Genomic DNA, 259332 nt, shown 5'->3' with positions numbered 1-259332 from the left:
AGGCGCGTGGCCGTGCCCAGAGGACCCTCTGCGAGGCCCCGCCTGAGAGCGGGGGTCCCCGCAGGCCTCTCTGACACGGCCCAGACCCCGCGGCTGCTGGGGCGGGGGGCGGTGCGTGCCCAGAACAGCGAGTCTTGACGGGCCCCTGTGGGTGAGGCACCTGCCTGTCCTCCCCAGGCCCGGCAGAACCTGCAACCGAGTGTGAGCTTAAGGTCCGAGGATGGTGGGGAGCGCGGTGGCCTGGGCGCACCCCGCAAGGAAAAGCAGTGGGTGCAGGGGGAGTCCTGGGTGGAGAGAAGCGGGTACCCGGCCACGCTGGGAGCCAGGACCAACCTGGCTGCTAGGAGGCCAGCGGAGGGAGGTGTCGGGGCCCCAGGGTGACTGCTTGTCCACTCAGGGACATCCCTTCGAGACACGGAGGGGAGTGGCGAAGGGGTGGAGCTCAGGAGAGGCCCCTGCCGAGCACCTCCGCCGTGATTGACGGCGGCTGCAAGGGAGGAGCTTAGGGCTGAGGCTATTTAGGCAGGTTCCCCAAGGGGGTGCGCTGGGGGTGGAATGGTCTCCCTCCCCCCAGGCCCCCGTCCTAGCTTCGTGGCCTGCATCTCCTCATCTGGACAGCGAAGCTGCAGCATGAAGTCCCCTTCCACCTACACCTAACAAGTCGACCATAAAGTTAGTTAAGAACCACCGATAAGTGCCCAGGCAGGGCTTTCAGCTTTCCGCAGGGCCGCCCGCCTGCCAGCTGCAGCTGCGGGGAGAAGCAACAAAGGGCGGGGGCTGTTCTCCTCCCTGGACGGGCCGTGGGGGTGAGCGGCAGTCCGGGCTGACCTCCACCGGAAGCAAGGCCACGGGCCGCGTCTCAGGGAAGCCGCTGGGATAACAGGTCTTCCCCTCCCAAAGCAGAGTGACGTCTAATAAACCCTCGGGAGACAGCACAGAGCCCCCGCTCCTCCGTTGGCTTCCACACTGCTTTCCCCTCTCCAGACTAACAAAAAAGGGGGATTGCATGCAATGCCCAGCCCTTACACCAGCTCAGCGGCAGGCCAACAGACCCGAGACACCTTGCAAAAAAGACTTAGGAATTCATCCATTTAGTAGCAGAGGAAGTAGACATTCCGGAGAGAGCCGGGAGGGTGTGTGAAGGTGCGGCCACATCCACGGCCGCAAGGACAGCAGGGGGCGGGGGTGAGGCGCAGCGGAAGAGACCTGAAGAAGCAGAAGACAACTCCACAGGAGCCCTGGAATCTTAGGAGCTTGACAGAATGTGAGATCGGTAATCAGAAGTCAGAGAGTAGATGGCGGGACAGCAGAATGAGAGCAAGGTTTAAGAGCTGAGGAAACACAGTTCCTCAAAATCATGCCGTCGCTGGAACAAGAAACAGCGAGGGGCAGGATGTCGGGTGACTAACAGGGAAGGCTGTGCGGTCCAGTGGGGAGCGGGGGAGAGGTGATAAACATGACATTGCGGGCCTTGAAGACAAAGTGATGAGGGTCAGGGGACAGGGTGATCATAGTGGGGGCACTGTTTGTCTGGAGAGGCTGGGACATCGGTGAAGGAGGGACCCATGGGAGTCCAATGGTGGGTGAAGTGGCCCGGAGGCCACTCGACGGGGCCACGTCCTTGTGCAGGGCCTGGAGAGCTCCGAGTGACCTGAGCTGACCTCTGGTGAGGGATGGGGGAAGCAGCAGCAGATGTGGAGGCAAGCGGCCTCAGAGGAAGGCACGTGGTGCCGGAGGCCGTGCGCGGCTAGAAGAGACTCTCAGAGACTCACTACGAGAACGTTCCCCCGGAGTCACCTGGGAGCCTCCAGGACCACGGTGGGGTGCAAGTCACACGGAGACCCACCTTGCCTGCTTACTGAGCTTCAGGGATTCTTAGCAGTGTTTTTCAGAGAAAGCATGTCACATACAAAGACAAAACCCCAAGTTGGCCCTGTTCTCTCCCACAACATTCAAAGCCTGAAGAGCAAATCGCGAGGGTAAGAAAGCTAAACTGAAGAATCCTGCCCCAGCCAAGTTCTCATGCGAGTTTAAAGGCCTCAGGAAAACATTTTTAAACCTAGAAGAACCTGAGAAATAAAGTTCTTTAAAAATGTGAAAGCTGACCTTTAAGACAGCCAATAAAGATGTAATTGAAACAAAGACTGAGTGGGCAGGTGCTGGCGGTGAGCTCGGCCCCCCGGTGGGATGCAGCTATGACACGTGGCGCGCAGGAGACGGGAGTGACTTTGCAAGGTGGGCCGGGGCCAGCGGGGAGGTGCCCGCACACGTCACCGTTCAAAGCCCGGCATCGGATGGACGCACACCACCCAAACCCCAGAGACACCCATCTCTCAATGTTTGTTGTAATTTCTAAAAATAATCTTAGCAAAATCTTGTAAACTTGGGGTGAAGGAGCGTTCATCTAATTTCAGCGATCATGTTTTCCCTTAAAATTAAATTTTTAAAAATTTGAAAGGAGAATTCTACACTTATTCTGTTTTTTTTTTTTAAGATTTTTTTTTGACGTGGACCATTTTTAAAGTCTTTATTGAATTTGTTAACAATATTGCTTCTGTTTTATGTTTTGGTTCTCTGGCCACAAGGTATGTGGGATCTTAGCTCCCCGACCAGGGATCGAACCCACACCCTCTGCATTGAAAGGCTAAGTCTTAACCACTGGACAGCCAGGGAAGTCCCTATTCTGTATTTCCATATATCCTCTCGCCTCTGCCTAGGCCTTTAGAAATATCTGAACAACCTCCACCTAATGTCGACAGCGGTCCTCTCGATGATGAAATTGTGGGCGAGATTTTTAAACTCTATTGCTGGATCGCTGAATAGTGAGCAAGTGTGCTTGTAAAGCCAGTGAAGTCATTTTTTTCAACCGGCAACACTGGGCAGTGACTGACTGCGGCCCTCGGTAGGGCACGAACTACACACACCTCCCAGGCTCCCTGCCAGCCCTCGGGGGGGGGGGGGCGTGCCCTGTGGGCTGGGCTGGGGGGCTCCCCGTTCTGCTTGGGGTGTCCAGAGTGGCCTCTGCTCCTGCTCTGAGCCCACCTGATCCATGAGCACAGGCGGGTGCTGGGGTACAAGGGAGACCACACGGGAAGGTGGCCGTCCTCTCTGCCACAGGAGAACCTAAGCAGACCCCCTGCCCGGGGGTGTCCCTGTGAGTCTGGGGAGGTGCATTGCTCCTCCTAGACTTCAGGAAGGGACCTCCCGGTTGGGAAGCAGAGCAAAGGGACACTGCAATGCCCACCGTCAGCAGTGACCGGGGGCAGTGTCCTAACCAGAGTGGTGCTGTCTGACCTGTCTGCTGGGTGACCCCCTCCTCTCATCCGGGTTCCCAGGCCCCCTTAGACCCTCCTCTCTTCCAGGGGCTCCCAGCTGGGTCACTGGTGACGTTGGGACCCGGTCATTCTCAGCTGGGGGCGGGGGGGCGCGTCCTCTGCTCTTGGGATGTTGCGCGGGCCCCAGCCTCCAGCCGCTCGATGCCAGGGTGCCCCTCCCTCCGAGATGTCACACCTTCACCCCAAACCTGTGGCCGTGCTGGGTTACGCGGCAAGGGGAAAGTTGAGGTTGCTAACCATGTGGCCTTAAAATACCATCCTGGGGTGTCCAGGCGGCCCCTCATCATCATCACAGGGTCCTTAAAAGCGGAGGAGGAGGCGCTGCGCTGCTGGCTTTGAAGATGGAGGACGGGGCCCCGAGCCAAGGCGTGCCGGCGCCCCGAGGAGCTGGAGAAGGCTGGTGCCCCCAGCGGGAAGGCAGCCCTGCCCATGCCCTGATCTCAGCCCAGCGAGACCCGTTTCAGACTTCTACAGAACTTAGCGTCCATGGATTTGTGTGAAGACACTAAGTCTGCGGTAACTTGTTAGGGCAGCGATAGGAAACCAACACACCCAGGGTGACAACAAAACCATCTCCAGCACTGTCACCTGTCCTGGGGCTCCACGCCTTACTGGAGCGGGCCACGGGCTCCACCAGGGGAGCCCCGCGACTTCTGCTGATGTGGTGAGGAGTGCTGGGTGGTCCCAGTGGGGGAGACCTGGTGCAGAGGAGAGGCCCTCTCGCAGGACAGAGGGCCGGCCAGCCCAGCATCCTGGACCCACCCCATCCAACTGCGGCCTCATGAGACACTCTAAGTGAGACCAAGAGACCTGGCAGGGTGAGCCCAGTGAGGCCCTGGACATGGAGTCCTTTAAGGTCGCTTGGGGCAGAGAACTCCACAGCACTTGTCACCTCTATCATAACTGTTGGCACTTTAGCGTGGGAGGGGCTCCTCCTGGCCAGCATGGAGCCTGGCCCAGAGCAGGTTCTGGCCTTTGACATCTACTCCCCACTTCACCAGGGTCCCTGAGAAGGAGGGGGAGGGAGTCGTGGTGTCCCCCAGGGCCCAGCCTAACCCTCACCTCCACCCTTCTCCCCCACGTCTTAGGACACCTCCCCCAGCCCCAGCCTCCACCCCACATCCCTGCGGCCCGCCACTAACCCTAGGGGTCTAGGGATCCTGAGAAAGGCACAGGCCTGGAACAAGATTATACTCAGGGGACCCCAGAGAGAACAGGGTGGGGGCCTAGCTGCATGATCTTGGAAGGCTTCCTGGAGGAGGGGCCTGCGCTGAGGCCAGGATGGGCAGGTGGGGTCGCAGCACCGCAGCAGCTGGCTCTGGGAGGGAGGCAGAAACCCAGGCGTTGCCCTCACCCTGGGCCTGGGGGTGGGGGTTGATCACCTCATCTTGCCCAAAGCCCCCCTCCCTCACGGCCACCCACACACACTGCCCCCAGTCAGCCCCTGTCAGTCACCAAGTCCAGGCGATGGCACCGCACCTGCTGCCCTCCTTCCACCCGCCCCACGGGCTGGGAGCCTATCATCACCTCCCTTCTTCCCCTCCTCCCACTTCCTCTTCCCCTCCAGCTTGGTCTCCCCAAAATGCAGCCCCATGTCACCCCCAGCCCAGAACCCACCCGCCCACCCCTCAACCTCGGGGCATAGGCAGACACCGTGGCAGGCCAGGGCCAGCTCCTCACAGCTACCCCACCCTGCCTTCTCAGGCCCTGTCCCGCTACAAGCTCCCTGTGCAGAGACGGGTGGCATCACCTCCTCCAGGAAGCCTCCCTCTGTGCTGGGAACCTCCTTGGCTCCCGCAGGCTCTGGGCTTCTCCCCATCACGGCATCACCCCCGAGCTACATGTGCCCCTGGGGGCCTCCTGGAGAGCCAGTGCTCCTGGGCTGGGCGGGCACCAGTACCAAGCAGTTCATGACCAGAACCTCCCCGCTCCTGGAAGATCGCTGGTCCCACCTCACTGCCCCCTGCAGGCAGGCACCCAATTCCCCAAGGGGCTAGGCTCCCCAGCCCAGACGCCTTCCACGCAGGCCAGCTAAGGGGCTGTCCATGAACCAGGCCCCAAAGGGGGGACTGCCAAGGCCTCACACCCCTCCCAGGCCGCCCACAGTGGCTTGTCCCCAGGATGACGGCCCCTGGGGGTTGTGGGCAGCCTCTCCTGGCAGCCCAGAGGGCCATCTTGGAGGGCCACTCTGCCCTGTCCCTCAGGCCCCGCCAGGTGGCCTCTTGGAGATTGGGCTGGGGCAAGTCACCCCAACCGGAGGTGGCCTCCAAGGCCTCAGGGGTGAGTGTTCTGAGGAGAGGGCAGCCAGACGCCCTCCCAGGCCTGTTTTCTCATCCCTGGGCTGGTCATGACTGTCTGGTGGGCACTGGGGAGGGCGCAGGGGCCGTGCGCCCAGACCTGGCAGGCCGCCTCCCCAGGACCCACAGGAAAGGCACCGAAGGCAGACAGGCGGGGCTGAGTCGTCTCTTGGGAGGGCGGCGACCTCGAGGCCTGGGCCTCCAGAGTCACGTTGCGCCAGAAAGGCGCGCTCCGGACCAGGAAGCCTTGGAAGGCGCTGCCGGACTCGGCGGACCTCGGTGGACCCGGGAAGAGCACGTCCTTGTCCACGTCCTCGGACACCAGCTGGGCCACGATCTGCGCGAGGTCCTGCGGGGACGGCGGGGCCAGGGGGCGGGGCGAGCGGGGCGGGGCTAGCGGGGCGGGGCGGGGCTAGCGGGGCGGGGCGGGGCAGGACCGGGCCCTCGGCGCACCCCGCCCCGCGCACCCTGTAGGAGAGGGTCGCCCCGGCGAGGCCCGGCCTCTCGCCGCCGCCCAGCGCGGCCGGCCGCCAGCGCTCGTCTATGCAGACGTTCCGGCGGCGGCTCGGGGGCCTGCTCCCCTGCGGCTCGCACACCTGCGGGGACAGGGCAGGGGTCCGCGCCGGTCGCGCCTGGGGTTCCCGCACCCGCCGACCCTCTGCACCCCCCACGCGGAGGGGGCCGCTTCCAAAGTGCGGTGCGCTCGGCCTCCCCAGTGCCGGCGGGCGGGCAGGTCCTCAGCCTCTGGTCCTGGGGCCTTCCGTGGCCGTGCCCGGCGGCTCGGCCCCTGGGCACCCCGGCCAGCACCTGCCCTGCCTTCCCGTGCACGGGTCGCCCCCCTGCATGCTGGGGGCCATTACCGCGGAGGCCGTGGCCCTCCGGCTGCTGCCCGGTCCTGGCTGGGCAGAGCTGGCCCACACTCGGGGGAGGCCCCAGAACAGGCAGCAAGACTGCGGCCGCCTCAAGAAAGGCGGACCCAAAGGTCAGCCTCCTCCCCAGGCCCCTCTAAAATGACCATAAAGAGGCGTAGGGCGAAAAATATCGCTCAGGCGTCCATAGGGACACAGGAACAGGCAGTGAGGCACGGGCGTTGGAGGGCTGTCGGGGCAGAGGCTGGAAAGCGGTTACTAACAGGGAAAGACCAGAAGCGGGCAGCACCCCTGCAGGCACCCTCCCCGCAGGGAGAACTTCCCAGGCGGGCTGTCCGTGAAAGACCCTCAGAGCCTCTCCTGCTCTGCCCAGTCAGGGAGCCATCCCGCTGCCTCCCTGGGGGAAGCCAGGAGGTCACCCTCCGGAGAGCCTTGGGGGGCAGGGAAGGGCGCCATGCTAAAAATAGAGAGAGGATTGAGACAAACTCAGTCCCCATTCCTCAAAACATTAAAAATAGAACTACCATATGATCCAACAATCCCACTTCTGGGTATAGATCCAAAGGAATTGAAAGCAAGTCTCAAAGAGATATTTCTGTACTCATGTTCATAGCAGCATTATTCACCGTAGCCAAGAAGTGGCTGCAACCCAAATGTCCATCAACGGATGAATGAATAAGCCTAATGTGGTCCATCCACACAATGGAATATTATCCAGCCTTAAAAAGGAAGGACATTCTGGCACAGGCTGCAATATGTGTAGTGAAATAAGCCAGTCACAGAAAACACAAATATTGTTTAGTCCAGGGATCCCCGGCTCCCCCCCCACCCCCGCCAACCAGGCTGCGCAGCAGGAGGTGAGCGGCGGGTGAGCGAGCGAAGCTTCATTTGCCGCTCCCCATCGCTCTCATTACCGCCTGAGCCATCCCCCGCCCCGGCCCCACCGTCGGTGGAGAAATTGTCTTCCATGAAACCAGTACCTGTGCCAAAAAGGCTGGGGACCGCTGTCTTAGCCCACTCATACGAGTTACCTAGGGTCATCGGATCTGTAGAGTCAGAACATGGAATGATGGCTGCCAGGGCTGGGCGAGGGCGAGGTGCTGCTTAATGCGGACAGAGTTTCAGGTTTGCAAGATGGAAAAGTTCTGGAGATGGGTTTCACAACAATGCAAATATACTTAACACTACTGAACCGTACACTTCAAAATGGTTAGGATGGCCCCCCCAAAAAAAGTGGATACTTGGACCCAGAAACACGCACAGAAGGAAGATGATGTGAGAAGACACAGGGAGAAGATGGCCGTCTACAAGCCAAGGAGAGAGGCCTGGAAGAGACCCTTCCCTCGCAGCCCTCAGAGGGAACCAGCCCTGCTGACACTTTCATTTTGAACTTCTTGCCTCCAGATTGCGAGACGATACATTTCTGTTGTTTAAGCCAAAGAAAGTGAAGTCCCCAGCCCCTCTTCCCACTCTGCACCAAGAACAGTGGCAACCTGGCTAAGCTCCCCTTCTGCGCAGGAGAGGGGAGGGGTCCTTTCTGGGGAGAAAGGCCAGCCCCAGAGAAGAGGCCTACAGACACTAAGAGTGGGGGGTGCCCAATGCAGAGCAACCCAAACCTGCCCGATCACCCCACAAAGAGCGTGACCACTGGTGAGGCTGCCCTTGGCACATGGGGCCTTCAGCCAGCCCTGCGTGCCCCACTCTTCAGTGTAGACCAAGAGCGGCCCCCGCCCCCAATCTGAGAACGTCTCCAGTGTGAAACACAGAGGCCAAACCACCAACCCGGGCAGAAGAAACTCAGAGGACAGGGAGCTATTACAGGGAGCAGAAGAAAACAGGCCACCTCCCCCTGTAACTGTTGTTCTCCTAGATTCAATGTACCTATGAAACAAGAAGAGGATGATGTGAAAAAGGGCTGTTCAGAGAACAGGGATGAGCTCTTTCAAGTTAAAAATATGATGTCAGAATTAAAACTTCTATAGAAGGTGCTGGGGTAGACTGTTGACCCTAGTTCGTCACTCCCTTCCTGTCATCAAATCCTACACCTCCCCTTTAACATGTGACGTCACGCCGGTTCCCACTAGAGTATATTTTCCTGCCTCACTGATGTTGGGCAGGTCCACAGGATGCTGACAGAGCACATGCATTGCCAGTGTGGTCTGAGTGGGCCTCCTGAGATTCTGTGTCCACACGAGCACAGGGTTTCCTGGGAAGACCTCTGAGGGTAAGAGGCATGGAAGACACAACCTGCGAGCAGAAAAACAAAAGTTTACTGTTGTGAATCATGGAAATTTTGGAGTTGTTTGTCACAGAGCATCATTACAGCAAATGCTGATAATAGAAGGGCTGGCAGCAAAGCCCAAAAAGCCAAGGTAACAAAATATGAGAAAATGGGAGAGTCAATCATGTAGGCCCAACATCCAACTAATAGAGTTTTCAGAAAGAGACAGAACAGAGAAGATGAACACACACACACACACACACACACACACACACACACACACACACCACGAAGGGAACAAGGCTCCAGATCGAAGGGGCTCACACAGGACCAAGAAAGGGAACAGACTGGCACCAGAGGACAGTGTGGTGATATTTCAGAACCAGGGCAAGAGGAGAAAGAGGCTGACTTCCAGAGACTAAAAAGCAGGGCACATACAAAGGATGAGAAGTCCGCAGGGTCCAGGGCATCAAGCAACCCCACTGGAAGCTGGAAGGCAATGGAACAATGGCCTAAAAAGCCTGAAAGAAAATTATTTGCCACCGAGAATTTTCACCCAACCAAAGTATCACTCAAGTGTGCAGGCAGAATAAAGATATTTTCAGAACTTTAAAGTCTCAGGACATTGAGTATCTTCAGGGCCTTCTGAGGAGCTGCGAGATGAGGGACTCCAGCAGACAAGGGGGGAGCCGGCAGGAGGGACACCCAGGGCCCAGGAACTGGGGTCCCGGCCAGGAGTGGCAGGGAGGGTCCCTGGGTGAGGCAGGTACAGGGTGGCACAGAGGCAGGGGTGGTGGAACCCCCAGACCTGAGGGGTCAGGTCGTTTGCGAGCCGAATGTCACAGTTTCTCTGGAAAGTTTGGGAGAGAATCAATAATCAGTGCACAGAAAATGAAGAAGAAGGGGCAGGAGGGCGCGATTATTACCTCCAGGGAAAAAGAGAAGCGGTCCGAGAAGAGAAACCTCGACATTTTGAGGGAAACGTCCCCACATTCAGCTGTGGGCAGGCTTCCAGGGGTCACTGGGGAGCAGACATTCGCAGCAGATTGAGGTAAAAGGATGGGCCGACTCCAGGTCCGGGGAGGGGGAGGTGTCTTCGGGGCAGGTGCGGCCCGCAGTCCCTGTGGGGGAGCCGGCAGATGCGGGCAGCTGGGCCATGACCCGCAGGGCCAGGCAGGGCTGCTGTTCTCAATTATGCGCCCGCGAGTGGTAATAAAACTGGCATAAGATTTTGCAAAGAGATCGAAGCAATTAAGTAGAGTGACCTAACAGAGAGCACACACAGGGGACCCCCATTCTCACCAGCAAGAGGAACCATCGTGCACACTGGCCGGGCTCCAGGCCACGGGCAGAAAAGACCCCCCGTGGGCCCGACTGGAAACCAGAACAAGGTGCTTCTGTGGGCGCGGACGCAGGAGTGGAAGGGAAACCCAGTCCCCGGGAGGAGCCAGGGGGGACTCCCACCGGCCAAGAGGGTGGCCAAAGCCGCCCTCTGAAGACACACAATAGCTTTAAAGGCCGGAAAATTAGAAAACAGCCCTGGAACGAGGGACAAAGCAAACAATTCAAGAAGCTAGGAAAACAGCAACAAAAGCAGTTCACTCAAAGTTTAAAGACAGAATTAGGAAAGACTGGTGAATAAATTAAAACGAAAAAAATAGTGTCCAGGGGCTTCCCTGGTGGCGCAGTGGTTGAGAATCTGCCTGCTAATGCAGGGGACACGGGTTCGAGCCCTGGTCTGGGAAGATCCCACATGCCACGGAGCAGCTGGGCCCGTGAGCCACAATTGCTGAGCCTGCGCATCTGGAGCCTGTGCCCCGCGACGGGAGGGGCCGCGATAGAGAAAGGCCCGCGCACCGCGATGAAGAGCGGTCCCCGCACCGCGATGAAGAGTGGCCCCCGCTTGCCGCAACTGGAGAAAGCCCTCGCACGAACCGAAGACCCAACACAGCCAAAAATAAAAATAAATAAATAAATAAATAAATAAATAAGAAAATCCTTTAAAAAAAAAAAAAAAAAAATAGTGTCCAATGATCACAAACTGGTTCTTTGAAAAACCAGTAAAACAGAACTACTGTTTCCCTTGCGTCCTCACCGACTCCACACAGATCTGTCTTTATCATCTTGTTTTCCTTTTCTTAATTCTAGTTTTATTAGAGTATCGTTGATTTACAATGTCGTGTTAGTTTCAGGTGCACAGCAAAGTGATTCAGTTATACATATGTTCATTCTTTTTCATGTAGGTTATCACAGAATATTGAGTAGAGTTCCCTGTGCTATACAGTAGGTCCTTGTTTGTTATCTACCTTGTATATAGTAGTGTGTGTATGTTCACCCCAAGCTCCTGATTTACCCCTCCCCCCAACACGTTTCCCCTTTGGTAACCATATAAATGAACTTATTTACAAAACAGAAACAGACTTACAGACATTGAAAACAGAAACAATCTTCCTGGAGCACCAATCACTTCCTTGTTCAAAACCATTCCCTGGCTTTGTTCACACTCTCCCTGGAGTTCTTTGCCCACTTGCCATGTCATCCCCCTCTTGGGCCCTCATCAGGCTAACTTCTACTCATCCTTTGAGACTCTGGAAGCACTTCTTTGCTCTCCACTCTGCTGCCAGGCTCTACCAGATAGCCCCACTATCCCACTCCCCTTTCCATGTGTGTACTGTAGCACTCACTGCCTTAATTGTAACTGTGCCTGCCTCCCTAACGGGGCTGAGGACTTCCTGGGAACAGAGGTATATTTTATCCCAGTCACCTAGCAGAACTCCTAGCCCATACTAGCTACTTAGAAACTTTAATTAATTCATGTTTTCTCTGGGTCCAGAAATGTCATTGATCTAAAGCAGAACAGTCATGACCCAGCCACCTAAATCTGTTCAGTGAAGCAAAGCAGAGGTGGGCTGAGATGCAAGCCCAGTGCCCCAGACAGATGCCAGAGTCTTCGTTGGACACTGGTTTCTGCATGTGGCAAATACTAAGTTGGGTCAAGTTGACGCTAACAAACTGAGGCAGAGCCATTCTGACGGCCGTTTCTGTTTCCCAGTGAACGCTGCGTACAGGAGATGCTACATTAGGCAATTATTTTACACAAAATGTAATCAATTTCCCTGTGTTGCTTTCTCTCCAGCAAATGATTCTGCATAAAGCAAAGTTTAATGTTTTGGCCTGGCTAAGAGGCTTTATCTTGGATGGAAAAAGAAGTGCTCCAGAAACCTTGCCAGAAATTTCCAAATATCACTGAGTCTTCAAATATTGCACTACGCTGATCAGTTTTCGTTGACTTCCACATACAGCGTTGACTCAATTCCTTTGCAAATCACTCCGTTCTTTAGACCTCATTTTCTCCATCTGCTGGTGTTGGAGGGTCTCCTGCGGAGGCGGGGTGCGCTGTGTCTCACCGTGAGGACGAGGACACTGGCAGCGGAAGCCCCGGGGAGCAATCCCTGGCGTGAGCCCTCCAAGAGTCCGCCATTAGCCCCACCAAACAGCCCGGGTCTGTCTTTGTCATTTTTGCCAATCTTTTCACATTTAGCACCCATTTCGTTTCTCCGTTATGAACTGTAAGTCCATAGACTTAACACACTTTTCTGCTCAGTTTTAAAAACTGTTTTCTCTTTGCTCTGAAGCATCTCTCCACAGATTCCGGTTGGTAAACATTTGTATGTTCTAAATATTACGAGTATTTTCTTCCAGAGTGTCCTGTAACACTTTTGTGTCTTTGATTGTACTAGCCTTTAAAAACGGCAGTCAGATTTGTCAGGATTTTCCTTTATGGATTTGGCCTAAAATGGGCATTTCCCACTTGGATTCTAAACACTGCTACATTCTCCCTGTGCTTCTGTGGTTTGGTTTTAATGTTTAGCACGTGCGTGCGCGTGTGTGTGTGTGCGATGAGTGGTGGGGATCTACTTTACGATCTTCTAAATGGATAGCCAATCACCCCAATACCATTCATTGAAAAGTCTGTTTCCCACTGCTCTGCAGAATCACGGAAATTAAATTCCCAGATTTAAACCAGGGTGCATTTCTGGACTGTTTGTGCAGGTCGTAAGTCTTCTTGCCAACTTCTGCCCCAGCACCACACGACATGCCCTGCTCTTCTTTTTTAAAACTCTTGCATGGGGACTTCCCTGGTGGTCCACTGGCTAAGACTCCATGCTCCCAATGCAGGGGGCCTGGGTTCAATCCCTGGTCAGGGAACTAGATCCCACATGCTGCAACTAATGATCCCGCGTGCCACAACTAATGATCCCGCGTGCCACAACTAATGATCCTGCGTGCCGCAACGAAGATCCCGAGTGCCACAACTAAGACCCGGCACAGCCAAAATACATAAATAAATAAATATTTTTTTTTAAAAAAACTCTTGCATGGCTTCTTTTGCAAGTAAAAAATTTTAAAATCTCTAATTTTTCAAATTATGTTGTGCCTCTGCAGTAATACACTGTTTTCTTTTGCCCACACCGCATGGGTACCCCGCCTCCTGCTCCTTTCCCTGGAGGGCGCCCACCAGGCCGCCTTGCTGTGTGTGGAAGGGCGTCCACCCGCCCTGACCCCAGAGCCCACGGGACGCTGGCGGCGTCTGGCAGCTGAGCACCGCTGAACTAATGCCAGACTGTTGACAGTAGGCCTCCTCCCACTTGTGGGAATGTTCCATCCTTCTCTCCGCAGCCTTCCATGTGCGTGTCGAGGGCTTGGGTGGTTTGCAGCCCGCTCTGACAACAGCTGCCTTTAACCTGAGTTGACCGACACTGCTAATTCCCCTTCTGCCGCGTCTCCTGCTTTGTTGGTCTTGCCTATTTTAGGGTCTTTCTCTGTCTTCTTCTGGCTCGATCAGGTGTTGTTTCTAGCCACTTCCCCTCCACTTGTCCAGAGGCAGCTCTCTTCCTAGTCTTGTGATGTAATCAAAACCCACCAAGCCCACCTGAGCCTGAGGTTGACAACCGTCTCCACCGGCGTCTCCACCGGCGTCTCCACCGGCGTCTCCACCGGCGCCGGGGATCTAGAGCACTGACTCGCTCGACGCTCGAGGCAGCCACGGTCTCCAGCCTTCCTCAAGCTTCCGGATGACTGCAGCTCTGCCTGGCGTCTTGGAATAGCCTCACGAGAGACCCCGAGCCAGAGCCACACAGCTAAGCAGCTCCCAAACTCCTGACCTATAGAAACTGGGACAAAAATATGTATTATTGTTCTAAGCTGCTGAATTCTGGAGACTTTTATTATGCATTAACAGCTAACTAATACACTGCCAGAAACGCTGTGTACCTTTAAGGTAAAATTTTCAAGATTCATGAAAAACGTTTTTTCTTTTTTCTAATTAGGATTGCCCTGAATTATTTATTTTGGGAAAATCTGGCAGGTTTAAAACATTAAATCTTCCCACCCAATAATATGATACAACTTTCCCTTAGGAATTCTCTGCCATTTGTCACGTTTTATAGTGTTCTTCACATAGGCATCAAACGAGAACAGATTTATTTCTAGGACATCGTAGTTTCTGTTGCTAAAGTGAATGGATCCTTTCTGCTACTACATTTCCTGGTTGGTTATTTTTAGTGCATTGGAAACTATTAAGTTTTGAATGGTGATCATATATCCGACCTTCCTCTTTCATTAGTGGTCTTTTATTTTGATTGTCCCGCGTGGATTTTCTAGGTAGACAGTGTGCTAGCTGCAGATGGTGACTGCTTCAGGCGTTCATGGTTCATTTCATTCTCCTGACTCCTGCGCAAGCTCCATGTGCTGCCTCATCGTCATGGTGACGCCCTGCCTGCCGCTTGACGCTTCAGGAAACACGTCCACTGTGGGCTCTGCATGCTCCCCTTCGCCAGGTTACAGAAGTGTCCATTTCTTCCTACCTTATTAAGAATCGACAGGTTTTGTTTTTTATTTTTTTAATTTTATTTTTTATTGATTCATTTTTGGCTGCCTCGGGTCTTCGTTGTGGTGCGCGGGCTTCTCATTGCGGTGGCTTCTCTTGTCGCGGAGCACGGGCTCTAGGCGCGCGGGCTTCAGTAGTTGTGGCACGAGGACTCACTAGTTGCGGCCCGTGGGCTTAGTTGCCCCACAGCATGTGCGATCTTCCCGGACCAGGGCTCAAGCCCGTGTCCGCTGCGTCGGCAGGCGGGTTCTTAACCACTGCGCCCCCAGGGAAGCCCCTCAATGTATGTTCATCGAGCACCTGCGACGTACCGTGCACCCTCCTGGCGCCGGGGACAGAGCCGCGAGGAACGGAGGCCCTGCTGTCCTGGACGGGGTCACCCTTCGCGGTCGTGCAGTTTGCTGCTTGGTTCGATTAACTCCCCGCGCGTTCAGGGCCTTTCAACCTGTGCTCCAGTGAGGTGGCGCACGCTCTCCTTTCCTTTTCTCTCTCCCCTCCTCCTCACCCAGCACTGGTGTCAGGGTGATACTCTGGGCAGCGGGAACCTCGTTGATGGGGAGGACTTGTTTCTTAGCTGCTTGGGGACGCCTACCCACAAATCCTTCATTAGGGAAGACCCAGGCCCACTTCAGAATTTCCTTCGTTGTCAGTCTCTTCAGGTTTTTGACAATCAATTTGTAACACGGATTCCGATCATCACGGTTCGGGGTCCTTGCTTTGCTCCTCACGTGGCGAGACTGCACAGTGAAGGCCTCCGGCCGTCTGTGGGCGCTGGCCCTGGGGGCTCGGGTCCCACTGGCCTCAGCTGTGTTTGGGGCACTCCTGGGTCACCCCAGGCGAGGGGAGGGCTGTGCCCACCACGGCGGAGTCCCTGCAGCCAGCCCCCGGGCCTGCACACAAGGCCCCGTCCGTGGAAGGGCTGTCCCACCCTAGCCTGGCCTTAGGCACAGTTTAGTTTAAAACTAATGGTAACCACGTGAGAAAAACGCAAAGGAAAATACATGAAAAAACCCAGGAATCCACTACCCACAATGAACAATGCCGTATTTGCTTCCGACCTTTTCCCCCAAGAAATAAAACCTATTGCTATGGTCTCGTGCAAGGTTCCTCTCTCCACCCCCAGTGAGGGAGGTGAGCCGGGAGCCCGGGTTTGCTTCCCGCTTTCCGCTCCTGCCACCAGCAGATGTGGCCACAAACCACGCGAGGCGCCAGGCTGGTCTCCGACGCAGGTAACCAGAGCCACGGGGCGCGGAGTCTCTTCCGCGTGCTTCTCCCTTAACCTGCTTCTGAGACATTTCCCCGTGGACTTGCAGGGGCTAGTCCATCACCTGTCACTGCTGTGCTGCCCTCACCTGAACCAACAGCCCCGATTACCTCACCACCCCCACTGTGGGGACAGCAGGCTGGACACGTGGGCTCCTGCGGGGCAGCTGGCGTCTCGCCTTCTCCAGGCGCTGCCTGGGGCCGCCCCAGAGCTCCCACCAGCAGGGGTGCTGGCTCCACGCCCCGCATCTTGGCCAGAACTCTGGCCTCTCATGCTTTTGTCAATTGAACTTCATTTATTTCCCTGACATCAAATACCTTTTAGTTTTCTTTCTAGCCAGTGGGGACTCCCTTTCTGCGAAGGGCCTGTGCATCCTGGGGACCATCTGCCTCTCCTGCAGGCGTGCGTGCGGTGTGTGTGTGGTGCGTGTGTGGTGTCTGTGTGTGGTGTGTGTGCATGTGTGTGTAAGGTGCCCCTCTGGGCCTCACACTGGCGCTCTGTCCGGTGTGGGTGTTGGGACAGGGATGGGCCTGGGGCTTCCTCAGGAAGGTGACAGGCGTTCACGCTGTTTCCAGTGTGACCTGCTGGTCCCGGCTGCCTAGGGTGTCCAGCCCAGACTGGTCTGAGCCCTGCGGGGCCAGCGGTGGGAGAACCAGGCCCAGCGTGGCCTTGCTCAGCCTCTCCCCGGTCCTTCTGGAACTTGTTCTGAAGTTCCCCTCCGGGCCTCTAGCCCTACTTCCCCGCTCACCTGCGATTCATCTAAGCCTCTCGGGGCTGTGTCCTCGGTTAACTCAGGACCAGCCGTGCTCACCAGCCCTTCCTGCCGGGCCAGGCCAGACCCTCCCTACTCATTACAGGAAGCTCCACTTCCGGGACCTGGAATTTGTTTTGCTTCGCCCTGTTCCATCAAGTGATCTCTTGTTCCTTCTTTTTTTTTCTTCCCTTTTTACATAGTTTTTTTTACTGGGATAAAATGCACATAACATAAAATTTACCATTTTGACCATTTTTAAGTGTACAGCTCACTAGCATAAACACATTCACATTGTTGTGCGACCATCTCCAACATCATCTCCAGAACTTTCCATCTCCCCAAACTGAGACTCTGTCGACATTAAGCTCACTCCCCACCCCTCCTCCAGCCCCTGGCACCCACCCTTCTACTTTCTGTCTCTAAATCCGACCCCTCTCGGGACCTAACGAGTGGACCATACAGTGTTTGTCCTTCTGTGTCTGGCTTATTTCACTCAGCGTCACGTCCTCAAGGTCCATCCGTTTTGTGCCATGTGTCAAAATGTCTTTCCTTTTTAGGGCTGAGTTATACTCCCATTGCATGTTTTTACCACATTCATCCGTCAATGAACACTTGGTTTGCTTCTACCTTTTGGCTATTGTGAATAGTGCTACTGTGAACATGGATCTACAAGTACCTGTTTGTGTCTCTGCCTTGGATCCTTTGAGATATTTACTCAGAATTGGAATTGCTGGATCATATGATAATTCTATGCTTAATTTTTTGAGGAACCTCCGTACTGTTTCCCGTGGTGACTGCGCCATTTTACATTCCACCCAGCAGCGCACAAGAGCTCCAATTTCTCCACATCCTCACCAGCACTTGTTCTGTTTAAAAAAATTATTATTATAGCCATCCTAACAGGTGTGAAGCGGTATCTCACTGTGGTTTTGACTTGCATTGCCCTAGGACTAATGTAGTTGAGCATCTTTTCATGTACTTGCTGACCATTTGTGTATCTTTGGAGAAGTGTCTATTCAAGTCCTTTGGCCATTTTTGAATCGAGTTATTGGTTTTGTTGTTGGTGTTGTTGAGTTTTAGGAGTTCTCTATATATTAAGGATATTAATCCCTTAGCAGATATGGATTTGCAAATACAGTTGACTCTTGAACAACATGGCTTTGAACTGCATGGGTCTGCTTATACGTGGGTTTTTTCCCATAAATGTGTACTAGAGCAGCGGCCCCCAACCTTTTTGGCACCAGGGACCGGTTTCATGGAAGACAATTTTGCCCTGGGGGTGGGGAGGGGGGATGGCTCAGGTAGTAATGCCAGTGATGGGGCGTGGCAGATGAAGCTTCGCTCACTCACCCACCGCTCACTTCCTGCTGTGCGGCCCAGTTCCTAACAGGCCGCAGACTGGTAGTGGTTAGGGTTAGGATGTGGGACTTCAAATACAGAGGGCCAACTATAAAGTTTTACTCAGATTTTTGACTGCTGGGCAGGGGGTCGGTGCCCCTAACCCTCAAGTTGTTCAGGGGCCGATTATGCTTTCTCCTATTCCGTGTGTTGACTTTTCACTCTGTTGGCAGTGTCCTTTGATGATCAAAAGTTTTTAATTTTGATGAAGCCCAATTCATCTATTTTTACTTTTGTCGCCTGTGCCATTGGTGTCCTATTCAAGACATCATTGCCAAATCCAGCGTCAGGATGTTTCCCCGTTTTCTTCTAGGAGTTTTATAGGTTTAGTTCTTACGTCTATGTCTTTGGTCCATTCTGAGTTAATTTTTTCACGTGGCATTAGGTAAGAGTCAAACTTCATTCTTTTGTTTGTAGATATCCAGTATTCCCAGCACCGTTTGTTGAAAAGACAGGGAATTCCCTGGCGGTCTAGTGGGTAGGACCCTGTGCTCTCGCTGCCAAGGGCCTGGGTTCGATCCCTGGTCAGGGAACTAAGGTCCCACAAGCCATGTGGCGTGGGCAAAAAAAAAAACCCAAAAAACAAAAAAACCGCCTTCTGCCATTGAACAGTCTTGGCAACCTTGTCAACTATGATTATTTTTTATTTCTGAAATGAAAATATAGTTTATTACAAAAAGTTTATTATATTCATAAATTATAAGGGAAAAAACAATGAAGTCATTTCCGAAGATGCCAAAAAGGGACTTAATATAATTTAACAGGCATTTCTAATTCAATAAAAGTTATTAGCGTATTACAACAAAAAGAATATAAGAGAAATTAAAGCAACATTAGATTAGATTAACAGTGAAACACTAGCAGCCATTCCATTAAAGTCAGGAAGAAGACAATGATACTCACCATCACTGCTATTTAAATCATGCAGGAAATCAATTTAATAGGCCAACTAAAAAAAATTCTAAAAATATTAGAAGAGACAAACTTTTCACTATTTTCAGATGTTATCATTGTCTTCCTAAAAATTTCAAGAAAATGAACTGGGAGAGGACTTCCCTGATGGTCCAGTGGTAAAGAATCTGCCTTACAATGCAAGGGACACGGGTTCAATCCCTGGTCAGGGAACTAAGATCCCACATGTCGTGGGGCAACTAAGCCCGTGCGCCACAACTAGAGAGCCTGCGTGCCTCAAACTACAGCGCCCACGTGCTCTGGAACCCGCACACCACAACCACAGAGCCCACGCGCCCTGGAGCCTGCATGCCACAACTAGAGAGAAGCCTGCGTGCCTCAACAAAGAGCCTGTGCGCCACAATGAAAGATCCCGCATGCCACAGCTAAGAGACCCGACACAGCCAAAAATAAATAAAATAAATAAATATTTTAAAAAGGAGGTTAACTTGTTTTTTTTTTTAAAAAAGAAAATGAGCTGGTAAATTATTAAAAAAATAAGAGTGGGGGCTTCCCTGGTGGCGCAGTGGTTGAGAGTCTGCCTGCCAATGCAGGGGACACGGGTTCGAGCCCTGGTCTGGGAGGATCCCACGTGCCGCGGAGCGACTGGGCCCGTGAGCCACGGTTGCTGAGCCTGCGCGTCTGGAGCCTGTGCTCCACAACGAGAGAGGCCGCGACAGTGAGAGGCCCGCGCACCGCGATGAAGAGTGGCCCCCGCTTGCCGCAGCTGGGGAAAGTCCTCGCACAGAAACGAAGACCTAACACAGCCAAAAATAAATAAATAAATAAATAAATAAATAAAAAATAAGAGTGTAGTATAGTAACAAATTAGAAAATAAATATTCTGAAATAAGTAGCTTTCTATATACTGGCAACAGACAGAAATATAACTGAGAAAAATCCATTCACAGTTGTGACAATAAAGCGGTCAAATATCTAGGAGTAAGTGTAAATTGAAAATAAATGAATAAAATCTATATGAAGAAAACTGTTCAACACTGCTGAAGAACAGAGAAGAAAACCTGAACATGTGGAGTGACATACCATGTTCATAGATGAGGAAATTCGATATTGTCAAGAAATCAATTTTCCCCCAAGTAGATTTTTAAATTCAAAGCAATTCCATTAAACATATTCTACATTTGAAATAGTGAAAATGTATAATCTACATAAAAGATGAAAATAGTGCAATAAACATTTGTACACCCCTCACCTCAATTTACCAGTCGTTAGCATCTTGCCACCTTTACTTCATCTCAACTACTTTTATTTTCTGAACGTTTCACATGTAAGTTGCAGAAAGCAATGTCACTTTGCCACTGAATACTTCAACATGCATCGCCTAAGAATTAAGGCATTCTGACACAGCCATACTCATCAGTTTCACACTTGAGAGAGTTAACAATAATCCTATAGTTCCACCAAAAACAGTGCTTGTCAAATTTTACTATACATGTGAGCCACCTGGGGATCTTGTCAAAATGCAGATTCTGATTCAGTGGGTCTGGAGTGATGGCTGAGGTTCTACATTTCTAACAAGTTACCAAATGATGATGATGATGCTGGTCTGGCAGAACACACTTGGAGTTTCAAGGATCAAATGTTGTTCCTTCTATACCCCCTTTCCAGGTTATCACTCCTCTCTCCTCCTCTAAAGAAGGAACCATTATCTTAAACCTGGTGTAGTTTATTCCTATGCATGTTTTCATACACTTATTAGATATACGTATCCCTTAACTATATACAGTATGTTTTCCATATTTTTGAACTTTATATACGGTATCACATTGAACATATTCTGGGGCAACTTGCTATCTTCATTCAGCATTATGTGAGGTTTATCCATGTTGATAAATGTAGTTCTGAGCCATTCATTTTAACTTCAACAAATCTTCCCCAAGGAGCTATGGCTGGTGGGTAGGCTGGCTGCAGAGAACTCGCAGAAGTGTGGTGATGGAGGAGTTGGTATTTGGAGTTGGACATTAACCAGGCTGCTTCATTTTCCATTGTGAGGTTGTAATTCACAAACAACCTAGCTTATACAGTTCTGGAGGTGGGAATTCCAACATCAAGGCTCCAGAATATTCAATATCTGGTAAGGGCCTGCTTCCTTGTTCATAGATAGGCGTCTTCTTGCTGTGTCTTCATGTGGCAGAAGGGCCCTTGTCAGTTATTTTGACTTTGCTCATGGTGTATATTTTGCCTTGATGGAGGGTTTTTTTGTTTGTTTCTCACATGTGGTTAAATGTATCTCTCTTTGCTTTTATGGCTTCTGGACTTTGAGGCTTGGTTAGAAAGTCCGCCCCTACTCCACAGTTATAAAGGGATCTACCCAGGGTTTCTTCTAGTACTTTTATGGTTTTATTCTTCTACATTTAAAACGTCGACACGTTTGGAGCTCATCCTGGTACTCTGTGAGAGGTATGGCTACAACTTACTTTCTTCTAGGCAGCTGCACAGTGTCCCAGCATCAATCAAAAACACCACCGCCTCTCCCCCACAGCCACGGATTTGAGGTGCTATCTTCAGCCCACACTAAGTGTCTGCAGGCATGTGGGTCAGTTTCTACATTTCCTATTCCGCACTGTGGCTCATGCATCACCTGACAGGACCCTATCGCCTTGATAATCAAAGCTTTGTGATATGAATTCATGTGAGAGCTGAACCTATTCTTGCTTATTTTTCCATTTGACCAGTTTGCCAAATTGAAAAGGGAAGATGAGCTTTTAGCAATTTTTATCGTTGATGACACTGAGCTGTGAAGTGCCTGGGGAGAACCCTCTGTGCTGGTGAGTCTTCCTCTCCAAGAACATAGTGTCTTCCCACCGCCAAGTCTCTTGATAATGCCCTGGAGTGTTTTAAAGTTTCTCTCAAATAGGTTTGCGCTATTTCCTGTTAAGCTTATTCCTGTTGTCAAATGTGCTTTTTTCACTCATTTATCTTCTAGAGTCTATTTACATCTGTAAAGACCACTGACTTCCGAGCCGCTGTCTGCACCCTCTTCCCGCCGCACCCTCTGCCGTGGACGGATTCCAGTCCACTCTCCTGTGCTGGCGGGGCACAGTCACGTGTCTCCCGTGATGCTGGCGTCACCTCCACCCCAGTTGCTCATGTTCTCCACCCCTCTTGCTCGGCTGCGTGGGCCAATGTTTCCAAGATGGCGCAGGTCACCTTGGGGATGGTGACACACCTCCAGCTCTGCTCTGCCTGGCACTGTGGTTCTTCTGACTCCTTTTTTTCCAGGTGTTTTGCTCTTCTTCATGGCAGAGATCTTCCCCGAATGTCTGGTGCCCTTGGCTGTTAATTCATGTTTAAAGCGGGGACTGGGGCTTCCCTGGTGGCACAGTGGTTAAGAATCCGCCTGCCAATGGAGGGGACACGGGTTCGAGCCCTGGTCCAGGAAGATCCCACATGCCGCAGAGCAACTAAGCCCGTGCGCCACAACTACTGAGCCTGTGCTCTAGAGCCCGCAAGCCACAACTACTGAGCCCGCGTGCCTAGAGTCTGTGCTCCGCAACAAGAGAAGCCACCGCAACGAGAAGCCCGTGCACTGCAACGAAGAGTAGCCCCCACTCGCCACAACTAGAGAAAGCCTGTGCACAGCAACGAAAACCCAACACAGCCAAAAATAAATACATTAAAATAAAATAAAATAAAAATAAAATAAAGCGGGGACTGATAGCTGATAGCAACGTGGGCAGACTGGGGCTTGGTAGCTGGGGCAGCTTCCTGTTTCTGCGGCCTCAGCCATGCAGCTGGGAGCTGACTCTCCAGCTCTGCCCACCCCGTGGCCACCCACTGGAATGTGGCTGCCACCTCCTGTTGGCCGGTCCTCCAGCCCAATTCTGTCCTGTGGGTTCTTGCCTTCCTCAGAGCCCTCTGCAGTCATTTCGGTGGGACTCCTCGGAAGCAGAAAGGCACAGGTTTGCCCAGCTCTCTGTGGGAGGCTGGACGTCTGCAGACCCTTGTCAGGGGAGGTCTTCTCAGACCTAGGCCTCAGCCTGAGGTCGCTGCCCTTCTGTGAGCACGGGTCCCCACCATGCGGGGCGCTGGGGGCCTGCAGTGACACTGCAGATGAGGGCGGCTCTCGTGGGGCTCGGGCTGGAAAGGGCAGGGACCAAGGGACTGGTAGGGCCAACCTGTGCCAGCCGGGCTTGTCCCTGAAAGACGATGCCTGACAAGGCGCAGGTGTGGGGAGATCCCGAGGAAGAGCCTTCCGTGCCGAGGGTGCACCAGGAGGGGACAAAGAGGATGGACACCCTGCAGGACAGAGAGACGGCAGCCTGGAGCGCCCGTCAAGGCCACAGCAAGTGGCTGACATCGCCCAAGGGCTGGCAGCAGTGGAGGGAAGAGGCAGCATGACACCGGCGGAGCGGCCAGGGTGTGGGGGACACTGCAGGGACCCCGTGCCCCCAAGTCAGAAACCTGGGAGTCTGCGGAGAGGGGTCTGCACCCCTTCCCCGCCACCCCAGAAGCCCCTCTCCTCTGTGCCGCCTCCTGCCTCCCAGCCTCGTCCCCACACACCCCTTACCCACAGGGGCCCCCACCTCCCGGAAATGCAAACTTGGCAGGTCGCCCCTGCCCAGGAGCCGCCTGGGCCGTCCATCGGCAGGTGCGCAGTGGGATGGAAGCCCCATGCCCCGGCCCCTCCCGAGGAGTCCTTGCCCCCGACAGGTACACGCTTGTGTGTTCTATGTCCTAGCTGGCCCATCCGGAGATGTCGGCCTCATGGAAGCTGAGGGGCGGCTGGTTTCCGGCAAGGGCACAGCTGGTAGGGCACACGGAGCCCGCTTTCCTTCTCCACCACCTTTTCACGTAAACCTTCGACCTCGAGAACACCCACGCAGACGGGTCCAAGCACACAGCTTCACGGGCTCCACTGAGCCTGGCCTGCCACAGCCCGGATCCATCTAGCCTGGCTTTGACCCTGACGCCCAGGGAACAATACAGAACTCCTGGGGGCGTGGCTTCTGTTGCTTGTGAAGCGCCCCGGGGGCCAGAGGAGCTGTGACCTGTCCCCTCGCGGCTGCACGGCGACGAGCAGCTGCCCGCCCACCGGGTTGGGAGGCAGGCAGCGGTACCTCCAGACTGGGGCTGGCTCAAAGCAGCGCCTCCAGAACCATTTTGGCCAGACTCTGGTTGACAAGTCCTCCGGCTGACTGCCCGCCTGCCTGGTCAGTAGGACGCCGTCCCTGCTCTGGGGGCAGAGCTCCCCCTGACTGGGATCCCTCCGCTCGGTGGCGCCCGGGGTTGGGGTGGCCGGCAGAGGGGCAGAGCCCACGGCTGTGGGGGACAGGAGGGGCCACGCCCACCCTGGTGTCCACCCAGGGCTCTGGGAAGAGAATGCTGACGCTCTGCATGGCCCCCAACCCAGCACCTGCTTCTCATCAGACGCTGTTTGGCCCTCCCCCAGCTCGAGAGGCCCCCTCTCCACCCACACCTCCCCGGCCAGTCCCCCGGGGTTTCCAGAGAGGAGCCCGGGGGCCCAGAGGCCACAGCCCGCTTCGGCTTACCCAGTCCTATCAGCACCTGCTGACTGCTGCTCGGGGCACTGCGCTGGCCCCAGGCCACCGCTGGGCTTGGTGGAGCCGAGGGCCGCCCATTCTCTTGGGACGGCTGCGGCTCTGGCATCTTCCCCAGGAAGGCCTTAAACAAACGCTTCGCGCTGTCCACCTCCAGCCCCTTGGGGGGCTCGCCTGCACCTCTGGGGCTCTGGGGGTAGGTGCCCGCGGCTACGTGGGCCCCTCGGGCAGAGGGAGGCCGCGTCAGGGTCAGCGGGGCTCATCTCCCAGCCACTGCCCAGACAGTGCCGGGTGGGCCTCAGCCAGGGACACCCAGCAGGGTCGACCCCCTTGGGTGGCCTGGGTCCCCAGCTCCTACAGCCATTCTTCTCCACATGGTCAACCCAGGCCGGAGCAGCTGCGGCCGCCGCCCTGCCCGGCCTCCTGCAGGCTCCCCCAGGGACGCGCCTTCTCCCACCGCGGCTCCAGCTCCTCGGATCTGCCCCCGGCCGGCCCGGGTGCGTCTCCTCAGGACCCTGCCTGCGGGGCGCACTGAAGGCGCGGAACGACCAGGCGAGAAAGAAGGGCCGCCCTCGCTCTCCCCGCCTCCCTCCTCCCGACCCCTGTGACCGCACCTCGACGCCCCCTGGCCACCCCCCAAGGTCCAGGCTCTGCGCCCCCAACCCGCACGACCACGCGTGAAGACGCCGCAGCAGGCGGCAGCCGGCCCTCTCCACTCCCTGGGGTCTGGGGATGAGGAGTTCGCTGAGGGGTGGAAGAGCAAGGGTCATGGGGACACACGGCGAGCGTCAAAGGGAGGGAACCAAGGGAGGCGGCGGTCAGCGGGGGAGGGGCGGGATACACTACGGGTACGGAGGTGGGGGAGAGGTGGGGTACACAAGGGGGGCAGGGGTGCGGGAGGGGCGGGGTACACAAGCTATGGGATGGGGGCGGAGAGGGGCACACTACGGGGACGGGGGCGGGGCACACTGGGTGGAGGGCGGGGAGGGGAGGGGCACACTGGGTTACGGGAGCGGGGGGAGGGGCGGGGCACACTACGGGGACGGGGGCGGGGCACACTGGGTGGAGGGCGGGGCACACTACGGGGACGGAGGTGGGGGAGAGGTGGGGTACACAAGGGGGGCAGGGGTGCGGGAGGGGTGGGGGAGGGGCGGGGTACACAAGCTACGGGACCGGGGGCGGGGAGGGGCACACTACGGGGACGGGGGCGGGGCACACTGGGTGGAGGGCGGGGAGGGGCGGGGCACAGTAGGGGTACGGGGTGGGGGAGGGGAGGGGCACACTGGGTTACGGGACCAGGGGGAGGGGCGGGGCACACTACGGGTGCGGGGGCGGACCCATCGTGGTGGGAGGGTCAGAGGGTGGGGCCCACAGCGGTTCTGGGAGGCCCGAGGGGGCGGAGTCGAGCCCCACGAACTTCCGCTTCGACAGGCTCCGCCCTGCCGTTTCCGCTTCCGGCCCGTTTTCGCGCCTGCGTCTTGGGCTCGGTTGTCAGGGGCCGACCGGGGTTCCGCTTGCCACGCGGACCTGGTCCCACCCCGGTGTCCATGGCCCGGGGCTTCATCTCGGGCTCTCGAGGAGTCCCGGCCCCGCGCCGCTCGGAGGGGCTCGCCTCGCAGACGCCCCTAGCCGTCCGCGCCCTGACCCCAGGCCCCCTTGGGTCCCCGCCTCGCGTGGGGGCCTCGGAGCGCCAGCCCGCGACGTGCGGGCGGAGCTCGCGCCTGGACGGATGGAGGGGCCGAGACCGCTCGAGAGGAATCACACAGCAGGCGAGGGAAGGCCTGGGAGTGCTCCCCGCGTTTATTAGTGTCGCATCAGCACCTTAAAATACTCCACGTGGTCACATAACGTGACAGATTAGAATCTGTTTTCCAAAAACGCTATTTACATTAATCCTGTTTTCCATTAAAAAAAAAAACCAAAAACCTAGCAACACGTACATCCTAGAAACCAAACAATGCACAAAGAACTGGACGGGGGGTCTGCAGGAACGCACGGTGGTACCCCTTAGCCTCCCCTGGGGGAGGGACCCCCAAGCCCAGTCCTCAGGCCCCTGCCAAGGACTTATCTTCCTCTCCACCGGAGGACAGGACGGGTCTCGGGAGGCGGTCAAGGAACAGGTGCAGGGGTCAGGCAACTGGCCTTTGGGAGCAAGTGGCCCGGTCTTGTCATGAGGAACCTGTTCTGGGACAAAGGCCAGTCAGGTCTTCATATCTGGGAGTGAGGACAGGGCAGCAATGCTGGCCCTGGCCGCTCTGATCTGCCCGCCGCCGCACAGAGACCTTTGGTTCTGGGCTCAGAGTCCCTCTCCTTCCGGACCTGCAGCTGTGACACTGACTCGGGACACCGGCCTGCATGCCCTGAGGAGACGGGGACCCAGGGGACCAACACGAGGAGGGAGAAGCAGTGGCCCGGATACAGGGCTGGAGCTCACCTCCACGGGGCCTCAGCGAGGGCAGAGCCTGCCCACACCGTGCCACCAGGCCCACGAGGAGCCTGGCCTTACCCGAAGGTGACTGGTCACCCAATGGGCTGAGAACCCCTGCTCCTGTCCTGTGGGTCATGGTCTGGGGCCCGTGTTCCTCACGTGGCCACACCACCCTCCACGTGCTCACGGCTGCACTGGCTCAGTCACAGACGGCTTTGGCTTCTGCATCACTTTCCTCCCAGGGACAAAGTGCTTTTATATGTATCCTCAGAACAGCTCCATGAGGTAGGCAGGGGAAACGTGACCATCCCCGTTTAGCCAATGGGGAAACCGAGGCACCGGCGTGAGCAAAGCCCAGGTCTCCAAGACAGTTATGGTAATCGGGGCCATCTGCACGACTCCTGGGCCCATGAACAGTGTGGCCGGTGGGCCCCGTGGCACTGGACAGACCACAACTGGGCTCTGCAGGCCCAGCGGCACAGGGTGGAGGTGCTGGGTGTCTTCTCCTTGTGGGTACAAGGACACAGGGAGGCGTGAGGAGGACAGCTCACAGTTGGGATGGATGGGACAGCCCCCTTTGGCCCTTCTTCTAAAACCAGCTCTGCAGCTGTAAAGCTAAGTCAAGGGTGTGTCACCTGCACCTCCTTCCTGTTGAGTGTGACCTTTGGAAACTCGAGCAGCAACCAAGGCCCTGAGGCCAGTGGTGGGAACAGGGGTGGGAAGGCTCAAGGTCCCCAGGCTGCTTCTGAGTGTAGCCGCAGGTGGGTGCTGCACAGGCCGCCCAAGGGGTCCTCAGCTCAGTGGCCTGCACCCTCGCCCAGGTCCTTCCCAGGGAGGGGCAGGGCCCCTGGTCCAAGGTCATGTCCAAATCCTGTCTGCCAGCTAGGTCCAAGGCCCTCAGCCATGGACACTCGGACCCTGTACAGCTGCCTGGGGGAGGTAAGCAGGTAGTCACAGGTAAGAAAAACAGGCCATTTTCCATCCACCAAGTGGGACCCCTCTGTGCCACGGGCTGTTGGCGAGGCCTGTCCTGCAGAAGAGCAGGAAAGGCCTGCAACCTGTCTGCGTTTGGCACTGTTTTTCTGAGCACAGCATGTGTGGCTCTCGGCCCTAGGAAACTGGGCTCACGGCTCCCTGGGTGGGTCACCACGCTCCTACAGCCACAGCTGCCAAGGGGCAGGAGCTGGGGGGCTCTTCCTGTGGAGTGCTGGGGTGCAGGCCTGTGGGGGAGGACTGGCGAGGAGCCTGGCCTCAGGTGGAGGGTAGGCTCGCCCCCCTCCGCAGGGACCCAGACCCCAAACCCCTCCGTCCTGAGGAGCCCGGCCTAGAGGTGGGGCCCCAGCTTCACCCACAGCCCCGACGGGGCTCGGCCCCTATGGTCTGGCCACATTAGTGTTGCAGGTGACAAACACCTGGCTGCCTGGCCAGACACCTCCCAGCCAGCAGGGGGGCTGGGGTGGGGGCAGGAGGTGGCAGCTGCGGAAGCCACTGTGCCCACTAAGTTTGGGGCGGGCAAAACCCGCAGAAGCAGAGCGGCGCCGCAGGGACGGCCGGGGGAGCAGGGGGGCTGGGACCCCGGGCAGCACAGCTGGCTCTGCCTAAGCCCTAAGGGGCTGTTGGGGCTTCAGAAGAGCAATGTCTGTTTGGCAGCTACATTGCAACATGTATTTGAAAGCATTAAAAATATCCGCTACTATAAAACCTCCACTGCCCCCTGTGGCTGGAGTTTACTGGGATCCACGAGTGGGCGGTGCTGGGGCATCTCTTGGCTGGTTGGTGGCTGGGGCCCAGGGCTGGGCTGACAGGCCTGACTGGCCTCTGTTCCGCCCAGGACGCCCCCGACAGAAGGCTGGCCTTTGGCCTCTGGCCACCCAGCTCGGTGCCTGGGCACACAGGCAGCCTGGGGTCCGGGGGGGCCGCCCGCCGGACCCTGGCTCCGAGGAAGCAGAGTCCTGGCTTTCAGAAAGGACAGGATGCAAAGGCAAGAACCCTTCTTGTGGGGGGCTGGGTGGGGGAGTCCCGAGGCCACAACACACCTTCCACGATTCTCAAGTTCAACACTGTCCGCCTGACCTCCCACCCCTGCCGGAACGTTCTGGTTAATAAGCAGAGCAGTTATGGGGTCCCGTGGGGGGCCGCCCCGTTAGTTTCCAGGTAGTGAGCATGTTCATACTTAAGACTGTTTTTCTCTGGGTTTTTAAGGGTCTGTCTCTGCAGTAAACTGAAATGTTAACAGAAAAGCAGCTGGGCCCTCCCGGCGCTCGGCCATCGCAGGGCTGCAGGGCAGGGAGCCGGCGCGGCCCCTCGGCAGGCGGGGCTAAAAGGTGGACTTGGAGTGTCCGAAGATGCAGATGGGGAAGTGCTTGACGTGGGAGGACCACTGGGCCGCCAGCTGGAAGAACTTGACGTCGTTCCACTCCACACCGTCGATGAGGACTGTGGGGGACAAGACCGCCTGACCCACCTGCCCCTCCTCCAGGCCGTGGCACAGAACGAGGCTGGAGGGCCTGACACCCCTGGGGACTCCCAGGCTCCCGGGTGACACTCGCCGGTTGTCAGTGGCCCCTAGGAGGAGGAGGTGCGGGACGGCCCAGCCCACCTTGCTGACCTTCCTACCACCTGCCCACCACTGCCCCCATGGCCAGCCCCTCCCCGACTTCGGGGGAGCTGCTTGTCCGAAGTCCCTCTGCCTCAGCAGGGGTCTGCAAACCCAATTTAAAACACTCTCCACTTAAAGCAGAAAATCAACAGAGGCAGGCCAGGGTGGTTCTTGGCCACTGTGGTCAGACTCGAGCTTGTGAAAAAAGAAAAATCTCGAGAGCTCCATATTCTGTTAGTCGCAGAGTATCTTCTATAGAGAGTCTGAGATAAAGCACAAAGGACTGAGAAATTACTTCTCAGAATTGGAAAAGCCACTCCACGCACACAAATAGCCTCATCCACGTGTGTTCAAAGCTCAAACTACGTAATATGACTTCATAGCAAACAAAAGCATTTCCTGATGTGAGCTTAGAAAAGCTACCCAGTTCGGCTCTGGTTTACTTCCATATCCTACCGCCTCCCCCCCAACTCCCGCTGGGGGACAGAGAGAGAGAGAGAGAGAGAGGGAGGGAGGGAGGGAGAGAGGGAGGGAGGGAGAGGGAGGGAGGAAGAGGGAGGGAGAGAGGGAGGGAGGAAGAGGGAGGGAGAGAGGGAGGGAGGGAGAGGAGGGAGAGGAAGGGAGGGAGAGGGAGGGAGGGAGAGGAGGGAGAGGGAGGGAGGGAGAGGAGGGAGAGGGAGAGAGAGGGAGGGAGAGGAGGGAGAGGGAGAGAGGGAGAGAGGGAGGGAGGGAGAGGAGGGAGGGAGAGGAGGGAGGGGAGGAAGAGGGAGGGAGGGAGAGGAGGGAGAGGGAGAGAGGGAGGGAGGGAGAGGGAGGGAGGGAGGGAGGGAGGGAGAGGGAGAGAGGGAGGGAGGGAGGGAGAGGGAGGGAGAGGAGGGGGAGGGAGGGAGAGAGGGAGAGAGGGAGGGAGGGAGGGAGGCAGGGAGGGAGAGGGAGGGAGAGGGAGGGAGGAAGAGGAGGGAGGGAGAGGAGGGAGGGAGAGGAGGGAGGGAGAGGAGGGAGGGAAGGAGGAAGAGGGAGGGAGGGAGAGGAGGGAGAGGGAGGGAGGGAGAGGAGGGAGAGGGAGAGAGGGAGGCAGGGAGGGAGGCAGCGCTCACCCCGCAGCATGTTCTGCTGGTGCTTGGCGGTGCAGATGAGCCGGCTGATACCCTCAATGCACTGGCTTTTGGACTCTACATCCTTGTCCTTGGTTTTCTTGGGCAAGAACATCACTAGGAGGAAAAGGGGCTGTGCTGTCCTCCCGCTGTCCCTCAGGGGTGGGGGGCTAGCAGGGGCTGTGGGCGCACCTCGGCCCTTGGACCCTGCTCATCTGGACCCCCTTCCGCACGGACCCTGCCTGCCACCACCCGCCCACCGGGAGGCCTTTGCCCGGGGCTCTGGTCAGAAGCGGCCCCCAGGCCTGTGGTGCCCTCGGGGCCTGCCCGGGCGGCCCCTTCGATTGTCCCGACAGCCAGCCCGCCTCCCCACCTCACCCTTCTTGTTCTTCTCCTTGGTGACCACGGTCATGGACATGGTGGGCGTGGCCGCAGCCTCGCCGCTGCTGGGCAGCCTGCTGACCTGGAGAGACCGGAAGGTGCACTTGAGTGTGTTTTTGGTGGTGGGCGGGTCCTTCCTCTCCGCATCTCTCTTCCTGTCTGCGGGCTGGGCTGCCGTCCAGTAATCCACCTGCAGCCCCATCAGCTCGGCGCCGACGCCCTGGCTGTGAAAGACGAGGGAGGCTCACCCCTCCGTCCTCAGCGGGTGACGGCAGCACCCCCGCGGCTGGCACAGGCGAGGAGGCGCCTGCTGGTGCCTGTGCTGCCCGACGTCGGGGGGCCGCTGGCAGTGGCTGAGGACGGAGGGGAGCTCGGGGCCCAGAGCCCGCTGGCGGGCCGTCCCGGTCTCCTGGGGCAGCCCCGTCTGCGCCCGTGGCTCCAGTGTAGTCACGATGCTGGGGTCACCCAGGAGTGCCCAGACCTGCCGCCCGCCCACGCTGCCGCTTTGTCTGGAGGGCCCAGGCCAACCGCCCCCTTGGAGGTGCGGCCTCAGGGCCCAAGTCCTCCCCGACCCTGGGGCAGTCCTGCCTGGGTGAGTTCTGCTCACGAGAGCCCCGAGGGCAGCCGAGAAGGGCTGCGGACCCCCCACCCACTGTCGCCACGCCTTCTACTCACATCTGAGTTTCCAAAATCCCCTCTGTGCGCAGAGCACCCCGTATTTATACTCTGTAGCTCCCATCCCTAGGAATGCAGGGGGTGGGGCGAGGTGGGGAGACACCAGGCCAGGACTGAGCGGTCCAGCGCCCCAACTCACTTGTCTGATGAGCCTGGGTGGACACCACCACGGCCTCTGCGGGGCCGCTGAGCCCACCTTCCGCCCTGACCCTCTGCTTCCTGGCACCCCCGGGTCCGGCCAGGGACCACGAGGAACCGCCAGTGTTCTCAGCACAGCCCCTGCTGCGCTGGGGGGACGGACGGCGTGAGCTGGTGGGCAGCGTCCGCCCACATGGCTGCATTTACCTGGGGGAGGACAGGCCCCCGCTCACCGACGGGGAGGAGGGCGGGGTGGGTGAGGCCTCCTTGGCCGCGGGAGATGTGGACGGCGGGGTGGACGAGAGTGCGCTGGAGCCCGAGGGGGCCGCGTCATCTGAGTCACCTTGGGAAGGAGTCGGGGGGCAGCGCTGAGCTCCCCCGCTGCTCTGCCCCAAGCAGCCCCAGGCCCTCTGGACCCAGACGTGGCAGGGAGGCCAGGCAGCTGTGGGCTGGGTGGGGGTGTGTGCGGGAAGCGGGAGACCCCCCAACCCCCCCGCTCAGGGTCAGGGGTGGCCCATCCAGGGGGAACAGAAGCCCGGCAGCAAGGTGCGTGTTGGTGCTGAGACTGCCCCGGCCCTCCTGCGTCCCAGCCCCCCGTGCAGGGATGATGGAGTTACCTGACGTGGCCGAAGACGGCTCCACTATTCCAACCTTCACCACCTAGAAGGCAACAGGACGCTGCTGGCAGTGGCGCGGGGGTGGTGCTGGGACTCCACACCCGGGCAGGGACCTGTTTTCCTACCACCCGTCCTCCATGTCCCCCATCCCCCAGGAGCTCCTGGGGCCGAGCCAGGTCCAGCCCCTCGGTCTGTGCGGCAGAGCTAAGCTCCAGGGAGCCACCGCCTGGGTGGGACCTGCTGAGGGACCGCCCTGTGCCAGGGGCGTGTTTGGGAGACGCCCTTGAATTAAAGCAAGCTCTGTGGCCATCCTGCACTCCTGGGACGAGGGCTGCCAGCCGGCCCCTGGCCTGGCCCTGACCTGTGGCCAGCATTCGGGACACATGTGGTCTCCGGCAGGACTGGCGCCCTCCCTCCACGGGCGAACCTCTCAGGTCCCACTCCCTGGACTCAGCAAACTGCGTGCCCGTGAGACTGGCGGGCGCAGACGTCAGCGGGTCAGGTGCTGGAGCGAGGCAGCCCTGCCCAGCGGGGCACAAAGGCAGCCCTGGGGCCTGCACCAAACCCGCGTGGGCTGCCGGGGGGGCCCGGCCCCACCCCGACCAGGGCGGGAGCTGTGTCACGTGAAAGAAATCACGACAACGGCTCCTGCCTCGGTCACACGGTGGCATCTCAAGTGCAGCCAGCGGGACAGGCCCTCCTGTCACTGCAGCAGCTTCCTCAGGACAGGCTGCTCCGGACCAGCACCCTCCAAGTACAGCCAGCAGCCACCTGACGCCTGAGCAGACTGAACCACGGCCTAGAGGCCCTGCTGCCTGCCAGGCGGCCGTACGGCTCTCACAGCAGACGCTGGGCTGGAGACCACGGCGGGACCACAGGCTGTGGACGCGCGGCCTGGCTGGCGAGGAGTAGCCCTTACTCCTTGGCAGTGGGAAAAAGCAAAACCTCCCGGCTTACAGGGATGATCCCAGCCGAGCAAGCCTGCCCTGCGGCTCCCAAAGGACAGAGGCAGCCCTCTGCCCCCACCCCAGGCGGGGCCTGTCCCGAGGCCCGCCGACCCTCGGTACCCCCTGAAGAGCCGAGCCTCACACTGGCCCCGGACACCCAGGACGGTGCTGAGAACTGGACCCTCACTCCCAGGTGGGCTGCCTGCTTCCACACGTCAGGCCGCAGCAGAGCCGGGGCAGCGATACGCCTGGGCTCACCCCCCCACTCAACAAGAAGAAACAGAGAGCTTTAGGGTGGGAGAAATGTATAAGGCAAGTCCTCAGCTCAAACTGGTGAGGAAGGTTCTGGAACATATCAAGTTAATGCAAGAACAGACTGATTATAAAAGACCTCTTGGCAGATAAACGGCCTCCCAGCAGCAGGTGGAGCCAGCCAAGCGGCAGGAAAGCTTTGGGCAAGGCGCTGCCTGCCCGAGCAGTACTCACCCCTACGAAGGGAATGAACTTCTGAGAGGACTCTTCGTCGGGGCTAAGACGAGGGAAACAGACAGTTAGCGCTCTCCCCGAGGGACAGGCCCTTGCGGAGTGGCCCTGCCCCACCCACTGCCTCGCTCCCACCCTCCCGCAGGACGCCTGGCCTGGACCTCGGACCCGCAAACCCTTCTGACATAGAGGAAGGGCAAACGCATCTCTGCACAGAGGTCCCGAGGCCCACGGGACAGCCCAGAGGGGAAGGGTGGAGAGTGCAGCCTCGCCCAGGAATCTGCCACTCTCCTGGGGGCCTGGGGCTCAGGGCAGCCAGCCCAGCCCAGCCCAAAGGTCTTCCTGCTGGCCCCATTCACTGAGTCCCAAGACAGGCCGGCTTTCTGTGCCCCCAGGATGCCCCAGGAGCAGTCTGGGCCTCCGCCAGTGATCGGGGGTGACTGTCCCAAGCCAGGCTAGGAAGGTTTTCTCCCAGATGGTCTGGGTAAAGCTGGTGCCCACTGTGGGGCGGGCCTATTTCCAGGACTTTGGCCTCGGTGATGGGGCGCACATGTCACGTTCTAACAGAACGATGCCCCAAGGGTAGCCCGAGGGCGAGACCAAGGCTCTGTGGGCTGTGCTGCTGTACTGTGCCCACGGGCTCTGCAGGACTTCTGGCAGAACCTCAGCCTCGCCGGAACCGCTGGTCACGGCCCATCGGTGGCAAAGGCATCCAGTGTCCAAGGGCCCTGGGTGTGGGCGTTGGCAGGAGCCAAGGGGGTGCAAACCCCTGTCTCTTCCTCCCCCTCTTCCCCAGCCAGGGCCGCTCCTGTGGCTCAGCTGGCAGCAAGCTGCCCCCGCCTGGTGTCTGCCTTAGCCTGGCCTGTGGTCCGCGGGGCTCTCCCGCAGGACCGAGGCTCCACCAGCGGCTGGGAGAGCGCCTCTCTCTCGGCCCCCTCCGTGTAGGTCCCCAGGGCGGGGCCGGTCCTGGGCCTTCTGTCCCTCCCCCAGCTTCAGGGAAGATAGGCGCCCCCTCCCCGCTTCCTCGGCTGGCGGCGTCCACCCAGCCGCGGGCCTGCTCTCCGAGCTGACCTCCCAGTTCCACTTGTCTCATCTCCCTAAACCAGAGCCTGTCGTCAAAGATCGACTCCTCTGCGGGTAAGTCCACACGTGCGTGCCACGCAAGGCAGGGGCCCAGGGGTGTCACTCGGGGAGAAGCCTCTGCTCCAAGCAGGCTGTTGGGGGGCCTCCCTGGGCACCAGTTCCCGGGACCAGGAGCCCCACGTCGCCAGAGCCTTCAGGAGGCCCTCCCCTCCCTGCCCCTGTGGGGGGCAGAGGCCTGCACCTGGCTGGCGCTCCCCGTGAGGTGTGGCCACCAGCTGGCCAAGTGACCGTGGCCCAGGGGCCAGCACACAGCGCTGTCAGGCTGGTCCTGGCAGGAGGTGCCGCCCCACACCCAGAGCCACGGCACCCACCGGCAGGAGCCGCCCCCCCCCCCCCCCGGGCGTCCCCGGGAAGTGGGCATCCACGACCTCTGCCCCAGCACCACCCACCCCACCTTCGCAAAAGAGACAGCAAACATCTTTGGGTGAAAGACCCTACAAGTTCAGTCCATCCAATTGAAAATAACCAGATTACCAGTCTCTCTCCCCGTTGCAAGGAGAGTACAGTTGGAAGAGAAAACTTCTCTTTTTTCATTTCAAGCAATGAAACAACCCAAATCCTGCGCCCAGACCTCCTCTGCATGCAGGGTGGCAAGAAGCAGGAAGCCGGGTGGGGTTCCTGGCCCAGCGCACGGGAGTCTCGGGCCCTCAGGGCTCCCACCCTCAGCGAGCCACTGCCCACCCCCGCCCCTCCGCCCCAGGATCGGCACGCAGGAAGGCAGGCAAGTGGGGGCCTCAAGAGATGGGACTCGGGAGACTGCACGCCACAAACACCGAAGCCAAGCCGTGCCCCTGGGCCATGCAGACCACATCCAGCACGCGGCACGCGCCTGGCGAGACGGGGGTGACACCAGCTTCCACCGAGACCCCTCAACCTGGACCCTGGATGCGGAGGGGCACACGTGTTCTTGGCAGGGGCAGCGGACAGGACTCCTAGGGCTTGAGCCGTGGCTCTGCGGCAGGGCCCCTGGGCGTGGCTCCTGAGACCCGCACGTGGGGGGAGGTGTAGCGCGCCTCTACTTGACACGGGGTGGGGGGGGGCTTGGAAGCTGAGGGGGCGCAGCCCACACGAGGCCGGAGTGGAGGCGCTGGGCAGCCCTCCAGCGGTTGCCCGGGGGGACCGATGGCGGGTCTGACCCCAGGCCGGGCGCTGGCGCTGAGCAGATAGGCTCCGCCCTGCAGGTGCCCTCTCGGGGCCTGGGCTGGAGAGGGACCGGAAGGGCCATGCCCGCTGCCCACCCTCTCCTGGGTCTCCTGGCCCCTCCAGGTGGACAGCAGCCTGTCCTCTGTCACAGCAGGCAAAGGCCGACCTGCTACCCCTCCAGCCCCGGGCTCCAAGCGTGGATGGCGCGCTGCCTTCACAGGGCTCAACCCAGGGCATCGGGAGCCCCCACCCGACCCCCCGTACTGGTGTCACCACTGTAACGCGGAGGCGGGGGCGGGAGGCACGGAGGAGGCTCGGGGTCGCCTAAGCCCCGGCCCGAGGCTCGCGAGCGCCAACCGCAGCACAGTCGAGAAGCTGTGGCCCAGGCAGCGAAGCTCGCCGTGGACTCCTGGCGCCTCGGCTAAGGGGGGGTGGGGTGGGGAGGGGAGGGAAGCCGGTGCAGGCCCACAGGACAGCCTGGGGGGTCAGCAAGGCACACCGCGGCTGGTCTTTCTCTAGCCCCTGAGGCTTGTTTAGCAGGACAGTCGAACGAGCTTAGACCCCCTCCTCCTGGTCTGCCCCAGGGCCCAGCAGAGAGGCCACTGGGGACCCAAGGACCCTCCCTGGGGGGCTTTCCCAGGAGAGCAAATAACCTGAGACCCAGGGCAGAGAAGCACCCTGAGGGACCCAGTGCAGGATGCCAGGCAGGCAGGAGCCTTGTGTGAAAGGGCAGCTCTGGGAGCATCCGGAGCTCAGCTCCCAACGGACAGCCAAACCGAGGGTGGAGCCTCCTCGGGGGAGAAAAGCACTTCGCCGTGTGCAGCGGTCCCTTCCAGGTAAACTCGGCCGGAGCTGCTCTCTGCCGCCTGGGTGCGGGGTGGCGGGGGCTTGGAGCTGGCCACTGAGCACTGCCGTCACCCGGAGCGAGCTCCCCATGCCCTCTCCTCAGCGCCCCCACGTGGAGGGTCAGCAGGAGCACCAGCCTCCCGCAGCTGCTCGCACCACGTGCTGGGAGCAAAGCCCGCAGCCGGAGAGGTGCCGGCCCCCGGCAGCTCTCGGGGTGAAACCAGCCCCTGCTGCTACTCTAAGAGGGAGCGCCGCCAGGCTTCAGAGATGAGCAACTCAGGGAGAAGCTCAATCGGCCACTTGTTAAACCCAAACTCAGGACTGAAACAAAGAGCCCGCCCAGCGACTTGCAGGCAGCAGGCTTTTGTCGCTGCAGCTGGGTGGGGGCCCGAGAGTGCAGGCCTGGCTAGGGCAGCTGGCAGCGCACCGGGGCCCACCTGACGGAGGCCTCCCCTCCTGACTCCTGGCGGGGAAGCGGACAATGGGGGATGGAAACCTGAGGACGCACCCCACCTGCTGACACTGCTAAACAGCCCTAAAGACCAGCCAGCGGGCGGAAGGGGGCGCGGCCCCAGGGACAGCGGTACCTGAGGGTAAAGTCAAAATGAAAGTTCTTTCTCCTTTTCAGAAAGCCACCAAAGAGAAAAACATGGCGTTATCAGGTGCTCAGGTGCGGCGAGGCACCCCAGGCACGGCACCAGCACAGCGGTCCCCGTGCCCCTCGCAGAGGAAGAGCCGGGAACCTGGCGCTAGGCTGTGCGCTGGGCGCCTGCAGAGGCTTTGGCTCGATTCTACCTCCGCCTTGGAAGCCGTGCACCGTCCCCCAAAGGGAGCGGGGGAGCTGTACTTCATCAGCCCGGCCGTGGTCTGCCTATTCCTGCCCTTCCCCACCCGGGGCGCCTCTGTCCGGGGGCTGGCTAAGGGGCCGCTCGATCCCCCAACCTGTGCGCCCAGCCCCACCTCGTCCTGGGCACGGCCCCTGACCACCGTCCTGCACTGGGCGGGGTGAGAAACGGGTCTTCCTGCCAGGAAGCCCCGCTGTTGGAGGAGCGCGTGCCCAGGCTGGAGAAAGCAGGTCGCTGCTGGGGGGCCAAGCACCAGGACCACTATTCTTGTAACTTTTATTACCGGAAGTTCAAACACATACAAAGAGAAAGAAAAAGCGACCAGCCCATTCTAACTCCGATTCACGTTGGGAAAGGGTGCGGTGGTCGAGGAGAACTGGGGGCTGCTCGGATGGCTCACAGGCTCCCCCCGATCCCAGCTCGGCTTCCCTCCCGCAGAGCCCAATGAGCAACCCAAGGAGCTGGGACGGCGAGAACTGCGGGCTGCCCGCCGAGACCGCAGAGGGACCGCGGGTCGCTGCCGCCGCCCCACGCCCGCCCAGGCCCCACGAGGTACCTCTTCTGCTTGTAGGTCAGCATGGCCTCCGCGATGGGCAGCTGGTGGGCGCAGTTGGCCCCCGAGATGTACTGCGTGATCCTCGACACAATGTCCGGCGTGTCCTGCACTGCACGAGGAGACCAGAAGGGGTTCGTGGGGTGCTGCACGCCAGCACCCCGAATCCAGGCGGCCATGCTGGGGGCGGCTGAGCGGCTCCTCTGGCCGCCACCCCCACGGGGTCCTGGGGAGGGCAGCGAGGCCTGTCCGAGTCCTGAAGAGCCCTCCCCGGGGGCCCGGTCGCCAAGGACCTCTGCGGCTCACGGTGGGCAAAGGGAAGCATCCTGGCCGAGGCTCCACTGGCCCTGCCCGCTGACCCCACCTCCCTCCCAGGCGCTCAGGCCCCCCCAGGGGCCTAAGAAAAAGGCAGGCACACAGGTCGCGTCTCAGGGGACAGCGAGTGACTCAGGTTCTCACGGAGGCTTGGTGGGGTGTGCGTCAGGGCTGGGGGGGCGTGGCGACGTGGGCACGCGCATGAGGGGCGTGGCAGCGTGGGCGCAAGGGGCGCGGCCGGCGCCCGGGCCTCACCGGCGCTCTGGGCCTCCAGCTTGCTGAACAGGTCTCTCCAGGTCAGATCCTGGAAGAAGTTGTTGTACCTGTAGTCCACAGAGCCCAGGTATCTGGCCACCGGGTGGGAGCCTGCGAGCGAGGGGAGAGCGTCAGGGCGTGCGGACCCCGCGCGCAGTTCCGCGCCGCCCCGATGACCTCGGTCCCCAGCCCCCGGTCCCCAAGGAAGCGGCTTCTCGGCCTCCTTGGCACACAGATCACTCGGCCGGACCAAGGTGTGTCCTGCAGACCAGACGGCCTCTCGCGCTGCGGGGAGGGGTCTCCTCTAGACCTCAGCCCTTTCCAGGAGACAGATTTGTTTGCAACATATTGTGTAAGCCAAAAAATGGGATTTTGGTTTTGATTTGCAGAGGATTTTGATAACTTTAAGAGGTTAATAACCAACCCCTGCTTGGCATTTTGACAACAAATCCCAGCCGGCATCGAGTCGCCCAAGCTGCGGGGCCTGCGGGCGCTCGGAGGGCGGACACCGCTGCCGGGCACCTGCGTGGCTCCTGCGGAACCAAGAGCGCCCCTCACCCAGCGGGATGACGAGGAAGCGCATGTAGCCCAGCCAGTCGGGGGTCTTGTGGGACAGCTGCTCCACGAAGAGCCGCAGAATGGCGCTGAGGTAATGCTGCGCCCCCGCCACGGCGATCTTCACGGGGGTCGGGGGCTGGGAATTGCAGTTGCAGCTGCGGCCCCGCAGGCAGGACGAGAGGGAACAGGCGCCTCAGGGAGCCGGCCGCGCCGCGAGGGAGGCCCCGGGGCGCCCCTGCTCCCCTCCACCCGGCCTCTCCCGCGGCCCACGCCGACGGAGCCACCGGAACCCAGGCCCCCCAGACCCGCCCGGGGTCCCCCCAGCGCTGAGGAAGCTCCCGCCTGGGCCGCTGCTCTCCACCCCGCTCTGGCAAGACTGCGGGTCGGCAGGACAGAGCCACACGCAACGCTGGGGTGCAGAGATCCCCACGGACTCCCGGGCGGCGGTGCCCCGCGGCAGCCACGGAGGGTGTGGGACTCACTATCTCTGTATCCGAGAGACGATGGTGCTGAAGGCCGCCTGGACGTCGGCAGCAGAGCACGTGCACACCACGGGGAGCGTGTGCCGCTGCAGGACGTCTGAGAGGAACTGGGGGGCGGGGGAGGGTGAGCCTCCGAGCCACCCACCACCAGCCTGGCCTGTGAGCGCGCCTCGGTCAGGGTCCTCGAACAGGCAAGGCTGGCCAGACACCCCCGCCACTCCATCCTGCGGGGAGGACGCCCAGCCCCAGGACGCTCCACCCTGCAGAGGGGCTGCGCTGCCCCTGCCCCGTCCCCCCTGCGGGGAGGATGCGCCGCCCCCTCCCCCCTACCCCCTGCGGGGAGGATGCGCCGCCCCCTCCCCCCTCCCCCCTGCGGAAGGATGCACCGCCCCCTCCCCCCTCCTCTCTGCGGGAGGATGCGCCGCCCCTCCCCACCTGCCCCTGCCAGTCCGAGGTGTTGACAAGAATGATGTTTTCGGGGAGTTGGTCATCGGAGATGAGGATGTGGTTTAACTGGTCATACACAGTCTTCCTGGGGATCTGACACAGAGCCCGCCGAACCCAGCGTGAGGGGAGCTGCGCCCGCCCCCTCACCTGCTCAGCCCACTCCCTCTCCAGCAGCCACCTGGGAGCACTCAGTCCCCTCTGCGCTCAGACGCGGCCACGGGGCTGAAGGTGCTGCAGGGCCACTGCAGCCCACGGGCAGCGGGGCGGCAGGAGCAGCGGCAGGGGGTTGTCCCGACAAGCCCTCCAGGTGCAGGACAGGCGCCCTCGCCTCGGAGCTGGCCCGCCCTGGGCCAGCCGGGGGTGGGGGGGCCGGGGTCCCCGCGCTGGGCAGCGCACCCACCTGCAGCGGGCTCCGAGTGTCCGGGCAGCGCTCGTTGTCCAGGCTGTTGGCCCGCTCATTCTGCGGACGCGCCGGCTGCCGCTCCTTCAGCGACGTGCTCCGGCCCCGGCGGCCGGCCTGCTTCCCCTCGGACCTGCGGGGGAAGGAAGAGGCTGGGGCAGCCCGCAGGCACGCGCTGCCCCAGGCAAGGGCCACCCAGCAGCAGAGGCAGCTGAGGATGGTGGTGTGCGCTGCCAGGCAGCAGGGCCGGAGGCCACACAGAGCCCCCCAACCCCCGAGGGCCCGAGGGGCACCTGCGGGGACCGAGACCTCCCACGCCCTGGACACAGCCTGGTGCAGCCCGGTGCCCGGCATCCTGGAGCGCCTCCCCGTCCTGACACCGGCCTCTGCGCGCCCCCGCCAGGTCAGTGCCAGCACCCAGACCCACCGCTTCTGGAAAATTCCTGTCACAGAAACAAGACAGGGCACCCTGGTGCTCGAGGTGCCTGTCCCGCTGGGTCTCACGCCGGGGCAGGGGCTGCCGTCGGGTGAAAATCTAGGCTGGGGGTTTCAACACCAAATGCCGTATTAATGCTGGGTTTTGTTTCTCGTTTCTGTGAGTAGACTTGCGTGGGGTGGCGGGCAGGCGGTGGGCAGTGAGGGCTGATCCGTGGGGTCCCACACTTGAAAATCGGGGCGTAAGGCCTGATGCAGCGTGTTGAGTGTCGGCTGCACGGGACCGCAGCCCCGGGAGAGGGCAGGGGGGGAGGCCCACGCCAGCTCTGTGGCCCTCCAGGGGCGCGGCGAGCTGTGGGGTGGGATCCGAGGCCCTGAGGCAGTAGTGGGCATGTGGCCAACTGCGGCCGGGGGTTGGGGGGGAGGTGGAAGGTGACCACGCACGACAGCTCAGAGGGCGAGGGTGGGTGCCCAAGTGCCCAAGAGCAGCAGAGCCGGGGCAAGGACCTGACCGAGGTGGGGGAGGGGAAGAGGGCACGTGAGGGACCCAGAAGGCTCGTCCACCACCAGGAAGCCACCCGAGGTCACTGCAACTCAGACCCCAGCTTTCGATGCTGTGCTCACCCAATCACATGACCCACTCTGGGAGGCAGGGGCCTCGGGACCCCGGCCCAGTTGCCCCCCGCCCCGCAGACGTCCTGTGCTGGACCCCTCACACTCCGTGAGGGCTGCTGTGCCCGTCCACACAGGCGCTGGGTCCAGCTCTCCCGACGCAGCGCACGTGGGCTCAGCAGGGCACACCCTACGTGCTCCGGCGCCCAGCGGCACCTAGCACAAGCCCTGCTGCACTCGTAAGGTCCCTGGTCCAGGACAACGTGAGTCAAGGACAGCGGGACCTCCCCTGCCCTTGGAGCAGGCAGCCACACCTCGGCCCGGTCAGGCCTGCAGGCGGCTAGTTAGGTGCAGATGGGGAGTGGGGGTCCAACGTGGACCTCCCGGGACGGGCCTGGAGACCTGAGCGCTTCCCGGGTGACGCTCATCCGGTCAGACGGTCCCTCCCACACTGGCCCACACAGGCACCGCTGGGCTGATGGCTTCCCCGGGCGGCCAGTCACCTGGTGGAGGGAATGACCAGAGACTCTGTCTTGGTGATCCGCCCGCTGGGTGGCAGCTTCTCGGTGAACATGTCCAGGGCAGAGGTCTCCACCTCCGGGCTGTCCTCGGGCTGGGCTGGCTGCTCCCCCGGGGCGGGTGGGCTCTGATGGGCAGAGAATGGCGCTGGTCAGGAACACACGCCCCTCCAGGGCCTCCTCTCGGCCGTGCACTCCTGTGCCAGAGGGGCCTTGGTTTGGGTGAGACTGCTTAGGCCTCTCTTGGTCTGGGGGCTCCCTGCGTGTGGACACGGCCACGTGCTGCCCTGGGACGCGAGCTGACTTCACCCTCCAACCACAGGGCTCCCAGTCCTGGCTGCCACCGGGAGACCAGCACCAACCCTCCCCAAACCTCCTCGGGACCTTCCCTGAGAACCCTCACAAGGGCAGCAGGAACCAGCCGTGGTGTTCACGGGCCGTGCCTGACAGGGAAGTGTGGGGACGCCTGCTGCCCCCCAGAGCTGGGGTGAATCCAGGGCGGGCCTTGACCATGCCCCTGGGGTGCGGTGATCCGGGGGGCCCTGACCACCCCCTTGGGGTGGGGGTGAATCCAGGGAGCCCTAACCATATCCTGGGGCGGCGGTGAATCCAGGGGGGCCCTGACTGTCCCCCTGGGGTGGGGTGAATCCAGGGGCCCTGACCGTCCCCCTGGGGCGGGGGTGAATCTGGAGGGCCCTGACCGTCCCCCTGGGGTGGGATGAATCCGGGGGGCCCTGACCGTCCCCCTGGGGTGGGGTGAATCCAGGGGCCCTGACCGTTTCCCTGGCATGGGGTGAAACCGGGCCCCCTCCCTGGGGTGGGGGTGAGTTCAGGGGCGCCCTCGTGGTTCTGTGCACAGGTTCTGGGTGGCGGAAGCAGGTGGACCTGCCGGTCAGGGATCAGACCCCTAAAGGCAGCACGTAAGTGGGCTCTATCCTGGCACCCGTGAACGTGGCCCCGCCTGCTTACATGGGCCACGGAATCGGAGATGCTGTCACTTGGCTGCTTCCCTCCGAGGGCCCGCGTCTTCTCGGGCACGTCGGCCTGTGTGGACGAGACGGGAGGGAATCAGGCTGTGTCCGACCATGGCGCCGAGGCTGGCTCGCCTCTGGGCAGGGGGTTCTGGGCTTGGAGGCAGCCTGGGGAGACTGGCCAGGATTTCCTGGACTGTGGGTTCAGGGTCACCCCACGACAGTCACCTGGAACCTGGCAGGGGGACTCGGGCCACACCAAAAGCCAGGAGCGCGCTTGGCCTTGGGTTGGTCCAGCACCGATGTGCAAGACGCCTCGAGCGACTCAGACAGACAGGAAGGAAGAGGTCGCGCCCCACCCCCACCCGAGGACCGCAGTGGGAGCACGGGGCTGCCTGGTTCCGGGCCGCTCACCGGACTCGGGGGCTCCTTCTGGCTCCGGGCACTGTGGATGCTCCCGATCTCTGTCTGCGAGCTGGAGTGGGACAGGCCTTCGAAGTACGGCCTGGGCGGCGCGGACGGAGAGCGCGTTATTCTCCAATGCCTCCCCAAGCTGAAGGCGCAGCCACGGCGCCTGGCGGGGGCGGACACGGAGCAGGGAACCCACCCTCGAGGACCACGGCACAGGCGAGGACACCGAGGGCCTGAGAGCAGCTGAGCAGACCTGTGCCCCGAAACCCCATCCGCTCTCGGCCTTAGCCCTGGCGGGGTGGCCGGCGGCACACGTTGACAGCTGCACCCGAAACCCGGGCTGGAGGCCTGTCTGGTGGGGAACCCACAGCCAGCGTGCAGGAGCTGAGGTCAAGCTAAAACGAGGGGCGGGACTCATGCAGTGTCTGGTGACAAAGCCACGTGGGGCGGGACCACGGTGCGTGGCAGGAGGGTCAGGCCTGAGACGCCACGCCTCAGCCCCAGGACTGGGACGCTGGCTGGCCAGGGCTCGCCCTACAGGCACAGCTAACATTATGGAGGGAGCTACAGGCGGGGACGGCCCGGGTCAGCCGGGCGGCCGAGGTAACCACGGCGGCTGATAAAAGCAGAGATCTTCTCCAGCTGAAGGCAGAGAGGGGTCGGGGGGCTAATACTGAGGGACATGACCACCGTGCTGGCCTTAAAGGTGGCGGGGGCAGCAGGTAGAAGGGAGGCAGGAGCCCCGTCCTGCAGCTGCCTGGCTGAGCCCCCAGGAGGCCCGTGGCCGACACCCTGACCTGGGCCCACAGTCTCCAGCCTCCCAGAGGAGGAAACCTGGGCGCTTGGGTCCAAGGGCGCCGGTCAGCAGCTGCGGACCCTGCACCGGGAGGCGGGTCTGCGAGGCTGCGGCGGGAGCCGGAGGGCGGGTGACAACGTGGCCACCCCTTTCTCGTGTGTGCTTCCCTGTGTCTGACTTATGCTTGTTTTAAGTTTAAACACCAACCGGTCCACAGACCTTCCCGCCTCTGACTTGGACCCCCTCCACCCCACCGGCTCCTGATGCGGACTCAGACCCGTGCGCTCTCCCCACCGGGCCGGCCGTCAGCGCCCGCATCACCTGTCCCCCAGGCTCCCTTCCAGCACCAGCCACGCCGCACCCGTGCCCCTGGGGGGCGGCCCCAGCACGCCCCTCACCTCCCCATCGGAAGGAGAGCCCTGTGGCCCGGCGCTCGCCGGTCCCCTCCTGTGATGCCCAGCCAGCACCCCCTCCCCAGCCCACATCCCACCCGCCCCACGCCCAGGGCCCCTGCCTTCCACGCAACTTCCCAGCCCGCTCCCCTCCTGCCCCAACACCACGGCCTCCTGCAGGGAGGACCCGAGCTGCTCCCAGCAGATCCCAGAGAGACCTTTCCCAGCTGCAAACTGGACCCTGTCACTTCGCCACTTCTCACCTCTGGAAGCACCGCAGATCTGGGGCACCGTTGGGGTCCGCGGCTCCTGCCCTCCCCTCCCCAGAGCCTGCACCCCCGAGGGCCTGCTTTCCCACAAACCACCTTTCCCTCTGGCCCCGACAACCCCCAAGATGGACTTCCTCCCAGCCTCCGGCTTTGAAAGCAGACGGCCGTGTCCACTGTGCCCCGGCGTGGTGGCCTACGCCGGCCAGCGGCTGTGCCAACCTGAGCTTTGGCTTGGGGGTGCTGAGGACGCTGTCGTCGTCCTCCATGTCGGGGCCGCTGTCGCTGGGGTTCTCCATGTCCAGCGTGTCGTACAGAAGGTCCAGGTCCTCCTCCACCTCGGGGACGTGCTCTGCAGGGTCTTGCTCCGAGTCCAGGACCTACGTGCGATCAGAGGTGTGAGGCCGGCCCGGTGGGAAGGGGCGTCTGCAGGACAGATGGGAGGAGGGCGCGGGCCGCCCAGCACCCTTCCTCCAGCCTGCGCCACCAGCCAGTCCCTGGGGGACCTCCAGTCACCCGGGCGCTGGGCAGGGGGCTCTTCTCCGCAGCCTCGGAAGCTTTAACACTCCAACGCACCCTTTAGAGCACCAAGCGGCGCTACGACGGCGTGTGCTGTGGTGGGGCACCACCGCGATCAGGATGTAAAAGGCTTCCCTCCCCAGGCGCCCCCTGCCCCCGGCGGTCCCCCCACCCAGCCCCCGTGCACCGGGCCTTTCCCAGGACGGCACGTGGATGGAACTGCTCCGCGTGCAGCCTCCCCTCACTCAGCGTGACGTGTGTGTGTGTGTGTGTAAGTGTGTGTGCCCACAGCCTGCTCCTTCTTGGTAGTGGGCCACCCACGGGGGGTCACAGCATGTCTGACCAACGGCCGGTGGAGGACAGGGCGATGGTCCCGGCGTCTGCACCACAGGTGAAGCTCCTGTGATGCTTATCAGTCTGTGTGTGGACGTGTTTCCATCTCTCATAGGGAAAGACGCAGCAGTGGGACGGCTGGGTGCCTGGCGAGCCTTCCGAGGCACCGCTGGCGGGTTCTCCAAAGTGGCTGCACCGCTTCCGTTCCCTCCAGCACGTGTCACGTTCCCACTGCTACACACCCTTGTCGACACTTATCTTCCGTGTTCCTGGTGACGGCCGCCCTGGTGGGTATGAAGAGGAGTCTGTGGTTCTGATCTGCGTTCCCCAAAGACGAGAGACGCCAAGCACCTCTTCACGGGCTGACTGGCTGTCTGTATTTCTTCTTTGGAGGACTATCCAGTCAGATCCTTTGCCCAATTTTTAAAGTGGACAATTAACTTTTTAATTGCATTGTTCTGTTTTTGAGTTGTAAGTGTTCTTTATGTATTCTGGATACAAGTCTCTTATCAGATATATGATTTTTTAAAAATTTATTTTATTTATCTATTTTTGGCTGCATTGGGTCTTCATTGCTGTGTGCGGGCTTTCTCTAGTTGTGGCGAGCGGGGGCTACTCTTCGTTGTGGCGTGCGGGCTTCTCACTGCGGTGGCTTCTCTTGTTGCGGAGCACGGGCTCTAGGCGCGCAGGCTTCAGTAGTCGTGGCGCACGGGCTTCAGTAGTTGTGGCTCGCGGGCTCTAGAGCGCAGGCTCAGTAGTTGTGGTGCATGGGCTTAGTTGCTCCACGGCATGTGGGATCTTCCCAGACCAGGGCTCGAATCCATGTCCCCTGCACTGGCAGGGGGATTCTGAACCACTTCACCACCAGGGAAGCCCCAGATATATGATTTGCAAAAAATTTTTTCCTATTCTGTGGGCTGTTGTTTCATTTTCTTGATGGCATTGTAAGCACAGCAGGTTTAAATTTTGATGTAGTCCAACTTACCTATTTTTTCTTCATTTGCCATGCTTTTGGTGTCATTATCTAAAAAACCATTGCCTGACCCAAGATCGCAATACACCTATGTTTTCTTCTAAGAGGTCTATAGTTTTAGCTCATACAGTTAGATCTTTGACCCATTTTGAGTTAATTTTTGTATGCTGTGGCATGAGGTAGGGGTCCAACTTCATTCTTTTGTATGCAGATATCCAATTGTTCCAACACTATTTGCTGAAAAGGCTATATTTCTCCCCACTGAATGGTCTTCGCATTCTTGTCGAAAATCAACTGATCATAAATAGAAGGATTTATTTCTGGACTCTTAACCCTACTTCATTGACCCATCACAGTCTGATGACAGTAGCTTTTGGTAAGTTTTGAAAATGGACAGGTGAGTCCTCCAACTTTGTGCTTTTTCACGATTGTTTTGTTGATTCTGGGTCCCTTGCATTTCCACGTAAGTTTCAGGACTAGCTGTTGGTTTCTGCAAAAAGGCAGCTGGCGATTTGACAGGAATCATGTTGACGCTGTGGGTCAGTGTGGGAAGGACCGTGGCTGAGCCGGGCCCATTTCGAGCAGCTGCACCTGCTAAGAGCTGCTGCAAGAGGATGCCCCACCACCGCGCGTGGACGCATAGCCGCGGCTTCTGGGAAGCACACAGCTCGCTTTACGGGCCATCATGACACGTGTGATGACGATGTCTTGGGGCTTCGATACTTAAATGCCACCTCTCCTGGGTGGGTACAGAACCTGGGGACTAATTTTCCTCTGATCACATTAAAAAAAAAAGATTTTTTTTTTTTTCTGGTTACCACAGTTACACAAAGTCATCGTTTGGAGACTAGAAAAAAGCTAAAAGAAGAAATTTTAAAACACATAGTATGTTGATCATGGGGAGGCAGTGTGTGGGGTGACAGGGCACGTGGAAACTTCTGTACTCAGTTGTGCTGTGAACCTAAAACTGCCCTAAAAAATAAAGTTGATTTATAAAAAAACACAAAACACAAAAACCCGTGGTCACACCCCGCAAAGACAATGTCCCGCTCTCCTCCAGATCCGTGCAGCAAGCTGTCAAGAAACGCAGCAGGCATCACCTGGGGCCTCTGCCTGCCCCTCAAGTGTCCCCGGGGGCAGGCGCCACCATCACCCTCGCTCCCGGAGAAGACAGTGGCGTGCAGAGGGCCACGGGGGGAGGGAGCAGCCGGGCGGGGCCTGGCCGGAACTGGCCTCCAGAGCCCTCCCCGCACCGGGACGCGGGGCTGCCACGGGGGGAGGGGCTGCTCACGCACCTCATCGGAAACTTTAAATCTCCGCAGCAGGGCCACGACTTTCTGCTTGAAGTTCTGTTGCTGCAAGACAAGCAGGACGGCATCAGAGCCCTTGGAGCCGCTTCCCGGAGGACACGGTGGGGCCGGCATGGGGCTGCACCGCGAGGGCGGCCTCAGCAGGCGGGGGGCGCAGCTCAGACACGCGGCAACACCTGTGAACTTGGACACGGCTGCTGGCACTTTAACAACAGTAAGCGTTTTCACAAGCATCTGAAACCACAGCTGTGGGCAGACTTAGAAATGGACCCAGAGAGGAGCTGCCAGAGCTGCAGAGCCGGCGACGGGGAGCCGCAGGGAGGGTGTGTCCATGGTTGTTCCAGAAGCCTTTGTGCCAGTGAGGCTCCCGCCCTCCCTCCTCGGGACCTAGGGCGCGGTCAGGGCGCGTCGGACCCTGAGCCCATCTGCTCCTGGTGCTGCCCTGGCCACTGGCCTCCAACCGAGGCCACCCAAAAGGAGGCCCACGCCCCCTCCACAGAAGTTGGGCCTCGGGTCCTGGACCTGAGGCTCAAACAGGTACTGTCACAGCAGCGTGCGGGCCTCCACACCCGGTATACGGGGATCAGCCCACAGTCTCCCAGCATGGCCGGGGGGGCAGTGGTCTCTGGGGCTGGGCTGGGCCATCAGCACCGGGGCCTCCCGGGTCTCCCTTCGAGCCGGCCTGGCCTGGGGCCGCAGGGCAGAGTAGCTTGGCACTGTGCACTCGCCCAGGAGCTCTGGCACCAGGGGTGGACGTTCCATGATGGGCAGAGATGGTGGGAGGGGGGCTGGTCTCACACTGGGCGTGTCTGGGCCAAGCGGCAGGGGGCCGGCCCTCGGCTCTGCTCGGAGAGTGGCCTTGCCCGCTGTCCTCTGGGCTGTAGGCCACAGCCCCCCTCCCAGGGCAAGGCCGTGGCATGGGGTCTCCCCACCTTCACGCTGTATTTGGGGAAGAGACTGGGCCTCTGAAGAAGCCACAGGGCTGGGCTCAGGGGACAGCACGTGTGCCCATGCGATCCCAGGGCAGGCCGCCTCACGTCCTGACCCGCCCCTCCCGAGGACTCCACCCGGCCCCCACCCCCTGCCCTTCCCCAGTGTTAGTAAAACCAGTTTCCACCGACCCTGGTCATGGACGTCGTTCTTACTATCGATCGCCGTTGCTTCTTGGGCTTCCCCACGTCGAAGTCATCCTCGTCCAAATCCTGCAGAGACACGTGGCACCTGGGGCCAGGCCGCCCTCAGTACACGTGGGACCCCGCCCCTGCCTGCTCTGCGTCTGGCCCGGGGCCTACCCACGTGGACGAGGGGCCTCCCCGGGCGGCCTGGGGAGGGGACTGGTCCCCTGGGCGTCCCAGAGCATCTGCTGACACCCTCCAGCCCGGGGACGGGGACCAGGCTCCCAGCCCCCTGTGCCCCCTGCCACCCTGGCAACAGCGGCTCTGGAGGGGCCTGGGCCCGTCCACGGGGGGCTGCGCAGCTGCTGGGGGTCTTGGCAGGAGCCGGGCGCCCCGCGTTACCTGCCCCTGCGCGGCGTCGTCGCTGGCCTCCTGCTCGGAGGAGAAGCTCTCGTCCTCCTCCTCGGAGTAGTTATCTGCGGGGGGAGCAGACGGAGGGGGGGCACCGCGACGTTCCGGCCGGCGCCCCAGTGACAGCCCCCCGCCCCCGGCGCGCAGCGGAGCCACGGGACACAGCCCCGCACGCGGCAGGCGGACAGTCGAGGGGGGAGGGGCCGCGCTTTGTAGCCCCCACGTGCCTCCACCCCCCACCGTGGCCCCCAGCCCTTCTGCCCGTCACGGGGTTCAAACTGGATCTCCTGATCGACTAGGTCCCCACGGTGGCCCACCCTCGCCTCAGGGGAGACGTGACCCCAACTGCGACGGAGGTGACAGCCCACACCACGACCGTGCCAGACCCTGGAAGGCACCACGGTCGACCCCGTGACCTGCTTCCTGACCGTGTCCCAGTGTGAAGGCAGGGCTGACACGCCCACAGCCCAGAGAGTAGCCGCAGACCCTCACATCCCCTCCCCAGCCTCTCAAACCCACGGGCCAGTGGCCAGGAGGCGGCATCCGTGACGGAAACGCTGCCAGCAGCTGCACTCACCGGTGGACTTGGCCTTGGGGCCGGCCTGCATGCTGCTGTCCTCGTGGTCGATGGGCTGGCTGGACAGGGAGAAGATCCAGATCTCGGCCACCTTGACCGCGGCCTCCTTGATGTTGCTGCAAAGGCTCAGCGCCTGGCCGCCCTCGGAGGGGTGCTGCATCACCTGTGGGCGGGGCACACGTCACCAGCCTCACCCCACGGGGGGCATGCGCTGGGGGTCGGGTGGGCTTTCCTCTGGTGGTGACAACAGGGGATGCACTCAGCAGGGCAAGCACGGTGGCCGGGGGCGGTGCAGGAGGACACGAGGACAGGGGGCCGGCGGACGGGCCATGAGAGGAGACACGGGAGCAGGGTGGACGGGCTGGGAGGGAGCACACGGGGCCAGGCTGGGAGGTCAGCCAGGCCCAGCCCCTGAGGGCTGGAGGCCATCAGGGAGGAGGGTCGGCGGCAGCGAGCAGCGTGTGAAGCCACGCAGGGGCCAGTCCAGACACAGCCACCGACCCTCCGGACTCAACCCCAGGAACCCGTGTCCCTGGGGGACCAAGGAGGACCGGGCCCCCAGTGCAAGCCAGGGCTCTGGTGCCGCGGAGCTGACATGCACCAGGTTTGGCCCACTAGGATGATGAGGCCTTGCGGCCGTTCTGATCATGAGAGAATCAAATAAACTGGGGAGAGCGACAGAGCCCCCCCCGCGTCCCCCGCCCGGCGCCGGCCTGAGCCCCGCGCTGGTCCCAGACACCCAAGCCATTCACCTTGATGAGGTCTCGTCATGACAACCCAGCGAATGCGTGCCTCTGCGTTTTAGAAGCTGCCTTTTGGGTCATTTGATCACATCTAGATGCTGGGGTTTTATGGACCAGATTCTTTTTTAATTTGGGGGGCTTAGTTGGGGGGGCCAACTCCTTAGTCAAGTAAGAAGATAAGAATTTTGGGAAAAGTAACATTGCCTATCACCATCAGTGAAAAAGCCAAGTTAAAAAGGTGAGCCGGCAGCCCCTCTGACGCACCCGAGCATGTGTCCACCCACCCCAGGGAGCCCCCGTCGCGCCGAGCAGGACGTCCGGGGGACAGCGTGGGGCAAGGGCGCCTGGAGGGATGCCGCCCGGGGGGCACAGGAGGGAGGTCTGGCCGCCACCCAGCCTCCCTCACCTCGGCCATGCTGATGGAGCCAGCCGCCAGCGTCTTGTAGCCCAGGATCGTCCGGTTCTTGTACCGCTTCCTTCGCTGCAACATGATCTGAAGCTTGTTGCCTTCTCTTTTCAAGAAGTGGGGGTACTGTGGGAGGAGGACGGGGTGTCACAGTGATGACGGCAGCCACGCCCACCGACACCCACGAGGTCTCACGCACCCAAGCCCCAGGGCTCCCTCCCTGCTGGTCATCAAGGGCCTCGGTCACCAGGAACAGCCCCTGGCGGCAGATGTGTGCCACACGGCCAGGCCCTCGGGAGGGGCCCACGCATCTGTGGACACGCGGTAACTGCTCAGCGGGGCTTCCGCCTGGCGGTCCAGGGGGCCGTGCCCACCCAGCACTCCTGCTCCAGGCCGCCTCGCCTGCTCGTGGGACCGCAGGGCTTTCACACACTGCAGAGCTCGTGTGCACACAGCAGACGTGCACGTTTCCTCAAGGTTCACAAATTAAAACCTCCTTTAAAAGCTGGGGCGCGATGGGGCTGCCCTCCACCTTGACTGCGGTGGGGGTTACATACCTGTGCACCACGAAGCCGTAAACTTAAAAACAGTGAACTGTACATTTTGGAATTATACTCAGTAAACCTGACTCCCGGGGAATTCTCTAGTGGTCCAGTGGTTAAGACCCCCGCCTTCCACTGCAGGGGGTGTGGGTTTGGCCAGGGAACTAAGATCCCACATGCCTCGGGGCATGGCCAAAAAATAAAAATAATAAAAAAACCCAAAAGCTGCTGTGGGTCTGGGCTCCGGCAGAGCCAGGCACGGCCGGGTGAGGTGGTCTTGGGGGAGGGCAGAGGCGGACTGCCAGGGTTCTCACAGACTCGCTAAAGCACGGCCCCGTCTTCTACACTTACAGGGAGAATGGAGAAGCTTAATGTATCGGAAAAGCACTGATACTAAATACAGCAAGTGTATTCAGCCAGAACTACATCCACTGAATTTAAATAATGCAGATCTTAATTATGCAAAGAGAAGCGGAGGAATGAGGAGCCTGGGGGGCGGGGGAGGGCTGACCTACTCACACCCCCCACCCCCCATTCCCCACCCGGGGGGCCCTCTGTTTCACACGGTGGGGGGGGTCCCAGTCTAAACAGCCCACATTCACCGCCAGCACACCCCAAAATAATACTCCCGAGGGGTTTGAACTTGCAACACCGAGTTTCCATAGGTTCCTCCCCATCCTTCCTTTTCTTTTTTTAAACAATGTTGTTTTTTTGAGTGGCTTCCCTCAGCCCCCGCTCCCCCATCTTTTCTAAACACAGGAATGAGGCGACCTAAACCGATCATCTGAGTTTTGGCCTCACTACGTTCTCTTCCTCATGGGAATGCGATGAGAGACTCGACCTAATAAGCAAGCACATTTCTAACCTTGGAGAGTGAGCCCTGTGGGAGAGGGGACCTCTGTGGCCACAGGGGCTGCGGGAAGGGTGAGGGTGGGGGGGTCCCCCTGGAGGCCCACCTGCAGGGAGAACGTCAGCGCCAGGTCAGTCTCCACTTGTCCACTGGGGGGCAGCACGATCTCGTGGGACCGCAGGATCCGCTTGGAGCCCTGGGACAGAACAAGACACCTCCTAGTTCAGAAGAAGGCATCTTAAAATGAAACAGCGAAGGTGTCGGCTTGTCAGGTCTCTTCAGACTGTCGGGCAAAGACCCGCAGATGGCGGGGGTGAGGCCTGAGCGCGTGTGACTCCCAAAGGCCCCGCGGGGAGATTTATCCGGAGCCTTAAAAGAGCCCATATCCTCTGACCCCCAAGTCCTCCTCTAGAAGTCTGTGCTAAGCCGTGAGAGAGGAGATTGAGAACAGTCGCTGCCAAATTTCATGCAGCTGCAGGACGGAGATGCAGGTGCACAGGCAGGTGTGCGAGAAGCCACACGCTCCCGGGAAAGCAGGACGGGGAGGGGTGATGCCCCCTCCCCACTGAGAGCAGAATAACTAAAGCCCAGCGGCACCGTCACGAGGACAGAGAGAGCAGTACAAGCCTAGAACCACATTCAGAAAACACACAGACTCGTGTAAAAACAAACCTAGTGTGTAATAAGGAGCCTTCAGGTCGGCAAGAAAAGCTAATCACTAAATGGCTGAGATACACGGGTGGTGAATCATCTGTATAAAACACACAGGTCCCGGGGGCTTCCTGGTGGCGCAGTGGTTAAGAATCCGCCTGCCGATGCAGGGGACACGGGTTTGAGCCCTGGTCCGGGGAGATCCCGCATGCCTCGGAGCAACTAAGCCCGTGCGCCACAACTACTGAGCCTGTGCTCTAGAGCCCACAAGCCACAACTACTGAGCCCACGCGCCACAACTGCTGAAGCCTGCGTGCCTAGAGCCCATGCTCTGCAACAAGAGAAGCCACCGCAATGAGAAGCCCGCGCACCGTAACGAAGAGTAGCCCCCGCTCACCGCAACTAGAGAAAGCCCGCGTGCAGCAACAAAGACCCAACACGGCCAAAAATAAATAAATAAATTAATTAATTAATTAAAAAATTAATTAAAAAACAAACCAAAAAACCCCCACAGGTTCCAACCTCAAACCTTGTACCAAAATAAGTTCCAAATGGATTAAAGATGTTCATGATAGTATTGTTTTAAAAATAGCTCTCCCAACATGGACGAGCCTTGGAGATGTTACACTAAGAGCAGGAAGCCAGACACAGCAGGACAAACCCCGTGAGCCCACGTCCAGGGGGCACCACGAGGAGCCAGATTCACAGAGTCAGGCAGGAGAGCAGAGGTTACCACGCGGCTGACGAGGCCAGGGGTGGCCTCGGGAGCTCCCAAGGCGTCTCACCAAGACGAGGGGTGCAGAGAAAGGGGTGAGAGTGGGGTGTGGGTCCAGGACAAAGACGTGAGCAGCACAGACGTGTGAGCTGGCGGGAGTGACGGGGAGGGGGCTTGGGCACCAGTGTGGGGTGGCCGAGCGGCTGAGAAGAAGTCTTGCTGGAGACACTGCCCTCTGGATGCACGAGGCGGTGGTGCCGAGGCCGCGCTGCCTGCAGCTACTCCCAGCCTGCAGTGTGCCGAGGGGCTCTCCTGCCGCTCCGCCCCCACCCCTAGCTCTCCCGGGGGCAGGCACCCCGTGTGGGGTCTGGTGCTCTCCCCACCCCCTGGCCCATTCCCCTTTGTCCCTCACAGCCGTTTCCCCCGGTTTCCTGCACAGCTGATCCCACTCAGGTCAGGACCTGAACCGATGGGCCCGTGCCCGGGGAAGGAGGATCCACGCGCAGACGGGGCGAGGGGGCAGCAGTGGACTCAGGTATGGAGACTCGGGTCAGCGAGGGAGGCCGGCTCGCCTGCTTCCTCTGGGAGTCAGGACACAGGGGCCTGGGGGCGGGGGGCAGCTGAGGAGCCAGGAGCAGGTGTGAAAGGCAGGAGACCCAGGCAAGAGAGGATGCCCCAAGAGAAGCAGGCAAGGAGCTGAGTGCCTGCCAGCTGGGGGTGGGGGTGGCCCGGCGGGTGAGCTGGAGGAACGGGGTGGCTCCAAGGGGCCTGGGACCCTGATCAGAGGCTGAGTGCTCGATAATGACGGGGTCCAGGGCAGGACCACAGAGACGGGCAGCTGGAGGAACGGGGCCAGAGTGCAGGGGGTCCCGTCGTGTCAGAGGTCAACAGTGCCAGTTTCAGAGGCCAGGGATGGGTAAACCACCTTGTTCTGAGGACCCGGAGCGCAATCGACCCCTCCCGAGCCAGGAGGCCCAGAGCACAGCCGCTGCTGCCCGCAGGCCGGCGGGGCTGGTTCTCGTGTGGGCACCTTCCCACGTCCCAGGCGTGCGGCCAGGCACGGCCTGCTTCACGCTGAGAGCAGCAGCACCTTCGGTGGGGAAAAGCGTTTCTTCGGGTCTTTGTTCAACAATGTACTGCTCTTCTGGTGACGGCAAATGACCGGGAAGGGCGGGCCTCACGCCTGCCGGGCTCCAACCTGAGCTCCCAGTTTGGAGGAGAGCCTGGCGCCGAGGCCCATGAGCTGCCCCTGGAGGTCCAGCCAGGAAGCCCTGCTGAGCCTCATCAGGAGCCGCAGGCCAGGTCCCGAGCACGCACGCCGGCCGCGAGCCTGGGCTCCAGCAGCCTGGGGCTGGGGGAGAAGCAGGACCTCCGCCCTGCGTGCTGCCGACGGTCTGGGGGTCCTAACAGGACGGGCCTCCGTACCCACTGGGCCCCAGCCAAGGGGCCGAACCCAGGACATCCCCACTTCCAGGAGCTGCCACACAACGCCACGCGTGAGCAGTGCTGGGGGAGGGAGGGCCCTGCCGAGGTGGGCCCGACACACGGTCACAGCTGCGTGGGACGGCTGCAAAGGGCTGTGCGAGGTAGAGCCCAGGCCCAAGACCCACGTCCCACTTCCGGGGCTACCAAAAGGCCAAGGCAGCTCACACGGCTAACGGGGCCCTCCTCCAGGGCTGCTGGGGAAGGGGGCGCTGAGCGCTGGGGCAGCTGGGTCCCCCTGAAACACCGACACTTGTTCAAAGGCAGAAAGAAGGACCTGTGAGGCCCAAGGGACACGGAGTATTATGGCCTGGGAGCGAGAGCTGAGCACAGCCAGGCTGGGCCCGGGTGGAGGGCTGGCGGGCGAGGGGCACGCAGTGCCGGGGGGCGAGCGGGGAGCAGGGAGGGTCTGTCCCAGCTTCTGCATGGGGCCCATATGCAGGTGAGCTCAGCACACTTGCTTTTCCCCCCCACCAGGGGACCCTGGTGGCCTGCGCTTTGCTGTGCCCGGGAGGGCGGGGCCTCCTGCACAGGCAAGGGTCCAGCTGATGGTGCGGCTGTGCCCCTCTCGTCTCCTGGGCAACACAGGCACCCTCATGGCCCCAGGTCAGTGACACAGGCAGACTCTCACCTGCATCTTGACAGCAATCACCACCGAGATGAGCTCCTTCTCCAGCTCCTTGAAGACCACCAGCTTCTTCAAGGTCAGGCTGCACAACCTGCAAAGGGCACAGATGGGCTCAGCAGTGACCGTGCACTCCGACGCCTTCTCATGTTCCAGGAAGGCCCCAAACCGCAGCAGCCCCAGCCTCAGCTGGACCGCAGGCTCTCTGACCCCAGCACCTCAGTCACTCATGGAGACTGGCCCTCACGTCTCCCAGGAGCCCTTGCCCAGGCCCGGCCAGACTGGGAGCCACCCTCGGGGTCCCTGCACGTAGGGGGCACCCATCAGCACCCCCAGGCTGTTGGACCAAGCGCCCCTCCGCAGAGGGTCTCCCTCTGGTGAAGGTGGCCTGGGTGGGTCCACGGGCTGGCAGAGGAAACCTGAGACCACAAATCCCAGAAGCCCCCAGGGACCAGGGTACCAGCGCTTGGGAATCCCACTCCCAGCTGCCAGAGCACAGGCCTCCCAGGGACCCTGCCCTCAGGGTCCACTCGAGGCCCTGCCCCCCCTCCCCTCCAGGGTCCTGCCCACCCACATGGCCCCACCCATCCTACAGGCCCCACCCACCCCAGCTGGGCTTCACCTCAGCCTGTCACCCTGGAGACTGTCATCTGCCCTCCACTGAGCCCAGAGGGGCCAGGAGACAGACATCAGGGCCTCCCCAGGCAGGGGATGCCCCTTATTTGACCACTGCAGGTTGGAGACAGACACAGTACGTCCCTGATCGTCCCTGACACACAGCAGTGAAGCAGCGGAGCCCAGCAGGACCCCTCTCATGGTGGGGCCGCTCTCACAGCTCAGCCCCTCTACCATGGGGGCTGCTCTGATTCTGCAGGGCCAGGAAAAAAGCTAGAGAAGGAGACGGATGAAAGCAGTTAACGTTCACCAGGACAGACCACATCCTGGGCCATAAAACAATGCTTCACACGCACACACTAAAAGAACCGAATCACATAAAGTATGTTCTCTGATGAAAATGGAGTTAGCTAGAAATCAGCAATAGAAGGACAGCTGGAAAACACCAGCTACTTGGGAAATTCAACCGCACACTGCTAAATCACCAACAGGACAAAGAGGAAACCCGGAAGGACATTAGACGTATTTTGTGTGGAATGAAAGTGAAAAACAACATGTCAAGAATTGTGGAATGCAGCTAAAGCAGTACTGAGAGGAGAATTCACAGCATTAAATGCTTATATTAGAAAAGAAAGACATTCTCAACTATACAATCTAGGCTTTACCTTAAGACACCAGGAAAAGAGCAAATTAAACCCAAAGTGAGAAGGCAGGAAATGAGGATACAAGCAGAACAATGAAATTGAAGACAAAGAAACAATTAGAAAAAATAAAACCAAAATCTGGTTCTTTGGGAAGAGTAATACAATTGACAAAAACTCCAGCCACACAAAGAAAAAAAAAGAGAGAGGAGGCAAAAATGACCCGTATCAGGAATCAAAGAAGGAACATCACTACAGAGCTCACCGACATGGAACAGCATGATGAGGGATACTACAGATAACTCAATGCACACAAATCTGAGAACTGAGATTACATGTACCAAATCCCTGAAAGCTACAAACTGCCCAAACTCACCAGGACGAACAACAGCCTGATCTATTAAAGAAGTTGAATTAATAGTTAAACACTCCTGAAAAGGAAAACTCCAGGTGAGTTTAACCAGATATTAAAAGAAGAAATAACACTAATTCTACAAAATATCTTCCAGAAAACAGAAGAGGAAAGAATACTTCTCAAATCATCTTATGAGGTTAGCAAATACCCTGATACCAGCACCAACATCAGACAAAAACAGTACAAAAAAGGAAACTACAGACCAGTATTCCTTTCTGAACACACATATAAAAATCTTCAACAAAATATTAGCAAACTGAATCCAGACATATATAAAAGGAACAATGGATAATACACCATAACCAAAGGGGGTTTGTTCCAGGAATGCAAGGTTGGTTCAACATTTGAAATCAATGTGATACACATCAACAGAGTAAATACGAAAAACCATAAAATCTCAATCAATTCAGAAAAACTTCTGACAAATTCGATATCCATTCATAATTAAAAACTCTCAGAGAATGAAGAATAGATGGGAATCCCCTCAACCTGATAAAGAGCACGTCCAAAAGTCCAAAGGTGAGAGAGAGAGAATACTGTCCCCTAAGATAAGGAACAAGGCAAAGCCGCACCCTTTCACCCCTGCAATTCAGTGGGCACTGAAGGCCCGCCCAGGGAAAGAGGGCAAGAGAAGGAAACAAAAGGCAGAAGGATAGGAAAGGACAGAATAAAGCTCTTCTTATGTGCAGACAACACAATCATTATGTAGAACGTCCCAAGGAATGTAGGAGAATGTGAAAACGAGGTCCAAGAACTAATGAGCTTAGCAAGATTGAACGACATCAGTTCAACATATGAAAGGCAACCATGTTTCTATATAGCAGCAATGAACAACTGAAGTCAGTGTTTAAAAAACCTTCCATTTACAAAAAAGAAATACCTAAATCTCGTAAAATAAATGTGCAATCTGCATGCTAGAAACTCCCCACGGCTGTCACAAGGAATCAAGATGTACCAGGCTCATGGGCATTAATTCTCCCCAAACTAGAGCCACAGATTTAATGCAATTCCAATGAAATCCCAGCAAGGCTTCTTTGTAGTTACTAGTAAGCTGACTTCTAAATTTATATGGAAAGGCGAAGGAACTAGAATAATCATAATAATTTAGGAAAAAAGCAAAAATAAACAAATGGGACCTAATTAAACTTAAAAGCTTTTGCACAGCAAAGGAAACCACTGACAAAACAAAAAGACAATCTACGGAATGGGAGAAACGATTTGCAAATGATACGACCAATAAGGGGTTAATATCCAAAATATATAAACAGCTCATACCACTTAATATTGAAAAAACAACCAACCTGATTAAAAAATGAGCAGAAGACCTGAATAGATATTCTTCCAAAGAATACATACAGATGGCCAAAAGACACATGAAAAGATGTTCAACATCACTAATCATCAGGGAAATGCAAATCTAAACCACAATGAGGTATCATCTCACACCCGTCATAATGGCCATCATCAAAAAGTCTACAGATAACAAATGCTGGAAAGGATGTGGAGAAAAGGGAACCCTTGTACACTGTTGGTGGGAATGTACATTGGTGAAGCCACTAAGGAAAACAGTATGGAGGTTCCTCAAAAAACTAAAAATAGAGTTACCAAATAACCCAGCAATTCCACTCCTGGGCATATATCGGTTAGAGACAAAAATACTAATTTGAAAAGATACGTGCACCCCAATGTTCACAGCAGCACTGTTTATAATTGCCAAGGCATGGAAGCAATCTAGGTGTCTGTCCAGAGATGAAAGGATAAAGAAGACGTGGTATGTATGTATGTATATGTGTGTGTACATATATATGTGCATATATATATGTACATATATATACACACATATATATATATATATAATAGAATATTACTCAGCCATAAAAAAGAATGAAATTCTGCCATTTACAACATGGGTGGACCTAGAAATAAGTCAGGCAGAGAAAGACAAAATACTCTATCACTTATATGTGGAATCTAAAAAATAAAATAAATGAATGCATATAACAGAAACAGACTCAAATATAGAGAACTAGTGGTTACCAGTGGGGAGAGGGAAGGCGGGAGGGGAGAGATAGGTATAGGGGAATGAGGTACAAACTCCCATGTATAAAATAAATAAGCTACAAGGATGTATTGTACAGCACAGAGAATATAGCCACTACTTACAGTCACTTTAAAGGGAGTATAATCTGTGAAACTATTGCGTCACTATGCCGAAACTAATATAATATTGTAAATCAACTACACTTCGATAGAAAAAAATAATGACTTTGAAAAAGGAGAACAAAGTAAGCTGGGCACCTCTCACTGACATCAAGACTTGCTATAAACCAACAGTCATCAAGACAGAGTGCTGTTGACAAAGGAAAGGCGTATAGATCAATAGAATAGACAAAGAAAGTCCGATAAATTGGATGTCATCAAAATTTAAAACTCTGCTCTGCAAAAAACACTATTAAGAAAATGAGAAGACAAGATAAGAGTGGGAGAAAATATTTGCAAATCACATATTCAACAAAGGATTTTATCCAGAGCATATAAAGAACTCTCAAATCTCAATAATATGAAAATAAACAACCCAATAAAAACGGGCAAAAGATTTCAACAGACTCTTCACCAAAAAAGACATATGGACAATAAATAAGCACATGGAAAGATGCTCTACGTTATTAGCTATTAGGGAAATGCAAATTAAAGCCAGAGCTAGATACCACACACCTATTACAAAGGCGGAAACAAGATCCAAAGGCCCAGTGCTGGCGAGCCGGCGGAGGGGGGGCCGTGACCCCGCAGGTTCAGCATCAGCTCCCAGGACCCCCAACCCCACTCCTGGGAATCCACCCAAAGACTCGGACACGAACATGCACAGCAGCTGAGTTCACATTCGCCCCAAACTGGAAACCCAGACATCCCTCAAAGCCACCAGGCCATCCACACCAGGGGGTGCTGCTGAGGGACCGGAGGACCGAGCCCCGCCACGTGCACACGCATGCAGGGGCGCACACGCACGCTGCAGGAGAGAAGCCAGAGTCCAGAGGTCGCGCCCTGCATCTTCGCCCACCTATGTACCTTCTGGGAGAGGCAGTGGAGGGCACAGGGCGGAGGGTGGACCAGGGGCCCCGAGGTTTGGTCTTGGGTGTCCTGCCCTGCCTGAGGGGTGACAGGGCTCAGAGCTGCAGACAGAAAAGCAGGCAGGGTTGAATTTTACTGCATATATGGGTTTTGTTTTTTTAATTAATTTATTTTATTTGTTATTTATTTTTGGTTGCATCGGGTCTTTGTTGCTGCACGTGGGCTTTCTCTAGTTGTGGAGAGCGGGGGCTACTCTTTGTTGCGGAGCACAGGCTCAAGGCGTGCAGGCTTCAGTAGTGTGGCACACGGGCTCAATAGTTGTGGCTCGCAAGCTCTAGAGCGCAGGCTCAGTAGTTGTGGCACACGGGCTTAGCTGCCCCGTGGCATGTGGGATCTTCCCGGACCAGGGCTCAAACCCGTGTCCCCTGCATTGGCAGGCAGACTCTCAACCACTGCGCCACCGGGGAAGTACCTGCATGTACGTTTTTAAAGTACCTTTTCAAAAGTTAGAAGAACCTAGAAGACCTAAAGGATATATCAACCAACTGCAAAACGGGGGCCTTATTTGGATCCTGCTCTGAATCAATTAATCATTAAAAAATACTTCCCAGTCCTTATTTGGGGGTGGGGGGTCTCAGGATCTCGATCTCTTATTTTCAGGGCTTTCACAACCCCTGTTTCTAGAAGCTGACGTCCCTCACGACGTGTCTGGCTGGGGAGGGGGTGAGTCCAGCGTTCAGAGTCCACAGCGCAGAGGGGACCATCCAGGAAGAGCCGGGTGCCCACGAGGACGTGGCAGTTAAGAAACCGCTCCATGAAGGGCGTGGCTTCCAGCCCGTAAGGAGGGGCCCGTGGATCTGCAGGGAGCCCGTCTCCACCCCGGACGGACTCACTTCAGAGGCTCATCTCCCAGGTGACTGTGACACCTACAGCCATTTGGGATTTCTTGTGGGGGGTGTGTGTTCTAAGGTATGTTCAAGCTGATGCAATTTGTGCAAACAACACTAAAAGAATCGAAAGGATCACCTGCACCCAGAGACTGAGCCGGATCAACAGAATAAATGCTATTTGTTTTTTATCCAAGGTTGGTTCTGAGAAATAGGCCTGAGGGCAGCCAAGGATGAGATTTACTGCAGAATGCTTGGCCCTCAAGGAAACCATAAACAAGTACACTGAGAAGCCCCCACAAACAGTGATTCATCACTAAGCTGGGACCATTATTCCGTCAAACATCCTGCATGGCACTAGGTTCCGCAGTGACACACAAAGAAGCCAAGGGGATCTTACACAGTCCCTATAAAACTCCACCCCATCAGCAGGTGAAAACCCAGTCTTTCCACGGGAGGGGGCCTCACTCACAGCCAGTGTTCTCTTTCCTCGGACCGTGTCTGCTCGGAGCAGGAGAGAGGAAAGAGCCAAGCTCCACACCTAACCCAGAGAGGCAACATTCTGGTCTGTCTTCTAAAATAGAGAAAAGTTACAAAGAGTGATGCCACAAAACCCACATACCCACCACCAAGCGCAAACAAATGTTCTCCATGCTAGCTGCAGATCTCTTTAGAGAAATAAGGCACCCATGACCACAGAAACGCACTGTGTGCTCTCCTCACCACCCCCTCCCTCCAAAGGAACCACCATCTGGAGGAGGGGTCTCCTCCCAGGATACTGCCAGCCGTCCCCCAACTCCGGTGTCCCCGTCCTCCCTGATAACAGGCCTCCCCCATGTTAGCTGGGCACCTGCCTCCTGGCCAGAGACCTCAGTCCTGTCTGGCGCAGCTCGGCACGGCCACTGAGCAGCCGGGGCGGCAGAACCCGAGCAGAGGCCATGTGATCATATTCTGGGTGGCAAGCCCTTGCTCACTGCCTTCCCCCTAGATGCAATGGCAGGACCTAGGCAGCCACCTTGGATCCAGAAGTGGAAGCCACACACTCAGGACGGCAGAGGGCCCAGCCAGCCCTGGACCCCTAACCCTGGGCTGTACAAGAGGCAGGAATCAGCACCTTCAGGTGGCTCTGCCTTTCTGACTCCCTGTCACAGAGACATCGGCTGTGCTCTGGACTGCCAGGCATGTCCCATTTTCACTAAATTTGCATGTACGCGTCAGCGTGCATTGCTGTTTCTCAACTCACATGCTAACACCACCCTGAGTGTGCTATTGCAACTTGCCCTTCCTTCTCTCCCCACCTCTCGTTTCTTTTAGAGAGCCATGGGCACGTAACTAGTGTGCACTCCCCACGCCCGCCATGTACTTCCTCTCTGTACGAGCACATGGCTTCTCCGTTTCCCCGTGATGGCCGTTCAGGCTGCTCCAGTGACCCGACACTACACGCTCTGGGCCCGTCTTCGAAGGGCTGTGCGGGCACCTTCTGCCCAAGTGGGGTTACTGGGTCAGCTCCACACACTCAGAACCTGTCCGGGGGTTTTGTCAAACCGTTCTCCCAAGCTGTGGGGTTAATGTGTACTCCTGCTGGCCCAGGGGGGTGTTGGTGTCCTGGGCCAGCCATAACGAATACCAGACAGGGCGGCTTAGACAACAGACATTTGTTTCTCACGGTCTGGAGGCTGGCGGTCCGGGATCGGGGTGCCTGCAGGGCTGGTTTCCTCTGGTCATAAGAGAAGTATCTGTTTGGGCCTCTCTCCCTGGCTGGCAGACGGCCGCTCCTCACGGCCTCCACGTGGCCTCCACTCTGTGCACGCCCCCCACCCCCACCCCAGCATCTCTCTGGGCGTCTAGATCTCCTCTTTTTAAGGACACCAGTCATAGTGGAGAAGGACCTGCCCTAGGGCCTCATTTTAAGCTAATCGCCTCTTTGAATACCTGTCTCCAAATACAGTTACATCCCGACGCACTGGGAGAGTCAGGGAGTCACAGTGTGAACCTGGTGGGGGCGGGACACAATTCAGCCCCTAGCACTCAAGCCCCCAAACGAACAGAATCACTAGATTTGGGGGATCTCGCGGTGGTTTTATCTGGTATCGCCCTGACCTCCAGGGAGGCTGTGCAACTTCTCAGGTGCTTGCTGGCCGTGAGCGATTCCACAGCCTGCCGGTACAAAACCTTTGCCCATTATTCTATTGCACTGGCATTTCCTCACTGTCTAGGGATTCTTCATTTATTCTAGGTGTAATCATTGGCCTATGTACATCACATCTATCATCTACGTCCTAGCTGCAGGCTGTCACATGAGTGGGTTTCTAGACAATGTTTATTTAAATGTCTTTTATGATTTATGCTTCTTGGATAATATATTCGTTAATTTCACACCCCTCCTCCCAATTTTTTTTTTTTCTCTTTTCACTGAGGTCATTAATCTATGTGGAGCTGTTCTGTGTATGGTGTGAGGTAGGGACCTGATTTTATTACTTTCTATATGGATGCCCACCTGTCCCCCAACCACTTCTGAAATAGTACATCCCTTCCTTACGGATGAAGAAGGCTGTTTCTGAAGCGTGCTGCGTTGGTGTGTTTCTGTGTCCTGCTCTATGCCCCACAGGTCAATCTGTCCATACTTCTGACAATTGCATATTGTTTTCATCAGTATAGCTTATTTAAATAAACATGCATCTGCTAAGGTAAACACAAGCATACTTCATTTTTCTTTCAAGTTGCTTGTCTGTTTCATATAAACTTCACAATTTGCTTGCCAAGTTCAATTCCTTCACGGAATGTTATAAAACTGAATTGCGTTTGGGGAGAAGTGACATCTTTAGGTCATCACAGAGCCTCAGCACCTCCTTACTCAGGTGTTTTATGTCCTTGAGTCAGTGGTTAGCTGTTTCTCTGGCGAAAGTCATTAATGCCCTTTGGCCAACTGATTCCTAGATAAGCTACTAGCTGCTTTTCTGAATAACACTGTTTTTCTTATTTTCAAATTGAAACGCTGCAGGTGTTTCAACACTATTGATTCTGTGTGTTGATCTTGTATCAGTCAACCTTCCAGGACTGTTACTGGTTCTAACAGCTTGTATGCTCTCTTGTATTGTCCATTTGAACAACAATGCCATCTGCAAATGGCAGTTGTGTTTCTTTCAACCCATTCCTATCTGCTTTTCACGTCTTGTTGCACTGTCCAGTACCTCAAGGATAACAGCAGTTACCTTTCTTCTTGGTTTTAGAGGTAATATTTCTAGTGTTTAAGAATGATGTGTGTACAGCAGCGAAGTCCAGTAACCTTTCTGCAGTGATGGAAATGTTCTATAGCTGCACTCTCTAATGTGGTAACCAGTAGCCAGCAGTCGAAATATGGCTGGTGCTACTGCAGAAGTGAATTATACATTTTAATGGATAAATGGATTAATCAGTAGCCAAATGTAGGCTAATACATTGGATAGTGCAGGTCTGTAGATTTTTAGTAGGTGCCCTATAACAGGTTAAAGTTCCTGTTTATTTCTATATCCCTAAGAATGTCTCTTAAATTTCATCAAATGCTTTTTCTGGATAGATCATATGATTTTTCTCTTTCACTCTGAATGTGATAAAGATAATAAATAGTCTAATGTTAAGTAAATCACCCACACACTCTTGAGATAATTCCTATTTCATGAAATACTTTTGCAATTTTATACCTTGTAGGGATTTTTTTGGGGCTCAACATTTTCTTTAGGATTTTCACATCTATGTCCATGAGGTCAGCCCTACCCTTGTGCTGCCTCTGGGAGTTTTGATGACTCTACTGCCCTCATAAAATTGACAGCTTTGCCTCTTTTTAAACATCTTTTCAATCTCTGGAACACGTCATACGAGACAGGGTTTATTTCTTGAACATTTGGTAAAATTCACAAATAAAGCCATCTGGTGCTCTTTGGGGAAGAGAGGAGGCTTTGATGTAACTGGTCTCCACACATTTTCTATTTTACTAAGTCAATTACTAAGTAATTCATATTTTCTCTAGAAAAGCATCATACTTATTTTTCATATTTACTGACAACGTTTAGTGTTCTTCGACTTTGTCACTTCGTTCCAAAATTGTTTACGTGTGTGCTTTCTCTTTCGATCACTTTTGCCAAAGTTTGCTACATTATTAGTCTTTCCAAGCAGTTGACTTCTGGCTTTTGTTAATATTTCATATTGTTTTCTTGTTTCATTAAGCTTGCTCTGTTACCTCCATTCCTCTATTTTTTCCTAAGATTTGCCCTGTTCCTTACATAACTTGAGCTGGAGGATCCTGTGACTGAAGGCTCAGTCTCTCGTTCTCTAGCACTTGCACTTGAAGAGGCATCTCAGTGCTCAGAATCGACACCCACGCACGACACCAACGTGGGCTTCTGACGGCACGTGGCGGTCCACCATCCTCCTCACAGGGGCAGCCTCCCTGCCACTCCGGGGTTCCCTAACCCCAGGCAGGGTGGTCCCAAGCCCCCCACCGAGTGCCCCGGTTTCACAAGCCCCTCACAGACGTGCTTCTGAGGCCCCCCAGCCACCCCCAGGCACCTCCCTGGCTCCGCCCTGGCCCAGGTCCCTCTTCATCCAGATGAATCCCCCCTGGGGATTTCCCCTTCCTTCGTTTGAGCATGAACACACAGCAAAGAACTGTTTCCACTCTGTCTTCCCGTGTGTGGTGGCCTCTTCCCAACGCAGCTGCTCTCGCTTTGTGTGAGTGTCGACGGACAGTACGCCCGCCCCTTCCTGCAGCATCTCATTGGATGTCCAGCCACAGGTCATCCTCGGCGCGGGGAGGAGCCGCTATGACTGGGGCATCACCTTAAAGACGGGTGTGGAAGACGCCTCTGCCCCTGGGAAGGGAATGCCCCCGCGTGGGTGTGAGAAGGGCCCTGACACACACTTCAGTCCTCAGGGTCTCTGGTTCTTGCTGTGCGGGAAGAGCTGGGCCTACAGGATTGAGGGACCCAGGAGACAACCGCGCACTCGCAAAGCAGAGACTGAGGAGTGCCCGCGAAGTCAGCTGTGAGGGCCAGCAGAGCTGCAGAGCTGCCCACAGCCCAGGGCAACTAGACACCCAGGCTGGGCTGTAATCCGGCTGAAGGCAGCTGCGGCCCCCTCAGAGCCGCCTCCCGCCACCAGGTGGGTCCCAGGAGGTGGGGCCGAGCCCATGCTGCCGGGTCTCTGTCCCTCCGGGTGACACCCGGGGCTGGGGCTTCCATGTGCTCTCAGGTCAGTGGGCCCCACGGGCCCTGACGGGATGGGGCGCCTGGGCCGCCGCACAGTGCCCGCGCCTGCCCGCAAGGCGGGCAGGCCTCCCGGGGCTGGTCCTCGGCCGGCCAAGGTGCTGGACAGAGTCTGGAGGAAAAGGGAGGTGCCAGCAGGGTGGTGGAGCAAGGAGGGGCCGAGGAGGAAGGGGCGGGGGGATGGAACCCTGGGGGAGCGCTGGTCACGTCCTCTCTGGGGTTGACCTGAAGAGGCAGGCTCTTAGGGGGACCTGGCAGCACGGGGTGCTGGGCCTGGGCCCTGGAGGGCAGGGGTCACATCGAGCATGGGGTGAATGGACAGAGGCGCTGGGACAGAAGGCTGGCAAGGGGGACGGGGACAGGAAGATGAGCAGAGCAGAGCACCCTGGGAACGGGAGAGCGGGGGCGGCAGGGACCTCCCCCGGGGGCGTCATTCAACAAGGCCCACGTGAGCACGCACTACCCGGGGGCGCAGGGGCACGGGCTCTGCCGTGGGGTCAGGCTATGCTGGGACCCCGAGGTCAGGGAAGGCGTGCTGGGGGGTGAGGAGGAGCCACCGTATCCCGACACCCCTGGATTTTGTGAGTTACGAAACAAGGGACATTTCAGAAAGTTCACGGAAAGCTGGTTCTGCAGATGTTTTTATACACAGGCCCACAGGGCGTTCCCACTGACAGGAAGGCCTCACGATTAATGCCCCCCAGGGGCTGGGGGGGGACCAGTCTGCCCAGCCCCCCCCCAGTCGCCCCGCAGTGGAGGGAGCTGAGGGTCCCCCAAGGCCCCGCTCCCCGCTGCTGCCCCAGGAAACCTGGCCAGCACCTGCACCCAGCCCTAGAAAAAAGACCTCAGCCCACCCAGCTTCGGAGCCTGGGTTCCAAGTGGTGGGGGCAGGGCCTCCGGGGCGGGGAGACGAGGCTGCAAAGAGCACAAAGCCCCCGATTCCTCTTTGGGGGACTGACCACCCCCACGTCCCGCGTGGGGGGACACGGGAGCCTGCGGCCCTGCTGCCCCGGGGCACTGGGGTCCCAGAGGAGCAGGGCGGCGCCTCCTTTAAACCAAATTCCCTGAGCTTCATTCAGCTGCGGGAGGGGAGGGCAGCGCCAGGTGGCGGGTGGGGACGGGCTCCCTGATGGCGGAACGCCACAGGGTCCCCAGGGCCCCACGTGGGCCAGGAGCGGGGGAAGGGCAGTCCCCACCGGGGGACTCAGCAGGCCTCGGGGTCTGGAGACGGCTCTCCGCCTAAGCAGGACCCCAGGCGGGTGGGCCCCGAGCCCCTCCCTGGGTCCCCGCCCGGAGTCCAGCCAGGCAGCGTGAGGGTCAGCGCTGGTGAGCCCCGAGGCGTCCGGCTCTAACTTTCCCCCCCCACCGGGAGAGTGTAACTGCTACAGCCACGTGTGGGGGAACAGTCTGGCAATGCTACCTCGCTCCTTTTCTACTGCAGTCAAATGTATACAACGTGCAATTTACCACCTGCAAGGAACCAGTCCAGGGGCGTCAGGCACATTCACGCGGTTGTGCCACCATCACCACGTGCCGTGACTCTCGTCACTTTGTACAACTGAAACTCCGTCCCCACTCAACACTCACTCCCCGCCTGTCCCCCAGCCCGCGGCCCCACCATCCTACTTCCTGTCTATGAATCCGACTGCTCTGGGGACCTCACACGAGTGGATCACACACGATTTGTCCTTCTGTGACTGGCCCGTGTCACTCAGCATGTCCCTCCATGACGCAGCCTGTGTCAGGACCCCTTCGTTTTCAAGGCTGGGTCATCGTTACCGTACGGACTAAGCACATTTGCTTGTCCATACACCCGCCAACGCCCTTGGGCTGCTGCTTCCACGTCTCAGCTCATGTGAATTGTGCTGCTAGAAACACGGCGGGGGTGGGGGGGAAATATCTCTTGGAGACCCTGCTTTCAATTCCCCCAGGATACTCACCCAGACGTGGGATTGCTGGGTCTGGGGGCAGCTCTATCCACTGTTTTACACAGAAGATGCACCATTTTACATTCCCACCAACAGTGCACAAGGCTTGGTTTTAACTTCTGATTAAAAACCTTTGCTAAAGGACTTCCCTGGCGGTCCAGTGGTTAAGACTCCACTCTTCCAATGCAGGGGACATGGGTTCCGTTCCTGGTCGGGGAACTAAGATCCCACATGCCACGAGGTGCGGCCAAGAAGAGAAAAACAAAAACAAACAAACGAAAACCTTTGCTAAGAGGGGCTCTTCCTCAACAGGGCTCCCCAACCCTAAGAGGAAAGCAAGGCTGTCTCATCCGACTGCTCCAGGCCCACCAAGAGAGCGGGGGCCGCACAGCGGGACCTCAGCCCCTCCCTTGCTCGCTCTCCTCAGGACGGAAGAGGCAGGACCAGTCAGGAGGAAAGACATCTGAGGAGGGGACTGTCCCCGCCTGGGCCCGCCTGCCGCGGAGGGAGGCTCTGCGTGCTCCGGCAGGGCAGCGGCCTTCCCGCACGGCCTGCGGAGGGCACCTCTTGGCCGCCCTGTGGACAGAGTGGACAGAGCACAGGGCCAAGGGCAGCGGGAGGACCGGCGGTGGGTGGGGGCTCCTTCCTGCAGGAGCGCCAAGACAGCCCTCTCTCCGCACGCGGCGCCTGTCACTGCGATCCTGGGGCTCCCACGGTCTCTCTCCTGCCATCTCTGTGCACCTCTGTTTCTGCTCTGCCCCCCAGGACGGCTGCTCAGCTTGCACTTGGCTCCTGTGCCGAGCCCGTCCGCGTCTGCCGTCTAGCTGGGTGTTCCGGAAAGTTCTTTCACCAGAGCCTCCTGTCCCCGCTCCACAGGTGCAGGGCTGCGCTGTCGTTGATGCTTCCTGCTCACCGTCACTCTGTCGGACCTGGATGCCGGCGTCTGCTCGCATCCAGAGCAGGGACGAGGTGGGCTCCGGGCTCCTCTCTCCGCCCCGGTGTCTGTGCCTCCGTCCTTTGGAGAATCTGAGGTCTGGGCCTGTCCTTGGCTTTCCCTGCAGTGGGCCCTACCCGGTGGTCCTGGGCTCCCCCCGTCCTCCTCCTCCTCCTGGGCCTCCTCCCAGGTCTCTGGCCATTCCTGGTCTTGCTGGCTTCAGAAGGAGGCAGGAGTGCCCGTCTGCATGCCAACCACCATCTTTGCCACCTTTGCTCTTCTTGACATTTTCACTCTAAAATGAAAAGTTCCAGCCCAACGTGCAGTCCTTTCCAAAACACGGCCAGTTCCCTCCTGACTGCCCAGGGGCTGATCCCAGGCCCCCCGCCCCCGGCTCTACCCACCTCCTGGAAGCCCCTCAGCCTCCTCTCCACCTGACCAGCCCCCCAGGAGGACCCTGCACTGTCCTGTGGCCGCCAGCCGGTGTGGAGGTGCCTTGCGGAAAGCACCCAGTGACTGGCCCTGTCCAGCCTCCGGGAAGGCCCTAGAGACCTCCTGCACTCCCAGCCCAGGGCCCAGAACTTGGGGCCTGGCCCCGCCCTGCTGACCGGCGCCCCAACATCAGGGAGGTCCGTATCCCACCTCGCCCCACCTCACCCCCCCTCACTGATGGTGCTCAGGTGGGAAGTGTCTGTCCCGGTTCACCGCGCATCCCCTTAAGCAGGGCTGAGTTCCGCGGGGATGGGACCAGGGCCGGGGCCCAGGACGGCACCTGGTGCACCCAGGTCCTCGGAGGAAGGGGGCCAGATGTGCCCAGCTCCGCGCGACACTAACTCTTCCTGAGACCGGAAACGTGGATGTTACCGCAAGCAAACTCAGAGATGGGACAATGCATGTGGGAAAAGAGCCGCGATGCCGACGGCAGACAAAGGACTAATGTCCCAAGTACAAAGGCGCCTACAGAAGGGCAGCAAAAAGACAATCAACCCACAGAAATGTGGGCGACGGCGCAAAGAGGCGACTCACAGGAGTGCAGACCCATAACCCACAACGCCCTCGGGCTCCAGAGCCTTCCAGGGCCTGCGGGTCACTGCCCACCGCCCGCCGCCCGCTGCCCTGGCTTTTATGAGGAAAAGTTCGAGCTCCACAGAAAGTTACAGCAAGAGCTCAGCAAACACCCCGCCACCAACAACCAGGGACCCCCTCCCCATGGGCACCTAGGATTGGGGGGCGACCCGGCTGAGAGCAAGCTGGGGCATCAGGACGCCAAGCGCGGGGCCGTCGCCCACGGCACCCTGTCCTCCCTGCTGTCGGCGGCACGGGCCGAGCGCTATCGCCTGCCTGGCTGGTCTCCTCGGATCTAGAACCGTCCCGGCCCCCCTCCTTAAAACTCTTCCCTACTGTAGTAGAACGCGGAAACGTAAAATCGACCACTTGAACCACGTTCAAGCGTACACACCAGTGGCACGCAGCACCTTCACGACGCTGAGCAGCCGTCACCTCTAACCCCAGGACAGCTTCCTCAGCCCACAGAGGCCCGGCCCGGCGGCTCTCTCCTGGCGGCCCTGCCCGGCCTGACGTTCGGTACAAGGGGGTCACACGTGTGGCTCCTCCGAGGGGCGCCACGTCCTGGGTTCACCCACCTGGCAGGTGTCGGGACAGCACTCGGCCCCCAGGGCAGCCGCCGTGAACACGCGTGTGCAGGCGTGGCTCCCGCCCCCGTTCCTCTTCTTCTGAAAGAGTGACGTGCTGGCCACGTGGCGGCGTGGCCGGGCCTGTTGAGGGGCCGTGGCCGCCCCACTGCAGTCCCGCCAGCAGCACTCAGCTTGGGCGCAGGGCGACCACACGGGCCACGAGGGGCTGGCTGGGCCCAGACCCCAGCACAGCGCGCAGCCCGCGAAGCGCAAGGAGAGCGCCCCCCGGGTTTCCCCGGGCCGGGCTGGCCCCCCGAGGAGGACGCTGGCTCCCCCGTTTTCCTCCCGGCACCCAGGACGTCAGCGGTTAAACCGGGGCCACGTGCGGGGCTGCCTCTGTGGCCCCACATGCGCTGGCTGCGGGAGGGAGAACTAAGGGGCCTTTTGTCTCCAGGAGCTGACCCTGTCTGCACAGTCCTGCGTCTGCCCCGGTGGGAGCGGGGACCCTGCGGCGGCAGGTGGCCACGTGGCCCCCACGCCCGGCCTGCCCCCCGGGACGGGCCGGCCCACACGTGGCACCCTGGGGGCTCAGGCTCCAGGCCCACGCAGCTTGGCCATGGCAGGGCCGCAGGGCGAGGCTGGGGCACCTGGAGGCCTGGAGGGTTCTCAGGGGCAGAGCCTGCTGGGGGCCAAGGGGTCCAGTTCCACCCGCATCCCGAGCGCTGGTCACCTTCCTCCGGCAGCCTGAGGCGGCTGCCAGCTCTCACTGGCCCAGCTCAGCTTTCTCTGGTGATCGAGCCTTATCTGGACATGGCTGCTTCCTGCTAATCAGGAGAGAAGGTCAGAGGTGCCTTCTCAGCTTCCCTGCCAGCGGTGTGGGGCTGGGATGGCCCTGCAGGAAGCAAGGGACAGTCAGGCACCCCAACACCGAGGCCGGGATCCCTGGAAGGGGTCACTGTGAGCCCACCTTCCTGCCCCAGCAGAGGCTAACCTGCGACGGGGGCCAGGGCACGGGGAGGAGGGGGCAGAAGAGCCAGTCCCCCTGAGGTAGTGGTGGGTGTTGAGTCAGAGGCCAGCATGGCCACACAGTGGACGAGCCGGCTGGTGGGTGGGCCGGGCCGAGCACGGGTGCCCGGTAGAGGCCACGTGGGCCCAGGCGCCTGCAGAGAGCACCCTGTGCCCACAACAGGGAGGGCCACGAGGGGGCTGGGCAGACAACACTGGGACACACGCATAACCTCAACACAGGGCCTGGGACCCGGAGAGCTCCGGCCAGCCAGCCACGAGGCTGTTATACGTGGGAGCCATCAGCCATCCCAGGACCCGGGCCTGGCCATCAGGACCTCCTTCCTTGGGCCTGCTGGGCTTCTGTCCCCCGCCTCAGTGACCAGAGGCCCCGGGCATGCGGGCACACCTCACTAGCCACTGGAGGGGAGCCCCGCACTGTCCTGGCCACGAGGGAGACGGGGTCCCCTGGCGGGAAAGAGCCCCTGCCCAGCACTTTCCTGCGGGTGGGGCCCTTCCTCGGCAAGGGGCTTTATTCGGGTGGGACGGCAAGGCCAGCACAGGGAAGCTGGGCGCAGAGGACGGCCGCAGGCCACAAGCACCTCGGTTGGGCCACATGCCCTCCTGCACAGCCTGCCGGCTGGACCGCACCACAGGGGACTTCAGGGACCAAGCAGTGGCCCCGCTCAGCCTTGCTCCAGGCGGGAAGCTGTGGTCCAGGTGACTCACAGCTGGGACAGCAAGGGCCCAGCTGGCCGCAAACCCTGCGGTCTGCCTGGACAGAGTGAAGGCGACGGCCTTCCTCCTGCTTCTTTGCCAAAATCTACCCATCTCCTGCCCCGCTCCCAACTTCCTATGGAAGGGCCACTCGGGGGTGGCCCTGGAAGGAGGTGCCCCGTTCCCCGGCTCCTTTAACATTCAGCTTTCCCAAGGGCTGAGAGAGACCACGCTGGCCTCGCCCCAGCCCGGCCCGTCCAGGCGCGTCCCCAGGCCACACCAGCAAGGAGCCAGAGTCCCCAGGCTCCCAGCCCAGTGACAGGCGCCCACGAGGGCTGGTGGAGCGGGGCCCACGGCGACGGGGGAGCACCTGGGCCGCGTGCACCGACAAGCAGGGCCGCCGCGGGACACCGTGACGGGGCAGCCTCTGGTGGCCCCGCAGTGGGCAGGCTCACGGAAGGGAGAGAGCACGCCCTGCTGGGTGTGGAGCGTGGCCGTCTGGGGGAGTTCGGTGGCTCCAGGTTGTCAGACAACAGGGGGTCGAGAGAGCCAGAGCAGTCAGGGCGGGCGAGGTGGGACACGCGCCTCTGGTGTCTTACAGCAGGTGGTCTACAAGGACCCGACAAGCTCCGGGTCCCAGGCCGTGGGCACGCTCCACTGCAGGCCCACTGCCCACAGGCACCGGGTCTGGGGAGGGCATGGAGGGCAGCAGCTACATGCACCCTGGAAGCGTCTGTGAGGGGAGCAGAGTGTGTCCTGCCCCAGGTGCCCCTGAAAACACTGGGGGCACAGTGGGGGCTACAGGCTATTGTTTCCCCCAAATCCGTATGTTGAAGCCCTAAGCCCCAATGTGATGCTATCAGGAGGAGGGACTTCTGGGAGGTGATGAGGTCAGGAGGGTGGAGCCCTCGTGAATGGGGTTAGTGCCCTTGTAAAAGGGACCCCAGGGAGCTCCCTCACCCCTTCCCCCAGTGAGGACACAGGGAGACACCATCTATGAACCAGGACGCAGCCCCCACCAGACACCGGACCTGCTGGCACCGAGACCTTGGACTTCCAGCCCTCGGAACTGTGAGAACTAAGTGCTGTTTAAGCTGCACGCCTGTGGCACTTTGCTACCTGCCTGAGCTGACAGTAGGGATGGTGCTCGAGCCTTCTCAGAGGATTTCTGCTCTGCCCCAGACAGGGCGCGTCTAGGACTGAACTTCTCACTTAGGAATCAAGACCCGCTCCTTGGCAGGGGGTCACTGGGGCTGCTGTTCAGCAGGAGACTGAGCCCTCAGCACCCGCGCCCAGGGGCTGGAGCCCCCAAGAGGAGCCCTGGACACTGGACCAAGACCTCCACCTGCACCTCCTCCAGTTTGTGCCGCGTGGCTCCCTGCAGAGATGCCTCCCCCGGGAAGCCCGGGAGGCCCTGGGGGCCGAGCAATCCCACCATCTGAGGGCCAGGTGCAGTGCCCACCGGGCTTCACCGCGGCCGCCACGGCCAGGAAAGGGTCGGCACGGCCAGGGCTTCTGTTCAGGGGCTCCTGTGTGCCCTGGGGGGCTGCCCGCGTGGCCCAACCACGGAGCTGAGGGTGGCCCCTCATGGTCAGAGCTGGCACTGGACGCTGCCGGGCGCGGCTCTCGCCAGGAAGGGCGACTGGAGACAGAGGAGGGGAAGCAGGACATCCGACCAGACCCCAGATGAGAATTCCTCCAAAACGAGCTGGGCAGACACTGAGTCCCAAGGAGGATGAAGTAATAATGTGATAATAAACACACCCAGACATGCCAAATCCAAAGAAAAACACTTCCTAGCAACGAGAGAACACACGCCGCCCACAGGGGAACCACCGGCAGGCTTACCGCAAACTCGTCAAAACCACTAGAGAGGCCAGGGGACAGAGCTCCAGCGGCCCCTCCGTGCCCAGGGTGCGAGGACCGAGCGGGCGCCTGGGCGGAGCGGAAGGCGTGAGGAGGCTGACCCCCTCGTGAGGAGGAGTCTGGAACCGGGGGGGCCGGGAGAGGGGTGCAGAGCCCCACTCGGTAAGGCCCTCACTTGCTTGCGAGGGAGGGAGGGATGCTGGTTTCCCGTCAATGCTGGGAATTCTCACTTTTCAAGCACACGATAAAGGAACTTGAAAACAGATTTCCTGGAGAAGGTAATAAACAAAACTCAATCAATCTTCACCAATTTCCAAGGAATAAGTGACCAAAAATAGCAGAGGAAGAGCGAAACAAAGAAGGAATGATGGCAGAAACGAGCGCCAGGCTGACGTCACGGACCGGGCGGGCACGCGGCACCAGACGGGGCATCAAGCGGGATCCGGGTGAAGGCGCCAGAGGTGATAAAAGGGCTAGTCACCAGGAAGCTGAACCACGCGGCCCTGCCCCCCATCACCAGGAAAGGGAGGAACGCTGCGGGTCCCAGCTGGGGGGCTGGCCGGGCAAGTCACAGAGGCCCGCGCAGGACGCGCCTCAGCTGGAACGGATGCCCCAGCCAGCGGAATCCCCGGAACCCCACGTCCCTCCTCCTCCCACGGACACAGCCTGCAGGCACCCACCCCACCGGGGCCTCGTCCTGTCTCCAGGAGGCCCCACGCTCGGACCTCCTCTCGGACCGCCGCCCATCTTCCGGCCCACGTCCTCTAGCGCTGGACCCACTGTGGGTCACCCCAGGCCAGCCCCCAGCCTAGCACCCCATCTCCCTCCCTCTGGTCCCTCCTGGGGCACCCAGTTCACCAATATTCTACACCCGAGACGCTGGACACAGCCCCGGAGAACCCCTGGTACCACCTGGCCACCCAGGTCCGCGACACGGACGTCCGGCCCCCAACCTTCCTGGGCCCCCCGTCCCTGGACCAACACCTCCCACCCCCCTCCCCCCCACCTCGCTCCACTGCTCGCTCTGCTGAGAAACGGGGGTGACCTGAGGAGAGCTGCTGCTCACAGCAGCCAACACACGGCCACTCCGCCCGGTGCCCCCCATCCCGGCACACCCCCCCGAGCCCCCCCAGCTGCTGCTGCTACGCCCTCTCCAGAGCAGGCTCCAGACCGGGTCCACGCTCACCGCACAGCTCAATCCCAGCAGCCGGCCCTCCCGGAAACGCTGGGTCTTTCTTGGGCCCTGGCTGTCTGGGACGCTCTATCCTCCGACCTCCATGTGCCCCGGAGCCCCAGGTCCCTCTCCTCAGCCACACCACTGCCCTCCGTCTGGGCAGGCGCTGGCCACACCAGGGCTGTCACCAGGCGAGGGGCAGGGTCACACTGAGGTCGGGCCAGTGATCAGACACACCAGCCCCCCAGGCTCGGCCACTTCCCACCACGGGCACAGCGGCCACCCCTGGGGGCCCCCGCTTCCCCGGTGGGAAGCCACCACTGCGTCTGCTCAGGTGGGTCCTGCCTCATGGCCTGTCCTCCACAGAGGGGCCCCGAGACCCCAAGACACAAGGGGGCGGGGTTGGTGCCGGCTGGAGCCTCCCCCCGCCGGGTGCGGGTGCGGACGCAGGGGTTCACCCCGAGTTCCCTCTTCCAACAGCAGCGGTCCCGGCCCCACTCGGTGGAGCCCAAGGTCTCCTCCCTGAGACAGGCGCCAGGTGCACCTGCTCTGCGGTAACGCAGCCGCCGTGGACCCACAGGCTTGCTCTCAGTGAGGGCGTACTGGGCCCCGCCAGTCCCCAGGGGACGCTGCAGGGGTCCCTGCTGTGCCCACACAGAGGGCCGCCTGGACCGCGCCCAGCCATCGCGAGAAGCCCGCTGAGTGGTTACAGGTTCTGAGGAGACCAGAAGGCTCCCGCCACTCGCCCCGCCCCACACGGGTGCCCCCAGGGGACGCTCAGGCCCCCAGGCCCCTGACGCACTGCACCACAGAGGCCGAGCCTGGGGGTCCGAGCACCCTAGACTCCCCCAGAGCTCCTGGAGGCCCGGGGTCCCCTCCTCAACCAGGTCCGGTCCCCAGGACGTCCAGGTGCCAGGAAGCAAATCTCGAACGTCGATGGAGACGCCAAGTCAGGCACACGGGCGCGAGAGGCGAGGAGAGGGTCTGGTCGGGGCCATGCGCGGACGGGCTGCAGCCCGCCAGCCGTGCCCAGGGCCCCTACAAACCACAGGCGCGACTCCCCGGAGGCCTCTGCCCATCACCTGGCTCCACGGCCTTCTCCTTCCCAAACCCAGCGCACAGCAGCGCCACGGCCGCCCGCCTGGGGAAGGGGGCGCGGGTCGGCCTTGAGAGGCCTCCTGTGGGCGGCCCACAGCCGGCTGAGCTAGCTCGGGAGGAAACAGCTGTGGAACATCCTGGCTTCACCTGAGTTAACTCAACTCACAGCAGGGGGAGGAAATTAAACTAGAGCCCCGGACATCTGTAATGCTCTATTGCTATGAGTTTCCGAATTTCCCTCCCGCAAGGCTCTGGGTCCGGGTGAACCTGACACCCTTTCTCTCTAGATCAATAACATGCAAAAATGGGGCTGCCAGGCTGCATGTCTCCCTGAGAAAGACTCTCACCTTCACTCTCCTCTTACAGGGAATTGGAAAGACCCCGAGTAGGAGGGGATTCCCGAGGAACTCTCTTCTAAACGGTCTGACCAGACGCGGCTTCTTTTTATTCCTAACACAAACAGCCTAACTAGAAATCCCGCTTATCCTGTTGTCCACTGTGCCCTCCTTTAAAGGAGGTGGTTTTCAGCAGGAAGGCGCTGGGCTGGGGCCTACGCAGCCGCCCTCTCTTGCCCCACGGCCCGTGCACACTGCCCCAGAAACCTTCTCTGCACAAGGACGGCAGCGCTGGGCGCCTATATTGGGTACAGAGCACGTGCGGGATGGGATGCCCCAGCTTTCCAGCGAGCGTCCCCGAGCAGCTGGTGTAGCAGCTGCCCCCTCCCCGAGGCCTCTGCGGTGGCGGCGGGATGGAATGTCGGCCTGTCCGCTGAGCCAGGCCCGAGGCTCTGGGGGAGGGCGGCGTTTCTACCAGGCGCTGTCCCCTTTTCTCCGGGAGGCAGATGTGAAAGGGGACAGAGGTGTGGAGTTCTCTCCGCGGGTCAGGAGAGGCCTGGCTCAGCGTCCTGGCCGCACAGGACCTCCCTACAGACTCGCTCCTCCCGCTGGGGAGGTGGGGGGTCCCCGTCTGTGCCGCGCTTCTCTCCTAGAACGACCTTCACCATCGCCCCAAAGCTGGCATGACACCGAGACTGTGGGTGACCCCAGCACGGCCCCAGGGGCTCAGGTGCAGTGGTCCTACCCCCGACCCCGTTTCTAATAAACAAACGTCTGAAGCCTTCGATGACCTGCCAGAGACAAGCCCACAGGCGGGTGTTGGCGAGCTGCGGCTGGGGGGTGGGGTGGGGGGAGGCATCAGACCCCCCCGCCGCCCAAACCCTGACGGTCAAGGTCCTGTGTCCTCTGCGGGGACCTGCAGCGGGGCACCCCCATCAGCTCTGCCTCGGCCGCTTTGGCACAAACCCAGGACAACGGCCTGCGGGGCAAGCACAGGGCCGTGCTCACAGCACGACCAGCCGAGGGCCCGAGGGGCGAGTGGCTGGTGGGGGAGCCGGGTCCCTGTGCCACTCGGCATCTGTGTGTACAGCCCACCACCCGCCTGACCCCAGGGGCGGTCCTCCGGTGGCCCTGATGGGCCCAGACGTGTGCCTCTCCTGCGGCCTCAGGCCGTTGCCGCCGGACCCTCGGCCTGTCCCATGCCCCCTCCGGAGTCTGGGAAGCCCTCATTCTGAGTGGGGCCCACGCCCACCCCCCAGCTGGCAGCTCAGTTTCGCCCCATTCTCACTCCTCTCCGGGGGGCGGGCGCCTGGCGCTGCATCGACAAGCACAGTGTTTGGAAACATGCTCGACACGGAGCTCACCTCCTGCCAGAGCCGGGCCGGCCAGGGGCACACAGTTCGGGGTGTGGTGACTGTCACTCCCCATTAACTTGCCAAAGTGTGACAACCCTTAAGTCACACTGCAACCAGTTAAAGCAGAAAGTCCGGAGCCCGAGCGGGAATCAGCAAGAGACAGCGCGTTCCTGGGGGGGGGGGGCAAGCACAGCGGGGGCACAGCCGGGGGGGACCCCGTAGGGACCCTGACCGAGAGCCGGCAGCAGTGTCCTGGCTGTGGGCTCGGTCACAGGAGCCCAGAACCAAGGACAGGTCTTTGCAGCCAAAGTTCACCCTGCCCTCACTGCCCGGTGCATCCAGCCTGGGCGGGCAGGGCGGGAGGGCCCTGGGCCACCGCAGAGCGTGGAATGGCCACTCCCTCCCGTGACCCGCCACGGGGCGCCTCCGGTGGCTGTACCCAGCCGGCCCCTTGGCGGAGCTCAGGGAAGGAACCGAGGGGGCGCCCAGGGCAGCACCCACTAGGACACTCGCCCCAGCACGACACCTGTCTCAGGCACTTTCGGGCTCCTTGGAGATGCACTGTGTCTGCTCCCAGACAACAGGGACCAGCCCAGTCACGACACCCCCGAGCAGGGGGGAGCCCCCCACCCGGGTTCAGAAGCAGGGATGCGGGTGCTGGTTGCCAGGGGCCCCAGTGTGGTGACACTGTCCTCCGAGGCCTGAGGACACCTGCCCAGAGCCAGCCCTCACACGGCGGCACCTGAGGCCCCACATGCAAACTGTGCCGGAAAGGCTCATCCCATCCTCTCTGCATCTAAAAGTCGGAAGATCCTGACTGGCCGTGGTCCGATAAAAGATGACACACCATCACTGCCGCGAGGCCGGCTGCAGGGCTTGAAAACGAGGCTCCAGTTGAGGGAAAGGCGCCCGTGTCCCAGCTGTCAAGGGTCCAAGGCGCCCACGAAGGGTCTCCCCGTAGCAGCGTCACCACTGCCCCAGTGGGGACGCAGGCCCTACAGAGTAAAGTGGGCAAGGACGAGGGAGCCCAGCGCCAACTGAAGGAGCACGCGGCCCGTGCAGGTGACGCGGGGCAGAGGCGGTCGGAACCCAGGCCGCCGAAGGCCACAGCCACGTCTGAGCAGAGGGCAGTGCCTCTGAGGGCCAACTGCCCGCCAACAGGGTTCCACCTTCAAGGGGGCAGAGACGCCCAAGCCCACGCTGCTCTCCTCGGGCCTCACGGTGTGTGTAGGGCTGCACGTCCTGGCGGCGGGGGCGGAGGGGGGAATCGCCCCACGGACAGTGGAAACGGAGCCAGCTGATGGCCAGGACGGGAGACAGGAGAGGTGCTTCCCTTCCTGCCAAGGGCAAGACCCGGTGAGTCTGCCCAAGGAGAAGAGGCCAGGCCAGGCTCCTTGTGACGCCTCCCAGCCGCCCCCCTCCGTCCTGATCACTGGGGGGCGGTGGTCCTCACTGCTGGTGGACCTGAGCCCCCTGTGCAGACCCTGCTTGCCCCGGTCCCTCCCCATCCCTCCCCATCCTCTCCTGCCATGGGGACAAAGGTGCCCTGGGGCCAGGCGACCAGGAGCGTCCCTTCTCAGAACGGCAGCTGGATGCCTCCCGGGACCAGGGGGGCGGCATGGTCTGGCCGGGGAGATGAGGAAAGGCCGGTGGGGGCAGCAGGGCCCGGTGGGCTGCCGCACGTCTGGCAGGAAGAAGGGCAGCTGCGCCCAGTCCGCGGCATGTCCCACCAGCCTGCGGTTCCAGATGCCCCCCAGGGCCCACTCTGGCCCATCCATGCAGAAGACCGCAGACCTCGGCCTTGACCTCCAATGGGGAGAACTACCAGGCCGGCAGAGCTGGGCGCTGCGTGCCCACTGCTGCCGAGAAGGGGCTCCTGGAGAGCACGCGCGTCTCACCCTGTAAAGCACAGAGCACAGGGCGCTGCCTTCCTCCCGAGGCGGGCGGGGGCCGTGCAGGCTGGAGACACTCAGGAGTAGAAAGTGCTTTACTAGAAATTCTGTTCTTCAGGACAAGGGTGTCCCCACCATGCATCACAGCCCCCTGCGGAGTCCTGCTTGGCTGAGGACACATCCGTGACAACGCACCTCCAGGGCGGGAGGAAACTCAGCTTCCACATACACTCACAGGCTATTTTTAGGGCTACTTTCAGGGCCACCGTCTAACAACCCACAAGAGCAGCCAGGCGCAGGCGGCTGGGGGGAGGCAGCAGCTCCCACACTCACCGCCCAGCGCATCCTGGAGCCCAAAATACCCAGCACCAGCGGGAATGACAACTGCAAGCCAGTTCCCACCGAGACCGGAAGCTGAGGGGCCCGGTCTGGCGTGTCCGATGAGACCCGGTCGTACTGGCGGGAGGACACGCCAGACTGGTGGGGCCCGGGTGTAACAGCAGCACCAGGCCACTCAGCGTCAGGAGCGCCCCCCATCCTGCCATTCCCTGCCCGCCGGCCCCTGAGCACCCGTCTCTGTGATGGGTCACTCTGGCCACACCAAGTGACGCTCGGGCTCCTGAAGGACCCTGAAGATCCAACCGTGATGCCTCCACGTGCCCGTCACAGGGGCAAAGACTCCCGTCATTCCTCCTGACTGCACAGCTACTCTCTGGAAGAGTCCCCAAGCCCCACCCACCCGCTCCCAGACGCCCTTCCTCATCCGACCCTCCTGGGGTGGGATGCTGGGCATGCTGGGGAGAGGGGGAGAGGAGCTTGTTTTGGAGCCCAGATCCCGGGAAGAGAGGAACAGGCAGCGGGGCGACTGAGAGGCCCCACCTGGTTGATGGGTCACTAAGCATCACATGAGAGGACACCTGCCCCACGTGGCCACTTCCTTCTGCATAAAAGCCAACTCGGGAAGACGGTACGTTTACAGCACTGCGCCCACGGAGGGCTACTGCCCACCTCGATACCTGCCGGAGGAGCAGGCCACCGCCCAGGTGTGTGCGGGGGCCGAGCACTGCCCGGCACAGGGCGATCGGGGGCGCTGAATGGAGCTGCGCTGACTGCAGCAAGGAGCCAGGCCTCCCCCAGAGATGCCCAGCCCGCAGGCCTGGATAGCTGAGGTCAGATGCCTCAGTCTCTCCCTCAACGCGGCTCTCAGCCCTCGGAAGCTGCCGAGCCCCAAGCCCACTCTCAATCCCCCGTGCTGCCCTCCCCGCCCCGCCTCCCCCCACCCACATGCCCAACCAGAGCTCAGCCTCCAACTAAACTCACACCCCCCAACAGATTGGTGACTTCCCCAGACCTCCAAACGAAGCCCAGGGTCCTGAACACAGCATCCGGTTCCACCACAGGCACGTGCCAGGTGCCACTCCATGCCCGCTCTGCGCACGGTGGGGGACGGCCGATCCCGCCTGCCCCGCATACCCTCCTGCAGGCTGGGGTGCAGTGGGACGCGGACGTGCCTCTGCAGAAAAAAGGGCTGAGAACTGGCCACTGAAACAGGGACGAGCAGAGACTGCCCAGTGGCCGGTCTCAGTGACATCAGAGGGAAGGGCTGCCAAAGGGCCGGCGTGTTCCGGAGGCGAGCAGACAGACAGGAAGAGACGACCACTGCAGAGAAAGTGCCTGAGAACTTCCTGGAAGTCACCAACCCACAAAGTCAAAAAGCCCAATGACCCTAACTCAGGCACACAAGAGAAACCCTCACCTGGGCACAGCAGAGAGGTGACTGCAGAACCACTAGGGAGAAAGGACAGACCTTCCAACCAATCACAGCTGACTGACACTGACCTCTCAACAGCAGAACCGAGAGCCAAGTCGGGGGAGATGCTGGCCAGGACCCCACAACCGGGAGGACACCCTCCGGGACGAGGGTGAACGTTTTCAGATACACTGAAAGAACAGTTAGTTATCTGCAGAGCTTCACTGAAGAAAACCCTAAAGACGCATTTTCCGACACAAGGAGCAAAATGATTCCAAGTCATGAGATACAAAAAGAATAAAGAAAAGAAAGTAGTGAGAGTTTTGAGATTAATCAAGTATTAACAATATAAAGTAATAATAACCTCATATGGGCTAAAAAAGAAGACAGTTAAAATACTCTAAACAAAAGCATGTAAACGTGAAAGTGTTGGGTCAGAATAATGTGCTCTAAGGTCCCGGTATTGTTCAGGAAGAGAATTTACAATTAACTTTAAAATATAACAGCAAGTATGCAATTTACAATTTATATGGTAACCAGTGAAGAAGTAGTGACGAGTTCAAACTAATAGAAAGGGAAATAGAATAAGAAAAAAACGCAAAATAAGGTATGACAGAAAAGAGAAACAAATGTAAAAAATGTAGGACAATAATAAGCACAAAAATAAAATGGTAGACATGAACCCAAATATCAGTAATTTAGATAAAGGACAACAGACTGAATGTCCTAGTTAAAAAATAAAGATTGTCAGATTGAATGAAAACGAAATCTAGATTGTGCCAAACAACCAAAGATACATGTAACCTGTAAAGATACAGGAAAGTTTAAAGAAACAAGGTGAGGAAAGATATGACAGGCAAATATACCCAAAAGAAAGCTCAGAGAGCTACACTGTTACCAAACCTTTGCTCTGATGAAAAGCACCGTCAGGTCAGGAGTGAGACAGGCTGAACAGTACAAACACCGGGAGGGATTGTGATTTCTAAACAGGACGTACCTAATGACAGGACTCCAGGAAAAACAGACAAAGCAAAGCGTGACCTAAAGGGACAGGTATCAAACATGACACTGCCAAGTGCCAAACACATGACCCTTTTCTTTTCAGGACAGACAGAACGTGTATGAACACTGACTTCAAACAGGGCCACAGAGTAAGTTCCAAAGCATCGTAAGGACCTGGTGTCATACTGACCACCCTCTGTGACAACAACATAACTAAGTTAGAAATGAATAATGGAAAAAAAGAGAAGAAATGAATTCGGCAGTGGAAAAGTAACTAAGGAAAAAAACCATACGTTTGGATATTAAGAGACTTTGAAATATCCCATCATGCCAAAGAGAGAATAATGGAAATTTTTAAAAAGGTTTTTAAACTGAAAGATTTTATATATAAAAGCTTGTGAAACGCAGCCAAAGCATTACTTATTTTGTATTTCTAAAATCTTATGTGAAAGGAAAGGAGGAAAAATAATGAGCTATTTATTTTAAGAAATTAGAGCATCCAAATAATTAATTAATTAATTTATTTATTTATTTAAAAAAGGGCTTCCCTGGTGGTGCAGTGGTTGGGAATCTGCCTGCCAATGCAGGGGACACGGGTTCGAGCCCTGGTCTGGGAGGATCCCACATGCCGCGGAGCGACTGGGCCCGTGAGCCACAACTGCTTAGCCTGCGCGTCTGGAGCCTGTGCTCTGCAACAAGAGAGGCCGCGACGGTGAGAGGCCCGCACACTGCGATGAAGAGTGGCCCCCGCTTGCCGCAACTAGAGAAAGCCCTCGCACAGAAACGAGGACCCAACACAGTCAAGAACAAATTAATTAATTAATTTATTTATTAAAAAAAAAAAAAAAAAAGAATCTGCCTGCCAATGCAGGGGACACGGGTTCAAGCCCTGGTCCGGGAAGATCCTACATGCCGCGGAGCAACTAAGCCCATGCGCCACAGCTACTGAGTCTGTGCTCTAGAGCCCGAGAGCCACAACTACTGAGCTCACGTGCCACAACTACTGAAGCCCACGTGCCTAGAGCCCATGCTCCACAACAAGAGAAGCCACCGCAATGAGAAGCCCACGCACCACAACGAAGAGTGGCCCCAGCTCGCCGCAACTAGAGAAAGCCCACGCGCAGCAACAAACACCTAACGCAGCCAATAAATAAGTAAATAAATCGGAACAGGAGCATAAAAATAAAAATAAAGAGCATAAGTGGAAAGAAATAAAGATACGAATATTCATTTTTTTAAAAAAATGATGAACCCTTGGTGAGACAGATCAGAGTGTGGATGTCCACGTGCAGAAATAGTCATCACCAGGAATGAAAAGGGGACAGCTCTGAAGGTCCTGCAGACATTAAAAAAAAAAAAAAGAATATTAGGAACAACTTTTTGCCAAAAACTTGAAAATCTGGACGAAATGGACAAATTCCCAGAAAACTATATTTCCGAAACTAACTTAAAGTGGGGGTGTGTGTGTCCTACAATCATTAAAGAAATTGAGCCAGGAGTCACACTTGCCCCAAAGCAACTTCAAGCTCAGGTATTGTACTGGTGATTTCTCCCACACATTCAAGGAACAAACAATTCCTGTTTCACACAAACAATACCATGCAACAGCTCATTCTGCAGGATATCTTGGCACCAAAATCTGATAAGGGCAGTAGATGAGCAGGAGATTACAGACCCTAGACAGAGGTGCAAAAGTCCTAAGCAAAATCTTAATTTCAGTCTACCCATGTACAGGAAGGGGAACATGGCATGACCACGCTGGTATTTTTCCAAGAGTGAACGGTTAGCTTAATGCTAGAAAATCCATTGACGTAATTTACCACATCAGTCGTTAAAGGAGAAGGACCACGTCAGGCTCTTGCTTATACCCAACACCCACGCACAACAAGTGCAGAGTGAGACCCCAAGGAGAAACTATCGTGCAGCCACCAGAATGGCTGCAATTGAAAGGATGGTAACACAGAACGTACACAGAACGTGCACAGAACGTGCACAGAACGTACACAGAACGTGCACAGAACGGCTGGCAGCCTTGGAAGGTGGTACCACCACTCCGGAAAGCCGGCTGTGTCTTCATAGTTGACACACCCCCGCCTCCCCTGCGACCAGCCATCCTGAAGAGAAGAGCGAACGCAGCCCAAGCCCTGACCCTGGATGGTCACAGTGGCTCTGAACACATCAGCCCCAAAGGAAATGACCCCAACACCCACCGGCAGGAGAAGGTTCAAACCACGTGCGGATGCCACCAACGTGGAGAGAGAGCCGCGGGGCTGCCGTGGGCGATGCCCGGGGCACCTGGCCGGTGGGGGAGCCTGGCCCCGAGCGCTCGACACTCATCTGCGGGGTGACAGAGACGTCCCCATCCTGCGGGCTGTGGTGGACCCGGGCACGCGGCTGCCAAAGCTCACACTTCCAGCTGAAGGCCCTTCTGCGAGTGTGAGCTCACCCTCCGTGGCCGCCAGAGGACGCCAACAGGAGGATGTGGAGAAATGTGAATGCGCAGTAAGCCTGTGGAACGATGTCCGACCCCGTGAAATTAATTCATAAACCTCAACAGGAAGGAAAATTAAGGGGCAAGTGCAAGGGTCCAAAATGCCCCAGACCCCGCTGAAGCTGGCACGGAAGGAGGCTGCTTTGGGAATCCCAGCAGAGGGGCAGGGATAGGAAGACGCCAGGGCCGGGGGTCACTGGGGAGGGGTGCTGTCTGCTCCCTCGAGGAAATCCACGAAACCGAGCCTGCCTCTGTCACAGCCCCGTGGGCCTGGCACCAGCTCCTGGGAAGAGCAGAGAGCTCTCCCGCCACCACCAGGAAGGAAAGACCACAAGACAAGACCAAGGCCAAAGCCGGGTGCACCTCAGGAGTCATCACAGGCCTCGAAAAGACAGCCAAGAAGCGCGCATCATCAGAGGAGGGTGGTTTCAACACATTGCCGAAAAAGGATTACCAGTCCCTAAAAAGCTGCTGAGGGGCTTCCCTGGTGGCGCAGTGGTTGAGAGTCTGCCTGCCAATGCAGGGGACACGGGTTCGAGCCCTGGTCTGGGAAGATCCCACGTGCCGCGGAGCGGCTAGGCCCGTGAGCCACAATTACTGAGCCTGCGCGTTTGGGGCCTGTGCTCCGCAACAAGAGAGGCCGCGATGGTGAGAGGCCCGCGCACCGCGATGAAGAGTGGCCCCCGCTTGCCGCAACTGGAGAAAGCCCTCGCACAGAGACGAAGACTCAACACAGCCATAAATAAATAAATAATTAATTAATTTAAAAAATTAAAAAGTTAAAACTACAAAAAAAAAAAAAAAGCTGCTGAGACTCAAGTAGGGGGGAAAAAAAAAGGAGAAAAAAATTGGCAAAAGAAATGAACAGGAATTTCGCTGATGAGGAAGTACAAATGGCCTACATCAGTAATCAGAGAAATTCAAATTAAAACCACAATACCATTTCACACCCACCAGATTGGCAACAATTGAAAGTCAGGCAGTGCTGGCAAGAAGGCAGAGCAGTGGGGACACCGGGGTGGGGGGTGGGGGGTGGGGGCCAGAGCTGGCATCACCGCTCCGGGAAGGCTCCTGGTGGTGACGCCGAGCACACGCCCCCCAAACCTACTGCCGGCGGCAGAGGGCCAGTGTGAGAATGCCCGCCCACAGGGGTGCATTCGTAACTGGCCCAAACCTGTGGACAGCCACAGGTCCCCCCACAAAGCAGAGACACGTGCTGCTGTCTTACAGGGAACACCACGCCGCAGGCACAGCCATCAGCTCGACGCCACTCAGAAACTTAGAGACCGGGCAAGAGGAGTCGCGCACACGGACAGAGAGTGGGATCCCTTCTACATAAAGTCTCCGAGCGAGCGGAACGAAGAACAGCCTATCCAAGGAGGCCTGCTCCGGGATACAAGCGGGGGACCCGCAGCACCTTGCGGGGACGGCCGCGCCGGGGCGGGGCTGTTCTGTGCGTCCGACCCCTGAGCTCTGCGCCTGCCCACCCCGAAGGCTGCTCAGCCCCACGCCTACAGAGCAACCCGCCAGGCCCCGCCCCGCGCCGTGGACCGCCCCCACCCCGCACCTAGCGCTGCACAGCCCCGCCCCCGCATCCTGCCCCGCCCCCGCCCTCCCCACACGCCCACCCGAGTGGGCTTCCTACACCAGCTCCGCGGGGGGCCGACTGGGCCCCTCGACCACGCAGCCCCTGCCCACCTGCCACCTCCCTCACCTCCCTCTGGTCAAAACTTCGGTGGTCTTTCGGGGCACCCCAGGAAGCTGCTGAAGAGGTGCAGGAAGGGGGGCAAGCATGCCCCCAGGGAGCGCCGTGGGGAGGCAGCCAGCGCGGGGGGGCGGGGGGTGACGATGCAGGGGTGACAGACAGGAGAAGCATGGTGGGGAGGGTCCAGGATGACCCTTGGGTGTGACGCCCGACACTGGGCCAAATGCCAAGACGGGAAGTTGGAGAGGGTGGGAGGCCAGGCCTGGGAAGGTGCCCCTGAGACTTTCCAGACAAGAGGCAAGCAGGTGGGTCTCCCGCCGACACCACACCCTCCCAAGGTCCCACACAGGTTTGGGAGCACCCATCCTTCCCACTCGGCACAGACAAGGCCCTGAGCCACCAGCCTCGTGCTTGGGAGGGCAACCCTGGCACCCGGCACCCTCTGCGTCCCCAACACCTGGCTCGCACACCTGTTGAAGGAGCCGTGGCAGAGCGCACCCCCCTCGGTACACACTGGCCACTTCCTCTGGTCCCGCCAGGGGATCTCCCCAGGGAGAGCTTTTCCCTTCCGCCCCCCTGCAGCCCTTGTGGCCTGGTGTCCATTCCAGAACCAGGCCCTGGTGTGAGTTTGTCTCTCTTCCCCCTCAGCCTGGGAGCTTCCTCAGCAGGGACCACTGAATCAGGAAGAAACCCGCAGAGCTTCAAGCTGGCAGGAGGAGCAGGGAAGCGACAGGCCTGAGTAGAGTCGGGATGGCCATGGCGCTGTCCTGTGGGTGAGCCTCGTCCAGCTGTACCGCTGGGGACAGGGCACTTCCCCCCAAGTGGAAAGGGCAGCGTCCTTTGCGATGGCAAAATTAACAGTATGATGTAAGGAGCAGTGTTTATGTACAAGGAAGTCCCTAAATTACACAGCATAGTGCAAACAGGCAAGGGGCAGATACCTCCCCCCGCCAGCAGGACAGAGGGGGTAGGGCCAGACCCTCAAAAGGACGAAGGATGAAGGAATAAAATTGTGGTCCCAGGTCCCAGATCTGTGTGTCCTTTGGACACTGCGTGCCCTGAGTGACTCCCAGGCCACTCAGGCTTGACAGTGTGGCTGGACGCGAAAGGAAATCTATGGTACCCGGTGGAAAGAGGAGACACCCTGAGTCAACTCCACCGTCACCGCAATGGTAGGCAGGTGCAACGATGCCGGTTGGGAGCCAACCAGGTAGGCGCCTCGGAGAGCCTCGGGGGACAGCGGGGCCTGAGAAACCCAGCGCCACTTCCTCCGCTGCACGGGACCAGGACCTCAGGGACCATCCACGCATCAGGGGTTGTCTGCACGAAAGGCGCGTGCCCGAGGTGGGGCGCAAAGGCGACGGCCCGGGGTGTGGGTCCCGAGTGCGGATCCCGGAGTGAACGGTTCCGGGTGGACTGTCCCGGGTGGGGGCCCCGGGTGCAGGTCCGGGGTGGCCAGTCCCGCGTGCAGGCCCCGGGTGGGGACCCAGGCGCGAGGTCCCCTGTGGCCGGTCTCGGGTGGCCGGCAGGTGCGCGCGGGAACAAAGCGGCAGGCGGGCGGCGGCGTACCTGGGCACGCAGCTGGGGCTGGAGCCGTCCACCTCCCAGGTGGCGAACAGGTTCATGGGCACCGGCGTGTTGAGCGCGGCGGGCGCGCCGGCCAGGCCCAGGCGGCCCCGCTCGGCCATGGCGCCGGCCCCGCCGCTCCCTCGGCGGCCTGGGCTGCGGCCGGGCCGCGGACGCGCGGCGGGCGGGCGGGCGGGCCGGGCGCGCGGAGGGCGGCGGCGCGGTCACATGGCTGCAGGGCGGCGGGGACAGCCGGGCGGGCGTCGGACAAGCCCGCGGGCGGCGACCAGGCTGCGGCCGCCCAGCCCAGCCCCGCCCCTCCCGCGCGCGCCCCCACCGCGCTCCCCCTCCCCCGACCGCGCCGCCGCCTCCGATTGGCTGGGCGGGCGCGCGCTCGCCGCTTTGGGCCCAATCACGGCCCGCGGAGGGCTCACCGGAAGTGAGATTAAGCGCCCCCCTCGAGCCGGCGCCCCAGGAGGCGCCCCAGCCCGCGGCCCGCGGCCCGCGGGAGCGCGCGTCCGCGCCTGCGCACAGGCCCCGCCCAGAGCGCCGCGCCCCGCCCCCCGGGAGAGGCAGGGAGGGGCCAGAGAGACCTCAGGGTCCGCCTGTGGCCCTGTGCCCCGCGAGCCCCCCAGGAGCACTTATTGTCCCCCTGTATCTCCCGGGCCTCTGCGCGTCCCCGACCCCCCAGTCCTACGCCTCCTCAGAATCTCCCCGCGCCCCCGCGCACTCCGCGTGTCCCCCGGCGCCCTCCAGTCCCATGCCGGCCCCGGGTCCTCCGCACCGACTCCTAGACCACCGGACCCCCGCGCCTCTCGTGTCCCCCGGAGACTTGCCCACCCTGCGAACTCTCTTTGTCCCCCCACCGTCTCCTTGTACCCTCCCCCCGCGCCGACTCCCTTGGCGGATCGCCCGGGTGGGGCGTGAAGCAGGAGGACCAGGGTCGCGGGTGGCACAGACCCATCAGCCCCCCCCAAGGAGTTCCTCCCTGCGGGCGCACTGGGGCTCCACACAGGCTCAGTGTGCAGATTGGTCCTCCATAAATCCCCTCTGGAGTGTCCTCTTTCTGCCTGAGCCTCCTTATTATCCAGCAATGCCCTTTCTGCGGTTTTTACACATGACAATGGAGAACAAATGTCTGGGGGCAGGGGTGGCTCCTGGCCATGGGGCTCACAGTGAACTTGGGGATCCAGGCAAGTAGGAGGCAATGACCAGAGCTACCCATTGGGCCCATGGGGCAGGGAAGGTCAGAAAAGGCCCTAGAAAAGAACAACTAGTTTTTGGGGCCCAAGGAGGGGTCCCCTCCCCCCATCCTTTTGGCGGTGGTTCTGATCAGTCACCAGATCCTGCTGCTGAGATTTAGGAAAAGCTTTTCTGGCATCTCTTCTGTTTCTTTGTAGCCAGAGTATTCACAGTTGCTTTTCTCTCTAGTTGCTGTCTGTGTCTCGCTGTCTACTGAAAGAAGCCCAGCCCAAGCAAACGGACTTTCTTCCCTCACCCTTGGGGTTTACCATCCAGCGCCCCGTTAGCTCTTTCTCCTGCAGAGGACCCCATGCTGGCTCCCTCCTTTGTAAGAGCTCAGCCTCCAGCTCTGACTCCCTATCTGCAGCTGCAAACAGCCGTGGCTGCTTAAAGCCAGGGTGGCATTTTGGAGAGAACAAGAGAATCTGTGTTTCCCACATGTTCCTGCGCCTTTGGGGTGGTACAGCTGAAAGCCACGCGGGGCTGTCTGTCCTCGGCCAGCTGACTGGGTATTGTCTTACATCGCCGCTCCTGCCATGCAGAGTGCCTGTGGGTCTCATACCTCTGAGATGGGGGGAGGGAGATGTCCGGAGAACGGGCACCAGCCCCCTGTGAGTACAGGGGCCCAGTGACCTCGGCGTTTGGCGTGCTGCAGTGCCGGACGGAGAGAGGTGCGGTGGCGTCAGATGAATGGGCCACCTGACACTTTGTGTCTGTGTGTGCTGGGATCTCACCCAGGAGAGGAGTATACCTGGGGGTCAAGTGAGGAGATGTGGGGTGACTAAGCCGTACACAAGGGGGCTTGACACCAGCTGCCTGTACCGTGGAGCTGTGCCCCTCCTTGGTACCAGGGACCACTGTGAACCCTTCATGGACTGGACAGCCCTGTTCCATCCCCAATTCACAGATGAGGAAACTGAGGCACCCAAGGGTATGCAGCCCCTAAGGGGAGGGGCCCGGGTGTGGGCTCACGAAGTCTGGTCCAGAGCTGTCACGATAAGCACGACAGTGGAAATGCTTAAATCTTTCTGCAAGGCAGGGAGGCAGAGACTGGAAACAGGCTGTGTGCTCTGTACCTGTGACTCTGTTTTTATTTGTTCCTTTTTTAAGGTAGGACCATGTGGACACCACAATGTTAGTGGTGCTGAGATGGAGTGGACAGGTATCACTTTGTGATCAGTCACCTTTTTGGCCAGAACCTCTTCCATGCATTGCCACCCTCTGTGTTTGAAAATGACTCTGCACTGTGTGTCCCAGGATGAGTGCCCTGAAAGCTGGGAGGATGCCCCTCCAAATGGTACAGGGTGACACATACTCCCCCCCGAACCCGCAAATGTTTGGAGGACATCTGTTCTTTCTGATGGCTGTTTCTTTAGAACAGGAACTTGGTTAAAGAGGACCCTCTCTGGACAACTGGTGTGGCACGGTTGGGGATGAAGCTGGAGGAGAGGGTTTGTCTGGAGCACTGAGGTCCCTGGAGGGCACCCTGAAATCCTTTGCTGAGGACCTGATAGTGCGCCACCTGCCTGCCAAGTTTTTCAAACGCATTAAGGCCTCGGCTTTCCAAACGGGGCGGTAGAACTGCCGCTGTGTTGAAGCCCCCCGACTCCCAGAAGACGGGACGAGGTGGAGGCTGGCGGCTCCTTCCCTGCGATCCCACCCACCGTCGCTGGGGGGCCCTGAGCCTTCAATTCCGGGCTCTCGCTTTTCTAGTGGGGCGCTCTGGACCTCCGGCTCTTTGGAAACTCATTCGTCTGTTCAGCCCGAGTTAAATCCCCCCAGGCGTGGGAGGCGATGCAGCACCACGCAGGGCGGCCCCTGACGGCAAGAAGCTCCCCTCCGGGCGCGGACACCGCGGGGCTCCCTCCGGCAGGAGCCTCGGTGCGCGTCTTCCCGCGCCTGGAGCGCAGCGGGCTGGGGCGCGCCAAGTCGGGGGAGGCTGGTGTGCTCCTCCGCCCTGTGGCCTTGGGAGCGGCTCCAGCCGGTCAGGTGAGTGGCCAAGGCCTCCTGCAGGACGCAGACACCCGTTCAGCTGGGTGGTTCCAGCCTGCTCCAGCCGCAGCTCGGCGGCATCTTCTCTTGCTAGGGCGGTGCTGGGGGAGAGGCGCAGGCGCGGAGCGAGACTCTGGCCGGCCCACGCTCCTGGCAGAAACCCCTGGATGTGACCTATGTCCCATCCACTCCTGGGGGTGGAAGCTGTGGTGTGGCTGAGGCACCATCACTGAAGTAGGGATGGGAACTCTTCACAGGAGCACCAGCAGATGACAAGCAGTGGCCCGGGAGGCAGTCCTCTTACAGGGGAAGAACAGCTGTGACCTCCCGGGGCAGGGCAGGTGTGCTGGGAATGCTGTGAGCGGAAGTCTGTGTCTGAGATGCTCCGGGAAGCTGCAACAGGATTGCGGGCATCTGGCACCAGAGCCGCAGGGGTGGGTGGGCTCAGCTTGAGGGCGGCATCAACGCTCCTTCTGTTGATACTCAACATAGGGTTAGAGATTCAGACACTTAGGATGCCTGCCTGTCTTATTCACCTGTCCACCCCGGCTGAGCTTCGTAAGCCAGGATGGCATCCAGCATCTGTCTCCCTGGGATGCCCTCTAAGTGGCTGGCATGGAGCAGGTGCCCCACTGATCCCTACCGTTGACTGACTGCGAAAGAAGCTGGAAATTCCATCGGGAGCTGCCCAGTGAAAACGTCCCAGGTGACCCTTACAGAGCTGAGTGGAAAGGTTCAGACATTTGTTCATTTCATGAATGATAATCAGGCTAGTGTCCAACCCTAGGAACACAGGAAAGAAAAAGCAGAACCTGGTTCTCACCCCCGTGGAGCGTACATTCTCCCGGGGAGAGGATATGAACAGGTCAACCAACACACAAAAACATTGTACTTTCCAATAACGGGTGTTGGGACTGAGAGAGCGTGGGCAGGGAGGTGACGTGGGGCTGAGGACGGAAGGACAGTGAGGTGCCAGTTGCGGGGAGGGCAGTGCCGGCCTGGGAGCTCCCTAGAATGCTGTCTGCTGGGCTCGGGCTCCGGAGGGCTGGAGTGTCCCCGAGAGTTTAGGGCGGGCCTGCCCTCAGCCGGCTGAGTGTTACTGAACAACAGAGAACAGAGGCTGAGGACCACGGGCAAAGGCACAGCGGGCTGTTTACAGAGGGGCCAACGGCACGTCCTCCAGTGCGCTGGGGGCACAGAACAGAGTACGGGGAAAGGAACCACACGCCAACCACCTGGAGAGGTCTGCACGGGGGCCCATCTCGGCAGCCTTTTTCTATGCATACCCATACTTTTTTTAAAAATCTGGGTGGAAGTACAAATACTGTATTTTTTTTTCACCTAACAGCACACTATGAGCATTTTGCTGTATCCTTAAATGTTTTTCTGGAGTGTGGTCTTCAACGGCCTTTTGGTATTCTGTGATGTGGATATGGTACAATCTGTTTACCCAGATGTCCATTTGCGGGCATTTAGACCAACATCATATACGTGGTAAAGCGTTAGTGGCATCCCATTAAAATGGTCAGTTAGTCCTTAAGACGTTAGTAAGGGCTAATGTTTTAGTGGGAGGAAGGAAGAGGTTACACTGTCATTAGGAATAGAATTTGGTTATATCCTGAGAAAATGCAAGAGAAGAACCTGGAAGAGTGCTGTAACTAAGCAGAAGTAAGACTGTTACAGGTTGTAAGATACAAAGGGACGGTCCACCCCTGAAACAGCAAACAATAAAACAAAATACCTCTCGTGGCAGAGAGAGCTAGTTGGCCCCAACATCTGTTCTCTCTCTTCCAGAGGGACGGAGCTCTTGATGTGGGGCTGGACACAGGAGGAGAGATCCCCTTTTCCAGCTTTGGGAGTGTACAGCTGGGTTGTAAAGGAACATTTGCCTGTGCGGACAGCGATGCCGTGTGAGGAGTCTTCCCTGCGAGGGGACTCATCAAGTGCTCCGCACAAGCGGACGGGCCCCAAATGGTCAGTGCAGGGGGCTCGTAGGTAATTTTGTGTTGACCCGATGGCCACAGGTGCCCAGATTAAGCACTGTTTCTGGGTGTGTGTGAGGGTGTTACTGGATGAGGTCAGCACTTGGACAGGTGGACCAGTAACACAGGTGACCCTCCCCAGTGCAGGTGACCCCCCAGTACAGGTGGGCCTCATCCATCCGCTGAGGGTCTGAATAGAACAGAAGGTGGAGGAAGGAGGGATTTGCCCTTTTGCACCTGCCTCACCATCGAGCTGGTCCCGTCTCATCTCCTGTCCTCAGATGGGAGTGATGCCATCGGCTCCCCAGGTTCTCAGGCCCTCGGACTTGGGATGAATCACACCACCTGCTCCCTGGGTCCCCAGCCTGCGGACGGAAGCTCGTGGGACTCCTCAGCCTCCGTGACCGCGTGAGCCGACTCCTCATAATAAAGCTCCCTGTCGGGGTATGTCCTATTCGTCTGTGTCCCTGGAGAACCCTTAGTACTACAAGGAGCTTGAAAAACTACTGCTAACGTTCAACTGGAAGAATAAACAAGTGGTCGCACCCGTGAGATGGGGTGACTGCGGTACCCCGTCTTCTCACTTGCGAGACGGGGTGACTATAGTGCCCACACTGCCTTGTCGTGGGGTCAGCCACAGGGGTGGGAGCTGCTGCCCGGAAGGCCCCGGAGAAATGGGCAGTGTTGTGATCGTCACTGCTACCAGGCTTCGGAGGAGGAAGGGGAGGTGTCCTAACCAACTGTCTCACGAGATGACAGGGACCGAAGCCATGCCTGCCACTGCAAGAATCCAGGAGGTGATCAGTAGCACAAAACAGGTAAGAGGAAGGCTCTTCTCAAGGCTGCTTGCCAGAAAATCAGGTGTGAGCCTCCCTCGTGCAAAACACCTACGCGAAACCCAGGTGGACGACACAGTTAAGCGTCAAATACGGCAAAGCCACCTCTGGACTTGAGGGGACTTTCTGAGCACAGAACCACTCTAGGAAGTCACTGGCTGATAGCTGGTGGTGTCTGGGTACCTGGAGATGCCCACTGTCTCCGAAGCCAAAAATCCACCGTCAGCAAAGTTAAAAGGGAGAAGGGGGCTTCCCTGGTGGCGCAGTGGTTGAGAATCTGCCTGCCAATGCAGGGAACAGCACGGGTTCGAGCCCTGGTCTGGGAAGATCCCACATGCCACGGAGCGACTAGGCCCGTGAGCCACAATTACTGAGCCTGCGCGTCTGGAGTCTGTGCTCCGCAACAAGAGAGGCCGTGATAGTGAGAGGCCCGCGCACCGCGATGAAGAGTGGCCCCCGCTTGCCACAACTAGAGAAAGCCCTCGCACAGAAACGAAGACCCAACACAGCCATAAATTAATTAATTAATTAATTTTTTTTAAAAAAAGGGAGAAGGATGTCTGGAATGTATGTCGTAGGCCAAGGGTGGTAACCTGGTTACCTAATGACCACCTACAAATGGATAGGAGCAATGCAGACAGGGAAAGGGCATTCCAGAAGACCGGTAGACGGAGGTGGGTTGGCCGGCAGTCATGGAATCGAATTCCCACGTACAGAGACACCCGTTTTGCCCTGAGAGTTTGAGGATCTAACACTGGGATCCCTGCGTTGGCGCTGGCAGGGAACGGGTGCCGGTGCACCGGAGGGGCTGAATCAGGCCCCCTCTGGGGGAACCAGAGGAGGAGGGGTCAGGAGCACAGGACCCCGCAGGTGGCACTTCCCTGCAGCCACACTGCAGGAGGTTCCTGAGGTCACCTCTGACCTGTGGGAGCCGCGTAGGCCCGGGGCCGGGCCAGCGGGGCTTCTCAGAGTGAAGCCTGGAATCAAGTCCAGGGTCGCAGAGCCGGGGGAGGTCAGGCCGGCCACCGCACAGCCACCCCTTGGAGCATACAGCTGTGCGCAATGGTAAGTTAGGACATGCCTAAAAATACGATCCTTTCTGGTTACAAAATGTGTGTGTAAATGCATGTACATGTAAAATATATATTTACATGTAAGTGATTATACGTGTAAAAGACCTATTTTCAAAGTACAAGGAAAATACGGAAGGTTAAAAATGAATCCAAAGTGTTAAGAAATTATCTCTTTGGCAGGAATTCAGTTGATCGAACTTTTCTTTTTGTTCCTCTTTATCTCATATTTTCCCTATGATGAATATGTATTAATTGTACCACAAAAATAAAGGAAAAGAATAGCAGCTTCTGTGGTCAAATGGCACGGGCGGCCTGTGGAACATAAAGGTGCCAGTAAAATGGGTGATTGTGCAGCTTTAACAGCATGGAGAAAGCCCACCGCACATGACTGTGTGAGAAAATCAGGGCGTGTAGTTGAACAGACAGCACACCTGGGGTCAGGATAACGCGGAGGAGCCCTCCTGCCTCTTACTGGGGGTTGTTCTGGGCCCTGAGTGTAAGGGGCACCTTTGTAGTTACATTTTAATACTTTTCTGTGTTCCCCACAATGGAAATTGTGTCACAATAAGTCAGTACAAGAGTTAAATGTTGGAAAAGAAAACAGCAAGGCCTTAATACAGAAATCAACAGAGGACATTCCCGGATAATTCACAAAAGGTGGAACACCATGGTGGCAGCGCCCGTGAATCGATGTCTGACCTCAGTGCTGTTCAGATTAACACAGGAATGATTTCTGGCTTTCCTTAGAATTTTCTTTGTTTTTCTAATGTTTTACAATTAGCAAACATGTTTTTGATACTTGAAAGCAACATTATTTCTCAAGCAGAAGAAATAAAGTCCGGCCAGTGGAGGGTGGGCCCCGAATGCCGGGCTTTGTGCAGTTTTAAGCAAAAAGAGACCTGAGTGACACAGCATTTTTCAAATATTGGTGTTGGTCACGTGGCACACGGGACAGGGACATCTGGGGCACCAGGGGTGCACTGCCACTGCCGGGGGTGGGCCTAGCTGGCTGCTGAGAGCCACGGGTAGGTGGGCCTGGGAACGACCTGGTGACCACTTGGGTTTGGGGCAGAGGGGAAGAGAGGAGTAAAAACCAGCTCAGGCTTGGAAACTGACAGTCTCCCAGGAGAATGAGCAAAATTCCTGAGGGGGAGATGCAGTACAGAAAGCAAAACAAACACACAAAGAGAAAACGGGAGAGTGTCTGGGATGCGGAATGGTCGGGTGGGGAGCCTGGCCCTGTGTTGTGCGCTGCAAAGGGACACTGAATCACACAGACACAGCACACCGCCCAGGACACTTAAGGCACTGCGAACTAGTGAGAGTCCCCTGACAGGTCTGTCAAGGGGTAACTTTAGCTGGGACGGGGAGGAATTCACTGGAGGCACAGAGAGTGGCGCACGCACCCCAAGGGCCACCTGCATGACGTGGAGGGCGGGCGTGAGCTTTGCGTGGCCGAGCCAGCCCAGAGGAGAGCGGGGGCAGGGTGGTCCTCGTCCAAGGAGGAAAACTTACCCATCCAGCAAATAGCTAGTAGGCCTCTTCCCCTTTGGGGAAGATTATGTGTTTGTACATAATATTAAATTTTGCAGTAGGCTGGGGGTTTGCAAAAACAGGTTCAGCTAAAAAAAAAAAAAAATCCAGCTATTCTACTAACATTGCATGCCGATTTCTCTCATCCAGTATGACCCTGGCGCCGGGGCTGTGTCACCGCTGTGCTGTCCCCTCCCCAGGCCCTTTCCTTCTTGGGACATGTATTGGAGTCATGGGGGTCAGCCAGGGCTTGGAGACGTGAGGACATCCAGGGGACCCTGGGCTTTGACCTTGGGGTACACTCCCCAAGGAGGCCTGGTGCGGCATTCCTCTCTCAGATCCTCTGGACCCGGAGTGTGCACCTGATGGGGGCCCTCAGTGTGGCCCCGGGAACAGTCAGGGGAGGCGACACCGTGGCCGTAGGCGGCCTCAGAGCCGGAGAGTGTAGCACCCACGGCGTCCTTAGATTCTTCGTTTGTGCCAAGTCCAAGCCTTATTAACTTGGTCTTGACGACTGTCTTGCACTGGTGCGGATGGGGTGATTCCAGGCTTGCTAAACTGTACGCTGCTGGCCGTCGCTCTCCCTGGCCCATCTCGGCACGTCCCCAGGTGAAGGTCCTCCCGACCATCGAGGAGGCACCTTCTCTGAGCAGGTGGAACCAGGAGAGGCTCCGTCCCCAAAAGGCGGCAGCCTCAGCCACGCTCCTCCTCCCGGCGATGCTGTCTCTGAGGACATTCCAGATGTCTGGCGTTCAGGAGCGGTCCGGCGGCCGCAGAACTCAGGCGTGGCAGGAGCTGTAGAAAGGGGTCAGGCCCCCGTCACCCCGTCCACGGGAGGAACCAGAGAGATGCAGGCGGGGCAGGTGGCCCGCTACACCAGGGACCCTTCCTGCCCCTGGTGGAGGTGGGAGCCTGTGACCCACTGTGCGTCGGCCCAGGAGGTGGGACACGAGGGCGCCGGCCCATGGCTTCTGTGGCGGAAGATGGACTGCCCCCCCCCCCCCGCCCAGTGGCACATGATGAGGGTGGGCGGAACAGACAGAGACAGGGGTCTGCGATCGTCACTGCTGTCTGTAGCACATACGCCATTTCCCCTGCTGTGCTCCCACGGCCCCCGCCAATGCTAGGATGGAGATGCCATCACCTCTGCTACGCAGACGAGGAGATAGAAGCTTGGAGACCTCGCCCACGGCCACTGAGCTGCTGATTTTCAGGTGAGGTGATGGAAGCTTGCGTGCCCAGCCCGGTCCTCTCACCTGCGCTGACTGCCACACGTGGGGAAGTGTTGTAAATGTGTTACTGACCAGGGTTATTGTCCTCCTTAATCAACAGAAACTGATCAGAGGCCAGACAAGAAATTCATGCGAGGCTTTACTGGGGCCCCTGCTGCAGCCAGGGGGGGGAAGCGAGAAGTATCAGGCTCCCTTGCTTGCTCCCCGAGGTAAGGCGAGCTGGTTCCTTATAAGGGGTAAGGATAGGGGCGTGTCCAGGGGTCAGGCTGGAGGGGTGGCTGAGGTAGTTTGCCTACCCTTAGGCGGCGCTGTGTGCAGCGGGCATGCGCAGTCCCCTGCTTTTGCTCTGGGCTCTTCAGAAGCATCAGCTGGGCTTTTTGGTCTTTTTGTATCTTGTTGTCCATAATTTGCCCCAGCTGTTTGCAGGCACGCATTTATTTTCAGTCCCTTATAGTTTCTTTGTACTTTGTTGCTGGAGGAGAGGTGTGTCCAGGTGCAAGCCCTGCAGCAAAGGGTCCCAGGTCCCAGCCTGTCTCAAATGTACCTGAGATTTGTTTTAATCAGGTGTGGTAAGGTGACAGACACAGAGACAACTGCCTTTGAAAGAAGGTGCCCGAAAAGCAGGAAGACAGAGAACCCTACAAAGCCTGGAGTAAAGCTTGGAATCCTATCAGCGCCTGATTGCATCAAGGTATGGGTCGCCCCCACCTGTGTTACTGACAGAAGGAAAATAAATTCTCTCTGAATAACAAAAACATCTCCCGAGCCTCACAGTTTTTCTTTACAGTGATCATCATTTATTCGAAAATTACCAGGTGTGCCAGGAAACGATTTCACATAAGCCAAGAAAAATGATAGACATAAATCCATAGGTCACCAATATTGGAATGATTAGAATGAACCTTACAATGTGATTAATATGTTCAAGAAAATAAATTTTAAAAAATGGAGAACTTCATCAGAGAATTGAAATCTAAAGAAAAATAATCATGAAAATTCTAGAACTGAAATATGAAATAGCTGAAATGAACAACAGAATAGATGGTTTCAAAAGCAGATTACACACAGCAGAAAAGAGGATTAGTGAAATGGAAATTACGTAAGTAGAAAATACCCAGATGGAAACAAGGAGGGGAAAAAACAAGTAAAATATACAGTATAGTACGAGGAACGTGAGCAATGGAATAGATGCTTTTAAAAGCAGATTACACAGAGCAGAAGAGAGGATTAGTGAAATGGAAATTACGTAAGTAGAAAATACCCAGATGGAAACAAGAAGGAAAAAAAAAATGTGTACAAATACAGAGGCATATAGGACATAGCAAAAATCTAACATGGGTGTAATTGGAATCCTAGAAAGAGATTTAAAAATTTTTAAAGCATCCAGGAAAAAAATTGTAGCTTAGCTTCAAAGTGCAACAAAACAGATAAAAAAACAGACTTTTTCGACAGAAATGACGCAAAGAAGACCATGGAATGAGCCTTGAAATTACTGAAGGGAAAGGACTGACAGCTTCCAATTCTATCTTGGTTGCCCGCAGTGTGGCCACTCCCGCGGGGCCCTGTCCCCGCTCCAGCCGCCCAGCTGCTCCCACCTGCGCCCCACCACCGAGGGCAGCGGCCAGGCTGCAGGGTCCCTCGTGTGCTCTACACTCATCAAGCCCCCCACACCCTCTCATACCCCCACCTTGGGCGTCCACACCGAGGATTCCTGCAGCTGGGCAGGCCCCCAGCCAGGGCGAGGGGCGGGCTCCCTCCTCCAGGCGCCCCCATCTCTCCTCACAAGACCCCGGGGTCGACCCCCACTCCTCTCCCCGAGGGATGGGGAGGAGAAAAGCCACCTGCCCTCAGGACTCCCTGCAAGGAAGGCAGGTGTCTCTCCAGCCCCCGCCCCCCAGGCCTGCAGCCTGCACCCGGGCCTCGGCCTCGGGAGGGAGGTGCCCTCCAGCCTGGCGCTCCAGGTGGGGCCTGGGAGCCCACTGCTCTGACTCGGGGGCCCAGCTGGCTGGGGAGCCCCACCCCACGCCCGGGCAGCCTCTCCTCCTTCCCTCTGTCGGGTGACAGGTGCGGGAGGGAGACAGCCGTCCAGCGTCCTCCGCATCTGCTCGTCCGGGGCTGGCCTGGCTCTCTGTTCTGGACACTTCCCTCCTCTGTGTGGGTCGTGAGGCACTCTCGGGGCCCCCGGACCCCGGGTCTCTCCCGCGCCGGCTGCAGTGGGGTCCCCGTGCCGGTCCCCCTCCCTCGGAAGCCTGCAGGGGTCTGGGCGCCCAGGGTGGCGCTGGACGTCTGGTGCCCCGTGCGCGTGTCAGGTCGGGTCAGGGGGGCGGCCGGCGGCACTTTTAAATATGTTGTGAGTCCTCCCCCCTCGGGTGTGGGCCGGACGCCCAGGTGGAGCTGTTGCAGCGACGGCACTGGCAGGTCAGTCATCCAAGCCTCGCAGCTTCTGTCCTGAGGGTCCCGGCCCCCCTGTGAGGACGCTGTGGGGGCCGCCGGGCGAGGCGCTCAGGCCCCACCAGGAGCCATGTGGGGGAGTTTGGAAGCAGAGCCCCTGGTTCCGGCCAAGTCTTCAGAGGACGCGGCCCTGGCCGACACTTTGACCGTGGCCTCGGGAGACCCCGGGCCAGGACTGTCCCGCGAAGCCTCTCCCAGACCCCTGACCCACAGAAACTGTGAGATGATAAAGGTTTGTCATTTTAAGCTGCTAACTTTTGTGGTTATTTGTTAGGCAGCAATTGATAATTAGCATACAAAAAGTTGGCCAAAATGTGGAACAGTATTGAACTATGAGACAGTAATTTCATGGGACAATTTTGGGGATCAATTTGCCCATGTATAGTGTGTTGAGTGTAGGAATACTCTGCGCTCCAGGGATGCCCCTTGGGTCTTCCTTGGGGAACATCCATGTGTGCATGGGGGCACGAAGACAAGGGTCATCACTGCAGCAACCTCTGTTTCCTCAGCATGAGACCGGTGACCAAAATTCTGCTCTGTCCTTCCAACAGAAGACTATGTTGTCCTGACCATACGTGCACTGTCTTCTAGCTTAACCGGCTCGACTGCCCACGCCCTGCGGTGAGGGCGGCCACCTGCAGGGGGAGGCGATGATGAGCCACACAGCGAGGGGGCTCAGAGGCCAGGCACCCCCCGTCATGACAGAGACCCACTGCAGATTTACGATACCCTCTTGTATCTCATTCCAGGAGTCTTGCAGTTGTTTCTACATTCAGCATTTAATGCCATTTGGGATTTATTTTTAGAACAGGGTGAAGTTGGGGCTCAATTTACCCTTTTCCTCCTCTAAACGGAAACCCCAACCCCACTGAAAAGTCTGTGTTGTCCACAATGATTGAGCCCCCTAAATTTCCGTGTATAGTTGGGTTTGTTTCTGGACTCCTGGTTTTATTCCACTTGTCCATTTGTCCCTGTACAAATACCACGTGACTTAATGGATGTAATTTGATATAATATTTTGATATACAGAAGGGCAATTTTCCTCTTCTTTTAGAATTTTCTTTTTTTTTTTATAAATTTATTTATTTATTTTTGGCTGCGTTGGGTCTTCATTGCTGCGCGTGGGCTTCCTCTAGTTTTGGCGAGCGGGGGCTACTCTTCGTTGTGGTGCATGGGTTTCTCATTGCAGTGGCTTCTCTTGTTGCGGAGCACAGGCTCTAGGCGCGCAGGCTTCAGTAGTTGTGGCACATGGGCTCAGTAGTTGTGGCTCGCGGGTTCTAGAGCGCAGACCCGGTAGTTGTGGCTCACGGACTTAGTTGCTCCGCGGCATGTGTGATCTTCCCGGACCAGGGCTCGAACCCGTGTTCCCTGCATTGGCAGGCGGATTCTTAACCACTGCGCCACCAGGGAAGTCCTTTTCAGAATTTTCTTGACTGTTCTTGTGCAGTATCTCTTCCAGATGACTTTAGGGTCAGCTTATCAAGTTACTTGAAAATCCTGTTGACATTTTGGTGGGGATTAAATCGACTTTACAAACTGACTCGTGAAGACTTTAAGTATTTACAACATTGCTTTCAAATGGGAATAAGGCATTTTCTGATTCAGTTAGAGCTCCTGTCAGTTCTACAGTCAAGGTTTAAGAGTTTTTAAAAATCGTGGTCTTGGGAGTTCCCTGTTGGCCTAGCGGTTAGGATTCCCGACTTTCACTGCTGCGACCCGGTTTCAGTCCCTGTGACTGAGATCCCGCAAGCCGCGCGGCCAAAAAGAAAAAAAAAAAGTGATCTTGCACATTTCTTTTCAGGCTCATTCCCGGGGACCGCATGGGTGTTTCCGCGACTGTGAATGGCATCTGAAGATAACTGAGGGCGCGGGTGAGAGGGACACAGAAGCGTGATGACACCGGTAACCACAGGTGGCACAAGTGACTGTCAGGGGGTGGGGAGACACGGGGGGGGCCACACAACAGGGAGCGGGGTTGCATGGGGGCGTAGGGCCGCGGAGCCTGCCCCCAAGCCCGGAGGGAGGAGCGGGCAGGCCCGGGCGGCCCCGGGCGGTCCCGGGCGAGGGTTTCCACCCTCAACCTGAGCCAATCCGTCGCTGAGCTCTGCGTCTCAGACCCCGCCTGAGGCCCCGCCCACAACAAGGTACGCCCACAGCCCCTGGTCCCGCCCATAAGGCCCCCAGGTTCCGCCCACCATTCCCCTGCTCTCGCTCCTCAGGCCCCGCCCACAAGCCACGGTCCCGCCCGTCTGGCCCCGCCCCCGCAGGCCGCTCAGCTCTTCCTCCTGGTGCTGGCGCGCTGCCGTTGCGGCCTGTAGGTCCCAAATTCCGAGGCCTGGTGGCTGCGTCCCGGCCCGGAGGTCGCGGGTTCGAGTAGTCGCGTCTTCGCCGTGGCCCCGGAGCCCGTGCTCGTTCCGCGGGGCGCGACCGTGGCGGGCAGCGCCGTCCCGGCTCACGCGGCGAATCTGCCGCTGCGAATCGGCGGGTTCAGCGGCGGCGGCCTCGCGAGAGTCTGGGCGGCGCGGACGCGGCTGCGGACGGGCCCGGCGGACGCGCGGGCCGGCGGGCTGACTGGGACCGGGGCCGGCGGGCGGGGGCTCGGCCCGGAGCCGCCGGCATGACTGGCCGCGTGTGCCGCGGCTGCGGCGGCACCGACATCGAGCTGGACGCGGCGCGCGGCGACGCCGTGTGCACAGGCTGCGGCTCGGTGCTCGAGGACAACATCATCGTGTCCGAGGTGCAGTTCGTGGAGAACAGCGGCGGAGGCTCGTCGGCCGTGGGCCAGTTCGTGTCGCTGGACGGTGGGTCCCGGCGGGGCTGGCGGGGCGGGGGACCGGGTGGCCCGTGGCCTCCGTGCGTGTGCGGTTCTGGCTTTAGTAACGGAACTTACCGGAACAGGGGACAGGATGCGGCCTGGGGTCGGGGTCGTGGCCCATCCCCCTCAGTCAGCGCAGTCCCTTCGCTCCTTGGGGGGACAGTTGTTTGAATCTGGGGGTCGGGGACGTCAGCGCGTCCCCCCTCTCAGTCATCATAGTCGATTCAGCTCCTTTCGGGTTGCAGTTGTATGAATTTAAACTCATTTGGTTTCGAGTAACACCACAGCGAGGATAGAGTTCCACAGCCCCACGCCTCCCCGCAGCGGCAGCTGCCCTCCGTCCCTGCAGTCTTGTTTTTCAGGAATGCCGCGTAAATGGAACCAGCCCGTGGGCCACCTTCAGAGACTGGCATCTGTCGCTCAGCCCTGTGCCTTTGGGATTCGCCCAGGCTGTTGCGAGGATCTGGCCTCCTTCCTGTGCACGGCCCACGATTTGCTGAAGGACCTTTGGTTTGTTTCCAGTTGGGGGTGATGATGAATAGAGCTGCTAAAAACTTCGTGGATGGCTTCTTCCGTGGACGTAGGTTTTCATTTCTCTAGGGTGGTTACCCAGGAGTGGATGGTAGCAGTGTGTTTAACTTTATAACAAACCACCGAACAGATTTGCAACGTGGCTGCACCATTTTGCATTCTCACTAATTGCTTCACCAGAACTTGGTGTTGTCTCTGTATTTATATATATTTTGGTTGTGTTTTTAGTGTGTTGTGGTGCCTCATCTCCGTGTTAATGCATTTTCCTAATGCATAGTGATGTTAAACAGCTTTTAATGTGCTTATTTGCCATCCCTTAATCCCCCTTGCTGAAATGTCTGTTCAAGTAGTTTTTTGCTCATTTTTTTATTCAGGTTGTTTGTTTTCTTACTGTTGAGTTTTGAGCATTCTTTAAATATTGTAGTTACAAGTCCTTTGTTAGATATGTGATTTGCAGAGCAGAAGTTTAAAATTTTGATTAAAAGTTTTAAAATTTGATGCAGTCCACTTTATTGATTTTTTTTTTCTTTCATAGATTGTGCTTTTGTTGCAGAGCATGGGCTCTAGGCACGTGGGCTTCAGTAGTTGTGGCTCACGGGCTCTAGAGCACAGGCTCAGTAGTTGTGGCACACGGGCTTAGTTGCTCCGCGGCATGTGGGATCTTCCGGGACCAGGGCTCAAACCCGAGTCCCCTGTATTGGCAGGTGGATTCTTAACCACTGCGCCACCAGGGAGGCACCCTAGAGTGAGTCTTGAAATGAGATGTGATTCCTCCAGCTTTGCTCTTCCTTTTCAGAATTGTTTTAGTTATTATAGTTCCCTTCCCTTTTCATTCAATTTTAGAATAAGTTTGTGTATATTTACAAAAAATCTTGCTGGGGCTTTGACTGGAATTGCATTAAATCTCTTGATAAATTTGGAGAGATTTGACATTTTTACTATATTGTGTCTTCCAATCCATGAGCACAGATTTGTCTCTCCATTCATTAGGTTTCCTTTGATCTTCCATCATGATTTGTAGTTTTCAGCATATAGCTCCTGTACATATTTTAGATGTTTACCTAAGACCCAAATAGAGCTATTGTGAATAGTATTTTTCAAAAATTCAATTTTCTTTTTTTTTAAAAGGATTTTCTTATTTATTTATTTATTTATTTATTTTTGGCTGTGTTGGGTCTTCGGTTCGTGCGAGGGCTTTCTCCAGTTGCGGCAAGCGGGGGCCACTCTTCATCGCGGTGCGGGGACCGCCCTTCATCGCGGTGCGCGGGCCTTTCTCTATCGCGGCCCCTCCCGTCGCGGGGCACAGGCTCCAGACGCGCAGGCTCAGCAATTGTGGCTCACGGGCCCAGCTGCTCCGTGGCATGTGGGATCTTCCCAGACCAGGGCTCGAACCCGTGTCCCCTGCATTAGCAGGCAGATTCTCAACCACTGCGCCACCAGGGAAGCCCAAAAATTCAATTTTCAATTGTTCATGGCTGGCATATAGAAATATGGTTGATTTCTGTCATTGGCCTGTTTCCTGTGACCTTGCGAAACTTATTAGTTCTAGGAGTTTTTTTTTAAAATAGATTCCTTGGGATTCTTGATGTAGACAATCATATTATCTATAAATAGGGGCTGTTTTCTTTCTTTTGTTTCTGTTTCTTGCTTTTGAGCAGACATGCTTACCTTCTTCCCAGTCTTAGAGGGAAGCATTCACTCTCCTCCCACTCAATATGATGTTAGCTATAGGTTTTTGATACCTGTTCTTTATCAATAAAGTTGAGGAAGTTCTCTTTCCACTCCTAGTTCGCTGAAAGTTTTTATCAAGAGTGGGTGATGAGTTTTGTTTTTCTTCTTTGATCTGTCAGTGTGGCTGGTTTTTGAATGTTCAACCTGCTTTGCATTCCTTGGGTAAACCCACTTGATCATGGGGTATTATTCTTTGTATGTGTTGTAAATTAGATTTGTTAATATTTTGTTGGGGATTCTTACATTTATGTTCATGTGGTATATTAGTGTGCAGTTTTCTTGTAATGTCTTTGTCTGGTTTTGATATCAAGGTAATGCGCCTCCTGGAATGAGTTGGGAAATGTTCCCTTCTCTTCCGTTTTCTGGAAGGGATTGTGTAGAATTGATGTTATTTCTCCCTTGACTGTTTGGTGGAATCTACTAATGTAGCTATCTGGGCCTGGAGGTTTCTTTTTCAGAAGTTTTTAATTACAGGTTCAGTTTCTTTAATAGTTATAGGTTTTATTTATATTTTAGAATATCTCTTTCATGTCGGGTGAGTTTGTCGTTTTGAGGATTTGGTCCATTTGATCTAAGTTGCTGAATTTATGCACGTAGAGCTTTTGGTACTGTTCCCTTATTCTTTGGATGTCCGCAGGGTCTGTAGTGGTGTCTCGTTTCCCTTTCAGATATTGGTGTTTTGTATCTTCTCTCTTTTTCCCTTTGTTTCTCCTGCTGGAAGTTTATCAAATTTTTTGATCTTTCCAAAGAACCAGTTTTGGGTTTCGTTGCTTTTCTTCTCCTGTTTTCTGCGTGGCACACGTCTCTGTGTTCTTCCTGGGACTGTGTTTGCAGCTTGTCACATGTTGCCACGCTGCCCCCTCAGTCATCCAAGACTTTGATGCCTGTTGGGAAGAGAGTAACAACGGCAGGAAGAAGGAATAATCATCGTAGCTGACACTTAGGGTTTCCCGTGGGAGGCAGTGTGCTGAGTGCACCCCTCGTACCTGATGACAGCCTGTCCTCCCTGCAGACGACAAAGCTGGGTGCAGAGGAGTCCTGGACGTAAGAGATGTGCTGCCACCTGTGGGCAGTGACGTTGGTCCCACGGCCTGTGAGCACAGGCTCAGAGCTGGGTGCCTGTTGGTGGTGTGATTTAAAGGTGGTATGAACCTGGGCTGGCTCTGTCTGGTGGGCTCACTCTCTGGAGGGTCCCCAGGGAAGCGCTGCAGGGGTTGTGGGTTCTCAGCTCCTGTATAGAGGGTGGAGAGGGAGGGGCGCCGCTGCCTCCAGCAGCCCCTCCCTCCCCTGGGTGGGTCCCTCCCAGACTCCTGGCCTCCTCCCTTCCCCGTCACGCCAGCAGCCATCCTGGTTGTCGGCTCTGGCTGCTGTCAGCCTCCCTGGTGCGGAGTGTGTGCCCAGCTGGCCCCCCAGCTCTTCCTTTGCTCCAGCCTCATCCTGGAAGCTGGGCCTGCTCTCTGGGGTGCCCTTGTGCAGGGCCCACGGCCGCTGTCTTTCCTAAGCGTTCTTGCTTACTCTTTGAGAAGGAGTGGTGGGTGGTTAGCGCCACAGTTCACTTGAGAATATGTAAATCAGACGTCAGGGCCCTGTGGCCAGCGGCCCTGTCACCAGCTGGGCTTCTGACTGTGACCCAGGCCCAGGGTCCAGAGGCGAAGGAGCCCAGACCCCTGGGTCCCCTGGTAGATGTTTGAGGACCGGCAAAGTGTGAGTCCAGCGTCCCAGGCTGGACTCGCAGAGTGGTGGCAGCTAGGGTGGTGCTGGGGACGCCTGGGCTGTGTCTTTCAGGTGATGGGCAGCTGGTGAGGGGATGGGCGTGGCTCAGAGAAGGGGTGGATGTGAGGACTGCAGAATGGCAAGGTGGTGAGCGGAGCCGGGGCAGCTGGGCCTTTGCAGGCCTGAGGAGGGTCCCGCCGAGTCATGGGGGAGGGGCTCACCAGAGCGTCAAGGAGCTCAGGGGCAGAGTAGGGCTTCCTGGCACAGGCCCGCGCCAGCATCCTGTCCCTGGTGTCGGTGCTGAAGGTCTCGAGGACAGCAGGTCCTTCCCCTGGGTCGCCCCTGCAGTTGATGGCGCACGGTGAGCCCGCGGGCCCCTCCCGAGGGCTGTATGTGCTGCTCCCCCAGGGTGAAGCCCGTAGGCAGAGGGAGCGCCTGCTGCCCTGGGTCCTTCCCTCCCTGTCCTGGGGCGCACCCCTGTGGGTTCCATGAGCACAGCTTGTAATCGCTGCAAGCTTTGTCCCTGAAGTCAAGGTGTCTGTAAGTGCTAGTGTTCTCGTAGTTATGAGTAATGAGGTGCTTTCCATGCGTAACACAGCGAGCAAGGTTCAGTGCCCAGCTCTGGCGGGGGTGGAGCCTCTCTTGCTCGCTGGGGCAGCTCCCTGGGTCCTAAAGAACAGCAGGCCCACCTGCCCTCTGCCTGGCTTGTGCCCTGCCCGGAGGGGGTTCTCTCAGGCACAGCCTACCAGGTGTCCTGGCCAAGCTCTGGTCCTGGAGTTTCGGAGGTTCTGCATCTCTGTTTCTGTCTTGTGGCCCCTCAGAGCCCCACTGAGTTCCTGCTGGAAGGGACCTGCTCTCAGGAAATGGCTGAGTTTTGTCCTGGAGGCACTTGGGTGAGAGAGGACTGTTGTTCCTAAAATGTCGTTTGCTGCTTTCATCACCTGCCGTGCTGCGTGCTGCATGCTTTCCATAATCAGACTGTTAAGCGTGACAAAGCAGGCTCTTCAGTAGCTGTGTCTGGTTGAAAGAAGTTTACGCTGCTGCCGCTGTTTAGCTGTTGATTCGCTGACGGCAAGAGGCCTGTGTCCAGCCACGTCCCCATGCCCGGGGCGCAGTGTGGACTTGCTGAGTGTCTTTCCGGTGCCTTAGGGGAGTTACGCCCACGTCCGAGCTCAGGTCGAGGGGCCACTGGATTTCTCTTCCGTCCTGGAGCCGCCCAGCTGGACCTCGTGCAGTTGCCCCCCTTAAGAGGAGTTGCACAGCAGTGACAGAAGCGCCTCACTTTAAATAAAACGAATACAGGCTTAGGAAAGGTTTTGCTTCCCCACGTGGGAGGGATCCGTGAGTGAAATGGAGGAGGGTGCTGTGTGCTGCTGCTCTGCTTGTGGTCTTGGGGTGTTGGTGTTGCTGGCTTTGTCCCCAGTGCTCAGAGTGGCCGAGAAGCCCCCCCCCCCCCGCCCCCCCCGTTGCAGGGCCAGGCCTCTGCACCGTCTTGCTTCTGCAGCCACAACTGGGAGGGGCTCAGGGGCATCTGGGTGGAATTTCCGGCCCCTCCCCTGCTGTCCACAAGGGGGCAGTCTTGGCCCGGCTGCGCTGACAGAAACTGCGACTTCTGCCTCTTAGATGTAGCTGGTGTATCTTGTTTGTTGCAGGACCGTGTTATAGAAAATATAAAATGGTTTTAGAAGTAGAGGGAATAACATGAAGGGCATCTGAAAGACAAGTACAGCGTGCATTGATGGTTTTGGTCAGAGGTGGTACTCAAGCTTTCTTTCACGCTTCAGGGGACCCTAGCCCTGTGGTGGTAGCTGTTTGAGATTTGCTGAATAAGCACTTTTCATAGGCTCCACCACTGCTTTCCAGATGTTATCTACTGTAACCAAATCCCCAGTGGGTAGTATTTGTTGAATAAAAGAATATGCATCCATTTGGCAAGCCGGTTTTGACCTCCTGCCCCCTCCCTTCCCCCAGCTGGCTGGACCCAGTAAGGCACCTTCCTTGCCAGGACTTAGTCCCTGTTTCTCCTGGGAGCACGTGCGGGACTGAGGCTACGTACGAGGACCTTGGAGAACACTGGGGTGGTGTGTGTGGATGTGTGAGCGTGTGTGAGTGTGCATGCTGGCAGCAGACATCAGGAGACAGCTCCCGGAGCAGGTGGGGCCGGAGCAGCCCCAGGAAGGGTGACTGGGGCCTTGGGGAGAGACAGGGAAGGACAGCACGGCAGCAGGAAATAGAGGTCCTGGAAGTGCAAGGGGGGCACGTGCAGAGAGTGCGGGGGGGGGGGGCGGAGTGAGGGGAGAGGGTGAGGGGAGGGTGTGACCTCTCAAGGTCTTGCAGTGCATTTCACGCTCACCCAGAACGAGTCTCCACTCTTACTCAGCAGCATCTTTGTGTGACCTGCCCTGGTCGCTTCCTGTCTGTGTCTAAGCAGGGAGAGGTGGCTGGGAGGAAGGCCACCCAGGGTCCTTGTGCCTGGAAGGTGGGGCTTCAGGGGATTTATACCCTTACATTGTCCTTTTTCTAATGCAATATTATTGTAATTGTTTGCTTAAAACACGTGCTGATTTCCGTTAAAACAACATGGTGATTTTTTTCCTTTTTCTCAAATAAAAGTTGGGCAGCACTGGACACAGGTCAAAATGTGGCTGTCCTGGTCAGGTGACTGAGGGATTGAGGCCTTCTTCAGTGGTTCCTATGTCTAAAAGATCGCAAATATAAAAATTCTAAAGTTTATAAAAGCTGCCAGTTTATAAAAGCTGCCACAAAATAGGAGGGTACAAGATGCAGACCCCCAGTCTCAGGCCAGTGAGCCCGTGTCGGGCTTCTGCAGAGTCAGAGGCAACACTGGAGTGTTGGAAGCCCCTCATTTCTGGGCCGGGTGGACAGGTCTCCCCTGGACCCTGCACTGCTCCCGGCTCCACTCTAGGGCCCCAGTGTGCCCTGCCTGGCCCTCTCCCTCCCCGCCCTCTATGGCCAGCTTCTTGAAGACGCTAAGTTTGTGGTAACTTGTCAGGGCAGTGATAGAAAACCAACACACCCAGGGTGACAGCAAAACCTTCCCCAGGCACTGCCACCTGCCCCCAGGCTCCACATCCTACTTTGAGAGAGCCATGGGCTCCCTGCCAGTCCCCACGGGGGCCGGCGCTTAGACCCCACTGTCGGACCACAGGAGTTGGTGGGGGACGCTGCCCAGCCCTGGGCCTCAGCCCCAAGGAAGCTGCTGAGGCGGGGACGCTGGGTGCTGGGGCCACCAGCCAGCCAGCCCCCTGCTGTGCGCCCGGCTACTTCCAACTGCTCGTAGCCCACTAACTGCCCAGCCAGGCCTACTTGCTGCTCGTTTCAAAGTTTTCTTAGCCAATCTTATTTCTTTTTTTCCCAGCTGAACTTTAGAATCATTTTGCTGAGATCTTTAAAGAATCTTGTTAGTACTGGTTTGGGATTTGGTTGCAGTCACAGAGAAGCCGAAGGCTGACTTGTTCTCCGCTGTCGGTGCTGGTAGCTGGCCTATGGATGACCCAGAGGTCCCTACTGGCCCCAGGGGGTGGGCCACGTGTTTTCCTCGGGGGACCTATTCTCAGACTTCAGTGATCTGGCTTCCCAGATCCCTGTCACTGCTGAGTTTCCATTTCATCCTCCAGCAGGCCCTGCACCCTTACCTGCGCCACCTGGCTAACAGGGTGAGGTCGTGTCCACTAACTTCAGGAGCCTCCAAGCCTTTGCTCTGGACTTGGTAACAGACACACTGGCCTGTGGGATGCGCAGCACTCCCGGCCCCCCCGCCTGTGCTTGGCCGCCTGCGCCCCTCACTTGAGCGTGGTGCTCGCTTGAAGGTCGCGCTTCAGCGCTGGGGTTTGTAAGTCTGGTGAACAATCCGGATGTCCACCTGGCTGTCTTCACAGGGTATCAGGGCAGAAGTCCCCGGCCTGAAGCCCTGCAGAGTAGAGTACGTGAGACGTCCTGGGGAGGCTTGGAGTCGGTGGCAGGTTCAAAACAGAGCGCCTGTAGGTGCAGCTATGGCTACGCGTTGGGTCCAGGGCTCCCTAGGTTGCTGCTCTGTGGGCGGGCAGCACACAGATGGGTAGAGGTGCCAGCGTCTCCTGCAGACTGGCTCCTGCCCTCCGGGAGCCCACCTACCCACCCCCCCACCCCCGGCCCCCCGGGAGATGGATGCGATAATAAATAAATGTGAATGGGCTGGCCCAGGGCCCGCAGAGGGCCAAGGTGAGGGGCCAGGCTGGGCCGGGCCAGGCCTGGGCCGTAGTTTGGAGAGCTGTGTGACAGTCTGTTCTGGGACATGGTTAGAGAATGCAGATGGGCACAGTCCACGCCCTCGGCTCCAGGTCAAGGCCACGACCCTGTTAGCAGGGCAGAGGTGTGAGTGGTGCGGTGGGATGCTTGCTGCTGCCTCCTGCTCTGAATCTTGCTCCAGAGACACTGATGCAACGAAAGGGCTGTTAACACAGATCTCTGCCCAGTTTCGGCTCATGAGTCTGATTTGTGTCTCTAGGTGCTGGCAAAACCCCAACACTGGGCGGCGGCTTCCACGTGAACCTGGGAAAGGAGTCAAGAGCACAGACCCTGCAGAACGGTATTTCCCGCCGTGGGTGCTGCTGGAAGAGGGTGGGCTCCTGAGGCGGGACAGGGATGTGGGACGAAGGATAAGAGTGGACAGCCTGCCGTGACCCCCCATCCTTGTCACCAAGCCAGTGCAGGCCCCACTTCTGGGAGGAATTGTTGGCGGAGTCCCCTCCCCGGGTCGTCAGGACCCTGCCTGGGTGCCCTGCAGTGCCCTGGGCCTCCTGCAGGGGCTCTCTGCCAGGGCTACTCAGTGAGGTCTCTGGACCCTAACGGGCCCACACCTGTCTGTTACAGTTTCAGTCGCGATAAGCACAGCAAAAACAAATTTATAGCAGTTTTGACGTGTAGTAGCATTTTCGTTGTATTTTATAACAGCCCCAGTCCACAACAGATTGGAGAAATGTCTGTTCAAACCGTGGCCTGTTTTTAATTGGGTTATTTGTCTTCTTACTGAATTGTAAAAATTCTTTATGTGTTTTAGGTACAAGTCTTCTCATCATTTATATGATTTGCAGAAAATTTTCACCCATTCTGTGGTTTGTTTTCTTCACTCTCTTGATGGTGTGCTTTGAAGCACAAAGGTTTTTAATTTTGATGATGTGCAGTTTATTTATTCCTTTGTTGCCTGTGCTTTTTGCGTCATAAGTAAGAAGGATTGCCTGATTCAATCCAAATCACAAAGATTTATGCTTATGTTTCCTTCTGAGTTATGGTTTTAGCTCTTAGGTTGAGGCTTTGATCCACTCTGAGTTAGTTTTTGTGTCTGGTGTAAGGTAAGGGCCCTACTTCACTCTTCTGCATGTGGATATCCAGCTCTCTCAGCATCATTTGCTGAACAGACTGTATTCAGTTGGCACCCTTGTCAAAAGTCAGTTGACCATAAATGTGAGGGTTTGGATTCTCACCTCTGTTCCATTGGTCTTCATCTGTCCTTTTGCTGGTATCACACTGTTTTGGTTATTGCATCTTTGTAGCAAGTTTTGAAATCAGGAAGTGTGAGTCCTCCCAATTTGTTCTTCATTTTTAACATTGTTTTGTTGACTATTCTGAGTCCCTTGAATTTACATATGAATTTTAGGTTTGGTTTGTCAGTTTCTGCAAAGCAGCCAACTGGAATTTTAATAGGGATTACATTGACTCTGTAGATCAATTTGCGGAGTATTGCCGTCTTAACAAGATGAAGTCTTCTGAAACCTGAATGTGGAATGTCTTCCCATTGATTTAGGTCTTCCGTAATTTGTTTCAACAATTTTTATGGTTTTCAGAGTATAAGTGCTAAATTTATTCCTAAATATTTTATTCTTTTTGGCTATTGTAAATGGAATTGCTTTTTTAATTTCATTTTTTGGTTGTTTGTTGCCAGTGTGTAGAAATATGAGAGGTATTTGTATATTGATCTTGTATCCTGCAGCCCTTGAAAAACCCACATATTATAATAGCTTTTTTAGTGGATTCCTGAGAATTTTCTATATATAAGATCACGACATCTGAAAATAGATATAGCTTTGCTATACTTTCCAATCTAGACACCTTTTAATTTTCTCCCCTGACAGCCCTGGCTAGAACCTCCAGCACCGCGGTGAATCCAGGTGTCTTATTCCTGATTTCAGGGGAAGTGTCCAGTCTCTCACCAGTAAGTGTGATGTTGGCTGTGGTCAGCTCAGGCAGGGACACCCTCTGCTGGGACCTCTCAGACACTGTGAGGACGCTGTCAGGAATGTTACGGCACATAAGAGTGCCTCCGTATTGGGTGCGTCCCTAAGCTCCGCGATCTTCACTTGCACGCTGGGAAGATGGGCTTGGTGAGGTCCAGCATCCTTACCTATATGCTGGCCACCTTCTCCTTGGCTCTGGAGGACCCGCCTCCCGTTGCTGCTGTGGATGGGAGTGGCCAGCACACACCCGGCCAGCAACTCCCCAGTCCAGCAGGGCTGACATCCACGTCGGCCGACTACCGTGAGGGCAGGTGGTGGGCTTCTAATTATGACTCGCATCAAAATGTTTTAAATTTTCCATTGAGCTTTTTCCTTTGACCCCATGGGTTTATTAGTGTTGTTGGCTCTACCAGCTTGGTTCTTCTGTGTTTAGAGCTCATACTCTGTTGGATTTCAGTCTTTTGAAATGATTTGATGCTTGCGTTATGGCCCAACATATGGTCAATTACAGTCAGTTTGGGCACTTGAAAATATTTTTCTGCAGAAAGTGGGGTGTTCTGTACATGTCACTTGGGTCAGATTTCCTCCCAGTGCTCACTGATTTTGGTTCTGTTTGTCTGTCTATCACTGAAAGGGCATATTAAGATCTCCATGGTGATTGTGGATTTGTCCATTTGTACCCATAGTTTTGTTGGTCTTTTGTTTTGCCTGTTTTAAGACTATGTGTATACAAGTTTAGCGCATACAAACTTATTTATTTATTTATTTTGGCTGTGCTGTGCAGCTTGCAGGATCTCAGTTCCCCAACCAGGGATTGAACCCAGGCCACGGCGGTGAAAGCCCGGAATCCTAACCATTAGGCCACTAGGGAGCTCCTTAATGAACACAAATTCACAATTATTCCTGGCGGGTAGCCTGAGCCTCCATTGCCTATATGCTGGCCTTCAATCCCACTTGTATTGGCCTCGTTCCACCTGCTTTCTTCTAGCTGGTGCTATCACATCATCTTTCTTTTTCTCTGTGGCTGACTTTAAGATCTTCTGCACATGAAGAAGTTTATTCCCTATAGAGAATGTATCTATTTCCGGACTTCCCTGGTGGCGCAGTGGTTAGGAATCCGCCTGCCAATGCAGGGGACACGGGTTCGAGCCCTGGTCTGGGAATATCCCACATGCCGCAGAGCAGCTAAGCCCGTGCACCACAGCTGCTGAGCCTGTGCTCTAGAGCCCGCGAGCCACAACTGCTGAGCCCACGTGCCACAACTACTGAAGCCCGGGCACCTAGAGCCCGCGCTCGGCAACAAGAGAAGCCACTGCAATGAGAAGCCCACACACCGCAACGAAGAGCAGTCCCCACTCGCCGCAACTAGAGAAAGCCCGCGCGCAGCAACGAAGACCCAACGCAGCCAAAAATAAATACATACATTTGTAGGGAAAAAACAGAGTGTGTATATTTCCAAAAACCTAGACTAGGTGGCACGTTGGACTCAAATCAGTTGTAGTTGTAAAGAGCAGCGTTCATGCAGACGTATTCATGGCAGTAGAACTGGAAACTAGCAATAAAAAGAGAGAAATAACCCGCCTGATTTAAAAAGACTTTAAATAGCCCTTGGTTCAAGTACGAAATCAAAGCGGAACTCGCGGGCTCCTCGGAATGGGCCCGGTGAGGCCTGAGGCCGAGGTGCAGCCCGCTCCGCTGTTTGGGGAAGCCCAGAGCCCCGGGGAGCACCCCGTCTCGTCCTCCGCACACCTTTCCCGGGGGCTCCTGCCTGGGGTCCGCGCCCAGCGGCCTGGCCCCTGAGGAGGGGCTGGCCCTCCCTCCGCCCACCTTGGCAGGTGTCCCCTCCTGTCTTCGGCTGCCTCCCCCGGTGTTGTCGTCCTGTCTCTGTCTGGGTGGGGGCTGCAGGGACCGAGGGGGGCCATCTCTCCGCAAGGCGCCTCTTTTCTCCGGACCAGACCGGAGCTGGCCTGTTGTCCTCCCCCAGGGAAGACTCCTGTCTTTTCACTTCCCGCCACCCGCCCCCAGTCTGTTGGGTTGGGTTGAAATCTATGGATTTAACTTCAGCTGTTACTATTTGTGTTAGGTTTTGGGTGCCTTTCTTAGACAACAAGAGAGTTGGGAGAGGAACAGACGGCTTGGGTTGTGATTCCGTTCACGCGGGAGCCTGTGCCTCCTGGCCCCCCTCCCTCCCTGGAGGTGTGGTGCCCGCGCAGGTCCCTCTCTTGGGCCGTCTCTGGTTTATTGGGAACGTGCTCAGGTCCCAACTGAGGTGCAGCTCAGTGAGAGAGAAGCCCTGGGCTCTGTCTTCCCCCCGGGTGCCTGGAGGGGCTGGAGCGGGCGCCCCACTTAGCGTGGCAAGGGCATCCTGGGCGCCAGCGAGGGGATTTGGTCCAATCTGCGTTTCCGTCTCACTCTCTTTTTCTTTCCTAACTTGGACCTTTTGGGGTTTTCTCTCTATCTTTGAAGTTCTGAAATGTCTCTAGGCTGGAGCATTGGTCACTGACTTGATGAGCCCTTTCACATGGGAGACATTTCTCAGGGAAACTTCTTATTCTATTCTTTTTGTTGGTCTGTTTTTCTTGGTATAACGTATGTATAGTAAAGTGTGTAAAATGTACCAGCCTTAAGTGAACTGCTTGATTAATGTGTATGACCTAAGGCCTGGGCTCATATCATGGTCGAGCATGTTTCTTGTACCCCAGGAAGCTCCCCACTGTCGATTAGTTTTACTTGGTTTTCTGCTTCAGACAATTAGAATCACAGAGAATGTCCTTTTGGTGTGTGTATATCAGCAGTTTGTTTATTGCCACGTAGGATTTCATTTGTGAATATACCACAACTTATCTATCTGCTTTTCCTAGCCATGGACGTTTGGCATCTCCATTTTGGCTGCCGTGTGTGTTCTTTTTTTTTTAAATAAGCTTTTACATTCATTTAATTTTTTTGGCTGCATTGGGTCTTAGTTGTGGCACGCGGGATCTTTGTTGAGGTGTGCAGGATCTTTCTTTGTGGCGCGTGGGCTCTTCGTTGCGGTGCTGGACTTCTCTCTAGTTGTGGCGCATGGGCTCTGTAGTTTGCGGCGCATGGGCTCTGTAATTTGCGGCACATGGGCTCTCTCGTTGAGGTGCACGAGTTTAGTAGTTGTGGCGTAAGGGCTTAGTTGCCTCACGGCATGTGGTATCTTAATTCTCTGACCAGGGATCTACTCTAGTCCCCTGCATTGGAAGGCAGATTCTTTACCACTGGTTTCCTTTGCTGTGCAAAAGCTTGTAAGTTTGATTAGGTCCCATTTGTTTATTTTTGTTTTTATTTCTGTTGCCTTGGGAGACTGACCTAAGAAAACAGTGGTACGATCTATGTCAGAGAATGTTTTGACTATGATCTCTTCTAGGAGTTTTACGGTGTCATGCCTTTTATTTATTTATTTATTTGGTTGTGCCAGGTCTTAGTTGTGGCAGGCAGGCTCCTTAGTTGCAGCTCTCGGGCTCCTTAGTTGCGGCATGCAGGCTCCTTAGCTGTGGCGTGCGAACTCTTAGTTGTGGCATGCATGTGGGATCTAGTTCTCTGACTAGGAGTCAAACCCAGGCCCCCTGCATTGGGAGCATGGAGTCTTAACCACTGCGCCACCAGGGAAGTCCCTATGGTGTCATGTCTTATGTTTAAGTCTTTAAGCCATTTTGAGTTTATTTTTGTGTATGGTGTGAGTGTGTGTTCTAACTTCATTGATTTACGTGCATCTGTCCAACTTTCCCAGCACCACTTGCTGAAGAGACTTTTTCCCATTTTATATTCTTGTCTCCTTTGTTGAAGATTAATTGACTGTAGGTGTGTGGATTTATTTCTGGGCTCTCTGTTGTGCTCCATTGATCTGTAAGTCTGTTTTTGTACCAGTACCACACCATTTTGATTACCATAGCTTTGCAGTATTGTCTGAAGTCTGGGAGAGTTATGCCTCCTGCTGTGTTTTTTTCCCTCAGGATTGCTTTGGCAATTCTAGGTCTTTTATTGTTCCATATAAATTTTTGGATTATTTGTTCTTGTTCTGTGAATAATGTCATAGGTATTTTGATAGGGATCACATTAGATCTGTAGATTGCTTTGGATAGTATTGCCATTTTAACAATATTAATTCTTCCAATCCAAGAGCATGGGATATCTTTCCATTTCTTTGAATCCTCTTTAATTTCCTTTATTAATGCTTTATAGTTCTCAGCATATAAGTCTTTCACCTCCTTGATCAGGTTTATTCCTAGGTGTATATATGTATATTTTTTGGTGCTATTTCAAAAGGTATTGTTTTTTTACATTCCCTTTCTGATATTTCATGCTGGTGTAAAGAAATGCAGCCAATTTTTGAATGTTGGTCTTGTATCCTGCTACTTTGCTGAATTCATTTATTAGGTCTAGTAGTTTTTGTGTGGAGTCCTTAGGGTTTTCTATATATAGTATCCTGTCATCTGCATGTAGTGACAGTTTTACCTCTTCCCTTCCAATTTGGATACGTTTTATTTCTTTTTCTTGTCTGATTGCTGTGGCTAGGACTTCCAATGCTACGTTGAATAGAAATGGTGAGAGTGGGCATCCTTGTCTTGTTTGAGATTTTAGCGGGAAGGCTTTTAGCTTTTCACTGTTGAGTATTATATTGGCTGTGGGTTTGTCATAAATGGCTTTTATTATGTTGAGATATGTTCCCTCTATTCCCACTTTGGTAAGAGTTTTTATCATGAATGGATGTTGAATCATGTCAAATGCTTTTTCTGCATCATTTGAGATGACCATGTGGTTTTGGACTTTTCTTTTGTTAATGTGGTGTATTACATTGATTGATTTGCAAATGTTGAACCATCCTTGTGAACTTGGGATGAATCCCACTTTGTCATGGTGTATGATCTTTTTTATGTGTTATTGGATTCGGTTTGCTAATATTTTGTTGAGAATTTTTGCATCTATATTCATCAAAGATATCGGCCTGTCATTTTCTTTTTTGGTGGTGTCTTTGTCTGGTTTTGGTATCAGGGTGATGGTGGCTTCATAGAATGTCTTTGGGAGTGTTCCCTCCTCTTTATTCCTTTGGAAGAGTTTGAGAAGGATTGGTATAAATTCATCTTTGTATGTTTGGTAGAATTCGCTTGTGAAGCCATCTGGTCCTGGACTTTTGTTTGTAGGGATTTTTTTGGTTTGTTTTGTTTTTTTAACAGATTCTATTTCACTTCTAGTGATTGGTCTGTTCAAATCATCTATTTCTTCTTGATTCAGTTTTGGTGGGCAGTATGTTTCTAGAAAGTTGTTCATTTCTTCTAGGTTGTCAAATTTGTTGGTGTATAATTGTTCATAGTATTCTCTTATTTTTTTTTTGTATTTCTGCGGTGTCAGTTGAGATTTCTCCTTTTTCATTTCTTATTATGTTTATCTGGGTTCTCTTTTCTTCTTGGTCAGCCTGGCCAGAGGTTTGCCAATTGTGTTTACCCTTTCAAAGAACCAGCTCTTGGTTTTACTGATTTATTTTTCTATTTTTTAAAATCTCTATCTCGTTTATTTCCTCCATGATCTTTATTATTTCCTTCCTTCTGCTGGCTTTAGGTTTTGTTTGTTCTTCTTTTTCTAATTCTTTTAGGTGGTAGGTTAGGTTGTTTACTTGAGATTTTTCTTGTTTTTTGATGAAGGCCTGTATTGCTATGAACTTCCCTCTAAGAATTGCTTACGCTGTATCCCATAGATTTTGTATGGTTGTGCTTTCATTGTTGTCTGTCTCAAGGTATTTGTAGCATGTTATTTAGTCTTCATGTAGTCTCTCTTTTTTTTTTTTTTTCTCATTTCTTTCCTGTGGTTGATTTCTAGTTTCATTGGCATTCTGGTCAGAGAAGATGCTTGAAATAATTCCTGTAGTTTTAAATTTGTTGAAGTTAGTTTTGTGCCCTAGTATGTGGTCAATCCTAGAGAATATTCCATGTACGTTTGAAAAGAACGTGTATTCTGGTCTTTTTTTTTTTTTTTGGATGTAATGTCCTGAAAGTATCAATTAAGTCTAACTGTTGTATTATTTAGGACCTCTGTTGCCTTATTGATTCTCTGTCTGGAAGATCTGTCCATTGAGTGAGTAGGATGTTAAAGTCTTCTACTATTATTGTATTCCTCTCCTTGTGTGTCTTTATCTCCGTTAGTATTTGTTTTATGTATTTGGGTGCTCCTATATTAGGTGCCTATATGTTGGTGAGTGTAAAATCCTTTTCTTGTATTGATCCTTTTATCATTATATAGTGTCCTTTATCTTTCCTTATGGCCTTTGTTTTTTTTTTGTTTTGTTTTGTTTTTATTAACTAATTAATTTATTTTTGGCTGCATTGGGTCTTAGTTGCTGTGCATGGGCTTTCTCTAGTTGCAGAGAGAGGGGGGCTACTCAGTAGTTGTGGCTCATGGGCCTAGTTGCCCTGCAACATGTGGGATCTTCCCGGACCAGGGCTTGAACCCACGTCCCCTGCATTGGCAGGTGGATTCTTAACCACTGCGCCACCAGGGAAGTCCTGGCCTTTGTTTTAAAGTCTATTTTGTCTGATACGAATAGTGTGACTCCCGCTTTCTTGTCATTTCAGTTTGCACAAAATATCATCCCCTCACTTTCAATCTGTGTGTGTCCTTTGCCCTAAAGTGGGTCTCTTGTAGGCAGCATGTTATAGGCTCTTGTTTTTTTTAAAAAATATATTTATTTATTTATTTATTTATTTTTGGCTGTGTTGGGTCTTTGTTGCTACGTGCGGGCTTTCTCTAGTTGTGGTGAGCGGGGGCTCCTCTTTGTTGCGGTGTGTGAGTTTCTCATTTCGGTGGCTTCTCTTGCTGTGGAGCATGGGCTCTAGGCACGTGGGCTTCAGTAGTTGTGGCACATGGGCTCAGTAGTTGTGGCTCGCGGGCTTAGTTGCTCCACGGCATGTGGGATCTTGCCAGACCAGGGCTTGAACCCGTGTCCCCTGCATTGGCAGACGGACTGTCAACCACTGCGCCACCAGGGAAGCCTGGCTCTTGTTTTTTTATCCAGTCTGCCACTCTGTGTCTTTTGATTGGAGCATTCAGTCTATTGACATTTAAGGTAATTATTGATACATATGTATTTATTGCCATTTCAGACCTTGTTTTGCAGTTGATTCTTTGTTTCTTTTTTGTTTCTTTTTGTTTTTCTTTTTGTGGTTTGATGATTTCCTTTTATGCTTGTGTTCTTTTTGGTTTTCGTGAATCTGTTGTATATTTTTGATTTGCAGTTGCCCTGTTTTTCAAGTGTGTCAATGCCTTCTTATATCTGCTTGCTTTAGACTGATAGTCATATAGGCTTAAACATATTCCAAAAAAAAAAGAAAAAGAATCTGCATTTTCTTACTGTCCTTCCCCACATTTTATGATTTTGATGTCCCTTTTTACATCTTCATGTTTATCCTTTTGCTGTTCCCTGTGTTTATCATTGCTTTCACAAATAGGTTTTTTTTTCTTTCTGATCTGTTTACTGGATAATTTAAGTGACTTACTGTCCAATTGTGATTTCCTCCTTCCTATATCTTCTTGTTTCCTTTCTATTTAGAGATGACCTTTCAATATTTCTTTCAGGATAGGTTTAGTAATTGCTGTATTCTTTTCGTTTTTGCTTGTCTGAGAAATTCTTTATTTTTCCTATTCTAAATGATAATCTTGCTGGGTAGAGTATTCTACAGTAGGTTGCAGAGTTTTCTCTTTCAAGACTTTGAATGTATTTTACCACTCCCTTCTGACCTGCAGTGTTTCTGCAGAGAAATCAGCTGATAGCCTTATGGGAGTTCCCTTCTAGTTAACTTTGTTTTTCTCTTGCTGCCTTTAGAATCCTCTCTTTATCTTTAACATTTGTCATTTTAATTATAATATGTCTTAGTGTAGGTCTGTTTGGGTTCATCTTGTTTGGGACCCTCTATGCTTCCTATATCTCGATATCTGTTTCCTGCTTTAGGTTTGGGAATTTCTCAGCCATAATTTCTTCAAACACATTCTCAATCCCCTTTTCTCTTTCTTCTCCTTCTGGAATCCCTATTATGTGTAGATTGGCCTGCTTTTCATTATCCCATATGTCTCTTATATTGCTTTCATTTTTTTCATTTGGCTTTCTGTCTGCTGATTTGATTGGGTAATTTCCACTATTCTGTCCTCCAGGTCACTTATTCTTTCTTCTGCATTATTCATTCTGCTCTTCTGCCTTTAGCTCAGCTTTTGTCTCAGCAAATGCATTTTCTAATTTTTCTTCGCCCTTCTCTATAGTTCTAGTTCCTTTTTACAGTAATTTGCATTTCTGTCAATAGCCTTTCTTAATTCTTTCAGTATTTTCATTACTGACTTTTTGAACTTGGTGTCTGTTAGACTGAAGAGGTTTCACTGTTTTTTCCTTCAGGGGAATTCTCTTGGTCTTTTAACCGAGAGTGCTTCCTCTGCCTCTTCATTTTGCTTATGTTTCTCTTTGTGAGTTTAGGAGAAACAAATATCTACTGTCGTCTCGGAGGGCTGTTTATATGCCGGAGCGTCTCTGTGTAGGTTGTGAGGGTTTAATATTTTTTTGGCGTGAGGGCTGTTCTTGGTTTGGATGCTTGCTGTCTCTTTCTTCAGCTTGTGCTGGCCTTTATCCCCTTGATAGGGGTGTGCAGGTGCGTGGCCCATGCGCATGCTCCCAGGGAGGCGGGGCAGCGGTTGGCTTCCGGTCATGGGTCTCTGGCAGAGGCAGCTGGCTGCACGTACTCCGGGGAGGTGGGGCAGTGGTTGGCGCCAGGTCGAGGGACGCTTGGCAGTGGTGGGCTGCCCACGCTCCGGGAAGGTGGGGGCAGTGACCTGCACCTGCTCACAGGACCCTCAGCAGTGCTGGCCCGCACTGCCTCTGAAGTCTGAGATGGCAGCAGCGAGTAGCGCCCGCCCCTGGAGCTCTTGCAGGCAGTGCCCTGCCGCGTGAGAGCGTGGAGAAAGAAGCTCATGTGGTGGGCCTGCTCCTCTCCTCGCGTGCCCCCAACAGCAGCACCCTGCCTCTCTGGCGGGCCCAGGCTTCTTCCTGGACTCCCTCATTTGTGACGCACCACACCCCAGCCGCCTCAGGCTGTCTTCGTGCAGCCAACCCCGGTCCTCTCCTCAGGGTCTGACCTCCAAAGCCCGAGCCTCAGCACCCAGCCCCCACCAGCCCCAGTGGACGGGCGTCTCAGACTGTGGAGAGCCTGTCGGCACCGACCCTCTGTGCAGGTCTCTCTCTGCTCTGCCCTCCCCTCTGTCCTGACAGATCTCCCCGCCAGTGAGGGGACTTGCCGTGTGTGGAAAGCTTTCCTCTTTCACAGCTCCCTCCCAGGGCACAGGTCCTGTCCTGATTCCTTTCTCTCTTTTTTTTTTCTTTTGTCCTACCCAGTTACGTGGAGATTTTCTTGCCCTTTTGGAGGTCTGAGGTCTTCTGCCAGCATTCAGTAGATGTTCTGTGAGAGTTCCACATGTAGATGTATTTTTTATTTTTTAAAATTTTTTGCCATGCCTCGCAGCATGTGGGATCTCAGTTCCTTGACCAGGGATCGAACCCGTGCCCCCTGCAGTGGAAGTGTGGAGTCTTAACCACTGGACCGCCAGGGAAGCCCCTGTAGATAGATGTATTTTTAATGCATCTGTGGGAGGTGAGCTCCGCGTCCTACTCCTCCACCATCTTGATCCGCTCCCTCGAGGTTTGCGTTTTTCACTGTGGACATCCAGTTGTTACAACACCATTTATCAAAAAGACCATTCTTTCCTAGTCAATTGCATTGGTCCATTTGCCATAAATAAAGTGACCATAGACGGAGGAGTCAATTCCAGACTCTGATGAGACACCACAGACACACTCTCTAACTGCTGTTACTTGGTCTGTCTGTCTGTCCTGAGCTAGTACTACATTGTCCTGATTACTGCGCATTCCAGTGAAAACGTGGTAGTGTAAGTTCTCCAGCTTTGTTGTTGTTCTTCGAGAGTGTCTTGGCTATTCTAGCTCCTTTGCATTTCAAAATAAATGTTAGAATCAGCTTGTTGGTTTCCAAAAGGAAACTTGCTGGTTTTTTGATTGGGATTGCATTGAATCTATAGAGCAATTTGTGGAGAATTGTTCCATTTACTTATGAAATCTGGTAGTTTATAAATTCTCTCCTTCTTCATTAACACTCATGTGGTCTGGGACTAGACATTATTGCTTCTTCCTTTCCCCTCTTTATGGTGGTCATTTATTTTCAGGGCTTTGTTACATTTTTATTGCTGTGTGTTGCTGCACTCTGCAGTGAGGTGCTGAATAGAATGGTAGGATTGGGTGTTCTTGTCTGGTTCCTGACAGTGATGGGAAGCGGTCAGTATTTCTTTGTTACTGAGAATGATGTTAGCATTTTGTCACATGCTTCTTTGTATTATTGAAATGAGTATATATTTTTTCTGTTTATTTTGTTATTGTAATTAATTACACTGATTGATTTTGTGAATGTGAAGCTCACCCCACATTTCTGGAATAAATCTCACTGGGTCTCGATGCATTGTTCTTTTTTTGTTCTCTGTAAGAGCTATGTGTGATTTACCACTTTCTTTAAATGTGTGGAAGAATTTACTAGCGAAGCCATCTGGGCTTTGAGTTTTCCTTGTAAGGAGATTTTAATTACAGATACATTTCTTTAACAGGACAATTTTAAATAGGCGTTTATTGGGACCACTTAGATTTTCTATTTCTTCTTGTCAGTTTTGGTGAGATGTGCTTCTCAGTTTAATATCTGTTGCAGTAATTCAAATTCAGATTTGTTGTCGTAGTCTTTCATAATATTCTCTTATGCTTTTAATGTGTTTCCTAGATTTTTGGTGATGTTCTCCTTTTATTCCTGACATTAGTAATTTATGCTTTATCCCTTTTTTTCTTGATCGATCTTGCTAGGAATTTATCAATTTAGCAATTGTGTTACTCTTTTCAAAGAGTGAATTTGGCTTTGTTGATCTTCTGCTGTCTGTTTTCTATTTGATTGGGTTCCGTTCTTTATTATTCCCTTTCTTCCACATCTTCTGTGTAGTTCGTTATTCTTTTTTGGCTTCTTAAGTTGGAAACTTCATCAGTTTTTCAGGCTTTCTTTTTCTAATATTTGCATTTAAGCTGTACATTTCTCTAAGCTTTAGTCTAGCTGTAACCTCCAAGTTTTGAGATAGCTATTTCTTTTTTTGTTTGTTTTTTGTTGTTGTTGTTGTTGTTGAAGTATAGTTGATTTACCATGTTGTGCTAGAGATAGCTATTTCTCCTTTTAGTTCTGTGGGGTTTTTAAAAAGTTTTTATTTAAAATAGTGTCAGACTTGCAGACTTACAGCAGAGTTGCAGATATAGCACCCTGAGCATTCCGGTCCCCAGCTTTCCCTTTAACATAGACATGGTCCATAACCTCGGCACAGTGACCCACACTGAGAAGGTGTGGCACGTGGTACAGGGCTGCTGACGACACTGCACACCTGGCTCCCCGTCCCGGTCTGCCCACTCGTGCCCTCTCTGCTTCAGGGTCCAATCAGGGCTCCCGGGCTGCATGTGGCCTCACCTTCCATAGTCTCCTCCCATCTGTGACAGTTTCTCCCAACCTGGACACATTGGAAGAGTCCTGGGTGGGTGTTTTATAGAAGGTCCCTCAGTTTGAGTTTGCTGTGGATTCTGGGGGAGATCCACAGAGACCTGGCACCTTTCTCTTTGCCCCATAGCAGGGCTACCTCAAGTCATGTGACTTGTCACAGGTGATGTTGGCCTAGATCACTGCCAGGGTCCTCCACAAAATGTCTCACGTGTTTCTTTTCCATCCTCTGTCCCTTAGAAGCAAGTCACTGAGTCCAGCTGCACTCAAGACAGGGGAGGGAAACTGAGTCCACCTCCCCGGGGAGGGGGGATGTTAATGTGCACACATTACCGGAAGATTGTAGGGAGGAACTTAGTGGCTGTGCAATACGCTGCTTCTCCTTGAAGTCTTGCCTGCTGCTCCCAGTGGCCCTCAGCAGATCCTTCCTGCAGCAGCGCCTTTTGTGCTAAGGCCCTCATCCGCACACCATTTTAGTCTTCGGAATTCTGTCAGGTAGCATTGTCCCTTTCCTGTTAGTTCTGTCAAGTTTTACTTTGTATGTTTTGAAGGTAAGTTATTAAGTCCATACTGTTGCCCACCTTCAAATAAAACAGCCAGTTACCTTACCAGCAACATGAGTTTACTCGGGAGAGGCAGGGGAATTGCATTTCGGGACCCGCAAGCTATGGCAAACCACAGGCAAGTCCTGCAACAACGGAGAGGAGCCTTACTTGATGGGGGGGGGGGGGCGGGGGGAGGAAGTTGGGCGGGGCTGCTTTGAAGGTTTTCCTGTCTCCATTGGAGGAAAGTGAGAGTTGAGGGTGGTGGCGGTTTCTCATTGGCTGGGCTGTTGCTGGGCCGGGAGAAAATCTTCCTTCCTCTTCCTGGGGCAGCGCACCAGCTTCTTCCCGCCCAGAAGCGCAGAGCAAGCTGGGAAGGAGGGCCTGGTGTGAGAGCGCCCCCTTCAGGGCTTCCCGCCTCCGTTTTACGCGAGGTTGTCCCTTATTAATTTCCACACTGTGTAGGATTGTTATTTCTTCCTGTGGTGTTTGTATGTTCTTATCACATGCCCTCTTTATTTCTAATAATCCTTCTTGCCTAAAAGTCTGCTCCCTGTCTGGAGGGAGAGGCCTGCCCATGTCAGCAGTGAGCCTCCCTCTGTGGTTTGTCACCTGGCCGCTGCCCTTCTCCTTTGGGGCTGCATTCTGGGAGGGTCCCTTCTTCCAACTCCTAGCTCTCTTTTTATTTTTATTGATTTATTTATAAATTTATTTTATTTACTTATTTTTGGCTGCGTTGGATCTTCGTTGCTGCACATGGGCTTTCTCTGTTTGCGGCGAGCGGGGGCTACTCTTCGTTGCGGTGCGTGGGCTTCTCACTGCAGTGGCTTCTCTTGTTGCAGAGCACGGGCTCTAGGCGCCCAGGCTTCAGTAGTTGTGGTGCACGGGCTCAGTAGTTGTGGCGCACGGGCTTAGTTGCTCCGCAGCATGTGGGATCTTCCCAGACCAGGGCTCGAACCCGTGTCCCCTGCATTGGCAGGCGGATTCTTAACCGCTGTGCCACCAGGGAAGCCCCAGACTGTGTCTTATTAATTACAGCCTGTTCATACAGTTCTATGAATTGACATCTTTCCAGTATTGTGAGGTTATGATGAGGCTTGCAAAGCTCTCTTCTGTTAGCAGTTGGCTTGTGGAGCTTGGTGTTTCTCTCTCTTCATGTTGGCGTTTTCTACAGATTCTCAGTTGTTAGTTCACATTTATACGAATGTGGGTCTTAAACTGAACTCTTTACATCTATAGCCCACCTGGGGCACCCATTGGCTTCTGAGCGCCCCTGGATGTGATCATGGGAGTGGCTTCTAGTGTGTCGCTGCGTGGGGATGGGTGTGACATGCTAGTGCACCGTGAGTCAGGCTAGCTGCACAGGCCCGGCTGGCACTGTGAAGGTCCTTCCGGCCCGAGGGAGGCTTCTGGGGGAAGCCCTGTGGTGTCATGGCTTAGCTTCTTGAGCTGGGCCAGGTTAGACCCTCCTTCCACATGTTCCCGGGGCACTTGCCTGCCCGCATGCTGCTCTGTGTTCATTCTCGTGCTCTCTGCCATCACCACAGTCCTGGAAGGATGCTATTTGGCCACCGTCTCAAAGGGAGAAGCAGGCCTTATTTTTACAAAATGTCAAAAATTTGAACACCCTGTGTGCTAGTGCGTTGCCTTTTTGCATTCATTTACTATTCCAAGGAGAGGAAGCTGTGGTTAGTTAATCAGCAGTCTGTTTTACATGAGTTTGCATTTGTTAATAACACCTTCGTGCATTTAAAAGCTGCACACACGCCTGCGTCATGTGACTTGTTCAGTCTGCCAGTTGTGCTTGCTGAGCTTGCGTGAATTAAAAACTCATTTGGGGGTGGGGTGGGGAGTAACTGCCAGTGGGTACAAGGTTTCCTTTCAGGTGATGAAAATGTACCGAAGTGTGGTAAGGGTCGCACAACTCGGAACATACTAAACCACTCACCTGAAAACATTTTAAGTGGGTAAGTTTCACAGTATGTGAGTTATATTGCAGTAAAGATGTTATAACGTACTGCCATGACTTCAAGCCCCCCAAGCTGCTGGGGGGCCCTGGCCCGTGGTGTGGGGGGTCGGGTTGGGTCCTGGCCTCTGTGAGCTCCTCTGGGGAGCACCTCTCTCTCACCTTCCGTGGCGGGAGTTCCCAAACGCGCACCGAGGAGCTGGTTGGGAGCGAGCCCCCGGCATTAGCAGGTCTCCCATTGGCCGCCCCGTTTACCTCCGAGCTGGCTGGGCTGCGGCGTGGACCTCGTCTGTCTGTCTGTCTGTCTGGCGTGTCTGGCGTGAGAGCATGCAGTGCTGACGGGGAGCCAGTGCCCACCCTTCCTGTCTTTCTGTCCAGACGGTCAGTATGTCGGCTGTGCCCCGGCCTTGGCTCTGGCGCGGTGAGTGTGATCCCACGTCACTTCAGCCTGACCAGAGGCCTCAGAGCTGTGTGGGCTCCAGGCGAGCTTTGCTGGGGGTCGAGGGAGCAGGGCCACAAAGGGCAGGGACGCTTATGGGACGGGCTGACTGCCTGATGCCATGGTCGTCAGGCCCGTCCCTTGGCTGCCAGCCTGCATGCCTGTGGCCAGCTCCCCGGGGCGCTGGCTCCCTGGGTGCCCACCTTTGGCCAGCGGTCAGTGTTGGCGTGTGTGGGGTGTGTGGGCCAGACCGTTAGCAGACGAGGCTGGAGGAGACCTCACAGCCCTCGCTTCCCTGAGCCCATGGTCCTTGTCAAAGAGGGCAGCGGAATCGGCTCTTAGCTCTTTGTGGGCGAAGCAGAGGTCCCTGGCCCGGTGTAGGGCGGCCTTCGCCAGAGGAGAGAGGGTCTCGGGTGCCGAGGACACTGGGTGGAACTGGAGTCTGTGCTGGGACCTGTCTGCCCGCTGTGCCAACACAGCACATGGAGGTGGGCGTGGGCTGGGCCTGCAGCAGAGACGTAGGAAGCTGTGGACACTCCGGCTCACAAGGGCGACGCGCGGCCGCGTGCTGGATGGCCCACCGTGACCCGCTGGCGTGTGGGCAGCACGTCTGCTTCCTCTCTTGCTGCTGCCTTTTGGCCCATAGCTTCTGAGACGGCCTCGCTTCAGGAAGAGGTGCGGACGCAGACTGGGGCCTGGGTCAGCTGACATCCTGGCCGTGCGAGGGCCCGCGCCCCTCCCTCCCCGAGTCTGCCTGTGCTGCCCGTGGCCTCACCGAGGCTGGCGTGGGGGCCTTATGGAAGGCTGGGTGGGCGTGACCCACCCCCGGCCGTGGGAGCAGGAGGTAGAGCCTGGGGAGCTCAGCCACGGGGAGCCGGCGTTTGAGGTTGAGTGTGTGGAACTTGCGGGCCATGTTGTTTAATGGTGTTCAGTGCCAGGCCGGCCGGCCTGCACAGAGCCCTTCCAGACACCCTGAGCTCAGGGCCCTTGAGAAGGGCCCTTGCCCCCAGGCCTGGACCTGATGCCACTCCAGCCTGGAGGAGAGCGTCTCGCGGCACGTGAAATAATAGGAAATTTGTATCCAGTGTCCATACATAAAATTTTACTGGAACCCATGCAGAAAGTGAACTTAAAAGTGTAAAAGGAAAAGGGTAAATCTTTACTCTCCATCTTAAATGGCTGAGGCGGTTGTGTGACCCTGTTATTTTTAACGAAGTTGTCAGTTAACGGACAGTTGGGAACCCGCGGTAACGTTTCATGTTGTGTCCTAGGGAGGCGTCAGATCCATCATCTGGGGAACCAGCTGCAGCTGAACCAACACTGCCTGGACACAGCCTTCAACTTCTTCAAGATGGCCGTGAGCAAGCACCTGACCCGTGGCCGGAAGATGGCCCACGTGATCGCGGCCTGCCTCTACCTGGTGTGCCGGACGGAAGGCACCCCGCGTATCCTTTGGTTTGGGGGACCTCTTGGAGGACCCCGTCTTGGCTCCCGGTCAGCCTCCCTCTGCTGTCGGGCTCTGTGTCCCAGTAGCTTAGTGTTTGTGTTTAATGGGAGCACCTTGTTGGGTTCACCGTCTGGACGGACGCGAGACGTCCACAGACTGAGGAGCTGGGCGGCTGGGTGCCCGTCCCCCCTCGGCCCCTGGGGAGGACTCTTCAGCATCCTCCTGCGGTTGGCCAGCTGTAGCCAGGCCGGTGTCCCGCGGGGCTGCTGACCTCGCCCCCTCCTCGCCAGCCTCGCCCTCTCCCAGAGCACGGTGCTCTGCTCTCTCCTTGTGCCTGGACGGTGGGCGCTCTCGGCTGCCCTGCAGGCGTTTGCGTGCGTCGGGAATTCTGTCCATTGCGCCTTCCTGAAGAGGGCCTTCTGGGGCTTTCTGGCCCCTCCACTTGGCCTCTGTTCTCGCTGCCTCCTCGTGTCTCTTTTCCCCTCGCCTCTCCTTGCGGGACCCACGCTCCTGGCCCTGTGTCCTCGTCCTTATGTGACAGCGCGTCCCCCGTGGCTTCTGAGACCGGGCGCCTCTGAGCATCTGACCTCCTGTGGTCTTCCTTCTGCCCAAGCTTTGGGGATAGTCTGGCAGGATTCTAGGTTGCAAATTGGTCTCCGCAGCATTTGGACAGTGGTGCCCGTAGTCTTCCTGCGTCCTGCGCGCCTGTGGAACAGTTGGATGCCCTGGTTCTGGGTCCTCTGTGAGGGACGGACGGCTGCGTTGCTCTCCGAGCTGCAGCACCTCCTGTTTGTCTTCAGGCTCAGAGGTCCACGTGCGGTGTCCCCAGCGGCCCTTCCCCCGTGGCCTCCCGTCTCCGGCTTCTGGAGTCACTGTGGCTTCTCCCTTCGTGTCTTCTTTGTTCACTCTGCTGCCCTGCTGACCTGTCTTCTGGTCTCCTTTCCTGTTCCCCACTTACTTACCTTTTGCTTTGGGAGAGTTTATCTTCCAGCCAGGCCTGCGTTTCCGCTTTCATGGTTTGAGCCGGAGCAGCTCCGTCTTCTCCGCACCCTTCCTTGTGAGGCGGTCCTGCGAGGCTCTCGTGGGAGCCGCGGCGTCTGGTCTCTCGAAGGAGCGGTGGCCTCTGAGCTCTCTCCTCTCCTGCAGGCTTTCCCCAATGGCGGGTGGCCTGGCCGTCGCCCCTGTTTGCATGGAGTGCTGGAAGGGTCCTGGAGACAGTGTGCGTGGGTGGGCGACCCTCAATATCAGAATCTTTCATTAAAATGTCTTTCAGTTTTTGAAAGGTACCGTTTCAGCATAAAAGGAGCGTTTGTTGCTGGAAGGGATGAAGCTGCGCGCCCTGGCGGCCCCACGAGGTGGCGCGGTGGAGCTCCGTCCGTGGTCACCGCCTTGCCCCGCGGCGAGGCCTGCCCCGGCCTGGCTCAGGCGGGGTGGGGAGCCGGGGGGCTGCAGGGAGGCGCGGGCGCTCGGGTCAGGGCCCCGCTCTGCCTCCTGAGCGTGGCGCGAGCCGGAGCCGGAGCCGCGGGGGCCGCAGGGGCGGTCGGGGCGCGGACACAGGTGTACGGGCGGGCGGGGCTCTGGAGACCCGGCGCTCCAGTCCCCGCCTCGCGCTCCTCCCGCTCCCCTGGGGCGAAGGGGCGGGCACCTCGTCCAGGGGTCCAGGCCTGGCCCCGCCCCCGGGTGGAGGAGAGTGGGCGGGCCCAGCAGCCCCGCCCCTCCCGCCCACGCCCGAGGGGTGGGTGCCTCCCACACGGTGGAGCGGCGTGCCGCCTGCAGAGGAACGTGACCCAAACGTCCAGATGAGGCAGATCCAGACAGAGAGCAGGTCCGTGGGTGTCGGGGACTGGGGGTGGTGACTGGGGGATTGGGGGGGTTTCTTGGTTTTTTTTTTAAATTAATTAATTAATTAATTTATTTATTTATGGCTGTGTTGGGTCTTCGTTTCTGTGCGAGGGCTTTCTCTAGTTGCGGCGAGCGGGGGCCACTCTTCATCGCGGTGCGCGGGCCTCTCACTATCGCGGCCTCTCTTGTTGCGGAGCACAGGCTCCAGACGCGCAGGCTCAGTAGCTGTGGCCCACGGGCCTAGTTGCTCCGCGGCATGTGGGATCTTCCCAGACCAGGGCTCGAACCTGTGTCCCCTGCATTGGCAGGCAGATTCTCAACCACTGCGCCACCAGGGAAGCCCCTGGGGGGTTTCTTTTTGAGGGATAAAAATGTCCTAAAGTTAGATTATGGTGATGTTTGCATAACTCTGTAAATAGACTAAGAGCCATTGAACTGTACACCTTGAACAGGTGCATTTGTGGCCCTGACTTTGACCTTGTAAAGCTGTTAAAGATGAGACAGCAGTGTGCGGGGAGTCCAGCGCTCTGGCTGGTGGGCTTGCCGGTGGTCCCCTCAGGATGGCCGTTTTGGGGGTGGCGGGGGGGGGCACAAGTGTGACACGGTCCTCTCTGTCCTCTTCTGGTTGACAGCACTCCCCTGCCCCCATCCCCCAGTGGGGGTCCCCAGACTTGTGCTGGCCAGGCCTGGGCTCCCACCCCCCCTTCCTGCTCTTTCACCCTCCCGGCCCCCTGGCTTGCTCTGTGTCTGCCACCCTGCCAGTGCCACCTCCTTTTCTTCCACGTAAATTCCAAGCCCCTAGAGCGCATTTGAAGGCTTCATTCACTCTCTTCTCCTTGCCCCAGGCTGCCCTCCTGTCTCTGCTGCCTGGGGCTGCACTGGCCCTGAAGACAGCGCCTCCCCCTCCCCGACCCACAGAGGGTAAAGCCCTCGCTGGGACAGGCTGAGGAGAGACCTGCTCTCGAGACCGTCCGTCCCTGGGTGGGCATTTGGCAGAAACTTTCAGGCTGTGAGCAGACACCCCTGTTGCTGCCGGGCAGGTGACCCGGCCAGCGCGTCTTCCCGAGCTGTGTGTCCAGATTGTTACTGCAGCTTTTTAAAAATTTATTTATTTATGTATTTTAAAATATTTATTTATTTATTATTTATCTGTTTTAGCTGTACCAGGTCTTAGTTGCAGCACGTGGGATCTTCGGTGTGGCACGTGGGATCTTTAGTAGCGTCACACAGACTCTTAGTCATGGCATGCATGCGGGATCTAGTTCCCAGAGCAGGGATCGAACCCGGGCTCCCTGCATTGGGAGCGCAGAGTCTTAACTACTGGACCACCAGGGGAATCCCCCCCCCCTTTTTTTTTTTATTTTAATATAGACCATCTTCAAAGTCCCTATTGAATTTTTTACAATATTGCTTCTGTTTTATGTTTTGATTTTTTTGGCCTTGAGGCATGTGGGATCTTAGCTCCCTGACCAGGGATCGAACCCGCACTCCCTGCATTTGAAGGCGAAGTCTTAACCACTGGACTGCCAGGGAAGTTATTTATTTATTTATTTATTTATTTATTTGGTTGCACTGGGTCTTAGTTGTGGCAGGCGGGCTCCTTAGTTGTGGCTCGTGGGCTCCTTAGTTGTGGTTTGCCAGTTCCTTAGTTGCAGCACGTGGGCTCCTTAGTTGTGGCATGTGAACGTTTAGTTGCGGCATGCATGTGGGATCTAGTTCCCTGACTGGGGTTCGAACCCAGGCCCCCTGTATTGGGAGCGTGGAGTCTTATACACTGTGCCACTAGGGAAATCCCACCGCAACTTTTTGTGAAACACATCCATGGGAGGTGTGTTTTTGCCCACAGCTATTTTTTAAGTCTTTGGTATCTACTGGGTTCCAGCCGAGCTGCCAGCAGGCCTGTGTATGAGCAGGTGAGCCCTAGCAATGGTCTAGGCCAGGAGGCTGCTGTCACCTGTCACCCTTTCTGTGTAGAGCGTGCCCACGGCCACAGCCGTGTCCTGCCCACCGCGACCTTCAAATCTTCTTCTCTCCCAGGCTTCAGACACCGGGGGTCTTGTTAACAGCGGTTCAGGTCTGCAGATCTGGGGGCGGGGTGGGCTTCCAGACTGAGCTTCTGTCCCTCTCCTCAGGTTCACCTGGGGATCTTCTTTCTTGGAGGGCAGTGCAGCTGGGGACTCCCTTCTCCCCAGCCCACCATTACCTGCTTCCCTCCGCCCCTCCCCCTCTGCTTGCCTCCCCAGGGACAGCCTAAGAATTGAAGAGAATTGTTTTTTTAAATAAATTTATTTATTTTATTTATTTATTTTTGGCTGCGTTGGGTCTTCGTTGCTGTGCGTGGGCTTTCTCTAGTTGCGGCAAGTGGGGGCCACTCTTCGTTGCGGTGCGCGGGCCTCTCATTGCAGTGCCTTCTCTTGTTGCGGAGCACGGGCTCTAGGCATGTGGGCCTCAGTAGTTGTGGCGCACAGGCTTAGCTGCTCCGCGGCATGTGGGATCTTCCCGGACCAGGGCTCGAACCCATGTCCCCTGCATTGGCAGGCGGATTCTCAACCACTGCGCCACCAGGGAAGCCCTAAATAGACTTTATTTTTAAGAGCAGTTTTAGGTTCACAGCAAAATTGAGAGGAGGGTACAGAGATTTCCCATACCCCCCAGTCCCCACACATGCACAGCGTTGCCCGGGATGGGCATCCCCCAGAGCGGAGCACTGTTACCAGTGGTGAACCCACAGTGATTCCTCATCATCACCCAGAGTCCGTGGTTTACCTTGGGGCTCACTCTTGGTGTAGCACATTATGTGGGTTTGGGCGAACGTATAATATGATGATATGCATCTATCATGATGGTATCATGCAGAGAGTATGTGGTCAAGAGAAGGCCTCAGGGTGGCTGATTAGCGTTTATCAGCAGGCACTCAGCATCACTGGGCATGAGGAAGTTGCAAATTCAAACCCATGCCAGGCAGAGATGGAGAGGACCGCCCAGTGTTGGCCAGCCTCGGGCCTCTGGAGCTCTGTGACCTGCTGGCAAGTGTGTCCTGCCTGCCAGTGTCCAGTGGTGCTGAGCATGGGCACACCCTGGGGTCCAGCAGGCATGTCCTGGGCCGAGGCCGGGGCCGGGCGTCTGCATGGAAGGTAGCCTCCCTGTTCTAGCTGCCCTCCACCTCTCGGCAGTGTCTTTTTTTTTTTTTTAATTTTTTATTTTAAATTTTAAATGTTATTTATTTATTTATTTATGGCTGTGTTGGGTCTTCGTTTCTGTGCGAGGGCTTTCTCTAGTTGCGGCAAGCGGGGGCCACTCTTCATTGCGGTGCGCGGGCCTCTCACTGTCACGGCCTCTCTTGTTGCGGAGCACAGGCTCCAGACGCGCAGGCTCAGCAATTGTGGCTCACGGGCCTAGCTGCTCCGTGGCATGTGGGATCTTCCCAGACCAGGGCTCGAACCCGTGTCCCCTGCATTGGCAGGCAGATTCTCAACCACTGCGCCACCAGGGAAGCCCCTCGGCAGTATCTTTTGATGAACAGAGTTCTTAATTCTAATGAAGTACAATTTATCCGTCTTCTCCTTTGTGATTAATGTTTTTGTGTCCCGTTGAAGAAATCTTTGCCCCCAATCCTGGAAATATTCTCCTGTGTTCCCTTCTGGAAACTTTTGGTTTTACGTTTCCCATTGGATTGAGGCCTTCTGAGGGCCTGGTCTGTGTGTCTGTTGTGAGGAGATGGTCAGAGTTCGCTGCTTTCCACTGGGAGTCCAGGTGACAAGGCGCCATCTGCTGGCAGCCATTCCTCCCGGCGCCCCGTGGTGGCACCACTGCTTTGAACTTAGGTGGGCGTCTGTTGCTGCTGTCTCTGACCCCTTCTGCGGGTCTGTTTGTGCCAATACCAGACTGTTTTCAGTATGGCGGGTTTATAACCTGTCTCAGGATCTGTGGCGTGAGACCTTGAATCCCAGCTCTTCTTCTGCCTCAGGGGTGTCTGGGCTGTTCGTGGCCCTCTGTTTTTCTGTATAAATTTTTAAATCAGATTGTCCATTTCTGTAAAAAAAACTTCTGGGATTCTGATTGGGGTTTGTGGATCAATTTGGGGGAAATTGACATTCATTTTAACAATACTGAATCTTCCAACCTATCAATATCCCTTCTTTCTTTTTAAATTTATTTATTGTATTTTTTTGGCTGCGTTGGGTCTTGGTTGCTGCGCGCGGGCTTCTCTCTAGCTGCGGCGAGCAGGGGCCACTCTTCCCTGCAGTGTGCGGGCCTCTCATTGCGGCGGCTTCTCCTGTTGTGGAGCACGGGCTCTAGGCGCGCGGGCTTCAGCAGTTGTGGCTTGTGGCTCCAGAGCGCAGGCTCAGCAGCTGTGGCTCACGGGCCTAGTTGCTCCGCGGCATGTGGGATCTTCCCAGACCAGGGCTCGAACCCGTGTCCCCTGCATTGGCAGGCGGATTCCCAACCACTGCGCCACCAGGGAAGCCCTACCTTATTTCTTGAGGTGTTCTCTGCTTTCTCTCATTTTTGATGAGGAGGTCTTACACTTTGTTCGTTAGTTTTATTCCTAAGTATTTGTGTTTTGAGCTAAGGTAAATGGTATCTTTTGTTTCCAGTGTATAGAAGTACAGTTGAGGTATGTTGATGTTATATCTAAAAATACAAAATTCAGTGAGTAAGCTTACTAATTGAACTTTGGGATGTCTTGTTTTGTTTTCTTTTTCTTTTTTAAAAATTTCTATTTATTTTTGGCTGTGTTGGGTCTTTGTTGCTGCCTGCGAGCTTTCTCTAGTTGCGGCTAGTGGGGGCTGCTCTTCGTCACGGTGTGTGGGCTTCTGATTGCGGTGGCTTCTCGTTGCAGAGCATGGGCTCTAGGCGCGCGGGCTTCAGTAGTTGTGGCATGCGGTCTCAGTAGCTGTGGCTCGCGGGCTCTAGAGTGCAGGCTCAGTAGCTGTGGCGCACGGGCTTAGTTGCTCCGCGGCGTGTGGGATCTTCCCGGACCAGGGCTCGAACTCATGTCCCCTGCATTGGCAGGCGGATTCTCAGCCACTGCGCCACCAGGGAAGCCCTCTTGTTTTGTTTTCTTAACGTATACAGTTGTGTCTGCTGCCAGTTTTAGTTGCTCCCTTCTGATCTGTATGCCTGTCATGTGTTTCTCTTGGCCATCTGCACGCCTGTGGTGCCCTGTGGGGTGTGAAGGGGTTGCGGGGGCCGGGGGGGTGCATCCTCGGCTCTGTTCTGGCTCCGGAGAGCGTTTCCAGCCCTTTGCCTTAGACGTCTGCTCTAAGATACCTTTATCAGGTAACAGGTTGAAGGTGTTTCCTTTTTCCTAATTGCCAGGAGCTTTTATTGTGAAGGGTGTTGAGTCATCTATGTATGTATTGGTATGATCATCATGTGGGGTTCTTCCCCTTAATCTGTGCCGAGGTGAATTACACTGACTGATTTTTTGTGGGGGGGGGCGGGGGTTGCCACGCCACGTGGCTTTCGGGATCTTAGTTCCCCGACCAGGGATCCAACCTGGGCCCCCTGCAGTGGGAGCTCGGAGTCCTAACCATTGGACCACCACACTGCCTGATTTTTAAGGTTAAACCACCCTTGCATACCCAGATGTGGTCATGCCAAGTTACCCTCTCCAGGTATTGCTGATATTTTGGGTGGAGCTGTGCTGGTGGCCTGTCTTCTTGCAGTGTCCTCGTCAACTGGGTGTGTCTCAGTCGTGCTTGCCCCGACACCGCTGGGAGGTGCCCCCTCGTGCTCTGCACCCTGGGCAGTCCAGCGGTGACCAGTACTGTTTCCTCTTGAAATGTTGGGGAAAACTCACAGCGAAGCCATCGGGGCCTTTAGCTTTCTTTGTGGTAAGATCGTACTTGTGGCTTCAATTTCTATAGTAGATGTGGAACTATCCAGCCTTTCTGCTTCTCATTCCAGTTTTGCTAGGTTGTATTTTGCAAAGCCTTTGTCTGTGTCACTTCAGAGACCAGATGTATCAGAGTAAAGTTATCCTTAACATTCCCGGTTTCCCTTTCGTGTCTGTGGCACTTGTAGTGATGACCCCGCTGTCATGTCTTATGTTTGTAATTTTGCCTTTTTTCTCTTTGATCCGTGTTGCTAGGGGTTGCCAGTTTTATTAGTCTTTTCCTTGGTAATGGCTTTGTTGAGATGAAATTCACCCGATATGTTGTGCAAGTCACTGGTTTTCAGTTACATGCACACAAGTGTGCAACCGTCACCACAGTCAACGCTAGAGCACTGTCATCGCCTCGGAAGGGACGTCTCTCATGCCACCAGTCCTAAACAAGCAGCAGCCTGCTTTCTGCCACTCTCTGTTTGCCTGTCCTGGACATTTCATGTAAATGGAATCATATAAGCTATCATTGGAGCTCTGTGTTTAACTCTGTGAGGCACTGCTGGACTGTTTTCCAAAGTAGCTGGACTATTTTGCATTCCTGCCAGCAGTGTAGGAGGGTTCCAGTTTCTCTACGGCTCACCAGAGCTTTTATCAGCCTTCTTAAAGAACCAGACTTTTGCTTTGTTGTTTATCTGTATTGTACGTTTATTTTATATTTCATTGATTTACTTTTATTATTTCTTTCCTTCTAATTTCTTTCGGTTTAATTTACTATTTTCAGCTTTCTTAGGTTCCTGATTTTCATTTTTTCTGTTTCTCCTAATACAAGCATTTGAGACTATAAATTTCTCTCTAGGCAGGTTTTAGTTACATCACACAGTTTTGATGTGTAACATTTTTACTATGATCAGTTCAAAATATTTTCTAATTTCCATTTTTATTTCCTTTAGATATTAAGTCATTTAGAAGTGTACCACTTGTTTTGAAAACAGTTGGGAGTTTTCTAGTTATCTCTGTATTATCAGTTTCTAGTATAATTCCATTGTGGTCAGAGGACAAACACTGAATGATTTCCCTTTTTTCCCAGTGTGCTGAGCTTTGATTTACAGCTCAGCTCATGGTCTATTTTGGTGGCCGCGTCATGTGCACTTCAAAGGAATGGGTATCTGCACCTGTTGGGTGGAGCAGTCTATAAATGTCCATTAGGTCAAGTTGGTTAGTCCCTTTCAAATCATCCTTGCCGATTTTTCAGTCCCCTTGTTCTAAAGAAGAGTGTTAAAATTCCCACTGCAGATGTGGGCTTATCTACTTTTCCTTTTATCTTGTTTGTTTCCCATTATATTCTTTTTTTTAAATAAATTTTTTTATTTTATTATTTTATTTTATTTATTTTTTGTTATTTTTGGCTGCGTTGGGTCTTCGTTGCTGTGCGTGGGCTTTTCTCTAGTTGTGGCGAGCAGGGGCTACTCTTTCTTGTGCACGGGCTTCTCATTGCGGTGGCTTCTCTTGTTGCGGAGCATGGGCTCTAGGCGCGTGAGCTTCAGTAGTTGTGGCTCGCCGGTTCTAGAGCGCAGGCTCAGTAGTTGTGGCGCATGGGCTTAGTGTCTCCGCGGCATGTGGGATCTTCCCGGACCACGGGCTCGAACCCGTGTCCCCTGCATTGGCAGGCGGATTCTTAACCACTGTGCCACCAGGGAAGCCCTCCCATTATATTCTGATGCTGTGTTAAGAGGATACAGATTCAGGATTCTGTATCTTCCTGGTGGAAATGACGCTTAACATTATAAAATGTCCCTCTTTATCACCAAACGCTTTTCCCCTTAAATTCTACTGTGTTGGGTGTTAGTATAACTATACCCGCTTTCTTTTGCTGAGTATGTGCGTGGTCTGTCTTTTCCCATATTTTAAAATTCAATGCTTTGTGATATATTTAAGGTATGTTTCTTATAAGCAGCATATAATTGCTACTGAACCAAACTTAGGTCCACTTGCCCACACACAGTAAAGCCAACCTACTGACACTGGTTGTGGTGAAGGAAAGTGCAGGGTTTATTGCAGGCGCCAAGCAAGGAGTCCAGGCAGCTAATGCCCAAAAGAGCCAAACTCCCCAGAGGCTTTCAGGGAAAGGTTTTTAAAGACAGAGTGGGGGAGGGGGTTGTGGGGGCACGATCAGCTCGTGGACGCTCTTCTGATTGGTTGTTGGTGAGGTAGTCGGGAGTCAGCATCCTCAGCCTTCTGGTTCCAGCTGGTCTGGGGTCTACAGGCTTGTGGTCACCATGCAGTTAACTTCTTCCACCCGGTGGGGGTTTCAGTATCTGCAAAACAGCTCAAAGAGCGTGGCTCAGAATAGTACCTATTGCCCTTGAGGAGGAACTAAAGGTCCTTGCCTTTGTTTAATGGCCAAATTGGTATTATTTTGTCTTGCTTGACTGTTGTCCTTTCTTTCTGCAATTTTTTCACTGCTCTGGTTAAATTTATTCTTTGACTAAAGTTTTTCTACAGACAAAAGGCAGGTGGAGGGCTTGGGTGAAGTGGAGGAGTCCTGTTCTGGGAAGGCCCCATAGGGTCCTGCTCGGTTACATAATTATGTGTATTTGTCTAATTTATTTATCTAGTCTTAAAATATTTTTTATTGGAGAATTTCATCCATTTAAATTCAGTGTGCTTATTGATATATTTGAATTTAATTCTAATATCTTACTATTTTCTGTTTGTTCTCTGTTTTCCCTTTCTTACAACCTCTTAGAGTAATCAAGTATTTCGTTATTCTGTTTTCCTTCAAATACTTTGTTATTTATTTACTTATTACTGCTTTGGTGGTTACCCTAGAGACTGTGTCCTGTGCCCTTGACCTTAAGTTAGAAGCTGGCCTTTCCTGGCAGGACACGCTCTCCCGGGCCCTGCTAGGGGCACTGTGGGCACTGCTTCCCCAGCCGTTAGTGTGTTCACTCACACCTACCTGCTCTGACCCTTTCCATTCCTGTGTTTCTGTGGTTTCATCTGGGATCGTTGTCCTCTGTCTGAAAAACAGTATGCCTGCTAGGAAAAGACTCCTTCAGCTTTTATGTGAAAACATCTTTGTTTTGTCCTCATTTTGAAAGATATTTTCAGTGAGTGTGGAATTCTGGGGCAGCAGGTGTTTCTCCTGGAGCTGTACTGCTGTCGTCCCGCTTCTGCCTTCTACCTTCCGTGGTGCTGTGGAGTGGGCTTTACATCATCTTGTCACTGTTTGAAGGTTACCGTCTCTTATCACTACCTGCTTTTAAGAAATATCTTTGTCTTTCTTTCAGGGGTTTGACTCTGATGTACTTAGATGTGGTTTTCTTTCTATTTGTCCAGCTTGTTATTTGTAGAACTTCTGGAATTTGTGACTTAATGTCTTTTGTCTGTTTTGGGGAAATCTTGGGAGGTATCTTTTCAGACATAGTTTCTCTGCCGTTCTTTCTCTGTTTCCTTTCTAGGATCCCAGTTACACACACGTTAGACCCTTTCCTCATGTCTCAGGTTGTGTTGTGTATTTTCCATTCCGTTTTTTTTTATTTTTCCTGTCTCTGTTTCACTCTGAATGCTGTCCAGTGACCTGTCTTGAGTTCTTTCATCCTTTCCTTTGCAGTGTCTTAACTGGTTGTTAAACCCATCTATTAACTTCCTAACTTCAATGATGGTTTTACATTAGATTCTTTTATTAGATTCCAGTTCTTTGGTAAAATTCTCCGTCTCTGCAGTTATATGAAAGCCTTTAGTAACTCCAACAGTGGGGTCATTGGTGGTTCTGTTTTTATTGTCTGAGTTTTCTTTTGGTTTTGGTTATTTGGTCCTGTCTGTTGTCATACTTGGTAAGTTTTTATCGAAGTGCTGGATATAGTGTTTGAAAACCTGTGGCAACTGTGGATAATTTTGCGCCCGCAGGGGACTTCGTTTCCTCTGGCAGGCAGAGAGTTGTGGGGAGCTAGCCCGGGTTCAGTGGAGGCTGGCCCGTCTGGGTCCTCACTGCACATCTTGGGATGTGCTCGGCTCAGGACCTGGGCAGGACCTGGCAGTGCCATCACAGGGGTCCCTGCCCACTTTCTCTTCTCCAAGCTGACTGCTGCTGGCCGTGGCGTTAAGCCTTTGCACCCTTCTGGCCGTGCGGAGCAGGAGCTGACCAGGGCCTGGAGGGAGCCTGAGTGCATGGTGTTTGGCCCACTTCTTGACAGTTGGGTCCCTCGAGGCTGGCTGTCTTGGAAGTCCCTAAGTCCTACATTTTATCTTCCCTCGGGTGGGACTCTGTGAGCTCCAGGCTGTGGCCTTGACCTCTGCCTTCTGCTGTGGGGGCAGCCAGTGCCCTGAGGGGGAGCAGGAGCAGCTGGCAGGCCCCCTGGCGCAACAGGAAGCCCTTCCTTTTCCTAGGTGGCTCCTGGCTGCTGCCCGACCCCCCCCACCACGCACCTCCGCGTCCAGGCGCCGCCCTCCCTTGTCACACAGCCCTGTAACTCCCCTTGATGCCTGCTTCCACTCCCGGCCCCTTTGAGGATTGCCTCCGGGACTTGGGTGGTCTCTTCGAGCCTTACATCAGGGCTGCATGTCGCTGTGCAGGTACAGCTGCACTGCCAGGTGATAACCGGTGCAGCAGGACACCAGGGAGAGGTGTCCTGGTGGCCTTTGTCCTTGGTAGGGCGTGGCTGCGAGCTCCTGCTCTAAACAGAGCTGTGGGCCGGCTCGTGAATAACTGCCAGCTGGTGCTGGCTGCCTGGGGAAGGGCTCACCAGAGCAGGGGGCACCCCGCGGGCTTGGAGGGTGGGTGGGTGCTGGGCAGGTCGTCCTTCTCAGGGAGGGCGAGGTTTGGCTCCTTAGTGCTGATGGCACTGTTGTTCCTGGGACTCACCGTCTCGTGTCCAGTACGGCCCCAGGAGGGTGCTGTTGGCTCACGTGGCTGCACCCCTGGCCTCACTGTTCGTCCTAAAGTGTGGCGTCCACGCACACACATGACATTTCGGACCTCTGGATGTGCAGGGGCAGTTTTTCACCTGGAGAGACACTATCAGAGGCAGCATAGAGGAATATCACGTTCTTTTGACCTTTACTTCTGCCTTATTTAAATCTCTGTAAACTTTTCCTTTGACCAAAAATGAGTCTCAGTTTAAATCGGGTCCTGTCTGTGATTGTTTTCCCAGCAGTGCTGTGTGGGCCCGCCAGAGGGTCTCCCATCCCCTCGGGGCGGAGCTACTCCTAGGCCCCAGGGGCAGTGGTGGCCCAGTGTGGGCCACCGCATGCTTTCTAAACCCACTGGACGCACTCTGGTCTTTGGACCCTGAGGAACGTCCAGGATCTTCTGAAGGTGTTTTATCCGCCACCCTTCTTTGTGCTGATGCACCTCTTCTAGGACAGGCACTGAAGTGGGTGTTCGTTGAGCAGAAGTGCCGCCTGCTAGAACACGACTGGGCCCCAGGAGGACGGGAGGGAGACAGAGAGGCCGACAGAACTACACTCATGCTGAGCCAGGGCTTCACGCAGGCCTCGTCTGTGGGCTTACTTACCGTCCCAGCAGGTTTGGGGGTCTGGGGTCTCTGCACTGAGGCTGGACGCAGCTGCCTAGCAAAAGGGAACGGCTGCTGGGAAGGACACTGGCCCAGGGGCCAGCCAGACAGGAGACTTTTCCAAGCCACAGAACCCCAAACGCCCATCAGTTGGACCCACTGAGGCCCGGGGGGCGTTGGTGGGCTCTGGCCCAGGATGCGGCCTGAGGGGGGCGCCTCGTTCAGGAAGCACGTAATTCGGATCATCCTGCTCAGAGAGGAACCAGGGCTGTCTAGACATTCCTGTGGACACGGGTCAGGTGTCCTGCCATTGTCATTTCAAGGACAGCAAATGTCATTTCATTGTAACTTGGTTAAAAGTTGAATCCCAATCTCCTTTTTAAAATATACACATTTCCCCCCCCCCCCATCATTTTATTATGAAAAATATCAAACACGTGGCAAAGTTGAAAGGATTGGTCATGCAGTGGGCGCCCCCCGCCCCAGTGACTCCATCCACACCTCGTTGGTCTATGCTCGGCACCCCCACCCGCCAGCCGCCCCTCAGACTGCCCTTTTCTGGTGCTTTTCAAAGTTGGGTGCAGACATCTATCCAGTGCCCCCAAGCCCTTCAGCAGGCAGATTATTAACTGACTAGATACCAGTATTTGTTTATGGTTCTTATTTCCTTTTAAGGTAAAATTGGCATAAAACGAAATGCACAGGTCTTCATCATGCCATTTGATGAGTTCTGAGGAGTGCACGTGTCTGTGCGACCAGGTCTTCTGTCGGGATGCAGGGCGGCACCAACACCCCACCCCAGAGGCACCCGCTCTCCTGGTGACGCCCGTGGGTTAGTTTTGCTTGTTCTGGAACGCCCTGTCCGGGATGCGGGTGTGTGCTCTTCCTGCAGGTCTGTCGCCTGGCAGGCCTCTGCCGTCTTGTCTCCATGGGGCGAGTGTGTGACAGGTCATCGGTGTCTCTGTCGACGGACACCCGGGCTGTTCCCGGTCTTTGCTCTTGTGCCGGAGCTGCTGTGAACATTCTTTTGTCCTCTCCTCGTGGTCGGAGGCCCTCGAGCAGGGCCGGTGTTCCACTGGGCGCCCTGCCGGCGGGCGTGGCAGCTGCGGTCATCTGTTGCTGTTGTAGGGGTGCTTTAGTTTGCTTTTCTGTGATAGCTGCTGAGTTGGGGGGCTCTTTGCTTCTCTTCATGAAACATCTGTTCAAAACTTTTGCCCGTTTTTTTTGCATTTAGTTTATTAGTATTATTTTAAAAATAGACTTCATTTTTAAGAGCAGTTTTAGATTTATGAAGAAATTGTGCAGAGTTCCGTCTTCTCCACCCAGCACAGAGTTTCCCTATGATCAGCTCATGTTAGTGTGCTGTATGTTACAATTGATGGACCCGTGTTGACACAGTACTGTTAACTGAAGTCCATAGCTGATGTGAGGGCTCACTCTCGGTGGTCCATGCTCCACGCGTTTGACGAGTGAAAGGCCACGTGTCCGCCGTCGTGGTGTCATACAAGCGGCTTCGCTGCCCTGAAAATCCCGTGCCCCGCCTGTTCATCCTCCCATCTGACCCTTGGCAACCCCTGACCCTTTCACTCTCTCCAGAGTATTGCCTTTTCCAGAATGTCTTAGAGTTGGAATCTTACGGCATATAGTCTCTTGGTTATGTTAATTTGTTCTGTCGTCACCGATTCCTGCTCATATATTTACGGTGGTCTTCCTTTCATTTCTTGTGATTTCACTTTTCTTTTTTTCAAAGTTCTTCTCACTAGTTTGTTGGTCTGCACTGTGGCATTATCTGTCTTCCTGTGACTACACTCCCTGATGAAACGTCTGCCTTCATACGGAGAAACAAGGTGCCTTTGATTCAAGGACCTTGGAGGCCATGTTCAGATGCTCGCCGCCTGGTGTGAGGCTTTGGCATTGGGACTTCCTTTCTCCTTGCTCTGTCGGGCCCAGGATTTCCCTCTGGACACCTGGTCTGGGCTCTGGTTCAGCATCATGGGGATTTCTTAGTCACTTCTCAAAGCCATAGCACATCCATGAATGACACTAATTTCACTTCATTTGACAAGTTGCCTTTCTGAGTGGCTTGTGCTTTATATTTCTGTGTATGTGTCTGGCTGAGTTTTGAATCGCTTAGGACATATTCTGGTTACTACTTAACCATCTGCTGAGAGCAAGGACAGGTCCCACGCCAGAGTCCCCACAGCTGCCCCCTCAAGCACCAGTACCGTAGTGGTGCCTGCCGGCCACCAAAGGTGGCCTGGTGTGTGTGTCTGTCCCCCAGGAGCCTTGAGTCCTGGGACAGAGGACACTGCTGGGCACCCGGCAGCCGCTCAGTGGATGCTCGTGAGACGCAGTGAGTGTGGTCGCGCGCTTCTTGGGCAGGCCGGGGCAGGAGACCCCCTCGGAGCAGGGGAGCCCTGGCTGGGCAGGGCCCACACGGATGCGGGGGCCGTCCTGCAAAGGCAGTTGCACTCCAAGAACCGTGTTGCAGGCCCCCACCCCAGCTCCACTCCCCCTTGTCCGGTAGTGACTCGGAGGTCTCCCAGAAGGTGAGCCCTGACGCGGCTGCCTCACTCTGCCCTCGTGGTCCAGTGCCGAGCTTAGGTCTGCAGCCAGGCTCTGCCTCCTGGAAGTTGTCGGGTGGCCGGAGCCTGTGGGCCTGGGCACTGCTCCTTGACTCCCCTTGCAGACATGCTCCTTGACCTCAGCGACCTGCTCCAGGTAGATGCATTTCCTTTCTCAGTCCCTTTCCTGCCCCGGTTGGGAGGGTCCACAGGCGAAGGACACACAGGGTGTGGGTCTCTGTTTGGAAACTGGCAAACAGAGTGGGTAGGGAGACAGTGGACACAGGGTGATGGTGTTGTCCCGGGGGCTGGGCAGCCCTGGCCTTAGAGCCAATGGAGAGACTCACGTGAACTTTGTCCAAGGCAAGGGAGATTCTTTAAAAGAAAAAAAAAATGGACTCACATGCATACGTTTTAAACAATATAAAAACTTACATTTACAGTCTATTTAGAGAAACTTGCTTTCTGAGTTCCAGGAAGGCACCTCTCATTTCCAAATGCCTGACGGTAATGGGAAGACCCAACAAGAGGGACACCTGTGTGGACGGGACGCTCACGGGGTGGGAGCAGCGCTGGGGCGGAGCCGCTGCAACTCCGCACTTGTCCCTGGTGGTGGCGCTGGGGCTGGGGTGAGCTTGGCCCCGTGCCCTGGAGCTGGGCTCTGTGGCGATCACTCCACTGAGGGCTCGGAAGGAGAACTAATGTCGTGGAAAGCAGCTGTGACCGCAGTGTGAGGACTCATGCAGGACTCGCAGGAATCCCACGCCCCCGGGGAAGCTTCCTTGCGAGCCTGGCGCTGTGCTGCCCGGGTGCTGGGCCTTCAGTGCCCTCGGTGCCGGCACACAGACCTTCACTGAACTCAGATGCCGCCTGCATTTGTGTTCTCCCAGGTGCCTTTATAAATGGCATCTCTCAGGAGCCCTGTTGAAACATTCAGGGGTCACGCTAAACATAATCCCTTGGAATCGTGAAAATCCAGCACTCCATGTGCCGTGTTTGGTCAGGGCAAGGCCATGTGGCCTGGTTTCCATCCTGGTGACTCCCCAGGAAGGACAGGAGTGAGGGCTCGCACAGGACAGCGCTCCAGAAGTGCTTGGGCGCCGCTTGGGAGGGAGAGGGAGGTGTTCCAGTACTTTCTTGCTTCACACCTTGGGAAGCGGGACACCAGTCAGGGTTCAGGTGGGAGAGGGTGACAGAGTAGATGCTCCCACTCACCTGGGGCTGGATCAGGGCCCAGTGGAGAGTCACCGTGCTGGCCAGTGAGACCCCGTACGTTCAGGCTGGGGCCACACAGACAGTTTTAACACCTCAGGTGGAAGGGTGAGCCTCGGGCCCCCTGGTCTTGGGCAGAGCCCAGCCTGGGCACTGGGAAGGTGGGAGGTGACCTGGCCCTGCCCTGGAGGGGCTGGGACAGGCTCAGCGCTCACAGGACACACGTGTCTGCAGCTGATGTGGGTGTGGAGCACGCATGTCGGGCGAGGGTCCCACTCGGGGGCTTGCACTGCCGAGGGCTGGGCGCTCGGAGGGCGTAAGCAGAAGACCCAGGGCCCCCTCCGTCCTCGCTCACACGCACGCCCAGGGCCCCCTCTGTCCTCGCTCACACGCATACCCAGGCAGGCTTCCTCCCGGCTTCAGCTCACAGCCAGCACCCTCTGCGCCCTGAGGGTCCTGGCAGGACGTCCCTTTGTGCCCCCTTATAGTGAGGCTGACACAGAGGCACTCACGTGCCTGGGCCACGGCCCCTCAGAGGCAGAGCCGGGAGCCCTCAGGGTCTGCGGAGCCTGCCCGCCATGTGCTAGGGGCCAGGGAGGGCTGGCCACCCACACACAGCCGCGGACACGGGAGAGTGACCGTCAAAGCATCTCTGGCAATAACCACGCATTTTACAGGCATATCCTTTTTAAAATTTGATTTTCCACTTGAAGTTGTTCAGAGAACGCTTTCCTGCAGCATTCAGGCTTCGTCTGCCTAGGTCCCGGGGTTGGGGTGGTGGGGGTCGCGGTGTGGGCAGGCTGAGTCGGGATGTGCTGCGGGGAAGGCGGAGACGGCACGCTGGGTGGCAGGTCAGTTCTGCTCTGGTCTCAGCGGAGGGTGAGGCAGGAGGGTCGGGATGCAGGAGCCTGGTGGGAACCCAGCGGAGGGAGGTGCACAGCGACACGCGCACTTTGGTGGCAGGCACCCCGGGAGCCCCCAGCCCTTGGGATGGGGATCTTGGAGGAGGGCAGAGTGACTGCCAGTGGGGTGGGGGGTGCCCTCTGCTGCCTGGACAGGGAGGCCTGGCCCCCGCTGGGAAGGCCCCAGGCTGCCTGGTGCCCACAGGTACCCTCATCTCCTCCCCCGGGGAGACTCAATGTTGTACCATTCCTTAGCACCCTGGTCCCTGTGTGCCGTCTGCCAGCCCCGTGGTGGATACGGCGCACAACAAGGCCTTCACTCTTCCTCCGCACCTTTGCTGGTGCCCTCTTGGGTGCTGGGCCAAGGGGCTCACAGGCCAGGCTTGATCGGGTGAGGGAGCTCTCTGAGGCAGTCAGAGGCAGAGGGCCAGAGCCAGCCTCCTGCGAGGCCCGAGTCCTGTGGGCAGGGCTGGGGTGAAGACAGGTGGCCATGGGTTTCTCCAGCTCCGGCTGGGACGGCGAAGCCCACAGCTCGGGCCTGGGGCGAGAGCCTGGGCTCTTCTCGGATCTGCATGCCATGCACGCCTCCCCTGCACCGCTCCTGCCGTCAGTCCGCTCAGTGGCACCCTCCCCGCGAGCTGCCCAGCCCTCGGCCAGCACCAGGCAGGCTGGGAGGACAGTGCCTGGCCAGGCCCCGGGCTCAGTCGCGCCCGGGGAGGTTCTGGCAGGTGACTGGGTCAGGGGCAGGCTCCACGGTGGATCTGGACCTGAGGTGGGAGCGGTGGAGGGTCACTGAGGCCTGCAGAGCCCCACAGCCAGGACTGAGCTGGCCCGTGGGGACAGAAGAGGATGCCCCCGTGAGCCCCTGGGAACGGGGTAGAGGAGTGGCCGTGGCCCCCGCAGTCGTGGCGCCTTGCGCACTGGATGATTCTGCTCAGCCAGCTACTCTTGAGGCAGCTTTTCTTCTCAGCAAGTTCAGTCGTTGCTGAGATAGTGGTAGAGTCTAAAAAAGCCACCTGGGAGAGGGAAGGAGTGCCCTGGGCTGCTCTGGGGGCAGCAGGGGGGGCTCTTAAAGACTGAACGATGGAAAAAAAAAGAAGCAAACACTTCCTGCACATGAACGCCCTTCTTAGTTGTGGTGTCTTCATGACAGGTGAACGTTTACGTGCTGGGGAAGACGTTCCTTCTTTTGGCGAGAGAGCTCTGCATCAACGCACCAGCAATAGGTACTGTGGGGCTCACGGGGTGCGCTGCCGGTGCTCTGGGTGGGAGGGTGGCGCGTGCAAGGGCAAGGGCCTCACAGGGAACAAGCGTCGCCTGGAGGCTGCCAGGAGCCCAGCAGCCTGGGGGTTATTTCTGGTTTAAAACCAGAGCGCTGTGGGCAGTGCCCGCAGGTAGGGATGGAGTGAGACGAAAGTGCTGCGTGGATGGGGGCCTGTCTCTCCACCTCTCGAGGAGCACCCCTGGCAGCACGGTGCCTCGGGGTGGGCAGGCCCCCTGCAGACGGAGCCGGGCCTGTCCCAGCCACGGTTGGTGGGCCGTTATGGCAGCCTCACCGTGAGGACTGTTTGCACAGCTGGCTTGGAGGGGCTGCTCCCTCCTCCGCCCATCAGTGTCTAGAGGCACACCCCCTGTCCTAAGGAGGTGGGGTGTGGGGCCAGGGAGGGTGGGCAGGGCGTGCAGTCCTGGGTCACCCGCAGGGTGGTCCCCTGGGGCCGGAAGGCACGGTCCAGCAGGGTGGGCCCGGAGGAGGAGGGCCGCTGGCACAGGGAGACCTGGGGCTGGGGGCTGTATCCCTGTGCCCAGTGACACGGTCCCTCCCTCCAGGGGTCATGCGGAGGTTTTTCAGAAACAAAGCAAATGCCCAAGGAGTTTGCAGCGAGGGACGACAGAGGCAAGAGGCTCAGCGAGCCTGCCTGACGCCACAGCACGCGCGTGCAGGCTGCTGGGGAGCCCGAGGTGGGAGTCCGCTCTCGGGGGCAGGAGCCCTGGGCCCGGCAGAGCACCCCGCACGCCCCCACCCAGTCGAAATCAAACAGTAGGATTTTGAGCAGCTAGTGACACTCCAGGAAGTAGACACAACCTGACACCTGGCTTTTTCTAGAGCAGTCTGGCGGCAGCCCGGAGAGCAAGCCCTCCCAGATGGCGGAGGCCCGGGCTGCCGGCAGAGGGCAAACTCGGGGACGGGTGGGCCTCTTGGGAGTACCCGCTAAGCACTGTTAGGGCAATTTGAGACTCGCAGTCGTTTATCTACGTGCGGCTCTCATTTTGTTAAAACTTTATTATGAAAATCCACTTAAACAGGTGAACTACTTTAAGTGACTTTTCCCATTTTGGATTTGAACTGAAGATCTTAAGCTTAGAACCACTTAGAATAGAATCCAAGAGGATGCGAGAGATGGCAAAGCCCTCAAAGCAGGCGGTGTAGGTGCCCCTTGGAGGGAATCTGGAGCCTGCCTTGTGCCCTCCACCTGGGACGTGCGCCCCAACGTACAAGAGATGTAGAGACCGAGGCTCTGGCTGCGCAGGAAAGTGTCTTGTGTCACAGCTTCAGGCTCCAGCCGACCACTTGCAGAGGAGGCACGCCGCGAGCGCAACCTTCGAGGTGGCGGGTCACGGGCTGCCTGTAGAGAAAGGGCCTGCCACTCGCCGTGCACCCCTGCCACCCCACAGCGCCTCAGGCGTAGAAGATGAGCTCGGGGATCTGGCCACCCTGGACCCCGGTCCCGTTGGTGCTGTCGGAAGAGCACTGGAACTGGAAGGTCACCTTCCCGCACTGCACCTCGGTCATGCCCTCCTGCCCGAAGTAGCTGAGCTCGCTGCCATCCAGGACGGCGCTGGCGGTGTAGAAGGTGTCCTGCTCCACTTGCACGGGGTGTTCAAACCAGACTGAGAAGGTGCTGCTGGAGCCGTCGGAAACAAACGTGGTCAGGTTCTGCGCCAGGACCACCCCCAGCCGCTTGAGTTCAATCTTCACGCTGTACTCGGCTCTCCCGGAGCTAGAGCCGTACAAGCCCAGCCCCGCGATAAACACTCTCCTGTCCACAGCAAACTGGATGCTGTCGCAGCGCCCGCGGTAGCGCCACTGGTTGCTGCGGTAGGCGGAGGACTGGAAGCGGTGGCACGTCTGCGGGGCGAGGCCCTTCCTCTTGGTCAGGGGGAACTCGAGGAGGGGCTTGTTGGCCGCCGTGTACCACAGGAAGATGTTGTGGGTCTCCTCCAGCGTCAGGATGTCCGACTGGGCGGCGCCGTTGGCGAACTCCTCCAGGGTCATGGTTGGAATTCGGACCAAGTAGAGGGCTGGCCCCAAAACATGCCTCTTGTTGCGCGGGGTGACCGGCAGGCCCTGCCGCTTGCACTCCGCCTCGGCCCAGCTCAGGACTGCCTCGAAGACCACAGCCTCCTTGGTGTTGAGGGCCTCCCGCGTCACGATGATCTCCAGCGTCTGCCAGTCAATTTCACAGAAGCCTTCGGACCTCAGGGCCATCTCAGCCTGAGCATCGATGACCTCCCAGCAGCGCTGGGTCAGCTCGGGCTCCTCAAACAGCCGGCTCTGGGACAGCAGCACACAGGCGTTTTTGGCTTCCAGACTCGTCTCCAGGAAGTTGACACAGGCTTTTGCTAACGCGGGGACAATGTACTTCTTGGCGGCATACAGAGTGGCCAGCACCGTGTCAGCTTCCAGGTCAATCTCGTCACTGTACATGTACCTAGGCAGGACGGGGCCAAGTCACAGGCTGCGTGGGGCATGCCGCGCACCCAGGGCCTGGGACAGGAGCCCTCCGTCCCTGTGGACCTCAGGAAGCTGCAGGCAGCTGGCTGGCGGAACCAGGCAGCGAGGAACCGCCCCATCCTTGCACCCTGAGGAGGCGGACTTACTTCAACAAGATGAGAAAAGCTGTAGGTTCCACGTCAGGGATGTGGATTTCTGACTTGACTTCTGCCAGGTCCCCGTAAAACATGGCATAAAAGACAGAGCTACCCACGGCCAAGACATACTGTGGATGAGAGAGAGAGAGAGCTGCCTTGAGCCCTGGGCCCTCCCTGCCCCCAGCGGCTGCCACACCCGGGAAGAGGACCGTCCATACTCGGGAGGCGGCCGGTCGCCTTTGGGAGCTCAAAGGGCCGAGCCTCTACCAACCTTGTGGGCAGGCACCCTCCGGGCCGCGCCCGGGGGCCCCACGACGAAGTGCACGTCGGCCATGAGCTCGTTGTTGAACATCAGCGCGTTCCTGCAAAGGGCAGAGGCACAGGACACGGCTCGGGGCTCGCGTCGGCGCGGGGCGCGGGCAGGGGCGGGGGTGCAGGCCCCGTGCTCACCTCTCGCGCAGGGTCGGGTGGAAGGACTGCCAGTTGGGGCTCTCCAAGTTGTTGTTGTCGAGTGCGGGCGGCGCGGGCGCGGGCGGTGGCAGGGCGGGCAACGGGGCGCTGGGCCGTCCCTTCCTGCCCGCGGCGGCGGCGGCGGCGGCGTTGCTGTTGGCGATGTCCGTGGCGGTGGCGGCCGCGGCTGCGGCGCCGGCGGGCGCATAGAGCTCCGCGGCCATCTTCGCGGGCAGGGCGGCCTCCGCGCGCGGGGGCGGCGCGCCGTGCGCCCTCGCGCCGCGCCGGGGCCTCGGGGGCGGCTCTGCGAGCACCAGGAGCGCGGTGAGGCACTGTGCCACCCGGCCGTGCAGGCAGGCCAGGGGCAGCAGCATGGGGCCGCGGCGGCCCTGCGCGCGGGGGGCCGGCCTGCCCGGGGCGGCGGGCGCTGCTCCCTCGCGCCGCCCCGCCCGCCGGCCAGAGCCTCCAGCCCGCCCGCACCGCCGCGGCGCCCGCGCGTCACGCCGCGGCGCGGCCCCGCCCCGCGCGGTCGACGTGCTCGCCTGCGGCTCCGCCCCCTGCCCGGCTGCGCCCCGCGCGGCGACGTGCTCGCCCAAGGCCCCGCCCCTTGTCCGGCCCCGCCCCGCCCCGCCCCGCGCGGGCGCTTGCTGGAATCCCGCAGCGGAGGTGCGGGAGGGACAGTGTGGGCGCGGGCCCGCGGCGGAGCGGCCGGCGGCGGCTTTGGTGGTTCTGGCGTGGTCCGATCTCTGCGCGGGACCCCGACGTAGGGGCTGCCCCTCTTCGAGGCCCACTCTGCAGCCTGCGCGCCTGTGCTGTCCGGAGTCCACGGGGCTGTCAGGGGCGGAAGGGACGGGATGAACTCCTGGAGAGACGACCCCCCTGGGCGGCCGTCCTAACTAACAGGTGAGGTGCTGTCTCACAGGGGGCTTGAGTTCCTCACGGTCAGTGATGTGGAGCACCGCGTCAGGTGCTTGTTGGTCACCTCTGTGTCTCTGGAGAGAAATCTCTTGTACTCCTTTGCCTCTTTTTGAATCGGGTTGGTTTTGTCATTGCTGAGATTTAGGCGTATTCTACATATTCTGGAGATTTATCCCTTACCAGATGCATGATTTGCAAGTACTTCCTCCCATTTTGTAGGTGGCATTTTTCACTCTGTTGACTGTTTCCTTTGCTGCACAGAGGGTTTTAAGTTTGGTATAGTCCCATTTGTCTGTTTTTGCTTTTGTTGCCTGTGCTTTTGGTGTCCTATTCAAGAAGTCATTGCACATTCCAATGTCATGCTCTTCCCCTACGTTTTCTTGTAGGAGTTTTACAGTTTCATGTCCTACGGTTAGGTCTTTAATTCATTTGGAGTTGAGTTTTGTACATGGTGTGTGAGATAAGGGTCCATCTTTTTTCTCTCGTATGTGAGTGTCCAGTTTTCCAGCACCATCTGTTGAAGCCGTTACCCTGTCCCAATTGTGTGGTCTTGGCACCCTTATCAGACATCATGTGACCATGCATGTGTGAGTTTGTTTCTGAGCTCTCTGTTCTGTTCCATTGGTCTATATATGTCTTTGTACCAGCACCATAGTGTTTTTGGTTTTATCTTCTAAAATTCTTTTCCTGGTGAAAGTAATTTATTTATATATTTACTTTTCTTTATTACTCCTTTTTTCCCTGTATTAATATTTTTTCCTAAGATGGAGGTTTTTAACCTTTTTTTTTAATGTTTCATTTGGCTTTAGAATATTTCCATTTCCCCTTTTTTAGCCCTCTTTGCAACACTAATATAATCTTTATTTAATTAACTTTTTTTGAAGTATAGTTATTTTCAATATCGTGTTCGTTTCAGGTGTACAGTGCTGTGATTCAATTATACGTAGATACATATGTATATACATATATATGTATACTTTTTCAGATTCTTTTTCCTTATAGGTAATTACAAAATATTGAGCATAGTTCCCTGTGCTTTACAGTAGGTCCTTACTGGTTATGTATTTTATATATAACGGTGTATATGTGTTAATCCCCACCTCCTAATTTATCCATCCCCCCCCCTTCCCCTTTGGTAACCATAAGTTTTCTATGGCTGTGAGTCTTTCTGTTTTGTAAATAAGTTTGTACATCTTTAATATTCCACATATAAACAATATCATATGATATTTGTTTTTCTCTGGTTTACTTCATTTAGTATGATAATCTCTACGTCCAACCATGTTGCTGCAAGTGGCATTATTTCCTTCTTTTTTAAAAAATTTTTGGCTGCGTTGGGTCTTCATTGCTGCGCACGGGCTTTCTCTAGCTGCGGGAGAAGGGGCTTCTCATTGCGGTGGCTTCTCTTGTTGCGGAGCACGGGCTCTAGGCGCGTGGGCTTCAGTAGTTGCATCACGCGGGCTCAGTAGTGGTGGCTCGCGGGCTCTAGAGCGCAGGCTCAGTAGTTGTGGCGCACGGGCTTAGTTGCTCCGTGGCATGTGGGATCTTCCCAGACCAGAGATCGAACCCATGTCCCCTGCATTGGCAGGTGGATTCTTTTTTTTTTTTTTTTTATAAGCAGTTTAATTATATGTGTGTGTGTTTTTTTTTAATTAATTAATTTATTTATTTTTGGCTGTGTCGGGTCTTCGCTTCTGTGCGAGGGCCCTCCCCAGTTGTGGCAAGCGGGGGCCACTCTTCATCGTGGTGCGCGGGCCTCTCACTGTCGCGGCCTCTCTTGTTGCGGAGCACAGGCTCCAGACGCGCAGGCTCAGTAGTTGTGGCTCACGGGCCCAGTTGCTCCGCGGCACGCGGGATCTTCCCAGACCAGGGCTCGAACCCGTGTCCCCTGCATTGGCAGGCAGATTCTCAACCACTGCGCCACCAGGGAAGCCCCTGGCAGGTGGATTCTTAACCACTGTGCCACCAGGGAAGTCCCTCCTTTTTATGGCTGAGTAATATTCCATTGTATACGTGTAGCACATCTTCTTCATCCACTCCTCTCTCAATGGACATCTTGTCTACTGTGACTAGTGCTGCTGTGAACGTTGAGGTGCATGTATCTTTTCCTGATATATGCACAGGATTGTGATTGCTGGGTCATATGGTAACTCTATTTTTAGTTTTTTAAGGAACCTCCGTACTGTTCTCCATAGTGGCTGTACCAATTTACATCCCCACCAACAGGGTAGGAGGGTTCCCTTTTCTCTACACCCTCTCCAGCATTTATTATTCGTAAAATTTTTTTGTCGATGGCCATTCTGACTGCTATGAGCTGGTACCTCGTTGGAGTTTTTTCATTTCTGTAATAATTAGTGATGTTGAGCAGTTTCTCATGTGCCAGTTGGCCATCTGTATGTCGTCTTTGTAGAAATGTCTATTTAAGTCTTCCTTTTTGCCTGTTTTAAATATTTCACTTTGTTAGTTTTTTATTTAACTACTTAGTTCATTATTTTGTCCTTACCTAAGCACTTAAGTCTATTACGCTACCTAGAAAAGTGTTCTTTAATTCCCTGCTAGTTTGTCTGGAGGTGGGGGCTGTGCACCCTCGTCCTGCGAGTGTTTCGTTTCCTGCCCTGAGGTCAAAGGGCACACCCTGTGATATCTCTGTTCTCTGGGGTGTCGGGAGCGTTTCTTTGCTCCTTAATACACGGTCGGTCTTCATAACTGTTCCACAGACTTTGGAAAAGAATGATTACTTTTTGTAAGGTATTGACTTTAAAACATATTTGCTAAATTGAGCCTATGGTGATGGCATCCAGTTCCCCATTTGGTCTTTTTTTCCCCCCAAGCCAGTCTGTCAAATTTGAGGGAATTGTGTTAAAAAGCTCATATCATTGTGGCTATGTTAAAATCTCATATCAAGTGTGGAAATTTGTTTGCAACACTTTTTGCTTTATTTAATGCTTTCTCCTTCCCCGTGTGTCTACAGATTTGTGACTGTTCTGTCTTCTTTAAGATTATCTTGTCCTTTCCATCCTAAGAAACATCTGTCTGTGTCCCTTTCAGGGGTCCCTTGCCCTGAGTCCCGTGTTGCTGCTCCCTTCACGGCTGCCCTTTTTCTCCTGGTGACCTGCTTCGTGGGTCCCAGCAGAGCCTTTGGAGCTTCACCTTTTTGCATTATTTTTAAGTGTCTCTTGTAAACACCATATCCTGGTTTTAGCGCTTTGGTGCAAGCTGATCAGGGAAATTTAACTTAACGTTGTGTGACCTATACTTGTGGTTTGTTATTTTCTCCTAGTTTTTTTTTTTCTTCTCCCTACTTTAAATGCCCCAGTCCATTCCACACCGATCCCAGACTGCTGGCATGTTTGCCTTGAAATTTTTACCAGTACCACAGTTTTCTATTTCAAGAACTAAGCAGCGTCAAAGTCCCACCCAAATCAGGATGAGATCTTTTAATGTGCTTTTAATTTAATCCCCAGTTCTGATGGGTTTTGTTTTATTGTAAATAATTAGAAACCTTAGCAATTATATTTTTAAAATATGTTTTCTCCCAATAATATCTTTTTAAGCAACCAAATAACCCCCCCAAACCCCAAACCAACCCAAAACAAAACACCCACAGTGGAAGTAGGTGTAGCTCCAGACTGCCTAGGCTCAAATGACACTGCCCCATCTTGGGCACCTTGTCGTCTCTGAAAGGGGGTTAAGTGGTAGTAGCTGCCTGTTGTCAACCTAAAACAGCCAGTTACCTTACCAGCAACATGAGTTTACTCGGGAGAGGCAGGGGAATTGTATTTCGGGACCCACAAGCTATGGCAAACCACAGGCAAGTCCTGCAACAACGGAGAGGAGCCTTACTTTATGGGGGGGGGGGAGGAAGTTGGGCGGGGCTGCTTTGAAGGTTTTCCAGTCTCCATTGGAGGAAAGTGAGAGTTGAGGGTGGTGGCGGTTTCTCATTGGCTGGGCTGTTGCTGGGCCGGGAGAAAATCTTCCTTCCTCTTCCTGGGGCAGCGCACCAGCTTCTTCCCGCCCAGAAGCGCAGAGCAAGCTGGGAAGGAGGGTCTGGTGTGAGAGCGCCCCCTTCAGGGCGTCCCGCCTCCGTTTTACGCGAGGTTACCCTCATTAATTTCCACACTGTGTTGGCTGGGCTGAGCTGGATGGCTGTTAGGGTCCGGCTGGCATAAGGCAACCAAGAGGCACTGCTCCCTACGCCACCACAGCCTCCTCGGTCAGTGCAGGGGACTGTCCGCCTGAATCCATGTGGTCCCTGGGCGACCCAGCCTGCTTCAGGGGCGGCTGCCAATCTCTGTGGCCTCAGAAACCTTCCCTGGGTCCTTTATGTGAGCCAAGGCTGGCAGGGGTGGAAGAGGTGCTCGTAGGATCTATGGGGCTTCCAGGGGCCAGAGCTCAGTCATGAATGCCCTGTAGATGTAGGGAGGCCAGGAGAAGTGGGCAGGCTGGGGCCCAGGAGGTCAGTGCTGGGTGTTGGTAAACAGCTGGGGTCTCTGACACGCCTGCTTGCGCTGCTGTTGGAGGTGTCAGAGATGAGCTGACCAGTCCCCTTCCCTCCTGTGCCTCCCAGGGTCTTCCCGATCTGCCCTTCATCCTCCTCCGTCTGCCTGTACACACCTGCTTCCGGGCCAGCCCGTCCCCTCCTGGAACCCCCTCCTCGGGCCTCCGCCCCGCCCTGAGCACAGCCTTCCTGGATGATCTTGTCCAAAGGAGGTCTCGCCCCGCTATTCTCTGTCTTAGGGCTCTGCAGGGTTCCTTCAGTTGCCTATGGCAATCCAGACGCTTAGCTGAATTGAGTAAATTACTTGGCTGTTTTTGCCCGCTCTGTGAAGCTTCTAGCCCAAAGCCGCGTGAGGGAGTGCTGGTAAGGAGGGAGAGGGGGTGTGTGCAGGCGGCTCCGGTCCCTCCTGAGCCGGGCTGATGCTCCCTTAGTGAGAGAGGCGTTCATCTGAAGAGGTGCACACGCCCGTAGACAGGAGGGCAGACGATGGAAGCTGGCATTACACAAGAGTAAGTGCAGAAAATAAGTACGTAAAAACTTGGCTGACTCACAGCAGTCCATGGAATGCCAAATGAAGCAACGGGGTTTTGTGCGTGCGTCTGCAGGAGTGTGTGCGATGCGTACGCAGGCTTGGGGCCCCCACGTCCCGTGGCAGGGCACGCACGTCCTGCCCACCGGCTCCACTCTGGGTGCAGCAGCCGCCCGGCCACAGTGTCTGCAGCTGCTCCGGGAGGCTGCGTGTCCAGGAGGGGGGCTCGTGTCGGAGGAAAGGGGCCCTGGGGAGCCTGTGCGGTGGAAGGACGGGTGAGGGGGGCCCGAGGGGGGGCGCGGGGGAGCACTTGTCGCACCAGCTGGGTTTCCGTGTGCTGCCAGACGTGGAGCGCACGCCCCGCAGGGCCTCCTGGCACTGCACACTCCTGTTCCAGGGCGCGTTCGGCTGGCTGAGGTGCGTGTCTTCCGCAGACCCCTGCCTGTACATCCCGCGCTTCGCCCACCTGCTGGAGTTCGGTGACAAGAACCACGAGGTGTCCATGACGGCCCTGAGGCTCCTGCAGAGGATGAAGAGGGACTGGATGCACACGGGCCGGCGCCCTTCGGGCCTCTGTGGGGCAGGTGAGGCGGCCTTGGAGTCATGCTGGCTGGGTCCCGCTGCCAGCACGCGGGTGCTTTGTGTCCCGGCCCTTCAGCAGGCCGAGCCGCTAGGTGGTGGGCTGCCTCCAGAGCTGCCTGCTGGCCTCCCTGGCCCAGTCCGAACCCAGCCCTCAGGGACTTCCGCCTGCTGCCTCTTGACCTCACCTCTGTCTTGGAGGATAGGCAGGACCCTCAGAGGCCAAGGGGACTGCCGAGCTTCCTGGCCTTGACCCCAGGCTTGAATGTTGAGGTGCAGCCGTGCTGAGTCATTGCTGCAGAGGGCACCCCGGGCTGTCGGGCTAGCGCCCCGTTCCCCAAAGGACAGTTGTCTCGTCTCCCCTCCAGGTGGCAGCAGCCCACAGTCGGCCCTCCTGCTCTGTTCCTGACACTCCCTGGACCTGGAGCCCCTCCCCAGGAGGGCCGTTACCCTTCCTCTTAGCCTCTTACCCTGCCCCACAAGGTCGAGTCCCCTCCTTTCCAGAGCGCTCAGCAACCAGCAGGATCAGTGCTTCCTGAGATGCATTTTCCATCTCCAAGCCTGACCCCCGAGTTTGCAGTCCAGAATCTGGGCCTCTCCCAGGATCCAGCCAGTTGCGGTTGGCAGCACAGCACACCTGGGCCCACTCCCTCTCTCCCCGATTCCTGGCTTGTCCATCCCCAGCCAGCGTTTCCCATACAGGTCACCTCAGAGTTCACTCGTTTGCTTTGAGAGGTTACACAAAGTTCTCAGAAAGTGTATTTTAATATTTCTTGCGTTTAAAGAAGGAATGTGTGATGCAGTACTTCTTACATTTTTAAAAATTACCGTATAATTGCCTGCAAAGCGGTTTGTGGATCTCAGGTGTTCTGACAGTCGTGCAGACCGTGCAGCACCGCCCGCAGGAAGGTGAGGAGGGCGGTGTCGCCCCGGGGCTCCCAGAGCACCCTCTGGCGCTGTCTCTCCAGCTGGTCGCACTGTGGGGTCATCAGCCCTCCGCCCACAGGATCGGTCCTGGGTTTGGCAGGAGCATCCTGTTTCTGAATTCCCCATTGTATTCCTTTCCAGCACTTCTGGTTGCAGCCAGGATGCACGATTTCCGGAGAACCGTCAAAGAGGTCATCAGCGTGGTCAAGGTGTGCGAATCCACGCTGCGCAAGAGGTGGGTCGCTCTTATCGCAGCCGGGGGCTTGGCCAGGCTTCCCTGCACAGCCTCTCAGTCCGTCCAAGCGGTGGCCCCTCTCTTCCACCCTGTGTTGAGGTGGACAGTGGTTTGTAAAGTCACTCGACTCACAGGTCAGGAAACAGGTACCGAGAGTGGCCTCGTCTGTCTCTTGGCTGGTGCAGCCTGAGTGACCGGTCTCCCTGGGGGAAGCCAGGCTCAAGCAGAGGGCCACTGTGTCCCTGTAACGGAGTGGTCGGGCGAGCCGCTGCTTTGGATACTGTGTTCACAGGGTCGTTGCGGCAGCTCCAGCAGGAGCTCCACGTAGACTGTGACGAGAGAGTCGCTGGCACAGCCGTCAGCGCAGGGTATTTACCCTGAGTCTGGAGCTCTTGATGGCTGTCTTTCTACTGAGATCATATCCTATGGCAGTTTTCAAAGGCAGAGGGAAATTTATTTTGCTTATTTGAACTCTGGTTCTGTTTAAAAATTTTTCTGTTGAACATTTTAAAGATGGTATAAAATGTAGGAAATGGACAAGAATTAATTATGGCTGGTGCGGCACACTGCAGTACAGGAGCCCTGCCTGCCTGGGACTGGTGGCTCGGCCTCCTTCCTTCTTTTTTTTTTTTTTTTTTTTTTATAGAGTGAGATTTTTTTTTTTTTTTTTTTTTTATAGCTTACTTTATTTATTTATTTATTTATTTTTGGCTGTGTTGGGTCTTCAGTTCTTGCGAGGGCTTTCTCTAGTTACGGCAAGCGGGGGCCACTCTTCATCGCGGTGCATGGACCGCTCTTCATCGCGGTGCGCGGGCCTCTCACTATCGCGGCCCCTCCCGTTGCGGGGCACAGGCTCCAGACGCGCAGGCTCAGTAGTTGTGGCTCACGGGCCCAGATGCTCCGTGGCATGTGGGATCTTCCCAGACCAGGGCTCGAACCCGTGTCCCCTGCATTAGCAGGCAGATTCTCAACCACTGCGCCACCAGGGAAGCCCTCGGCCTCCTTCCTTCTGGGGCCTTCTTGAGTCTACCTGGGGGAGCAATGAGAGTGCCGTGCCTTTTTCTCCCAGGGGCCCAAGCCATCGGCAGGATAGAGTAGGGGCTGAGAGGCTGCCGGACAGCCCCCGGGCCTGTGCTCACAGCTGTGTGTGGCAGGGTGCTGGGCCTGGGAACCAGCACCCCTGAGGGACTGTTTTGTAAACGGAGTGCTGTTTTTTTTTTTAATTTATTTTATTTATTTTTTGGCTGTGTTGGATCTTTGCTGCACGTGGGCTTTCTCTAGTTGCTGCAAACGGGGGCTACTCTTCGTTGCGGTGCGCGGGCTTCTCATCGCGGTGGCTTCTCTTGTTGCAGAGCACAGGCTCTAGGTGTGCAGGCTTCAGTAGTTGTGGCACGCGGGCTCAGTAGTTGTGGCGCGCGGGCTCTAGAGCGCAGGCTCAGTAGTTGTGGCTCACGGGCCCAGCTGCTCCGCGACATGTGGGATCTTCCCGGACCAGGGCTTGAACCCTTGTCCCCTGCATTGGCAGGCGGATTCCCAACCCCTTTGCCAGCAGGGAAGCCCTGGGTGCTGGTTTGAGCGCTGTTCTCGGGCACCAGGTTCCCTTTCAAACGTCTGTTTCAGGCTCACAGAGTTTGAAGATACCCCCACCAGTCAGCTGACCGTGGACGAGTTCATGAAGGTCGACCTGGAGGAGGAGTGCGACCCCCCGTCCTACACAGCTGGGCAGAGGAAGCTGCGGATGAAGCAGGTGGGCCCCCCGCACACCGGGCCTGGCTGCCCCACCCATTTCCTGCTCTTGCTTCACAACAGTGGCGTAGCTGCGAAGACTGAAGCGGGGGCGGGGTGCTGAGCCCAGGCGGGGCCAGGGTGGGCCACACGGAGCACAGTCCCTCCTGGGCCCCGAGCCATCTCGTCTCCCTAGACCCCCCCTCAGTGCATCCCGTACAGTTTCTGGGGCAGGCCGCCTCCCTGAGGGCCCTGGTGCTCATGTCTCTGGGGGCCTGAAGCCCGAGTTCCTCTCGTCAGGCTGGGGACCCCCTCAGTGCATCCCGTACAGTTTCTGGAGCAGGCCGCCTCCCTGAGGGCCCTGGTGCTCATGTCTCTGGGGGCCTGAAGCCCGAGTTCCTCTCGTCAGGCTGGGGACCCCCTCAGTGCATCCCGTACAGTTTCTGGGGCAGGCCGCCTCCCTGAGGGCCCTGGTGCTCATGTCTCTGGGGGCCTGAAGCCCGAGTTCCTCTCGTCAGGCTGGGGACCCCCTCAGTGCATCCCGTACAGTTTCTGGAGCAGGCCGCCTCCCTGAGGGCCCTGGTGCTCATGTCTCTGGGGGCCTGAAGCCCGAGTTCCTCTCGTCAGGCTGGGGACCCCCTCAGTGCATCCCGTACAGTTTCTGGGGCAGGCCGCCTCCCTGAGGGCCCTGGTGCTCATGTCTCTGGGGGCCTGAAGCCCGAGTTCCTCTCGTCAGGCTGGGGACCCCCTCAGTGCATCCCGTACAGTTTCTGGGGCAGGCCGCCTCCCTGAGGGCCCTGGTGCTCATGTCTCTGGGGGCCTGAAGCCCGAGTTCCTCTCGTCAGGCTGGGGACCCCCTCAGTGCATCCCGTACAGTTTCTGGGGCAGGCCGCCTCCCTGAGGGCCCTGGTGCTCATGTCTCTGGGGGCCTGAAGCCCGAGTTCCTCTCGTCAGGCTGGGGACCCCCTCAGTGCATCCCGTACAGTTTCTGGGGCAGGCCGCCTCCCTGAGGGCCCTGGTGCTCATGTCTCTGGGGGCCTGAAGCCCGAGTTCCTCTCGTCAGGCTGGGGACCCCCTCAGTGCATCCCGTACAGTTTCTGGGGCAGGCCGCCTCCCTGAGGGCCCTGGTGCTCATGTCTCTGGGGGCCTGAAGCCCGAGTTCCTCTCGTCAGGCTGGGGACCCCCTCAGTGCATCCCGTACAGTTTCTGGGGCAGGCCGCCTCCCTGAGGGCCCTGGTGCTCATGTCTCTGGGGGCCTGAAGCCCGAGTTCCTCTCGTCAGGCTGGGGACCCCCTCAGTGCATCCCGTACAGTTTCTGGGGCAGGCCGCCTCCCTGAGGGCCCTGGTGCTCATGTCTCTGGGGGCCTGAAGCCCGAGTTCCTCTCGTCAGGCTGGGGACCCCCTCAGTGCATCCCGTACAGTTTCTGGGGCAGGCCGCCTCCCTGAGGGCCCTGGTGCTCATGTCTCTGGGGGCCTGAAGCCCGAGTTCCTCTCGTCAGGCTGGGGACCCCCTCAGTGCATCCCGTACAGTTTCTGGGGCAGGCCGCCTCCCTGAGGGCCCTGGTGCTCATGTCTCTGGGGGCCTGAAGCCCGAGTTCCTCTCGTCAGGCTGGGGACCCCCTCAGTGCATCCCGTACAGTTTCTGGGGCAGGCCGCCTCCCTGAGGGCCCTGGTGCTCATGTCTCTGGGGGCCTGAAGCCCGAGTTCCTCTCGTCAGGCTGGGGACCCCCTCAGTGCATCCCGTACAGTTTCTGGGGCAGGCCGCCTCCCTGAGGGCCCTGGTGCTCATGTCTCTGGGGGCCTGAAGCCCGAGTTCCTCTCGTCAGGCTGGGGACCCCCTCAGTGCATCCCGTACAGTTTCTGGGGCAGGCCGCCTCCCTGAGGGCCCTGGTGCTCATGTCTCTGGGGGCCTGAAGCCCGAGTTCCTCTCGTCAGGCTGGGGACCCCCTCAGTGCATCCCGTACAGTTTCTGGGGCAGGCCGCCTCCCTGAGGGCCCTGGTGCTCATGTCTCTGGGGGCCTGAAGCCCGAGTTCCTCTCGTCAGGCTGGGGACCCCCTCAGTGCATCCCGTACAGTTTCTGGGGCAGGCCGCCTCCCTGAGGGCCCTGGTGCTCATGTCTCTGGGGGCCTGAAGCCCGAGTTCCTCTCGTCAGGCTGGGGACCCCCTCAGTGCATCCCGTACAGTTTCTGGGGCAGGCCGCCTCCCTGAGGGCCCTGGTGCTCATGTCTCTGGGGGCCTGAAGCCCGAGTTCCTCTCGTCAGGCTGGGGACCCCCTCAGTGCATCCCGTACAGTTTCTGGGGCAGGCCGCCTCCCTGAGGGCCCTGGTGCTCATGTCTCTGGGGGCCTGAAGCCCGAGTTCCTCTCGTCAGGCTGGGGACCCCCTCAGTGCATCCCGTACAGTTTCTGGGGCAGGCCGCCTCCCTGAGGGCCCTGGTGCTCATGTCTCTGGGGGCCTGAAGCCCGAGTTCCTCTCGTCAGGCTGGGGACCCCCTCAGTGCATCCCGTACAGTTTCTGGGGCAGGCCGCCTCCCTGAGGGCCCTGGTGCTCATGTCTCTGGGGGCCTGAAGCCCGAGTTCCTCTCGTCAGGCTGGGGACCCCCTCAGTGCATCCCGTACAGTTTCTGGGGCAGGCCGCCTCCCTGAGGGCCCTGGTGCTCATGTCTCTGGGGGCCTGAAGCCCGAGTTCCTCTCGTCAGGCTGGGGACCCCCTCAGTGCATCCCGTACAGTTTCTGGGGCAGGCCGCCTCCCTGAGGGCCCTGGTGCTCATGTCTCTGGGGGCCTGAAGCCCGAGTTCCTCTCGTCAGGCTGGGGACCCCCTCAGTGCATCCCGTACAGTTTCTGGGGCAGGCCGCCTCCCTGAGGGCCCTGGTGCTCATGTCTCTGGGGGCCTGAAGCCCGAGTTCCTCTCGTCAGGCTGGGGACCCCCTCAGTGCATCCCGTACAGTTTCTGGGGCAGGCCGCCTCCCTGAGGGCCCTGGTGCTCATGTCTCTGGGGGCCTGAAGCCCGAGTTCCTCTCGTCAGGCTGGGGACCCCCTCAGTGCATCCCGTACAGTTTCTGGGGCAGGCCGCCTCCCTGAGGGCCCTGGTGCTCATGTCTCTGGGGGCCTGAAGCCCGAGTTCCTCTCGTCAGGCTGGGGACCCCCTCAGTGCATCCCGTACAGTTTCTGGGGCAGGCCGCCTCCCTGAGGGCCCTGGTGCTCATGTCTCTGGGGGCCTGAAGCCCGAGTTCCTCTCGTCAGGCTGGGGACCCCCTCAGTGCATCCCGTACAGTTTCTGGGGCAGGCCGCCTCCCTGAGGGCCCTGGTGCTCATGTCTCTGGGGGCCTGAAGCCCGAGTTCCTCTCGTCAGGCTGGGGACCCCCTCAGTGCATCCCGTACAGTTTCTGGGGCAGGCCGCCTCCCTGAGGGCCCTGGTGCTCATGTCTCTGGGGGCCTGAAGCCCGAGTTCCTCTCGTCAGGCTGGGGACCCCCTCAGTGCATCCCGTACAGTTTCTGGGGCAGGCCGCCTCCCTGAGGGCCCTGGTGCTCATGTCTCTGGGGGCCTGAAGCCCGAGTTCCTCTCGTCAGGCTGGGGACCCCCTCAGTGCATCCCGTACAGTTTCTGGGGCAGGCCGCCTCCCTGAGGGCCCTGGTGCTCATGTCTCTGGGGGCCTGAAGCCCGAGTTCCTCTCGTCAGGCTGGGGACCCCCTCAGTGCATCCCGTACAGTTTCTGGGGCAGGCCGCCTCCCTGAGGGCCCTGGTGCTCATGTCTCTGGGGGCCTGAAGCCCGAGTTCCTCTCGTCAGGCTGGGGACCCCCTCAGTGCATCCCGTACAGTTTCTGGGGCAGGCCGCCTCCCTGAGGGCCCTGGTGCTCATGTCTCTGGGGGCCTGAAGCCCGAGTTCCTCTCGTCAGGCTGGGGACCCCCTCAGTGCATCCCGTACAGTTTCTGGGGCAGGCCGCCTCCCTGAGGGCCCTGGTGCTCATGTCTCTGGGGGCCTGAAGCCCGAGTTCCTCTCGTCAGGCTGGGGACCCCCTCAGTGCATCCCGTACAGTTTCTGGGGCAGGCCGCCTCCCTGAGGGCCCTGGTGCTCATGTCTCTGGGGGCCTGAAGCCCGAGTTCCTCTCGTCAGGCTGGGGACCCCCTCAGTGCATCCCGTACAGTTTCTGGGGCAGGCCGCCTCCCTGAGGGCCCTGGTGCTCATGTCTCTGGGGGCCTGAAGCCCGAGTTCCTCTCGTCAGGCTGGGGACCCCCTCAGTGCATCCCGTACAGTTTCTGGGGCAGGCCGCCTCCCTGAGGGCCCTGGTGCTCATGTCTCTGGGGGCCTGAAGCCCGAGTTCCTCTCGTCAGGCTGGGGACCCCCTCAGTGCATCCCGTACAGTTTCTGGGGCAGGCCGCCTCCCTGAGGGCCCTGGTGCTCATGTCTCTGGGGGCCTGAAGCCCGAGTTCCTCTCGTCAGGCTGGGGACCCCCTCAGTGCATCCCGTACAGTTTCTGGGGCAGGCCGCCTCCCTGAGGGCCCTGGTGCTCATGTCTCTGGGGGCCTGAAGCCCGAGTTCCTCTCGTCAGGCTGGGGACCCCCTCAGTGCATCCCGTACAGTTTCTGGGGCAGGCCGCCTCCCTGAGGGCCCTGGTGCTCATGTCTCTGGGGGCCTGAAGCCCGAGTTCCTCTCGTCAGGCTGGGGACCCCCTCAGTGCATCCCGTACAGTTTCTGGGGCAGGCCGCCTCCCTGAGGGCCCTGGTGCTCATGTCTCTGGGGGCCTGAAGCCCGAGTTCCTCTCGTCAGGCTGGGGACCCCCTCAGTGCATCCCGTACAGTTTCTGGGGCAGGCCGCCTCCCTGAGGGCCCTGGTGCTCATGTCTCTGGGGGCCTGAAGCCCGAGTTCCTCTCGTCAGGCTGGGGACCCCCTCAGTGCATCCCGTACAGTTTCTGGGGCAGGCCGCCTCCCTGAGGGCCCTGGTGCTCATGTCTCTGGGGGCCTGAAGCCCGAGTTCCTCTCGTCAGGCTGGGGACCCCCTCAGTGCATCCCGTACAGTTTCTGGGGCAGGCCGCCTCCCTGAGGGCCCTGGTGCTCATGTCTCTGGGGGCCTGAAGCCCGAGTTCCTCTCGTCAGGCTGGGGACCCCCTCAGTGCATCCCGTACAGTTTCTGGGGCAGGCCGCCTCCCTGAGGGCCCTGGTGCTCATGTCTCTGGGGGCCTGAAGCCCGAGTTCCTCTCGTCAGGCTGGGGACCCCCTCAGTGCATCCCGTACAGTTTCTGGGGCAGGCCGCCTCCCTGAGGGCCCTGGTGCTCATGTCTCTGGGGGCCTGAAGCCCGAGTTCCTCTCGTCAGGCTGGGGACCCCCTCAGTGCATCCCGTACAGTTTCTGGGGCAGGCCGCCTCCCTGAGGGCCCTGGTGCTCATGTCTCTGGGGGCCTGAAGCCCGAGTTCCTCTCGTCAGGCTGGGGACCCCCTCAGTGCATCCCGTACAGTTTCTGGGGCAGGCCGCCTCCCTGAGGGCCCTGGTGCTCATGTCTCTGGGGGCCTGAAGCCCGAGTTCCTCTCGTCAGGCTGGGGACCCCCTCAGTGCATCCCGTACAGTTTCTGGGGCAGGCCGCCTCCCTGAGGGCCCTGGTGCTCATGTCTCTGGGGGCCTGAAGCCCGAGTTCCTCTCGTCAGGCTGGGGACCCCCTCAGTGCATCCCGTACAGTTTCTGGGGCAGGCCGCCTCCCTGAGGGCCCTGGTGCTCATGTCTCTGGGGGCCTGAAGCCCGAGTTCCTCTCGTCAGGCTGGGGACCCCCTCAGTGCATCCCGTACAGTTTCTGGGGCAGGCCGCCTCCCTGAGGGCCCTGGTGCTCATGTCTCTGGGGGCCTGAAGCCCGAGTTCCTCTCGTCAGGCTGGGGACCCCCTCAGTGCATCCCGTACAGTTTCTGGGGCAGGCCGCCTCCCTGAGGGCCCTGGTGCTCATGTCTCTGGGGGCCTGAAGCCCGAGTTCCTCTCGTCAGGCTGGGGACCCCCTCAGTGCATCCCGTACAGTTTCTGGGGCAGGCCGCCTCCCTGAGGGCCCTGGTGCTCATGTCTCTGGGGGCCTGAAGCCCGAGTTCCTCTCGTCAGGCTGGGGACCCCCTCAGTGCATCCCGTACAGTTTCTGGGGCAGGCCGCCTCCCTGAGGGCCCTGGTGCTCATGTCTCTGGGGGCCTGAAGCCCGAGTTCCTCTCGTCAGGCTGGGGACCCCCTCAGTGCATCCCGTACAGTTTCTGGGGCAGGCCGCCTCCCTGAGGGCCCTGGTGCTCATGTCTCTGGGGGCCTGAAGCCCGAGTTCCTCTCGTCAGGCTGGGGACCCCCTCAGTGCATCCCGTACAGTTTCTGGGGCAGGCCGCCTCCCTGAGGGCCCTGGTGCTCATGTCTCTGGGGGCCTGAAGCCCGAGTTCCTCTCGTCAGGCTGGGGACCCCCTCAGTGCATCCCGTACAGTTTCTGGGGGGCCCTGGTGCTCATGTCTCTGGGGGCCTGAAGCCCGAGTTCCTCTCGTCAGGCTGGGGACCCCCTCAGTGCATCCCGTACAGTTTCTGGGGCAGGCCGCCTCCCTGAGGGCCCTGGTGCTCATGTCTCTGGGGGCCTGAAGCCCGAGTTCCTCTCGTCAGGCTGGGGGACCCCCCTCAGTGCATCCCGTACAGTTTCTGGGGCAGGCCGCCTCCCTGAGGGCCCTGGTGCTCATGTCTCTGGGGGCCTGAAGCCCGAGTTCCTCTCGTCAGGCTGGGGACCCCCTCAGTGCATCCCGTACAGTTTCTGGGGCAGGCCGCCTCCCTGAGGGCCCTGGTGCTCATGTCTCTGGGGGCCTGAAGCCCGAGTTCCTCTCGTCAGGCTGGGGACCCCCTCAGTGCATCCCGTACAGTTTCCTGGGGCAGGCCGCCTCCCTGAGGGGCCCCTGAGTGCTCCATGTCTCTGGGGGCCTGAAGCCCGAGTTCCTCTCGTCAGGCTGGGGACCCCCTCAGTGCATCCCGTACAGTTTCTGGGGCAGGCCGCCTCCCTGAGGGCCCCTGGTGCTCATGTCTCTGGGGGCCTGAAGCCCGAGTTCCTCTCGTCAGGCTGGGGACCCCCTCAGTGCATCCCGTACAGTTTCTGGGGCAGGCCGCCTCCCTGAGGGCCCTGGTGCTCATGTCTCTGGGGGCCTGAAGCCCGAGTTCCTCTCGTCAGGCTGGGGGACCCCCTCAGTGCATCCCGTACAGTTTCTGGGGCAGGCCGCCTCCCTGAGGGCCCTGGTGCTCATGTCTCTGGGGGCCTGAAGCCCGAGTTCCTCTCGTCAGGCTGGGGACCCCCTCAGTGCATCCCGTACAGTTTCTGGGGCAGGCCGCCTCCCTGAGGTGCCCTGGTGCTCATGTCTCTGGGGGCCTGAAGCCCGAGTTTCCTCTCGTCAGGCTGGGGACCCCCTCAGTGCATCCCGTACAGTTTCTGGGGCAGGCCGCCTCCCTGAGGGCCCTGGTGCTCATGTCTCTGGGGGCCTGAAGCCCGAGTTCCTCTCGTCAGGCTGGGGACCCCCTCAGTGCATCCCGTACAGTTTCTGGGGCAGGCCGCCTCCCTGAGGGCCCTGGTGCTCATGTCTCTGGGGCCCTGAAGCCGAGTTCCTCTCGTCAGGCTGGGGACCCCCCTCAGTGCATCCCGTACAGTTTCTGGGGGCAGGCCGCCTCCCTGAGGGCCCTGGTGCTCATGTCTCTGGGGGGCCTGAAGCCACGAGTTCCTCTCGTCAGGCTGGGGACCCCCTCAGTGCATCCGTACAGTTTCTGGGGCAGGCCGCCTCCCTGAGGGCCCTGGTGCTCATGTCTCTGGGGGCCTGAAGCCCGAGTTCCTCTCGTCAGGCTGGGGACCCCCTCAGTGCATCACCGTACAGTTTCTGGGGCAGGCCGCCTCCCTGAGGGCCCTGGTGCTCATGGTCTCTGGGGGCCTGAAGCCCGAGTTCCTCTCGTCAGGCTGGGGACCCCCCTCAGTGCATCCCCGTACAGTTTCTGGGGCAGGCCGCCTCCCTGAGGGCCCTGGTGCTCATGTCTCTGGGGGCCTGAAGCCCGAGTTCCTCTCGTCAGGCTGGGGACCCCCTCAGTGCATCCCGTACAGTTTCTGGGGCAGGCCGCCTCCCTGAGGGCCCTGGTGCTCATGTCTCTGGGGACCTGAAGCCCGAGTTCCTCTCGTCAGGCTGGGGACCCCCTCAGTGCAATCCCGTACAGTTTCTGGGGCAGGCCGCCTCCCTGAGGGCCCTGGTGCTCATGTCTCTGGGGGCCTGAAGCCCGAGTTCCTCTCGTCAGGCTGGGGACCCCCTCAGTGCATCCCGTACAGTTTCTGGGGCAGGCCGCCTCCCTGAGGGCCCTGGTGCTCATGTCTCTGGGGGCCTGAAGCCCGAGTTCCTCTCGTCAGGCTGGGGGACCCCCTCAGTGCATCCCGTACAGTTTCTGGGGCAGGCCGCCTCCCTGAGGGCCCTGGTGCTCATGTCTCTGGGGGCCTGAAGCCCGAGTTCCTCTCGTCAGGCTGGGGACCCCCTCAGTGCATCCCGTACAGTTTCTGGGGCAGGCCGCCTCCCTGAGGGCCCTGGTGCTCATGTCTCTGGGGGCCTGAAGCCCGAGTTCCTCTCGTCAGGCTGGGGACCCCCTCAGTGCATCCCGTACAGTTTCTGGGGCAGGCCGCCTCCCTGAGGGCCCTGGTGCTCATGTCTCTGGGGGCCTGAAGCCCGAGTTCCTCTCGTCAGGCTGGGGACCCCCTCAGTGACATCCCGTACAGTTTCTGGGGCAGGCCGCCTCCCTGAGGGCCCTGGTGCTCATGTCTCTGGGGGCCTGAAGCCCGAGTTCCTCTCGTCAGGCTGGGGACCCCCTCAGTGCATCCCGTACAGTTTCTGGGGCAGGCCGCCTCCCTGAGGGCCCTGGTGCTCATGTCTCTGGGGGCCTGAAGCCCGAGTTCCTCTCGTCAGGCTGGGGACCCCCTCAGTGCATCCCGTACAGTTTCTGGGCAGGCGCCTCCCTGAGGGCCATGGTGCTCATGTCTCTGGGGGCCTGAAGACCGAGTTCCTCTCGTCAGGCTGGGGACCCCCTCAGTGCATCCCGTACAGTTTCTGGGGCAGGCCGCCTCCCTGAGGGCCCTGGTGCTCATGTCTCTGGGGGCCTGAAGCCCGAGTTCCTCTCGTCAGGCTGGGGACCCCCTCAGTGCATCCCGTACAGTTTCTGGGCAGGCCGCCTCCCTGAGGGCCCTGGTGCTCATGTCTCTGGGGGCCTGAAGCCCGAGTTCCTCTCGTCAGGCTGGGGACCCCCTCAGTGCATCCCGTACAGTTTCTGGGGCAGGCCGCCTCCCCTGAGGGCCCTGGTGCTCATGTCTCTGGGGGCCTGAAGCCCCGAGTTCCTCTCGTCAGGCTGGGGACCCCCTCAGTGCATCCCGTACAGTTTCTGGGGCAGGCCGCCTCCCTGAGGGCCCTGGTGCTCATGTCTCTGGGGGCCTGAAGCCCGAGTTCCTCTCGTCAGGCTGGGGACCCCCTCAGTGCATCCCGTACAGTTTCTGGGGCAGGCCGCCTCCCTGAGGGCCCTGGTGCTCATGTCTCTGGGGCCTGAAGCCCGAGTTCCTCTCGTCAGGCTGGGGACCCCCTCAGTGCATCCCGTACAGTTTCTGGGGCAGGCCGCCTCCCTGAGGGCCCTGGTGCTCATGTCTCTGGGGGCCTGAAGCCCGAGTTCCTCTCGTCAGGCTGGGGACCCCCTCAGTGCATCCCGTACAGTTTCTGGGGCAGGCCGCCTCCCTGAGGGCCCTGGTGCTCATGTCTCTGGGGACCTGAAGCCCGAGTTCCTCTCGTCAGGCTGGGACCCCCTCAGTGCATCCCGTACAGTTTCTGGGGCAGGCCGCCTCCCTGAGGGCCCTGGTGCTCATGTCTCTGGGGGCCTGAAGCCCGAGTTCCTCTCGTCAGGCTGGGGACCCCCCTCAGTGCATCCCGTACAGTTTCTGGGGCAGGCCGCCTCCCTGAGGGCCCTGGTGCTCATGTCTCTGGGGGCCTGAAGCCCGAGTTCCTCTCGTCAGGCTGGGGACCCCCTCAGTGCATCCCGTACAGTTTCTGGGGCAGGCCGCCTCCCTGAGGGCCCTGGTGCTCATGTCTCTGGGGGCCTGAAGCCCGAGTTCCTCTCGTCAGGCTGGGGACCCCCTCAGTGCATCCCGTACAGTTTCTGGGGCAGGCCGCCTCCCTGAGGGCCCTGGTGCTCATGTCTCTGGGGGCCTGAAGCCCGAGTTCCTCTCGTCAGGCTGGGGACCCCCTCAGTGCATCCCGTACAGTTTCTGGGCAGGCCGCCTCCCTGAGGGCCCTGGTGCTCATGTCTCTGGGGGCCTGAAGCCCGAGTTCCTCTCGTCAGGCTGGGGACCCCCTCAGTGCATCCCGTACAGTTTCTGGGCAGGCCGCCTCCCTGAGGGCCCTGGTGCTCATGTCTCTGGGGGCCTGAAGCCCGAGTTCCTCTCGTCAGGCTGGGGACCCCCTCAGTGCATCCCGTACAGTTTCTGGGGCAGGCCGCCTCCCTGAGGGCCCTGGTGCTCATGTCTCTGGGGGCCTGAAGCCCGAGTTCCTCTCGTCAGGCTGGGGACCCCCTCAGTGCATCCCGTACAGTTTCTGGGGCAGGCCGCCTCCCTGAGGGCCCTGGTGCTCATGTCTCTGGGGGGCCTGAAGCCCGAGTTCCTCTCGTCAGGCTGGGGACCCCCTCAGTGCATCCCGTACAGTTTCTGGGGCAGGCCGCCTCCCTGAGGGCCCTGGTGCTCATGTCTCTGGGGGCCTGAAGCCCGAGTTCCTCTCGTCAGGCTGGGGACCCCCTCAGTGCATCCCGTACAGTTTCTGGGGCAGGCCGCCTCCCTGAGGGCCCTGGTGCTCATGTCTCTGGGGGCCTGAAGCCCGAGTTCCTCTCGTCAGGCTGGGGACCCCCTCAGTGCATCCCGTACAGTTTCTGGGGCAGGCCGCCTCCCTGAGGGCCCTGGTGCTCATGTCTCTGGGGGCCTGAAGCCCGAGTTCCTCTCGTCAGGCTGGGGACCCCCTCAGTGCATCCCGTACAGTTTCTGGGGCAGGCCGCCTCCCTGAGGGCCCTGGTGCTCATGTCTCTGGGGGCCTGAAGCCCGAGTTCCTCTCGTCAGGCTGGGGACCCCCTCAGTGCATCCCGTACAGTTTCTGGGGCAGGCCGCCTCCCTGAGGGCCCTGGTGCTCATGTCTCTGGGGGCCTGAAGCCCGAGTTCCTCTCGTCAGGCTGGGGACCCCCTCAGTGCATCCCGTACAGTTTCTGGGGCAGGCCGCCTCCCTGAGGGCCCTGGTGCTCATGTCTCTGGGGGCCTGAAGCCCGAGTTCCTCTCGTCAGGCTGGGGACCCCCTCAGTGCATCCCGTACAGTTTCTGGGGCAGGCCGCCTCCCTGAGGGCCCTGGTGCTCATGTCTCTGGGGACCTGAAGCCCGAGTTCCTCTCGTCAGGCTGGGGACCCCCTCAGTGCATCCCGTACAGTTTCTGGGGCAGGCCGCCTCCCTGAGGGCCCTGGTGCTCATGTCTCTGGGGACCTGCGCTGGGGTCGAGAGGCCGCCGGGCGCTGGCAGGCACTGCTCTCGCTCCTGTCGCTGAACGCATTCGTCCTCTTCCTTTTCAGCTGGAACAAGTCCTGTCAAAGCAGCTGGAGGAAGTGGAAGGTAACCAGCCTATCTTAATGTACGGGTGCTTCAGGTCCTTACAGGAACGGATTGTGTGCTTGCTTTTTTTTTTAAAACATTTTATTTATTTAGTTAGTTAGTTAGTTTGTTTCCGCCGGGTCTTCGTTGCGGTACACGGGCTCCTTAGTTGCAGCTCACGGGCTCCTTAGTTGCGGCATGTGCACTCTTAGTTGCGGCACGCGTGTGGGATCTAGTTCCCCGACCAAGGATCGAACCCAGGCCCCCTGCACTGGGAGCGCAGAGTCTTAGCCACTGGACCACCAGGGAAGTCCCCTGTGCTTACTTTTTGCTGTTAATTTATTGCTTCAGGTGAAATATCCAGCTACCAGGACGCAATTGAGATTGAACTAGAAAACAGCCGGCCAAAGGCAAAGGGGGCCCTTGCCAGCCTGACAAAAGATGGTGAGTCCAGCCACGTCTCCTCACCCGCTGGCTCAGTTCACCCGTGTCCGGCACTTGCCCCGCCGCCGAGCTTCGCTGCCCCTCCTGCTGCCCCCACCGTGGCCGTGCGTCCTGCCTCTTGGCTCCACCCCTGCCCCAGGCCTCCGCGCACCGAGCTGGGCATCCGCTGCTCCCAGGACACCCCGAGCCACCCTGTGTCCCCAGCAGCTCCGGGGCGGCCGAGTCTTCCAGACCAGTCTCCTGCCCCCGCTGCCCTCAGGCTACTCACTCACTGGCAGACGCTGCCTGTGGGAAAGAGCTCGCCCTGCGCCCGCGCCCGCGGCCCACACAGCCCTCCCCGCTGCCGCCTCTCCCCGCGTCCCATCGCAGCTCGTGCGCAACCCCGTTTCTAGTTTGGGGCCTCGCGAAGCTGCCGTGAGCCCCCTCGGACAGATCTCTTTGTGCACGTGTGGTTTTCATTTCTCCCACGTTGCCTCCCTTGCCGTGCTCCGGGGACACCCCGGCTGGTTCGGGGCGCCCCCTCCACTCACGCTCTGCGGGTCCGCGGCCGGCGCCCTCCCACCCCCTCTCTGGCTCACAGGACAGGGCCGGGTGCTGCGTAAGCGTTGGTTCCGTCAGTCGTCCAGTCTGGAAGGCGAGCACCTGCTCACCGCCTCTCCCCTGGGGCTTTGCAGCTGCCCCTCGTTCACTTCCTCGTCCCATCTTCAGAGTCATCCTGGCCGCCGCCCGCCCCAGCGCAGCTCTCCACCCGGTCCATCACCTGGAGCAGGTTGGCGCCGTCCTCCCCCCGAGAGCGAGAGCGGGGTGTCTCCCTCCCGGGGGTTTTCTTCTGAGTCTGAGGCCTTGCCTCAGGTGCTTTGGGTCCCAGCTGCACTGACTTCTCTGTTGCTGCCATAAGTGGCGTCTTCAACTGCTGTGTTTGTGGAAGATACTGATTTCTAGGTGGTGCTTTTGTGCTCTTGTATGTTAGGGATTCTGTTACTGCTTTGAGTACTTCTCAGTTCATCATCGGATTATTCAGGTAATTAGTGAGTTAGGTCGTCTACAAATAGTGGTATTTTACTGCCCTTCACGATTTTTAGGCCCCTACTTTCTTGCTCTTGCCTAGTCCATTGCTTGACCCTTAAAGACCATGCTGAGTCTTGGCTGTGACAACGGGCATGTCATCCGGCTTCCCCACAAGGCCTCCGTGCTGCCCGGGACACACGGTACAGGCTTTGGGCTGAAATACCACGTTGTCCTGTAAAGGAAACACCCACCGCCGTTTTCACTGAGCCGTCCAATCTCAGCCGTCAGGGAGTGTTTCTGATGTCTGCAGGGTCTGCGGAGAGAACACAGGGTTTTCTTGGGTCAATGAATGTGATCCATCATTTCCACAGTGTCCCATGGTTCTGGGAAGGCCTTGCGTGGCCAGACGGTGAACCTCTCTGTTCTTAGGCTGCCACGGCGTCCCATCCAGGCACAGATTTGAACAAACTTGTATCTAACGATACTTTTGACTTTATTGTTTCTCTGGCTGTTTTCATTTTTATCCTTTCTTATTCTGCATAGTTTGTTTCTGTGTTTTTTGGGGTTTTTTTAATCTAGCTAGGTTGTTGATTTCCCGTTCAACCAGCTCTCGCACTGATTTATGAACCCTGCTGCCTTCCTGTACACTGTTGCTGATTTCCGCTTCCCTCTGCTCTGTCCTCCTCGCAGCTTCTCTCCTTGTTTTAAACTGAGGTCATTGCCTGGCTGGTTTCCTGTGACACACTCACGCAGGGCAGGGCCCGAGTGTCGTTTGAGCTGCAATCCGCTGTCCTGGTATCAGACGCTTTGCGCTGCTCATGGTCTCAGATTATATTTGTCTTTGGTGCTAAGAGTCAAGTGAGGGAGTTAAGAGTTGGGGCGGGGGCTTTTGTTTTCTGATTTTGTTGTTAACCTCCACATTTACTGCGTTGTGACCGAGTGTGTTGCTGGTGCTGTCCCTCCCTTGTGCCATCAACTCTTGTGGCCACAGGTCCGCTGGTTGGAGACGCCAGTGCTGCTTGGGAGGAGGCCCCCTCTGCTCCCGTCCAGCTGGGCTGGGCTCTGTGTCTGTCGGGGCATCTCACTGGTCACGTCGTCAGCTTTGAGGTCCTCTTTCAGACAGAGGTGGCTGCCGTGTTCCAGCTGAGGCTGGCTTGTTTTTGGTGCCTGGCGCCCTCCACGGCCTGGGGGCATGCCTGGTGGTCCTCTGCCCTGCCTGCCCCGCCTGATCCGTCCGTGTCCTCCTCTTCTAGACAGCAGAGAATTGAGCTCTGCTTTCTGATCCAGCCTGAGAGCTTTTTCTCTTTCAACAGTGGAAGCGAGCTCTTTTATGTCTGCTTATGTGCCTTTCTGCTTGGTGTTTTCTGGACCTTGGGAAGGTCTGGGTTTTGTCCCAGTAGTTTCCTTCACGTGGTTTCTTCAGTCCTCCGTTTCTCGGGCAGCACCTGTTTGCACCTGCCCAGCCGTGGGGCGGACACGGGCTCGCTCTCCTGCCCCCGCCCGGCTGTCAGCGGCCGCTGTCACGCTTACCAGGCGCTGTGGAGGGGCCGCTTGTCTCCTGCTCCAGTTCCAGCTTTTCACACGCTTCCCTTCTGGGGAGACCGTCGGGGACGTGTCCTCTTCCACGCCCCTGCCGTTTGGTTATCTGGACCATTTCCACGTTTCATCCGTTGTGTCAAGAATGAAGGGACGGGCCCGGCCCGCCTTGGCCGTGGGTCGCTCCTCGGATCCACTGCCTCCTCGTGAACTAGCCCCTGAGCCTCCCAGCCCCGGCGAGGAAGCCGCAGCTCCCGCGTCCCCTCCTCTGCGGCGAGGACGGAGGCTGGGCTGGAGGAGGGGTGGAGGAGGACGCGGGCCACGGACGCAGGTACGAGTCCTTCCCTCCGGAGGACGTGTCGCATGCGTGCAGGGCACTGGGCCCTGGGACCCCATGGCGGACAGAGCGGACCGACCGATGTCCTCCCTCTGCTGGCCCTCCTGCGGGATGTCCGGTGACACACATGGTAATGGCGTGGGCTTCCAAGCAAGGGGCCGAGAGGGTGTGAGGGAGCTGTGCGCGTGGTCGGGGGTGTGTATTCCAGGCCCAGGGCCCGGCGAGTGCCCACCCCGCTGTGCAGCTGCCTCCTATTGCTGGAAATTAGTCGTGTTGTTTACGTACGTGGGATCGTGTAGTGTGTACCCTGTTTCTCCTCTGGCTTTTTCACTCGGTGTAGTTGTTCTGAGCCGTCCGTCGCTAGATCAGCCCTCTTTGTGGAGTAGTGGTGCCTGACTGCACCCAGTCCGGGGTGGAAGGACCCCGGGATTATTTCCAGTCTTGGACCGTTGCACGTAATCCGCTGTGAACATTCGTGTAACTGTCTTTCTTTTTTTAATTAATTAATTAATTTATTTATTTATTTTTGGGTGCGTTGCGTCTTCGTTGCTGCACGCAGGCTTTCTCTAGTTGCAGCGAGCGGGGGCTACTCTTTGTTGCGGTGCATGGGCTTCTCTTGCTGCTGAGCATGGGTTCTAGGTGCGCGGGCTCAGTAGTTGTGGCTCGCGGGCTCTAGAGCGCAGGCTCAGTAGTTGTGGCCCACGGGCTTCGTTGCTCCGCAGCATGTGGGATCTTCCCGGACCAGGGCTTGAACCTGTGTCCCCTGCATTGGCAGGCGGATTCTTAACCACTGTGCCACTGGGGAAGTCCATCATGTAACTGTCTTTATTTCCTTTTCCCTTGGGTAAATGCTGAGGAGTGGAATCGCTGGGTCAGGGGGAGACGTGTTTAAGTCTTTAAGAAAGCATCTGACTGTTTTCCAATGTGGTGGCACCGGGAGTGTGGCGTCCATCCCTCCGTGCCCCTCGCACTGGTGTGGCTGTGCGAGGGGGCGGGGCATGCAGGCTTGCAGGTCCGTCGTGACAGCATGACGCGTGCCTGTTTATCACCCACGTCGCCACTGCTGGAGTCTCTGGTCAAACCTTTCGCCCATTTTTTATTGGGTTGTGTGTTTTCAGAGTTGTTTGCACGTTCTAGAGACAAGCGCTTTGTCAGATGTGTGACTTGCAGGTAAGTCTGCAGCTTGTTTTTTTGTCTTAACAGTGTCTTTCGAAGGTAGAGTTCTCAATTTTGATGCAATCCGACTTATCAGTGCGTTATTGATTCTGCTTTCAGCGTCATGTATAAGAAGTTCCGGTTTAATTCACAGTCGCCTGTCTTCCCATTGTTTCTCTGAAATGTTTACGGTTTTAGCTGTTAGGTTCACATCTGATCCATTTCGAGTTAGTCTTTGCATCACGTGCGAGGTGTGGGCTGAGGCCCGTTCGCCGCGGGTGTTGGGCGCCCTGGGGACAAGGCACATCGTTTGGAATAAGTGCCTTTTGCAGCTGGGCGGAAACGCTCCTCTTCACCAAGCGGGCTCTCTGGCTTCCGGCCGGGGTAACAGGTGGTGCGTGAAATTGTGTCCCTAGGCTCCGTTGAGGACACCACGTCCAGCTTGTTTGGTGAGGAGGACGCCGAGGATGAAGAGCTGGAGGCCGCGGCCAGCCACCTGAACAAGGACTTCTACCAGGAGCTCCTTGGGGGCGGCATTCCTGGCAGCTCGGAGGCGGCAGGAGGCCCTGAGGGAGGCGGCAGGCCCCCCGCCCTGGAGTCCCTGCTCGGCCCTCTGCCCACCGCGGCCAGTCTGGGCATCTCGGACTCCATCCGAGAGTGCATCTCCTCGCAGAGCCGGGACCCCAGTGAGCGCCCAGGGGCTGGGGGAGCAGGGGGGTGGTGGAGAGACGGCGGGGGGCTCCTCCGGGCAGGTGGGCTGGGGTTTCCAGGCCTGGGTCGTCCCCCCCGCCGCCTGTGGGAGTTGGAGGTGCTGCTTCTGAGGGGCCTCCGAGAAGGGTGGGCTTGGGAGGGGCCCTGCCAGCTCCGCTGCAGGCTGTGTGAGCAATCAGTGACCCCAGCTGTGCTGGCGCCCGAATGCCGCAGGGCTTGTCAGCATCTCCGGGACCCTCCTCCGCTGACCAGAGCCCTCGGTTTGGTCGGGCTGTGGCTGGAGGCTCCTTCCTGCCCCTGTGCAACTCGGGAGGCCTCAGTGCAGAGGCCACATGCTACAGAGGGGCCACAGGGACAGACTGGCACCCCCTGCCCGCGCCTCTGCATCTAACCTGGTGGGAAAGTGTCGGCCAAAGGCGGCATCTCCACTGGTCGGACGGATGTCACTTGCTGGGCTCCAGTGCCTGCAGTGCCGGGGCGCCTGCGCAGGGGCCCAGCTGCTCCTCCCTCGGGGGGGCCTGGCGCACAGGCAGCTCCAGGAGGGCGGCGGGTTTGGTCTTGTCGCAGTTTCACCGTAAGGTGGGCCCTGCCTCCTCTCCTGTGGGCGCCAAGGGCTTGGCCTCTGTGTGCAAGCAGCCTCTGTGAGAGGGACGCTGCTCAGATGTTCCTCCCGTGCCCTGTGGCTGGGTGTGGTGATGGGCGGTCGTGCGCCTAACTGTGGTGGCGTTGGTGGTCTGGAGGGGAGAGCGATGTGACACAGACCCAGCCCATCAGTTAGGTACAGGTGGGCTGTACCCCAAAGGGGCTGCCGTATGAGTGGAACCCGGAGCAGGTCCCACAGCTCACTGAGCAGAGGGCATGTGCAAAGGCCCTGAGGCAGCTGGGGGCACTGCGACCTGGACAGAAAGAGGCCAAGCTGGCTGGAGCTGAGAGAGCAAGGGGAGCGAGGCTGACCGCAGAGGAGCGTGAGGGTGTGTCTGAGCGCCCAGCCTCCGCCGCGGAGCGGCAACGTGACAGGAGAGCATCCCCGACAGCCTGCTGGCAGGAGGGCATTACCGGTTCCCGTCGGGCTGGAACCAACAGGACAGGGCAGAGAACCGTTGGATGACGAGCGGCGGCCCACAGGAGGGGCGGCCCACAGGAGGGGCGGCCCACAGGAGGGCCAGCCCCGGTTTCTGGGCCGTGCAGGTTGTGCTGTTGACCAGCTGGGGCAGGAGGGTGGTGGCCGACAGGTTTTGGGGGTGTCCTGAGCATGGTCACGGAAGGCTCCCCGAGGCCCCCTCTCCTGGGCCTGTTGATCTGAAAAGCTTTCTGTACAGGAGAGCGTGAGGTCTGGGAGGTCTTCCAAGTTAGCATCCTGCTGCTTCCACTCGGCGCTGGGATGTAAGCCTTGCCCCCTGTGCCCTGCACTCGCAGGTATGGGGCCGGGACCGGCTGGCGGCCGGGAGGAAGCGGCTGCTAGAAGCCCTTGGCCGCACCCCCGAGTCCTGAGATGGCCCAGGTGATGTATGCGCTCGTTTAACTGGACGTTGACCCTAAATGCCAGGCTATGCTTCCCTCTAGAAGATGCTTCCGGGGACGGTGAGCTAGACCTCAGCGGTATCGATGACCTCGAGATCGACAGAGTAAGCGCCGTGAGCTCTCAGTGGCCTTCCCGGGGGGTGCTGGTTGGGGTCCGTGGAGTGCCAGGCTGCGCCCCATTGGGAAGCTCCTGTGGGCTGGGGGCACAGCTCCATATCCCCCTGGGCCTGCCGTCGTCCGGACGGGCTCTTAGCAGTTTGTCCAGCAATGCTTGTTCTCTGGCAAGCGGGAAGCCTTTCCCCTGATTTGTCACCAATCACCTTGTGCCTGAGGCCACCTGCGTGTTCTTAAGTTGGCGTCTTGAGCCCTCACCTCAGTTCCTTCTCCGGGACCCACGTCCCTGCGCTCTGGCTGGCCTGGCTCCCGTGCCCCAGGGGACAAACTGCCAGGAGTGGGGGGGGGCGTTTGCTGCGGGGTTGGTTCATGGATGCGGCCCTCAGGCCGGCCTGGAAAGGCTGGCGGACGCCAGGGTGTTAGCCGGCTCCCCACACACGTTCCCTCTTGGGTCGGAGGCCTGCTTCCTGACCCGCGTGTATGAAGGGGCGCACGTTGGCAGAGCTGAGCTCTGGGCGTGCCCTCTGATGGTGACGCTGCGCTCTGCCCCAGTACATCCTGAACGAGGCCGAAGCCCGCGTGAAGGCCGAGCTGTGGATGCGGGAGAATGCCGAGTACCTGCGGGAGCAGAGGGGTGAGTGCCCGCCCAGGCGCCCTGGAACGCGGGCCTCGCGGACCCTCACCCGCCCAGGTGCCCCGGGGCGCCAGCCTTGCTGACCCTGCTCCTTGACCTTTCAGAGAAAGAAGCGAGAATCGCGAAGGAGAGGGAGCTCGGCATCTACAAGGAGCACAAGGTAGGGCGCCGCCTCTTCCTCAGGGACCTGAGAGCTCCCGGCCGCCCACCCTGCGCTGTGCTGGCCTCCCACTGGCAGATGCCCGGCCAGCCCCCGCCCCCGCCCTGTGACCTGGGGAAGCCCGCTTGGGGCCCAGCCCGGCCGGGGCTCTGCACGGTGGGCTGTGGGCAGATCGCAGCTGCCCAGTGGCTCCTCCAGCACTGGACTGCCCTGTGCCCCACTCTCCAGGGAGAGTAAGACTCCCCAGCCGACCCTGATTGCTTGAGCCCCGCTCCCACGTCCTGAGTGGCACCTGGCAGGTTCATAGGACCAAGACCTACAGGAAGCGTAATGTTGTGTTTCCATCAAGCCCAAGAAGTCTTGCAAGCGACGGGAGCCGATCCAGGCTAGCACGGCCGGGGAGGCCATCGAGAAGATGCTGGAGCAGAAGAAGATCTCCAGCAAGATCAACTACAGCGTTCTCCGGGACCTCGACAGCAAGGGCGGGGGCGGCCCACACAAGGAGGACGCCCGGCCTCAGGAGAGGGCTGGAGCCAGGAAGCTGTCTCGGCGGAAAACGCCAGCCAGCAGGAGCGGGGCTGATCCCGTGGCCAGCGTGGGGAAAAGGTACCGTGCCAGGCGGGCTGGGTGTCGGGCAGGCGCAGGGCTGCGGGGCGTTCCCCACCTGTGTGCTGGGAACCAGTGTCGGTGTCCAGCGTGGCCCCCGCTGCCCTGGCCAGGAGCTGAGCAGGGCTTCAGCCCTGGAAGGGGTCCTGCAGCATCGGGTCTGTTCTGTTTGAAGAGACTTGTGGGCCGGGCCCATTCTCCACCCCAGGGGTCCGTTCTCCCGGGAGGGCCCCCCGCCATGCTCTGCGCACTGCCTGCCCGTCCCCCATCCCCCTGCTCTCTCCGCCGAGGGAGAGCAAACCACTGATGGGGCAAGTGGAATAGGGTGGGGAAGACACCAGCGCGACCACAGGGCCCTCCTGATGGCGGCTGGTGGGGCCAGGTCCAGGCAGCTTTGCAGTGCCCCCCGCCCCAGGCCGAGAGCCCCTGCCGCGGCCGAGGCTGGTCGGTGTGCCCGCAGCCTGGCCCCCGGCTGTGCTCGCGGGGGGATTCCAGAGGGGAGGGCCCTCTGGGGCTGCACTCCCACCACCTGACCCCCTCTTCGCTGGCGCTACCGTTTTCTCGTCCTGACTCATCTGAGAAGTTAAAGATGTTCTGATTTGCATTTCTGTTCTCTAAAGTGGGAGTAATCATTTTTCGCAGTTTTTGCGACACTTCTTCTGTAATTTGGTGACCCCGCTCCCTTGTTCCTCGAGACCCCACGCCCCCAAGTCCCCAAGCGCCCAGTACAGCCTGTCAGTGTCCGGACAGCTGGTCCTGGTCCTGTTGGGTGTCCCCGTGCTCCCTTCTGATGACAGGCACAAGAGCGGGCACTGCGGGAGGCCCGCCCGCCGCCCTCCTGGAGCCTGGGAAGCGCCCCGCCCGGACACGGTGTGGTCGCTGCCTGTGCTCCCGGGTCGTGGCAGGCAGCCTCGTCCTTTGGCGAGGGGGCGCCTCACCCCCGAGCTCGGCATCCCCTGCTCCCGTCACCGTGCACGGGGGTGACGGGGGCTGCTTTCCCAGAGCTCAGGTTCAGCCTGTGTGTGTCAGTGCAAAGTGCTGTGGCCGAGCCCCGTCGCACGGTCCGGCTGTGCCCTCGTGGACGTGGTGTTCGCCGTCCGTCTGTGAGCATTTTGGCGGCTGGCGCCCGCGGTGCATTTGCAGAAGCGGTGGGGCAGCGGCCCTGTGGGGCAGCCATGGGCCCTCCAGGCCACCGGCTGGGCGGGGCCGCGGGCGGAGGGGAGGAGCGTGTGCCCAGGTGCCCGCAGACCCCCGAGAGGCCCCGCCAGTCACCGGCTGCCGGGCGCGCTTCGAGAGGAGGGCCCGAGACCCAGACCCGCCTCCTGCCGGCCCTCACGTCAGGAGCCGTTCTCACCCGTCCGCTGACGCGGGCTCCCCGGCCGGGCTGGCCTCAGTCGGTAGGGAGCGCGCCACCGGCTCCCGCCTCCTGGGTTCTGGGGACTCTGGACTTCTCTGCCGGGCCTCGGGTTGTCGCGGCTGTGCCTCCAAGCTCACGCCTCCCCAGGTGACAGGTGGGGACCCGGAGAGCCGTCCGTGTGGGAGGGGCTTCCTCCGAGCTTGGGCACAGCCTTGCGTGAGCCGCCGCCTCGTCCCCTCCAGGCTGCAGCCCTGGACCGTGTAGAGCGAGGGCTTCCTGTGAGACCCCGGGGCCACTGCTGCCGAGGCCCTCGCGGGGCGGGCTGCCCAGACCCGGCCTGACGGGCCAGACCCCCGCCGTCAGGTGTCCGCTGTCGGAGGCTGTTACGGGGCCCGCCCCCCGTGTGCCCAGCGGTCATTGGCACGCCACAGCAGGGCTGGGCCAGATAGCCGGGAGGCCCGGGGCAGCGGACTGTGCGGGGCTGGGGCCGCGTGCGTGCAGCTCGATCACCTGCGCCCCTCCCTGCCCCCGCACATCTTCCTTCACGCCATGCCCTGGAGGGAAGCGACGGCAGTGTGGGCTCTGCCCCTGCCCTGGCCACCCTGCACAGGTCTGGCGGGGGGTCCCTGGGTCTGGATGGCTCCCGCGGCCAGGGCTGGGAGGAGGACCTGCCTCATCTCCCGCGGGAGTCCCGCCGTCGCCCTTGGGCAGGTCAGCAGCATCCGGGGAGCCTTGGTGTGCGCCCCCAGCCCCTTGCAGTGGTTTTGTGTAGAAAGCGCCTTGCGTTTTGTGTTTGGAGGGTCCGAGGGAGGAAGAACAAGCCCACTGGAAGGGGTGCTGTTAGCAGAAGTGGGTGCCCGGTGCCTTGGGCCTGGTGGCGTGGAGCGGGCAACCAAGGCTCTCAGGCCGGGAGGGGAGGGGAGGGGAGGGGAAGGGAGGGGAGGGGAAGGGAGGGGCGGGCTTGGGTCTTAGAACGTGCCTCTCGCCCTCCTCCTCTTCCAGCAACAGGGAAACTCAGGAGGGACCAGTGGAAGGACTGAACGGGTCTCCCACAGCAGCTGCTGCCCACGGCCTCCACATGCTCTCCTGGAAGTATGGGGGGTGGCAGGGGGCAGATAGCCCAGGACCGCTTCAGAAAACAGCTGACCTGGGGGGCCTGGAGTGCCTGGTGGCAGGGCAGTGTGATTCCAGTTTTTATCCTTCATCAAGTATTGATCAATACATGGGGGTTCTGTCCAGAGGGACCTTCTGTCGCCCTGCAGAGTGGCTTCAATGAAATTTGAATTTGCTGCCAACATTTAAAAAGGAGCTTTCATACAAAAATCCAGACCTCCGGCTGCTTCTGGCTCCCTGCGCCCCCATCCCCAGCACCCTGGCCCGGCCCTGCCTGTGGGTGCAGTGCTCACCCAGGCCCCGGGGGAAGAATCTCGCCTGCGCCATGTCTGTGGGGTAGACGTGAAGAGGCCCAGCCCCCTGCCCAGCCGGTGGGGTGGGGGGAAGGACAGGGCGGGGGCGGGGGCGGGGCCTGGGTGGAGGAGGTGACAGGGCGGCGCTCAGGGCCCAGGCGCAGCCGCCGGGCGGACAAGACCCAGTCAGGGTGGTACCACGGGAGCCTCCGCGCCGCGTCCTTTACGTCTGGCCAGATGCCGCCGTCGGAGAACGGGCCTTCCAGCGGGGCCCGGGTCCTCGTGGCCGATGGTGCAGCCTGGGCTGAGGCCACCGTGCTGTGCTGTCTTCCAGGTTGAGGCCGATGGTGTCGACGCAGCCAGCTAAGAAGGTGGCCGTGGGAGAGGTGCGTTGTGTGGACATAGCCGGGGGACAGGGATCCTTGGGAAGCAGCAGACGCCCGGCACCGTGTCCGTGAGCGCCTGTCAGCGAGGGAGTGCCAGCAGCCCAGCCCAGCCCAGCCCAGCCAGAGGGAGGCCCAGGGGCGGCCCGGGGCCTGAAAGCCTGAGCCCACCAGTGTGTGCCAGCCCACAGCCATCGCGACCCTCCGTGTGGGAAGCCAGGCCCAGGTCCCAGGGTCCAGCGCAGTCAGCGGCCTTCCCTCTTCCCTTGTCTTGGGGTTCAGGGGTCTTCCCTTCTTATTGTTGGGGTCCTGGTCTGGCCTAGGAAACAGAAGGGAGAAGCAGGGAGGCAGGGCCCCTGAGGGGTCCCAGGGCAGCTGCAGGGGCAGGCTCGGGGGATCGGGGTGTCCTCGCTGACCACTCTTGAAGGGTGGGGAGTATCCCCCCGCCCCAGAGAGCACTCCCCTGCGGTGGCCTGGGAGCCACGCTCTGTCCCCAGCTCACCCCCTCGCCGGCAGGCCTTGTTCCCGAGCGCCCCCTCCCTGGGCGCCGAGCCCGCCAGGCCCACGGCGGTCGTGGTGGAGAGCGGGCCTGTGTCGTACCACCCAGAGGAGGACGCGGACGAGGAGGAGCCCGATGAGGAGGACGGGGAGCCCTGTGTCAGCGCCCTGCAGATGATGGGCGGCGACGGTGAGATGATGGGCGGCAGCTCCGCAAGCGGGTGGGGCGGGGCGGGGGCTTCCGGGGAAAGGGGCACAAACCCCTGACTGCACCTTGGAAGGGAATCTGAACTGGCGTCTTACGATTGGCCGTATTGGCTTTGAGGCCAGGGCTGCTAGAAGGAGCTGGCCGGGACCCGCTTGCTGTGCAGACTGGGGGCTCTGGGCTGCCCGTCCAGCAGGAGAAAGGTTCCCACCCCCGCACTGCTCACACGGGCGCTTGCCCCCGGGACCTGCAGAGATGAAGGGACTGACGCGGCGGTCCCCGTCAGTGGTGGTGGGGCCCGTGCAGCCTGGCCTGGGGCGCCGCTCACGGGGTGGGCGGTGGCGGGTGCAGCGTGCTTGACCACGCAGCGCCCCCTCAGTGTCCGTGACTCTTTTGTGCTTTGCAGATTACGGCTGTGACGGTGACGATGACGATGGCTACTGAGGCGTGACCTTGCTGCCGGCAGTGTCCTGCTGGTGGACCACCCGGCATCTCCTGAGGGGTCAGATGGGGCCTCTGGGGCCAGCCCACAGGCGTGAGCGCCGAGACTTGGTGACAAGATGGGTGCCGGCCCGCCTGCCCCGCCGCCCTCACCCACAGCCACACATGGCCTCTGTGGCACTTGCTGTTTGTTGCGACCATGTTTTGAGCGACGTAAGGAGTGTTTCTGCCCAGCAAGGGGAGCCGGACCAGCTTCTGCATCTGGTCAGAGGTGGGTCTCACGACCCAAGAGCCCTTGCAGGCGGCAGTGTCACGTCCCACGGAAGGAAACTAAGGCACAGGGAGCCCCGGCCGCTTGTCCAGGTGCGTGGAGGGCTGGGCGGGCTCCAGGACCCTCCTCTGCCTGTGTGGAGCTGGGTTCCCCGCTCCCTTCACCTCCTTGCCACGTCTGAGAAGCACTTTGTGTCCTGCTGGTCCAGAATTGATCGTGTATCTCCAGCCGAAGTCCCCAGCCAGGCCCTCGCGCCTCCCTGCCACTGCCTGGGCCCTGGGGACCCCACAGACCTGCACCCAAGAGCCCAGAGGCCGCTTGGCCAGCCGGCGCCCCTCAGCAGACATGTGCACAGCCAGCCGGGTAGCCTGCGCGGCCGGCCTGGGTGAGAGAGCTACAGGTGCTTCGTGCCTGAGCTGCGATCGGGCTCACCGTCCACAGAGGCGTGGCCGGCAGAGGGGCCTCGAGCTTGGCAGCCCTGCTCCGGATGGTTCCTGCCACCCAGCACCCCCCGGGCCAGGCCTCCTCATTGAAAGGCCCAGAGACCACTCTCGGTCTGACTTGGGCACCGCTGCCCGGGAGGTGTCCTCGGGGGGAGGGCAGATGCTTCTGCCCCACCCAGGGCCCAGCCCCCCCGCCCCTGGGGTGGGCAGACCCCTCCCGGAGTGCACCCTCCCGGAGTGCGCCAGAGATTGCAGGGGGTGGGTTTTGAGGCCGTTGGCTGTGCCCCTCGGCCTGTACCGTGCAGCCAGCCTGGACTCCAGGGCCCCTGGAAGGCCGGAGTGGAGGGTTGGCTTGGTGAAACAGAAAGATCGTTCCTTAAGCAGAAAGCCACTGAGTCTGTGGTCTACAATTCCCTGTCTGCTCCCTGGAGGAGTGCGGCTGAGGCAGGGGTACCTGTCCTCCAAGCTCCATGCTCCTGGCCTTGACTGATGGGGAACCATCAGTGACATGTCCACCCTCACCGGAAGTCCCCGTGCCACTCTTCCCGGCTGTGGGCCGTCCTGGCCCTGGGCCCCTCTTGGGGCTAGGAGAACTTGCTTGGCTCAGGGGCTCCTAGAGGAGCCTCATGGGCTGGGGGCTCATTGCACTGCGCAGGGAGCAGGTGGTGGGCCGGCCCAGAGGCGACCGGGGAGGGGGGTGCTCGGAGAACCTCCCAGCGGGGCTGAGCTGGCTGCTGGGGAGGGCGGAGGGGTGCGCGCTGGCTGTGCCTGTGCGGGGCTGGCTCTCCAGACAGAGCTGTGGCTGGATGGTTCCCCTGGGAGGCTGGGCAAGAAGGGGGTTCGGGGGGAGGCACGGGAGTCTGGGTGGGAGGGGTCAGTGCTGCCCAGCCCCGTAAGGTGAGGCCAGGGTGAGGCTCAGGTCTGCGAGTGGGTGTCCACGTGCAGAGGAGAGGCTGCTGAGGCCGGGAGCGGAGGCGGGCAGGAGGTGGAGGAGGTTTGAGGGGCGAGCCGAGGCCCAGAGTTGAAGTGAGGCTGCTTCCCCAGCTGGGCCTCGTCCACCCCCGGGGACGGGAGGCTGCGAGGCAGGGCGCTGCTGGAAGGGGAGGTCTGGGGGCACGTGGTGGTGACCGGGTGTGGCGTCTGGTTGGAGGAGTCAAGCCCCAGGGTGGCTGGGGGTGCCCCTGGGCCACGGCCCACGCCCTGCGGGCAGGCCACCACTGCCACGTGCTGGCCCAAGGGGGACGTGCAGGCCCGTGTGCACCTGCGTCGCACATCTGCATGCCATCCTCCCACCCCGAAGAACGACCTGTTCGTCTGACCCCAGGATCGAGGGAGGGGAGGCCAGGAGACAGGGCCCCGGAACTCACACTGCCTGGCGTCTGCCTGAAGCCGGGGCCTTCCAGCCGCTGGCCCAGAGCCCTCTCCCAGGTGCAGGCCTCCACACCTGCAGGTACGCACCTGTGCGCACAGACATACACGTACAGCTCGTACACGTCTGCGCCCATCCGTGAACACGCGCATCTGTGCACACATTTATCCATTCGTGCCTCTGGACCACCCTTCAGGGTGCTGGGTGCTGGGCTCTGACAGGACCCAGATCCACACCCCAGTGGTGGCCGAGCTCAGGTGCCCATGGGCCTGATGGTGCCTCTCGCTGCAGGGCATGTGTGACAGGGCTGCCCACTCCCCAGAGAGGACGTGGCATCTGCTTGTCACCCAGCCCACACCGTGCCCATTCCTGCCCCTCTCTGAGCCACAGGTAACCTTCCTGGCAGGGCTGGGTGGGCCCCGGTGACGTGCTGCTCACGGCCTCAGGCTCCTCCAAGAATGGGGGGCAGGCCTGAGGGCCCGGCCCCCACCTGCCCCCGCCAGGGCCCTCAGGTGGGAATGGGCCGCATCCTGAGCCAGCCTGCTCTGTGCTGCCCTAGCTGGAGCCTTAGCACCTTGGTCCCAGGTGCCCTGAGCCGGCAGTGGGAACCCGGGGGTGGGGGTCAGGGGTCAGGCAGAAGGAGGGCTGGGATGATGGCAGCGCCCCTCTGCATCCACCTCCCAAGAACTGTCTACAGTGGATGGCATCTATGCAGTCATTCAAAGAGCTCACAGCCTCAGCCCTTCCTACCCTGTGCCCCGCTGCCACCGGTCACTTCAAGGTCACACCAGCTCGCTCAGCCTCAGGCCGTGTGTGCCCTGGGCCCGGGCCCACACACCTGCCTCTTCCCAGCTGCTCCCCACGTGCCCCCGTGTGGCCCCGCAGTGGTTTCTGGTTTGGCTAGGCAGGCAGGCAGCGGACCGAGGGCCACCCACTGCCGCCAAGGCCACCTGTGGGCAGGGGGAGGGCCTCTCTGAGGGAGGGGCAGGTGCTGGGCGGCCCCTGAGAACGAAGGTCTGCTGACAGCTTCGCCTCAAGGAGCCCAGCCTGAGTCCCCCACTGCGCCCTTCCCACCGGCAGCCCCATAAACGCTGCTCCCACCAGCTCAGCACCATATGGCAAGTTCCAGACCGCACCTCCCTCCGTCTCACCGTCCCAGGGCCGGTGCCCCCGTCCCCCATCCACCTCTTGCTCTCCTCCGAGCCCCCCTGCTGTCCTCTACACCCTGCCTCTCCGTCTGCTTCTCAGTAGGCTGCAAAAGCGGCGGAGCGAGGGCTGGGCTGGGCCCGGGGGTGGGGGCCTCTCGTCACTGGCCAGCTCCGGGCCAGGTGCCCACTCCTGCGTTGAGTGGGGCCCCGGGAGGGGTGTAGATGGACCCGTCACCCGCTGCAAGGCTGGGGATCGCCCTACGGATTGTCCAGCAGGCGTGCTGAGAGCACGGCTCCCGGGGTCACAGCAGGACAGACTCAACGGACCCACCGAGAGCGTGGCAGGGTACGCAGGGATCTATGGTTGCGGGTTCCCCCGCGCGGCCGTGACCACGTCGGGAGAAGCCGGGGCCTCGCCCCCATCCAGCACTGGCTGAGTCAGGGCCTGGTTGCCCCCCAGCCCCATAGCCGTGGCCACACGGCTGCCCAGGCCAGTCCACGTGGCTTCCAGGCCACAACGGGGGTTCAACAGAGACCGTGGCCCCCACATCCCGAGGACACCCCATTCCCTGAATAATAAAGGCTACCCTCAAAGCCACGGGGCTCGGTTCAGGGCCTTTGTTCGCTGTCACCGCTGGGCCCGGGACCGCGCTGCCCACCGAAACCCCAGCGCAGCGCTGCTCCCGCCCTGCACGGGCATCCAAGAAGGCTCGCTGTCCCCCACACGCCCACCCGGTTCCCTTCCTGGGACTGAAGACCCCCTCGCCTAGCAAGACGGTGAAGACTAGCGTGGAGAGAAAGCAGCCCGAGCTGCAGCCCTGGGTCCGAGCGTCACCACAGGCCCCTGCTGCCCGGGCTCTGGCCACCCCTCCACTTGTGGCCACAGTGCCCAGCGGACCACCCGAGCTCTCAGAGCCTGGGGCCAGCTGGACACCTCAGCCCAGCTGCCTGTGACCTGAGGGGCCCCAGACTGTGCCCCACCTACAGCACTGGCCCCAGCTGTGCAGCCGCGCCCCAGGCAGCAGGGGGCGCCCCAGGACCCGCTGGGCTTGGTGGGGAGGCCTGGCCTAGCTGGGGCAGGCCCTCTGCCTGTCCCCTGTCCTGCAAGGGGACTGATGCCCTCCTTACGGCCTTGGGTTCTGGGCCCCTACTCCCCAGGCCCAGCCCAGGCGTCCTGCCAACACTCTCCCAGGCCCCAAGCTGCCATGTCCGTAGGGGACACAGCCACCCTGCACACACACCCTGGCCCCTTGGGGGACACGGGGGCCAACTGCTTCCTGAGGGTAGGAGCTCCTGAGTGACGGCCGCGTTTGGGGCTGTGCCTGCGTGTGGCCGGCAGCTCCCCTGACTGGGCAGTGCCCACCTATGCTGTCCTGTGCCTACGTGCCTGCAGGGTTGGCCGGTCCCCGGGGAGGCCTGGGCCCCGGCCAGGCTGGCAAGGGGTGGGGGCCGAGGAACTGGCTCCAAGGCTGCAGGCCTCGCGCTGGCCGCCCAGGCCCTTCAAAGGGGCCGTGGGCGGTGGCAAAGTGGAGGCTTGATGGCTTTCCCGCTGGGAGAGGAACCTGGCTCAGGAAGCCATTGTCGCCACACAATGGGCCCTGTGAGGGCAGGGGCCCCAGATTGGTAGGACCTGACCCTGACCTCAACCCTGACCCCAGCCCTCAACACAACCTTGACCCTGACCCACTGCCAACCCAGTGGGAGGCGGTGATGGGAGCACATCGTGGGATGGCCCCTCGGGGCCGTGGTGGAGCAGGGAGGGTCATCGCACGTCACAGGGAGCAAGCTGCTGAGGCCTCGCAGACTTCGCTGGAGCCCAGAGGCCCTGGCTGACCAGAGGCAACGCCGCTCCGCCAGACAGCGTGGGGACTATCCTCCCCTTGGCGACGAGGGGCCTTCACACTGACCAGACTGAGTAATCGCTCCTCCCATCTGGAGGTCACAGTGAATAAGGACATCGTCTGCCAGGTGCCCGCCTCGGTGGGGGCCTGGGAGAACGACCGTCGGGCGCTTCACAGGGCGACGGCACCGTGGCCCTGGCCTCCAGCCTCAGCGGCAGTGTGGAGCTGAGCTGGCAGCTGGGGGGACGCCCCTCGGGCGGGAGGGCTTGGGTCAGCGAGGGCCAAGCCGGCAGGACCCGCGCTGTCCGGGCAGGGCCTGCCTGCAGAGGGAGGTGGGCCCCCTGGGATCGGCAGCTGCATGTGCCACGTCACGTCGAGTGATGGGAAATGGAGGTGTTAGTGTCTGCCTCTGTGTCCGTCCCACCCCCCAGGTCTCCCTGAGGTCTCACCATCTCTGGGTTTCCCTCCGTACCAAGCCCCTTACCAGGATACTCCTTCCGGCCACACGCAGGACTCTGGAAAGCACGTATTTCCCATTCAGGGCCTCAGCAGGCCTTGGCAAAGCCTCGTGGCGAAGCTCTGAGGTTCTGAGGCTGGCCGTGGGGCCGGGGACACGGCGGGGAGGGAACGGCCTCCGTGCTGTGGGGAAATGCAGCAGGCAGGGCGCAGAGGGTGAGCAGTCGTGTGCGCCGGAGGGCGGCGCAGGGGTTCGAGGCCCGCCGGAGGGAGAGGCAGGCAGGAGGGTCTGCGCAGGAGGCCCCTGTGGTTGTCACTGGGGGATGGGGGCCGTGGGTTCAGGGGCCTGCTGGGTGTGCGGGGCAGCGGATGGAAGCGCCTGAAGTGACAGAAAGGCCACACAAGGGGTGGAAATCCGGAGCACACCAGCCTGCGGATGGCATTCAATCCCCCGCCCCCGTTGGTGCACCCCCAGCCTGGCCCTGGGCAGGACTGCTGCTATTCAGAGACAGATTTTCCAAACGACCATCGCTGACCCCGGCCTGGGAATGTGAATGCTGTAGAGGTGGCATGGTGGTCACAGGGCCCAGGCCACAGGGTGCAAAGGAGTGCCCACGCACACATGGGCACATGCCGTGCGAAGCACCCACTTCCTAGCCCCGCAGGCTCGGCAAGCAGAAGGGAGTCCTGCTTGGTCAGCCAGCAGGCGGTGCTACAGGACTCCCGGGTGGGCCTGAGTGGGCCGGCTGGGTGTGCACGATGAGGACCCTCTTGCAGGTTTTGTGTGTGCGTGTGCACACATGTGCTTGTGCATGTGTGTGGGTCAGTCCCACAAGGAGTCCTGCTCCAGGGAGGCGTTGGCACTTCTCCTTTGGGAAGGGGCCCACCCAGACAGCTGGTTCCTTTGCCGTTTACATCTGCCCCAGACCTGGGGAGGGGCGCCCTGCGAGTTCAGACCAAGACGAGCTTCCCAGGGCCCTCTCTGCCCCATCCCCAACTTCGGTTCCCGTCCTGACCCACGCAGTGTCGCCGGGCGTGCTGGGCAGGGGGTGCACTGGGGCGAGGGTGGGAGGTGGGTTCTGCCAGTGAGCAGCAGACTCTGGGTTCCCGCCGAGGGTCCAATAAAGCTCAGAGACGAGTTCCATGGACTGGAGACATCCATGGGAGGCCCCAGGGTGGGAGGATTGTAGGGGTTAGACCAGGAAGGCTTCCTGGAGGAAGAGGGGTCCACACTGAGACCAGAAGGAGAAGGAACTGGTCAGGCCGTGATGGGGCACAGAGGAGGTAGGTGGGCTGCCAACCTGGGGTTGGGTGACAGGGTGTGGGGAGAAGCAGTGAGAGCTGAGGGTGGGAGGGGTCAGGGTCCCTGGAAGGTGTGGTGTGGTGCGCCTTGCAGAGCTGAGGGACAGCAGAGCCCGTGGGTAGGGAGCAAACTTGTGGCCGCCTAGGTAGGCAAAGCAAGGAGCTTGTGCTCAGCCCTGGTGGGCCCTGCAGCCCCGGCTGCCCACCCTACTGGCTATGAGCACTCGGGACTGGGGGGGCACAAAGAGGTGGGGCACCTCAGCCCTGCTTGTCGGGGATGGGGAAGGGAGGGCAGGGCTAAAAGATGGGGAGGATGCTGGTGGGTGGAGAATGGTGGGAGGACCGGGGAATGGGGGCTCAGGGTGGCCCTGCCAGCCAGGTGTGGGCCAGGGTGAGGGCAGGAGTTCTCAGGAGGCAGGGGGTGTGGGCCAGGGTGTCCCCAGGCTGGGCCCTCGGTGAGTCACTGCTGACTTGGTGTCCCGGCGCCACGGGGCCCAGGCCTCGCTGGCCGCAGGAAGCGTCGTGGGCTGATAAAGGGTGGGAGTCAGAAGCCGCCGGGCCTCCCATTTCCTGCAGCCTGAGCAGCAGGGCCCGGTGCTGGGCAGAGGCCGGGCAGGTATCTACTCATGCAGGCCCGGGTGTCTGTGGCTTGGCCTGGATGGCTCACAAAACAACGCAAATGTGACCCATGACCACCTGGCTGTGCTTGCGGAGGCCGTAGCGGGGGACATCGTGGTGGGCGCGGGGAGTGCCACGTGGCTGCTGGCAGGAAGGGCAGCCGCAGTTTTGAGGCTTTGGATCAAAGGGTGAAGTGGAGAAGGTGGTCAGGGTGAGGACACGGCCGGGGCCAAGGTGGGGTGGAAGGCAGGCCAAGGTTGCTGTTAGTCAGGCTGTGGGTCAGAGGGTCAGGCTGTGTCCGCTTGAGGGTTGGACTGCATCCACCTGAAGGTCAGGTGTGTCCACCTGCCCAGGCCACTGAGGCGTCATGGTTACCTAGGTTACTCAGGAGATGGGGTACTCACAGCACATGGGAGGGGCAGGAAGAGTTGGCAGGGGACACCTTGTTCCTTGGAGGGCACGACCCCAGGCCACTGAGTGGCAGCCTGGGCAGCCTCTCCGAGGCACCTGGAGCCACGTGGGCTGCCCTACGGCGCCACCCCCAGTGACCGCAGCCCCAGCACGCTGCCATGCCGCCACGCCCGTGGCCGCAACCTGCCGGCCCACCAGCAGGACCACCACCGCCACCAGGCTGGACCTGCATCTCCAGGGCCACAGCCCGCACCCTCTACGCAGCACCGCCGTCACCGTCACTCCCGGCCCAGCCTAGCCCCTGGGACCTTGACAGAGCCACCGAGCAAACACTCTCCTTCCGATGGCCACCTTCTCCACAGGCCCAAGGGGCAGCTGTGTCAGGGCGATGCCGGGGGCCTGGACACACCGCCGGCGCCCTGGGTGCTCCACCTGCGCTCCTGGACCCCTTGCCCTTCTCCAAACGCCCGGCTCCTCCTCGACTCCAGCCTGTGTCTGGGCCACTCCCTCCCCTGGTGGGTCTACCCCGTCCTGCCCTGGCAAATGCAACACAAGTGTCACCTCCCCCAAGAAGCCTTCCGATGGCTGGGTCAGAGCCCTCTCCTGGGCCCTGCAGCCTGCGAGTATCCCTCTGCCTTGACTTTGCCCACCCTGTATCACCCCTATCCTGGGGAAGGCTCCCACCAGCGCAGGGGCTTGCTGAAGGCGGGGCTTGCAGGCTGGTGATGCCAGGAAGTAATGGCAGAGCTGCGGGCTGCACACACAGAACAGGAGGCTGCCGTGGGCCCAAGCTCCCAGGATCCCTGCTCTGCCTGGGGGCTGCCAGGCTCAGAAGGGGGCCACCTCATCCTGCCAGGAAGAAAGAGCCTGTCTCAGTTCTCCCAAACCTCTAGGCCTTGCCCCTCTCAGCCCCCCTCCTCCCCCTGCAGGTGGCCAGGCTTCTTCTGGAAGACGCTGTGACCCGCTTCCCAGACGTACACGCACCCCGCCACATTCCCTGCCTACAGTTCTGTGCCTGCCTCTTCGCAGAGCCTCCCAGACTAGGGGTGATGACCTGGTGCACCTGGGCCCTCCACAGCCAGCGCAGGGCTGACTCCCGACCTCAGCTCCACGGCTCAGGCCTGGGCAGGGGCCCCCGCTCGTCTCTGGGAGCTGGCTCTCAGCGCCGGGCCTCCGCACCCGGAGCTGCACCATGTTCACCATGGGTCCTGGCGCCCCCGGAGGAGGAGTGCCTCAGGCAGGCGGGAGGACCAGGCTGCCCCCGGAGCACAGCGAGCCGCCCGCGACCCTCGCAGAGAGCCAGGGAGTGCGGGGAAAGCCGGCCGGGCCGCCCTCCCGGACTGTTGCACCCAAAGTAGGCGAAGGAAGCGCAGCGAGGCGCCGACTTCCGACGCTGTTAGAGGGGAAAAACTCTCCAGAGCGTGGCTTCGTTGGCCCGCCCAGGGTGCAGCCGGGCGGGCGCGCCGGGCCGGGCCGGGGGCGGGGCCAGAGCCGTTTGGAGGGGCGGGGGATGCTCCCCGGTGAGTTCCCGGATTGGTCCCCGAGCGGCCGGCGGGGCGCGCCGTCTCCCCATTGGCCCCCAGTCCGCGGGGCGGGGCCGCGCCAGCCCTGAGCTCCTGCCGCGGAGCCCGGAGCCGGTCAAGCCTGCGAAGCCGTCTTATCAGTGCGGGCAGCTGGTGGCCTGTCCGTGCGCGAGCGCCCCGGCCCAATTCAATGGCCATTGTCCGCCGGCCCCTTTGTTCAGGAGGCGGCCACTTCCTGAGGGGCTGGGCTGGGGCTGGTGGGCAGGAAACGCTCTGAGCCGAGGCCCAGACACAGAGGCCGTCCGGGCCCGGGGTCAGAGGCGACGGCCACCTGCCCAGAGCCGCCCTGGGCTCGCTGTCGGGGGCTCCGAGCCGGACCAGGGGACGAAGCTGGGCTCAGCTCAGCCCTTTCCTCTGGGTCTCAGTCTGCCCATCTGCAGGGTGGGTGGATGAGCCAGAACGTCCCCTCCTGGGGAAGACTTGGCGGGGGCTGGGCTCGTGAATCAGACCCGGTAGAGCTGGGGGAGGGGCATGGGAAGGAGGAGAGAGACCCGCTGGCGGAGGGGTGCTCCTCCCAGGTACGGGCTCTTCCTCTGACCCCTGGCAGGGGTTGCAGGCCTGAAGACGTTAAGAACAGCATCAGGCGGGACTCAGGTTCCAGAGGGTGGAAACCCAGCTCCCACCGCTCCCCTACATAAGGGGAGGAGGAGCCCCCTGGGACTCCAGGCTGGGAAGCGGGACTGTGGCCTGGCAGGGGAGTGAGGGAAACAGCGCCCCCCGTGCTTCCCCACCTGGGCCAGGCCTCCCCTCCCTCCTTCACCCGGGCTCTGCCACGCAGTCCTGCCCATCGTGGACAGGCCGTCCACTTGGGGCCACACCAGGCCTCCACTTCCGTCGTGCCCTCTGCCCCAAGGTTGCCCATTCACCAGGCCCCGTCAGTCAGCCCAGCGCAGCTCTCAGGCTGGGCCTCAGTCACATGCTCACCCACAGCTGAGAGCAGGGTCTGGGAGGGGATGGGAGACGGAGCTGGCCCCAGAGGCACGGCGCCCCGTCCTCACCATGCCAGCCAAGGCGCACACGGCCCAACTTCTGCCCGCTCTCCCACCACACAGAGCGGACCTCTCTGGGCCAGCCCCCAAGCCCGCCCCTCTCCCCAGTGCCCTGGAACCTGCTGCAGTTCCTTTCTCTGAACCCCCCTGTGGCCCATCCTGCAAAACCCTCCCTGACTCTGTCCAACCCAACCAGAAAAAAACACTGCGGGTATTTCAAATGGCGGGATTTAACATGAGGAGTTGGTCCCAGAGGTCTTGGCTGCCTGAGGCCAGAGGAGCCCAGGGAACAGTTGTCACCCAAAGCCCACCATGGCTGTGTCCCCGCGGTGCTGGGCTGCTGGCCGAGCCCCTCTGCAGCCTCGGGCAAGCCTCAACTCCCTCTGAGCTCAGCTGTAACACCGGGGTTTGCGCAGAGACTTGAGGTGTCAGATGGAGAACACCCAGCGCAGTGCCAGGACATCGTAGGTGCTGTACAAAGGGCAGCGAGCGTTCGCAAAGGGCCTGAGCACCCACCAGGGAAAGCGGGGAGCCGTGCCACCCTGGAGGCTTGGCCTGAGGTGACCTCCTTGGCTGGAGGTCACAAGGTCCAGGAGAGGCGGCGGCGGCTTGAACTTGATCCCATCTGAGAGGCCAAGTGGGGAGCTGATGTGGAAGAGATCTGGGGGGAAACACCTGTGAAGGATCAAGGGGGGGCCGGAGGAGTGGGGTGCCAGGCCCCATGCAGGGAGCCTGCCCCCAGGGAAAGCAGGAGAGGCAGGAGGCCCGGCAGGAGGGGCCTCAGGCTGCCGTGTGGCTGCAGGAAGGGGCCTCTGCACCCCTGCCGCGCTCCATCTCTCCCTCGTGGGCAGGCGGCAGCCGTGGGCAGCGAGGCCTTGGCGCCAAGGCCCCGCGCATCCGGAGGGCAGAAGCCGGGCCACCGTCCACCAGCCTCACAGCGGGATGTCCTAGTGAAGCCTCATCTCAGCCACACTGGCCCGCCCCGCAGTGCTGTCATCGATGCCTGCAGAGAAGGGCCGTGTGTCCCCAAAGCAGGGCGGTCGGTCCCACCATCTCTGTGTTTTGGGCCTTGAAGGGGAGGAAAGTATGAACCGGGAGCGGCCCCAGAGCTCCAGGGAGGGGGTCTGGCCGTGGTGGGGTTTGGGTGTGGGAGTGGCAGAAACCTCAGGAGAAAGCACGAGGGTGGTCGCTGGGCTGCTCGTGGGTCACATGAGTCCCTGTGCCCTGGGGACAGAGAAAGGTTGAAACATGGAGGTCAGGGGAGGGCCCGACAGGCTGAGTGCCCTGGAGGACGCATCAGAGCTGGGAAGCAAGGGGAAGGGGGGACCGACAGGCAGCCCTGTCCTCAAGCGTAGAGCTGGGTGGAGACAGCGTCCTTATCACACGGCCCAGAGGACTCCTCAGTGTGAGCCTGGGCCCGGTGCTCTGTCCCAGGTGCCGGTGCCCTGCTCTGCGCCTCCCCCGTGCCCCGCAGTGGGGTGCAGGGGTCAAACCCCTCCACCGAGGCCCTGCCCGCAAACCTCTTCTCGAGAAGGGAAAGACCCCAGGAGTGCCCTCAGGATCCTGTCCCCACCCTCCGAGCAGGTCAGACATCCCTGAGCTCTGGGTCTGACCACCCGGGCCATCCAGGGCTGCGCGTCACCCAGGACCTGTGGGTGGGCTCCTGGCACCTTCAGCCTCAGTCCCTGGTGTCCCTCGTCGGTCATTAACCGCTAAGCTTCCCCATATCCAGGAATGCCCCCCAGGCCACCCCACCCTCTTCACCCAGAATATGGAAGGAGCCCAGGCACTGCTGCTGCTACCCCTTCCTGGAACGTGCTCCCCTCCACCCAGTACCGTGGCCTGCCCTCACCGTGGCACCCCATCTGCTCTGCCCCTGGACCCTCTGTGCCCTGAGCAGCTCTCTTCATGGCCCTCCTGGCTGGCTCCTGCTTAGCTGTTAGCGCTCTGTCTGAGCTCCCCTCCTCCAGGAAGCCCCCCACGTCCTCTCCCAGCCCTGCTGCTGCCTGAACAGCTCCGGCGCCTCTGAACATATCCAAGCTGCTGGGGTTGGAGCTGAAGCTCGGGAGGGCAGGGGCTTGGAGGACGGCGGGTGGAACCTCGCCTGGCCCTGGGGCCCCCAGGGGTGCAGGGCCCTTGGGGCACCTAGCCCTGGCTGACTTGGCTAGAAGCTCCTCTTTGTGGGAGGTCTTGTGTGAATCACCCCTCAGTCGAAGGCACAAATGCAGGAAATCGCCATTCTATTAAACTCTATTTTCTCCCACAGAGGGGAAAGTCTGTCACACGAAGGGCATTGTTCCCGGGCTCGTGCTTTCCGGGCGGGCTCGGCTGCGGTGGGGCTTGCGCGTTCCCGGGGCTCCTGGCTGAGCTGTTTCCCTTCGAGACCCAGGGGCGCCTAGAGGTTGGGAATGTGGGGCCTTGGTGCAGCCACCGGCGCAGGGCGACGCCGGCACGTCCACAGGACGGTGCACGTCCAGGAGCCGGCACTGTGCGGGGGCCAGAGCGAGGTCAGAGCTGGGGTCCCGCACGCCGCCGCCGCCGCGCTCTCCGCCTGCCTGTGGGCCTCGGGGTCCAGCCTAGGCCATGCCCCAACTGCCCCTCCTCCCCAGAAGGGCCCCAGCCGCGCCCTGCACCCCCGGCAACCTCTGAGACCGGCCAGGGGACTCTGGCCAGTGGGCCTGGTGCTGTCCCACGGCCCCAGCTCAGCTCGTCTCTGGCCTGCACGGGCCACTCTGTCCCGGGGAGACCCTGCCACGGCTGGGGGTCTGAGAGTCCAGCCTACGCCGTGCCCCAGGGGGCAGCGGGGGGAGGGGGCAGGCAGCCCTCACGTGACCACACCGCCACCCCGGGGCCACATGGAGTCCCACCTGGGTGCGTGGGCCACGGTGTAGTAAAGGAGCAGTGGTGTCGCCTGCACGTCGGCTCAGCTGTACGCGGGGAATGGCCGGTGACCCCAGTGAGGAGTCTGGGCACCTGGGGATGCAGGTGTAGGGCCGCCCCCAGCGCTGAGCCCCAGATTAGCGCCGGCACGGGGGGATGCGCACCTGGGGATGCAGGTGTGGGCCGCCCCCAGCTCTGAGCCCCAGATTAGCGCCGGCACGGGGGGGGGGGATGGGCAGGGGCTGAGGCCGGAGGGCGCGGGGGCTTTGGGGGCTTAGGATGGGTGGAGGCAAGCAGGAGCGGCTGCGCTGCTGGTCAAGGCCCTGGTGGGCCCTGCGGGCGGGGTAGGGAGAGGCCCCCACCCCTGGTCCCGAGCGCCTCTCCCCGCTCCGCAAGCTCTGTGGCAGAGCCCGGGCGTCCAGGCCGAGGCGGAAAAAGAAGCCACAGGGCCCGGCTGTTCTGGGCGGAATGACTGACCGGAGGGGGCTTCACAGAGAAGCCCAAAGGGTGGGTGCTCAGGAAGCCGGAGGCAGGAGCCAGGGCTCAGAGAGAACCAAGAAGAGGCACGGACTCGGGAGGGATGAAGGGCCACCCTGACGACACAGCGGAGGATGGAGAAGGATGGGGAAACAGCAGGTTCTCGATTCCCAGAAGGAGAACAGAGTGGAGGCGGGGACTCTTCGGAGACACAAAGTCTGAGGATTTGCCTTCATTACAGATGAGGACTCAGGGGACTTCCTGGGCGGTCCAGTGGTTAAGACTCCGCGCGTCCACTGCAGGGGGCGAGGGTTCAATCCCTGGTCAGGGAACTAGATCCCGTGTGCCGTGCGGTGTGGCAAAAAAAAAAAAAAAAAAAGATGAGGACTCGGTGGGGAGGTCCATGGGGCACAGGGAGGAGGTCCCGTGATGTGTTTCCACACTGCCCCCTCCCACCCGCCCTGCACGTCCCCGGGTCACCTAGACCCCCCCTCCCCGTCCCTCTCGCCCCCTCGCACGCCTCCTCCAACCTGGTTGTGCTGAGTAGATCCCAGGCGTCACTTCGTACTTCAGCTGTATTCCCAGAATGTACCCGTAATGCCGTCAGCACGCTGAGAACCTCTCAGGGTTCCGGGCTCCTGGTCGCTGTTAGGAACGGCGTCTGTACAGTTGCCCTGATGAAGACGCACACGAGGCCCACGCGCTGTGACCGCCGGCACGCGTCCTGAACCTCTTCATCCTCAGGTTCTCCCGCCGGCTGTCGTGAGTTTGCCCTGACCGTGCATCTTCTGTGGACCAGGGCTGGAGTGCGGTCCCTGCGGAGGTGGTCGCTCATCAGTGGTTCTTCAGTCAAGAGGAACAAGGCTCTCTGCTTGTCTTGTTTTGTGTATTTTTTTTTTTCTGGTGGTTATTATACCTAACATGATATTGACCGTTTTAACCATTTTAAATTAGGAGACAGCAGGATCCAATATTTGTGAGATAAACAGCAGATCAAAAACATACAACATGTATGCAACTAAAAACATAACCTCAGGGACTTCCCTGGTGGCGCAGTGGTTAAGACTCTGCGCTCCCAACGCAGGGGGCCCAGGTTCGATCCCTGGTCAGGGAACTAGATCCCACATGCCACAACTAAGGAGCCCACCTGCCGCAACTAAGATCCGGTGCAACCAAACAAATAAATTAAATAAATATTTTTTAAAAACCCAAAAAAACCCCACATAGCCTCAGAAGACAGAAAACAATAGGTGACAACTGACCCAAGAACGGTGGTTGGAGATGGAAACCCTCCAACTCCCCTCTCAGACACTGACAGCTCAAGCATCACAAGCAAAGTTGTGGAGTGTGTGGGTAACACAAGAAATAGAAAGAGGCGCGCACTCTTTTCTAGTACAAATGGGACGTTCCCCAAATTAACATATATTATCAGGTCCCCAAAGAGGCCTCAGAATGGCTTGAGAAGTGAAAGCAGCCACCCTGGAGGTAAGCGGACAAGGAATCAGTACCTACGAAGTGCTGGAGGAAAGTGATTTCCAACCTAGAATTCTATACCTGCCCAAGCTATCATTCAAGTGTGAGGGTTTAATAAAAACTTCTGAGACATGCAAGGTGTTAAAATGCATCTTCCACACATGCACTGTGTCTCAAGCAGCTACTGAAGGATGTGCTCTGTCAAAAGGAGAGTCAACCAAGAAATAGACCAGGCAAACGGACCTCCAGCATCTAACTCAGGAGCCGGGGGGAGATGAGTGCACAGGGGGTTCTGAAGGGAGACGTCTGCAGGACAACCGTGCCCCTGGGACTGTCAGCCATCCAGGTCAGACAGTGTGACACAAGAGACGGCACCTCGGGGGTCGCTGAGGATGGGGCTTCCCCAGGAGCATCTCCTTTGGCCCATCTGACCTGTGCCGGAGGACTGGGAGACAGCCCTGGTGGGTTCAGAAGCAGAAATACAGGACAGCCCAACCCCCAGCCAGATGCCCCGACTGTGGGGGGCCTGGATATCCCTAGGTCATCTGTGTCCCTGCCCACTGATGGCCCCAGAACAGTTCCTAAAAACCCTCAGGGAGGCTGAGGCCAGACCTGGACCCCATGGCTCTGCTCGGCTTCTCTTCTCCTGGTGCCTCCAGGTGAGCAGTTTGTCAAAACAAGAGAGACTATAGCTCGGGGGACACACACCGAATGCTGACAGGTTCAGAAGAGGCAGCGGACAGTCTACGTTGTCTGGAGGAAGTTACTTTGCTGGGGGCAGGGTCCTCCCCCTGCAGCTTCCAGGGCACCAGAAATGTGCTATATTCCGTGACCTGGCTCCTGCGTGTCTGTTTTACTATTATTCTCTAAACTGTACTTTATACAAAGACGTTTTTCATGCTCTTCTGCATGTACACATTTCACGTTTCAGTGTTTGTAAATCAGTGGCGCCCCTTCCCATGGCAGTAAGCCAGCAGAATCCTGACAGAAAGCAGGGCAGTGTTCCCAGTAGGAGGGAAACTATGCAGGAGTGGGTCAGCCGGCAGAGAGGAAGTCTGGACGCAGGCGATCCGGAGAAACGAGGAGATCTGCTCCGTCTGGGCACATGCAGAGCCGTGCAGACCCTGAGTCTCTCCCAGGTGACTGCAGACCCGATGCCACCCCAATTCACCTTCCTGCCATTGGTTTTGTCACACTTATTCTAACGTTTGTAAGGAAGAAAGGTCAATGATAAGTAAGTTAATTCTGAAAAAAAAGCAAAAAAGCCTGTAGAACCAGGTATGAAGATGCACTCAAAACCACAGCAATGATGGACTTCCCTGGTGGTCCAGTGGTTAAGACTCTGCACTTCCAATGCAGGGGGCCTGGGTCCGATCCCTGGTCGGGGGACTAAGATCCCACATGCCACACAGCGAGGCCAAAAAAAAAAAAAAAAAAAAACGCCAAACCAGAGCGATGAAACAGGCTGATGCTGGTGCAGCAGTCTATGGAGTGTAGCGGGGTGGAGAAGGAAGCATGAAGACAGACCCCCACCGGGCGTCCGCAGGTCACTCTGCTCTGTGCCCAGGCCGGGGGCCCAGGGCTCCCGTTGGAGACAGACACCAAGAGGCCCACAGAAAGGACCCCCAGGCACTGAAACCTGGGGGCCCCACCAGGGGGCTGGTTCGACAGTTTGCAGCGCGGTCCCCCCCAGTTGACAACACACCCACCCAGACACAGACGGGGTACCCCCAGCCCCCGAATTAAAGGAAACAGAGAGAGTGAGTGTGGGCCAGAAAAACCCAACTGTACCCACACTCGGGGGGAAGACACGGAAGCGGGAGAGAGAACAGCCCCCATCAGGTTAAAAATACAACGGGAGAAATATGGAAAAGATAGATGGACTGAAAGATAAAACTGACAAACTCTCCTGTAAAGACAAAGACACATAAATAAAGAAGAAAATTAAGAAAATTAGGGGCTCGTTCACGTAATCGAACATCCAACTAACCGGAGTTCTAGACAGAAGAGAGAAAATGGAAGGAAAAAATGATCAAAGAAACGATATGAAGATTTCCCAAACAGAAGGGCACCTGTTTCCAGACTGAAATGGTCACTGCCTACTTGGCCAAGGATTGAGAAACCCAGGATATTACGGAAGCTGGGGACCCAAATGGCTGCAGAGGGAAAGGAGTTCCCCGCAAATGGTCAGGGACTAGAAAGGTACGGCGGCTCAGTGGTCAGCCTGGTGCTGGAAGCTTCGTTGTGGGAAAATGACACTCCTACTAGAATTACCCATCTGGTCAGGCATCCATCAGGGTGAGGGGCTGGTGACATTTCCACACACGTGAAGGTCCTCACTGATCAGCTTTCACGAGGCATTTCGAGGACGAGGAGGATGTGCACCAGCGAAATGCGGAAGGAAATGAGGGAAGGGGAAGGCGTGGGGCCAGCGACCCGGGGATGCAGCTCGTCTGGGAGACAGGAGACCCCTGGGTCCTGCAGGAGGAAGCACCAGCCCAGGGCGAAAGGAGGAGGGCCCCGGGGAGCTGCCACCCAGACAGACCAATTGCAGGACAACCGGGGCATTGACCTTGGCGGGGGCGACAGGTTCTCCAGAGAAACAGAACACATATGTGAGTATGTGTTATATATAGAAGTGTAAAGTAGGACGGATATATACACCCATTTATTATGAGGAACTGGCTCACACACAGTTATGGAGGCTGACAAGTCCCCAGGTCTGCAGCCGGCCAGCTGGAGACCCAGGGGAGCCGGAGGTGTGAGGTCCTGCCTGAGTCTGTGTCCAAAGGCAGGAGACCGCTGTCCGAGCTGGAGACCGTCGGGCAGGGAGAGTGGATTCTGCATCACTCACTTCCGCTTTGTTGAGGCCTCCAGGACTGGACGAGGCCCCCCCGCAAGGGGAGGGCACCTGCTTGACTCAGACCACCCGTTCAGATGTTACTCTCAACCAGAGACACCCAGAAGAAAGTCCCACCAAATACCTGGGCACCCGTGGCCCAGCCAAGTCCATACATAAAATTAAACATCACAGAAGGAAAGGAGGAAAAGGCAGGGGTTAAATCAGAAAATCAGAATTACCTGTGGCAGGAAGGGTAACCAGAATGCACTTCAGATGCTACGGGGTGCACCCTCTCCTCAAGGACAGTGACACCCAGCCCTGACTCAGCTGGCGGTCCTGAGGGGGACGCACTGGGAGAGAAGGAAGGGGACGTGCGGGTGTGGAACCCTCCAGGGCCGCGAGCCTGAGGCAGTGGACGCCTCTCCCATGTCCACTCCCTCCCACCTCACCTCCTCTTCACAGTCCTAGCCTGGGGTTGGGGGCGTTCACCCTCCCTGGGGTGTGCTCAGGGAAGGCACTGTGCCCCCCACACCCTGGCCCAGATCTTAGAGGTGAATGGTCACTGGTCCTCACAATGGGGGCTTCTGGGCAAGCGTTTCCTCCTTATTTGCAAAGAGACTCTCCTCTCCTTTACTGATGCCACTGAGTCTGTAGGTGATGCCTGGGCCACAGCAGCCATGTTGAGATCATGAGGTTGAGTAGGGGCTGACCTGCTGTGCCAGTGGGACGTGCTCTATGGAAGGCTTTGGGGCCTCCTCCTTCTAGACTTCTCGTGGGAGACTGCCGACCCCACGCTGTTGGAGCTATTCTGGTGGCTCTCCTGGTTGCCTGTGGCTGAGCTGGCCTGACCAAGGCAGTCAGAGGAAAATGCCCACAACCAATAAATCAAGAAATGGCCACGTGAGCAGAGACACTTGGAGGGGAAACATCAAAAGAATCAGCCTGAAGGGTTGACAGTGGCCGCCTCTGGGGGGTCGAACTGTGGAGAGGGGTGGGCTGGGGACTGGTAGTTTTGTGTATGAGTCTTGCACTAATATTTAACGTTTTTCTTTTTCCTTTTGCTGTGTATGTGCATCACTTTGAAAAACAATTAACTTAAAAAAGAGCAAAACACTCAAACCAAATGAAACTAAAAATCCACCACAAACATGAAACACTTAACCATCACTAAAACTCCCTAACTCAGGTGAAAAGAAAAGGCTTCTTGGGACTTCCCTGGCGGTCCAGTGGTTAGGACTTGGTGCTCTCACTGCCGTGGCCCAGGTTCAATCCCTGGTCGGGGAACTAAGATGCTGCAAGTAGCGCGGCACGGCCATAAAAAAAAAAAAGAAAAGGCTTGTCCAGGTGCCCAGAAAGATCAGGGGTTTTGCACGGCTCCTGCTTTCTGTTGCTGCCCCTGGCGCCCCCCTGAGGACCACAAAAGGTGAGACCTTTAGCCCCAGAAGGTAGGCTTACTGCGCCTGGGCCCTCAGCCCCTTTGCTTGGCATAGCAGACCCACTGGTGCCCAGCCTGGATGCCCTTTGCTCCTGGCTGCAGAGATGCAGAGGGTAGGGCGCTGCCCCTGCAAACACACACTTGCGGGCAGCTCGTCATCAGTAACCAGGTGGCGTGAACCCAGACCCCTGCCAGCTGCCCCAGGCCCTCTCCTCCTCTTCCCACTCCCTGCTTTCGGGGTATCACTATCCTCTGGACCTGGTGTCCGCTACACCCCTACAGCTTGCCAGTGTCACCCCTGGAGCCCCGCCCAACCCCTCACTCGGGCCCCGGCCTCAGGCTTCCTCTGCGCCCACTTCTGCCACCAGCTAGCAGGTCCCACGCCCACGCCCCTGACCTTGACCCTCCCCGACTGCCCTCTGGCTCAGCCTGCGTCCAGGCTTGAGTTCTGTGCCTGTTTTGGACGCCCAGCCCGACTCCCCTGCTTCCCGCTGCCCGCCAGTCCCTCCGGTCCTCACCACCCTCCATCCCTGGGGTTTGTCACATCAGGAACTCCCTGACCAGTCTCCTCACCTCTCTGGACCCACGGGCTGCCCGTCACCCCCTCTGGGAAAAGGCTGAGCCCTGGAGGAAGCCGATGTCCACCTGTCCACTTGCCCAGGCTGCCGGGCGCCGTCCGAGGGCCTCCTCCAGCCTTGTGCCAGCAGGAAGCCCCACTCACCAGGCGACCGCGACTCCAGGCCCCCGACCCCATGGGGACCACGTGCAGCCGCCCTCTCCGCCCACCCCGCTCTTGGTAGGTGACCTCGTCCCTGCCTCTTACAGAGGAAGGGGAGGCGGCGGCCAGCAGGAGTTTCCCCCAGTCCTGCCAGGGCCCAGCAGACTGAATCCCACCCAGGACCCCGCCCTGGCTCTCGCGTCCACACCGTACTCCCAGAACCCTCGAACGGGGAACCTTACACGGCAAAGACGCGGTTAAGTGAAGGACCCTGAGGTAGGGGGATCCAGGATCATAGGGGAGGCCGGTGTCGTCACAGGGTCCTCGTGGGGGACGGCAGGGGGTGTCAGAGTAGAGGTGTGACAGCAGGAGGTAGAGCCCTAGAGAGAAGAGGACTGCCGGCCGCTGGCCGGGAAGGTGGAGGAGGGGCCAGGAGCCAAGGCGTGCGGCCGCTTCTAGAAGCTGGAAGAGGCCAGGAAGGGGTTCTCCCCTGGAGCCCCCGGAAGGCAGCCCTGCCCGTGCCTCGGCTTCAGCCCAGGGAGGCCCGCTAGGGCTTCCGCCTTCACAGCTGTAGGATAACCAGTCTGTGCCGTTTCAAGCCACCGAGCTCGCGGTGGCCTGTCCCGGCAGCCCTGGGGCGCTGACGCTCAGGGTGAGGGTCTCCACGCGCGCCGGCCCGCGCTCACCCCGGCCGCACCCGAGCGCCTCTGAACGCGGCTCGGCGGGGTCTCCAAAGCCCCCTCATTCCCAAACCCACAGGCGGGTTTTCAGAGGCTCCTCGTGGCTCGGGCCCCGCCCCCCCGAGCTGTCCGCCACCCAGACACCTCCTCCTGCACCTGCTCCCACGGGGTCCAAGGCCAGCCACCTGCACGCCCCCGCTCTGGACAACGGCCGAAGTCCCTCCCACTGGCCTCCTGCTCCCCCTGCCGGGCGGCCACATCAACCTTCCAGAGGCAGAGGCTGACCACCGTGCCCCTGTCTGGAACCTTCCACGGCTCCCAGTGCCCTCTGAGGGGTCCAGCACAGCCCGGCTGGCGGCCCCGTGGGCCGTGGCACCCTCTTCCATCCCGTCCTCCTCCTCCTCCTCCTGGATCCTCGGGTCTCTGCGAACAGCGCCTTGTCAGCGAGCCACCCCGCAGCCCGGCCCCCCTCGACGGCGTCGTGTTCTTGTCCTAACGCCCTCCGAGCCCCAGTTGCGCGCTGCCCGCCCGCGGCGAGCCCTCCGGACACACGGCTGAACTCCCTCTGCCTTTCTGGCCTCCCGCCTCTGAGCAACGCCCCGCCAGGCCTCACTGCAGACCCCCACCGTGGCCCCTGTCCCCAGGCCCGTGGCTAGGAGTGCGGCCGATGGGGCTGGGTGTCCACGGCCAGCGTGGAATGCTCCGGAACGGTCTCACTGGTGTAGTTTTCCTTCTTTAAAAAAAGTGAACTGAAATTCACATCACATTAACCGTCTTACCTTGTACGCTTCGGCAGCGTTTAGCACACTCACAGTGTTGTGTAATTCACAGTGTTTGTTGTGTAACCACCAGGCTCCCTAGTTCCACAACATTCTCATCGGCCGGAAAGGAAACTCTGCCCCATTAAGCACTCACTCCCCGTTCTCCCCTCCCCCAGCTCCTGGCAACCCCTAATCTGCTTTCCGTCCCTATGGATTTACCTATTCTGGGCATTTCATGTAAATGGATCATATAACATGGGACCTTTTGTCTGCCTTCTTTCACTCAGCATGATGTCTTCAAGGCTCCTCACTGTGGTAGCACGTGTCAGAATTTCATGCCTTTTTAAAAAAAATTTTTATTGAAGCATACTTGATTTACAGTGTGGTGTTACTTTCAGGTGTACAGCAAAGTGATTCAGTTACACATATACATATATCCACTCTATTAGATTCTTTCCCATATAGGTCATTACAGAGTATTGAGTAGAGTTCCCTGTACTATACAGTAGGTCCTTATTAGTTATCTATTTTATAAACAGTAGTGTGTATACGTCAGTCCCAATCTCCCAATTTATCCCTCCTCCCGATCCCCCGTGGTAACCATAAGTTTGCTTTCTACATCTGTGATTCTATTTGTTTTGTAAATAAGTTCATTTGTACCTTTTTTTTTGTGGCTGCATTGGGTCTTCGTTGCTGCGCGCGGGCTTTTCTCTAGTTGAGGTGAGCGGGGGCTACTCTTCATTGCGGTGCGCGGGCTTCTCATTGCAGTGGCTTCTCTTGCTGCAGAGCACGGGCTCTAGGCATGTGGGCTTCAGTAGTTGTGGCTCGCGGGCTCTAGAGCGCAGGCTCAGTAGTTGTGGTGCATGGGCTTAGTTGCTCTGCGGCATGTAGGATCTTCCCGGACCAGGGCTCAAACCCATGTCCCCTGCATTGGTAGGCAGATTCCCAACCACTGAGCCACCAGGGAAGTCCCTGTACTATTTTTTAGATTCCACACATAAGTGATACCATATGGTATTTGTCTTTCTCTTTCTGACTTACTTCACTTAGTATGATCATCTCTAGGTCTATTCATGTTGCTGCAAATGGCATTATTTCCTTCTTTTTTATGGCTGAGTAATATTCCACCACATATAGGTACCAACCTTCTTTATCCACTTTTCTGTCAATGGACATTTAGGTGCTTCCATGTCTTGGCTATTTTAAATAGTGCTGCAATGAAAAGTTTCATTCCTCTTTATGGCTGAGTCACATTCTCCTGTGTGGCTAGACCACACTGTTTATCTGGTCATCAGTTGATGGACACGGCTTGCTCTGACCTTTTGCTATTGTGAATACTGCCAGTATCTGTCTGAGTCCGTTTCGAAGCCTTGGATAGACACCCGGGAGCAGAAGTGCTGGGTCACCCAGTAACTCGATGTCTAACTGCCTGAGGCACTGCCAGGCTGCTTCCTGCAGGGGTGGCACCTTGCTGACATTCTGAAGGCACACGTGTTCTGCAATCTACACTGCACGCTGTCTCGGCCTGCATCAATGTCAGATGCTACTTCCCCCGCAACGTGAGCACAACGATGCTCTGTGGAGATGTTGCTTCGTCCCTGCACCTGAGCCGCAGCTTCCGGGGACCAGCCCAGCCAGCGGGCGGAGGGGCTGGGAGTGGGGCTCCTCCTCGGTCTGGGCCGCAGCTGTGCAGGCTCTGTGGTTTGTTCTCATTTTCACACAAACACAGGAGGAAATGGCCTGTGTTCGAGGGAGGGAGCACACCCTGGGTCCCGCGTGTGTGGAGGAAGAGGCCCGCCGGGCAGGACGGGACCAGCTTCTAGGATGGGCTCTCTGGCGGATGTTCACTCTGGCCTCCAGGACACTATGTGGCCAGGCCAAGGCTGGGAAGCACACTGCCCTACAGAGTTATGGGGGTGATGGCTAGTCTCTTACGATGGCCCTTATAAACCATGTGTCCCAGGTCTCCTACCCTCGGGAAGTACCCCCCCCCCTGGAATCTGGGGTGGCCAGGACTTACTTTCTGGCCCATAGGACGCAGTGGAAATGATGCTGTCCGACATCCCGGGCTGGGTCGTGAGAAGCTTGGCCCCGTGACCGAGGACTGGGGAGCTGCCATGGAATAATCCCACTACTCTGAGACCGCCATGCTCCCAGGAAGCCCAAGCCGGCCACACTGAGAGGCCACGCTCAGGGAGACGGCCAGCCAGCCACACAGCTAGGGCACCAGACATCCTGGACGTGCATCCCTTCAGAAGATCCCCCCCCCAGCTGCTCCCTGACCACACTGCAGAGAAGCCCCAAGGGGGAGCCGCCCAGCTGAGCCAGGGCCATCCACAGACCAAGACAGAGAGGAACAAAGGGAGGCTTTAAGCCACGAATTTTGGGGGTGCTTTGTTACACAGCAATGGATAACGGGGACATGGGAGTCAATTTCAAGCCCACCTGGGCTGTCCCCCCTGGGGCCATAGTTCAGAGAGCAGGTGCAGGTCAGGGCTCAGCTGCCCCACCCCACCATTTGTGCCTGTCCCTGGGGAGGCAGCGGTTGCATTTGAAGCAGGTCCTTGGGATCCACATCCAAGCAAGGAGGGGGCCCTTCCTCAGCAGGGAGGGCCTTCTTGGGGGAGGGAAGAGCAGTTAGTTGCCGGCTGAGGTGGAAGAGGGGCAGCCCCGGAGACAGCGAGCGGCAGCTCCTCTCGGTGGGGCAGGGGGAGCAAGGGGACAGTCGGGCCCAGGCCAGCTCCCCGCCAGCCCGCCGGAGCCCCACGGGGAGGGCCTGGCTCTGCCTAGACCCTGGTCCCTCTCCCTTCCCCACTCAGGCTCCTCTCACCTTGCCCTCTTTCCAGAGCCTTCTCTCCCTCCACCCAGGGGCCCCTAGAGGTGTAGACACTCTCTCCCCACCACGGCGCACGCAGGACCCCGTGCGCAGCCCCCAATCCACCTCTGCCTTCCTCCTCTCGGGCTCGGCGGCGAGGCAGCTGTGACCGCCAGCTTCTCTCTTCAGGGCCTAGTCGCTCCTTCCCTGGAGGCCCGCCCCGCCCCGGACGACCCAGTCTCGGGGTTCGGTCAGCCCCACTGGGGGAGGCATCCGCTCGGCTCATCCCCCCTTCCCCCAGAGCTGCGCTGCGTCTCTCTCCCCCCAACCAGGACGCCCAAGTCACCCCCCCCCGCTCCAGCACCGGCGATCACCTCTCAGACCGTCCCCTCCAGTTGTGCCCGTCCCGCCCTGCCGCACACTCGGCTGACCCCTCCCTGTCGCGGGGCCCACTTGGCGAGCCCCCCGCCCTGCTCACGCCCTGCGCGGCTCCGGGAGCGCCCCGCGGTCGCGAGCCCCCCACCTGCACGGGGACCGGGGCAGGTGCTACCTGCGCGCTGGGCCCGCCCTCCCTGCTCGGCGCCGCCCCGCGCCGCCCCGCCCCGCGCGCACCGGGCATGCGCAGAGCCCGGTCACACGCCCGCCCGCTCGAGTCCTGAGCGTACTCTGCCCGCGTCCGCCCCGGGCCCGCGCTACTCCGCGCGCCGCCATGGAGCGCATCGAGGGGGCGGCCGTGGGCCGCTGCGCAGCCTCGCCCTACCTGCTGCCGCTCACGCTGCACTACCGCCAGGTGAACCCGCCTTCCGCGCCTTCCGCGGCCCGACGCCGGCGCCGGACCCCGCCCTCGCGCCCATGGCCCCGCCCATGGCCTCGTGCCCCCGCCCCGCGGGCCCCGCCTCTCCGCCGAGCGCTCTGCCCGTGAGTCCGGCTTCGCAGACCAGTTGAGCGCCCGTCTCTGGGCAGGGACACCTCGGGGGACCACTCATTCCTCCAAGGAGGCTTTGCTGGACCCCGGCCCTTTTTTGCGGTGGGACGTATCGGGCGCCCCGGGGATCAGGGAAAGCTTCCCGGTGGTGGTGGTCTCCGTTCTGGGCAGAGGAGGCCGGCGAGGGAGCTGGTGAGCACTGGAGAGCCTCTCCAGGTGGGCTGCCTGCCGGGGCGTCACCTCCTCCTGCCGGCCCGGGGAGGGAGCGCAGGACCACACCGCCTCCCCTGGCGCCGTGCAAGTAGTAGGCTCACAGGAAACACTTGTTTGTCCAGTCGGGCCCCCGCCTTCCGCTTGCCGCTGCACCGAGTTCCTCCACGCCGTCCAGGTGAGGACTGCACTCCTCCGAGTCTGGTGCAGGCCCTCCCTGGCCCTCAGTTAGGACCGGTGGTGCAGGTCTTTGGTGCCCCTCTGCCGGGCCGTCCCCGGCCTGCAGCAGCCTGTGCCTCGTCTCCTCCCCAGGCCCCTTGCTCTCACTAACCTGTGAAGCTCTCTTGACGCCCAGCCTGAGAGAGGCTGCACTCCCCTCCCCCCTCCCTTGTCGCTGCTGTCCCGTTGGCTCTAGGGGACAGGGAATTCCTATTCCCAGGATGGACCCAAGTTGGCAGCACCGGCCTGGGGCAGAAGCCGGGGTTGGTTGAGGGGCAGAGTGCAGGGACACGGAGGTTGCTGCCCTTTCCCTGGTGTTGGCCTGGGGCGGGGATACCTGATTGTGGCCGCACAGCCTCCAGGGGCTGGGGCTCTGGGGGCAGCAGGTGGGCGCAGGGTGGTCCAGGCACGTGGCCTATGGCTGTGGCACCCTCCCCCACTTCCTGTGGAGTGTGGATGGGTGCTGGTAACCAAAGCTGAGCCCACGCGGGCGGTAGGCTGCGATGGACACAGGCTGGGGGCCGGGGTGGTGTTTCCCAGGGGCCATGGGACACTGGGCTGGGTGGTAAATGTCACTGAGGGGCATCTGCAGCCTTTGGTCAGTAGCCGCCCATGGCCAGGGGAGATCTGGTGGATGGACAGACAGACCAACCAGAGACAGGGCACCCGCATGGCTCTGAGGGGGAGGGGGCTGTGTTTAAACTCCAGTCCTGTTCCTCCCTCCCAGGGCCCTGGAAGATGAGCCAGGCCTGGGTCCTGACCCTCTGGGAGGGGCTGGCTGGTCCTCAGTGGGCCCCTCTGGACCTTCCCCTGCACCCTGCCTTGGCTGGACCTCAGGGTCTGACAGATGTTTTGATCTTGATCCAAGAGGGTACCTGAAACCAGCACGAGGTGACACTTACCCTGAGGGAGGCAGGGGACACAGCTGGCACATGGCAGACTCGGGGGCAGGCCTTCCCCGGAGCTCGTCCTGGGGGGTGGCTGGCCCTGGGGTGGCCAGATTGCAGGCAGGCCCAGGCTTGCCTCTTGGGGGTGGTGCCTCACAACGGCCTCCCGGGCAGCCCGACCTGCACAGGACAGGACATCGGCTCTCCCTCCCGCTTGGAAACCGAGGCTACTGCCCGTCCGGAGCACCTCTGCCTTCAGGCCCAGCTCAGACCAGTTTTCCCAGCTCCCTTCAGACCAGCACGTGGGCCTCTGCCTGTCAGGGCCCACTGCTGGGAATGCCCTTTCTTTTCTGTGGGGCCTGGTGCAGTGTCACCTCCTCCAGGAGGTCCTCACACAGGCTGTTCCTTAGTGTCCTCGCTCTTTTGCAGCCCTGGTTGCACTTTCGGTGTCTCTGGTGCTCAGATCCATGTCTGTTTCGTGGCTCGGACGGGGCCCCAAGTGTGGGGCCAGGAGCTCGCCAGGGCGCAGGGCTGACCCAGTGGCTGAGCGGCAGTGGGCTAAGCAAGCCGGTGGTGGGCGTCCACAGGGCTGGGCTCTAGGGCCCCAGGGCCAGCCCCGTCCTCAGAGACCCCTTGGGGAGGGGTCAGGGCCAGGCGGAACAGCCCGGAGGACGGGAGCCTGCCTCGCTTAGTGGTGTCCAGCTGGCAGGGTTCTGGCCCCTCATGCCCCCTGCCGGCTGGAACCCCGCTAGCATCGGTTCTGGCCGCCCCCGGCGGTGCTGGCCCAGGCCCTGGCCCCCCGCACTGCCTTTTGTTCACTGAATGCTGCTCAGAGCCCTGGGAGCTGCTGGGCAGGGTGTCCAGGGTCGGGGAGCAGGAGGGTGGCAGGAAGTGACAGAGCAGCAGGACCACAGGACACAGGAGAGACAGCCCAGGACAGAAGCCGGGCCGGGGAGAGGGCCGTCCACTGTCCGGTCATCATCACTGAATCATCACGTCCTGCGGGCTGAGCTGCCCGGCGCAGGCACACCCTTCCCCAGCTGCTCCCGGGGCTGCTGCGCTCTCAGGAGGCCCGCCTGCCCCTGCTGCCCTCCTGTCGCCCTTTGTCCAGTGGCCCAAGGGAGCTTCAGCAATGAAAACCTGATCTCTGCTCTACCCACTTGGGACCCCTCCTGCCCCTCGCCCTGACTGTGAGGACATGTCATGCCTGCCTCTCCCCCGCGCCCCCATGGTCCTTCCCACACTTGGTGACAGCCTACATCTCTCTGCAGCTTCTCACGCTCAGCTTGTGCTGGGTGGCAGCTCATGCCGTGCCTGGGACACCTTCCCACCCTTTGCCCCGGTTTTCTGCCTCACCCCTTGAGAGCATCTGGCTGTCCTTGACTTCCCTGCCCACCCTGGCGGCTACCCCCTCCCCCCCACTGCAGCTCCTCGCTCCCGATGGGCCCGGGCCGTGACTGGCCTGGTGCAGTGGGTCTGTGTGGCCTTCTCACTCCCTGGAGCACCTCCACCCGCGCTGCCAGCCCTTCAGCCCTCCCTGACCGCTGCCCTGCCTCTTGCAGAATGGTACCCAGAAGTCGTGGGACTTCATGAAGATCCATGACAGGTGAGGGCCCAGCCTGGCTGGCCGCCGGGGAAGCCCCGGGCTGATGTCTGCAGGGACACCGGGCCCAGGGGCACAGAGCCCCACCCGCCTCTGCGTGTCTGAAGTCCCCACTTTCCCTGTCTTCTCACTGAGGGGTCAGCCCGAGGCCTGGAGCCCGAGCTGGGTCCCAGCTCAGGCCACCTGGACCATGGTGGTGGGCAGGCCCTCTTGGACCTGAGAGAGGCTGCCCAGGTGCCCTTGCCCCCGGGCGTCGGGAGTATGGGCCGGATGGCAGCGTGGCTTCAGGAGTGTGGCTGGCGGCAGCTGGCCAGCAGGGGCCACGTGTCCCGTCAGTCACCCGCCCTCAGCTGCTTCTACCCCCGGCCTGCCCAGCTGCCCAGCATGTCCTTCCCACCCCCCGGTCCCCGTCCTGCCAGCTGGAATACAGGAGGCCTGGGTCCTAGCCTGACTGTGTGACCCTGGCAAGCTGTGACCCAGCCTGGGCCTCAGTCTGCCCATCTGAGCAAGGGACACCACCTTCCTGGGCTGTGGAGGAGAGGAGGTAGGCTGGGCCCCCAGGGGGGGTGAGGTGAGGGGGCTGCTTCTATGCTGAGCTGGGTCTCTCCTCCTGCAGTGTGACCATTCTCATGTTCAACTCTTCTCGAAGGAGCCTGGTGTTGGTGAAGCAATTCCGGCCAGGTGAGGTGGCCCAAGAGGGGTATGGGGGGAGGGGAGGCTTGCAGTCTCACGTTCAGGCCCCTGGGGTCCTAGGGTCAGAGTGCAGACGTGGGGAGAGGGCTCTAGAGGAAACTGAGGCCCAGCAAGGGGGTCCGGCCAGAGCGCGTCACGTGGAGCTGGCCACCACAGGGCGGTGACCGTGGTCTGCCTTCCCCCGACCAGCTGTGTACGCTGGCGAGGTGGAGCGCCTCTTCCCGGGGTCCCTGGCCGCCGTGGACCAGGACGGGCCCCGGGAGCTGCGGCCCGCGCTGCCGGGCTCGGCAGGGGTGACGTTCGAGCTGTGCGCCGGCCTCGTGGACCAGCCCGGGCTCTCGCTGGAGGAGGTGGCCTGCAAGGAAGCGTGGGAGGAGTGCGGCTACCACCTGGCCCCCTCTGACCTGCGCCGGGTCGCCACGTACAAGTGAGTGGGGCTGGGCCCGTGGGCCTGCGGGGCTGGGGAAGGGCCGTCTGCTGCCAGCGCAGCCCAGGGGATGGGACGAGCTGCCTGGGAGGCAGTGAGCACCCGGTTCCCAGGGCTGTGCAAGCAGGGCGATTGCTCCTTGTTTTTCAACCTTCCCACACTGGGGGAAGGTTGGACAGAACGCACCTCAGGGCGTGATCTGGGCTGGAACCCGGGGCCCTCAGGGCTAGTTCTGCAGCGTGCTTGGCCCCGTGCCCTCCACCGCGGCGGGGCCGGCTCGGCTCCGGCTCTGGGTGGCAGCTGCTGCTGACAGATGCCTCTACTTCCTGTGGGATTAAGCGCCGAGCGCTGGGGGTGGGGGTGAGTCACAGGTCTGCTCTGACAGCGGCTCAGGGGCGAGGGAAAGGCCGAGTCCTGGGCCGGGGTTGGGGGGCGAAGTGCGGCCCGCCCTCGCCAAAGCCCAGGTGCCCGCCTGCCCCTCATTCCCCCCGTGAGGACGGCAGCTGGGGCCGTCTTCCCAGGGCAGGATGTCGGGGTGAAGCCCACCCTTGGCCTGAGGATGCCGCGATGGGTCCCTGACCTTGGTCCAGTCTGGGAGCAGGAGGAGGGTCTCACGGTGTCGCCCTGATGCTGAGCCCCTGGCGGCCTTCTCCAGGGGTGGAGGGGCCCTCCTCAGTCCAGCAAGGGGCCGCTCAGTGTTGGGCCTGGGCCCCCTCGGCGACACCCAGGGCCTCGTCCGGGCTCCCCGGCCTGGGAGTGGGGGGGGGGGGAGTTGACCTTTAGTCCCAGGAACTTAAACGTGGGGTTTCTACACCAAAGAGCCAGACATCTTGGTGTGAGGGGCCTCAGTTATCTGCAGGCGTCCTCCGCGTGGCTGGCCAGTGGCCACTTGGCCTCTGAGCCTTTGGGCTGGCGGTCCGGGGGGTCGGGAGAATCCAAGGGGCCTGACCTCGGGTAGGGGTTGAGCCAGTGGGCAGGCCAGGAGGAAGGCAGGTGGAGGTGCCCTGGAGGGTTGGGGTCCCCTGAGCAGGTGAGTCTGGGTGGAGTCCTGGCAGAGGGGCTGCATGGCAAAGGCTCAGGGGCAAGGGGACAAGCGGCCCTGGCCTCTGGGCCACAGCCTGATCCTGAGGGTACTGGGGAGCCAAGGAGGGTTCTGGGCAGCGAGTGGCCTGCTCAGACTGCATTTTAGAGATGAGGATGGCTAGCTGTGGGGAGGCAGGACCGGACGGGGCTGGAGTGGGGGCCAGGGCAGCTCTCCCCGGGAGCCCGACGGCGGGCTGCATGAGCAGGAGCTCGTGCTGCCCTGTGGTAGGGCCCACGGCTTCCTTCTGTGGCCCCGGGGGTGAGCCAGGCCACTCACCTGCCCGTCCCAGGTGACAAGGCCCAGCGCTTGTCTGAGATTCCCCAGCTGAGGACGTGATTGAGTGAGCAGGGAGAGGCAGTGCCCGGCCTGGCCGGGCACATTCTTCTCGGCGCCGGTGTCCGTCACACGCCGGCGGAAACTGGGACTGGAAACCCCACAGACCGCTGCTTCCATCAAAGGCGCAGGCTGTAGCTGCCGGCGGAAATAGGCTGTCAGGAAGGGTCCGAGGGAGATAAGGGGCCGGAGGGCGGAGGAAGCAGCTGGGTGAGGTCAGTCTGGGTGGGGCCCCGCCTGGGGGTGGGAGGCTTGGGGAGTGGGAGGGAAGCTCCTCCAGCTCTGCTCCTTGCCCCACGTTCGGGGCGCACCTCCGGGGCCGCTTCCAGCTGCAGGCCCCGGCTGGCCTCAGCTAACCTCCCGGGGTGGCCTGGGGTCTCCCTTATCCCCTGGACGTCTCCCCAGACACCCTCTGGCTCCCCTCTCCCCCTGCAAACCATGCTCAGCCCTTCCCCTCCTGTCTGTCACCCCGTCCTCACGGCCAGCAGTCACCACGGCTGCGCACTCCTGACCTCCACCGGCACCAGTCTGGGCCCCTGCCCTCTGCCTGGGTGCCTGTCCCCCTCCTGGTGGCCAGAAGCCCCCTCCCGGCCACCACCTAGGGAGCGAGGGGACTCCTTGACACCTCCCTCCAGCCTGTGAACCCTGGTCCTGGCCCTGGGGACCTCGCCCCACCCCGCCGTGAGCCCCAGCCCCCCACCCAGCCCAGAACAGGCGTCCTGCAGGTGCCCACATGGCAGTGCTCAGAGAGCCAGGCTGCACCGGCCGGAGCCCGGGTGCCAACCGGGGCCCGCTGTGTGGGGAGAGGCCTGGCTGAGGCCCGGCGTGAGCAGAGTGCTGGTGCCGCAGAACCACCTGCCGGACTCAACAGCTTTCAGCGACCCCCGTGTACAGCCTCACGGTTGCTGTGGGTCAGCAGTCTGCTTGCTGGGGACTTGGCCCCCTGCTCAGGGTCTCGCAGCCTGACCGCCATGCTGCGGTCAGGCGTTGGCCAGGCTGAGGTCTAATCTGGGGCTGAGGGTTGTCTTCCCAGCTCCTCGTGGCCGTGACTGAGGGCTCTGTCTCCCGCTGGCTGTCCGCCGGGGGCCCATGGTCGGCTCCTAGCCCCTAGGCCCTGGCGCATGGCCCTCTTGCAGCATGGTGGCTTACCTTGTCTTCAAGTGTCTCTCTGACTCTTTCCATCTCTGACCCCTAAACTGGCAATGAAGAGCTCGCCTGATTACGTCAGGCCCACCCAGGATCATCTCCCTTTTTTTTTTTTTTTTTTTTTTTTAATTTATTTATTTTTGGCTGTGTTGGGTCTTCGTTTCTGTGCGAGGGCTTTCTCTAGTTGCGGCGAGTGGGGGCCACTCTTCATCGCGGTGCGCGGGCCTCTCTTGTTGCGGAGCACAGGCTCCAGACGCGCAGGCTCAGTCGTTGTGGCTCACGGGCCTAGTTGCTCCGGGGCATGTGGGATCTTCCCAGACCAGGGCTCGAACCCGTGTCCCCTGCATTGGCAGGCAGATTCTCAACCACTGTGCCACCAGGGAAGCCCCATCTCCCTTTTTGATGAACTTGAAGTCACCTGATTAGGGCCCTTAATTACATCTGCAGAATTCCGCCTTCTTCACCTGACCTAACCTCATCACGTGGGAGCCTATTCACGGTGGGAGGTCACATCCAACATGTTCCTAGGTTTCCCCCACACTTGAAGGGAGGGGATTACATGGAGTGTGTACACCACCAGGGGGAATCTGGGGGGCCAGGGGGCATCCTGGAGCACGCCTACCAGGGGCTGGAAGGAGTGGACGAGAGAGGGCTGTGGAAGGGGCAGGGGTGGCCAGCGGGGCCTGTGTGGCTGCTTCAGCAGATGCTGTCTCAACCCGTAGGTCTGGTGTGGGAGTGACCGGCTCCAGCCAGACCATGTTCTACGCGGAGGTGACAGATGCCCAGCAGGGTGGCCCAGGCGGGGGCCTGGCCGAGGAGGGCGAGCTCATTGAGGTTGTGCACCTGCCGCTGGATGGCGCCCGGGCCTTCGCAGATGACCCGGATGTTCCCAAGACCCTCGGCGTCATCTTTGGTATCTGGTGGTTCCTTAGCCACGTGGCCCCTGGCCTGGGTCCCCAGTGAAACTCCAGGGTGTCTGGACGAGCCCAGTTCTGGACACTTGCCCTGCAAACCCAATAAAGGCTGGTGTAGCTCTAGCCTGTGTCTACTGACTCCGAGCTGTGACCGGGGTGGGCTGGGGGGCAGGGGAGGGTGCGGTCTACGTGAAAGCCCCTCAGCTCCACCGGAGCAGAAGCCTTGGCTGCAGGTTGTGCAGGGGGCAATTGGGAGTTGGCGGCTGGCAGAGGGCTAGGCCAGGCCCTGGGTAGTGCCACAGGCTGAGTGCCGTGCAGTGCCACTTCTGCGGGTAGGAGAGGTTGGGGACGGGCTCAGCCATGTCAAGCGCTCAGGGCCCACTGGGTACTGGGCAATGGATGGAGCTATGGCCTCGGGAGTGGTGGCTGAGCCAGCCACGTCAGGAGAGGATGCGGACAGGCCCACAAGGCACGTGCTCCCTGCTTCTGGGGCCAGTGAGGGGTCCCCTCCCTGACTGGGGCTCTCAGTAGCCCTGTGTCCCCTGTGTTGGTGATGAGGTCTCACCCCACCTGCCAACCTGTGTGTGGTGTAGCCTGAAAGCCCCGTAGGACCCCTGCCTTGCACGCTGGCGCGCAATTGGGGCCGCAGGAGGGCTGGATGTCTGCTCAGCCAGGCACCGAGTAAGGTCTCTGTACATAACGGGTGGGCTGGAGTCACCATGGTCATGGGCATTTGTGGGCGTGGCTGGGCCATCAGTTGGGGATGAGGGCCCAGCCTGAGGGCCAGGCAGGCTTCTTGGAGGGAAGGCTGGCCTGACCCCTTCTGAGGGTGGTGACCTGGCCTGGCCTTTTCCCAGAGGCCCCCAAACCCTCTGGTCAGCCCTTTGGGCAGTGCCCTAGGGGATGGGATGGGGGCAGCCTGGGTCATGGTCCACTGACCCTGGAGAGGGCAAGGTGTCCAGGGCATGCTGCCCGACAGGCAGGTGAGCCAGCCACGAGGGAGCTGGAGTGACCAGGAGCTTTGCCGTGAACCTGACTTTGTGCCCTGTGCCCAGTGTCCCCTGGGACTGGACCCTGGGCTGGAATGGTAGAGGACGCCAAGGCAGGACATGCTGCCCTGGCTTCTGCTGAGACCCTGCTGTCAGGTGGGGGCACTTCCCCGGGGCTGAGGTCCCCCTACCCTCCTGTGCCCCCCTGCCCCGCCCCAGGCCCACCCCAGGCAGGCAGGCACTTTCCTTCCCGCTGGCCTTCCCGCCGGGAGTGGCTCAGTGCCAACAACCCCCCGAGCCTGGCGTTCGAGGCTGCCTTGGGACAGCTGCACCCAAGGGGCCCACTCAAGCAGCATCACCTGTATGCAAATGCCGGCTGTGACCCAGGTGGGGCCACCCAGGTGGGGCCTCCTGGGAGCCCAGCCAGGCAGTGACACGCTGCTGGGGAGGGGCACTCAGGCGTGGGTGTGCGTCCAGGGGGCCGGCAGGGTCGCGCTGCACTGGGGTCTTGAGCAGCCCAGCTCCGCCCCATCCAGAGGAGGCCTAGTGGGCCGCCCCGGGCCCCAGGACACCTGGAGAATTCCCAGGGCAGCAGCTCTGCCCAGCCTAGGGCCGCCCCACCCTACCTGCGTCTTGTGGACTGCCTGATGCCCACCTCCTGAGCTCTGCTGGCCTTCTGGGCTGGGCTGCAGGCGCTGCCCACCATCTCAGAGGGGCCCCTAGTGGGTACTGGCTGGGGCTGGGGGCTCTCTGTGCCCTGGGGAGCATGCCGGGCTCCAGCCTGGCGGGGCGGGGGGTGGGGGCAGGGCCCCGGACTTGGGTGCAGTCCAGCCCCGCACTCTGCTTGGCAGCCCGATGGGGCGGGTCAGCAGGCACCACCGCCGGACCTAATGGAGCTGGCATCGATTTCCCGGCACAGGGCTGGGGGGGCTGTAACCGGAAACTCCCCTCCCTGGCCGCTATATTTAGCACCGCAGAACACGGGCGGAAGCGCAGCTCACTCCTGAGCCCCGCCGGCTCTGTCCAGACGCCCAGCAGCTTGTACCCCGGCCTGGTCCTGAAGCCCCCTGGCCAGGCGGAGCAGCCTCCACCTCGTCTGTGCCTCGTCCGGCACAAGTTGAGACCCATCCCAGAACTTGCCTGGTGTGGGGAGCTTGGAGAGGGAGCCCTTGGGTCAGCGGGCAGGGGGGGCGGGGAGACTGAGGCGTGTTGGGGCCCAGTGGGCCCAGAACAATGCTGGGGGTCTTCCTGGAAGAGGCAGGGCAGCCTGGCCCAGCAAGGGAAGAGGCAAGAGCCAGGCTGCCTCTGGATCTCCAGCCCTCTGGCCCAAGGGGTGCAGAAGTCCCTGTAGGAGGGGACCCCAGGAGGGAGGATCCCCTCTGCCAGCAGCCCCAGTGCCTGCCCCTTCCCTCAAGCGGCCAGCTTCCTGTCTTGAAACTCTCCTGGGTCCCTTAGGTCTGGGCTGTGGCTTCTAGGGGGCAGGAGGGGGAAGGGGACCATGAACACGAGGGGGTTTCTGTGCCCAGGGCCGGGAGGCAGGGAGCCTGTCCCACTCCCAAAGGGCCTGGATGGAGGCAGATGGGGCCGGACCACTGTCTCCCCAGGGTTGCAGGGCGGGCAGGGGCTCCCTGTATCCCTGAGGCAGGGTTGGCCAGTGGGGAGGGCTCCAGGGCGGCCGCGTCCCCTGGCAGGTTGAGCTGGAACCTTGAGATGGGTGAGCATCCCTCACTGGTGCCTTCATGCCGAAGACAGCCCTGAGCAGGGGAAGAGCCTCAGCTGAAACGCAGCAGCTTCTGGAACCGGCCGCACAGCAAGCCCGGCATCAGCCACACCACCCACCGTGTGAGCTAGTCCAGGCCATCGTCTCCTCCCACAGCTGGCCAGGAGCAGGAAGCTTCGGACGAGGGAGGGGCACACGGCGGGGGGCTGTTCTCCAGATTCCGCCTCTTACTTGCGCTGGAAGTCCCCCCTCCTCCGCCCCTCCATGGCCAGGCCCTGGCCCGGCCACCGACCCCTCTCGTTTGCACTATGGCAGTGGCCGCCTATGGCCTCCCTGCTGACCTCACCCTGTGCTGCCCCTCCCCCCAAGCCAGGGATCTTTGTGACAACGTAAATCACAAACGTGCAGCCCAACCCAGCTCAGCTGCTTTCTGTGACTTCCCGTCAGTCTTAGCAGGAAGACTCTAGCCAGGCAGGCCCAGCACAGCCGGCACTCACCACCACCTCCAGCCTCCCCCTCTGCCCCTCACCTGCTCTGCCCTGGCCATGTGTTCCCCTCAGCCCCAGGGCCTTTGCATGTGCTCTTCCCAGCCCCTCACCTGGCTGACCCTGGCCTGCCCTCTGGGTCTTAGCAGGCTTCTTCCCCATGTGTTGCTGCATGCCTCACCCTTACAGTTTGCTGTTCTACATTGTTTGTCTATGTTCTCTGCCCACCCGCCTCTCAGTCCCCACTGGGAACCGCCTGAGGGTGGACAAGGGCTGTGTCTGCCTTGCTCACCGCTTGACTGAGTGCAGGAGAGCAGTGGGTGTAGGACAGTGGGCATGGGCAGGGTTGGAGCCCTGGACCCCTGGGACAGAGCCTCCAGTACTCAGTACTGTCTCTGGGCCAGAGCAAAGAGGAGGAAGCCTCTCCCCGGGGAACCCCCTGTCCCCACAACAGTAACCGCTGCCCACCCTCAGGAAGAAAGCAACTGGAAGGCTCTGAACACAGCTCACATTCCCTTATTTGGTGGGGGTCACTGTGCATGGTGGTGCCTGGCTTGTGTCCTTCCCCCTCCCAGCCTACAGAGGGGCTCAGGTAGGGATGGGCGCTTGGAGGGAGCAAAGCCAGGCCCATCTCTTTAGGTCCCTGAGGCCTGGACCCACAGACTGGGCGGTGAAACCAGGGCATTAGGCCCCTTAGGCTGCTGTTGCACCTACATATCCTAGTGTGAGAGAGGGCAGTGCCTGTGCTTCTGAGTTCCTTCTGCCATTGCCCTTGCCCCTGAACCTGGCCTCCTTCAAAGCTCTCTTCCTCCAGGAAGGCTTCCAGCACCCCCCCCCCCCCAAATTGTAGCAGTGATTAGCTCCAGGCAGGGGCTGCACTCCCAGCATCCAGCCCAGGGCCGGAGGAGCCAGGGAAATGAAGAAAGCCCAGTTATTATGGAGGTTGAGCGGGAAGTCTCCCTTTGGACCGAAGCGGTATCCCTAACGGCCAAGGCGAGCTCCAGCCTTGAAAGGGACGCTGACTGGCGGAGAGGCTGGGTTGTTTGGAGACAAGGAGCCTCGGAGGAGGCGAGGCGAGGTTACTCCAGTAGAGGGCAACAAGGTGATGACAGAGGGTGGGATATGGGGGCCTGGCGACCGAGAGAGCAGCAGCAGCCTCTTTGGGCGGCCCTCTCCTTGTCCTTTTGGCGGTGCACCACCGTCCTTTATTCGCAGCCCCCCGCCCAAGCCCCGACACCCGTCCTGGGCGTTCCTCGAAAGTATGGCCTGGCGACCCCCGCACCAGCACCGAACTGGGCACACAGTCTGCGCGGAAGAACATTCGTTCCCTGGCTTCCTGACTCGCCGGCAGTGAGTCGGCGAGGGCCGGGGCGTCGGAGGGGAGCAGCGCCCCCTGCGGCCGGAGTGGAGGTGGTAGGAGCGGCACGGATGGGGGCACTCACGGGGGAAGGGGAGCGAGCAGCAGGGCCGGGCAGGCTCGGGTCCCAGGCCGCGCCCGCCCCGCGTGGGGCCGAGCCCTGATTTGTGCAGGAGGCGGCATCTCCTTTGGGAACGCGAGCAGCGCGGCGGCGGCGCACCGATAGGAGGGGACCACGGCGGTGACCTCAGGGGGCGCCCCACCCCCTGGCTCCTGACACCCGGCAGGGCTCGGGCGAGGGGAAGCCGCTTTGCGGCGCCCGGCCCCGCTCTCCCGGCTCGGCGGAGGCTTTAGTGGATCAGCCACCGCCGCCCCGCCGCCCCGCCGCCCCGCCGCCCGAGGGCGCCGGGAAACGTGCGCCGGGTACAGGCGCTGGCAGGAGGAGTCCTCCGCCGCCTTTAAATCCTGGGCGCCCCCGGCACCCCCCCCCCAGCCCCACCCCGCGGCGCGGCCCCGCCCCCTCATGCATATGCAGGTACGCGGGTGACGAATGGGCGAGCAAGCTGTCAGTCTCGTCCCGAACTTGTTGGCTGCGGGCGCCGGGAGCGCGGGCGCGCAGAGCCGAGGCCGGGATCCGCCGCCGCCGCCGCCGCCGCCGCCGCCGCCGCCGCCGCCGCCGCCGCCGCCGCCGCCGCGAGGGAGCCGGGTCGGGCCGGAGCGCGGCAGCCTGCGAGCTCGAGCGCCGCCGCCCCCGCGCGCCCGCAGCCCCAGCGCGCCCGCCGCCCGGGCCCGCGCGGCGCCGCCTCGACCCCGCCCGCCGCCGCCTCCTCTGCCGCTGCCGCTGCCGCTGCCGCTGCCGCTGTCGCTGCCGCCGGCGTTCGGAGGGCGGGCAGGCGGGCGGGCGGGCACTGGGAGGCCGGGGCCGGGCGCGCAGGGGCGGCGGCGGCGGCGGGCCGGCGGGCGGGGTCGAGGAGGCGATGCGGGCGCGGGGCCGGGGGCGCCTGCCCCGGCAGCTGCTGCTGCTGTTGGCGCTCTGCGTGCAGGTGAGCGGGGGGCGCGGACGGGGCGCACCGGGCCGTCTCTCGGGGCCGGCGGCACCGCCTGCGGGCGCCGCGGTTCGGAAGCCCTCGAGGCTGCGCGGCGGGTGGGGGCGGGGCGCCCCGGCTCGCGACCCCGGCCCGCGCTTCCCTGCGCTCTCCCTCTGCCTTATTTTTAGGCGGCGCGGCCCATGGGCTATTTCGAGCTGCAGCTGAGCGCGCTGCGGAACGTGAACGGGGAGCTGCTGAGCGGCGCCTGCTGTGACGGCGACGGCCGGACGACGCGCGCGGGGGGCTGCGGCCACGACGAGTGCGACACGTACGTGCGCGTGTGTCTCAAGGAGTACCAGGCCAAGGTGACGCCCACGGGGCCCTGCAGCTACGGCCACGGCGCCACGCCCGTGCTGGGCGGCAACTCCTTCTACCTGCCGCCGGCGGGCGCCGCGGGGGACCGGGCGCGGGCCCGGGCCCGGGCCGGAGGCGACCAGGACCCGGGCCTCGTCGTCATCCCCTTCCAGTTCGCCTGGCCGGTACGTGCGCCCCCACCCTCCTCCCCCAGCCCTCCCCTCCCTCGGCGCCCGGCCCCCGGCCCCGCCCTGCCCGCCGCCCCTCGGCCCCTCGGTCTCCCGGCACCTGCGGCTCCGGCCGTGCGTGCGAGCCGCGCGCGCCGGACCCGGCGGGTGGGGCCGGCAGGGGGCGCCGCGCGGCGGGCGGACCCCGGGCGCCTGCTCCGTGGGGCCGGGTCCGCGCCCGGCCACGTGGGCGCGCGGGGGTCGCGGCGGGGCGGGGTGGCCTCGGCCCGCGTGCACGGCGGCCCGCGGCGTGTGCCTGCGTCGCCTTGCGCGTGTCTGTCTGGGTGGGGAGGCGCGGCCAGGCGCCTCGGGCCCGGGCAGGCCGCGGAGGCATGTGCGCCGCGCGTGCTGGGGCTGGTCTGGGGCAGGCCCCGGCGGAGCCGCCCGGGCCCTCGGCCAGCCAGCGCCCGCCCTGCAGTTTCCTGGATGCCCGGGGGCGGGGGTGGGGGGGGCAGCTCCGGTGGGCGCCGGGGGACCTGGGTCCCAGCGGACTAAGGGCACGTGTGTTGGTGGCAGCCTTTGCCTCTAGCCCAGACCCGGGGGGAAGGTTCAGTGGGCCTTGGTGCAGTAGTTCTCTGTCAGGCTCCTTATACCTCACAGTCTGGGGTTTTTGCTTTTATTCTTTCTTGGGAGGGGGCTTGGGGCTGGCTTGTCAGGCAGGAACTGTGGGCCGGAGAATGCTGGTAGGGATGTGATTCATCTCCGTGGGCTGCAGGGAGCCGTGGTTGGGCAGGTCAGAGCCTCCTGCTGCCTAATGTGGCCTGAAGCCCCCGGGCCCCCCAGGTGTCTGTGCTGCGTGCGTGGAACTGGGTGGGGGCAGGGATGAGAGAGGACCCTGTAAAGCGGGCCTCGGTGTGCAGGAGCAGGTCCCTGTAGCTGGGGTGGGCTTGGCTGTAGCAGGATGCCCGGCTCCGACTGAGGAGCTGTCTTTCTGACTAAGGACCTCTGGCTGGACCAGCCAGCGGGAGCCAACAGGAATATGTCCACCTGATGTCTCGGTCCTGGAAGAGACGGGGGGTTGAGGCCGGGCTGGCTGAAGTTGGGCCCGATGCCCTCCTCCCCGACCCGGCTCTGGGCCCTGTGCTGGTACCTTCTCCTCAGCCTGGGCCGGGGGCCTCCCCTACCCTATTTACCCCCTTCCTGACCCCGGGCTACAGCCCCCTGGGGCCACAGCCCTGCCCCTACATACCTGGCTGGCCTCTGGGGTCTCCCTGGACCCCGGGGCCTCGGGTGGGGAATGTGTCCCTGGGGTGGAAACGGCAGGGGCGGCCTGGGAGGCCCCGGGCGCCAGGATGAGCCCAGCCCCCTCGCCCCCGCAGCGGCGCGGCAGGCAGGTCTGAGCAGGGCCCGCAGCCTGTCATCTGCACTTGGGCCAGAGCCAGCATGGTTCGAAATCGCTACCTGAGGATGTGTTTTCGGCTCGAGTTGGCAGCAGTGGGCGTGGGGGCAGGGAGGCCTGGAGGAATGTGGCGGGCCAACGCGTGTCCCTCAGGCGCTCGGCCCCGCTGGCCGGCCAGGGGTGGAATGGGACGGGGCAGGCCCTGGTCTCCCCAGGTAGGAGCCTGCAGGCTGGGCACCAGGTCCCGGGCCAGCTCGCCTCCCTTCCTCCTGCTCCCAGCTGGGTCCTCTCGGAGGGAGCAGGTGGCCCACCCTCTGGGCGGGGGTGAGGCTGGGGGGGTAGCCGTGTGCTGGGGGGGGCTGCTCTTGTCCTCTCCTCCCTGCTGGTAGTGTGGCCTGGCTGCCAGGCCTGCAGCTGGTGCGGCGATGCCAACGCACTGGTATTTCCGCTCGGCCGGCAGCAGCCCTGGGGCCACACTGCCTCTGCCTGCTGCAAGTCCAACTTCATCCCGTGAGCTGGGGCGAGTTTGGAGCCCAGTGTGCCCACTAGGGCCCTTGACCCTGACCGGAGAAAGCAAGGACTGTGTCTGGTGCCCTGGGGACCGAGGAGGGGGCCGGGCCTTGCCTCGGGGCTTCAGGTGGGCGGGCTCCCGTTCAGGACCCTGGAGTTAGGGGTGTGAGCAGGGCCTTGAAGGTGGCTGGGGGTGCACGGGTGTGGGACCCGCCCTCTGCACCCGGCCCGGGCCCCTGGAGGGGGAGGACCGGCAGCTGGTCTGGGCGCTGCACCTACCCCAGTGACCCTCAGCCAGTCCCGAACGCCCCCCTCCGCCGCTGCCCCAGGCCTGGTCGGGGCACCTGCGCTGTCTGCCGCCTGTGGTTTCAGGTTGGTGTCGGGCTTAGCTTTCTGGAGAGGGGCGTGTCCAGGGTCTTGGAGGTGAGGGAGGTGGGGTCCGCCTGGGTGTGAGGCCTGCCCCTTCTCTCCTGATCCCGCCGCATGGATGTCCGCATGCGTCCCGCTGGTCCCCCCAGGAGGTAGGTGATGCCCTGTCGATCCCAGTGCCTGGTCCGTAGCTAGCAGGGCGGAGGCCACGTTTGGTCACATGTGTGTACACGTGCACACGCGTGAGTTCTGCCTGGTTGTGGTGGGTGGCCATCGGGGGTGTTGGGGGGGCCGGGTGGCGTCGGGGGCCCTGAGTGAGGGGGCCTGCTGCCGAGTTGCAGGCCACACCCGCCTACTTGGTTTACATTCTGGTACCTGGGACCCCAGGACCTGGCCCACAGGTCGAGGGCCCCTCTCCCGGCGCGAGCCCTGTGGGTTTGAGGGGGTGGCTGTGTACGGTGGCACGGATGGGGTGTGGCCGCTCATGAAGGCCAAGCTGGAGTCGTGAGGAGAACCGAGGTGGGCCTGGGCCTGATCCCGTTTCTGGCGGTGTAGCCAACCTGAGATCGTGGGCCAGAGCAGGTCCTGGGACCTGGCCGCGTGGTGCAACCGTGTGGTCTTGTGAGGGGGGGACAGGGCTTCAGGGCTCAGTGCCCAGCCTGGCCTTCCGACTGGTCTAGTCTCCCCCCTTCCTCGCTGGCTGCCCAGTAGAAGGCCGGAGTCCCTTGCGGGGGCTGTGACGCTCAGGGGTGGGCGGGGGACTTGGGCCAGTCGGGGACATGCACACCCAAGGGGGAGGTCTGCCGGGATGTGAACAGGGGGCCCAGCCCCCCCCCCCGCCACGTCCAACTGCCAAGGGGGCTTGTCAGCAGCACGAGCCCCCATCCCAGGGTGGGCCAGGCCAAGGTCTGCGCCTGGGAGCGCCTAGGCTGCCCTGGGTGGTGTGTGGCAACACCCTCCGTGTGCTCCCGACCCCCAGGGAGCTGGGGACTGGGGTGGGGGGCTAACGTGGACCCTGGCCCCTTCCCCACACTGCTCCCAGGGCCTCCTCTGCCCCCTTCCTGTCCATACCTTCCCACCGGGGCCTTGGGGTCCTGCTCAGGTGGGGCTCGGCAGGCCGCACCTGCTCCATGCCCCGTCACCTGCCTCGTACGTCAGGGGTCTTGGTCAGGGCTTTGACACTGGGGCAGCAGCGTGGGGCTCTCGGGCAAAGTGGGGACACCGGGAGGGCTGCACCAGCCAGCGGAGCACTTGGATGCGGGCTGGGGCTTTGTCCCTGGGCCTTGAGAGGTGGGTTGGGGAGCAGGGCTGCAGCGTGGCGAGGAAGAGCTTGCTGGAGCCTTTGGGCAGGGGCTCCGCGGAGGGGTTGTGGCTTTCAGGGATCCTCTCAGGGGTGGTGTCTGGATGAGGGCAGGCTGGGCCGACGAGGGGCTTCTCGGTGGAGACAGGCATCTCTAATCCTCAGGCCTGAGCCAGGGTCCGCATCCCCCCAGACCCCAGGTGCACCGGGGTCCTCATCCCCCAGGCTACCGTGAGCCTGGTGTGACCAGGGTTGACCTGACTGTGGGCTTTGCGGTCCTGCAACGTGCGTGTGATGAGGTGTCGGGAGACCGTGGGCTGCCGGCCCGCAGTGGGGTGGGAGGGGCACGCCCAGGCAAGGCCCTGGCTGGTCCCTGGTGCGGAGTGTGGGCGTCTGGCTTCTCTTGTGGGGAGGCTGGCGGTCTGCTCCTCCTGCCGGGGCGCCAGGGCCCAGCGCCTTGAGGGGAGGCGGCCCCCTCCCCTCCCTGTCGGGTGACAATGGAGGCAGAGGCTTGGGCCTTTCTAAAGCTCAGGTTTCAGGAAACGTATCTGTGCTTAGAGCTCCTGGCGCCCAGCATCAAGCTCTGCTCCGTGGGGGGCCGGGCGCTGATGCAGGGTGCTGTGGGAGAGGAACCAGGGTGGAGCCCGTGGACCAGGGCAGTGGGTCCAGGGTCTGTGCTAGGCCTTCTTGGCCTGGGGTGCCCTGGGCCGTGGGGTGTGGTACATCCGGCCCCATGTCTGCCCTGTGCCATTTCCATGTCTTTGGGCGGCCGCCCCATCATCCTTTCTGGGGGGTCAGACAAAGGGTTTGGACCTGGCCTTGGGGGTGGGCCAGGAAGAAGGCCGTGGTCGGGCTGGGATTCTGGTGCGGGTAGGTCAGGGCGGGCTTTCTGGAAGAGGTGTGGCTGGGTCTTCAGGGACTAAGGTCAGCCAGCTGGGTGGGCCTCTCAAGGTTGGGCAGGCTGGTGGCCCAACTGTGCCTGGCCAGGGGTGTTCCTCTGCCTGCTTACTAGGGAACCCGCCCCCGGCCCCTAGCTGTCATCGACCCTGCCCGGGCACCCAACCCCCAGCCCGGTCCCTGGGATGACAGGGCGCCCTTCGAGGCCTCCCGTCCAGGCCCGTTGCCTTTTTCCTGTTCTGTAGGGATCTGGGGTTGACAAAGCCCTGCCGGGCCCGTGGCCCACGAGGCAGCAGCACTGGAATGAAAGGTTGCCGTTTGCAGAAGGGAAACTGAGTCCTAGAGGCCAGTCGGGAGGAGGAGAGAGGTGGAGGCCCAGCACTGGTGCCGCCCCACCCACCGGCTCAGGTTCTCTCTGGATGACTTCCTGCCGTCCAGGTGTAGAGAACCCAGCTGGCGGGCGGTGGGTCCCTTGCGGGTGGGCGGGCAGCACACGTCCCCGCGGGAGCAGGTAACCGGAGCCCTGGGCTCTGGCGAAGGTGGTGGTAATCCTACCTGAGTGGCTGGCGTGGGGTTTCCTGGGAGCCAGGAGGCGCTCCCTACTCCCCGAAGCTCAGGTGTGGGGAGGTGGACTCCGGCTGCCCCAAAGGGTGAGCGCCCCGTGGGATGGGCAGCCCGGCCTGGGGCGTTCCTCCACCTGCCCTACCGGGGACCTTGACCGCCGTGGTCCCGCCCTCTTGGGCGCAGCCCACGTCAGCTCCCTGCTTCCTCCTGTGTCCTTCCTCGTAGCCCGTTCTGCCAGGTGGCCAGCACGACTGCTGAAGCCCCGTTGGTCTCCGGCCTCATTCAGACCCACCTGGCAGCCACCCACTTTGCTGCAAAGCGTTAGCACCAGAACTGGCACAGGGGCTGGCAGCCCCGCGGTCTGACTCTGAGTCCCCTGTCCCCACATCCCTGCTCTTCCAGCCCGAGGCCCTGCCACGTGGCTCTTGCTCGGGGTGCTTCTTCCCATACTCTGCAGCCTCAAGCGCAGAGACACCCTCTCCGCGGCCTGCCCTGACCCCCTTTTAGAACAGCAGCTCCGTGCCCCGCTGACTCACCCGTCCGCCAGGGCAGAGGTTCCGGTCCCCGGTGGCTGAGCTGTGCCTGGTGCACACTCGGACGGATGGATGGATGGATGGACGGACGGATGGACGGACAGATGGATGGATGGACGGATGGATGGATGGATGGACGGACGGACGGACGGATGGATGGACGAATGGATGGATGGATGAATGGATGGATGGATGGACGAGTGAGTGCGGCCTGGGGAGGAGCTGGGCACTCCAGCTGTCACCAGGAGTGGGAATGGCCAGGGGAAGGCTGGCCTGAGGGGGGCATTCCAGGCAGAGGGATGGAGCTGTGTGTGCAAAGGCCCAGGGGCAGGGTGGGCGTGCTGGGTACCTGTGAGGAGGGAGCACGCCACGGGGAGCCCCAAGAAGGCTGAGCAGTGGGGGACATATGGACAGAGCCCTGGGGCGTCATTGGGGGTGTGGATGGGGGTGTGGAGGCCCCAGTGTCTGCCGGGAGCCCCTTTGGTGGGAATGGGCAGCCTGGGCACGGATCCTGATGGCCTGGCAGAGGGCGGTGGCAGGATTGAGGGAATGGGTTTCAGGGAGACTCAAGAGGTGGGATTGAGAGCTTGGGGACAGCTCCATGGGGGTGGGGGGCGGGGTTCTAGAAGGATGAAGGATGGTTCCCCGCTTCCTGCTCATGCTTCTTGGGTGGGTGTGGGTCCTAGGGTGGCGGCTGTGAGCATGAGCTCCTGCGGGTCGTCCAGGGGTGTCTGGGAGGCAGCTGCTGGGGGGCTGGGCTCAGGGCAGGGGCAGCGGCGTAGGTGAGCTGAGCGAAGTTGAGGGTGGGCACGTGTGTCCTGGGCCCTGAGGCTGTGTCGTGGGAGGGGCGGGAAGAGGAAGGGCAGCTGGAGGCACGGGGTAGGGGACAAGAGGAGGGTCCCCGAGGGAGGACCACGCTTGGGTGTCCAGGGGCTGTGGGTGTGATTGGATGTGGCAGGCAGCCCGCAGGGAGCTGGATGTGATTGGATGTGGGGGACGGCAGAGCCAGGCCTGAGTGGGCTGGGGTGCCGGCAGGCGGCTGCAGGGGCCGAAGAAACCAGCCTGCAGGAGCTGGGAGATGGGGGTGCCGAGGGTGGGGAGGAGTCTGGCCTCCCCAGGGCAGTAGCCCTCGGGCAGCAAGCCGGCCAGCCCGTGGTCCCAGAGGTGGCCCTGTCCTGTGAGCCCCCAGCCCGGGTGGGGCTAGGGCTGGGTGGGTGGTAGTCAGCACTTTCGTGGCTGGTCCGAAGAGGGGGCCGAGCAGCGTGGAGGGGGGAGCCACGGAGAGTCCCGGGCGGGGAAGAGCTGGGCGGGGGGTGGGGGGGGGTGAGGCGAGGCGCGAGCTTGTGCCTGGGAGTGACTGGCTGTCTTCACGGCAGGCGGGGCGGCGGTGTCCTGGGGCTGCTCGGTGATGTCACCCCATCATTTGCCTGGCGCCCGAGGGCCGGATGGTCTTGGGGGCAGGGAGGGGGAGAGAGCATAGGCTGAGGCTGCCTTGGGCAGTCCCTGGGCCTCAGTTTCCCTACCTGTGCATCAGGGGCCGCTTTCCTGGTCTCGGGTGAGGCGGGCTAGTGGGGCAGACATTCACTGTGTCCCGGGGGGGTGGGGGGCGGCACCAGCGCTTGGGCCTGCCCCTGCCGTCCCGTGGCCTGGTGACGGGGCATCGTCCCTCCCGGGCAGGCGGGGGGTGGGACCTCCTGTTGCCCACGGTGGGTTGGGCCCCTGTGAGCTGCCGAGGGGGGTCCCACTCAACCCCCTCTGGTCCCGGGACCCCCGGGCCCCCTGTCTGCAGCTGCTCCAGCTGTGCCCGCCTTCTGCCCGCTGCTCCGTCTGGGTCACTCTCCCTTCTCTCCGTCCTGACCCAAGCCAGTCGGGCTGGCCGGTGGGCCACGGGGCTGCAGGAGCCGCGAGCTCACGCCCCCTGAGCCTTCGTGACCTGGAGGGGCAGTCTCCCTCCTCCAGGGGGTCGTCTCGGGGTCTGCTGAGGAGACCCCTTCTCATAGCCGAGGGGTGAAGTGGGGGTGCGGCCGAGGCACGGGGCGGGGAGGGTTGGGCCGGGGCCTCGGGTACCTGACGGGCCGCTCCCTGTGTCCGCAGCGCTCCTTCACCCTCATCGTGGAGGCCTGGGACTGGGACAATGACACCACCCCGGATGGTGAGTTAGCCCCGGCTGGGTGGATCGCTGCCTGCAAGGCCTTCCTCAGGGCACCGGGAGGCTGACCCCCTCGTTCACGGAGGTGCACGTAGCCGGGTTCCTGGTCCTTTGCCTGCTGGGGACAAAGGCCCGCGTGGCAGGAAAGCTGCCTCTACCCTGAGGATCTTTGCGCTGTTTCCCTTTTTGCCCTGGCTGCCAGGAAGCTCTGCCACACTTGTGATTTGCTGAGCTGCGCATGCACTGCCCTCCTCCCCAGTCTCAGCTTCCCCTGTGTTGTTCTGATGGGCATGTGTCCTCGCCGAGGGCCCAGGGCCCGCACCTGGGCCTCCCCAGTGCTCCTGTAGCCTCCTGCTGATGCCCAAACCCAAGCCTGTTCTTTTGAGGCTGGGTCAGCAGCACAGCGGAGTGGGTTGCTGCCGAGAGCTCTCTCTGGCTTTCTGAGCCCCTCTCTGCCCATCTGCCCTGGAACGTGGGGCTTGGCGGCCCTCCTCCGCAGGCTCATCTGGTGGCTGGCCGACCTTGCACGGCGTCTGCGGGGCCCTGTGGTAGTAGGGCAGAGAGGTTTTCCGTGGACAGACAAGGAAGAGCATTTGCACGCGCGGCAGGAGCAGTGAGTGCCAAGGCCCTGAGGCAGGAGTGAGCCCGATGTGTTCGGAGAGTAGCACGGGGCCCTCGTGGCAGGGTGGAGGCAGCGATTAGGTCAGCGAGGCCGGGGTTGGGTCGCGGAGGTTTCGTGGCTGGCTTTTTCCTGGAGCGGGGTCGCTCCAGCTGCTGCGTGGATGGCGGGCTGCGGGGCCGGCGTGGAGAGGGGCGAGGAGGCCGCTGTGTGAACCCAGGTGGCGGTTGGGGGTGCTGGGGCCAGGAGCAGCCTGCGGGGTGAGAGGGGCTCCGGTCGCTCTGAAGGTCAAGGCATGGGGTTTGCTGATGGGTTGGACGTGGTGAGAGCAGGTAGGGGTGGCCTGAGCAGCCACAGGGCCGAGAAGCCGTTGTGTGGACGGGCCGGAACACAGTCTGGACGCGCTGCGTTTGGGGGCAGTGTCACGTGGGCAGTTGGATGCCGAGGCAGACCGAGCCCCTGGGTCCCACAGGTGACAATGCTGTGGGGACGCAGAGGAGCTGGGCTGGAAGCGGCGGTCAGCGGGACTGGGCGGGCGGCGATGGGTCGGCGCAGGGAGAGACGCTTCTGGGAGGGGCCTGGCCTTCCCTGTAGCTCGGGGGTGGGGTGGTGCACGGGATCCTTAGCCTCTTATTGCAGACTTCCCCAAACTGGTACGAACGCGTAGGGAGATGTACCACGAGCCCTGTGTCTGTGCTTGCCAGATCGGGGCGCTTCCACCCACGCGGCAGCTTGGTTTGAAGGGAGGCCCAGCCATCGGGTCGCTGGATCTGTGCATTCTCGGGGCCGAGAGAGGCTTGTTTTCAGAGGGGGTGGTAGTGAGCGGTGCGGTTGCTGCCGGGAAGGCCCTCAGAGAGAGGGGGTCCCGGAGCAGGGGCGGGAGGGTGGCCAGCGACGACCAGCGGCGAGGGGTGGGCGTGGTGCCCGGTGGGGGTGCCGGTAGGAGCAGGGCCGCGGGCTGCAGGGCGCAGGCGGGGACGCCCCCGCCCAGCCCTGCCGGCCCCGCCTGCGTTTGGGGAGCAGGAGGCCCCCCTAGCCCCGCGCTTCCTGCGGTGGCCCTGCTGTCCCGGCTCTGTGGCCTGAGGCTGCTGGCCGCGTGGTTTCGCGGGCTGTGCGCCTCCGAGGGGGATGGGGCGGCTGCGCCGGCTGACTCTGCCGCCCCCCCAAGAGGAACTGCTGATCGAGCGGGTGTCGCACGCGGGCATGATCAACCCGGAGGACCGCTGGAAGAGCCTGCATTTCAGCGGCCACGTGGCACACCTGGAGCTGAAGATCCGTGTGCGCTGCGACGAGAACTACTACAGCGCCACCTGCAACAAGTTCTGCCGGCCCCGCAACGACTTCTTCGGCCACTACACCTGCGACCAGTATGGCAACAAGGCCTGCATGGACGGCTGGATGGGCAAGGAGTGCAAGGAGGGTGAGCGGGCTGTGCGGGGCCACGCGGGGTGGGCCACAGGAGTGCCACGCGGGGGGCACAGGAGCGCCACGTGGGGGGCTGTGCGGGGCGCCACCTGGAGGCCCCCCCACCCCGTGCCTGCCTCCGGGCTGTGGGGGCCCGTGCATGGCTGGCAGCAGCGGCGCCTCTCTGATCTCTCTCTCTGCAGCCGTGTGTAAACAAGGATGTAACCTGCTTCACGGGGGGTGCTCCGTGCCTGGGGAGTGCAGGTGAGTGCCGGGCGCCTGCCCCCTCTTTGCTCTCCAGGCACGCTTGCTCCCTCAGCAGGATTTGGCTGAGCGCCTGCCGTGTACGCGGCGCTGGGGAGCTGGGTGTTGGGGCCGCAGTGAGTGGGGACACGGGCCCTGCTCCCACGCAGCTTATAATCGGCGCAGGGACGCACGCGGCCTCAGAGCCTGGGCGTGCCCGACAGCGATAGCCCCACGAGGACAAGGTGGTGGGTGGTGGGGGCCTGGGGAGGGGGGCGGCCAGGGCCGTTTCACGTAACTTGGTTGGGACGGTCTTACACAAAGGGCAGAGTCCGGGAGGCAGAGAGCCACCCGAGGGCAGGTGTCTGCAGCGTAGGAGGTGCAGAGGGCACAGTGGCTTGTGCTCTTGGGTGGAGGACAGGGGGAGGGTGGTGAGTGTGGGGGGGGACTTAGAAGAGAAGGGGGGGCTGCTGCAGAGTTTGGAGCTGAGTGAGGTGGGATGGAAGGACCAGAGCAGCTGCTGTGTGGGAGGAGCCAGGCTGGGGAGGGGGTGTGTGATGGTGACGGTCCAGTGGGGGGTGGAAGGGTGGGCAGGTCCTGCAGACGTCCTGGAGTGGAAGAGTGGGGGATCGGGGAGGACCCCAAGCCTTCTGTGTCCTGTGCCACTGGACACAGGGATGGGCTCAGGCGCAGCAGGGGATGTGGAGGGGCCCTGCCCTGGGTTTGCGGAGAGAGGCCTGGCCCGAGACACGGGTGGGCCCCTGAGGCACACGGGCGGTGCTGACAGCCGACGGGGGGCAGTTGGAGAGGAGCAGAGGTCCAGGAGCCCGTCCCAGCCTCCTGCTGGTGACTGTACGCTGAGGAGCGGGCAGAGGCCACCGCCACGAGTCAGAGGGAACCGGGCAGCGACGCAGGGTTGGCCGGGGGTCAGAGGGAGCCAGAGAGCGAGGGGTCCCCGCGGCCTCGTGCAGACAGTGGAGGCCATCGGGAACCCTGATGGGGGGAAGGTAGAGTTGCCGGCTTGGGCAGGGTCAGGCGGCTGTGGGAAGGGAGGAGGAGTTCTGCCAGGTAGTGAGCGGAGATGGTGGGGGGTTGGGACAGTTGGAGGGGCGGGGCCAGGGTTTGGAGCTGGGAGGGCTTAGAGCAGGGCTCTCTAGCGTGTGTGAGCAAGGGTGGGCGCCGGGGGTGCACGAGGATGGCCCGGGAGCTGGGCCTGGGGGGCCAGGTGGACGCTCAGGGGCGAGCCCCTGGCAGGGGCCTGCACGTTGGCAGGGAGGTGAGCAGGTGCAGTGAGTGAGGCCTCTGCCCCAGCCTTGGGTCTCACTCGTCCCAGGACCCCCTCTGGGGGGCGGGTTTGCTCCCAGCTGTGTTTTTCAGATAAGGGCGCTAAGCAGAGAAATTTAGTCACTCCCCCGTTGAGTTTGGACAGGGAGGGCAGTGTTTGGGAGCTGGGGGCTGGGACGGGATGGGAGGGTGACCCTCTGCTCGTCCTGTGGTGGCTTCGGCCTGGTAAGTGGCATGTGGAGCAGTCCCGCCAGGCCCAGGGCAGGGAGGCGGGCAGGCTGCCCAGGGACAGGCGGGGGGCTGGGGCTGCACCCACCCGGCCACTCACTCTGCCGGGTTTCAGACAAGTTGAGTGGGTCTCCAAGTGGCGTGGGGAGCACAGCGCCGGTGAGAGGGCACCTGGGGGCCTGGCCCAGGGCGGGTTCATGTCTTGAGGGACAGGCACCTCCAGGAACCAGATCCTGGGTGGGAGACTGGGTGCGGGACCGCTCTCTGCCCTGGCCAGGGCCCTCCCCTGAAGCCCTGCCCTGTGACCTGTGTGGTGGGCATGAGCCCTGGGACTCTGGGCAGACAGGTCCCCACCTGGGTCCTGAGCACAGTGGGGCTGGGTCTCAGCCCCGCACACCCTGGCCCGGCCCCGTGGGCAGCGCAGTCCTGGGGCCCTGCTAAGGGCCCTGGGTGGCCGGCGACGGAGCAGCCGGGTGGGAGGAGGGTGGGAGGGGAGGGGAGGGGAGGGGAGGGCCCGGAGGGGCGGGGGTGCGGCGCGGGACTCTGGGGACGGAGAGGCTCTAGGTGAGCCCTAGCCGCCTCTCTCCCTGGCCTGCGGGTGAGGCCCAGCTGCCGCCCGTAGCTCAGGGCTCAGGTTTCAGCGCAGGACAAACCCCCACCGGATGCTGCGGAGATGGCCGTGCCTTCCTGCCGTCTCCTCCCTGGGCTTCTGGGGCCAGGAAAGCTGGGGTGGGGGGGGGCCTGGAGAGGGCTGCCCCACCCAGGGCCGAGAGCACGCCCGAGGCACCCTCGTGCTCCCTGGCCGGGGTTCCCTGGAGGGAGGGTGGTGGTTGGGGGCGTGCGGCCCAGGCCGGCACACACACCGCCCCCCCGCCTCCCCGGGTACGGGGGCTGGAGGAGCCCCTTCTCACCGGCCTTGGTTTCCCTGTCCTGCACTGGCTGAGGTGGCCAGCGTCCCTTCTGGGTGCCGTGGGACTCGGGGGCGGCCCGGGAAGGGCCGTGGCTCTTTCCTTTTCCAAAAATAAATCCACGTGGTGGGTGATGGCACGGACGTCACTCCATCCTGCGGGACGAAGTTCTAGGGAGGGTCCCCTGGGGGTCACGTCCAGGGCCTGAAGGGCAGCCCGCCGGGCCCTGGGGCGTCCAGCACAGGGTGCTGGTCTCTCTCCCCCAAGAGCAGTGCCCCCGGCTGGCTGAGCTCCGGGCCCTCGCTGATGGCCTGGGCGTCTTTCTGCCCTTCCTCCTGAAGGACTTCCCAGAGAGGACGTTGGCCCACAGCTTAGGCAGGGCCAGGCCTCGGGGTCATGGCCTTGGAGCCAAGAGGCCTTTTGAGGCCGTTTGCCAGGGAGCGGTGACTCCTCTGGCTCAAGAACTGCCCTGAATCTGGCTTCTCTCAGGGCTGGACTGGGGCAGCCTGTGGGCCTCAGTGTCCCCCATCTGTGAGATGCGCCCGTGGTTGGGCCTTGTGGAGAGAGAAGTTACTGCCCTTGAGTCACAGGTGAGGTCACGTGCTGTGCCCAAGGTTACCGGCCGGAGCCGGGCCAGGAGTCCTTTCCTGATGCCCCGCTGGCCTGCCCAGGCCTGGCAGCACCTGGCCCTCTCATTCGTGGGGTCCCGGCAGCGCCTTCCTTGCCTGGCGCTGGCTCTCGGGGCCCTGCTTGGGGTGAGTCCCAAAATAGCTCCGGGAGGAGTGACTGGACAGCTGCGGCCAACCGTGCGAGGCCAGCGGCCGGGAGCTCCCGTGACGGTGCGGGCTGGCCGGCGGGACCGTCACCCCCGCCTGGCCCGGGGCCCGTTCCGGTTCAAAGGCTGAGGCTGCCGGCCCCAGGCGGCCCATGTGACTCTGCGCCCGTGTCCCCAAGCCACCCTGGGAGCGGCCAGAGCTCCTGGGGTCCACTGTCACACACGTGGCCTCACGGCCCTCGGCCTTCCCCAGGTGCAGCTACGGCTGGCAGGGGAGGTTCTGTGACGAGTGCGTCCCGTACCCGGGCTGCGTGCACGGCAGCTGTGTCGAGCCCTGGCAGTGTAGCTGCGAGACCAACTGGGGCGGCCTGCTCTGCAACAAAGGTGCGCCTGGCGGGCGAGGGGCGGGTGGCGAGGCCCCAGCTCGGCGCCTCGGGGAGGTAGGGAGCGAGGGTCTCGGTCTGCTCCCTGAGCGCCCACCCCTGCCCCCAGACCTGAACTACTGCGGCAGCCACCACCCCTGTACCAACGGGGGCACGTGCATCAACGCGGAGCCCGACCAGTACCGCTGTGCCTGCCCCGACGGCTACTCGGGCAAGAACTGCGAGCGGGGTACGTCGGGGCCGGGAGCCGGCGGGGCCCACCTCTCCGGCCTTCTGTGCGGCAGGCACCCCCCACTCCCACCTCGGGGCCTTGGGGGCTTGGGGAGGAAGGAGGGGGCCTGGGCCGCCACACCCACTCCCTGTGGTTCTCAACACAGCCGAGCATGCCTGCGCCTCGAACCCGTGTGCCAACGGGGGCTCTTGCCACGAGGTGCCCTCAGGCTTCGAGTGCCACTGCCCATCCGGCTGGAGCGGGCCCACCTGTGCGCTTGGTGAGTGCCCACTCTAGTGCGTCTGGGGCACTCAGCCTGGCATCTGAGGGGTCTGGAGGGTGGGGGTGGAGTGGCCGCGTCCACGTGGGTAGCTGTGGTCAGGGGAGGGGTGACAGGAAGAGCCAGGCCCGTGTCCCTCCTTCCCACCCCACACCTCTCCCTCTGACCCTGTGCAGACATTGACGAGTGCACCTCCAACCCGTGTGCGGCAGGGGGCACCTGCGTGGACCAGGTGGACGGCTTCGAGTGCATCTGTCCCGAGCAGTGGGGGGGGGCCACCTGCCAGCTGGGTAAGGGGCCCGCGGGGCGCGTGTGTGCATGGGCTGTGCACTGGGCATGCGCTGCTGCTGCGGGCGCCGGGGCAGGTGGGGCCCGGGCCCCATCGCTGCCCTTGTCTCGTTCACAGACGCCAATGAGTGCGAAGGGAAGCCGTGCCTTAATGCTTTTTCTTGCAAAAACCTGATTGGTGGCTATTACTGTGATTGCATCCCGGGCTGGAAGGGCGCCAACTGCCACATCAGTCAGTACGGGTGGGCGGGCCGCAGGCGGGCAGGGCTGGGGGAGAGGGGGACCCAGCCGTGACCCGCGCCTCTGCCCGCAGACGTCAACGACTGTGGGGGCCAGTGTCAGCACGGCGGCACCTGCAAGGTGAGGGCCGGCCCCGTGCCGTGCGCACACGTTGGGGGAGCGTCGGGGGGGAGCCGCCCGCGGGGGCGGCTGCGGGAGGGTCACCCCCCACTCCCCCCACTCCCCCCAGGACCTGGTGAACGGCTACCAGTGCGTGTGCCCACGGGGCTTCGGGGGCCGGCACTGTGAGCGCCAGCTGGACGAGTGTGCCAGCAGCCCCTGCCACGTCGGCCTCTGCGAGGACCTGGTCGACGGTTTCCGCTGCCACTGCCCCCAGGGCTTCTCGGGGCCGCTCTGCGAGGTGAGGCCTGCGCGTGCTGCCTGCCTCCCCCCTCCTCCAGCCGCTGCCCCGGGTGGCCCGTCCGAGTGGCCAGGAGGGGCCACAGTGGGTGTCGGCCCTGCAGAGAGTCCGGGCTGCCTGGCTGGGCAGGGGCAGAGGAGGGTCGCAGGGTCACTGCTTGTCAGGACGAGCCCCTCCTGGCGGGGTGGGCCAGGAGCCCTGGCAGGTCAGCTGGCTGCCCCAAGCCCTGTCTGTCTGATTCCCACTGTGGCTGGAGGGCAGGCGGCTTTGACGGGGCGGGGCACGTGGGCCCCTGAAAGAGGGGCCCTAGGGTGGGGTGGGTGTGCCGCACGCGGGTCTGAGGAGAGGCTCGCGCACCCATCGCCCTCTGACCCGCCCTGGTCATTGCAGGGGAGAGTAGTGGGGCTGCAGGGGTGCAAGGGGCGGGCCTGGAGCCTGGCGGTGATGCTTCTGGGAAGGACCCATGGACAGGGCTGAGGGCGGCCCTGGTGGCTGGGGAGGGGGGCCAATAGCTGGCCTTCCTGCCGGTAGGAGGGGCGAAGGCCGGATGCAGCGGAAGAGGGCTGCCCTGGAGGCGAGGGTGGTGGGAGGGGCCTGGCCCCCGCAGGTGTTTCCGTCCAGCTGAGGGGCCTGGGCAGTCTGGGTTGGGCGTTCCTGCAGGCTCTGGCTGCAGAGGCCTGGGTGTCTAGTCCAGATGGGGCCTGGATCTTGGGGGTTCCCTGTATGGACACGAGAGAGGCCTGGCTCGTCGTCCAGCTCCAGCAGTAGGGCCTGGGCTCTCATGGATGCCCCCCTCCCCAGGTGCACACTGACTTCTGCCAGCCAAGCCCCTGCCGGGACGGGGCCCGCTGCTACAACCTGGAGGGCGACTACTACTGTGCGTGCCCCGAGGACATGGGTGGCAAGAACTGCTCTGAGCCCCGGGCGCCGTGCCCTGGCGGGGCTTGCAGAGGTGGCTGCAGTGTGGGCGGGGCCTGAAGGGGTGGGGTGGGGTGAGTGGGCGGGGCCTGCAGAGGTGGGGCTGACCCCTCCCATCTCTGTGGCAGTGGTCGATGGCTGCGGGTTCGAGGCTGGGACCAGGGTGGCCCGCGTGGCCCCCTCCGGCGTGTGTGGCCCCCATGGACACTGCGTCAGCCAGCCCGGGGGCAACTTTTCCTGTGTCTGTGACAGCGGCTTCACAGGCACCTACTGCCACGAGAGTGAGTGGCTGTGGACCGGGGGCCGGGCGGGGGCCGGGCGGGGGCCCGGAGGCCTGGGGACCTGGCTCACGCCCGCCTCCTGCAGACATCGACGACTGCCTTGGCCAGCCGTGCCGCAACGGGGGCACCTGCATCGACGAGGTGGACGCCTTCCGCTGCTTCTGCCCCAGCGGCTGGGAGGGCGAGCTCTGTGACACCAGTGAGTGGGCCGTGCTGCCCTTCCCTCGGGCCCCACGTGGCCTGTCACCGGACACCTCAGCCCCAGCGGCCCCACGTGGTCACCGGCTCCACGTGGCGAGCTGGTGACCGGAAGCAGCGCCTGTGTGTGTGTGTGTGTGTGGCAGAGGGGCACACGCTCTCCCTCCCCACCCCCTCTGTCTCTCCCTGGCCCAGCTCCGGCGCCTCCTCCCCCCGCAGCCCTCCCTGAGCGCCGGTGACCCCCGCTGACCGGCGTCCTCACCCCCAGATCCCAACGACTGCCTTCCCGATCCCTGCCACAGCCGCGGCCGTTGCTACGACCTGGTCAACGACTTCTATTGCGCGTGTGACGATGGTTGGAAGGGCAAGACCTGCCACTCGCGTGAGTGCCCGCGAGCCCCTGCTGCGCTGGGGGCTGCCCGCCGGGATGCCGCCCACTGCTCCGGGCGCCCCCTGAGCGGCCGTGTGCCCGCAGGTGAGTTCCAGTGTGATGCCTACACCTGCAGCAACGGTGGCACGTGCTACGACAGTGGCGACACCTTCCGCTGCGCCTGCCCCCCGGGCTGGAAGGGCAGCACCTGCACCGTCGGTGAGGAGCCCCGAGGGCACGCTGGCCGTGTCTGCCCCTTGCTGTCTGGGTTGGAGGCGTGGGGTGGAGCCCCCGGTCTGCCCAGCCCAGATGAAATCCCCCCTCTTCCTTCTCCTTCCTCTCCTCCTCCGCCCTTGCAGCCAAGAACAGCAGCTGCCTGCCCAACCCCTGCGTGAATGGGGGCACCTGTGTGGGCAGCGGGGACTCCTTCTCCTGCATCTGCCGGGATGGCTGGGAGGGCCGCACCTGCACACACAGTGAGCCCGTGGGCGTGGGCGTGGGCGTGGGCGTGGGCGTGGGGTGGGACCCATTCCTCTCTTCCCCAGCTTCCGGGTCCTGCTCCCTCTCGAATCTGCCTCACAGACCTGCCCCTTGCACTTGGCCACCAAAGTCCAGTTGAACCCCAAGATCTGCCGTGCCACCTCCAACACCCCCTGAGCTCCGCAGCCCAGTCCCCTCCCTTGTGTTCTGCCCTCTGTCCGTCGCCCGCCAACCACTCGCCCTGTGGCCTGGGTGTCCTGCTCGTGCGCCCCGCCCTCCTACGCCAGTCGCCTCCAGGCTGGTCACGGTGGGCTGGCGGGGAGCTCGGTATCCTCCCGCCCTGCATGCCTGGGGTGCCCCAGACTCGGCACGGATGGGTGCCAGGCGGGTGGATGCCGTGCCCACTGTCCCCTTTTTCCGCAAACACAGATACCAACGACTGCAATCCTCTGCCTTGGTGAGTGGCAGCCCCTGAGGCGGGCTGGCCGGGGAGCTCGGCCTGTCCTGGGCCCCCTGACGCCCGCCCTCTCCCCTGCAGCTACAACGGCGGTGTCTGCGTGGACGGCGTCAACTGGTTCCGCTGCGAGTGTGCGCCGGGCTTCGCGGGCCCTGACTGCCGCATCAGTGAGGGGCCGGGGGCACCGGGCGGGCAGGGCTGTGGGACCCCAGCCCTGGGAGCTGCTCCCACCTCAGTCTGAGCCGCAGTTTCCTCTGTCTGTCCCCCGCCACTCGGCAAGCGGGTAGACCCTAGTTTGGGTTGAGGTCTTTGTACCCAGAGGCCCCCCCTCCCCCGTCCCAGAGGCAGACGGGGGTGGTGCTTATCGAAGCCTCGGGCTGGTGACAGTGATGGCCCCAGGCCCAGCTCAGAGGGCCCCCCAGGGCAACCCGAGGCCCAAGCTGGCCGGGGGCTGCTCCTCCCACTCGCCAGGGCCTCCCACGCTGCCCCAGCCGCCTTCCTGCTGCCCGCTGAGCCCGCCCGCTTTCCCTGCAGACATTGACGAGTGCCAGTCCTCACCTTGCGCCTACGGGGCCACGTGTGTGGACGAGATCAACGGCTACCGCTGCAGTTGCCCTCCTGGCCGGTCTGGCCCGCGGTGCCAGGAGGGTAGGTGTGGGGGGACACAGTGGGCGAGGGCCATGCCAGGTGGGGGCAGGGCGAGACCTGGCCTTCACGGCTGCCCCCACCTCTCCTCTTCTCTGCAGTGATCGTGTTCGGGAGGTCCTGCTGGTCACAGGGAGTGCCCTTCCCTCACGGGAGCTCCTGGGTGGAGGACTGTAACAGCTGCCGCTGCCTGGACGGCCGCCGGGATTGCAGCAAGGTGCAGGGGACTCCTGCCCCAGAGCCTCTCCAGCCGGCCCTGCCCGGCCCTGCCTCCCAGCCTTGCCTCCCCGCACTGCCCTGCTGGGTCTGATGCCCCAGTGCCTTGGGCCTGGGGTCCCCGTCATTCATCCATGACCCTGTTGCTCACCCTGTGCGGGTGCTGGGGGAGGGGGACGGGTGAGCCAGGCGCCGGAAGACCTGGGTCTGCCCTGCCCTGCCCTGCCCTGCCCTGCCCTGCCCTACCCTGGGACTCGCTGACCCGACCGTGTCTTTTTCCCCCGCGTGGTGCCGGTGTGTTTGCGGGTCCCATCTACGTGTGCCCAGGTGTGGTGCGGCCGGAAGCCCTGTCTGCTGGCTGGCCGGCCTGACACCCTGAGCACCCAGTGCCCACCTGGGCAGCAGTGCCAGGAGAAGGCCCCGGGCCAGTGCCTGCAGCCGCCCTGCATGGCCTGGGGGGAGTGTGGCGCGGAGGAGCCCTGGCTGCCCAGCACCCCTTGCCGGCCGCGCTCCGGCCACCTGGACAACAGCTGCGCCCGCCTCACCCTGCACTTCAACCGCGACCAGGTGCCCCAGGTGAGCGGCGCCGTCCACTGGGCAGCGCATCCTCCCTCAAGTGGCCACCAGGATGGCCCGAGGTCCCTGCCTGGCGCCTGCGGGGTCAGGGAGGCTGGGGAGCCCGGCCGCGTGCGGTCGGAGGAGGTGGAGTGTTGGTCCCAGGGGAGTGGCCAGCCTGGGCCGAGGTGCCTGTCCCTCCAGTTGTCCTGGGGCCTGGGCTAAAGGTGGCCTTCCAGGGAGGCTGGGGCGGCCCACAGCTCCGCGGGCCCTTCTCACTCCGGCCGCGTCCCTGTCCTCACGTCCTTCTGGCCTGAGCTCCGGGTGAGGCCCTACCCAGCCCTGACCACGGTGGTGGTCTGTGTCCTGCTGTGGGAGCCGGTACCCCCCCGCCCCGCCCGCACCCCTGCCCTGCTCCCCCAGACAGGCTGTAAGGCGTGTCCCACCGCCTGCCCGAGGTGCCGGCTCGGGGTGAGCGCCCTCAGGCCCTCGGCCTGCGGGCCGTGCTCACGCGCAGCCCGTCTCTGCTCAGGGCACCACCGTGGGCGCCGTCTGCTCGGGCATCCGCGCTCTGCCCGCCACAAGGGCGGTGGCCCGGGACCGCCTGCTCGTGCTGCTCTGTGACCGGCCGTCCTCGGAGGCCAGCGCCGTGGAGGTGGCTATGGTGGGTACTGGCGGGTGGGGCGGCCACCCTTGTTCAGCGCCCCCCTCTCCAGGGTCCCCCTCTGCACGTGCGCCTGGCGGGGACTGGGGCAGAGGGCCCAGGCCAGGCTGGCTCCCAGGTACTTACTTGGGGACACGGGGTGACCACAGACCCAGGAGTCCGCTCCGGCACAGTTGTGCGGCGTAGGGCTGTGGCAACTCCCCGTGCCCTTGCTGGAGGCCGGCGGAGCCGGGGCGGGCCTGCAGGAGGGGTGCTGTCAGCCCGGCGAGGGGGGCAGGAGGGGCCAGGCAGGGTGCATGTGCAGCTCCGCGGGGCCAGCGTGTGCAGCTGGGACTCTGGGCAGGGGTCCGCAGAACTGTGGGAGGCCCCGGGTGACAGCAGGAGTCGGGGTACAGAGGCAGCACCTGGAGACGGAAGGAGAGGGGTCAGGGGCCAGGGTGGACAGCAGCGGGGCAGAGCTGGAGGATCCCTTGAGGGCCGGGTGGGGGGAGTGAGGAAGTGCGTAAGCCCGGGGCCTCAGGATGGGGAGCCCTCATGTGGGACCCGGACATGGGGGTCAGTTGTGGCCTGGGTGCGGCGCTAAGGCCAGGGCCTGCCCGACTGGACGGGGCGGGTGGGATTGTGGGTGGAAGCCTCATTTCCCTGCCGCCTCGGCTGCACCTGGTCCCCTACTTCGCCTGTGCTGTGTTCGTGGTGTCTATGGCAGCAGGGGTGCCCGTGGTCTCAGGCCGCCTTGGGATGTGTGGTCAGGGCCTGGCCACCCGCCCGGGCCCTCGGCTGAGTGGGTGTCCTTGGGGCCCTGCTCTGGGGCTCAGGTGGGTACCCGGCGTAAATGGGCACCACGGGGTCAGGGGAGGCTGTGGCTGGGGGTGTGTGGGGAGAGACGAGGGGGAAGGGGCAGAGCAGCTTCTCGGGGTGCTGGCTGGGTGCCGGCGTTTGGGCAGCAGGGCCGCACGGTGCCGGCAGGGCTTGGGGGAGTCCCGGCATCGGGGGCCAGTGCTGGGTTCGTGGCACCCTCTGGACTCCAGGCGTGGCTGCCTGGGGCTGGGAGCCTACCCGCAGGGACAGCCGTCCCAGCCCCAGGTGCAGGGGGGTCCAGACCAGGCCTCATCCACCTTCCCATGAACTGCCCAGCGTGGGGCATCCCCCGCCCAGGACCCCCCCTTCGATGAGCCTCCCTCCAGGAAGCCTTGGGGCCGCAGGTTCCCAGGCCGTTCACTCTGCTCCAGGACGGCCCTGCTCGTGGGACCACAGCCACCCGCGTCCCTCCTTGCCGCTGACCGAGAGCCGCTGGCCTGGATGGGAACCTCAGTGTGCCCTGGGGCCGCACACGGGGCCAGGCACGCTGTCCCACGGGGGGTGGGGGTCACAGGCCCCCGGACGCGGGCGGGCTGCCCCTCAGCTCTGTCCTCTGCCTCAGTCCTTCAGCCCGGCCCGTGACCTGCCCGACAGCAGCCTGATCCAGAGTGCGGCCCATGCCATCGTGGCGGCCATCACCCGACGGGGGAACAGCTCGCTGCTGCTGGCTGTCACCGAGGTCAAGGTGGAGACGGTTGTCATGGGCAGCTCCTCCACAGGTGAGCAGGAGGAAGGGGGAAGGGGGGCCGCTTCCTGGCCCCCTGGGCCTGTGGGAATCTTTTCGGGCACGTGGGGCTTGGAGGGGAGGGGCTGCGAATTTCCCCGGCCCTGCCGGGGGGCCGTCCAATCCACAAAACGCTGCAGCTGCTCTGCACCTGCCAGTGAAGGGCCCCCAGCCCCCCACACACCCCCTCCCCAGCCCACCACCGGGAGCCAGAGGACCCTCGCCCGACGGTCCCCTCACGGCGCCCCGCCCCAGGTCTGCTGGTGTCGGTGCTGTGCGGCGTGTTCAGCGTGCTGTGTCTGGTGTGCGTGGCCGTCTGCGTGTGGTGGACCCGCAAGCGCAGGAAAGAGCGGGAGAGGAGCCGGCTGCCGCGGGAGGAGGGCGCCAACAACCAGTGGGCCCCGCTCAACCCCATCCGCAACCCCATCGAGCGGCCGGGCGGCCCCAAGGACCCGCTGTTCCCCTGCAAGAACTTCACGCCGGCCCCGCGCGGGGCGGGGGAGGCGCTGCCCGGGCCGGCGGGCGGCAGGGAGGACGAGGAGGACGAGGAGCCCGGCCGCGGCGAGCACGACTCCCCGGAGGCCGAGAAGTTCCTCTCGCGCAAGTTCACCAAAGACCCCGGCCGCTCGCCTGGGAGGCCGGCCCGCTGGGCCTCGGGCCCTAAGGTGGACAACCGCGCCGTCGGGAGCCTCAGCGCCGCGTGCCGTGCCGTCCGGGAGTAGGGCTGCGGCCGCCAGCTGGGCCGGGACCCGGGACCCCTCGCCGGGTGCCACGCCACCCGCCGGACCACAGGAGGCCGAGGCCGTGTGCATAGTTTCTTTATTTTGTGTAAAAAAAAAAACACCAAAAGCAAAAAGCAGATGTTTATTTTCTATGTTTCTTTAACCTTGTATAAATTATTGGATAACTGTCAGGCGGAAAACAACGGAGTATTCTCGGATAGTTGCTATTTTTGTAACGTTTCTGTGTGTCGCACTCGCCGTGTGGCAGGGAAAAGCAAGGATGTCTGTGCTCTCACCAAGTCGTTGAGTGTTTGTTCCCAGAGGTGGTGCACTGTTTACAGAATCTTCCTTTATTCCTCACTTGGGGTTCTCAGTGGCTCCAGGCCAAAGAGCCAGTGGGACCCATGGCTGTCGGTGGGACCACCCGAGGCTGACAGCGGGACCCGTGGCTCTCAGTGGGACCTGTGATGTTCGGCGTGGCCCATGGCTGTTGGTGGCACCTGCGGTTGCAATGGGGCTCGAGGTCATTGGTGGGGCCCGTGGCGGTCGGCGTGGCCCGAGGCCCGTGGGCAGACCCTCGCCAGCTCGCCAGTCCGTCCGCGCTCCAGTCCGCCGTCCTCGCTTGCTCCTGCCCAGAGCACTCGCTCCAGAGATCTCTCAACTGTGCTTTCAGAAGTGCCCTTCCTGACTGCTCTGTTCTCCCCGGGACGGCGGCAGTATTGAAGCTTGTGACAAGTGCCTTCACACAGACTCTCCCCTCGCAACTGTCAACGTTTGCCGTGGGCACCAGGCCGCTGCCCACCTGCCGGCCCCGGCCGCCCTTCCTCGTGAAAGTGCATTTTTGTAAATATGTACATATTAAATGAATCACTCTGTATATTTGATTTAATAACTTAAATGTTTTGTCCTCCCTTGTTCTTTGGGTGCTGTTCCTTTGTTACTTAGAGTCTGGGCAGGAGGGGGGCGTCCACGGCGCAGAGCCAGGTGCGGGGGCGGGCGTGTGGGCCGTGTGTGAGCGGTGGGAATGTCCTGCCCCAGGGCCCCTGTGGGCCGGGAACACGTTCGCATCCGTGTGGTTGACAGAAGCTTTCCTGGAAGTGAGGCGAGGGAGGCACTTTGCATCCGCTCTGTACTGAAAACAGGTGAGCAGGGCTTTGTAAATTGTGTCAAGTCGCTTAGCAATGAAGAGCTCTCAAGGTTTCAAGGAATTAGGTCTAAACTTGAGAGTGTGAGACGCTGCGCCGTGAGTGGCTCTTGGCTCCCGTGGGTTGGGCAAATTGGGACTCAGCGTGGTGGCCTCGGGGCGGCCGTTGAAGGCTCTGGCACCTGTCGGTTTGTGCACAGGTCGCTGAGAAGACCAGGTGGTCGCTAACTAAGTCACGGTTTATGCCAGCCTCGCGCACATGTGGAGCTCATGCTGCCACCGCCGGTCAGCCAGAAAGATCCTGAGCTTCCGGTTTCCTTTTAAGCCATGTTTACCTAACTTGAGCCCCCAGGTGGCTGGGAGAAACAAATGCCAATGGCCTTTGTCCTGGAACTGTCTACGCCTCGTGATTTTCCAAAGTCAGTGAACAGACCACAGTCCAGACCCAGCACGAAGGGAACCCCAGCACAAGGGGCAACAGCCATCAGAACCGTGCCAGGCTGCAGGTGCCCGTCGGATGCTCGGACCCAGAGTATGAAATGTGTTTGCTGGGGCTCCCGTGGTGGTCCAGTGGCTAAGACGCGACGCTCCCGATGCAGGGGGCCCGGGTTCGGTCCCTGGTCAGAGAACTAGAACCTGCATGCCACAACTAAAGATCCCGCACACAGCAACGAAGATCCTGTGTGCCCCGACCAGGACCTGGTGCAGCCAAATAAATAAATATTAAAATAAAAAAAAAAAGTGTTTGCTGGCCGTGCTCAAACAAGACAGCTGGGCAATGCCAACAGGCCGGATGGGAGCTGGGAAAGAACCAAGTGGGTTTGAAAAAAAAAAAGTGGAATTTCTAGAAATGACAAAGCGCCATCCCCTAAACTGAAAACTAAACAGTCATTTTGAGATGCTGCTGAAGAAAGAATTAGTGAAAAAGAGGTCAGAAGAAAGGGGTCCCGAGGCAGCCCAGAGGCAGAAGGTGGGAAGATTGTGAGCGGCTGGCGTGGCTGGGGGGCCGGTGGGGTGTCCCGAGGCGAGCGGAGCCTGGCGGGTGTGGGGCGAGCAGAGAGGGGGCAGAGGCAGCAGCGGCTGGGCCGCTTGAGTCCCTTCCTCAGGACATGTGCCGCGGGCGACGCCAGTGGGTCCCCCACATTCTGGGCAAGCCCCCGTGACCTCGAGGGGGTGGGCCTGGCCTGGGCCTGGGCCTGGGGGGCTCACCGGACACTTCCTGCTCGGGGGGAGGCTGGCTGTCGCAGGCCACTGTGCACGCCATACCCACGTGTGCACCTTCACGTGCAGCCTGGCCCTCCCTCCCAGCCTGCCGCCAGCATCCTGGGCCCACCTCAGGCCTGGCCTGGGTGACCCCGTGCCCGGCAGGGGTGGGGACAGGGCCATCCACGTGCCTCCCCAGGCCCAGCTCACACTGCCGGCCGCACTCCCGTGCTCCGCCGTCTCCTGCTGGTGGGCCCCTGGCTGCTGGGGCTCGTTCTCGCTTCCAGCACGGCCCCCTCCCCCGCTCTTGGTGAGACCGCGAAGGGTGGGGGGGATTGCAGCCCCTCGGCCCCCAGGGCGCCGCTCGCCATGCCGGCCTCTGCCCTCTCTTAGGCTGGCTACACAGAGGCCGGCCCCCACGGCAAGGGTCAGGCACCTCTGTCCCACCGCTGCCAGCACCTTGTCCTCTCCTGGGTGGGTAGGTGGGCAGTTGACCCCCCAGAGGGACAGCCGCTTGATTAGGAAGTTCAGACAAAGGAAAGCACGCTCACGGGCGCCGGCGCTGTCCCCGAGGCTGGTGCTGGGCTCCTGCGACTCCCCCGGCGCAGCAGGAAGCTGTGGCCGCGGGACAGGTGGCCCCCAGACCGAGGCTCCCCGGTTTGCCTGTGTGACGGAGCAGCGTCCAGCCGTGGCAGCTGGGAGTGGACGTGAAGTCCAGGAGCGGTGAGGGGTCCCCGGGTCCCCTCTGCAGCCGCCTCGCTCTGAGCACCTGCGGGCCTCCTCCCAGCGGCCCCACCTCTTCCCCTTCCTGGTCGATGGGTCTGGGGGAACCAGACGGGAGGGGCTGAGGGGGCCTCTTCCCTGTCCTTGAGGTGCGTGTCACCACGGTAGGGTCTGGACCTCCCCGGAGCCGGGTGGGCCGTGGGCTTTGGGGCAGCGGGAGGCTCAGGGGTGTAGGCCTTGGGGGCCGGGGGCTCCCTGAGAGGACAGCCCGGCCAGGAACTTTGGTTTGCTCCCAGCTGGGGTCTGGGGGAGGCTGAGTGGGCCCAGCAGGGTCTCCGTGTCCCCCTCATTTGCGTCTATGACCGCAGTGCTGTCCAGTTGAGGGAGGATGCTGGTGGGGTCAGGGCAGCCGTCGGGAGGGAGGTTGGTGGGCTTCAGCCGTGCGCTGAGGCGCTGGCCTGGGGATGGGGTGGGTCCAGGCGGAGTCCGAGGCCTCAGGTGGGAGCCTGGCCGGGCTGTGCTGGGGGAGGTGCTGGAGACTGGAGCTGCCCCGGGCAGTGGGCACTCTCTCCACGGGCAGGGGACCCAGGCCCGGGAGCCTCGGTGCGCCCCCTGGTGAAGAGTGGCCAGTGCACAGCGGTCATCGCCGCACGTTCCACGGCACGGGCAGAGCGGCACCGGTGCGCCCACCCATGGTGACACTGTCTCCTTCAGGCTGGGGTCAGATCAGCCTCTCCCACCCCCTCATCCCCACGTGGTCAGAGCGGGGAGCAGTGCCCCATCACTGCCAGGCCTGGACCAAGGGCCGTGTCACGACCCAGCCTCCACTGCAGGCGTGGAGCAGCTCCAAGGCCAGGATCGGGGCCTCTCGTACCCGCCACCCCAGGGCTGCCCGCTGCTTCCTCAGTGCTCGGCCCCAGGGACTGCAGCAGCTGGCTCTGCTTGGCAACAGCTCTGACTGCCGAGTCTCCGAAGAAACCGGGCCCTGGGGAGTGGGGAGGAGATTCCACACTCGTCCCCAGGGCAGCCGGGCCCATTAACCCCTGCGGGCCGGGCTGGTGTTGGCCTCGTGGTGGCCCAGCTCCAGCTATCCTGGGACCCAGCCCGGCTTGCCCCTCCTTCATCAGACCCCCCCAGACCCAGATCTTCCAAGGTGCTGGGTCGTCAGGGACCTGTGAGGGTCTCCAACTGACATCATCTGGGTGCCAGGGGCGTGGAGACCACTATACAAAAGGGAAACTGAGGCCTGAGAGGAAGGACCTGGCTACAACAGTCTGTGGTCTCCCCGGCCCTGGCGGATTCTGGAAGCCTGCCATGGGACCACGGAGGGCTCACCGGAGCCCTGCTGACACTCGACCAGGCTCAGGGCCAGCAACGAGGCCAGGGTGGCAGCTGGGCGGTGCCTGAGCATGAGAGCCGGCAAGGACGGGGGTCGTGATGCTCAGACAAGGTCAGGAAACGGGCCCTGAGCTGGGCGGGGGGCGGGTGTCTGCTCAGGTGGGAGAGACCGCTCATCAAGCAGAGGTGCGTCACGTGGGGGTCCTGCACCCCCGAGCTCCCGAATGTCGAACTCTTCACGCTTAGGCCACCCCCCACCCCGCACCTGCACCTGGGAGAAAACCTCCGAGAGGCCCTGTGGCAGCCACGCCTCACATCCCAGCCCTTCCTGCATCCTCCCAGGTCCCCATGGGGCTGGGGGCTGTTGCACCCTCCCCTCCAGCTGTAGGTAGAGCTGCTGTGCCTTCCGCTACCACGGGGCCCCCAGGCCCCCAGAACCAGACACAAAAATAGCCCTCGGGGGGGTCGGTATCTAGAGGGAGGCCCCGTCAGGACCCTCAGGACCTGCCCCATGAGACAACGGTTGCAGGAGAAACTGGCCACAGAGCTAATTATCAAAGCGAGAGACAGAGAGAGAGAGAGACAGAGAAAGCATTGCAGGAGATCAAAGGATGGCTCGAAATGGCTCTGCAGCTAAAACATGAGGTCCCAGCGAGAGATTCAACCGCAGAATCGAAAGAACAGGTGGTCAGTGCTGAGATGCAAAGTAGTGCCTTGAAGATCACAAGGGAAAAGATGAAATTCTTGAGTAGAGATTCAGGGGAGGTGACGTGAGTCACAGGAGCGCCAGGAAGAGAGAAAGGAGCAGGCGGGAGAAGCAGACACAAAGTGAGAGCCCTGGCTCCGAGGGAAGGGCCCTGTCCCAGGCCGTGCCTCAGCAGGCGCCGGGAAGTTCTCTTGGAAGCGAAGGAGGCTCGCATGGATCCAGGGAGATGAGCCCAACCCATGAAGGGCAAGAGTGAGGTGGAGTGCGCAGCAGGCAGCACTGATGCCCCCCGCGTTTCCGGTACTTTCCCTCCCCAGGCAGGTGACACGCATGCGTGACCTGTCACCCTGGTTCTCTGCCCTCCAACCCCACCGAGCCCCGTGGTGACTGGGACACGCCACCAGCTGAGACCTGGGCGCCGAGCCGGCCCGCAGCCGGCCCCCGTGGGAGCAAGAAGCCCACGTGTGTGTTAAACCCCGAGACCGGGGGCTGCTGCTTCCTGCTGCACCTCCTCTCCCAGCCCGACGTGCACAGGGCCCTGGGCGTCCTGTCCGTGCAGGCACCCTCGCCTCACTGCCCTTCGCAGACCCTGCGTTTTTGCAAACTGAAGGTTTGTGACACGCCTGTGTCGAGCAAGGCCATCAGCGCCATTCATCCAACAGCATTATTTTATTTTATTTGTTTATTTTTTAATTAATTAATTAATTAATTAATTTTTGGCTGTGTTGGGTCTCACTGCTGCGCGTGGGCTTTCTCTAGTTGCGGCGAGCGGGAGCTACTCTTTCCTTGCGGTGCATGGGCTTCTCGTTGCTGTGGCTTCTCTTGTTGCAGAGCACGGGGCTCTAGGCGCGCAGGCTTCAGTAGTTGTGGCACGTGGGCTCAGTAGTTGTGGCTTGTGGGCTCTAGAGCGCAGGCTCAGTACATCCAACAGCATTATTTTAAAATGAAGGTCTGTACAGTTCTTTTTTAGACATCATGCTATTGCACACTTAATAGACTACAGTATAGTGTAAACATAACTTCTATATGCACTGGGAAACCAAAAAAATTCATGTGACTCACTTTCTTGCAATATTTGCTTTATCAGGGTTGTCTGGACCTGAACGGCAACGTCTCCAGGGTCTGTCTGTGCTAGGATTGGTTATCTGCTGTTGCGTGAGAAGTTACCCCAAACGTAGTGGCTTAAAATGACAAACCTTTATCATCTCACAGTTTCTGTGGGTCAGGGGTCTGGGAGCGGCTTCGCGGGACAGTCCTGGCCCGGGGTCTCCCGAGGCCACGGTCAAAGTGTCGGCCAGGGCCGCGTCCTCTGAAGAATTGGCCGGAACCAGGGGCTCTGCCTCCAAGCTCCCCCACGTGGCCCCTGGTGGGGCCTGAGCGCCTCGCCCGGCGGTCCCCACAGCGTCCTCACAGGGGGGCCGGGACCCGCAGGACAGAAGCTGCGAGGCTTGGATGACTGACCTACCAGTGCCGTCGCTGCAACAGCTCCACCTGGGCGTCCGGCCCACACCCGAGGGGGGAGGACTCACAACATATTTAAAAGCACCGCCGGCCGCCCCCCTGACCCGACCTGACACGCGCACAGGACACCAGACGTCCAGCGCCACCCCGGGCGCCCAGACCCCTGCAGACTTCCGAGGGAGGGGGACCGGCGCGGGGACCCCACTGCAGCCGGCGCGGGAGAGACCCGGGGTCCGGGGGCCCCGAGAGTGCCTCACGACCCACACAGAGGAGGGAAGTGTCCAGAACAGAGAGCCAGGCCAGCCCCGGACGAGCAGATGCGGAGGACGCTGGACGGCTGTCTCCCTCCCGCACCTGTCACCCGACAGAGGGAAGGAGGAGAGGCTGCCCGGGCGTGGGGTGGGGCTCCCCAGCCAGCCGGGCCCCCGAGTCAGAGCAGTGGGCTCCCAGGCCCCACCTGGAGTGCCAGGCTGGAGGGCACCTCCCTCCCGAGGCCGAGGCCCGGGTGCAGGCTGCAGGCCTGGGGGGCGGGGGCTGGAGAGACACCTGCCTTCCTTGCAGGGAGTCCTGAGGGCAGGTGGCTTTTCTCCTCCCCATCCCTCGGGGAGAGGAGTGGGGGTCGACCCCGGGGTTTTGTGAGGAGAGATGGGGGCGCCTGGAGGAGGGAGCCCGCCCCTCGCCCTGGCTAGGGACCTGCCCAGCTGCAGGAATCCTCGGTGTGGACGCCCAAGGTGGGGGTATGAGAGGGTGTGGGGGGCTTGATGAGTGTAGAGCACACGAGGGACCCTGCAGCCTGGCCGCTGCCCTCGGTGGTGGGGCGCAGGTGGGAGCAGCTGGGCGGCTGGAGCGGGGACAGGGCCCCGCGGGAGTGGCCACGCTGCCGGCAACCACAGGGTGAGGAAGGGAAGGTGTCATGAAGGGAAGCTCGGCCAGAGTCAGGGTGAGGACCTCATGGGGAGAGGAGGGGTCGGTGGGCGTGTGCACATCTCATCCCATGGAGGGGTGGGGGGAGGGGCGGGGCGGTGGGCGTGTCCACATCTCATCCCATGGAGGGGTGGGGGGAGGGGAGGGGTGGGGAGAGTGTGATCCCACAGGCTCATCCTTGCTGTGTGGGGGTGGCGGGAAGCAGGTCAGGTCACAGGTGTTTGGCTGCCCAGCTGCTAACAGCAGGAGAGTCATGTCTGAACAGAAAAGCAGGTAAGTCTCCACTCACAGGGGGGATGAGAGGGATGGGAGAGCAGAACTTCCTGCGAACAGGGAGATAAGGAGGGAACAGCAGGGGCGTCACATCCCCGGAATCCAGAGCAGGAAGAAGAGGAGCCAGGAGGGGCAGAGCACAGGAGGAGAGAGACGCGGTGAGTCCTGCCATTCCGGCTCCCGGCCCAGCGAACCCAGCCGTGCTCCCACTTGTGTGTGCTCATCGGGCTCCCAGGCGCTCACGTTGACTCCTCAGCGGAAGACAGTCTAAAATTAGACGCCGATATAAAGAGAACCCACGTGACAAAGTGGGATTTGACGGATCGATCGTTTAGTAAGTGGAGTTCGCACACATGGCTCCACCTTCTATACAACAAAATTCATAAGGACTTAAATATAACGCTGACAAAGCGCTAATATCTATTATATTCAAAGAGCCTCTACAGACGAGCAGGAAAACAAATATGCCTAATAGAAAACTAGGTGAGGAAGGCGAGGAAAGAATTCTTGGAAGAGAAAATCAAACGGCAACAAAGGAAAAAGTGTGGTGGGCAGCTCCGTGTCCTGATCCCTGGAACCTGTGAAGATGGGATCGTACCTGAGCAAAGGGGCTTTGTGGATGCGACTAAGTGGGGATCTGAGATGGGGAGATGGTCCTGGCAGATGCGGGAGGGGCCAAGGTCTTCTCATGAGTCCTTAGAAAACCTTGGTGGCTGGGGAGAGAGTGCAGCTGGGGAGACGATGCACCGGGAAAGGGCAGAGACACGTCCACTGAGAGCTGCCGAAGACAGAGGAGGGGATGCGAGCCGAGGAAACGCAGCGCCTCCAGAAGCTGGAAAAGGTGAGGAACAGATTCTCCCCTGGAGGCTCCGGGAGGAACAAAGCCCTGCTGACACCCTAATCCTAGCCCAGCAAGACCCAGGTTGGAATTCTGACCTCCAGGACCGCGCGATCATCAATTTGTCTTGTTTTAAGTCGTGAAGTTTGTGGTGATTTGTTGTGTTAGGAAACTAACATAGAAAAGCCGTTCCACTTTCATAACCATCTGAGACATGCGAGTTAAGTTCAGAGTGAAATAGCACCTTGACCTCATCAGGGTCGCGCACCCGGCTGGTGGAGGGAAGCTGGGGGTGGCAGGAGCGGACAGTTGGTGGCCGAGAAGGGGGAAGAGCTGCAGCCGTCAGGAAAGCACCTGGCACTTGGACGAGCGCCCCGTGCTTGGCCCTTTGGTGCAGCCTGAGAGCACCGAGCATTAGGGTCCTAAGGCTGCGCTGTTTATAGCGCGTGGCCAGTAGTCACCAAGAACCAGAGCCCAAACCACGCCACCCGCTGGGGAGGGCCACCTAAGCTGCGACAGCCTATGCGGTGTGGGACGTGGCGAGGTTTACAAAGAGCACACTGAAGCGCTGTCCGCACGCAGCCTTGGGAATCTTGCCCCACTGGATGGCTGAGTTGGAAAAGAAAGATTCAGAAAAGGAGTCATGATATCTATTCTGTGTTCTTTTTTTAATTCCATTTTAAGAAATTGTGGTAAAATAGACATAAAATAATTTACCACCTTAGCCATTTAAAGCATGCAGTTCTGTGGAATTAAGTACATTCACACTGCTGTGTAACCGTCATGATTTATTTAAAAATTTTTTCAATTGTGGCAAAAAACACAATGTAAAACTTCCATCCTAACCGTTTTTGGGTGTATGCTTCAGTAATGTTAAGTATATTCACAATGTTGTGCAACAGCTCTCCAGAGCTTTTTCATCTTGCAAACCTGAAACTTGGTCTCCATTAAACAGCACCTCTGCATTTTCTCCTCCCTGGAGCCCCGGCTTCAAATTCTAGGAATTTGACTACTTTAGGTACCTCATACAAGTGGAATCATGCAGTATTTGTCTTTTTGTGACTGGTTTATTTCACTCAGCATGATGTCCTCAAGGGCCATCCTTGTTGTAGCCCGTGTCAGAATTTCCTTCCTTTGTAAGGCTGAATGATATTCTGTCGTCCGAATGGATCACATCTTGTTCATCCTTTCATCTGTCCGTAGACCTCAGATTGCTTCTAGCTCTTGGCTGTTGTGATAACGCTGCTATCAACATGGGAATGCAGATCTCTCTTTGAGATCCTGCTTTCAATTTGTTTGGATAAATACCCACACCGGGATTGCTGGGTCATACGGTAGTTCTATTTTTTAGTTTTTTGAGGAACCATCATACTGTTCTCCACAGTGACTGCACCAGTTTACATTCCCATCCACAGTGCACAAGGATTCCAATTTCTCCACACCCTCGCCAACACTCAATATTTTGTCTTTTTTTTTTTTTTATAGTAGTCATCCTAATGGGTGTGATGTGGTGTCCCAGTGTGGTTTTGATTTGCATTTATTTAATGATTAGTGATATTGAGATGATCTATGTGTGTTCTTTTAAAAGAAATCATGACGGGACTTCCCTGGTGGTCCAGTGGTTAAGAATGCAGGGGACATGGGTTCGATCCCTGGTCGGAGAACTAAGATCCCACATGCCTCTGGGCAAACTAAGCCCACGCCTCAACTAGAGAGCCCACGTGCCGCAAACTACAGAGCCCACGCGCTCTGGAGCCCAAGCGCCACAACTAGAGAGGAAGCCCGCACGCTGCAATGAGGAAGCCCGCACGCTGCAATGAAAGATCCCGCATGCCGCAGCTAAGACCCAACGCAGCCTAAAATTAAATAAATAAGTAAATAATTAAAAAAAATAAATCATGACTATCTGTGTCATACATGCATATCCATCTATGTGCATTATGTGCATATAATATGACCTCACAGGCATTCCCCAAACTGGACGACAGTGACCTTAGGTTTCAGGGACATAAATGCCCCAGATGCTTTCTACATGCACACTCCTGCTGTAAGAACCATGGCTTCTCCAAAGGAACAGAATATGTGCTCAACTGTGGAGAAAAATTTACAGTTACCATCACATATTCCTTACTTTAAAAACTAGCTTTACTGAAGTGTGCTTGACGTACAATAAATGGCATACGCCTAAAGTACACACTTGATAAGTTCTCACGTGAGTATACACCTGCAAAATCATGGCAACAATCGAGAGTGAACTCGGCCATCATCCTCAAAGTGTCCCTGTGCCCCTCTGTGACCCCCGCCCCCAGCCCCAGGCAACCTCTCATCAGCTTTCTTTCATGATGGGTTACTTTGCATTGCCTGGAATTTCATGCAAATGGAATCATACAGGATGTAATCTTTTTTGACTTGGTTTCTTTCCCTCAGCTTAATTATTTTGGGGTCATTCCCTGTTGTACGAGTCGGTAGCTTATTCCTTTTTATTGCTGTGTAGTTTTCCATTGTATGGATGTACCACCACTGGTTAATCCATTAGTACCTGTTGGTGGACATCTGGATTGTTTCCAGTTTTTGCATTCCTATAGCTTTATAATAGGTCTTGAAATCAGGTAGTATTAGTTCTCCAACTCTGTTTTTCTTTTTCCTTTTTTGGCTGTGCTGCGAAGCTCACAGGATCTTAGTTCCCCCACCAAGGATCAAACCTGGGCCCGAGCA

The 259332-nt window shown here is 59.6% G+C and overlaps 5 protein-coding genes and 1 long non-coding RNA gene across 29 annotated transcripts; 3 read left to right on the top strand and 3 right to left on the bottom strand.

Annotated features, from left to right (window-relative positions):
* Nucleotides 1-26276: 26276 nt before the first annotated feature.
* PACS2 (phosphofurin acidic cluster sorting protein 2) lies at nt 26277-90036 on the bottom strand. Of its 6 annotated transcripts, none has more exons than XM_057543153.1 (25): nt 89826-90035; nt 56510-56597; nt 53137-53226; nt 51639-51764; nt 50490-50652; nt 49904-49977; nt 49508-49588; nt 48372-48431; nt 45474-45631; nt 43801-43891; nt 43385-43459; nt 42401-42543; nt 40851-40983; nt 40439-40543; nt 40004-40110; nt 39522-39676; nt 38964-39074; nt 38397-38505; nt 37583-37615; nt 33867-33909; nt 32434-32476; nt 32024-32159; nt 31001-31227; nt 30626-30739; nt 26277-29365 (listed from the first exon to the last, which is right to left on the bottom strand). In XM_057543153.1, the coding sequence occupies exons 1-25, from the start codon at nt 89942-89944 to the stop codon at nt 29247-29249; spliced, it is 2703 nt and encodes a 900-aa protein (XP_057399136.1). In that variant the 5' UTR covers nt 89945-90035; the 3' UTR covers nt 26277-29246. The 6 variants fall into 6 exon arrangements, with proteins under 6 accessions (XP_057399136.1, XP_057399137.1, XP_057399139.1 ...); XM_057543154.1 differs by having other exon boundaries at nt 49532-49588; XM_057543156.1 differs by lacking the exon at nt 37583-37615 and having other exon boundaries at nt 49532-49588.
* Nucleotides 90037-104423: 14387 nt separating this feature from the next.
* On the top strand, nt 104424-187987 carry BRF1 (BRF1 RNA polymerase III transcription initiation factor subunit). Of its 6 annotated transcripts, XM_057544641.1 has the most exons (18): nt 104432-104964; nt 113461-113541; nt 130984-131157; nt 147040-147071; nt 150182-150254; nt 159728-159877; nt 160941-161034; nt 162655-162781; nt 174348-174387; nt 174718-174810; nt 179263-179532; nt 181121-181182; nt 181745-181826; nt 181931-181986; nt 182336-182592; nt 185690-185741; nt 186255-186426; nt 186848-187987. In XM_057544641.1, exons 1-18 carry the CDS (start codon nt 104781-104783, stop codon nt 186883-186885), a joined length of 2037 nt encoding a protein of 678 aa, XP_057400624.1. In that variant the 5' UTR covers nt 104432-104780; the 3' UTR covers nt 186886-187987. The 6 variants fall into 6 exon arrangements, with proteins under 6 accessions (XP_057400622.1, XP_057400625.1, XP_057400621.1 ...); XM_057544638.1 differs by lacking the exons at nt 185690-185741; nt 186255-186426; nt 186848-187987 and adding exons at nt 175391-175579; nt 184952-185448 and having other exon boundaries at nt 104425-104964; XM_057544643.1 differs by lacking the exon at nt 113461-113541.
* Nucleotides 151292-153812, bottom strand: BTBD6 (BTB domain containing 6). Its single transcript, XM_057544644.1, has 4 exons — nt 153349-153812; nt 153170-153260; nt 152908-153026; nt 151292-152738 (listed from the first exon to the last, which is right to left on the bottom strand). The coding sequence occupies exons 1-4, from the start codon at nt 153720-153722 to the stop codon at nt 151706-151708; spliced, it is 1617 nt and encodes a 538-aa protein (XP_057400627.1). The 5' UTR covers nt 153723-153812; the 3' UTR covers nt 151292-151705.
* Nucleotides 187988-210370: 22383 nt separating the features above from the next.
* Nucleotides 210371-212238, bottom strand: LOC130707729 (uncharacterized). The gene is made up of 3 exons (XR_009007750.1): nt 212155-212238; nt 210600-210691; nt 210371-210479 (listed from the first exon to the last, which is right to left on the bottom strand). It is a non-coding gene; the product is annotated as an uncharacterized LOC130707729 (long non-coding RNA).
* NUDT14 (nudix hydrolase 14) lies at nt 212020-219958 on the top strand. Of its 12 annotated transcripts, none has more exons than XM_057544444.1 (6): nt 212020-212184; nt 215198-215241; nt 215708-215782; nt 215888-215919; nt 216121-216358; nt 219644-219958. In XM_057544444.1, the coding sequence occupies exons 1-6, from the start codon at nt 212104-212106 to the stop codon at nt 219882-219884; spliced, it is 711 nt and encodes a 236-aa protein (XP_057400427.1). In that variant the 5' UTR covers nt 212020-212103; the 3' UTR covers nt 219885-219958. The 12 variants fall into 12 exon arrangements, with proteins under 12 accessions (XP_057400427.1, XP_057400425.1, XP_057400433.1 ...); XM_057544442.1 differs by having other exon boundaries at nt 215855-215919; XM_057544448.1 differs by lacking the exon at nt 212020-212184 and adding an exon at nt 212229-212511 and having other exon boundaries at nt 215855-215919.
* Nucleotides 219959-225275: 5317 nt separating this feature from the next.
* On the top strand, nt 225276-248905 carry JAG2 (jagged canonical Notch ligand 2). Of its 3 annotated transcripts, none has more exons than XM_057543609.1 (26): nt 225276-225429; nt 225603-225953; nt 233602-233659; nt 235444-235695; nt 235883-235943; nt 239371-239501; nt 239610-239729; nt 239878-239991; nt 240168-240281; nt 240398-240511; nt 240593-240639; nt 240749-240919; nt 241721-241871; nt 241966-242118; nt 242204-242317; nt 242585-242698; nt 242792-242905; nt 243046-243162; nt 243596-243623; nt 243705-243790; nt 244158-244271; nt 244370-244485; nt 244812-245060; nt 245572-245703; nt 247124-247280; nt 248681-248905. In XM_057543609.1, the coding sequence occupies exons 1-26, from the start codon at nt 225364-225366 to the stop codon at nt 248728-248730; spliced, it is 3294 nt and encodes a 1097-aa protein (XP_057399592.1). In that variant the 5' UTR covers nt 225276-225363; the 3' UTR covers nt 248731-248905. The 3 variants fall into 3 exon arrangements, with proteins under 3 accessions (XP_057399592.1, XP_057399590.1, XP_057399591.1); XM_057543607.1 differs by having other exon boundaries at nt 247541-248905; XM_057543608.1 differs by lacking the exon at nt 240398-240511 and having other exon boundaries at nt 247541-248905.
* Nucleotides 248906-259332: the final 10427 nt, after the last annotated feature.

Source organism: Balaenoptera acutorostrata, chromosome 3 (assembly GCF_949987535.1).
Source record: "Balaenoptera acutorostrata chromosome 3, mBalAcu1.1, whole genome shotgun sequence".
Classification (NCBI taxonomy): Eukaryota; Metazoa; Chordata; class Mammalia; order Artiodactyla; family Balaenopteridae; genus Balaenoptera; species Balaenoptera acutorostrata.
This window is presented reverse-complemented; position numbering and strand designations above follow the sequence as displayed.

What these genes read in the sequence shown, in the direction of transcription:
- PACS2 (XM_057543153.1), bottom strand. Translation starts at nt 89,944, where the DNA reads ATGGCCGAGCGGGGCCGCCTGGGCCTGGCCGGCGCGCCCGCCGCGCTC. An exon ending in AGCCCCAGCTGCGTGCCCAG is followed by an intron (nt 56,598 to 89,825) that starts GTACGCCGCCGC and finishes TGCCCTTTGCAG; the next exon opens with GTTGTGCAGCCTGACCTTGA. An exon ending in CTGACCTACAAGCAGAAGAG is followed by an intron (nt 37,616 to 38,396) that starts GTACCTCGTGGG and finishes CTTTCTGAAAAG; the next exon opens with GAGAAAGAACTTTCATTTTG.
- BRF1 (XM_057544638.1), top strand. Translation starts at nt 104,781, where the DNA reads ATGACTGGCCGCGTGTGCCGCGGCTGCGGCGGCACCGACATCGAGCTG. An exon ending in GCAGCTGGAGGAAGTGGAAG is followed by an intron (nt 174,388 to 174,717) that starts GTAACCAGCCTA and finishes TTATTGCTTCAG; the next exon opens with GTGAAATATCCAGCTACCAG. An exon ending in GTACCTGCGGGAGCAGAGGG is followed by an intron (nt 181,827 to 181,930) that starts GTGAGTGCCCGC and finishes TTGACCTTTCAG; the next exon opens with AGAAAGAAGCGAGAATCGCG.
- BTBD6 (XM_057544644.1), bottom strand. Translation starts at nt 153,722, where the DNA reads ATGCTGCTGCCCCTGGCCTGCCTGCACGGCCGGGTGGCACAGTGCCTC. An exon ending in CACCCGACCCTGCGCGAGAG is followed by an intron (nt 153,261 to 153,348) that starts GTGAGCACGGGG and finishes TGCCCTTTGCAG; the next exon opens with GAACGCGCTGATGTTCAACA. An exon ending in GGAGGGTGCCTGCCCACAAG is followed by an intron (nt 153,027 to 153,169) that starts GTTGGTAGAGGC and finishes TCTCATCCACAG; the next exon opens with TATGTCTTGGCCGTGGGTAG.
- NUDT14 (XM_057544442.1), top strand. Translation starts at nt 212,104, where the DNA reads ATGGAGCGCATCGAGGGGGCGGCCGTGGGCCGCTGCGCAGCCTCGCCC. An exon ending in TCACGCTGCACTACCGCCAG is followed by an intron (nt 212,185 to 215,197) that starts GTGAACCCGCCT and finishes TGCCTCTTGCAG; the next exon opens with AATGGTACCCAGAAGTCGTG. An exon ending in TGGGCTGTGGAGGAGAGGAG is followed by an intron (nt 215,783 to 215,854) that starts GTAGGCTGGGCC and finishes CTCCTCCTGCAG; the next exon opens with TGTGACCATTCTCATGTTCA.
- JAG2 (XM_057543607.1), top strand. Translation starts at nt 225,364, where the DNA reads ATGCGGGCGCGGGGCCGGGGGCGCCTGCCCCGGCAGCTGCTGCTGCTG. An exon ending in GGGGGCCACCTGCCAGCTGG is followed by an intron (nt 240,282 to 240,397) that starts GTAAGGGGCCCG and finishes TCTCGTTCACAG; the next exon opens with ACGCCAATGAGTGCGAAGGG. An exon ending in GGGCAGCACCTGCACCGTCG is followed by an intron (nt 242,906 to 243,045) that starts GTGAGGAGCCCC and finishes CCGCCCTTGCAG; the next exon opens with CCAAGAACAGCAGCTGCCTG.